The 230,800-nt window shown below is 49.6% G+C and overlaps 9 protein-coding genes across 25 annotated transcripts in view; 7 read left to right on the forward strand and 2 right to left on the reverse strand.

Moving 5' to 3' along the window:
• The first annotated feature begins 4,635 nt into the window (after positions 1-4,635).
• LOC133356552 (translation machinery-associated protein 7-like) lies at positions 4,636-10,937 on the forward strand. Its single transcript, XM_061574124.1, has 4 exons — positions 4,636-4,765; positions 4,985-5,040; positions 6,559-6,646; positions 10,722-10,937. Exons 1-4 carry the CDS (start codon positions 4,750-4,752, stop codon positions 10,754-10,756), a joined length of 195 nt encoding a protein of 64 aa, XP_061430108.1. The 5' UTR covers positions 4,636-4,749; the 3' UTR covers positions 10,757-10,937.
• Positions 10,938-12,875: 1,938 nt separating this feature from the next.
• On the forward strand, positions 12,876-55,901 carry SLC2A13 (solute carrier family 2 member 13). 3 transcript variants are annotated; one of them, XM_061574087.1, is made up of 13 exons: positions 12,876-12,922; positions 14,898-15,463; positions 15,968-16,127; positions 32,518-32,689; positions 34,819-34,897; positions 36,142-36,247; positions 42,519-42,682; positions 43,592-43,712; positions 44,239-44,364; positions 45,321-45,442; positions 45,863-46,015; positions 46,473-46,642; positions 50,503-55,901. In XM_061574087.1, the coding sequence occupies exons 2-13, from the start codon at positions 15,025-15,027 to the stop codon at positions 50,536-50,538; spliced, it is 1,848 nt and encodes a 615-aa protein (XP_061430071.1). In that variant the 5' UTR covers positions 12,876-12,922; positions 14,898-15,024; the 3' UTR covers positions 50,539-55,901. The 3 variants fall into 3 exon arrangements, with proteins under 3 accessions (XP_061430071.1, XP_061430069.1, XP_061430070.1); XM_061574085.1 differs by having other exon boundaries at positions 46,473-55,901; XM_061574086.1 differs by having other exon boundaries at positions 12,882-12,922; positions 14,901-15,463; positions 46,473-55,901.
• A 1,984-nt stretch (positions 55,902-57,885) lies between these two features.
• On the forward strand, positions 57,886-89,022 carry G6PD (glucose-6-phosphate dehydrogenase). 3 transcript variants are annotated; one of them, XM_061574090.1, is made up of 13 exons: positions 57,886-58,117; positions 67,580-67,617; positions 74,972-75,080; positions 76,414-76,631; positions 77,420-77,578; positions 78,714-78,839; positions 79,545-79,638; positions 79,922-80,111; positions 80,713-80,948; positions 81,574-81,650; positions 81,811-81,903; positions 82,551-82,620; positions 87,366-89,022. In XM_061574090.1, the coding sequence occupies exons 1-13, from the start codon at positions 57,995-57,997 to the stop codon at positions 87,375-87,377; spliced, it is 1,545 nt and encodes a 514-aa protein (XP_061430074.1). In that variant the 5' UTR covers positions 57,886-57,994; the 3' UTR covers positions 87,378-89,022. The 3 variants fall into 3 exon arrangements, with proteins under 3 accessions (XP_061430074.1, XP_061430073.1, XP_061430076.1); XM_061574089.1 differs by lacking the exon at positions 87,366-89,022 and having other exon boundaries at positions 82,551-83,805; XM_061574092.1 differs by lacking the exons at positions 57,886-58,117; positions 87,366-89,022 and adding an exon at positions 66,424-66,603 and having other exon boundaries at positions 82,551-83,805.
• Positions 89,023-89,746: 724 nt separating this feature from the next.
• Positions 89,747-124,646, reverse strand: CERK (ceramide kinase). The gene is made up of 13 exons (XM_061574088.1): positions 124,034-124,646; positions 105,885-106,004; positions 104,474-104,596; positions 103,486-103,614; positions 103,245-103,308; positions 102,411-102,556; positions 101,850-101,924; positions 101,425-101,577; positions 100,645-100,750; positions 98,906-99,012; positions 98,277-98,473; positions 97,651-98,060; positions 89,747-97,413 (listed from the first exon to the last, which is right to left on the reverse strand). The coding sequence occupies exons 1-13, from the start codon at positions 124,188-124,190 to the stop codon at positions 97,350-97,352; spliced, it is 1,851 nt and encodes a 616-aa protein (XP_061430072.1). The 5' UTR covers positions 124,191-124,646; the 3' UTR covers positions 89,747-97,349.
• An 828-nt stretch (positions 124,647-125,474) lies between these two features.
• On the forward strand, positions 125,475-147,180 carry SPAG5 (sperm associated antigen 5). 6 transcript variants are annotated; one of them, XM_061574077.1, is made up of 21 exons: positions 125,475-125,635; positions 127,097-127,211; positions 128,722-129,258; positions 129,929-130,033; positions 130,448-130,483; positions 131,088-131,207; positions 132,228-132,347; positions 133,073-133,192; positions 133,934-134,065; positions 134,523-134,615; positions 135,138-135,242; positions 136,368-136,420; positions 137,134-137,308; positions 137,604-137,674; positions 138,712-138,841; positions 139,696-139,797; positions 140,681-140,782; positions 141,966-142,028; positions 142,625-142,699; positions 144,353-144,433; positions 145,404-147,180. In XM_061574077.1, exons 2-21 carry the CDS (start codon positions 127,173-127,175, stop codon positions 145,515-145,517), a joined length of 2,373 nt encoding a protein of 790 aa, XP_061430061.1. In that variant the 5' UTR covers positions 125,475-125,635; positions 127,097-127,172; the 3' UTR covers positions 145,518-147,180. The 6 variants fall into 6 exon arrangements, 4 of the variants coding, with proteins under 4 accessions (XP_061430061.1, XP_061430060.1, XP_061430062.1 ...); XM_061574076.1 differs by lacking the exon at positions 125,475-125,635 and adding an exon at positions 126,408-126,549; XM_061574078.1 differs by lacking the exon at positions 125,475-125,635 and adding an exon at positions 126,408-126,549 and having other exon boundaries at positions 141,969-142,028.
• A 2,172-nt stretch (positions 147,181-149,352) lies between these two features.
• On the reverse strand, positions 149,353-175,030 carry XPOT (exportin for tRNA). Of its 2 annotated transcripts, none has more exons than XM_061574068.1 (25): positions 174,970-175,030; positions 174,377-174,491; positions 169,811-169,893; positions 169,449-169,505; positions 168,754-168,823; positions 167,532-167,750; positions 165,043-165,227; positions 163,625-163,793; positions 162,992-163,228; positions 162,535-162,573; positions 162,186-162,248; positions 160,816-160,940; positions 160,383-160,527; positions 159,697-159,816; positions 159,119-159,213; positions 158,499-158,568; positions 158,009-158,247; positions 157,490-157,775; positions 156,597-156,786; positions 155,946-156,062; positions 155,236-155,351; positions 154,933-154,980; positions 154,201-154,272; positions 153,513-153,569; positions 149,353-152,787 (listed from the first exon to the last, which is right to left on the reverse strand). In XM_061574068.1, exons 2-25 carry the CDS (start codon positions 174,449-174,451, stop codon positions 152,761-152,763), a joined length of 2,904 nt encoding a protein of 967 aa, XP_061430052.1. In that variant the 5' UTR covers positions 174,452-174,491; positions 174,970-175,030; the 3' UTR covers positions 149,353-152,760. The 2 variants fall into 2 exon arrangements, with proteins under 2 accessions (XP_061430052.1, XP_061430053.1); XM_061574069.1 differs by having other exon boundaries at positions 174,884-174,970.
• Positions 175,031-176,905: 1,875 nt separating this feature from the next.
• On the forward strand, positions 176,906-191,496 carry PRPF18 (pre-mRNA processing factor 18). Of its 2 annotated transcripts, XM_061574098.1 has the most exons (11): positions 176,906-177,042; positions 178,296-178,373; positions 179,172-179,195; positions 180,348-180,461; positions 182,005-182,118; positions 184,553-184,696; positions 185,894-185,962; positions 186,453-186,593; positions 187,831-187,902; positions 188,486-188,641; positions 190,598-191,496. In XM_061574098.1, the coding sequence occupies exons 1-11, from the start codon at positions 176,977-176,979 to the stop codon at positions 190,676-190,678; spliced, it is 1,059 nt and encodes a 352-aa protein (XP_061430082.1). In that variant the 5' UTR covers positions 176,906-176,976; the 3' UTR covers positions 190,679-191,496. The 2 variants fall into 2 exon arrangements, with proteins under 2 accessions (XP_061430082.1, XP_061430083.1); XM_061574099.1 differs by lacking the exon at positions 179,172-179,195.
• A 6,805-nt stretch (positions 191,497-198,301) lies between these two features.
• LOC133356543 (protein FAM3A-like) lies at positions 198,302-216,143 on the forward strand. Of its 6 annotated transcripts, none has more exons than XM_061574113.1 (10): positions 198,372-198,446; positions 201,405-201,465; positions 205,595-205,711; positions 206,343-206,369; positions 207,539-207,662; positions 208,271-208,329; positions 208,933-208,983; positions 209,495-209,579; positions 211,887-212,013; positions 212,589-216,143. In XM_061574113.1, exons 2-10 carry the CDS (start codon positions 201,435-201,437, stop codon positions 212,784-212,786), a joined length of 819 nt encoding a protein of 272 aa, XP_061430097.1. In that variant the 5' UTR covers positions 198,372-198,446; positions 201,405-201,434; the 3' UTR covers positions 212,787-216,143. The 6 variants fall into 6 exon arrangements, with proteins under 6 accessions (XP_061430093.1, XP_061430097.1, XP_061430094.1 ...); XM_061574111.1 differs by lacking the exon at positions 198,372-198,446 and adding an exon at positions 198,531-198,726; XM_061574109.1 differs by lacking the exon at positions 201,405-201,465 and having other exon boundaries at positions 198,302-198,446.
• A 6,597-nt stretch (positions 216,144-222,740) lies between these two features.
• The window catches only part of LOC133356515 (inositol 1,4,5-trisphosphate receptor type 1-like), a 75,130-nt gene continuing 67,070 nt past the window's right edge, over positions 222,741-230,800 (forward strand). The window contains exon 1 of the mRNA XM_061574058.1: positions 222,741-224,738. Coding sequence (XP_061430042.1) covers positions 224,647-224,738 — 92 coding nt within the window. The 5' untranslated portion in view covers positions 222,741-224,646. The remainder of the gene's footprint in view (positions 224,739-230,800) is intronic.

A 230,800-nucleotide genomic window follows, 5' to 3' on the forward strand; every position in this document is an offset into this window, starting at 1 on the left:
ATTAACTATAAAGTTCTTATTCTTGGTTCTTTCGGTAAAGTCACGTAGAAGGGAAATAATAAAATAAAAATATAACAATAAAATTATCATGACGTTTCGACTACAACACAAGCAATCATCATCAGGTGTGAAATCCACAGCAAGAAAATTTGAAAAAATTGGCGATTTGGCAGTTGGTCAGATGGACGAGTCCATCTATGTTCGGAAAAGAGGAGGGGGGAGAGGAAGAGAATGGAATGCGGTCTGAAAGTCACCGTAAGCGTGAACACAATCAATTAAGACCCGAAATGGTTGATCAAATCCTTCCAATGATTGCTAAGCCAGAATCCATCTTCTCGGTTGAAATTGTCTCTGTGTTTGTATATGTGGGTAGCCTCATGAACGAATTTCCCATCTACGTGACTTTACCGAAAGAACCAAGAATATGAATCCCTGCAGTCACGAAAGCTTTAAATCAAATATAAAGCTCTTTTTCAAAGATGTCTAGTAGTTTCACAGATGTCCAGTGAGCTTGGGCAGGACATGACACTTCCGACCCTAACGCCTGCTGCAAATTAGGAGTTTTTATTGTTCTCTCTCCCCCGCGGTCGTGTGGATTTTTCTCCGGGTCCTCTGATTTTCCCTCCACGTTTAGAAACACTCGTTTAGAGTATTTGGCTGCTATAAATTTCCACACTATAAGCCACTTTAAATTTGAAGTTTTCGTGACTGCAGGGATCCATACTCTTTGGTTCTTTCGGTAAAGTCAGCAATTGTTTCTTGCTGTGGTTGTCCCACCTGATGACGGACGCTTGTGTTGCGCCCGAAATGTCGTGATTTATCTTCTTGTTTCTTTCGGTAAAGTCACGTAGAAGGGAAGTAATAAAATAATAAAAATAAAACATAATAAAACAATTCTCACGACGTTTCGGCTACAACGCAAGCAGCCGTCTTCAGGTGAAGAATGAGACACTACCAAACTAGGAGCTTATATATAAGCTGCATTGGGGGTTGAAGAGCGCCTTAACAAAAAGAATGTGCATGTGAAGAGGAATTTAGCATATTCATGGGAAATGCGTAGGCGTTGGGCGGGGGGGTGTCAAAGTCATATTATGCCCATGCATTATGCAGGATCAGCAGCAACCAAGGGGGGTGCAGGGATTAGCAGTAACAAAGGAAAGGAATGTTAATGATATGTAGCTGCAGTTACTCAACAACCACGTAGAAAACTAAAGTATAAACTACATAAAAAACTAAAGTATAAACTGCATCGCACCATCAGTATACTTACTATACTCTATAATAAGCTGAGTTACTAACAGCAAGTAATACATTACAATTCTACCTCGTAAAAATTCTATAATATGCTTCCATCTAAACCTTATTCTCTTATATCACACGAGCATATACCGTACTATATACTGCCATAGATAAACCCAACATTAAATTATATACTGTATTGCTGTAAACCAACCTATATCTTATACATTTAATATAACACTATGTATTATTCTACACACCCTAATGTGTATCGAAATGGTTTATTACGTCCTTCCAATGATTGCTGAGCCAGAATCCATCTTCTCGGTTAAAATTGTCTCTGTGTTTGTATATGTGGATCGCCTCATGAACGAATCTCTCATGATAGCCAGATGGCTTGCAGAGAACCTCTGTATTGGAGAAGTCGATATCATGTGAGCCCACTGAGTTGTAACAGTGATCTGCCACGGCTGAGGTGTTTGTCCTACCGTGTTTCAGGTCAGCTTTATGTTCACGGATGCGGTCCGAGACATGTCGTTTGGTTTCCCCAATGTAACTGCTACCACAGAGGCAACTTAGTTGCCTCTTAGTTGCCTCTGTGGTAGCAGTTACATTGGGGAAACCAAACGACATGTCTCGGACCGCATCCGTGAACATAAAGCTGACCTGAAACACGGTAGGACAAACACCTCAGCCGTGGCAGATCACTGTTACAACTCAGTGGGCTCACATGATATCGACTTCTCCAAGACAGAGGTTCTCTGCAAGCCATCTGGCTATCATGAGAGATTCGTTCATGAGGCGATCCACATATACAAACACAGAGACAATTTTAACCGAGAAGATGGATTCTGGCTCAGCAATCATTGGAAGGACGTAATAAACCATTTCGATACACATTAGGGTGTGTAGAATAATACATAGTGTTATATTAAATGTATAAGATATAGGTTGGTTTACAGCAATACAGTATATAATTTAATGTTGGGTTTATCTATGGCAGTATATAGTACGGTATATGCTCGTGTGATATAAGAGAATAAGGTTTAGATGGAAGCATATTATAGAATTTTTACGAGGTAGAATTGTAATGTATTACTTGCTGTTAGTAACTCAGCTTATTATAGAGTATAGTAAGTATACTGATGGTGCGATGCAGTTTATACTTTAGTTTTTTATGTAGTTTATACTTTAGTTTTCTACGTGGTTGTTGAGTAACTGCAGCTACATATCATTAACATTCCTTTCCTTTGTTACTGCTAATCCCTGCACCCCCCTTGGTTGCTGCTGATCCTGCATAATGCATGGGCATAATATGACTTTGACACCCCCCCGCCCAACGCCTACGCATTTTCCATGAATATGCTAAATTCCTCTTCACATGCACATTCTTTTTGTTAAGGCGCTCTTCAACCCCCAATGCAGCTTATATATAAGCTCCTAGTTTGGTAGTGTCTCATTCTTCACCTGAAGACGGCTGCTTGCGTTGTAGCCGAAACGTCGTGAGAATTGTTTTATTATGTTTTATTTTTATTATTTTATTACTTCCCTTCTACGTGACTTTACCGAAAGAAACAAGAAGATGAATCCCTGCAGTCACGAAAGCTTTATGTCGTGATTTAATTTATGTCATTTATACCTCCGTGACTTTTCCACTTCATTGAGCTATCATTTGTGGCCAGGCCGCTTGTGAAAAAGAGCTCAATAGCTCAGTGGGCCTTATCTGATTAAAAAAAAAACGTTCATCGAAATCTATTTTTACTTTGGACTTAATTAGAAAATTTGCATTAAAAATATTCAATATCCTGGGTCCGGCAATCTAACAAAAACAAATCTAATAGCTTATTGGGCTTCATCCAGTAAGATGTAGCATGGTTTCGTTTTATTTGTATATTTTTAAGTGATTTGTTTGACATTTCCTATACTTTGCACTATCGCGTTTTTATACTGTTTGCTGTTGTAACATTCTGACCTTTCCCTTACTGAATTTCTCCGGTATAAATAAATATTCTGATGAAGTCTCCCAACGTGACCAAGCCCAGCCTGCCTCAGGTATGAAAACGACGTTTCCGGCGTTCCCCATATAAAGAATAGTTAATGCGCGGATGATCTCAATCCATAAACTATGAAGCCTATAGAAAATTGACATAATTTATGCAACCGTGTATGAAGCACTCACGTTGCCCATATAAGGAATAATTTATGCGCGGATCATCTCAATCCGTAAGCGATGTAGCTTATAGAACAATTACATAATTTATGCAACCGTGCATGAAGCACCCACGTTGCCCATATTAGGAATAATTCATGTGCGGATGCTTCGAGCCATATGGCGCTGTAACAAGATGAAATGATCTTAAAGCTTTCCTGACTGCAGGAATTAATATTCGTTGGGTCTTTCGGTAAAGTCATGGGGCGTGGCTTTGACCATATAAGGAATTCTGGAACGGGAATCCGCGTGTTTTAATAATTCAATGCTCGATTAAACGGAAATCGAGCTTCATCGAGCACGGATCAAGCATGGTGATTACTGTCACGTGATTTCTGGAGCGAAATCGACGATTTGTGGATCTAAAGACTTAATTTGTGGCTCAAAAAAGCCCACATTCAACTGCCCCTTGACGCTAATTGGCTTTCCTCTGCATTAACATAATTTATAATGCGTTCGGACGCGGATTAATTTGATCTGATTGGCCGTGTCGGGTGGTGGAGGGTTACGACACATTTATAAATAACGCGATCTAACCCAAAAACGTTTATTATGAATAATATTGGTGGCGAAAGCCTGCTACGTGTTAAACTAATTGTATCTGTTACAACGCGCCTCTTATAAATTAACATAATTTACGCGACGATGGTCTCGAACCACATTGGTGGGAACACGCGCACCTTTTCAATTTAACATATTTATGCCCCAGTGTCGCACGCTCCCCTCCCACGTTGCCCATATAAGGAATAATTTATGCGGGATGATCTCGAGCCGCAAACCGTTGAAGCCGCGCCTCTTTGAAAAATTACATAATTTATGCGACCGTCCCGCAAGATTCCCGCCCACGTTGCCCATATAAGAAATAATTTATGCGGGGAGGCCGCGCCTCTTTGAAAAATTAACATAATTTATGCGACCGTCCCGCAAGATTCCCGCCCACGTTGCCCATATAAGAAATAATTTATGCGGGAGGCCGCGTCCTCTTTGAAAAATTAACATAATTTATGCGACCGTCCCGCAAGATTCCCGCCCACGTTGCCCATATAAGGAATAATTTATGCGGGGAGGCCGCGCCTCTTTGAAAAATTAACATAATTTATGCGACCGTCCCGCAAGGTTCCCGCCCACGTTGCCCATATAAGGAATAATTTATGCGGGGAGGCCGCGCCTCTTTGAAAAATTAACATAATTTATGCGACCGTCCCGCAAGGTTCCCGCCCACGTTGCCCATATAAGGAGTCATTAATTCGCACGCCTCTGCCATAATCTTCTTTTCTTCGCGCGCACTGCCCTGCTCTGACATGTCTGGAAGAGAAGGTATGAGCGTTAAATGCCTTTTAGTTTACCGCGTTTCATTCGTTTTACAACACTCGCTTGCCGTGGGTGCGTCCTGCCGTTTGTTGGTGAAATGTATTTTAATTGTTTTAATTCGTTTAACAGATGGGGAGAGAGAGGGGGGGGGGAGAAACGTGGTGTTTTAAGGATGATAGAATCGGCCATTGAAGGTTAATGTTTTTAACGCTTTGTTCCCCACAGGCGGCAAAAAGAAGCCTCTGAAGGCGCCCAAGAAGCAAGCGAAAGAGGAGGATGAGGCGAGTACTCAGACGTCGAAGATTATGAAGATAACTCGCGATTATGGCAGTCTAGTACCACGGGACAGATTACATTTCGTACGGTGCATTGGCGAAACGTGCACCGTCCACTCTTGTGATTGGCGCATTGCGGCCACGTGACGTGGGGATCCGGCCAATGGGGTGCGGCGGCTGTTGCCTTCGACTCTTATCCGTATTAGGAAATGTTTTCTCTGCAGCAAGGCCCCTTGAATGATGCATCGTACGTAGCAAATAAAGAGGCTTAACATTTTTTTAATGAAAGATTTTCTTCAGTAACTGAGTACAACTGTGGATATTGGTTTCGTAGACTATCAGCAGTGGGTTTCCTTTGGATGGACTTTTCCCTCGGCATACGAATATGGAATATCCACAGCAAGCTGAGGCCTGCGGGTTTAGGCACTGCCAGTTTCTTGGTAATAGAGCCAAGTAGCTGTTAACATGAACAATGTTTGCGATAACTTGAATCATTAATCCGTTTCCCTTAATAAAAAACCCTTGTCTTTGTCCAAAAAGCAAGCTTTACGTACTGATACTGTAGATTATTTTTTGCCATTTTGTTGTTTTACATTTGTAGCTCGTGGTGAACAACGTGTGTGGTTTGTTGTTATGTTGTCCAATAATTCCTTTTGAGCAATTTGTTTAGGTGATGACAAGCTACGAGGTCTGCAAGTCTTAAATCGGTTTTGTTACGTTGAAGAATGAGGCGTCAGTCCACTGTTGAACGTTCTCATTTATCTGTAAACGTTTATTAAATCCGGTCCTACGTCGTTGATGATGTCCGCAGTTATCCCATAGAGGCCTTGCGTTTTCCCTGCTTTAATACTGTGAAGGGCAGTGTATGATGTCTAGAATGTCCTCCTTTTCGTCTGACGTTTGTTGCCATGGGTATTTGTAATGTTTTGCGACTGAGATCTGCATATAAACGTTGGGCAAAGAAATGCTCTGATCAGAACGATTCACAGCGACCTAAGATGTTTTCCAAAAACTAGATTTAGGAATAATATTCTGGAATATAAAGTTTTCAATCCGTGTATATTATTAACTGTTTAAACGTACAGATCAAAAACACGGATACTGTTAGTGGAGCACAGGCTTAAGACGAATGCAAGAAGCAAGGGGAGATTAATGTTAAGAATTGCACTGATAGATGGAGGAATACATTGATCGTGGAACATATGCTAACCTAACACAATTTATTGACTTGAGGAAAGTAAATTGGGCTTGGGCAGGACACTTCACTGGACGGTGGTCGATGACGAGACCGGTTACAGAATGGCAGTCAAGGGAAAGAACACTCGCAAGAGGATGACCACCATGGAGATGTCGCGATGAAATATGCTCGTGCGAAGTCGCGAGATGGATTGTGGCATCGCTCGACAATGAGGGATGGCGTAGTTTGTGGGGGAGTGGATCATCCAGCGGTGGATGGATAATGGCTTCTGGTGAGAGGTAATTGTGTAATGTGCACTGTGTGTTCAATTTATAACCCCTTTGCAGAATGATGCTGAATTCAAGCAGAAGAAGAAGGAGGAGCAGAAGAAACTGGAGGAGCTAAAGGCCAAGGCTGGGCAAAAGGGACCACTGAGTACGTACTCAAGTTGTAGAGGTCCATTGTCGGCAATTATTAATGATCTGTACGTAGGAGAGACATATCCCTTAGCATCTTTCAAGTAAAACCCTGATTGGTGCAAGTTTGTTTGATCTACATCAAAGAAGCATCCATTGAATTGAGATACATGAAGAGACACGTGGATTCGAGAACATATGCGGGAATAATGACCTCATTGTTGAGGCGTTTAAGAACAGTAAGTGAATCCTAGTCAAAATATGTATAATGGATGAATCCGATGCGCTATTATAAAGCTCTTTCACAGATGTCTTGTAGTTTCACAGATGTCCAGTGAGCTAGGGAAGGACATGTCACTCGTAGGAATGAAGGCGGATGGTCAAGTGTCATTAGTGTGGAGATAAAGGAATGGAACCTAAGGACATCATCAACGAAATGGAACGGTGAAATCGGCTCATTGGCAGGTGCTGCGTGGATTATTACACCGTGGAATCGTGAGAGATAGCGGCGACTTGGAGCCCTAAAACCCAGCAGTGGATTGAACACGCATGATGGTGATACCAGGAGTGGGGGAACCTATGATCCATGACTTAGTTTCGTCCGGTCCACTGCCACATGGCGCCTACCACTTTGAAATGGCCCACAAACGATATTTTTCCATCGCTGCAAGCACCTTAGCTGCACTATAACCACACTCATCTGGTATCGGAGGGGAATATTTTCAACTTGGCAACACTGTTTCAAATATTAACACACTCAAGTCAACCAGAAAATTTGAGCCCTAATAAAAATTCACATTATTATTGGATAACACCGAGGTGTGTGTGACACTAACAAACGATATATGAAAGTCCTATTCAACCCTCGATAAGGAAAATGTTCCATCGAGGTCAGTTTTAAGATATGGATGTTTGAGGCGGTAGTAATGTCTCTTAGGTGTATGGGTCAGAGAGACGGATTTTAACAAAGCAACTCAAAAAGATACGTCTGACATTTGAGTTTAGGTGCAAGTGGATAATTCTAATTATTTCCTGGCACTGGGGCAATTGACTTTGAAGCTTGGATGATGTGGCAAGACAGCATTGTATATCTAACCAGGGAGAGGAGGCTGTGAAGGGTGGAAAGCATGGACACAATGGAGGAAGGGAGGTTGCGGAGATGGGCATTGGGGTGGCACCCAGAGATGAACTATCAAGGGGATTACTGTGCAGCAGTTGCTCCATCTGGCAGAAATAAATAAGCGATAAAGAGACGTTGAGGGAATGAACAGGAGCATACATTACGTTGAGGAATATGATCAGAGTAGAGTAAGGCTCCTTGGAGGAGTGGTCCTTTGATGGTCAGAGGTCTCCTTTGCCCAACTGAGCAAAGGGACTGCTCCTCTACATTTGCAGCCCTGAACCACTGGTCGAAATTCCTCATTTCTATCACAGAGACGGGTCTTCCCCACAGGACAAATCTTGTAGATTTTGAATGCACAACCTAAAGCGTGCGAGTCGGGCTCTCTGCAACAGCGCTAAAGGTATAATTCAAGCGCAATTGTCAATTGGAGACAAAACCGAAAGCAGCAAACACTGAACTATGGTGTAATCATGGGCAGTTAGAACCTGAATTGGAACCCAACTTTCTTTAAGTGTTTTTTTGCTCGGGGCTTCTAGAGAAAGCAGTTTCGTTCCCCCCGACACACCCCCCCCCCCCCGCCCCCTTTGAGCCGCTCGGCTCTCTACATCCTTTTCAAATGCAATTGAAATGTTTGAGAGCAAATTGCAATGGCTGTGAACGTGTCCCCATTACATTTTACAAAAATTGCCTCCCCACGCCAGAGGTAAGTAATACACCAACCAGAGTGCAGATCACGAGCACATACGACCCAGATAACAACTTAACGTATTGTTGAAAAAGCTATAACTCTGTGAAGGAAAGGCAATTGAATATTGCATGTGATATCTATAATACAAAATTATAAGCATGAATTGAAGATAAATATGTAGTGAATAGACTGCCATTCTACGAAAAAATTGGCGCACATTTGTGTGATACTTTGTGATTCTATTCCCTTCACTGTAAAGGTTAATGCTGGAAAATATCCAATATGAACCTGCGGTGTACACCATTTATTTCTGTTTGATTGCAGTGTGACATTCATGCACGCTACCTCGGCCATCTTGTACAAGTTGTTGATGCATATATATGTATTTTATATTGCATAAACACAGTCTTTCTATACATACTTTTTCTAACAGTGGTATGTATGGGATGCATAACATACTGGACGCACAAACAAACAAGGTGTTCCATCTTAAGGGATTATCCAGGTCAAATATTTAAATTCATTCAACAAATGAAAGCGTCTTTTTTTTCCTTACATATAACAAATTAAACTTGTTTTGTTTTTATTAAGTCAAAGCTTGAACTTTCTTAAATAATGTGGAGCAGTGCTCTCCTTTGATACCCCTGGATCAGGGATGGAAATTCCGTATTCCTGTGACGAGGCCCAGCCGCTTCAAAGCACAATGACGGTCGACCGCACACACACACAGTACTTCTCATTTTGTCGTCTTTGCCGGGGACCCTTGACTGGAATTTAAACTCGACCTTGCCATCGTGAGTTGGGTACTCTGACCACATCGCTGCTCCACACGTATAATCTTTTCGTAATAATAAGGGATAATGCTGTGTTGTGTTATTTAAGACACATTGACTTACAATCCAGAGGTCACCGGTTGAAACGGTATAGCAAGTTTCTTAAATCCCCACCTACCACTGCCCACCCAGCAGAACAGACGGCTTCACGACGGCATGTCGATCGGCATGTCGATCGGCATGTCGATCGGCATGTCGATCGGCATGTCGATCGGCATGTCGATCGGCATGTCGATCGGCATGTCGATCGGCATGTCGATCGGCATGTCGATCGGCATGTCGATCGGCATGTCGATCGGCATGTCGATCGGCATGTCGATCGGCATGTCGATCGGCATGTCGATCGGCATGTCGATCGGCATGTCGATCGGCATGTCGATCGGCATGTCGATCGGCATGTCGATCGGCATGTCGATCGGCATGTCGATCGGCATGTCGATCGGCATGTCGATCGGCATGTCGATCGGCATGTCGATCGGCATGTCGATCGGCTTCACGACGGCATGTCGATCGGCATGTCGATCGGCATGTCGATCGGCATGTCGATCGGCATGTCGATCGGCATGTCGATCGGCATGTCGATCGGCATGTCGATCGGCATGTCGATCGGCATGTCGCATGTGTTGGGGTGGAAGCCCTTTTGCCGGCAGTGACGTGAGCAGATCAAATGCAGGAGTGTGCCAATTATTTATTTAATATGTATTCAATATTTATTCGTTGATATGAACAGGTGTGCAGAAGTAAATTGTGAGCGTTGTCCCTTTGTGTTTGTTGATTTTCTTTGAGCGCTCGATAAGCACTGGATTTTCTTGGGCCACTAAAAACACTCGATAAGCAATTGGGCAAACCGCTCAAAGTAAGTGGCATCTGAAAATGAGTCTTCAGATTGTCTTTCCTGGGAAAATTACTGTTGATTGTTAGTGTTATGTAATCGAATGGAAATGCAGGCATTGCGTCATTTGATTTGTCAAGTCAAGAAATTGTTTTAAATGTGACTTGCCAGTTTATATCACAATCATCTCGGTGTTATCCCTCCATGGTTGATCAAGATGAGCACCACTGTTTGAAAAATCCAGTCATCCTTTTAAAAGACTGGCCTGCTTCATGGGAATGTGACATTTCCACCTAGCCCCAAGGGTTGCCAATAGAGAGAATCTCTGCCCCAATGTTTGTTTTAGCACAGAGGCTTCTTCCTCAGAACTCCACTGTCTTGAATAAAGTGACTAAATCTTTGTCTGTATGTCCACTCAGTCTAGCAGATTTCATCTCGTCTGTCATGCATTGGTGGGTAATTGTGGTCGACAATTTTTCGTCCAAGCAATGTCATCGTTGACCGAAATAAAAAAGCATTTGGTTGAAGAAAGTTTTCTGGTTTTGTAATTGAAATTATCACTGGTTGTGAGGCTCATGCCATGTCAGTCTTTAATTAAATATGCACTTTGTTTTTCAGCTGGTGGTGGAATAAAGAAGTCTGGGAAGAAATAAAGTTCAAGTATTTGCTCAAGTTTGGCCCATCCAAGCAACAGATGTCATTTGTGTTAGAATCACTGTTGTCCATTTGATCAAATGGTCATTTCTGGGTTATTGTTTTTGCTTTTTGTTTTAAACCGATATAGGCTATCCAACCCTGGAAGTTAAATGTGTTAATAAAGTACATACAAATGTATATCTGTTTACTTGCTTCATTTCATTGCTATTGCCAAAAAAATGTTGTAACTGTTTATGGGGATAATAATTAAATGGTGTGTGTTTGATGATTTGGTTGTCAAATGGACCACGCCACTTGAATGTGGAATTGTCACCACTGCAACTGAATTGCCAAGTGACGACCATCGCGCCACAGACATTTTTTGGAGTTGTGCATTCCTGAATCCGTAGTGGAAATTCTACATGTCTATGTAGTGATCAGTCTACTTAGCTCAACTACTGTCGACTTTTCACAAAGCATCACAATTTATTGAACCAGGTATGGAGATGGTGATCTGGTGCTGGCATTGCAATGTACAGTCTGTTTTGTCAGTCCACTAGTGGATGAGGGCCTCCCCACACAATGCAAGTTGTGGGGGTTATTGTGACTACTTCATGCTGGTAGCAGGTGGGAAATGACAAGCACCTGGAGAAAATCCACCGCATATCCGGGAGGAAAACCAGTTCCTGCATAGGTGGAGTAAAAAAAACAATTGCTCTTCTGCCACCTAAGCCAAAACCTACACCTGGTACTCCTAAAACACGTTCCTGCGGAGGGAGCTGGTAGGAACGTTGGGTTGCTCTGTCAATGGCCAGGGTCAACGGTGGCGTGGTGTATTCCGCAAATATGGCCGACTGTGAGGGTGGGCACAAGCCAGCGTGAGTAGGTTAAACGAGTTTTATAAGGGCACCACGGGGTGACCAGCCCCTTCCCACCCTCTCCACCCAGCCCCACCCCTTCCATTTTTGATGCACGATGGACGGACACAATAATCCCCTGTGGGCTGGTGGAACCAGGTGGTTCCTACCAGTAATATCCACTAAATACACTTTTTTTTTACCAGGTAAGGACCCACTGAGGTGTATAGATCTTTCAAAAGAGGCCTGGCCACCATTGGTAGTTCAACGAAGTGGCTTATGTGGAAAATTATAGCAGCAAAATACGCTAAACGCATGTTTCTAAACGTTCAGGGAAGAACCAGGAGAAAAATACACACGACTGCGGGGAGAACATGCAATCTCCAAATATACAGGTGTCGGGGTCAGGATCGAACCCACGACCTCCTGCATACCAGGCAAGGCAGTTTTCATATCTCTCCACCGTGGGGCCGAACCGAGTTCAGGGGTCTGCAACCTGCAGCTTCAGAGCCGCATGGGGCTCTCAGGACTGCTTCGTGACGTTATTAATGAAAGGACCGTCTTGTATTCGCATGCATTGCGCTTCTTGAAATATCGAGGGTTTTTTTTACCCAATTTGAATATAATGGCTCGTTATGTTGGTGAGCGTTTTTAATCCTCGCTTAGCTTCTGAGATTCGTCAAAAGTAAAAAAAAAAATGCACACTTTTATTTGCACTCAAAAGTAGAATCTTATTTTGACCCCAGAAATAATCGAATTGTATGTGCTGAATAAAAGTGGGTGGCTTGCATAAAGAATTGAAACATCGAAAGGAAGCCGTCCACTTTCATTCAGTGGATCAAATTAAGATCGTATCAAATTTGTTTAATCGTGGGCTCAAAATAAGTTATTTTCCACTTTCGAGTGGAAATAAAAGTGCGTGCATTGAAAACGTGCTTCACCTTTTATTTACCGTGAAAACTATCGTAACTAACTGCTATTTTTTTTAAAGCAAGCCGTGGAAATTCCACATTCTCATGACTGTGCCAGTATTTCAACCGTTAAACTTACGTATTATAATCTTGGTTATTTCGGTAAAGTCACGTAAAAGGGAAATAATACGTGACTCTACCGAAAGAACCATGAATATGAATCCCTGCAATCACTGCAATCACGAAAGCTTTAAATCATTAAACTTCTGGTCTAATTTCCCTGCCAGCCAATAGGAGCGAGAAGGCGTTGGGGGTGGGGGGTCGTGATGACGCGGTCACGTGGTCGTATATAAGGTGATGTCACCCCGGTCCCGTGGCAGATCAACAGGAAGCGTGAGCAGCGCAGCGTCAACAGGTACGCCAGCTTTATTTACGATTTATACAACAACAACAACCCACAGGATATTACTCTGTACACGCCAACGGTACGCAAGTGCCGCGTTCGTGCGTTAATTCACGGTGGACGCGGCTTGCGACTGAAAGCGCAGCTGATGAATGACGTCCCATTCAGCAGCGAGAGAGAGAGAAGTTAAACGGAGTTGCTGTGTCTGCTGTCAACATTGCACCGCCGTGTAACATGCGGCGACTTGTTAGGGGCTGTGTCGTGTTGCCCGACACGTTCTGCGTCCTCGCCGTGTTGTTACGTAAAGTCTCTGCGCTCTGCCACAGCGAGTGCACGACTCCGCCGACAACTCGTTTCCACACAACCTTGTACCAATTTTATCTAGCGCCGAGCAATGATGATGTAGGTGATGGGTGGTGACGATGAGTCGACATCGGATCCAGGATTTGAGCCTTTAACTTTGACAGCGAGTCGTGCCTTCTAAATACCGCGCCTACGACGCATTACATATATATATGTGTGTGTGTGTGAACACACATATATATGTGTGTTCACACACACACATATATATGTGTAGAAGACATACACTGTGGTTATACTGGTAGGAACCTCCTGGTTACACCAGCCCACAGGGGATTATTGTGTCCGTCCGTCCGTCGTGCAGGGAAGGGGTGGGGAGGGAGGGGCTGGGTGGGGAGGGGAGGGTGGGGCTGGGTGGGGAGGGTGGGGCTGGGTGGGGAGGGTGGGGCTGGGTGGGGAGGGTGGGGCTGGGTGGGAGGGTGGGGCTGGGTGGGGAGGGTGGGGTGGGGCTGGGTGGGGTGCGGAATACACCACGCCGCCGTTGACCCTGGCCATTGCCCGAGCAACCCAACGTTCCTACCAGCTCCCTCCGCAGGAATGTGTTTGACCGAATGGTCTCCAGAAGATTGTTTATGTTGGAGCCTGGTTCGAACGCTTGGGCGGCTGATGCCGGCGTGCACAGACAGGTGCTATAGGCTGCTAATCGGCCACGCACCGTCCCCTGCCGTGGTGACTGTGGCAGGTTGCTCCTGTGTCTGTCTGCGTTCTCCGCCTTTCGCCGGATCATCGGCACTGACCAGAGAGCTGTCAGCCCTTGCGATGGGACTTTGTGGGATGCACGTTGAGATTTATAAGGGCACGGGGTGACCAATAAGCTCTGAATTGGTCTGTAACAAGGTAGGGCACTGACAAGGGGGTTGACAGGTGTGTGGTGAAGTATGATCAAGTAGGTGGAGTTATGGACCTCATCCAGCAGTGGATTGACAAATGGGCTGCGCACTGAGTGCGTGCGAGTGGGAATTATTTACGCGAAAGCTAAAGGTGCAGCCCTGCAATTGCTGGCCTATGCCACCGCTTTGGCGGAAGGGCCTCCGCTGGAGAAGGGGGTGCAGTATGTTGACCCTGGATCAAGGCCATCGTCCGCATACAGGAAATCGGAGTCGGTAGTCTGTTTTGAAAACCCATCTCTTTAATGTGGCCTTCCCTCTTTAATTTGGTCGGTTTTCCTTGGTTCTTTTTTTGTTTCCTGCCTTTCATGCAATGCGCATTGGGATCCTGGGATGGACTGCGCATTATACATTGAATCATCATTATTATTATACATCACAACACCTCTTCGGTGGACTGAAGCGCTCGTCACGTGGCACGAAGCGCCGTGACTCGTCACCGCTCAGGACAGGGCGTTCCGGCACAACCTGGGAAACGCATCGGGGGGAGGGGGGTGGCAGGGTAATAACAAATGGCTTTTTCAGTTCCCAGTCGAGATGTGGTGCCTGCCATGAAAATGTGGAATTTCCACCACTGGCTCAGGGCAGCCGATGGAGATCATTACCACCGTGCGCTCACTTCACCAGGGAGACACTTTACCTGCACTCTGACCTCCAACGCTTCTTCCTCATCCAGCACTTCCATTCAGCTCATAACCACAACATCGTCTCATACCCCAATGTGGTGGTGGTGGTTCCAGTAGCAGCTGCTGCTGCTGCGCTGGTGACGGTGGTGACGGTGGTGGTGGTGGCCAAGAGGAGGAGCTACAAGGGGGGGGTTGCGACAGCTGAAGCTTTGACGGCGCCCACCAACCGACGATCAGCAAGATGGGCGGGCGACGTGGCTCGGACACGGAGCGCCGGCGCATCGTGGGTCCCGGCTCGAGCGAGAGCAACCTCGGCGGCGACGGCGCCGAGCCCGCCGGCACCGGCCCCCCCACGCCGACCTTCATCTTCGTGCTGTGCGCCTTCTCGGCCATCGGCGGCTTCCTGTTCGGCTACGACACGGGCGTGGTGTCGGGTGCCATGCTGCTGCTGAAGCGCCGCTATGCGCTGAACGCCGCGTGGCAGGCGGCCCTCGTGTCGGCGGCCGTGGGCGCCGCGGCGCTGCTGGCGCTGCTCGGGGGCTGGGCGGCGGACTGCGCGGGCCGCCGCCCCGTCGTGCTGGCCGCGTCGACGCTCTTCGCGGTGGGGTCGCTGGCGCTCGGGCTCGCGCAGGGCCCCGTGGTGCTGCTGGTGGGGCGCGTGATCGTCGGATGTGGCATCGGTGAGCGGTTCCTTCCCCCCCCCTCCCCCCCCAACTCGTGGCAGTTGCTTTCGTACCCGATGGCGATTGGCTCCGCGATTTCCGCTGATTTCGATGGCGAGTCTGTAACTGCCCCAGCTCTCTGTCGCTGCTGTCCACCTCTCCCAGATGTCGCCTCTCACCACCGCCCCATTCATTGCTGACCCCCGCACTCTCACCGCTGCACCACTTATTGCTGCCCCCCCCACTGTCACCGCTGCCCCACTTATTTCTGCCCCCCCCCCCCCATTCTCACCACCGCCCCATTCATTGCTGCCCCCCCCACTCTCACCGCTGCCCCACTTATTGCTGCCCCCCCCCCATTCTCACCACCGCCCAATTCATTGCTGCCCCCCCCCCCCAATCTCACCGCCGACACCTTTACTGCTGTCCCCCATCCTGACTCTCGCTTCCTCTCTCACCACTTCCTCCTTGACGTCCATGCCCCCTCCCTCCCTCCCTGTGCCCACCTCCCACACGTGGCAGGCCTGGCCTCCATGGCGGTGCCCATGTACATCGCCGAGGCTTCCCCCCCACACCTGCGGGGCCGCCTCGTCACCATCAACGCGCTGTTCATCACCGGCGGGCAGTTCTGCGCCAGCGTGATCGACGGCGCCTTCAGCTACCTACCGCGCGACGGATGGAGGTGAGCCGCCCGGCTTGCGGCCACGTCCTCGTGCGCCACGGTGGCTAGGAGATGTTAACTACTTCGCCTGGTCTACAGGAGGTCGTGGGTTCGATCCCGACCCTGACGCCTGCTGCTGTATATTTGGAGTTTGCGTCTCTCTCTCATCATCATCACGGTGGCTAGGAGATGTTAACTACTTCGCCTGGTCTACAGGAGGTCGTGAGTTCGATCCCGACCCTGACGCCTGCTGCTGTATATTTGGAGTTTGCGTCTCTCTCTCATCATCATCACGGTGGCTAGGAGATGTTAACTACTTCGCCTGGTCTACAGGAGGTCGTGGGTTCGATCCCGACCCTGACGCCTGCTGCTGTATATTTGGAGTTTGCGTCTCTCTCTCATCATCATCACGGTGGCTAGGAGATGTTAACTACTTCGCCTGGTCTACAGGAGGTCGTGAGTTCGATCCCGACCCTGACGCCTGCTGCTGTATATTTGGAGTTTGCGTCTCTCTCTCATCATCATCACGGTGGCTAGGAGATGTTAACTACTTCGCCTGGTCTACAGGAGGTCGTGGGTTCGATCCCGACCCTGACGCCTGCTGCTGTATATTTGGAGTTTGCGTCTCTCTCTCATCATCACGGTGGCTAGGAGATGTTAACTCCCTCGCCTGGTCTACAGGAGGTCGTGGGTTCGATCCCCACCCTGACGCCTGCTGTATATTTGCAGTTTGCGGCGTGTCTCTCCCCGTGGTCCCGTGGATTTTTCTCCGAGTATTCCTGGTTTTCCCTCCGCATTTATGGACATGCATTTCAAGTATTTGGCTGGTATAAATTTCCACATAATGATAATGAGCTATCATTTGTGATAGACAGGTCACCTTAAAAAAAAGCTACATAGCTCAGTGGGGCCTTACCTGGTAAAATAAAATAGTCAAAACAAATAATAGTTGACGATGTTACCGGCTCCCACCTTCCGATATTTCAACCAGTTCTTTGTTTATCGTGTGTGAGCAAACCTGGAATGCCAGGATAGAGCACTCGGAACGTTGTGAATTCAAATTCTACCCCCGTCCCTCCGGAATCGTCTCGGCCCATCAGCATTATTCCTCCCGAGGTCGATCAAATGTGCACCGCTTTGTTGTAAGTCAACAGCAGTTGCCCTGGGCAGAGACTGGTCCCACCAGCATAGATATGTTGAGTGTCCACTGCTTAATTAGGGCCGTGGCCTGAGATAAGTGGCCACCACGTGCGCCCATTTGAGCGCCGAGACGGGCTGTTATTAGTGCGCGACTCTATACGCTTTGTGGCGCCGCGTCAATATATCGACGTGCGTCGTATCAATTTAACGCCGCGAGTGTTTATCACGGCACCGCTGTGTCGTGTGTCGTCGGCGTCGTCGTCGCAATGTGGTCTACGCGATTGTCTCCGTGGGGAGCGGCGGCGCAGCGGTCGGCGTGCCGAGCCACGACAAACCCGCCGACCCGAGCTCGCAGCCAACAACGGCAGCGACGGATATCCAAACCCGGTCCTGGGCACTCCCCCCGCAAGGTTGTCTCACCCTTAGAAATGGGTATCTTGTGCGTTTGTGTAAACAACGGCGATGGGAGGGGAGAGACGAAGGTGGCCGGGGCGTGGTGCTGGCCACCCGCCTCCTCGTGTGCCGTGCCGGCCTTCACAGGAGCTCGCTAACAACAGCACTTGGCCCCGGCGGTCTGTTGTAAGGCTATACGGGGGACCTTTGTGTCGTCGTGTTTGAGGATTGTCTCTTGTTGCACGGCACTGTTGAGCGGGAGCCCGGCGTGCTGTAGCGGTCGGCACGCTGCGCTTGCAAACCGGAGGTGGCCAGGTCGATTCAATCTCCTGCCTCTGCGGCTGAAACGATGGCCGGTTTGCTTAATCCCCGCCCCCAACGCCTCTTCCCACTTAGCGGCACAAGGTAAATGGGTACACCAGCTAGTCGATGGGCGGGTAGCGTGTGGTGAGATAAAGTGTGGGTACTGCCGCCTCTTCCAGCATGAAAGAGAGTCGGCCAAACCATCCTGTAGTGAGGAGCTCCGCTAGACTTCTCTCTCTCACGGACGCCCTTCCGCCATCAAGTGTGCAGAATTCACATTTCAGATCTCCAAGCAAATAGCAGGGCTGCACTTTACGTTTTTCCGTTGAGCAATGACCACTGATTCGCCCACTGCGCTCGGGATTGGCAATGGAAACTCACCTTGATGTACCAATTAAATCGGGGCTGCCCAACCGAAACGAAGGCACACGGCACGCACGATAACCAAACCCCCCCCCCCCCCCCGCCAGTTTAACGTATATAAAGAAATAAAAGTGCACGTGTGGTTAGTACGGCGTGTGGAGAGAAATGTTATCTGGAAAGGCCACGTGGACATAGTGGCAGACAGGTCAATGAGCTTTCAATTCTAGCTGTCAGTCCCCTGCCTGCCTTCTTGCACACCAGCTGAGCTTCTTGCTTCTTTAATTTTTTTTATTTTCATAATCCTGTTCCCTGTGGACGCAGTCTTATTTTGTGAAATAATTGAAGCCAGGTTTCGTCTCCTAATGCCTTTTAATTATCCTACCTCCGATTTGCAAATGGTAACCACAAGCAGAGTGGATTATGTAAATGGTTTTGTTGAATATTCGATGCGTGTCAACATCACGCCGGGTTGAATGACAGAGGGATTTGGAGATGTGACCCACGTGGCTCTGCAGTTGTCGTTAAGAGTGCACTGCGGAGACAAAGGTGCTGGCCACGCCAACCCCTCGTCATGCAACGTTCCGGCCTCGATAGACGTTTGTGATTGCAAATTGTGAGTCGAGCCCATCATTATCATCATCATCGTCGTCGTCTCTCCGGGGGTTTATAAAATGAGCACCACTTTGGGAGCAGCCGTTGTGGAATGGGGTGAAGATCTCCTGCCACAGGACTGTGGAAATGTTGCCACGGGCCGCAGGGGCTCCATTGGTGATGGACATCACTTGAGACTCATTTGAGAATGGAGGTGTTTTTGATGTGCCTGAACGTTCATACAAAATATAATTTACTGCTCACTGATATGTGATGGCCGATGTAGTATTAACGAACCGTCTGGAATACGCCCCATCTAATCCCTGCCTTGCAAGCTAAGCGGAGTTGCGCAATTGCTGGACGAAGGCCTCTTGACACCGGGTCGGTCTCGGCGGTTGTTCGGCCATACTTCACCTGGCTGGTCAACGTTGATGAAGGGGAGCCCATGTCGGTGCAGATATTACTTCGCCACTGCTGATAGCCATGACCAGGAGTCAAACTCGGGTTACAGAGTTCATGGCGTAATGCGCGAACCATTGCGCCCCCCCCCCCCCCCCCACCTATTGAGATTTAACAATTACAAATCTGGTGTGAGCTTCTAATAGGTTGACTCAGCATAAACAAAATCAAGTCACTGGTGCAGTGTGTAAATATGGGAAACGGGGCGGCAAAGGCAGTCTTGCATGGTGCCCGGCCATACCAACCTGTTTGTGTGTCTTGCCAACGTCAGTAGGTGCTCGCTAACAGCTCTCCGTTTACAAGCCTACACTTGGGGTGGAGGGGGGTGGTGGGGAAGGGTAGCATCTGCGAGTCTGTCTGTGTGTGTGCGTGTACCTTTAAAGCAAGTCTGCGCACGTGCCCGGCGGGTTTACGCGGTTGCCCGCGTGTCGCACCACGCTGCGTGTCTGGGCACGGCGACCCGGGCATTTAGCAGGAAGATTGGGAAAAAATTTGAGAGAAAAGAAAAAAACAGCTCTCATTTAAATGCATCGCCCACGGTGGGGAGGAATGGATGTGCGGGCACGGTAACGACGATGACCCGCAAGTCGTCCTCCCGAGATGTCGGCCGTGGCGTGTCACTCTGGGCGCTTGAGCACGCGCTCACGACCCTCGACTTCACGGTGGCTGTGTTCGCGATTTCTAAAAGAGTCGGAAGCGTTGTCTTCTCGATCGAAGCGAGCGAGCGAGCGAGCCTGGGGTTGACGCTCCTCCCCGTTGGCGGTGCCGAAGCCGGCGGTGGGAATGTCGCTGCGCCGTGCCGCCAAGGTCCGTCGGGCTGTGTTGGATGCCCCACCGGCACGGTTCGTTGGAGTCTCCGTTGGGAATTGATCTTTGTCTCTGGGGGTTTTATCGACCTCATTCAAAACTACTGCCTCATTATAATACTTTAATAATGGATGATGCCTTTTTGTGGGGACACCCTGTACATCTAAAAACACACACAAATCCCCCAGCGTTATAGCTACATAATCCCGTCGTGTGCGAGCGGTCCCAATTTCCAACGGAGCGCTCTCGGAGACCCGAGGGCTTATCTCTTGCCAGGGATTGATGAGCTGTGTGTTTGGTTTGTCATTGAAACCGCAGCACATTGACGCAGCATTGGAGGGTGCTGCCCTGGAAAAACCGCTTTGCCCACGCGCCTGCTGGCGGAAGGGCCTTCACTAGAGGGAGCGTTAGAGAGCCCCTCTCGAGGGTATTTTTGGCCTACTCTTCCACGACGGTCAGACGCCCTGCAAGAGGCGTCTGACCGCATACGAGCTGCCAATTAGCAGGACTGGCTACGTACGGTGCGAAAGAAGTTCAAGTTCAACCTGCCCATTGACTAACTGTAGTCTACTCATGTATTCTGTTGGCGGTATAGTATGACCAGTGCTAGAGATGACATTGCAAACATCAGCAAAACCTCCATCTATGAATTAACCTACCCTATGTTTAAGTCCGGTCAGCCTGTTGGCTTTCCAGACGACATTCAGCGGCATTTGTTTCTGCAAATAAACTCCGGAGCTGTTTCGGCCTTCTGGGTCTCATCAGCAGCCTGAGGCTCGTTAATCAAATGCTGATGTATCACCGGCTACTATTGGCGACAGCGTTCCATATACAATCTAAAATATGTAACCCCCGTTTAGCGCCACAAGTAACAACGCGCGAGATTCTAGGGTTGGCGATATATCAAATTAAATTGTGGAGGTCTTGGTTGATGAGTAAGGTGGCTGTCGTTGGTAAGAGAACGCGGAGACCCCTTGCAGTTTGCATAGCTGTCAACCCCTTCTCAGTGCCCTACCTTGTTACAGACCAATTCAGACCTTATTGGTCACCCCGTGCCCTTATACTTCTCAACACAAGGGAGAAACACAAACAAATAGACAAAAAAATGCTTTTGCCCGTATTGAAACGGCTGTACGCCGTATGGACCTAAAAACTAAATTCCCCCGTACATAAATACAAGCTGAACCGTACGAGTTGACGGGACTGAGTTTGCGCCGTGTCTCTGCGTTGGGTTCTGCGGCACAACGTTCGGCAGGACAGGGAGCCGACGGATCGGTGTCGGATTTCCGCGTTCCGGTTTATTGATGCCCGTCCGCGTCACTTTCATTGTCCCATCGTTCACTCGCCCCTCGTACGCGCGCTACGGGGACACTCCCTTGCATACGCAAACTCTGCATACGGAGCCAAAGGTCCCCTGTGTAGCAAATGCAAATTGCTGTGGGGCGCTTGTGCTGTTGGTAAAAAGTACCAATCAAGGCCAGAAACGGTTCAGCTGCGATCTCTCCAGTGCCCATTGTTCACGCACCCTGCCACAGATATTCCTTGACGGCTGAGTCGACCCATGAGGTGTCCAGTACCGCTTGCGGACGTTGCCATTGTTAGCTGTCCCTCGGAATCAAACTCGGGACGCCGGTTTCGTAGTACACAGACACACGGTGCGCTCACCACTCCCCATATCCCTGGCACGCACACGCACAGACGCACACACACAGACATAGATGCACACACCCACACAGACACAGACACACACAACAACAACCGCCATTCGCCACTAAGTGGCGGTGACGTCACCACGACGCTTGTGCCAGGCCATGTGCACCTTGAGGCTGTTTAGGCATGCGGTGGCTGGGCATGCGGGCTACATGACCCAGCCAACGCAGCCTTGCCTGCCGGAGGAGCTCACCAATGGGAATTTGCCCAGATCTTTCAAGGATTTGTGAGCTCCTCACACAATCCAGCCTGGTTAAACCCAGGATGGATCATAGGCAAGCCAGCCTAAATGTTTATAACCGGCGAAGATGCTCCATTAGGGGGGTCCACGTTTCGCAAGACACACACACAGACACACACACAAGGTGCTCTCGCCACTCCTCATATCCGCGGCACACAGACACACACACAGACACACACACAGACACACACACAGACACACAGATACACACACACATAGACACACGCACACACACAGACACACACACACAGACACACACACACACAGACACACACACAAGGTGCTCTCGCCACTCCTCATATCCGCGGCACACAGACACACACACAGACACACACACACAGATACACACACACATAGACACACGCACACACAGACACACACACACACAGACACACACACACACAGACACACACACACACAGACACACACACAGACACACACACACACAGGCACACACACACAGACACACACACACACAGACACACACACACACACAGACACAGACACACGCACACACACAGACACACACACACACAGACACACACACACAGACACAGACACAGACACACACACAGACAGACACACACACAGACACACACACACACAGACACACACACACAGACACACACACAGACACACCCACAGACACACACACACAGATACACACACACACACAGACACGCACACACAGACACACGCACACAGACACACACACACGGTGGTCTCGCCACTCCCTAGTACCGCGCAGTGTTGCACGGGAACAAACACATCAGCTGCTGACTTGGGCACCACGTGCCTGCTATTAGTCGGGAGACCTCGCACCAAACTCCACGGACTTGTTAGACCGGCCGTGAACACGGAGCCCACCTATAGCCCGAGGGGGGCGTCTAAAACAACCGAGGCAACTTGTCCATAGTATACAGGACGGCCCGATTGGTGATGATGACCATCACCACCATCAGAGAGGGCAACCAAGCCACACAGACAGACAAGCCAGACAGGCAGACAGACAGCCAGACAGACAGACAAGCCACACAGACAGACAGTCGGCTGGGGCCACGTCCCAGCATCGGTCCACGACTGTTGTCTAACTTCATAAATGACGAGCAAAACGCATTGCGACATGAAAAAAACTGCGTAAGCCATAAAAACCATAAAGTTTCAAACAACAACGTAAAAAACCCGTCAGCAGTTCCTGAAGAAGTGCATCCTGGTCCTGTTGACTGAGGTAGCCGTCAAAATAAATGTGAGCAAATTGTGACCAACTGATGACCGGCAGCATTGGTGCAGAGGCGGACAAGTTTAGAGCAGTTTTGTACTCGTCAATAGTACGTCCTGACTACGTGTGTTTGTTTCTGTGTAGGCGAGTGTGTTCACCCACGTGTCTCTGTGTGTGTTCCAAGTCGGGAGTGGTAGTGCAGCGGTTAGCACACTGCGCTACGAACCCGGCGACCAGAGTTCGATTCCCGCTCACGGCGAAAACCGGTGACGATTATCTGAACTAGTCCTGGGCCTCCCTTAGGTCGACTCAGCCTCAAATGAGTACCTGGTGCGGTGTGCAAACATCGCTACTGGGGAGACAAAGGCGGCTGGGCGTAGCCCTGGCCACCCACCCCCTCATTTGCTGACAGCACTTGCCCCAACAGTCTGTTAAGGCTATACAGGAGATCTTTGTCTATTGTGTATTCCTGTGTCCACGTGTCTGTCTGTGTGTTCACGTGTCCACGTGTCTGTGTGTTCACGTGCCCACGTGTTTGTGTGTTCACGTGCCCACGTGTCTGTGTTCATGCGCCCACGTGTTCACGTGTTCACGTGTCCACGTGTCTGTGTTCCACATTCTTGATCTCCGTGCCCTTGGCCACTTCTCATGAAGTCTCTTGTTGCCATAGGCATCCTTCCGTGGAAAATTTAAAATTCATACACCGCTGCCCGCGGGGGGAAATGGCGCTCCGTCTATTAGCCCGCCCTGAATAATGAGACCTGTCCAGAAACTGATTAGTGTGGACGCATGTGGCTCACGCTTAGGGGACAGTGTGCATTAACCCGTTCCGTCTTAACCGAAAGTAACAACCCCAGTAATTATAACTGAGAGCCGGAATGTGTCCCCGCTTAAACGAGCAATGGGGCACTGTGACTTTGCTATTATGACCTGCCATGATCTATCCGCTGCTGCTCTCCCCAAGCTGTCGCCATTGCTCATAGTCCCGCGATGCATCAATCTATACAGCACCTGCACGTGAACCGATTTCACCGCTCCGTCTATCCCCTGCACGTGAACCGATTTCACCGCTCCGTCTATCACCTCCACATGAACTGATTTCACCGCTCCGTCTATCCCCTCCACGTGAACTGATTTCACCGCTCCGTCTATCCCCTCCACATGAACTGATTTCACCGCTCCGTCTATCCCCTCCACAGGAACTGATTTCACCGCTCCGTCTATCCCCTCCACATGAACTGATTTCACCGCTCCGTCTATCCCCTCCACATGAACTGATTTCACCGCTCCGTCTATCCCCTCCACATGAACCGATTTCACGGCTCCATCTCCTCTCGGGAACGTTTGTTCCTTAAGCCTCATGATGTGTCCTGCCCAAGCTCCACTTAAGCTTTCATAGTGTGATTTCTATAACTTTGAACAGCACCAAAGACCAGATTTATTTAAAGGCATTTCCCACCGGGGGAGGCAGTCTCGTCGGAGAGGTTGACCACGTCTCTCTTCCACGTTAATCATTCATCCGCCGTGGAGGGACGAGAGGCTTTCACCCACAGTACAGCCCAACCAAACCGTGAGAAGATACAAACAGTCCAGCACACAGCCTCGCAGTCTGTAACTCCTGCCGGGCATGGTGTACGTATGCCCATCCGAGAGCTGCACAGCCTCAGCTCTGTTCTGCTCAGCTTGCAAGATGTGACATCGGTCAAAATCGGAGGTTACAATACAATGGTGGGCAGCAGAAGGCAGTGCAGCAAAATCGATAGTTGTGCTGCTCTTCTATGCTCCCCTGTCCTGCGCTCGCCACGTTCACCATCCCGAACTGACCAGCGATGTGAAGTATGGTTAAATGACTCCCCGTTATCCATACAGCACGGTGAACCCCCTCATCCAGCAGATCGATGATAGGGCTGTACGGGCAAACGCCTGGCTGAGTCTCACGGTTCGTTCTCGATTCCTGCTTTTGATAGTCGAAAGGTTCTCTGTTTGCTGCGGGAGAAAAATGTTATGCCAGATTAAACCCGTGCATGTGATGGCATAGTGTGTAAACATCCATACAAAGAGGTGAGTAGCCCACTTTGTGCATTTATTTGTTCTGGTATTTTTGTTCTTTTGACCCGAAGGTTTTTCCCGATTTGTGCTATCGGCGTCGCGTCCCGAGACCAAGAAATTCACTTCGGATCTCTGGGAAGCGGATATCACAGAGCTACCGCCGAAATCTCTTCAAATGACCTCTGGTCTACACAGAGTAGAGGGCAAAGCTTTCCCACCCAGCCTGCCGTCGAGAGTAGCGTTCATTGCATGACATTCATGCGGACGTTTGTAACACCCGGGAGATTGGAGTGCAAAACCAATTTACGACGTTGGAATTATTTTTTAGTGACTGGGCTGTGACACCTCAACTCGCTGCACACGAGATACCAGTTGCATCACATTCGGCTGCCTGGATTCGAACCCTGGATCTCAGCAGTTGCTGACTGAACCCTCTGAACTCCTTGAGAATGCCGGAACCACCCCGCTCGACAACCTACTTGCTCCACTACCGCCGCCTGGAGCAGGAAATTCTGCCGGCAAAACCAAACCGCCGCCCACGTTTCTGTGGCTGTCGGGTCGCTTGTCTGTGGCCGTCACGGTTGGCAAATAAAGCGGGGGGAATTAAATTACATACGCCGGGCTCCGTACATCGTCTGGGGAGATGTGCAAATGTGCACAGCGCTCTAAGCCAAGGTGCCTGCGAGCGCCAGCGTCCACACTGGCGTCTAGCGCTGGGAAACCGGGGTGGCGTCGCATCGCACCGGTTAGATTAGTCGGCTATCGTAACGGAAATTCTCGAATCTTTCTAAGTCGAATGTTCGCCTCTGGTCAAAGTCCTCGCTGTTTGTTGCGTTAAGCATGGACTGTTTCCTGCCATTGGAATGTGGAATTTCTACACCTAGCTTAAGACGCACAATAGAGATGATAGCAGCTCCATGTTTGGTTGAAATGGGAGACTTTTATGCATCCTCATGATCCTAAAATATCACAGCTCGCGAGAATGTATCCCGATGCTGTGACTGGGCGTCACGTCGTGGGGCAGTGCAGCCACAGCCCTCAGTATTTAGAGGACGGCCCGTGGAAGTGGATGTCATAGAGCGACATTTGATATCCCGTTCAGGTGCCCTCTGTTCCAGACAGCAGAGGGCAGTACTTACCCACTCGCCCTGCCACTCAGAGAAGTGTTCTGGGTCATGGCAATGTTCTGGGTCAACCGTAAAATTTGAATTCAGCCAAATTGATTTCAGAATTGTAATGAGATGCCTGTATTCAAACCCAGGGTCTCAGCGTCGCCAGCTCGGTGCTCTTGACCTCTGAGAACATCCGACCACCTCCAGAGATCGTGAGACGACAGTGGACATTTTAACAGTGCTCTTCCTCATTTAAATCCAGGCAATGGTATTAATAATCGTTTAATTGAATATCATGTTAATCGTATATTCTTGGTTCTTTTGGTAAAGTCACGTAGATAGAAAACAAAAAATCTAAAAATAAAAAAATTCTAAATTTAAATACTAAAAATGTAATTAAAATAATCCATTTCAAATAATAAAAGCAACAAAAAACCCACAATAAATGTTTTAAAAAATTAAAATAAAAAAATAGTTAATTACAAATTTTCTTAAATTTTTGTTTACAATAATAAAAGCAAAAACCCACAACGTTTCAATCACAACATAAGCGGTCTTCATTGCATCTAAAAATGCTCTCCACCTATTCTATTTTACATCAAAGAAAAAACCCCCACAGATGGAACACCCAAACAACTTAAGTGCAGAAATTGACAAAATGACGTGCCCCCCCCCCCAAACAATAACCTTTCTCAATTCGAGAAACACGTTTACACATCGATTACAACTTTTTTTTTTACCAGTGTCGTTTGTTGCTGATGCTTGACGTTTTCAGCCTTTGGGCCTGTTTCTCAGCAACTGTGTTCTCGTAAATAAAATAACTGCACCTGACGGAGAAAACTAAAATCATCGTATTAAAATTTGATTCCACTTTTTGGTTCCTGAACTCAATCTCTGAGTCTTCAATGGTCCGGCTCGATTGACTTGTGTAATGACGACTTGACGCAGCTTCTCTTGCGATGGCACTTTATTGAAGACGCGTTCACTTGACATCAGGCGGAGACCCCCACCGCAACAGCCCCGAGTCTCCCGCGCATCTCCCCCTTACATACCGACACGAGGCCACGCCTCCCTTCTCCATCATTCTCGCTGACTCTGGATGCTCGCTCCACCGGCAGACTCCACCATTGCCTGACCACGCTCCCTTCTCCATCATTCCCGTAGCCACCAGTCCCTTCACACACACAGCTCACTCCCCTGTCATTACATCCTGTAGCCACAAGTCCCTTCACACTCACAACTGATACCCCTGTCATTACCCCCCGTGGCCACCAGTCCCTTCACACTCACAACTGACTCCCCTGTCATTACCTCCCGTGGCCACCAGTCCCCTCACACCGCATGCAGGCTCTATTGTCAATACGCTTGTACGCTGCAGGGCCAGCATGGGCTGCTGACCCACCCATGACTGGACACCTGTGAAGAAGAGCTTTATAGCTCAGCTGATTCCTCCTGCAGTCGAAATCAAGATTCTGATTCTGATGACTCTGTTCCTCCGGCCTCCGTCTGACGGGGCCGTGCGACGGTAACCGTGCCGCGGCGATCGCATCGCCGATGTCTGCCGGGGGAGTGCCGACACGACGGGGAGAATGAGGATCGTGGCGAGGATGGCTCCGGCAAGAAGAGTCTTTGGGATGTCTCCTTTTCATTTATTTCTCCGCTCTTAACCTCTGCTGCAAGAGAGTGCACACTGTCGGCTTCTGGCCGTGATTTGGGAGACGACCTGTTAATTACGTCCGCCGGGAAGATCAATGTGAGTAATTGAAGCCCCCTAACGTGTAGCATTGCAATCTGGCACGGGGATCTCTCGTTAAGTACGGGCCGCACATTAAAGGTGGGGGTATTTTTTTCCGCTTTGAAACATCTCAGCTCTGAGTGGAGTGTGCGCGCACGCGTATGTGTGCGCGTGCGTGTGTGGGTAGCGGTAGTGTAGCGGTTAGCGTGCTGCGCTACGAACCTGGCGACCCGGGTTCGATTCCCGCTCACGGCGAACACCAGTGACGATTATCTGAACCGGCCCTGGGCCTCCCCTAGGTCGACTCAGCCTCAAATGAGTACCTGGTGCAATGTGTAAACATCACCGCTACTCATTTGGGGACTCCCACCTCGTCCACGACGTCTACTTGGCGTGTGAGAGTCAGCCAAACCATCCTGTAGAGAAAGAGAGGCTCCATCGCGGTTCAAGTCCAGTTTTCGGCCGCCCATAGTTTAACCGGGGTTCTCTTAGCGTAGCGAAGTTGACAGGTTCCGCACCATTTGCTAAATCGCTTGAGCATGCAAAAAAATAAAACAAAAATCCACTAATTTGCTTTTCTGAGCCGTCCATCTCCGAATACTAAAAAGTCGAATTCATTCACCGCTCGTCTGGGAGCGTCACTGCGAGTGCGTCATCGGACTCCGACTCCACTCGCCAAATCCGTAGCGTTATCCTCCCAGGCCATGTGTTTTTTTGTTTTGTTGTTATAACACTTGAATTGCTAATGCAGACTACATTAGGGGGAAAATGAGCACCCCTGCTAAAATCCATCCTGGCCGGTGTCGGTTACGTAACTTTTCAGCTATTACTATGCAAGTTGACGAAGGTTTGAAACGCACAAAGTCAAAGATCCCCCGTAGAGCCATCACCAGTGCTTCTTCATCTTTACTGCAGCCTTGCACCCCTTTGGTTCTCAAATCGTAAATCATTTTTTACACTTAATTAACACACGGGGTTTGATTAAACAAAGCAGTTGCACTTACGTGCCCGTGCTTAATTTGAGTTTTCCATGATTTACCTTAGAACAAAAATCGGGCCGTGTCTCGCACCCCCAGAAAGGGCATCTCGCACCTCCCAGAAGATGCGTGATGCACCCCAGATTAAGAACCACTGACCGAAACAGACAATTGGGGCAATTGCTGTTCGCGAGCACGTATGAAGGTGCTCTCTTACTCAGATGCGCAGCGCAGTGCGCTAACCACTGCGCCACCACTCACCAATGACAAAGACAAAGATCCCCCGTATAGACTTAACAGACAGTTGAGGCAAGTGCTTTTAGCGAGCACCTATGAAGGCCGGCACGGCACACAAAGGGATGGGCGGCCAGCACCACACCCAGCCACCTTGATGTTTACTACACACCCACCGCACCAGGTACTCATCTGAGGCTGGGTCAAGGCTTAGGAGCGGTCGAGATAGCCGTCGCTGGCGTTAGCTGTGAGCGAGAATTGTATTGGGGTCGGCGGGTTCATAGGGCCACGCGCTTAATCGCTACACTACCGCGCCCGACTTGAAATGCATGCTCACTGATGCGCGCGTACGCGCATTCTGATACGCGCCATTCTGACACACGTCACGAGTGTGTTATCCTTTGAGCCCCAAAGGCTGTCCGTACGTATTGTATGTACGTTGAACTTCTTTCACACGCATCATATGTCACGAACCGCGGCCAATCGGAGGTTGCGGGGGAAGGACAACAAAGGCGAGTGTTGTTGGCAAGCACCCATTCAGGCCGCCACTCGGCCTCGTTGCATCTGCCTTCCAGAGTCGAGGGTCGCTCGCTTGCGGCGAGAAAACGAATTGAAGGTTGAACAACGCAGAAATATGCCTGACGCCGCGCGTTGTCTTTCGAGTGCTGTTAGCGAGCGACCTATTAAGGCTGACGTGTTACACAAGGGGGTGGTGTGGCCATGACCACGCCCGGCCGCCTTTGTCCCCTCAGGGCTCCAGTTCACACAATGCAGCAGGCACTCGTTTGAGGCCGAGTTGACCCAGGGGAGGCCCAGCACCAGTTCAGATATTTGCCACAGACGTTGACTGTTACAGGGAATCGAACTCGGGTCTCTTGGCTCGTAGCGGAATGGTAGAATTGGCAGAATCGTCGAAACGTCCAATCAAGAAAGAGGAGGGCCTGTGGAATTGACGCTGGTATTGAGTCTTGATTCCAACCAGCCACACTTTTCTATGGTGATTCCACGACGCAGACCGGGCCCCATCGTTCCTCGCTTCTCGCCTGAATGACACCACGCTGCAATCGGGATAGGAATCGGTCCGATTCTGTGGGCTAGCCATCGGCAATGCATTTCATTGGTGATGCTACATTGGCCTGAATCGTCACCATGTTGTATGTGCGTTGAACTTCTTTCGCATCGTACATAGACACTCGTGCTAATCGGAGGTGGCTGGATGCAACCAACTATAAACGAATCGCAATAAAAACAAAATTACTTGCTTTTATTTAGGCACTTTTCACGATGTCTCAACTCGCCCAAGCTCTGCTGAGCCGCGTTCGCGATAGAATCTCAATAGAATCTCAATAGAATCTCAATAGAATCTGAATAGAATCTCATTAATTCTCTTGCACAAATTCTCGCACGTGACAGAATCCCTGCCTGAGTCTCCGGGCAACGGATTCGATATTTTAACACGGGAGTCGCCCCTTAGAGAGAAGGGCCGTGGTTCCTGCATGACAAGTGTGTCTAGATGTTAGATATTATCTACAAGTTAATAGCTCAGTGGGCCTTACCTGTAAAGATAAAAAATTGTTGAGTTTTATTTATATATATTTTTAAGTCATTTATTTTACCTTTCCTCTGCTTTGCATTCGTGTCCCGTTTTTTCATCGTTTGTTGTAACGTTCTGACCTACCGCAGCTGGACATCTGTGAAAAAGAGCTCATTGCATTCCTCCAGTATAAATATTCTGGTTCTGAATGATCCAAGGGGGTCGTATGGTGGGAATAGAATACGAATGACCTGCAGGCATCGGCCAGGTCTCGTACACATACACAACAACCATTCTATTCCGTCTCCTTGGGGCAAAAACCGTATCACCGCTGCACCATATTGCGTCTGGTGTCATTGTCGGCGGGGTGGACGGGGACAGGATTAGGTGGGCGGATTTGAGGTGAGAGGTCACGAACCGAATTCGCGAGGGGTCGCGCCGTAATTGGCTGTCGGCGAGAATTTTCGGCAGGCAGCCTCCTCCTCTCGTGCTTGCTCTTTGCCCCCGCCCCCCCGCCCCCCCGCCCCCCCGCCTTGCCTGCCCTGGAACGTCTCTGCCACCAAACCTTCCAATTACATCCCCCCTTGCTCGCTCGCTCTCCCACTGCCGCCCCCCCCCCAATACATCCTCCCAACCGGTGCCTAATACCACCTGTCCATGCCTGCCACAAACTGATAAATGACACGGGGAGAAGGAAGACGGAGGGGTGGGGGGGGAAAAACATACATCAGATGTGGTGGTGGGTGGTGGTGGTGGTGGTGTCCCGTGGGGGTGGCTGTTAGGGTTTAGCGATGGCGATTGTCCGTCTCAAAGCGGCGAGTGATTTTCTCGCCGGCAGGAAGGGAAAAAAATGTCCAGGCGCCGATTGATTGGAACAAAAAAATTGCCACCGCTATTTGCCGCTCCGCGTTTCCATTTCGGGTTTTGTTGGCACCGTGCCCCTGGCGCTGCTGTTGAGCACAGGGAGTATTTAACTTTCATCCGTGCATGCCATGAATAATCGTTGTCATAGTTTACATTGCTTATATTTAAAACAATAACTCACAACGGTCACCACCACATTGGTATTCCTTGACCTTGCTCGAATTATTGTTTGTTTTTTCGCAGCTCGGCTGTCGACTGTATTTCACACAAAAATTACCCTGACCTAAATCGTAGCCCTATTCAAGGGTAATATTAATAATAATATCGTGCGGCCCTTTGTGAATTCGCTGCTGGAAGAAGGCCTCCCTATGCCGTGTCGCTCGTGGATATGAGCCGTGGGCACATTTGTTACGTGTCGTGCATTGGTGTGTTTAGTGTTAGCAAGGCATGTTTTCTGCGAGGTAAGAGTATTACGTTGTGTGCTCGTGTGCAATGTGGCGCCGACATTCCTCCTGCACGGTATCCTCGCCGCAGCCTTCGCTCCCTCCCCTTGAAAGTGCCGCTACAATTTCTATCACCGTGCGGGTGATTTTGGCGGAGGGGGGGGGTAGAGACGGGAAGACCTTTATCCCCTTTAAAAATTTCGCTCGTGCCCCCCACCCCACCCCTGCCGCCGGCAGGTACATGCTGGGCTTGGCGGGCGTGCCGGCCGTCGTCCAGTTTGTGGGATTCCTCTTCCTGCCCGAGTCGCCCCGCTGGCTGGCGCGCAGCGGCCACACGCAGCACGCGCGCCGCGTCCTCTGCCGCATGCGCGGCACGCAGAACATCGACGAGGAGTTCGACCGCATCCAGGTCGGTTGCGGCCCCGCTGGCTCCTCCGGGTAACTGTTGTGCGGTAAAGCGCAACCTCCCCCCCCCCCTCCCCCCCTCCGTTTAACGGTGACATCAGTTAACGGCTTTTCTGTTACCGCTTTGCCTCCCATAGAGGACCCCCATGGTTTCAATTGACGTTGATGAAAGGTAACATACTCTTAGGTTTTTTCGGTAAAGTCATGTAGGTAAAAAAATAAATAAATAAAAATAATAGAAACAAGTCTTCCGTCATCAGGTGGGACCGTCACAGCTAGATTTACTGATGACGGAGACTTGTGTTGCCTCCGAAACGTCATGATTTATAATTTTATTTCTATTATTATTTCTATTATTTATTTTTATTATTTCTTTTTTACCTACGTGACTTTACCGAAAAAACCTAAGAGTATGAATCCTTGCAGTCACGAAAGCTTCAAATCTAGAATGAAAGGTAACGTTTATGTTGTAACGAATTAATGCTTTTATAACGTGTAATTCCCATATTCGATTAACAGTTATTTTGGTGAACAGTAGTTTTCGTGGAACAGATTAATTCTACGCTTTTATTACCTGCAATGAACAATTTCAACCTCCATAGGCCCCTGTGCCCTTCCTCTTTATGCCACCCCCACCCCCCTTTCCTCCTTAGGCTCCACCCCTTCCTGATCATGTGATCGGGTCTCATCTTTACTTCCTCTTTCAGCCCCGCACCTTTCCTTTTGAGGACCCGCCCCTCCTCCTTCATGCCCCGCCTCTCTCTGAATAGGTCCCGCCTCTTCCCCCAGACACGGGGTTGGGCTGGTTTGGGTGGTGGTGGTGAGTGGGGCGGCTCCACCAAGATGACCACTAATCTTAGAGCAATATGACAATATAGGGACTCCTCTACTTATGAACGAGTTATTTTCCAGAGTTCTCCAAAATATAAGTTTTTTAGGGTTACTCGGCGGCTTTAACAACACATTTATATTTCCGCGATCTAACCCACACGTGGGCTTTCGTGACCAATATTATCCATAATAGAGGTTTTTTTGGGTTAGATCATGTGAATATAAATGTGTCGTTAAACCCACTACCGGGGGGGGGGGGGGTATAACCTCTTATGGATAATATTGGTCGCGAAAGCCAACTTATTAAACTTCCAGAGGTCTGTTCGTAAGTCGATGTTACTCTTGTCGATTCCAAACGTGTTTTACGGCATGTTCACTAAACACGGGGAATGGCTTTAAAAGTTGTATAATCACCTGTAGATGTAGATTCCACTGGTTCTTTATGTTCTGCAGATGTAGATGCTAATTCTCTGGTGCTCCTAGTTTCCTCTCTACTCTCTTGAAAAACTTGGTCTGAACAGGCAACTGGACATACGGACAGGTTCGTTCATATCTCTGAAAGTTGCTAAGTGGAATGTTCATAACTAGATGAGCCCCTGTAAATTTATCTTCAGCTTTGCGGTGAGTTGAAACAATTAATTATAGTCATTTTAATAATGTTATATCACGTCATCATTCATGCATAATTTGATCTCACAATCGCCGACGACCCAACAGACAAACTGGAAGGCAGCTACCAGGCAGTGAGCCGGCATCACCAACAATTGCCCAAGCTCTGCAATCCTCTATATATGAATATGTTTTCAGTTAGTGAATGACGATTGTTTATACAAGTGGTGCATCAATCGCTTGTACACGTGACGGTGATGTTAGTTGTTTTGGCTATCGGGTGGTGGAGTGTTATTTGATTAAAAAAATTGGCCAGATCACTTCACGGCAGAACCAAAAGAAATCTACAAGGAATCGGAGTTGCATCGGAACGATCCTCCGAGTAAAGCCGTGTGACATTATGCTCCCAGGAGCGTTGTCACGAGCGCAGTAACTGTGGTTATGATGACAACGATGATGATGACTGCGATGACGGCAATCATGATGACGACTGCGATGACGGCGATCATGATGACGACGATGATGACGAAGATGATGACGACGATGATGACGATCATGATGACGATCATGATGACGACGATGACGACGACGACGACGATGATGACGATGATGACGACGATGATGACGACGATGACGACGATGATGACGACGATGATGACGACGATGATCATGATGACGACGATGATGATCCAGGCGAGCATCACCGCTGAGGAGGAGGACGATGGCAGCAGGGAGGGAGACGCGACGTCGCACCAGCCCCACTCGCGAAAAGGTGAGGCGAGGATCTCCCAGTTTGTTAACTCATTCGATCATGTATTCACTCATCTGCTCACTCATTCGTCTTTTGACATGTTCATAAATAATTTCACTCATTAATTTGTCTGTGCATCTATTCACTCATCTATTAATCAATATGCTGATTAATATACATTTTCGTTAAACAAAAATGTAATAATTCTCATATTCAACAATTCACTCATTCATTAATCTATTCAGGTCACACTTGCAAATGAGACTTTCTTGGTGTCTTGAGCTCATCTGGATAAACAGAATTTGTTTTACTTGATCTCTCCATCATTGATTCATGAATTAATGAAGGAGAGAAATCTAAGATGGGTAATAAGAATAATAATCAGCAGAGCCTGGGAAGTCAAGTAGTCGACTGCGTCACAGCGTTGGCACCTAACGGAAGAAAACAAGCGACGACGGGGCGTGGCGACCTCACACGGCTCGGGGCGTGGTGACCTCACACGGCTCGGGGCGTGGTGACCTCTTGACCTTGACTTACGGCACTTTGTCTAGAGCTCTGAACAATCTCGTACGCGTTACGGCCCCTTCTGCCAATCCACTGCTTGATGAGGGGCCTTACTTCGTCCCGCTGGTCGGCGCTGTGCTCGATGAATGCCGGGGAGCGTAGTACAGGGGATTTTTTGTTTTTAATTTGTTGAAAGTGTAAACAACAGACATATCAGACACCAGTACATCTAATCGGCATGACCATTGTTTCACTGCAGCTCAAAGACTCACTGCTACAAGGCGTGTGTTGAAGTTAGGAGATGTCCATGTGCTCGACTTTGCTGCAGCATACTCTTAGGTTTTTTCGAGAAAGTCACGTAAAAAAAAATTTGCTGTGACGGTCCCATCTGAAGACGGAGACTTGTGTTGCCTCTGAAACGTCGTGATTTAATTGAGTTATTTTTTCATTTATTATTTTATTTTATTAGAATTTTTTCCTACGTGACTTTACCGAAAAAAACAAGAGTATGAATCATTGCAGTCACGAAAGCTTCAAATCTCGACTTTGCTGCAGCAGGCCGGACCGCCTGCTTTCGAACACACGGCGGTCGCCCGTCCAGACTCCGACCCTTGCTTAGCTGCCGCTGAGATCTGACGAGATGGGACGCGCTCCGGGGCATTTGCACAGGCGGAGCTATTCATAGCCAGACCTGCCCATTCATCGGCTTGACCTCGCCTCTCCATGTGCCCCGTGCTCCGTGTGTGTGCGTGCGCTCGAAGGCTGGGTGCTGTGGAAGATGATAAAGCACCCTCCTACGCGACGAGCACTCGTCGTTGGCTGCGGTTTGCAGATGTTCCAGCAGCTAGCCGGCATCAACACAGTGATGTACGTACGCACCAACACGTGCACGCAAAGACAAAGATTGCCCCCCGTATAGTCTTAATGGACTGTTGGAGCAAGTGCTGTTAGGCTGGCACGGCGCACAAGGGCGTAGGTGGCCAGCACCACGCCAGGTACTCATTTGAGGCTGAGTCGACCGGACAGAGGCCCAGAACCGGTTCAAATATTCGGCACCGTTATTGATTGCGAGTGGGAATCCACTTCGGGTCACCGGGTTTGTAGCGCAGTGCGCTAACTGCTGTGCCACCACCCCCCACACACACACACAAAGACAAAGACAAATATCTCCCGTATAGCCTTAACAGACTGTTGGGGCAAGTGCTGTTAGCGAGCACCTATGAAGGCCAGTACAGCGCACCAATGAGGTGGGGGTAGTCGGCACCGCACGCTTGCCACCTTTGTCTCGCCAGTGCTGGTGTTTAAACGCTGCGCCTGGTACCCATTGGAGGCTGAGGTCGAACTCGCAGAGACCCAGCATTAGTTGAGATGTTCGCCACCGCTGCTGGGAATCTTTAAGTCGCAGCGCACTGTGCTAATCACTGCGCCACCGCTCACCCTTCAGCCATGACGGCATCTCTGAATCTCACGGCTTGGGTACGTACGGTGCGACCAGAGGTTCTACATACGGACACACGCACAGACACACGCACAGACACACGCACAGACACACGCACAGACACACGCACAGACACACGCACAGACACACGCACAGACACACGCACAGACACACGCACAGACACACGCACAGACACACGCACAGACACACGCACAGACACACGCACAGACACACGCACAGACACACGCACAGACACACGCACAGACACACGCACAGACACACGCACAGACACACGCACAGACACACGCACAGACACACGCACATTCACGCACGTGAGCCGTCGCTCGGCGAGGCCAGCGGACATTACGAATGACAGATAATGATTATCCGTCACGGTCCTTGCAGACATTATAACATTTATGTGTCAGTTAAAATATATACTGTGAACGTATACTCATAATGACAGAGATCCCTCAATTCAGCCTTCGAGATTGCATGGGTAAGTGCTGTTCGCGATCACCTATTCACCAGAGGGGTGGTCGTGTACCCGGCACTGTGCCCGGCCACCTTTGTCTTCCCCATGCTGCTGTTTATAAGCCATGTAGAGTATTCATTTAATGCCGATCCGACCTAGGGGTGATCCTGTCCTGAAACTCACTCACCATTTGCCGCATGTGCGCACACACACACACACACGTACACTGCATCGTGCACACATACAAAGACAGACACATATACATGCACATGTGCAATAACAACAGCCTCCATTCACCACTAAGTGATGGTGACATTACCACAGCGCTTGCGCCAGGCTAGGTGCGCTTTGAGGCCATTTTGAGGTGTGAAAACTAGTTAGCAGGAAGTCACAGGACAAACGGTTGGCTACGCGTGGTGTCAAAGAAGTTCAATGTACATACATGGGTCGACTGACTGAGATCACTGGCAGATGCATCACCTGTGCTCCTGGCTGTGCCAGCTTGTGCCTCTATTTTGGCAAATTAAATCGCACTCAAAGACAAACATCCCCCAGTATAGCCTTTAACAGACCGTTGGGGCAAGTGCTGTTAGCGAGCGCCTATGAAGGCCGGAACGGCGGACGAGGGTGTGGGTGGCCAGCACCATGCCCGATCGCCTTTGTCTCCCCAGTGGAAATGTCATTTGAGGCTGAGTGGACCTAGAAAAGGCCCAGGACCGGTTCAGGCACTCGTCGCTGGTGTTGGCCGTGAGCGGGAATCGAACTCAGGTCACGGGGTTCGGAGCACAGCGCACTAACCGCTACACTACCGCTCCCCACATTCACACACGCGAACATATTAAATTACACTCTTATGTAAATAGATATAAAGTCACAAGGATGGTTCTTATTAAAATACAATTCACGATTGAGATTGTTTCTTGCTCTTGAATTATGCATAACCGTGAAATGTTGGCCTAATCGAAGAATGTTTCAGAGTTGCTACCTTGGCCCTTATTTTAAATACAGACTACCTTAACAATTCATGCACGCACACATGCACATCGACTCATGCGCACACACACACACAAATGCGTGCGCATACTTTCACACACCTCGACAACCGCCGTTCACTAACTGGCGGTGCCGTCACCACGGCACTTGTGCCAGGCTAGGTGCACCCTGAGGCCACGTGAAGTATTTAATTCTTGCTTGCAGGAGGTTACGGGTGCCAGGTGCCCATGGGTGGACGGACACGCGCACACACACACACGCACGCGCAAACATGCGCGGTGCCAAATTTATTCATAACATCGGCCGTGTGGCATGCAGATGCAAGAAAAACCTTTAATATTTTATTGCCACCTTGGAAAAAGATCACGAAAGTTCAGTTATAAATGTTTTAGCTGTGGGGGAAGTGGCTCGTTTGATGGGGCAGGAGCTGCCTTTGAAATCGGAGTTCATTAGCCGAGCAAGTGGCAAAAAGACACTCGTGCCCATAGGCCCGGACAATTTTACTAATTTACAGCTCCTTGACAGTCTGTTGCCGGATCAAGGCCTCCCAATGCCCTGTTGGCGAGCTGGGTTGTTTGATCATATTTTGCCACACTGGTCAGCGTGGGCTTGGGTTGAACGATAGGCCCAGGTTAGTATTCCAAGGTCGCTCGCCACTGGTCTTTGTTGACAGTGGCTGGGAATTGAACTCGGGTCGCCAGGTTCACAGTGCACCACTACACGACGCGTCGCCACTGCTGCGGTCACCTTGGCAACTGTTATTCCCAGATTATTCTTCTTCCGTCGATTCCATCCCGATTATGCAATTGGCAGAATGTACATTTGGACATTCTGCCAGCAAGCGCAGCGCACCACCCTGTGTCAGAAAAGCGGCCCTGGAAAAAGATCTCACAGACCTACTTCTGATTCCACTTGAGTGGACCTCTTGATCCCCACTGGAGGCACAGCTGTTAATGGACTGCAAAGAGTTGTGGTCAATTGTTACTCAAACTCGAATATTAAATGCACAGAGCTGGAATTTGGCCAAATGAAGTAATAACCCAAATGTGATCTCAAACAGTATTACATTAACACGCGTCTGGGATAGAGTTCCCTACTCGAGGAACTAGTTTCATCACACTTGTCTGAAACCTGGGTTTTTACCCACGGATCTCAGCAGTGGATGATTAGCACCGTTGGCTACGTGCAGTGCGAAAGAAGTTCAACATATATACAACTAGTTCATAAAGCCTGTCTTCGCAGGCATACGTTTTCCATGAATATAATAGTTAACCTGATATGATGTTTTACAATGTTTATCTACAATCAGACACTAAAAACTAAAAAAAAAATTTAGTTATATTTAAAGAGGTACCCATTGGAAACCGCTTAGTTTAAAGATTCCGTTCTTTTTTATTAGAAAGAACATATATATTAACTTACAAACTTTACCGTTTTCGAATTATTCAGATTTGAACATCATAAAATGCGTATTTCTTAGTTCAAAACCGCTTGAATCCGAAATATCTCAAACAATAAAAAATACTGTAGAACCAATGGTTTTCGCTTTAATTTTTTTGCCATTTAATGCTCTTATCAAAAAAAAAACGCAACATTTTATTTTGAACGGTTTGTGAATGACGCACACAAACATGTTTATGGGGCACTTAAAATCGAGATTTGGGGGCCTTGAAATGAAAATTCTCGGAATTTCTGTTTTTTTCTGTTGTTTGTGTCCTAAAAGCTACCTATGTATCATATTTCAGCTTTCTAGCTTGTCGGGAAGTACTGTTAGATTTGCTCTGGATGCCCTTGATAAAACTCATCATTGTGACCTATACAGAGAGACTGGCCTAACATCCCTCCTTGATCACAGAATCATTCACCAGGCTTTGCTTATTAGAAATGTCCTTGGTTCCAATTCGGCAGAGTATTTGTTGGATCTGTTGACGCCAGACCTAACCTGAGGGAGCTCATTATTGTTTTTGTTGAATGTTCCTAGGTACAAAACAGGTTTTGGTAATCGGGCATTCTCAGTGGCCGCCCCTCGTCTCTGGAGCAATATCACCACAAAACTTGATTCGCAGTCAGCAACCTTCACTCAATCATCTTAAAGCAACAAGTGCATTCCTGCCAATCTGCCACTGCTGAAGCAAGTAGATGATGGTGATTGTCATGGTTACTAGTGCTACTTCGAATTTGTCGTTTGCACAAGGAAACTATTTTTCCAAAGGCGTTTCTATTCCTCGTTTTGCAATATTTTATCGAATCTTATTCCTCACTCTAGATGCACTATTTTTGCAATATGTTTCTCTAATCTTAATGGTCAGTTTAGTTAAATATTTAATTTCTAATTAAGTAATATATTTTTAAAAACATTTGACTTTTTTCATTTCTGTATTTATTCTATTTATCACTTTTAAGCGACCTGTTGCAAGCATCGTGTTTTTAATGTGACAGTTTTTCTGTTTTGTTGATGAAACCCGATTCAGGAGCTTCTTAGCTCACAGGGAAATTCTAAATAAAGTGTTCAAATAACCTGTTTTGAGACATACAGATGAAGGTCTTTATTTACTGTCTATAGATGATCTCACCCTTCAGACACATAGCTTCCTGACAAGTGCTCTGAGGTATTCTAAATTCCAGCTGTCTGCAGGTGGGGAGCAAGGTGGAGAGATGTCATGAATGCAGAGTAACATGATAGCTGCCGCTTTGAAGTCGCTGTTTGAAGCCAGACGTGTGATTTCTTGTGGGGAGAATGCTACTTTCGTGTGTGACTTCTCTTGCAGCAGACGCAGCATTTGATTGGTTTTTTTCAGGGTTCACCTTTCTTTCATTCTAGAACTCATCGCCGGGAGAGGATGGCAGCAACGTGATTGAACTCTTGTGGGTCAAGTGCGTGACTGTGCATGCGTGCGCGCGTGCATGTGTTCGATCGTGTGTCTGCGTGCTTGCATGCGGTGTGCGTGCGTGCCCGCCCATGTCCATGCATGTATGCGTTTGTATGGATGCATGTGTGCACGTGTGATGGCTCACGCCTGTAATCCTGCGCTTGGGAAGGCACGGGTTTACGAATCGCACAGATCTGGAAAACTCCACAGTCAGTTGCGTTTGATGACAATGCAGTTAAATGGGGTTGTTTGAGCATTTCTCCCTTCTCATGCACGGGGTTTTCTCCAGGTACCACGGTTTCCTGCCGTATTCAACTTTCAACAACAAAATTGGCCAAACATTCCGAAGCAGAACGCTCCGGAAAAAAACAGCCTCGATACTCAATACGGAATTCGATGGGTAAAGGAATTGCGTTATCGTCATTTCCGTTGTGCCCGCCAGAGGCGTGTGTCCGTGCACCGTACCCTGGCGCACGAGCCGAGATGAATTGCCGCGGGTTCAGGCTGGCGATGTGCGCTCGTGCGCACGTACGGAGGTGACGGTGAACACGAGATGAGAAGTAACGTTGATGGTTTATTCCATCGTCTGTACGTATGTGCGTGTCTGTGTAGACGCACGCATGCAAGCATGCGCACTCTGGAGGTGGGTTAGCGAGTTGTGCAAGGAAACCGACAGAGACCCAAGTTCGATTCCCGCTCTCGGCCACCAACTCCAGGGGCGATTATCTGAACCGTTGCTGAACCAGTCCTGTGCCTCCCCTAGGTTAACTCGGCCTTAAATGAGTACCTCGTGTAATGTGTAAATATCGTCACTAGGGAGACAAAGGCGGCCGGGCATGCTGCTGACCACCCATCCCCTCGTGTGCCGTTCTGTCCTTCATAGGTGCTACTCACGAACAGCACTTGCCCCAACAGCCTATAAATGCTGTACAGGGGATATTTGTCTTTTTGTGGCTGTGCACTCGCGGTTTCACACCTGCCTCCCGCCCGCCACAGTACAAATGGGACGGTGAGAACAAGACAAAATAGCATGCTCTTTGAATCGAATCCCAACCCCAAATCGTGACGATTCATTGAATATCTCGGCGAAGGTGAATGTATGCATATTGAACTTCTTCCGCACCGTACATAGCCAACCGTGCTAATTGGAGGTGCGGGGTTGTTTGGGGGGTTCGGTGTAAATCCTAAATTACTTATATGTGTGTGTGTCTGTGTGTGTTTGTGTCCATGCGTGTGTGTGTGTCCGTGCGTGTGTGCGCGCGCGCATCTGCCTGTATGTGCGCGCATCTGTCCGTACGCGTGTCTACGTGCGCACGCGTGTGCCTGCGTGTACGTCCGTGCCTGCCCGCCCGCCCCCAGCAGGTACTACAGCGCCACCATCCTGCAGATGGCCGGCGTGGCGGACGATTCCACCGCCATCTGGCTGGCGTCCGCCACAGCCTTCACCAACTTCGTCTTCTCGGGGCTGGGCGTGTGGCTGGTGGAGCGCGTGGGTCGCAGGCAGCTCAGCCTCATCAGCATGGCAGGTGCCATTGTCCTCACGGGCTCCCCCCCCCCTCCCAACCCCCCCATCGGACGTTAAATTTGCGACGCGTCGGCTCCGTCGCGTCGGGACGGTTCTCCGCGACTGTTGACTCCCAGACTTGCGCGACGGGTTGTGACGGGGCTCACGTTTTTGTTCAATAAAAGCAACTTTTGTTTTCATTTGCGCCGCTTATTCGTTCGCTCTCGGAGAGAGAGGGCGAGGGAGAATCATTCGGGGAGACGCAGGCGAGGCGGGTAGTGGGCCAGATACCAGCGCGGGACTATTGTCCAAGCTCTGTCGGCCTACGTTGGAATGTTGATTGGCCACCTCCCCTATTAATGTTTATTTTTCACTATCCGGAGTACTCGGAGAAAACCCACACGTGCGTTGGTGGACGGGGGGGGGGGGGAGGGAGGGGTGGGGGTAACACTCAATCCTCTTGCAGATTGACGTTAACCCACTTGCTGTACCGCCGTCATACCCCGCAAAGCCAGGAGATGGCGACCTCGACGACGACGGGTGGGGAGGAGGTTTCACGGACGTGTGTGTGTGTGATCCACCAACCACAGCGTGCACAGTGCTGCATGACAGGACATGTGCAGTGTAGCCACCAGCAATCGGAGTTCGTCGCTGTAGCGGGTAGCGCGCTGCACTACGAACCTGGCCACCCGAGTTGGATTCCCGCTCACGGCCAACACCAGCGACGATTGCCTGAACCTGTCCTGGGCCTTTTCTAGGTCCACTCGGCCTCAAATGACATTTCCACTGAGGAGACAAAGTCGACCGGGCATGGTGCTGGCCATCCACACCCTCGTCCGCTGTTCCGGCCTTCATAGGCGCTCGCTAACAGCACTTGCCCCAACAGTCTGTTAAGGCTATACGGGGGATCTTTGTCTTTGTCGTTGCACAGGCACCACGCTGAGCCTCGCCCTCCTGGGCTGCGCCTTCCTCCTTGCGTCCCAGACGTCGCCCCCCGTGATTCTGCACCCCCACGACCCAGCAGTCACCAACTCTTCATGCATGGCGTACAGGTGACAGCATCGCACGTGTGTCCGTTTGCGTATGTGCTTGTGGGGAGTGGTACGGCTAAAACGCAGCAAGTCGGCACCGTAGGGGGCACAGGTGATGCATCTGTCAGTCATCTCAGTCAACCCATGGCACCTGGGTCTGTCCCGTGACTGTCAGCGAACCTTCGGCACTTCACGTAGCCTCAAAGTGCACCTGGCCTGGCACGGTCACGGCGGTGACTTCACCGCTAGTAGGGAAGTGGTTAGCGCGCTGCGCTATGAACCCAGAAACCCGAGTCCGACCAGTAATAGTGTCGATTATTTGAACCAGACCTGGGCCTCTCTACTAACTTGGATTAAAAATGGTGCGGTGTCTAGACATCAGTACTGGGGAGACAAAAGCGGTCAGGCGTGGTGCTGGCCACCTACCCTCCCTCTCGTGTGCTGATCTGGCCTCCATAGGTGCTCGTTAACAGCACTTGCCTCGAGAGTCTATTATGGCTGTACAGGGGATCTTTGTCTTTGTGCCCGTGTGTGCTGTTGGGCGCAGTGTGTGTGAGACGTGCATGCTGGACCCCCGCTGTGGCTTCTGCTTCGGGATGAACGGATCGCACGTGGACAACTCCTCCTGCCTCCCCGCCGACCCCGACAACACGGACCAGGCCACCTGGGGCAGGTGGGAACTCGCACGCACGAATGTATGTGAGCGCATGTGTCACTATGTGCGTGCCCATGTGTGTGGGGAGCGATAGTACAGTGGTGAGCGCACTGCGCTACAGACCCGGAAAACCATATATTCAATTCCCGTTCACGGCCAACACCAGTGATGATTATCTGAACCGGTCCTTGGCCTCCCCTAGGTCGATTCAGCCTCAAATGAGTACCTGGTGCAGTGTGTAAACATCACCGCTGGGGAGACAAAGGTGGTCAGGAGTGGTGTTGGCCATCCACCCCCTCGTGTGCCGTGCCAGACTTGATATGTGCTCCCTAACAGCACTTAACCCAACAGTCTGTTAAGGCTATACGGGGATCTTTGTCTTTTTATGTGAGCACGCGTTTGCAAATGAGTGCATGGCCAAGCAGGGGGCTAAATGGGTGCGGCAAGGGATAGAGAAGAGATGGAGCTGATATGGTACAGAAGGATGTGGAGCTGAGTGGACTTGCCGACGACTGGTACCAGCAGTGTCAAGATCAGCCTCTGTGGAGGAGATTCGTGAAGGACGCTGCAGGGGAGTTAGAGGCAGTCGCCCTCCAACAACAATGGAGGGTAGAGAAGCAACGCTCACAGGAACGAGCGTAGCACTGGGCGGATAAAATGCAGAGAGTTGGCAACAACCAGCGACGATTATCTGCACCACTTCTGGGCCTCCCCTAGTTCGACTCAGCCTCAACGACTACTCGTTGCAGTTCTGTTAACATCAGAACTCACCAGACAAAGGTGACGGGGCGTGGTCCTGGCCACAACTGCTCGTGCAGCACACCCGAGTCAGGGTTCAACGGCCCATCCGTCATCATTATAATCATCACCTCCGCCACGATCGCTCCGGGACGGAACGATGACAGCCGCCGCCAGTTGGCGACGAGGGTCGTTGACGCGATCGTTCCTCTTGGCCGCCGGCGCCGGCCTTGCAGGTGCAGCAGCACGAACGCAACGCAGCGGGCGGGCCTCTCGTGGGCCTACAACTACTGCCCCACGCCCTACTCGTGGCTCGCGCTGCTCGGACTCATCCTCTACCTCATGTGCTTTGCCCCCGGTGAGCGTTCGCGCCCGATCTTTGTTCCTGAATAACAGTATGTACAGTCGAATAATGTTAATATACTAATATTATGCATACTTAAACAATGTGAGACTCTTTTGCCTTTTTGTTCTGCAATGTCACAGAGCGTGAGGCGTGTATTTGTTGTGTTCTCCATGTAAGTGTAAATGTAGTTTTACGGCATAATTGCTGTAGTGGAGTTTGTTTGTTTTAAAAATGTGGAATTGCGGATAGCTTTTATGTTGTCTGCCGGCTGGATCGCCCTTTAAAAAGAGCTTCTTAGATCTTTGGGCTTTTATCGAGAGATTATCCCAGAGAGTTCTAAATCCATTCGGAACTCTTGCGAAGCGCCGCTACCCATCCTCGTAAGCGGGATAACCGCGGTGCTATGCTGCTCGCTTTGTGTGAACGCGCTAGGCATGGGCTCCACGCCGTGGACCGTCAACTCGGAGATCTACCCGCTGTGGGCGCGCAGCACGGGCAACTCCATGTCGGCCACCGTCAACTGGGTGTGCAACCTGGCGGTGTCGCTCACCTTCCTGCAGCTGGCGCAGAGCCTCACGTACTACGGTGGGCGACGTGTGCGCACGCGCGCACTGCACAATGGCGAGAGCTCCTCAGCGTGACCTGTCATGGGCTGCTTGCTCGGGGGGATAGCGCTGTTGGCGAGGCGGCTGTTAAGGCCGACACGGCCACACGATGGCGGTAGGGGTGGACGGCACCACACCCGGCCGCCTTTGTTTCCCCAAAACTAAGGTTTGTACGCTGCGCCTGGCACTCGGGAAGGCCAAGGAGCAGTTCAGATAATCACCACTGATGCCGGCCGTGAGCGGGAATCGGAACGCTCCCCACTTGCGCACACGCGACAACAACAACCACTGCCGTTCACCACCCAAAATCTTCATCGACCGTGAATAGTGACAATCGGCCAGACCGTGACCCCCAAATCGTCACTACAAATCCTGACAGTCGTTTGAACCTCCCTCCCCCCTACCGCCCCCCCTCCCATGACCCCGCGACCCCGCAGGCGTCTTCTTCATGTACACGGGCCTGGGTCTGCTGGGCGTGCTGTTCATCGCGACGTGCGTGCCGGAGACGCGCGGGCGCACCCTGGAGGAGATGGAGGCGCTGTTCGCGGGCGCGGGGTCGTGCGTCTGGTGGCCCGGCCGCTCTGGCGCCGGCTCCGCCCCGCAGCAGGTGGAGTACATCCGCGTGACGGGCGCCAACGGGCAGCTTTCCGACACCTCCGACGCCGAGTGACGGAGGAGGCGGTGGTGGCGGCACTCGCCGCGTGTCTGCGCCGACTTCCGGTCGCCTCTTGGCCGCCTCCCTCTCTTTTCAGCCTGCTTCGCCATGCCCCCCCAACCTGCCCACGGACTGACCCACGGTGGCGAGATGTTCAATACCTCGCCTTGTATACAGGAGGTCGTGGGTTCGATCCCGACCCTGACGCCTGCTGTATATATGGAGTTTGCGTGTTCTCCCTGTGGTCGCGTGGATTGTTCTCCGGGTTTTCCCTCCGCATTTAGAATCAGAACCTTTAAGAGTATTTGGCCGCTATAAATTTCCACGTGATAAGCCACTTCGTTGAGCTATAATTTGTGGCCAGGTCACTTCTGAAAAAGAGCTGTATAGCTCAGTGGGCCTTACCTGGTAAAACTAAAATTATTTGGAGTTCAAATGGACCCTGTCCGTCCACGTCTGTGCGCCTGCATCTCCTGCCCGTGTCTGTCCGATGTCGAGCGACGGAGGCAGTGTTGTTCCGTGCGTCTCGGCGGAGCGGCCTAGACGACCGTCCATCTCTTGGCTGCTTTCAGTTGACCTGCCTCACCGCCCGTGGCCTCACTGCGTCTCCCGTCAACATCGACATCTGTGCCTCCTGTCCATGTCTGTTTCTGTGCACGTGCGTCTCTCTGTCCCTCTCTTTGTCTTCTATGATTCCCTGTCTGTCCTTTTGTATGTCTATGTCTGTCTATGTCGCTCTGCCTATTGTCCATCTCCGTGTCTGTTTCCCCGTAAGAGTATCAGTTGCTGTTTTGTGTCTCTGCGTGCGTGTGTGTCTCTAGCTGTGTCTTTCTGTCTGTGCCTGTCCCCATCTCTTTCTGATTCCTTTCTCATTTCCAGACCCTCACCTCTTCTTCTATTCTCCCTGGTGTCCAAAGCCTTAACTTCCTTCTGCCACCCGTATTCAGCAGCAGCAGTAGAAGGACCGTTAGTAGTTGAAACAAGAACTTGAGCTGTTTTGTCTTAACTATCATCAGTAGAAGCATGATTTTTAGCATCATCAGCACGATCAGCATCATCAACATTGGCATCAACAGCGGGGGCAGCAGCAAGAATATCATCATCAGGATCTTCGTAATCATCAATCGTCATCTTTAGAAGCACTGGTGTCATCATCGGTGACATCGCCGGCATCATCGGCAACAGCAGTAGGAGCAACAACAACAACATTCTCATCTGCGGTATCCTCATCAGAATATTTGGTGTCATCATCATCACCAGCAGCAGCAGCAGTATCAGTGATGTCCCTAGCAGCAGCAGTGGCAATATCATAATCTCCTTTAGTAACAATAGCAACTGCATAATCATTAGCAACGGCAGCAGCATGACCCCCACAGACCACACATGCATCAACCCACCCCTCCCTCTGTCTGCCGTGTCCAGTCTCGCCATGCGTAATGAACGTTCGGATGAACTGTACAAGTCGCTTACTTGCACTGGTGGCCCCCTGCCCCCCCCCCAGTATTTGATCATCAGCTGCACTTGTACAATGTTTCTGGAGGCAGAAGTTGCCGCCCCCTCCCCACTCACAATAACATCCGAGTCGAAGAAAAGCAAATATGCTGACGGCACTGCGAGGGGGTGAACGCACCAAGGAAATTTCTGTCATAACTTTATTTCAGTGTTACGGCAGATGTGGAAATAGGACGGGCACTTGGAAGGACGTTGTAGATGCTATGGGCTGTGGTTGATAACCTTACCCTGATTTGCAACAAAAAAAATCGGTGTTCCCGTTTCAAGCTTGGCTCATGATGCAGGCAATGGGGGGTAGGGCTTTAACATGTCGACTTTCGCGATCAATGTCCATAAGAGAGGTTTTTTTGGGTTTGATCGCGTAAATATGAAAGTGTCGTTAAACCTGCCACAACCCGACACAGCCAATTAGCAAGGTTTGTCACGTAAACAAAACATGGCAATTCGTTACGACGTTTTCAATTCGAGTACGACGTTTCGCCAGTAATTACAACATTTACATCATCAGGCAAAATCCTGATGATGGAAATGTTGTGGGTTTACTCTCCAACACACTGTACTAGTAACGAATTGTATGTTTTGTCTACGTGACAACCCTTTCTAATCGGCTGTGTTGGGTGGTGGCGGGTTTAACGACAAATATTTACTATCTCACCCAAAAAATCCATTAAGAATAATGGGAGGGCTTCGTGAGTAGTGGGTGGGTTTAGTAAAGGGGTGGGCGGGGCCAGTGAGGAGTGGGCGGGCAGAGGGAGGGGCCTCCAGCTCCCCATGTTGTCCAGTTGACCCTTTCCATAAATATTTTACCTTAACTGAGGAACATCTATTTGCCTAATGTCACGACTCCAATAATATAATAGCACAACTTTGATTGAACTGTCGATACCGTACGCGAGCGAACAATGCGAGGGCGAGAAACGGGCGGAAATTAGCATTGAACCCAAGAATGTACAAATACGTGGCACAATGTATACAACACGAGTACTGTTAACAGATCGATATGCTCACAGTGTTGGAACGGTGTTTACATTCATGTGAGATGATCTATATAGCCTTGAATTGGTGTGTGATAGGTAAATGATGTGCTGTGTAGTATATATACAGATGCTGCTGTGATTATATTGATGTTCTTAGAATCTTTGTACATTATTACCAGAGCCTTGTACACATCATGCGTGGATGAAAAAAAAGAGTTGGGCTTTACGTAGTAGCGTTTCCACGTTGTACATGTGCGATCATGTTTAACAGAAAATAACTTTGTTCACAAATAAGAAAGTACACACTCTAAAACACACAAACTGTTTTTGTTGTGCGCTCAAATGGGTCCCATAGTTTATGTGCAGTGCTCTTGCCAATAACGCCTGGTAATCTGGCAGGATTTGTTTGACAAGCCTGACTGGCGATGGGACCCAGAAAGTTGACGCTGGTCCTCACAGTGTGCATCCTGAAACAGAAGCCGGTGGCTAATATCGCTCTGGGAAGTTGAGAGGCTGAGGGACTGCAACATTTCCAGTTCTGTGTAGAGGCAATTCTAACAATCATACCGTTATTTAAAAATCCATATTTGAGATGGCCTGGTGGTGACCCCTGGTTTCAGCCGCCCTTGACGAAACGGGACTTCTCAGGCCTAGCGAGCTGATGGTCTCAGCCCAGCCACCAATAACTGCACACACACCCACACACAAAAAAAAACCCTGCGATGTTACATTTAGTTTTAATTCCACCCAGCCCAGCTCAGATTTTCAATATCCTCGGTTGATTGCCACCCCGCCGAACCACTCTGCAGAGATCGTGAGGGAGTGTGCCCCCCCCTCGAGTGTTTGGGCGAGAGGCCTATTCTTGTGGGCACCACTAGAATAGTAGCGCCGTGATCTCCACTTCTGGTCCCCTCTTCTGGGGCTGCCTGGTGGGGTGACATGATTGATGCCGTCTGGCTGGCACTGGCCAGGCGTCTTGAGAAAGAGGTGGGGAGTCTCCCCCACGCTTTACCCCCCACCAGACGTGACACTTGCCCACCGACTTGCTGTGGTTGCACCCATTCCTACTGCTGGGTGGACAGAGGTGCGGGATGAGGAGGGCGGCGGATTTGAGAAACGCTCCCGGGATATTGAACCAGGCGACCTCTGCGTCGCAAGTCCCAGTGTGCTAACCGTTGCACAATGGCAGCAGCAGCAGCATCCTCTATTAGTAACAATCATCAAACACAGGGGTGGGAGGCGCAGCAAGAGGAAGATTATTTCCTGATGTGACATTGCGTGTATGTGTGTGTGTGTACGTGCAACGTGCGTGTGTACCAAAAGCAAGGTGACGTCGGCTGGCCCCACGATGTTTCCTGATCAATGTTCACGGACCGGCGATGTATCGCACGGGGCCACGATGGTATGTGCACTCACAATGTCGTACCGGTGGTGGTGGTGGTGCTGGTGGTGGTGGCGGCGACGGCAAGTCTATTGCATGAGCTCGTTCATTCGGTCGTTCGATGATTTAAAGTATAAATTTGTGTCTGATTTCACAACGTGGATCAGGTATCTGAAAAAATCGGGGTCGATCGCAGGGTTTCTCCAACTCAAATCCTCGCAACCCACCCCCATGTCTTTCCGCGTTCACCAAGTTGCTCATCCCACTCAAGCGAACTTGTGCCCACTCTGCAAGCGCCCAATGATTGTTAAACACGACCCACGTGACGCGCTAAGCAGTTACATTGAGATATGTGTGTGCGGCGTACACGTGTTGCACGTGTGCGTGTACACGTGTTGCACGTGTGCGTGTACACGTGTTGCACGTGTGCGTGTACACGTGTTACACGTGTGCGCGTACACGGGTTCCACGTGTGCGCGTACACGTGTTACACGTGTGTGAGTACACGGGTTCCGTGCTTGCGGTGTGCACGTGTCTGCGTCACGTGTTACAGCTTCATATCTTAGCGCGTCACCTGGGACATGCTTTAACAATCATCAGGTGCGTGCGGCGTAGAACGAGTTCATTTGGATGGGAGCAGTAAATTTATGAACGGGGAAAGACGGAGCGTAGTGAGGAGTCGCGAGGACTGGAGTTTGTGAAACTCTGTGTTCCTGTGAAAAGTTCTTCTGGAAAGAAAGTTGATCAATTTGAATGCACAGTTCCTAAAACCGGTGTGGTTCGTATGATTGCCACGTGGTTTGACACCATGTACGCCAAAACATTGCCCATCGCGGGGGTGGGGGGGGTTACATTATTCGAAATAGTCGCAATTGGCAAACCCACGATCCGCACACTTTAAAGGCCAATTGAAAAAATATGGTTTGGTGCACGGTTCGTGATACAACACCCGCTCCTTTCCGATTATAAACATGAAACGAGTGCCAAATATAATTTGTACAGTAAAATGTACAGAATTATACTAATTAATGTAGTGTACAGCAGTGTACTGTACACACGAAAAAAATACCTCAAAATAAAGATAAGAGTTAATGACATGTGCAGTAAATATGCAGTACAAAAAAGTACGACGTACTTTTGCTTGCTATTGCTGATGATGATGATGATGGCATGTGTATTCTTCTACGGCAGCATCATTGCGAGCAGTTATAAAGTACAGTACTTCTTTACGATGCATAACGCACCCTCGATAGGTCAAATCCGCGAAGGGAAATCACGCGATGAGCAAAGTTTTAGTGTATTGTTACCAGTTGCTTTACCATACTTCGATGCCAGGTCAGTACCCCACCCCCCTCCTCCCTAAGCCCCCCATGTTGCCAAACCCTGACTGACCAGCATGGTGAAGTATGGTCAAATAACTCCCCAAGACCCACATAGCATGGGGATGCCCCTCCAGCATTGCGTTGACGAACGGCTGCACATGTACACGTCCACATGTGCACATGTACACGTCCACATGTGCACATGTACACGTGCACATGTGCAGTTCAAGTGGTGGTTCATTGTGCTCACACGGGCATCGGTGATATGGCCTGTCTCCCCACACCAGCCAGCCCCACCTCCCATACAGATTAATTGGCGTGCATCTAAATTTGCTGCGGTCGCTGGGTTCATGAATAAAAGCATTTGTGTATCTGTGGTGGAATTGTACGCAACAGCCTGGCACTAACCACTGCTTGCAAAATCGTAATTGACAAAAAGCCCATTTGAAACGGTCACTCGACACCAGCGTCGTCGGCGACTGCCGCCATCGTCCGATTTCCTCCTTTCTATCACGCAGTGCGCACATTCAGTAATCCAGCAATTGCGAAAAAGATTGCAAATTACGAACAAGCGAGGCAACCCAGTCCATAGAGAGAGCCTCCGTTTTATTTTTCGGTGAACCATTTTCGCAGATACTTACAATGATTCTACATGAGGACAGCATTGTTATGCAGTGTACATTTTTTATGCATGTGTGAAAATGTGCGCTGGATTTGCCGTTTATAAATGCATCGGTATAATGTTGCGCGTTGTGGGTTAATGCATTGTATTTTTCTTTTTTAAAAGAACATGGGATCTGCGGCTTCCACGGATGTTTTATTGATGGACGAGCCGAGTTGGCTGCCAGGGTCGGGATGGAATAAGTGCCAGCTCCTGTGCTCGTATGATGTGGTGTGATGTGGTGTCATGTCTGTCGGCTTCTGCCAATTGACCTCATGAACCTAGGTTTGATTCCTGGATGTGGCACCTACAATAAAAGTCTTCACACTCCGGCTCTAAAGCACCGGTGGAAATTCACCATTCCTATGCCAGGAGCGAGTATTTCCTTGGAACAACCATTGTTGATTCCCCACAGTGGTATTGTTTTTCAAATCCCTGTGAAGATGATGAGCTGAGGCTACCCACGACCTGTGTAACCTTCTGACCCGCCCATATTGAACATCTGAAAAATAGCTTTCTCGCTCATCGGATGCCTCCAGTATATTCTGATTCGTCTGAACTCTGAACCTTGCCTATTTTAACTGGTGACGGTAATGCCCGTCACCACTTAAAATAGCTAAAATAGCCAGGTGCTTGGACCTCCCCTAGATTGGCTCAGCCAAAAATTATCTATTGCGTTCCCTGCGTGTGCGGCGAGAGCGCTATGGTCATGAAGATCAGCGCTGTCGAGACGAAGGTGGTCGGGCGTGCGTGGTGCCGACCGCTTGTGTCCGCGCAGCGCTGTGTCCGCGCCAGCCTTAATAAGTGCTCCGCTAATGGCACTGGCCCCGACTGTCCACGGTTATCGTCGATCTTTGTGTGTGCTTACTACGTAAGAGTGGCGGCGCAGTGATTAGCAAGCACTCTGTGCTACAATTCCAGCAAACCGGGATTGATTCCTGGCCATTGATTCCTGTATCTATATTGCCAGTGACAATTGCTGTTATCTGAATCTGGCCAGTGCCTCCCTTGTTGTGGTAAAACAGTGATATCCTTTATTTAAGCACGAGATGAAATATTGGCCCCTTAAAATAAATGATACTTTTTCTCTTTCTTTCAACGGCAGCCTGGGCATAACGGCGTAGGCTTGAATAGCAAACACTGGGGAGACAAAGGCGGCCAGGCATCTATGGTGCAGGCCTCTGTCACCTGCCAGCCTTAATAGGTTCTTGGCAACTGCTCCTGTTGTGAGCTACGGGGGGGGGGGGGAGTGTAATGAACAGTTAGTTAATGCAGAGTGCTTGGTCCGTCTGTCTCGTAATCTTTTTTTAATAACCTTTGCACTTTTTTTATCGTGACTTTCTCATTAACAACTGTGCCAAAAAACATTGTCCACAGCCATCGATGGGTAATACTTAACTGTTTATAAATGTATATTGTTTAAGGTACACGTCCAATCGCAGTGTATATGTGTGCGTGGGTACGCGTGGTGTTTTGGTGACGGGCCAGGGTTCACAAACTTCTCTCTGATCACATTGATCCCGATTACAATCCAGGCCATGCACTTCCGGCAATTGGAATGCTAACGTGGCATCGGCCTCCCCCTAGGTTCACTCGGCCTGATACAAGCATCTGGCACAATGTGACGTATACATTGCATTGGGGAGGCAAAGGCGGCTGTGTGTGTGCGTGGTACTGATTCCACCAAACGTGTCATACGCAGTGCCGGCATGAATAGGCGCTCGCTAACAGCACTCGTTATAAGTCCCTTTGGCTAATTAGACCTCTATGTATGTGTGCTTTAAAAATATATTAAGCACATAAATTAGTCTGAGACATACGATGACGGGCGGTGAAAACGTTTTGGGAGCAAACGTATTAGGCTTGTTTTGAAGCCCAGTCTTAAATATGAATCGTGTAAGTGATTAAGTGTATTGATGTTTGCTGTGGCTATATTGGAAAATACACTTAACGACTATGTATATGGTACTTTTAATATGCGGTCGCAGGCCCATGTTTCAAATATATATGTGTAGAGGTCTCCAGATCGGAGTGGCAATTTTCTTCAGTGAAAGATGAATGTGCTCGTAAACTAACGTACGGATTTCTCTTAAGATGCCATCAAGCGTTTTACTGTAATATAATTTGTACTTTTTTTAACGTAGACTTTCAGTTGACTTTTAATTTCAGTTTGGTGTCCGTGGACGGCCAACTCGAGTTGACCCAAGTGCGCCCGAGTTGGTCCGATTTCTCCCAGAAGCTTGAGTTGATGGGCAATGCAAGTTGGGTCCAGCAACACGTGTGGCGTCTGTGATTGGCTGAGTCCACCACTGGAGCTAGCCACGTGACGTTGGGCGGCGGGCCACGACTCCCGGGTACAACATTGCAATGTCCCCGTGCCCGCCTACGCTTTTGATTTCTAACATGTTCGGTGATGTATTTCGATGTTGGGGAATGCAGGCCGGATCGTAAAGCGAAATTGGCAAAATAATTCATTCATTATTGCATTTTTTTTTGGGGGGGGGGGGGTAGGCCACGTAATAATCTGGCCGAGTGTGTCATAAGACCCTCCACCACCTGACGTAGCCAAACATTAAATTGTCACGTGGTGCAAGCGTTTTAACGCACCACTTAATTGTTTCAGCTCTTTATTAACCTGAATAACAATTCTCACAACCAAATTTGGCAATTAAATACAAAATATTTGTAATTTTTCTTATTTGTAATTTAACGAAGCACTGTTTGGTGACCACTTGCATCCTCGTTCCCCACGTAACCACCGCCGTTGTGATTGATTTGTCCCGCGTACTCCCTGGAGATGGAGCATGTACCTCTTGGGGTTCACGTACTGCAGGTTGGGAACCACGCTGCCTTAGGACAGAGGTTTGTCTGAACCAAGCAACATTGAACATAAAACAAAACGGGAGATATGTTGGGGGTTATTTGGTTGCGTTGGTGAAACAACTTTCAGTTTGCACACTTTTGCGATTGGGCACGCACGCTTGACAACTTGGGATGGGAGAGCCAAAGTCAAATTAACGTTTAACAAAACATTTGCACAAATTGAATCGTCTCAGAGGTGATGGAATGCCCGTCATGGACGTGTTCTCTAAAAGACCTGGGTTGGAATCATCTGGCATCTGTCTGCCAAAGAGTCAATCCGAATGGCCTTGTTTACATGAGTGAAGATGTTTCGCTGTCCCGGGTACGGGTGCTTTGTTTTCTTATTTGAAATATTACTCATCCCAAAAAATGGTAATCAATGTGTTCATGATGTCTTAATGTACTAATTACCGAGGTGTCGAAACTATACCGTCATGTATGATGTATGCTGTGATTTGGGACAAATGTGATGTGCAAATAAATGACCAATATCTTACATTGGAATCAGGATGTGTTTTATTGAAATCATTACAGTCATTCGTCACGGCAAAGTGGCACTGTGGTTTGAAGCAAAACTTCTCATTTCAATTCTCTTGTCAGGGATGTAACATGGTGGCAAGATGTTAACTACCTCGCCTGGTTTGCAGGAGGTCGTGGGTTTGATCCCGACCATGACGCTTGCTGTATATTTGGAGTTTGCATGTTCTCCCCGTGGTCGCGTGGATTTTTCTCCTGGTCATCCGGTTTTTCCCTCCACGTTAAGAAACATAGGTTTAGAATATTTGGCTGCAATACATTCGTTGAGCTGTCATTTGTGGCCAGGTCGCTTCTGACAAAGAGTTCTATAGTACAAATACATTTTAATTCGTTGAAATTGTATTAATTTGTCACTTTTTTATTTCACCAGGTAAGTCCTACTTAGCTCAAGTGTATGTAGCTTTTTTCAGAAAGCGACCAGGCCACAAATGATAGCCCAATTAAGTGGCTTATGTAGGAATTTTTTCGCAGCCAATACTATAAAGGCACATTAAGGTCGCTTTAAATGGGCGTTATAAGTCCGTTAAGGCCAATTGAGATATTTCACTTGTCGGCAGCAATGGGAGGGGTGTCAATTGCGGTTCCAAGTTCGTTGTGTGGCCAACGACGGCAATTGTTTAGAAATGAATAATTCACACTTTATTAACCCTATAATCTGTTACTAATGTGCTTGCTACCATTATATATGACCAAATTCTGATACGACGCATGGCCTACAAAGGGTCCTGCTCTGTTCCAATCTAGAGTGGTCTAGATGTGACTGCAATTAGTTTAACCCTAACACTTTTGTTCCTTTTCTATTTTAAATAAACCTGACTTTAGAAAAAGTTTGAGCGAATGAAATGGCGGGTCACGGGACATGTGAACCACCCTGTTACAATGCAGGTGGTCTCTAGTGTGCGAGTGTGTCTATACACCCACACCTGACCTCACATTACACAACACACTGCCTTAGGCAACGCTCGGCTTAATTCTTGTGAGTCAGCTGTTCAATTGTTTATTGTCGCGAGTGCGGCGCTGACACGGCATGACTGGACCAAAACATAAAAGAGAGCTTTGATTAGCCATTTCGCAACACCGCATAATTTATAACATTACAAAGATAAAGGTCCTCCGTATGGAATCAACATACTTTTGGGGCAAATGCTGTGAGTGAGTAACCTACCAAGGCCGGCAGGGCACACCACCAAGCGGCCAGTACCACGCCCGGCCACCTTTGTCTCCCTCGTGGCGACGTTCACACACCGCACCAGATACCCATTTTAGGCTGAGTCGACCTAGGGAGAGGCCCAAGACCGGTTCAGATAATAGTCACCGGCGTTGACCGTGAGCGGGAATCGAACTCGGCAGGTTGCGCCACCGCTCCCCGCCAACGTTGCAGCCGCTGTGGGCCAAGCGCACGTGGCGCGCTCGTGGGCGTGACGTCACCGCGGAGACATCTGATTGGACAAGCTCTCGTGGCCACGCCCTCGGAGAGAGCCACGAGCCAATGGCAAACGAGCGTGGGGGCACGTCGACGGAAGCTCGCTCGTGATTGGACAACGCTTCATGAATATTAACGCAGCTCGTAAAAGAGGGAATGTGGAAAATACGGGGGGGAGTGTTGAGGTGGGATCAATATTGTCATCCAATCGATACGCGCGTCTCATCGCAGCCTGGACTCGCGTTTATAAAAGCTCGACTCTGATTGGATAACGTCTCATGAATATTAATAAGTCAGGGAAAGCGGGGGGGAGGGTGGCGGGCGCCAGGTAGTTGTGGGGGGGGGGCTGTTATTTAAAGGGACCGGGGCCATTTTTGTGTTCGTCCAATCACCGCGCGCGTCTCATTGCGGCGTCGGTTTCGCGCCAATGAGAGCTCGGCCGCGATTGGACGAGGCGGAAATTGTGGGCGGGGCATGCGCACTACTTAAAGGCACCCGCGCCTCGCGCTCTGGTTGATGAGGAAGTGTTTGGCTTCGGGCTGGTTGCGCGGTATTCTTGGGGTTTTTGCGTCGTTTTCTATTTGGTTTATTTCTTAGTTCGGAACAGATCGATAACGGGGTTTGGAGCGATGAACAACCGTCATCAGCACCTGTCCCAAGCGGACGTGATGGACCTCCTGCGGCAGGAGCTCCGAGACGACGAGGATTTCCACGAGAAGGAGACACATTTTTTCGTTGTCCTGGGCGCCTCGGTTCGTTTCCACGTTCATTTTATTTTCGCGTTTGGTGATGTCTCGATTCATGTTTAATATCTACGCAGTATACACACGCGAATGTCGTGCGGAGTTCCTGTCGCAACAAAAGCCCGCGGTCCGTGGAGCGTGTGAGTGAATGAGGATGATGATGATGATGTTGGCAAGGAGGAGGATGATGATGATGATGTTAGAGGCGAGAGTTTAACGAGGAGTCTTGACGACGTTGGAAGGCGCAGCCCCTGCAACTGCTTGGCTCGTGCCGATGCCGAGGATCTGCGTGCTGTTTGGCGGCTAAGCCGCACGATCACTTGATAAGCCACTTTTCGTTGAGCTATAGTCGCTTCTAAAAACAGCTATTACAGCTTCATGGGCCTTATCTGGTCAATTAAAAATCTAAAAACTGTCGCTGCAACCCACTCGCTACTGAGAGATGTCATAGGTTTAGTTTACGATGTACACGTGTTGTTTTGGCCTACTCTTCCAAGAAGTTGTTAACCAGACGTGTCACTTGGTAAGCTTCCCACACTTTACTCCACATTTCACTCGACCTGATGATGTGTAACGGTGGCTTAGTTGTTAAAATTACTGTTGCAGTACTTTTTTCTTGTACAGACGTCCCGAATGGCATGGAAGAATGGGCCCTCCAGAGTGCCCAATAGTGGAGGCCCCATCCGCCAACACTGGTGTGGGCCAGCAATTATAGGCTGCTCCTTTACCCTTTTAAAGTATTCACTTTAAAAGATAAATTTGCCATGTGCCCTATTCCTAACATCACAAATGAATAAACTCATGTGCATTTGCACGCGCACACATTTCCGTGCGTGTATCGCACACGGCACAAGCTGTGATGCTGCATATACTCTATTTAATTGTACGTATTGTTTTAGTTTCATTAGTTCTACTCAATATTGTATTGCCAATAGAGAAGCCTCTAAACTCTGAAATAACGCGGTCGCCACAGCTTGGCATCGCCAACTAATCTCTGCGCGTGATGCCTGCACAGAGTTAGTGTCAATTGTCCAGGGGGAGAGGGCTTCAGGGATTGAAAGATTCCTGCAGAGTTCGCTGTTCTTCATAATCCCTTGAAAGAGCGCAGACTACATTGGCTCTAATCTACGGTTCTATAAAGATAAACTATTTTTAGTTTACCAGGTAAGGCCCACTTGAGCTATATATAGCTTTTTCAGAAGCGACCTGGCCGCAATTGATAGCCCAAAGAAGTGGTTTATCACGTGTAAGTTTAGAGCAGCCAACTACTTTAAACACATGTTGATTCTAAATGTGGAGGGGAAAACCGGAGGACCCGGAGAAAAATCCACGCGGCCACGGGGAGAGCGGCACGCAAACTCCAAATATACAGAGATCAGATGCTGGATTATAATCATTATGGGTTGGTGTCTTTAAGTTTCCCATTTGGTGATGTTCTGATGTTGTTTATGGTGTTTACACACCCACTGTCTTAGAGGAGGAGGTGGGATGTTTGGGGGCTTCCAATGAGGCGTTTACTCTGAACGTTTTAAAAGGTTGAACGGAGCTCGTCAATATTTGTATTTACGGAATTGCCATTTAATCGCGCCTTATTCTAAAGTCCTACGATGTTTTTGGTTGGTTAAATTGATAACCTGTTTGTTCACTTCGTATACGTACAATATATCATTACAAATCTCAGTCCATAAGCCCAAGCGAGATGTGTGACTTGTCGGTAGTAACTAGTGTGGGGTCATTGTCTTTATGTGGGCAATAACAGTGCATTGTGCAAAGAGTGTGTTCAGAAATAATTTACTCGTATTAGCCTTGTAAATTAATTGTAACCACTAAACTTTTGCGACCCTACGTTGCACCAATATCTGCCCTGGCCTGTGGACTATATTCTACATTGATTATTCACCTTGTGGTAAAGGTGCAGGACCTGCAACAGCAATGGCTCAATGGGCTTTACCCGGTAAAATAAATTTAAAAAGTATAGTTTTATTCTGTGATTTGCATCCCTTTCCTATACTCTGCACTCCTATCGTATTGTTCGCTGGTGTAACTTTCTGACACGCCCCTACTGGACATCTGCGAAAAGGAGCTTTAGAGCTCATCGTATTCCCCCTGCACTATAAATAAATATTCTGATTCTGAAAGGGCACGAACTATCAGAGAAAGTTTGCATTGCGGTTTCTTTCGCATCAGGATATGGGCGAGTTTGGACTTTGTGTTCTAGTGCCCATCACATAATTTGCATGAAGTAAATATTGCGTAACCTTATTACAGCAGTGCTGTGAAGGAGGAACCAGTCTTGTCGTTGTATACTTTGGTCCACACTGTGTGTGCTCAGTGTATTATGGTAATGCTGATACTGGTAGGAACCTCCTGGTTACACCAGCCCACAAGGGATTATTGTGTCCGTCCGTCGTGCAGGGAGGGGCTGGGTGGGGAGGGTGGGGCTGGGTGGGGAGGGGCTGGTCACCCCGTGGTGCCCTTATAAAACTCAACGTTTAACCTACTCACACCGGCTTATGCCCGCCCTCACAGTCGGCCATATTTGCGGAATACACCACGCCGCCGTTGACCCTGGCCATTGACCGAGCAACCCAACTTCCTTCCTACCAGCTCCCTCCGCAGGAATGTGTTTATACCGCCTCGCCGCCACCATCACCGAGCGGAGGGCCTGGGTTCAAAGCCCCGTTTGGGGCATTATAAATATGTAATGCGCTATCCATATTTTGTGTTGCTGCATTGGAAAATTACAACACAAAGCTCAACACCTTCGTTTTAAGGACACGACACTAAAAGGGGCGATGGCCCTTTTTTTTGGTTTGGAGAGCGATGTCTATTGTGTGTTTTCATAGCAGATATCTAAATCTCTGTTTGGTTGTGCATAATATATGCGGCATTATTTACGTGGTGAGATAATCTTTAATTAAATCCGATGGTGTAAATCTCGTTGGGATTAATAACGCAACTCGGTTAATTTTTAAACAAGTTGTTAAACTTGGCAAGCAATGATTGCAATAAACCCATGGCTTGCTCAAACAGTGCCGTATTTACAAGTACCCACCTTTGTGGCTCAGTGTTGTAACCTCGTGGTCAGTGCACTCGGCTAACAACCGAGCTACATAGGTTCGTATTCATAATTCACGTCGTTGTGGAGACCATAAGTAACAGTATGCATACGTAGATTTAGATAGATTTTATTTATTTCATCAGGAAGGGCCCAATAAGTTGAGGCTCTTTAATGGGCGTTCTGCGATGGTACCGGTGCTACCCAGTTCATATCTTTGTTGCAGTCGTAAATCAAATAAGTAGGCAGACAATATGTGCTGATGAGGCAACTGGTGTGTCGATACCGATTCGGAGTCCTCTTGTATCAATGCCTAGTGGCACTTAACGAAATCTATATGGCGCGTGGGTTGTCTAAGACGATGCACGAAAGAGACAGCGTCTGGTTATTGTTACCTAGGTTCAAAATAAATAAGCAGACAAAGATGCCTCACTCCACAAAAGTTTTTTACACATCCCGAGCAGCCACATGACCTTCTGGGAGTACATCATTTAAGCAACATTGGTTCAACACACGCTAACTGTGGACCGGTTTTGACATGCAGTGTCTTGTGAGCAGAGACAATTTTGCTTGAACCAATGCCGACGATTTCCCACGTAGGTCCACAACCCTCTGTTAGGGTGCGGCAATATAGACGCAATTGTCAAATCGGTGTTTGTCTTTATGTGAAAGGCTTAGCCATTGGCTGCCACGGTCTATCCACTGCTGCATGAAGGCCTGCCCATGCTGCCGTCATTCATCACTGTCCCTGCCATGTCGCAACGCATCGCCCGCACACGAGCCGATCCCATCGCTCCGTGTTGTCCAGTGGTGCTGTGTACTGTGGGGCATGTTGTTCCACACTATGGCTGCCTTCAGACCATCGGCCATCATCCCTTCTTGCAATGCGCTCCTGCCCAAAGCCCACTGAATGTTTCGTGGTAACCGTCAGCCTCGTCTACCCAATTTCCATGTGCTCTCGAAGTCCACGTTTCCCTCCTCCTCGCACCGTCATTCCGAGCGTGTATTTTTCATTCTTCACGCTACCGCAGTTTTTCAGATTGCTTTCCGTTGTGTCGGTGTTCGTTTTCCGACCCGTATGCTCACGGCGAGGAATGTCCACCACTTTAGAACATGCTTAATTAACCCGCATTGACCAGCGTGGCGACGTGGGAAAATAACTCCCATGACCCATGTGGCGCTTGGAGGAACCATCATTCTGGAGTGGATTGACTAAAATAATGTGCTTGTAAACACACAAACACACAATAATGCCATTCGACGAATAACATTTTTATAATTTATTGCACAAGACACAAGACTAATAATGGTTAAATAAAGACGATTAAAATTACCGTTTCAGTTTATAGACTCGATTTTGCAACTTAGGGAGTTACGCATGCGACACCTGTTACAGCACGTAATGTCCCCCTGTTGTAACGTCTTTACCGCCTACTGTCCAGCAGAGGGTGCACATTACTAGTCCATGCGTTTCTGCATTACATTTTTAATGCATGCACAGCTCTTGTCAATCCACTGCTGGATGAGCACTTGCACATCATGGGGAGGCTCTCCTGAGTGCACAGTGTGCCTGTTATAGATCGAGTGATTGTTTTACTTTACGCACTAATCAAATTACACGGGGGTGGACCCATGGCACTTGATAACGCACTTCACGACGAACCTGGAAACCCAAGTTCAATTCCCGGCCACAGGTAACATCAGTGGTGAGTTGTATCAGAACCGGCCCTCCCATGACCGACATTGGAGAGGAAAAACAATTCGTGACTGACATGATGTGCAGAGGCCTTCATCCAGCAGTGTATGGAGAATGGCTTTACTTGTATTTATTATCACCTAAAGAGGTCACTCCACAGCCTGTTGTAGTTGGGATTGAACCCTCAACTACAATGTCAAATGGTTTAGTGGAGAGCTCCCGCTGGCCCGAAGCAGACTTGCTGTGCGACGTGGTCTTTGGTGCAGTAATTGGTGACCAGGCTGAGACCATAACCTCACTTAATTGTAAGTGGCCGAATCCCAGATTTTAATCCAGGACCTCATTGGTGTACCAGCTTTCTACTCTCTCGCTCTGAGCCCTCTTAGCCCCTCGAGCCAACAGGATACATCCTCACAGTGCAGCCACACTGCTATTGAACATTACCCCTTTACTCAATGACTTTGCACAATTTTTCAAAGTCACGCTATTTTCAAGAAACTTGGGGCACTTTCATCTCTGTTTAAAACCCTTAGCCCGATCGTGAAAATTCCACATCACCGTCGTGGGTAGTGTAGGCTTTGTGTAGGCATGTATGGTCAATAGACCGTACTTCCTGTGCTGGAGATTGTGGGTTGACTAAAGGGGGTACCTAGGACCGGTTTGGATATCACTTGCCAGGTGCGCTTACAATTGTGCTACCATTGTGTGTGTATACATAGATAAGTAGTTTGCTAACAGGAATTATGCCTACTGTCTGAAGGCTTAATAGAACAATATACTTGCATGTCAAGAGAATGTGGATATGAATAAGGGCAGTTTGTACGTTGCAGTATGAACCCCGCGATTTGAGTTTCATGGCAGGAGAACGATAGCAGAATGGAGATAAAACTGGAGAAAAGAAACGGGTAAGACTTGAATCGAACCGCATTCTCACCCCAGTTTCTTTCTCAGTGGTGGTCAAGCCAAACTGTGGTCGTCACATTTCTCCTTTACATTTGAGCCTCGGCCAGTCACCCTAAATGATACTAACCCTGATATTGCCGAGCCAAGGATGGGGAAAGCTGATCGGTGATAAAAGCACTTTAATATCTCCCTGGGTCTTGTCGTTTGGTCCTCATCCACCCAACACAGCCCATCATTGCCCAACACTCCACACGCTGAACAACAATAACGCTGTGCCGCTAAGGGGCGCTCCGGGTGATTTGCATTTAGGAGCACAGATCGGCAGGGGGCGGCATTTAGATTTCAGACACTTTTGCTTTAAATAATTTAACCAATGTCATTGTCCTGATGCCTTCAGGCAGTCGGTCTGCTTCCAAATAGACCATATTCATCAGTACATGAAATCGAAACATTCGTATTGAATGCCCGCATGCTGATGGACTATAAAAATAAAGGTTGTGACATTTCTCGACTTTATTCCGGTGGTCGATGCCCAGCCGTTGGCTAACATCAGATGGCGAATGATATCTGAACTGGTCCTGAACTCCGCCTACCCCCTGCCCACACTGACCAGCGTGGTGAAGTGTAGTCAAGCAATCCCCACAACTGACACGGCATGGAGAGACATTAAACCAGCAGGAGATTGCAACAGAGCTGGAAAAAAAATGCACAAAATAGCTTTTTATATATATATAAAAGATTTTTAAGGACTGTCTTTCCGTTGTCACGAGCGGTGTCGGTGCAATTCAAAAATCGATGACATTTGTTTTTAGTTGCTCTCCAACTGAGGTTGAAAGCAGTGTCACGTTAGCTCTGTCCATGTGTGTGTAACACAGAGAGTCATACCAGTTCTCGTCTGGGTGGTCCAATGTGAATGCAATGTTATCAAGTTGTGTTGCTATTCGGGACTTACCCGATGGTCAACCTGACGCATTCTATCAAAGGGTTGACAGATTGGCAGGTCGGTGCTCCGTGACGTCTAACCAGTGTGGAAGAGTAGGCCAAAACTCCCTGCAGAGATTCTCTCAAGATTTCACGCCTCGGTAGCGGGGGCAGCGGTGCACGAGTGAGCAATTGCAGGAGGCTGCCCGTTCAGCACCACCGCCTTGCCCACGTGCCCCCCTCGGGCGGGCAAGTTGTCAACTTATAAGGAACTTTACAAGCGGCGTCTCACCAGACGCAACATGATCCCACGGCGTCTTCCGACGCGCCTCGCACTAGCCCCAGCAACTCTCTTGTAGAAAAAAAACCGGCAAGTCCCCCCCCAGCCTCACCCCCCTTAAGCTGCAGCCGCTCTATTTATAACTTTGTCCAAGCATCCGTTCGCTGTGCACGTTCTGTTGTTCGACTCGGCAGGCATAATTCACGTGGCGAATGCGCTCCCAGCTCCGTTACTCACGAAATTCGGAAGACCCAGGCACGTTTTGCTGCTGCTGCTGATGGTCCTGAAGATTTCTGTGGGATTTCGCATCGCGGGGCCAAACAACCCCGGTGTGTCTGCCGCAGCAGTCAGGTCGACATCCTGCCGCCACGGGTCTCGCCCCCCACACACACCACTGGCTGTCGTCCAGATCTGGCCACTAAAATTTCTGTCGGACGCGCAGCTGCTTGGAGCCATCAATGACAAGCGGGACATCGCTCCTCCCTGCGGGAGGACAGTGTGGCACTGTCCTCAAAGCATGGCTTGAAACAAGTCAATCAGTTTTTAACATTGGTAATTTAAACAAGCTGGATTCGACTGACGTATGGGGACAGCAATGATTGCGAAAACGCCGTTCGGTTATTCGTCTCAGGATTGGAGGCCTGTCCCCAGCCACGTGGGTCATGGGGTGGGGGGGTTTGTTGAACATACTTCACCACGCTTGTTCGTGCGGATTGCTCAAGTTATTGCCTGACCATAAGCCATGGTCCGGGATCGAACCTGGATCGCAGGCTGTACCGATTCGGTCTGTGAGCATTCCAAATGAAATACTTCATCACACGACGCTCGTAACAATAATTAATTGTTGACGAAACTTTACTATAAAGTTGAGTTTCTATTAGGTTATTGCCCTCTTGTAAACTGAATAAATTGATCAAAGTGTTCCCCAAAACTTGGAGACATACTTCTTGTAACAAATATATATTTGCAAATATTCTAAAATAATTATTTCTATCCATTGGCTTCTGTAGAACGAATTAAATAATAAAATACTCACCCGAACACGTGTTGCAAAGCATTACATAATACATGCACATCCACGATTTTTTTCACTGTACGAATAATTTGAATCACATTTCTTATGGATTTTTTATATAACAGCCACTAACGGGTATTGCTCCCAGTGGGTTCGTAGCACAGCTCCCCCATCACCACCACAACCACCATTATCGTCACCAGGACCATCATGACCACAATAACGATCATCACCACCACCGGCCACTATGAACACCACCACCACCACTTAGCGTACCATTGACCACTCCCTCCCCCCGCCACACACCTCAACGGCACAGACAGAGGGAGGGTCTCACTGGCAGAGTCACCTAAAACCAGTGACAGCTGTCCAGACGGGGAGCTCAGAAGCAGGAGGAGGAGCAGTTGTGATCATAAGACGGCGAGCAGGCAGACGTGCGCACAGAGAATCGGCGGGGGGCGGTAGCGGTGGCGGTGGCTGCGTTGGGGACCACGTGCTGCTGCGCGGAGAGTTGGCGTGAGACCCCCCACACATGGGCTCCGTGCACGGCGCGGCGAGACGCGAGTGCCATGTGGGATCGTCATCCAACCAGAGCCATGTCTTCGTGATGTTCGGCGCCACGGTGAGCGAGAGAGAGATGGAGAGAGGGTAACGGGAGAGAGTTTGGTGTTAGCCGCGGCTTCATTCTCAGCTGTGGCTTGCTTGGGCTTTCCCCACTGTCGGTGAAGCCGATTATGAGTGAAGATTTCAGAGACTGCGTTGGTTTCTGGTTTATGTGGGACTTCTACAATCTTTGTACGTGGAACTTCTTTCGCACCGTACGTGGTCAACCGTGCTAATCGGGGGGTGGTGAATAAATTCTGCGCCTATCGGACGTATATAATCATATTTTTACGTTTGTAAACTTCACTTTATTCTGGCTTTTCGTGGCTACTATTTTCGTCGTATAATACGTTAACATTTGTGTGGTTTTTTTTTATTTGTTGGTAGTCAAGTGAGAAATCGACATATCTTGGAATGAGTTTCTTGTTGCTATTGGCCTACCGAATTGATTGATATTTTAAACAAGTGTTCAGACCGACTCGCCGCACCGCGCCGTCTCCTGCCGATTGCGTGGCCCCCACCGGGTTTAGGAGATTGGCACGTCTCGTGTTTGATTCGTGTGCGGTCAACGGCCGACCACAACACGAGGGAATTCTCATGTTTAAGGAACGCGTTAAAGTCCCAGGAGCCCCGAGTCCCAGGGATTTTGTCCGCGGGGTTTCTGCGCCCCCCTTCCCTTGTTACGTTTCGTGTTTCTTGTACGGCTCTCTGTCGAATGGGAAACAGAGACGTGTGGTGGGACGTGTGAGCAGCCTACACAGTAATGTTCTACCTGGCGTGGACAGATTCATATTTAGAAGTCTTTCGCGAAAGACTCGTGCTGTTATAATTATCAGACTGTGATTTAGTAAAGAATTTGAATCGGCGCATCTTTATTTGCGTGCGTGCGGGGTGTGTGTGTATATGCGTCACTCTGAGTAAGCGATTATGACTGTCAGAATGGCTTTAATTGTGTTAATGTTTGGCACTCTTCTGTCTCATTCTATCTCTTACAGGGAGATCTGGCCAAGAAGAAAATCTATCCGACACTCTGGTGAGTGCTGTGGCGAGTGAGCGGGTGGGTGAGTGAGGATGATGATAGTGGTGGCTGGATGCATGAGTTCATTAATTTGTGAGTTTTATGCCAAAATTGTCGTCATTAACCCTCCATCCACCACCCCACAAGATTGTTAATTTTAAATATATTATTTATCCATGCCATTGTATCGATCAGATTCTGACTGCTAAAGCCCCTCATCTCTGGCTTGACACTTTTCACTAATTACTTCATCATCAACTTACGACGATGTTTTACTCAAACTATTTAAACTATATGGCTCAACGAAGTGGCTTAGCTTGTGGAAATTTATAGCAGCCAAATACTCCAAGAGCGTGTTTCTAAATGTGGAGGGAAAAAGCGGAGGACCCGGAGAAAGATCCCCACGTCACCACGGACAGAGCATGAAAACTCCAAATATACAGGCATCACGATTGTGATCGAACCCATGACCTGCATACCAGGCGAGGGAGTTAACATCTCGTCACCGTGTCGCCCCTTCATCAGGTAACGGACACGGAAAATCAAGTGAGGCCAAATAATCTGAGTTCGTTTTTTGAGTCGGCTGGCCAGCACTGGGCAAAAAAACTTGGCTCACTTTTCGCCCAGACATCTAACATTAAAACTAACAATCGCATATTCAAGAATCACAGTTAAGAGATCAACAATATATATTCGACTAAAATTAATAACAAAAATTACTTAAAATCCCATCAATGTATCCTCATCCTATCCGGGACACTGTTCCAGTGACCAACCAGGCTATATTTAATGTAAAACACCGTGAGCAGCTGATCGCCGCGAGAAAAATGTTGGCAATTAAAACGCGTTACTTGAACGCCATCGGTCTGGGCGACTGTGCATTTAGTGTGACATCAGCAACTGCCAAAGCAAGGGTCCAGTCCCAAAGCCTCGTCATATGGGACTGGTCGCTTTCATAGCTGCCAACCCATACGGCTTACTCGTATTGTTGTACAGGGAAATTGAGTTTTAGGTCCATATGGCGTACAGACGTTTCAATACAGGCAAAAAAAAAAAGTGTATTTGTTTGTGTTTCTCCCTTGTGATGGGACTTTGTCAGATGAACGTTGAGATTTCTAAGCGCAAGGGGTGACCAATAAGGTCTGAATTGGTCGTGAATAGGGTAGGCACTGATAAGGGGTTGACAGGTTTGCATTTTTACTACGCAAATTATTTCAAACAACCACCTCCAACCTGATACGGTCAGTTCGTAAGGTTGTCTCGTGAACAAAGGGTGCCGATTAGTTACTGTTTGAGTACACCGGTTGTGTGTTAGAGAACACTGCACAACATTTATAATTGAGCACGACTTTTCACTGCCGATTACACAGTTACGCAATCTAACCCAAAAACTATTTTGTGAATAATATTAGTTTCAAACAGCCTACGCGTAAAAAAATTTCAAGCAAATTTGTAATAAATCTATTTCACTGGTCTTCTATTTCAATTGGCATTTCAATTGTTTCTTATTATTGTTAAAGTATTAAGCTGAGTTTTATTGGTCAGAATATGATTAATACATAGGCGCATACAAATAATATCTTTGTAAATGTGAGGTGGTTGAGGGGTCAAATGACAACTTTTGGCACGAAACCTTCCCCGTGGCCAAACCAAAAAAAATGTACCCTTGCGTTGGCTATGAAAAAGCCTGCGGTTTAAGTTAATTAGTGAGTTTATAGGTGAGCGAGCGAGTGGTGAATAGTCCAGTGTGGGTCACTGGGTGTGTTTATGCGAGTAATTCGATGACGGAAGTGAATACAGTCGCCGAGTAAAGTGGACGAGCGAGTGACTCAAAGGATACTGTGATGGGTGGAGTGTGTGGCCCAAGTGAGTCTCTAAATGAATTGGCGACGACAGTGTGTGGGAATGTGGATTAAGTAGCCGAGTCGGTGGATGAGGAGTTGGTGGTGACAATGATGCCTGGGTGCTTGAGTTGGGTGATTTCGGGGCATATTCACTGGAAACGTTTTCAGAACCTTACTGTCACACGATGCCAAAGCAGGCAACTCGACAGTGAAATGTGGGCCACGTTATAAATGGCCCTGACCCGATTATTTATTGCTGGCTTTCACAAAGAGGATTTCCCATGTAATTCTCTCGTGCGCACGCACAGGCCACAGTCTGCAACTGTACACGGTGGTGGTGGATGTGAGATTCGCGTTGTCAAACCGGCACTCTCCGCTCTATAATACACACGCAACAGCCTTTGTCTATCCACTGCTGGATGAGGGCCTCCTTCATGCGTTGCGGCTCATGGGGGTAGCGTTATTTTTTGTCCGTACTTCTCAGCGCTGATCAATGCGGTCTCGCGTGCGTACCTCTGCAGTATCCGCTTCCGGGGGTAGTTGTCCGAACACGGTGCTTGGCAGTCGGTGTGCCGCGGCGACGTGGCAGGCGTGCCGCGGTGAGTTTGGATTTATCGACAGACATCGATGTGACCATCGCTGACATAGACGCGCATGGACATTGAAATGAAACAACAGACAAACACACAGACGGTTATACGGAATAGTTAACACGGATACAGGCGCCGATACATCCAAAAAAGTGCAGTCGACGGACGCTTTTGGTTAATCGGCTGAGCTGCGTGCCCCCCCCCCCTCCCCTGGGCGAGCAATTTAAACCCGAGCCTCGCGCGGAATCTGCCATTCTAATTGAGTCGCGACGAGGCCTGGGGAAACACGCTGATCGAGGGGAGAGCGACACACGCGATTGGAGAAATTCCACATTTCCGTGCCGGCATCGAGTCCGTCCGTCCGTAGCGGCGTATCACATGAAGAGAAGTGCGCTCACACAAAGGCAAAGATCCCCCGTATAGCCTTAGGAGATTGTTGGGGCAAGTGCTGTTAGTGAGCACCTATGAAGGCCTGAACAGCACACGACCTGGGTGGGTGCCAATGACAGGGTGCGTCCAGGTTTTTTGTAGTTCCACAAGAGGCAGCACATTGACTTCCCTGTACAAAGTGGAGCGGACTCACCAGGTCGTGCTCCTGTGAAGAGGCGATGCGTACGATTACATTTTGATCTGCTGTTGATGACGATGGTGATGATGATTGTGATGAAGATAGTGCTACCTTTGCTGCCGATGATGATTTTTGTACTGATGATAATTATGTTTCTACTAATCGTGATGGGGATTGTAATGTTGCTGCTGATGATGTTAATTATAGGTCCAAACCTCTCTGTTTGTCTGGGGCTGCTGCTCTACACTGAGCTATAGTGTAACCCTATACCTGTGTATGCAACAAATTGCATTGTTAATTGTGTACAAAACACACATGATGCTCATTAAAATGCATTAACATGCAACACCAGTTGTATAATTACGCTGTGAATTACCGCACAAACGGTTTCTGTAATGGCTTCTTTGAGCGCAACTGGGAAGATGATAGTGTTTTGATTCTTGTGGATACTGAGTCCACAACCTTGCCCTAGGTTGTTATAATGTAATTGAAATGGAGGAACGTTGATTTAATGTGGGCTTACTCCCACGTTGAATATTTCCTAGTGTGGTTGAGCAGTGGTGCAGTGGTTTGCACACTGCACTCCGCACCTGGAAACCTGAGTTTCGATTCCCAGCCAAGGCTGCGAATTGCACCTCCGATTAGCGCGGTTGGCAGCTTCACGGTACGAAAGATGTTCACCATACGTCCACGGCTCACATCAGTGGCGAGTAATTTCTGAACCGGTCCTCTGGCGCACAACTCCACAGCCAGCCTATGATAACCTCGCGTGCATGGTGGTCACCCATCCAAGCTCGTGAGATCTCATGAGATTAGATTGGATGTCGGCTGATTTGGCCATCGGATCCATGCTTCGCCGTAGCAAAGAGGCTCCATTGCCGGTCGCGCCCGAGGTGGCTATCTCTTGTAGGGGGCACCCATTCCGGTCGGGAACCCCGGCAAGGGAGACGAGACAGAATGTGTTTTTCTTTCACCATCCCGCACTGACCGGCGTGGTGAAGTGCGGTCAAACCCATCCCTCGCGCCCCCGTAACCAACGGCACTTAAACCCATGGCCTCCCCAGCACGTACCCCTCATTTTGTGCGAGCGGTTGTGGCCGGACTGCAATCGGCAGCAGGCTACAGTTGTATCGGGAGGACATTTATTCATTGCTTTAATTGGCTGGGATGCAAAAACACACAGCTATTAGTCCACAATTGATGTGCATTACCATTATGGAAATTGTGTCGGCTGCAGTGTCAGAGGATTAACCCCGATTGCATTTTGTTTTTATCATAATTTGTTTATGCCAGATAACGTGCCGGGAAGGTGCAAATGGCGTTATGGTTAGCGGCGCACGATGCCCGACGTTTTGATCCACGTGCAGGGAGCGTATTCAGGAACCGATTTGCTCTAAGCAATTATATTCAGGTTTCCCTCGCTCTCCGCGGGAGTAGATTCGTTCCAAAAAAAGGGCCCACAAAGCGTGATCACGTAGCACGGACCGTACAGTCACCCAACCCACAATGCACCGCACGAGACAGCTGTCTGCCGAGTAGCGTGTACACCACACACACAATGTTGTCCCACGTCCGACCGCATAGCCTCCGCACCCGAGTGGATTCAAACCGCGCAGAGCGAATTTTGAGTGTAAATACGTTAGCCGCATACTTACAATGCGTAAGTCGCACCAACCGAACCCGCGTAGTGCGAAGGAAACCTGTACGGCGATTATATATAATTATATATTATAATGTATTATTAAGGGAGAAAGTCAGCTGCTCAATGGGACAGCAGTGGTGCAAAGTGCCAGGCGTGACTCGACTTGCCTGTGGCTCGCACATTAACCCCCATCACCTCCACACCTCGGCCAATTAGGTTAAATTGCCAGGAGTGGGCGCACTGATGCACGCAAGCAATGGGGGGGGGGGGTAACCCATTAGTGGGGAGCTGGCGGACCGCTCTGAGACGGAGTCGTGAGAAGTGAATTGGAGAGAAGGGACCGCGCGGCAGAAGAGCTTTGCGAGGGAGTGACGTCGCCGCAAATCGGTTATTATTTAGAATGTACCTGACTGAGGTAACCCTGGGTTCCACCGTCATCAATCAAACGCACTGCATTTATTAAAAGGCGCGCTCGCTCATCCGACAAGCGATCGTGCACTCTGACAACAAGCCGAAGGGGGGTCACGGCGGTTGGATGACCTTTCGGTGCGCCGCAGTGAGTTGAAACCTTTTGGCTGGCTCGTCAGCTTTTAGAAAATTAAAATAATAATAGTGGTGCCCCGCGTGAGAGAATAACATCGTCCGGTCGCGTCAGCGAAACCGAGCCAGCGCCGCTGAGATGTGGGGTTTGATCCGGGGCTTCAGCCACCCGTGATTAAAATGGGTACTCGAGTGTGGCGGGGTTGGTCATTAAAAAAAATGTCATGGAAAGTTGTCACAAGCCCGGGGGGCACAGGCAGCGCTGTGGAGGCCAATGTTGGTGGATCTGTGAAACTGTCAGAGCCCTGGGGCTGTGAGGTGGTTAGCAGATAGGTGGCAGTGCAACTCGTGAATCATTGAATCCATATGTGCGAAAGCTTTCCATGTTAACCTACTTGTATTGTATCTGGGCAAACAAAATTGTAAACAGAAAACAAATATGACCAATGAAAATGAAATGGTAATAAAAAAAACTGGGGGAAAAAGGCAATCGAGTGTGTGGATTTGAATTTCGGCCCCCAAATTGTGACAATCAAATTCCCAATGGGGTGGATTGTCTCCTGCCTTTGAGTGTGACATCACGTTTGAGCCCATCATGGTGTAACCTGCCGGTTTAAATAAATATTGGTTCTCCCAAAATATTTGTGCCCCCAGAAATGATATTTTGGCGACTTATTTGCTCCCTCATACATGTGTGTACCCCAAGGTTCAGGGCAAGCGCTCGGGTTAGATGCTATAGTTCGGTGGTCGGGGTTACTGCCTAGGTGTTGGGGTTAATTGGGAGTGGTGAAAGGTTATGTGTTTGAGTTATTTGATAGGCTTAGTGTTAGAGGTTCGGGGGAAGGGTTTATTTAGACATTCGAGTAAATGTTAGGCTGGAACAGATGGCATGAAATGTTAAAACAATACATTAACTCGAGCAGCCGTTTCACAATTAAGTCTCGGAAGTTGTTTCAAAATTAAAGTTTTGGTCAAATATGCACGGATACAGACAAACATATGAATTGTATTTTTTTCATTTCCAATATTGGTTGCGAGCAGCAAGCAAATGATGCTGGGGCACAAATATTGTCTGCGAACACGGCCAGTACGCTAAACTCTTAACGAGGCACATTTTCCATCCATCAACATTAGCCTTTAATCCACCAAAGGGGCCACACTTTAATTAGTTCAGATTATTATGGCTCATACGGTAACACCCTCGCGTCATCTCGCGTTTTCTCACATTAACACCAATTAATCGAATGCCCTCGTTATCTCCGGAGGTCCTGCTTGTGAGGTGGGCGCGTGTCCCCCGGAGCGTTGGAGGGGGGCTCGTAATGTCTGCGCTGGAGCAAATGTGCCAGCGAGTGCCGAGAACCTGGGTTTGAATCTGGGTTTGAATCTGGTTTTAGGCTGCTTGTGGTTTAAAACTGGGTGTTCGTTTGTAGTGTCTTTGGTAGGCATGTCATGGATTGCTTGATCATCAATCCACTGGATGGAGGATGGGGGGCACAGAAGTACAGTACAACGATGGATTTTGTTACACTGCCGACAACGAAGCAGAACCTTGCAGCCAATATCAGAATCTTTATTTAGACTGTAGGAGGAATCCGATGAGCTATGAAGCTCTTTTTCACAGATATCCAGTATGGGCGGGTCAAATTAAATCAATGGAGGTCACCCACCCCAGCACTATCCAGGCTCAACTCCACTCAGCTTCCGAGATCTGATGAGATTCAGGTGGATTCCTGGGTGATTTAGTCATCGATGAAACCAGAATAGATTTTCGTCTACATCAACTCTTTTAAGGCCACCATTCCTTTGCTACCCTTCACTCAGGGACTTGCAAGCAAACTCACCAGATGCAAATGGGCCTCACTGATTGGTAAAATCTTTATTTTGCCACATTCTGAATTCACAGAAGAAACACAACTAAGTTTTCATTTACATCAGCGATGCGGTCTACAAATATATATATACACAAAGAGTTGGTCCATCGGACCAAAATTGGTGTATTCATGTTGCTTTTATTGAATAAATCTCAGCGTGTGAACATTCATGTTTTCGGACAGAACCATGCCGGGCTACTTGAATGACCCCAATACGATTTCCCAAATGCGCGGGCGATTTGGTCGCCACTTAGCAATGCAGTTTTCCTCCGTTAACCGTCGTTGTTCGAATTGACCGCGCGTGTGTGATGAAGGTGGCTGTTCAGGGATGGGCTGCTGCCGAGCGACACGTACGTGATCGGGTACGCGCGCTCCGCCATCACCATGAAGGACATCCGTGAGCGCTGCCTGCCCTTCCTGAAGGTGACGACGAAGCCGCCTCCGCTGGGGCACGGCGGAGGACAGGGGAGGAGAGGACGACCTCGCTCGAAGCAGATGTTTTGTTTATGAACGAAGGTGAAGGTGCAGGCCCTGCAATACCTTGCCGATGCAGCTGCTGGCCAAACCGAGCTCCTGGTGGCGGTGGTGGTGTGTGCGAAATCCATACGTGTGCGAAATCCACACGTGTGAAATCTACACGCCAACTCAGGAACCTACCGGATCTTTGTGCCCCGTTATCGCTGACAAAGCCATGATGAGCCAGCCTAGACCCGCGTATAATGAACGTTGTACCGTGTGTGGCTGTGATGGTGGTGACAGGTGGGAAATCCACACACGAGAACCTAGGGAGTGAGAGGCCAGAGATCTTTCTGGCCTCGCGATCGCTGCCATGGAAAAGGGCCATTGTCCAAGACGTGACTGATTGTATTTTGTTCCCACTTTGGGGCAGTGTTATTGGTGAATGTGATATTTAGTTATTTGACTTTGTGTATGCCTGCCAATGTAGAATTCTATATTTTTGTTAACTTTGAGCCAGCCAAGCCCCTCGGATATTCAACATTGTCTCTTAAGACGCAGGTCTTCGTACCATCTTGAAGCAAAACGTGATATCTAATTGATTAATTTCATTGGTGAAAACCCAACCACCAGCACCATCACTACCAACAATGACCATCACCTCTAGCAGCAACTTCCCTTACATTAACATTAGCTACCCCACCCATACTGCTGACACTTGGGCTACGCCCGATTTTAAACCTTTATAAACAGTTTGCCTTTAGAGGCTAACCCCCTTTTCCTGATGACGACCGCTTGTGTTGCGATCAAAACGTCGTGGTTTTTTGTTATTTTCTTTGAGCCTATCTATGTGACTTTACCGAAAGACCCAAATAATATGATTAATTTGGCCGTAAGAATAGTTCTGAAACCTACCGGGCGCGTTAAACGCTCGTACACCACGTGACTAGTTTTAAATTGTTTGACTATGTCAGATGGTGGAGATTCTTAGAACAACAATAGAAATTTGGCTGCACCATCGTTGTGGCCTACGTACGTACATCTGTACGTTGAACTTCCTTCACATCTAGATTTGAAGCTTTCGTGACTGCAAGGATTCATACTCTTAGGTTTTTTCGGTAAAATCACGTAGCTAAAAAATAAATAATAAAAATGACTTTACCGAAAAAACCTAAGAGTATGATTGCTTCGCATCATACGTAGCCAACCGTGCTTAATCGGAGGCCTAACCCAGCAGTCAACAACTGCGACTCATCGTCCCCGTCCGCCCGTTGTGTGGCCGCGTCTGCGCTGGAGCCAGGTGCGAACGGGCGAGGAGGAAGCCCTGGAGAAGTTCTTCACCCGCAACATCTACGTGTCGGGCCAGTACGACGTGCGGCAGCCGTTCGAGAAGCTCGCCGCCCAGCTGGACACGCTCGCCCACGGCCGCCTCTCTAACCGCCTCTTCTACCTCGCGCTGCCGCCCAGCGTCTTCGAGTCCGTCACATCCAACGTGCGCTCCACCTGCATGAGCACCACGTGAGTGGGCGGTGGGGACGGTGCGGTGGGGGATGGCGGTGGGGGATGGCGGTGGGGATGGCGGTGGGGATGGCGGTGGGGATGGCGGTGGGGATGGCGGTGGGGATGGCGGTGGGGATGGCGGTGGGGATGGCGGTGGGGATGGCGGTGGGGATGGCGGTGGGGGCGGCAGCGGGAGAGGTGAGGGCAGTGAAGGCTATGAGGGAGGTGGGGGCGGTGGGGATGGCAGCGAGAGAGGTGGGGGCGGTGGGGGCGGTAGGGATGTTGTGGGTGGTGGAGGAGGTGAGGGAGTTGGGGGCGGTGATGATGGTAGGCATAGTGGGGGCCATGGGTGTTTTCATAGTAATTCCTCTCCGTTCAGATACAAAGGTCAACGTTATTAATTTCTGCTGAATTGAGCATAGGGGCAGGGCTCGTTTCCAGTTTACAGCCCACTGGTGGAAGTTCCACATTTCTATGATGGGGGCGAGTCTCTCCAAAGGGCGACTGCTGTTGACTTCCCCAAAAAAGTGTTTCTATATTTTTTGACACCGATGGCCTGATGAGCCGCGTCAACTCCCAATCCAGGAGTTGAGCTTGCTGCAACCTTGCGATTGGGAACTGCTCGCCCTGCCGCTGAGCCACCTGGCCGGCCGGAGCTCCTTTGTAAAATGCAAATCCTCGCCCTCATTTTAGATGCTTTTGTAAATCCGGCTTGCGTTGACGTGGCGTGCGACGAACTCTCGATGCGGAGCGACGACCACAACGACCGTAACGATGATCGTCGTCGCCTCCCCGCGCGTCGCCAGCGGCTGGAACCGGGTGATCGTGGAGAAGCCGTTTGGCCGCGACCTGCAGAGCTCGGACAAGCTGTCGCAACACCTGGCGCAGCTGTTCTCCGAGGAGCAGATCTACCGCATCGACCACTACCTGGGCAAGGAGATGGTGCAGAACCTCATGGTGCTCAGGTGAGCGCCGCCCTGTGTGACCCCCTGTCGTCACCTGGCTAAATAAATACATCGATTAATCTTTGATCAATCCACTGCTGGATGAAGGGTTCCCTAAGCCGTCACCATTACATATCATTCCCCCCCAGTGGCGTAACCTCGAGCTGTTGTGTTTCTGTTTTTGTTGTGTTTGTGAGCGTATTTGTTATGCCATCGGTGTCTATAGCAGTGGTTCTTAACCTGGGGTGCGCACACCCCCTGGGGGTGCAAGACATGGCCAGATTTTTGTAGGTCAACCATCGAAACAAATTAAGCATGGGCACGTAAGTACAACCCCTTGTTTCATGGAAGCTGTGTTTATAAACATACATTTGAACCTTTTGGCGGGACCCCGGGGTCCCGAATATACGGAAGTCAAAATCGCAATTAATTTATTTTTTGGCGACTCCGTCCCACCGCGCACATAAACACCGCGACCCACCTGGCGCGGATCGTTCTGTTGCCGTGTCGTGTCCAAGCGCAGCGGCGAGGACGAATGCGCAGAAGAGCTGAACAAGCGAATGCACTCCGTGCTCGGGTATAGGCAGGAGCATAAGTCTTATCCAAAGCTGCTCAAACTGCCTGCACGACTTAAGTCCTGTATTTGTCATCACGGTATGCATAATACAGTGAAACTGCTCTCTTATCTTCATTATTATTAGTGATCTAACAATGTCTGCAGCCAGCATCAATCGATGACAATCGCGTTGCACCGTTAATTCCTCCTGTTTGATGCTTCTCTTATCCGTATGCATCTGTGCAGATAGGTTTTTTCTTTTTTTGCGGTTAAGCCATAGTCCCCACATACCGCTCGTATCAAGGCTGATAAGAGGATCGGTGACCCACTACTCTGTAGAGTAACTTTGTTACAATATGAACAGCGCATTGACAACGCGTACTATTTTACGTACTGTTTACAAAGTGTGTTCACAAATCCACACTGAGAAACACGATGATTGACAGAGGGGTGTAAATAATTTTTTCGAAGTGTATTTAAATAGAGGTACTGCAGGTAAGTAAATTTCGATTTAAAGCTTTTGTGACTGCAGGGATTAATATTCTTGGTTCTTTCTTTGCGTGATTGTCCACATGCTCACAGTCGCTCTCCTCGCCGCAGGTTTGGGAACCGGATCTTCGGTCCTATTTGGAACCGGGACAACATCGCGTCGGTGGTGATCACCTTCAAGGAGCCGTTCGGCACAGAGGGGCGTGGCGGATACTTCGACGAGTTCGGCATCATCAGGTGGCTAGGAGATGTTGACTACCTCGCCTGGTATACGGGAGGTCGTGGGTTCGATCCCGACCCTGACGCCTGCTGTATATTTGGAGTTTGCGGTGTCTCTCTTGCCGTGGTCACGTGGATTTTTTCGTTGAGCTATCATTTGTCACTTTTCTGAAAAAGAGCTGCATAGCTCAGTGGGCCTTACCTGGTGAAATAAAAAAATCTTTTAAAATAGTTTAGCTTTTAAGGTGCAAGTCCCAACAGTCTGTGATAGGCTATGCACGGCGGGGGGGGGGTCACATTTGTCTTTGTCTCTCACTGGCGTGATTAAGATCGTTTCGGTAAGACGCAACATCAAACAGATAATATATGTTATCCTCTGCTTAAATAATTTAAATCGTGTTGATTTAATGGCTTCATTACAGTTTCTGTTGGGAAGTGATGTGACTTGTTATTTTACACTTGTAGATATGTGTCCACATGTTCCCTCCTACCGCCATGTCGCCTTTTCATCTCCCCCCCCCCTCCCCCCCATTATCCCCTTACTTTCCCCTGTGTCTCCCACGTGTTTCCACGTGTACCCCGTGCCTGCTCGCGTCTGGATGTATCCGGTTACCTCTGCCTCGTCCCCCCGGGTGAATCCCTGTGTCCTATTGCATCCCCTTTGGCATCACCACTTTGCATCCCCGCCCCCCTCCCTGTGTCCCCCCCCACCGCGCCTTGCAGGGACGTGATGCAGAACCACCTGCTGCAAATGCTGTGCCTGGTGGCCATGGAGAAACCGACGTCCACGAGCTCGGACGACGTTCGCAACGAGAAGGTGGGTCGCTCGTCGCGTTCTCCTCGCCCACTGGCTCGCGTGCCACCTCGGTGGCACGGCGCTGCTTCTGCAGTGGACAAAAACAGGGACGAGCTTCCATAATCACGTGCCGCGGTTGCGAAATGTTAACTACCTCGCCTGGTATGCAGGAGTTTGCACGTTCTCCCCGTGGTCCCGTGGATTTTTCTCCGGGTCCATCCGGTTTTTCCCCGTACGTCTGTGTCTCTGCGTGCATACATCTCCGTACGCCTGTGTGTTTGTGTGCCTATATCCCTGTGCGCAGGTGAAGGTGCTCAAGTGCGTGCCGGAGATCTTGCTGGAGGACGTGGTGCTGGGTCAGTACGTGGCTCGGCCTGGCAGCACGGGTCCCGGCGAGGAGGGCGGCTACTTGGACGACCCCACGGTGCCCGCGGGCTCCGTCACCCCCACCTTCGCCTCCGTGGTGCTCTACGTGCAGAACGAGCGGTGGGACGGTGAGCGGCGGGCGGCAAGCATAGGACCCTCCCCCCCCCCCCATGGAGAAACCGCCACCTTGGCAGAGCAGGAGCTTCGTAAGCTTCCTGTGGAGAACGGCAGAGGTCAAAAGCCCTGACCAGTTACAAAGAACCCCACTGTGTCGCGCGTGAAGAAAAAGCGCGAATGTGCTGCTGTAATTGTCAAACGGAGGCCCCTACGGCCCTATAATGAAAATCGAAGGCCGCAAGGTTCCCGTGGCTCAAAGGGGGGGGGGGAAGGCATTGTGATTCTCATAGTGCGACACAGAGGCCCAAGGAGAGAGCACTGGCTCTGGGGCTCTGTTGAAGGCAGTGAGACCTGTGGTTCTGTGCTGCAAAGCAACTGCTGCTAGGGTTCTGTAATTGTGGATAGTGTTCGTGCACTGCCGTCTATGCGGGGCAATCGAAGCGAAGGGCAATTCCGTGTTAATGCTTGGGGTAAGTTTTCATGTTCACGTTGGTTGGTAACGTTTCGGCGATCGGGATTGGTCGGTGCTGGTTGGCGCTGTTGCTACAGTAAGCGTTGGCTTCGGCACGCGACCTCTGACCCTGAGGCCTGTCCCCTCGCCGCTCCGTACAGGCGTTCCGTTCGTGCTGCGCTGCGGCAAGGCTCTGAACGAGCGCAAGGCCGAGATGCGGCTGCAGTTCCGCGACGCGCCAGGCGACATCTTCCAGCGACAGTGCAAGCGCAACGAGCTGGTGATCCGCGTGCAGCCCAACGAAGCAGTCTACATGAAGATGATGACCAAGAAGCCCGGCATGCACTTCGCTCCCGACGAGTCGGAGCTTGACCTCACTTACAGCAGCCGCTACCGCGTGAGTGTGTGTGTGTGTGTGTGCGCGAGCGAGCGAGCGAGTCTGTGTGTGTGTGCGAGTGAGTATGAGTGTGTGTGTGAGCACGTGTGTGAATGTGGGAAGCGGTGGCGCGTTGGTTGGCACGCTGAGCTACAAACCCAGCGATCCGAGTTTCATTCCCGCTCATGGCCAATACTAGTGACGATTATCTTAACCGATCCTGGGCCTCAAAAGAGTACCTAGTGCACCTAGCCATCCTCGTCTCCACTGGAGAGACAAAGGCGGCTGGGCGTGGTGCTGTCCATGCACCCCCTCATGTCCCAGCACAGCCTTCGTACGTGATCTCTAACAGAACTTGCCCCAAAAGTTTGTTGAAGGCAATACGGGGGGGGATCTTTGTCAGTGGAATGTGTGTGGGTTGTGTATTTAGATTGTGTGTAGATCGTGTGTTGGGTCATGTGGAGGATGTTTGTGATTAATTTGTTGTCCTTCCCTCGCACCTCCGATTAGTGCAGTTACGTACGGCGCGAAAGAAGTTCAACACATACATAGATACATGCTGTGTGCATAGGAGGTATGTATCCTTGTACATGTGTGCATGCGAACTTGTGTGTGTGGGGGTGGGTGTGTGTGTGTGTGCGCGCAGGACGTGAAACTGCCCGATGCTTACGAGCGCCTCATCCTAGACGTGTTCTGCGGGAGTCAGATCCACTTTGTGCGCAGGTAACGCTCGCACCACTCCACGCCCTCGTGTGTCGTCGGCACAAAGCGGGGTAACGCAGCACCGCGGGCGGTGACCGACGCACGGCGTTTCGTACGTGAATGTGTTTTGTGAATAGGTGCGCGTGTGTATGTGTTTGGGCGGATTGCGTGTGTTCGACAGCGACGAGCTGAAAGAAGCGTGGAGGATATTCACTCCTCTGCTGGACAAGATTGAGAAGGAGAAGATCAAACCCATTCCTTATGACTACGGCAGGTGCGTGCGTGACCATGTATTTGCGTGCTGCGTGTGCATATCGTTGTGTGTGTGTGGGGAGCGGTGGCGCAATGCTTAGCGCACTGCTGTACGAACCCAGCCAACACCGCTGACGAATTTCTGAACTGGTCCTGAGCCTCCCCTAGGTCGACTCGGTCTCAATTGAGTAGCTGGTGCGGTGTGTGAACATCGCCACTGGGGGGACAAATGCGGCCGGGCGTGGTGCTGGCCACCCACCGCCCCCATGTGCCATGCCCGGCAAACAGGTGCTGTAGTGTGAATTAAAGGGATTGTCAGGCGGTTAAAAAGTTAACTTGGAGATTATATTAAAAACGTCTGAATCTTTTAAATGTATATCGCAGAGGTTTAAAATACCGGTGTCGGCTTACATTGGTCTAATGCTTTGTTTCCTGTGCGCAAACACACACCTATACACACACACCTATACACACACCTATACACACATGCACACACCTATACACACACCTACATAACACACACACTCATACACGCGCGCACCTGCACGCACACGTACACGCACCTGCACGCATACACGTACACACACGCACACACACACACATCTACACAACTACACACGCACACACACGCACACACACGCACACACACGCACACACACGCACACATAGCCGTGGACCCAAGGAGGCGGACGAGCTGCTCAGCAGAGTGGGGTTTCGCTACGAGGGAACCTACAAGTGGGTCAGTCCTCACAAGCTCTGAGCTCGGCCCACTTTCCTGCGAGGGCCCTCGGCCCCAACACCCCGGAAACCGTTTTCTAAACACCATCGTCACCTTTTTTCGTACGAAGAAAAAAGTAGTCTGCTTCATCGCTCTCGTCTTGAATTTCACGTCGTCTCTCCAATCTCTTTGCCAGCTGCCCGTGGCTGAAGCCGCTCGATTGATTTGTTTTCTATTTTTCCTACCTTTAGTTTCACCTTTGGAGAAAAGGGACGTGCCGGTGATGGGGGGCGGGTGTTATCTGTTTGTTAGCGCAGGGGCACTTGTACGAATGTAAGCGCTTGTGTATCGTTAATGGGGGGGGGGGGGGGGTGGGGAGTGGGTGTAGGGTGTGGCGATGGTAAGAGCAAGCGAGTGTAGTTGTTTTCGTGAGGAGGCGAGGAATTCGAGTTTACACAGGGTGTCGTGCACTCGTGCGATGCATGAGACTCAGTTTTGTCAGAGGCGGATGCGAGCCGTCCTCCACGTTGAACGGCAAAGAAGGCGGCACCCTTCCCGCCCACGGTCTTTGATCCAGAATCTCTCTCCGCGTTCTGGGTATAGTGACCCTGGGTGGGGGAGGAGGGGGTTGGGGGCTGGGGGGGGTGTCCTTCAGTGAGCCCGGATTCACCGCTTTTCCACCGGCACATCCGAGCCAGCGTGTAGGGCCCCTCGTGGGTACATGTGCCATTGGTTTTCCGTCGGCTGTCCCGCCGAGCCAGAAGCAACAAACGGTGAAACTCGGGCCTTGCAAGACGATCTGAATCTGGCTTTGGGCCAAAGTGGGAGCCAGGGGCCCCGGTAGGTTATTTTTTGTTGCGTCTCGACTCGCCCGTCACGTGTCACGTCGTGGGCACAGCTCGGCTTCTGTAGTGGGAAAAACGACCTGAGCCGCCACACCAGGCTGGCTGGGTTGTACGGTTGACCAGATGGTCGTATTGGCTGTATTGGAGCACTGAGTCGGCATCAATTAGCGTTCTGGATTCAAGCCCTGGGGTTTAATAATTATTTGAGACTATTATCAACAGGGCTTCAGACCTATTGCTGTAGATGTTGTATTTACCTTGTTTAAGGCTTGCTGTATTGCTAGTTTACTGGACATCTGTGAAAAAGAGCTTTATCGCTCATCAGATTCCTCCCAGTATAAATAAATATTCTGATTCTGAATGCACTTCTTCCGGAAGCTGAAATCGGAAACGCACATTTGCAGCTCTGCACTTCTGCACTTATTTCGAGCTGCTGGAATTTTTTCAGTTTTTTTTCAACGATTCGTTATAGTTGTGGCAATTCCGATTTCAAAAACTATATCATGGGTCCCGCTGGGTGGCTTAAAATGGGGAAATGTCTAAGCACTAATTTGGCGCTGCTGAGATCCTGCAGTTTTCGGCCGTTTGTTGTTTAACCGGATTGTCAGCTGGAGCGTTGATGCCTGTTGACTGCACAAACAAATCTCAATGCCTTTTTTTAGGTGGCTGGGAGTGTGTGTCTACAGGTAGTCCCCGAGTTACGATGGTCCGACTTACGATATTTAGATCTTACAATGGCGATAGCGATACGACAAAATTGTTAAATATTTTAAATTTCGCGCGGCAGGCAAACGCAGCGGCGTGCGAGGTACGATACTGTACGTTGGGACGCTGCCGGGATGTACGCATCCTCCCGCCTTGTGTGGTGCAGATAGGTTTGTTTCCTGAAAAACTTTCTATTAAATTGCAGTTCATATAGGTAGGCTAAAAATTTACCTTGTTTTTTTACTTTACATTTTACTGTTCAATACAGTATTGTAATTAATAAATACATACAGTATGTAGTTTATACAGTACGGTACTGTAAATTGCTCTGTTTTGCTAAATTATCACCATTTTTTAAGACTCCTGGGTAGGCTAGGCCATCTTCGACTTGCGATATCTTCGACTTACGATGGGGTCGTCGTATCGCATCTCCATCGTAATTAGAGGACTACCTGTGCGTGTTTTTCAACGCCAGGCAGTACGTTTGATGCCATACTGCCTGGCGCTGAATTAAAATCCCACATGTTGCTTGCGTGCACATTACGCTGAAACAATCGATTCGACGAACTTCAACGTGACTGCGCTGTGTGTTGGGTAACGTGGTTTTTCCCAACTGCTCGATTTTTCTTAATTCTTGTTTGTTCATGACGGACGGCGCATGACGTCACGAGACAAACCTTTGGAGCTCTCCGGCGTGAGGAGTGAATCTGTTCGCCTTGTGTCGGAGAACCAAAACCGACTTCTGAAGCCACTTCAAATAGCCCCACTCGGAGGGGAGGCTGTGACTCTTTATACACCCGGCAACAACAACAACATGTTCATCACGTGGCAGTCGGACGGCGACAGTGAACTCGCGCAGCTTGACGACTGAAATGAACCAGGTGCAGGTGCTGATGAGAATTATCATCATTGGTGACCAGGCTGACACCCTCATCTGCCTCCACTTGAGAAATCCAGTTTAATCACGGGCGGCTTAAATCTGGATTTCAATCCAGGATCTCGCTCGTGCTGGCTTAGCGTAGTGTGTCTTGACATGGCATTAGCACCCCCTCCCCACCAGACCCCCCCCACCTCCGAGTCACCTGACCCTCTTAGAAGTTACATCTGAATGTCTTAAAGCACTTGTAGGCACAAAGTAAAATTGAAGCACGGCGTGCCCTCTCAAACACTTTGTACAATCATTCGGCAATGAATCGTTTAATCGTTCGTGATGACATTCCACATCAACCGCTTGCCTAAGCATATGTTTTGCAAGTGGCTGAACATGCTAGAACAAATAATAAAAAGTGTTATTTTCATGCGCTTACAGCTCCCGATTCTCTTTCCTTCTTTGCGCATGGTAATTCCACGTGTTGCGTTGGTTGTCTGTGTGTGTGATGGACGTGGCGGCGCGTGTGAAACGCTTGTGTCCATGTGTGCCCTGCCAGCACTACCAATAGGTGCTCACTAACAGCAATAGCCACTTGGTCGATAGACTCAACAGGGGTGGTCTGTCGACTGTAGTGGTGCATTGCCCGACAATTGCAGCATCCTGGGTTCGCTACCTGGCCCATTGCACAAGACCACCAACAATCGGCATCTTCACTTGGTCTGAGACTCCTCCAGGTTGACTCTGCCTTAAGTTAATGCCCTGGCACACTGCGTTACCGCGAACACGTGCAGGTTAGAGATGGTGAAACGTGTGGTGCTGACCCCCCCCCCACCCCATTGTGTATCATCCCAACCTTTAACTGGTGTTCGCTCACGGCACTTTACTCCCAACAGGATTTTTGTATTTCTTGTGGTGCGAGTGAGGTTTGTAAAAATCAATCGGTCCTTTTCTCCTTTTCACTAAAATCTCACTCTTACCTTTCAAACTTGAATGCCACGTCGTGCACACACACACTCCCACGTGGGCATGTTGTGTTCATAAACCATTCCGGATAAAAAGTGAAAATTCCATAGATTCACACGACTCCAGAGTCGAACAATGAGGTCGCTTGGATGGGCACAACTGGACAACGCACCTCCAATTCGCGTGGTTGGCTACGTACGGCGCGAAAGAAATTAAACATACGTACAGCGGAATGAAGAGTGTCTATTGAGGACAATCGTTGAAGGCGGATCGGGATCAAACATCGCGACACGGAGTCGATTGAGAGCAAGATGCCACGTGCCTCTGGGGAATCGCATGAATAGCAACAATGTACAGAGAAAAGGAAGGAAAAAAAAGTAAGTTTTTTAAAAATGTATTCTAGATTTGAAGCTTTCGTGACTGCAAGGATTCATACTCTAAGGTTTTTTCGGTAAAGTCACGTAGGTAAAAATAAATAATAATTATTAAATAATAGAAATAATAATAGAATTAAAACTATAAATCTTAAAAATTTTAATGTGAATAGATTAGGCCATTGTCTGAAGCCCGCTACCGTCTCTCGGGAGAGCAGCGCTCGACTGCTGAATGAGAGCCCCAGCGAGTGTCATTCCACACGCCGCTACCGTCATCGACGTTGCCTCTCAGCTTCCCTGAAATTGCACTGCAAGCTTGTGCCAATATAATCTTGATTTGTGCCAATATAGTTATTCAAATCTGGTCTCGCACACACACACATGTACACACGTACCGGATTATAAGAAGCACACACATATTTTTCTTTGAAATTCGGTGGGGGCGACACGTGTGTCGATGATGTGGAGAATACGACAATCGTGTGATTTATTATCCCAGATTACATTGGATGTGTTTTCAAAATGTGTACCTCTAGAACTAGCCTCAACCACCATGGGGTGACCGGGTGGCTCGCAGAGATATGAGCCTTCACAGCTGAATTATTTCATTTTAATCCAGGCTTCTGACTGTAATTAGAGCCAGGTTCTCCCAAGTGTCGTGTGCTGATGGCCTCAGCCTGGTCACCAATTACTTGTCTACCAACAATCACATACTACACGCTTTATTTTACCAGGTAAGGCCCACTGCACTGCTGTATATATAGTTATTTTTCAGAAGTGATCTGGCCACAAATAATAGCTCAACGAAGTGGCTTATCACGTGGATATTGAGCAACCATATACTCTAAACGTGTGGCGGTAAAAACCGGAGGACCCGGAGAAAAATCCACGCAAATCACGAAATAAATACTGGCAAACATCTGTGACTTCACGTTGCACGGCGGTCTCTTTTATTGCATTTGTGTTTTTTTTTGCCCCCCCCCCCACCTCACCCTCCCTCGTCCCAAGGTGGCTAGTTGAGCACAGTCGCAGCCGTGGAACTGTTCCTGCTGTCACCACCTCCCCCCTTCGCGTCGCGTCTCCATCCGCCCCGACAACGACCCCGTTGCCAGCCACGACTGGATCGGCGAAGCCCACGGCCACAAGCCCCCCCCCTCCCCACACGCGCACTTCATGACTCCCACTTCACGGCTCCCATTGAAGTCGACTTGAAGAAGCGGAGAGCTTCTCGACCGTCTTGGTGTGGCGCTGCCTGCCCCCCTCCCCCCCTAGTCAGAATCAGAATATGTATTTATACTGGAGGAATTCGAGCTATAAAGATATTTTTCACATATGTCCAGTTGGGGCGTGTAAGAATGTTACAACGACAATACAAAAAAAACGATAGGGGTGTAAAGTATAGGAAAGGGAAACAAATAAATTCAGAAATATCTACAAATGAAACTTAACAAAAAAATGTATCTGACCAAGTCAAGCCCACTGAGCTGTTAACTTCTTTTTCAGAAGCGACCTGGCCACAAATGATAGCTCAACAAAGTGGCTTTTATCGTTGGGAAATTTATAGCAGCAAAATTGTAAAGCAGTCAAGATCGCTGTTCATCCCTGTCCCTCCCTCTCCGCTGGCCCACCCCTCCAACAGACCTCCGGTGACCCCAAGGCCACCACAGGCGCAGGACACACGAGTGGTCGCGTGTCCGCGCATCGAGTCGACACGGTGTTCAAAGTCAGGCGATTGTTTCACGTGGCGAATTACTGGAGTGCGACTTGTCACCACGGGGTGGCGCTGATGCACGAGATTCACACCGTGTGGGTGCCGTGCAGGAAAAGTTTGTGCTGCACGGTATCCATGCCGCAGCCTCGGCATTCTCCCGAAAAGGTTTTTGTGTTTCCCTGGATGGAAGGGTAGAGGTGGGGGTCAGCCATGAGTTAAGAACTACTTACTTGAAGAAAGATGGAACCCAAACAGATGGGGAGTTATATGATTTCATTATTTCATTCTCAAAACTTTAATATCCAGGCGATGCAGAAGTTGCAATCTGCAAGCACCGAGCTCCGATTGGACAAGAGGAGCCCAAGCATCGTGTTCTGATTGGACAGGAGGGGCCCAAGCACCGGGCTTTAATTGGACGGGGGGGGGGGGCCGAATCACCGCGCTATGGTTGGACAGGGGAGGGGGGGGGGCAATTACCGTGCTATGATTGGACAGGAGGAACCCAATCACCGGGCTGTAATTGGACAGGAGGGGCCCAAGGACTGGGCTATGATTGGACAGGAGGGACCCCACTTCATTGCTTGCACCCCACGGCTGTTACTCCCTGCCGGCGATCCTTCTGCAACGGTTGTGTGCCCCCGAAAGAGGACACTTAGCCTGGCACTGCCACTTTCGTGATTGAATGTTGGTTTGTTTTCTGTAAGTTGCTGGTGTTCATTCACTATGATGACAATGCTGTTCAACCCAAGGCCTAATGGCTTGGCTTGTTTTCTCATCCATTTTCTTTTCATTCTATAATTATTCACGGGACCGATTTTCGTGGTAAAAATGGGACCAAACGTTTTTGTTATTGTTCACGTGTGACATTTCTATTAAATCAGTTTTGTTTGAATGTGCAGAAAATGTTGATTATCAAAACCCATGACATCTGTAATAAACAACTACATTCCATCACCGAAGACATACGTTCGTAATAAATAACGTTTGGTATTCGTGCTATAATTACAGCGCAAAGACCAATAAAGTTAACTCTACAATTTTCAACAACAATTTTGCGAACATGAAGGTCAAAGTGTTCCGGTGCTCAACTGAGCGTGGCGAAAAGCTGCCGAGTCGGTGATAGAAATTCCACATTTCCATGGCAGGGACCAATGCTTTCATAGGCCACCCCACTCTTAAACACCCAGTCGTTCGTAAAAGTTGAAGGCAGTATAGTACTATAGTAATAGAGCAAGTGCAGAATCACTGAACCGGAATTTATAGCCTGAAAGTGCGGGGCCCGTAGCATATGTAGCTACTTTTGCTACTGGGATAATCCGGCACTGCTCACCGTACAAAGCCAAACACGCTGATGGGCGGTGCGCACTGAGTGACAGCGCCTGCCACGTCCACCATCACGACAGCGAGGCAGCCTCGACAACCACCGTGATGCATGGAGGGCACCCATCCAGGCGTTATCCAGGCTCATCCCCGCCGAGCGTTCCAAGATCTCACAAGATCGGACGCACCCAGAGTGATTTAGTCATAGACGAGGCCAGGATAGATGATCTAACAACAACAAAAAATGGCTCAAGTTTAGTTTTTTTCCAGAACACACTTAAATGACGCTTTCAATTACACTTAAATTGCGATGTTCATTCAGCGACTTGCAAACAAACTCGCCAAGAGGGAACGGCTCTCGCCCAAGAGTTAAAATCTTTATTTCACCACGTGGTGTGTGTGGGGGGGTCACAGAAGAAACACAACTCAGTTTGCATGAACAGATGCGATACGATCTGCAACAACATATATACACATACATATATATACGCCTTTTTTTACGGAATAAATCTCATCAGCGGGTGAACGTCACTCTTGTGTGGAAGGCAACAAACCCAGTGGGATTTGCCTAGGTCTGTCAATTTCAACTAATCACCAATTGTGTCTTCATCTTGTTGTTATTAGTATTGGCGTAAAGACGTGAAGAAGCCATTCTACTACCGACGACACCATATGAGGACGAATCCAATTCGGTCTTCCGACGTGAATAATGACACCGTTCAGTCCATCGGCCTCCCCAGACCAATATTACCGAATGGCACTCAGTTTAAGTAGGAAAACTCTGGACCAGTTTCCACCTTCGGGGTCTCATCAGCAGTCGCGCTTGTTAAAAGCACATTGCTGCTCGATTAACCGGACGTTATTATATGACGGCAAGAGCCGAAGGATGTTGGGCAACATCGTCGCCAGCCACTTGCAATCGGCCCCACTCAGCCGTCACGAGAGGCGCCTTCAAAGCTTCTGCCGGAGGTGCGAATGGGAATGATTTGACTCTTGCTGGAGGAATCCTATGAGCTATAAAGCTCTTTTTTCACAGATGTCCAGTAAGGGACATCTGTGAAACTGTCAGCCACCCAACACTTTAGCTTTACCGTCTTCAGACCCGCGATTGGTCAAATTAAACGAAACCTCCAAATCGATGCGAGCGAGTGGGCCATCAGTCCTCAGTGCAGTCGACGATGAACGGATCGATTCGAGTCCCTTGCCTACCCAGATTCAATCGCTTGTTTTTGTTGTTGCTGCGATACTGCATCGGCACAAACGACAACACTTCAACACATTCACGAACAACACTGCGGTCCTATAAAAGTAAAGAAAGAAAAAAAACCCATAAATGATGGCCGACGTGAAGGTGCAATGTCCGGGCTACTGACGCATGTCAAATCTCCAGTAGTCGATCCACAGACCAGAGTCCAGGATCCTCAACAGAGAGGATCCATCGCAGACTTCGGCCGTGATGGATCCTCTCTGTGTACTGGCGCTCAAGTCACCTTGGTGGGGTCACGGGGACCAGTGATCCTGATTAGGGGGGGGGGGGGGGCACCGTACCAATAAGGCCCGGCCTAGACCCAGGGCTGGAACATGATTTGATCTGGGGATGTAAGCTGTGTCAAGCTTACGGCTCGTAAATGGAGGAATGTCTGCATATTCGTTGCCCTTCCCCCGCACCTCTGATGAGGACGGTTGGCTACGTACGGTGCGAAAGAAGTTCAACGCGCGTACACTTTTTGTCAAATCAGAATGAAAATAACCGTTTGGGAAAGTTCCCCCCCCCCCCATCTACTGGTTTTTCAACCGATTATGTAAAACTTGAAACGTATTTGTTTTGGTCATATTTAGAGGCCCCTCATAATACGAGGGCCTACGCAGTAGCTTGCCGAGCTTGTACCTACACCCGGCACTGCCAACGCCCTCCATCCCAAGTGTCTGTTATCGCTACCCTGTGACCATTTAACCTGTAATTGCAGCACTCGCAACGCAAGTAAACAGGTCATCTACACCCATCATCATCATACCGCCGGGCTAATAAAATGCATACCACTTTAGAGGAAATTGGCGCCGGCCACGGAAGGGAAACATCCACTCCCCAACCATGAGAATGTGGACAGTCCACCAATGGGTCAGGGACACCCAACCGAGATGAGCACTACCAACCGGATGTGACCGAGCAGGCGACAGCATCGACTGCTTGACACTGCTACAAACAACTCGCCGTTTTCTCTCATCGCCCATCATCTTCCCTCCCCTCAAACACTCCTCCACTCCTTCCCGTCCCTCCCCGACTCCTTCGTGATACCCTAAGTAACCCTCCTATTGGGGTCACTCATTCCTCAAGCGTCCCACGCCATCTAAAATCGTTCGATCCTCTCATCGCGCGGCGCTTTCAGATGCGCTTCTGCGGCCGTCTGGAACGCTCTTCCGATATTAGGATGCCACTGGGAGATATGTACTTATGTCATCTAGATTGAAAACTAATTTCTTTCGGATCACTTTGTGTGATAGTCTGCTGTCCTTCCCCCGCACACTCCGATTAGCGCGGCCGGTTACGTACGGCGCGAAAGAAGTTCAACGTACATTCATTTGAACGTTTTTTTCAACTACGCCCAGTGCCTTGAGTGAAGGTGCTTCATACGTTAATATAAAATTATATTCGGAGTTTCCTTTCTTGAGGCTGCCCTGTAGCTCTACAGCTCCGCCTTGGACCGTTTGAACCATTGCGGTGGAGAGGAAAAAAACGCGAATCACTCCGTAACTGATCACTTTGCTACCGCTACTATTGCCATGGAGGTTTGTTTGCAGTTTAAATCAAGCCGATGCACCGATACTCAAAATAGGCGCTTTCAAGAGGAGCAGTGTGGGTTTACAATAACCCACAATGCATCAGTCCCGCGCGTACACGTGATGTTATTTCGCACCGTATTTTAACCATTAAAACATTCTCAATTTGCACATTCGGGAGAAAAATTATAATATAAACACTCCGAAAACGTTAAAACAACTATTATAAATTATCCAGGAATAAATAAAAAAACGAGCAGTGATTAAATAAACAACCATTTTTTAAAATCTCTCTTACACCTGGCAGCCCTTTGATTGGTGGAAAACCAACCATCGCCGGGGGTTAGATACCCACTACTCGCATTATCATTGGCTGCTGACATTTGGGCTATGCCCATTTCAAACCTTTATAAACAGTTTGCCTTGAAGCTAACCCCCCTTTTCCTGAAGATAGAAACGTTATTTTTTGTTATTTTCTTTGAACCTATCTCGGTGACTTTACCGAAAGACCCAAGAATATTAATTCCTGCAGTCACGAAAGCTTCAAGTCAAGATGTAAACAACCATTGCACGACTTGTTGTGTAACTTCGGGCCACACACCCACGTGACCTGGATTATACGAAAGGGAAGGTGAAACCCAAACCAAAGACACCCCGCTGAAATTTTTATTTAAAACTTTCGTGTTATATTCTTTGATTCTTTCGGTAAAGTCACGTAGATATAAACATTATATATTAATAAAGTGAATAGAAAAATCATGAAATTAAAATAAACATATTTTCCTGATGATGACCGCTTGTGTTACGATCGAAACGTCCTGGTTTTTGCTTTAATTTTTATTCACTTTACGTATTATTATTTTTCTATCGACGTGACTTTACCTAAAGAACCAAAGAATATGAATCCCCCGTACAGCCTAAAAGAATGTTGGGGCAAGTGCTGTTAGCAACCACCTGTGGAGGCCGGCACGGTACACGAGGGGGTGGGTGGCCGGCACCACGCCCGGCCTCCTTTGTCTCACCAGTGCACACACCGCAGCAGGTACTCGTTGAGGCTGAGTCGACCTAGGGGAGGCCCAGGACCAGTTCAGATAATCGCCACCGGTGTTGGCCGTGAGCGGGAATCAAACTCGGGTCGCCGGAGTTCGTGGTGCAGGGCGGTGACCGCTACTCTACCGCTCCCCACTAAAACCAAACACACACACACGAGTGTGTTATGAAGGCGCAGCCCTGCAATTGCCTGCTCACGCTGGCTGAAGGCCGACCTCGCCACCCCAGGACTCGAGGAAGCGCTTAAAAAAACCACAGTGCCGTTTTGGCAGACTCCTTCGACGCCGTGGCCAAACGTTGTGACCCCCCACACTTGACCCCACACACACACGCCACCTGCTGGGCAACCCTGACCCACACTCGACCCCACACACACGCCACCTGCTGGCTAACCGTGGTGAGCGCAGCCGTGGGTGGACCAGGGGGCGGACGGGCGGGAGGGGGATTTAAGAACCCGGTCAACCATCGACACCACGGCAACACGGAGCTCCAGCCCCTCCTGTAAAATACACCGCCGCAGGATTTCCACCCGGCCAATAACTCATTTAGAAATTATTATTATCGTGTTAACTTAAAATCGTTCTCCGACATCCCTCCGACGACACATTGAGAGGGAGAGAAAGAGAGAACTACACGGCGATAATTGTTTGAGAAAAAAGGTAGGTAGGGCGAGAGAGAGAGAGAAACGTCGACTTTCTCAGAGACGACAGCGCCGCATGTACGTACGGTGAACTTGAACTTCGTTCGCACCGCTGCTACGTAGCCGCCAAACGCGCCATTCAGTTCAAAATATATCACGCAAACGACCCTCTGTAGAGCCTGTAACAGACTGTTGGGGCAAGTGCTGTTAGCAACCACCTATGAAGGCCGGCACGGTACACGAGGGGGTGGGTGGCCAGCACCACGCCCGGCCGCCTTTGTTTTCCCGGTGCCAATGTTTACACACCGCACCAGGAACTCATTTGAGGCTGAGTCTACCTAGGGGAGGCCCAGAAACCGGTTCAGACAATGGTCACCGGTGGTGGTGATCGCTCCACCGCTCACCGCTGCACCACCGCTCCCCACACTTACACACACGCAGTCGCCTTTGCATGGGACATCTAAGGCAACGGGTTTTCTATATTGCATACAAGCTCAGCTGCTTCGCCATCGATCGGCGATTAAGGCCCCTCGGGACACGCGGACGATCGCCGTCAACGGCAAAATCGCGTCCCTGGGAGGCCGCGGTGACTTCACAAAGTGAGCCCACCGCTCCGAGCGGCCGACGTTTCATGCTTTCCGTCAAATCGCCTGCACAGGTAAAGTTTGTTTTGTGTGTGTGGGTGCAGGTGGCGTAAATGTGAAGTGTGTCGTGAAAACCCACCTCCTCCAGCCGAAACGCAGCAAATCGGTAAGGTCGGTCACGTGAACAGAACGTGCCAATTTATTAATTCTTCAGCGCCACCGGTTGCATGTGAGAGAGCAAAACCCATAACATTTACACAAAATAGAATTATAAACGTTGTAGGTTTGCTCTCTGAACACACGAAGGAGTACCTAATTGTCACTTTCTGTTCACGTGACAAACCGTCCTAGTTGGGTGTGTGTCGGGGGTGGAGGTGTGGGGTGTGAGACGCGTGTGCACATTACGCGATCTCTAACCCGACTAAGTTTTGTTGTTATCGTGAACAACATCGCTCGTGAAATCCTCACGCGTTCAATTTGCCTGCGCAGAATTTTTACCAGGTAAGTCCCACCGAGCTATACAGCTCTGTTTTCAGAAGCGACTGGCCACAAATGATAGCTCAACAAAAGTGGCTTATCGCGTGGAAATTTATAGCAGTAACCAAATAGTCTAAACGCACATTGATTCTAAATGTGGAGGGAACAACCAAAGGACCCCGAAGAAAATCCACGCGACCACAGGGAGAGAGACGCAAACTACAAATATACAGCAGGTGTCAGGGTCGGGATCGAACCCACGACCTCCTGTAGACCATGCGAGGTAGTTAACATCTCCTAGCCACCGTGGCGCTTGACCGACTGGCACATGGCGATGGCGATGCATGCCCATCGCCCACGGCGTCTTGCCACGGGGGGTCGGTGGGTCACAACAGCCGTGTTAGATGCAGCACAGCAAGTAGGTCGATAGCCTGCCACAAGGGCGGTGTTTCCTCTGGGGCACTCTCATTTCTTCCTGCACAATTTTTTTTTCCCAAAAGGCCGAGCATCACAAGGCAGGACTCTCTTGAAAAGAGTCTTGAGACTCCGCGAAGCTTTGCTGAAGCAAAGTTTTGTGTTGGCATGACCTGCAGCGAATATTCGACATCGATCACTTTGTTTTCCCGTTCTTTACGCCCAGAAGTGAACGCGTCAACTTTTTTGACCTCGAGCACAAAAAAATAAAAATGCAGACCACACGTAGAGGGGCGCGCAGAGATTGTGAGACTCAAAAGCAGGCACAGCGAGTGGCCACGTCTAAGCAAGGTCAACGCTATCTACAATTTCACAACCATTAAACAATCACCGATAAATCCTGTACAAAGTGTAAATATGTACAGCACACCAAATGTTACACTCACAACTACGGCTACAGAAGGCCACTTGGCCTCAGAAGTCTACTTGGTCCTAAATTCACGTCTGGCTTTCCAATCCCAGCAATCATTGTGGGCCTTGTGCTTTTCACCCCAAAAGATAAAAATGTACAATATAACAACAATGTTAGAATATGTCAACTTGTAACGCGAAGCCGCCGCACAGTACACGCTCGCTCTCGCACAGAGCGAGAGACAGTGGACGACTCAGATACTGGAGGAGGAACCACAGACGGGCTTGAAGGCGAGCCAGCGCCAACGATTGCCCAAGCTCTATGCTCCTCTATATATGAAGGCGTCATCGGCCAATGAATGTGCGTTTATACACGTGGGAGGAATCCGTAGTGCCCGGTAAAAGCCCCACGCGTGCGAGGGGGAAACACTCGATCCCACACAGACGGAACAGGCCGGGGGCCACATTTGTTGTTGTGCCGCCCTCTCCTGGCACGAACACCTCGGGAGCTTCACACCATCTGTGCGTGATCCACCAGCCCTTGCTCCTCGCTCCTCAGTGCTGGATTACAACGGAATGTGGGGCGCAGGAAAGACTTGGAGATGTCAATGGGAGGAGTAGGAGGTTGTGATGGGTGGGAACACCTGTGCAGGAAGGGGGAGAGCAGGTTATGGAGCTGGGCACTGGAGGTGCCAACCAGAGGTTGAGGTCCAAGGGGATGGGCGAAAGCCAAGATGGTGACGGGGCGACAATCGTAGCCCTTGGATCAATGGCGTCCACTCTGCAACGCCTGCAAACAGCCATCGGAAGCGGCGGCGGAGGACGGAAGCATCGGGAGCACCGGCCATGACGGCCTCTGAATGTGGCTCAGCCGTAGAGAATTACGGATATCCAGACACAAGCGGTGCAAATGAAGCGTTTAAATTACGTTTCAATAAATATATATACTTCTACTTTCATTTAAATATATATTATTTGATCTATTTCAAAAGCTCCTTCGAATGGATTTTTTTTTTGTTAAAGAATCCACCACGAATGATGCGAATATATTTTTGTTTGTTTCTAAAACTCGTCGCACGCTCTCAAACTCGTCCCGTGAGATTCCGGGGGGTGACTGCCCGTCGCTCGGAGCGGCCGTCATCCCACCGCCCGCTGAGAAAGCTGGCACCACTCTGCACAGAGTCGGCAGTGGCCACCCTGTGGAGACCAACAAGATGGTAAATACTGCCCCACTGCCCCCCCCCCCCTTGCCATAGGAATGTGGTCATCTTTCACCAAAAGGAGAAGCGAAGGGGATGGAAGCGGTTCCCGCCGGCCAGCTTGAGCAGAGAGACTCCGCCATTGTTGTTGTTGTTTGTAAGCGCGTCAGTTTGTTGCGCTTGCAGGGGGGGGGGCAGCGAGGCTGGGTGGCTGTCGGTGTGCAGCAGGAAGCGGGATGTCGGAGGCGGGCAGGGGAGAGAGAGGGAACGGTCTTGGCCCACACATTGCCGACTTGTCAACTGACTCGGCTTGAGTTCGCCATCCCTCCGGATGCGTTTGTGCGTTTGTCCGGCCGTTTTGTTGCGGGGGCGTCCACCCGTCCGTTCATCTGCCCCTCCCGGTGGTCATCAGCCGAATCCCAGCTGGTCTTCGATGCCGCGAGCAAACAACTTGATGAGCTGCCCATGAACCCTGCGACAACACGGAGTTGCAAGGCAAACGTGTGAGCGCTCCTTGCGAGCCACGTTAAAGTGTGTGTGTGTGAACGTGCGTGTTGTGTGGGGACAGTCAGGGGAACTGGTGGTGCATCTGCCAGTCATCTCAGTCAGTCAAACCATTGCGCCTGGGTCTGTCCTGCTCCCCCCGTCTTCCCTCCAATCTCTCCATCTCTCTCCCCCCCGTCTCCCTCCCCCCCCGTCTCCCTCTCACCGCACGCTTATGTCGGTCTCGTGGAGGATCTCTCCGTCGCAGTTCCACGTGCTCCTGGTGTTGCGTAACGAGCGGCACGCGCACAGCGACTGCTGCTGTTGCTGCTGCTGCTCGTCGTCGTCGGCGGCGGCGAGGGCGTCGCTGCTGGCGCCGCACGCGTTCTCGTTTAGGTCGTGGAAGAAGCCCTCGCCGCCGTCGTCGCCGCCGCCGCCGCCGGGCCCCGACGCGCCGCTCGGGCCGCAGTCGCCGCTGCCGCCGCCGCTGCCCCCGCTGCCCCCGCTGCCCCTGCTGCCCCTGCCGCCGCTATCGTCGTCGTCGTCGCCGCCGCCGACATCGTCGTCGTCTTCGTGAAGCCGCGGCTTGAACTTGAGCTCCGTCACGCGGTACACTTCCACAAACGGGAAGTCGAACTGGGGCGGCCACGCCGGAGGGGAGAGCACGGGGTGGGGGGGGGGAGAGGGTGAGGTGGGAGGGTTCGCACGGCCCCGCGCGTGTGCGCGTGACACCCGTAGTCGCGTGTGTCGGTGTGTCGGTGTGTACCAGCGCGGCGTATCGCCGTGCGAGGTCGCACCTGGTCGCGTGTGTCGGTGTGTACCAGCGCGGCGTGTCGCCGTGCGCGGTCGCACCTGGTCGCGCTTGTTGGTGTGCCGCAGCAGGAAGCGCGTGAACTCGAGGCGCGAGCACTTGCGCACCACGATGAGGTCGGCGGCGCCGTCGGCGAGGTGAGCGGCGGGTGAGAGCCCCTGGGGGCTCTTGGGGCAGGCGCAGCTCATGCAGGCCACGTTCACGGCCACAAACTCCCCCTCCAGGCAGCGCCAGCCGTCTACGCGCGCGGGGCCACGGAGGATCTCGCGGTTAGCGCCACGCGCGTCCGCAGAGACCAACGCGGCGTGGGTCTCTCCCCTTTCCCACCGGCGCGTTCCGAGCTGTGCCGGCCGCTGCCGCCGCCGCTGAGCGGGCGGAGACGCGGAGGTTCGAGCGAGTGACCCGGGGCGGACTCGGTGGGAAGGCGGCCTCGCCGCTACGACTTGTTCGCCAGCATTGTCAACGCGTTGCTTGGAATCTTCTCCAGGTGGTCTCCAGAGTGCGGAGGCACATTTATTATGGCATTATTGCAAATTCTCAGAAGTGTTAACACATTTTTTTGAAGCACCCTGTACATAGGCGTGTGTGGTGTGTGTAGTGTGGGCAGTGTGTGGTGTGTGTGTGTAGTGTGTGTAGTGCGTGTAGTGCGTGTAGTGCGTGTCGCACGTACCCGTGTCATCGGTGGGTAGGGGCGTCACGGGGGATGGGAGACCCCCCCTTTCCTCCTCATCCTCCGCTCCCTTCAGCTTCTCGGAGGTCTGCGAGCAGATTTCACACCTGCAGGGGAAATGGGCGCAGCCACGGCCACCGTGAGAGTGGCGTCGCGGTGGCGGACATGCCGCCCCTTGATGCAGGAGATCTGAATTCCACGCCTGCCTTTGTATGAACACTCATTAATTGGCGGTAAACATCTTAATATAGAGAGGACTGCAGAGCTCGGGCGGTTATTGGTAGTGCCAGCCTCACGGCCTGGCTGCTGCCTTCCAGCATGTGCGGTGTGCTTTCTCCGTGAAAAACAACATGAATTCTAAATATCTGTATGTTGCATATATGTTGTATGTATGTTGTATGTATGTTGAACTTCTTTCGCACCGTACAGTAGCCAACCGTGGTCATCGGAGGTGTGCGGGTAAGGATAACAAACTAAAATACAAAAAGAAAGTTAAAAAGAAATGAGTTATCAATCTACATGATTTAAAAGTGCATCGCTCCGGTGGCTTCAGAATATCGGAGGGAAGAGCATTCCAGACGGCCGCAGAAGCGCATCTGAAAGCGCGGGATGCAGTGACCTTCTTTGTTCAATACCCAGCCAGAAGCCGCTGCGTACATGATGACCGCAGCTCATGTGATGATGGTTTATACTCCTTGATGAGATCAGCAAGGCAGTGTGGTTAATTTGTGACAAGCACTTTGTGTGTGTAATGAGTGCGACCTGGTTCTCCCCTAGGTAGACTCGGCCTAAAACGAGTACCTGGAATGGTTGTGTTGTCATGAACACAAGAACGTGGTACGAGATTTAGAAGTTGGCATGCGTGGCAAACCCATTCATGGGCCTCTCCAAGGCCAAATAAGCCCTAAATGAGCACCTGGAGCGATGTGTAAACATTGACACTGGGGAGACAAAGGCGGCCGAGCACGGCAATGGCCACACCTCCCCCTCATGTGCCGTGCCGGCATTAATAGACACTCCACCGACAGCATTTGCCCCAAAAGCCTTTAACGTTATATTATCCATCTGTGGTTCTTGTGTGTGTGGGTGTTGTGCGCGCACACGAATTATTGAAATATGAAATGAATCTTAAAATAATTTCCGACTCACTTGCCCACGATTTAAGGTTACGGTCCAAAGTCATTCACGGGCCATTCTTATAAAACGGATTAAGGCTGAATGTTTCTCACCCTGGTAAACAAACACATTAATAAAACGATTCGCTCTACGTGTCGCGGGGCGGGGAAGAGGCGTCACAGCGGTTAGCAGCCTGCACCACATACCCGGCCACCTGAGTCCGATTTCCCAGCCAGAGGCGAAACATCAGCGACGATACATGATAAAAATAAACCCCACGCAGTGGGCGGGCCTTCGTCCGGCAGCGGATCGCCCGAGGGGCTGTAACAGCGATGTCGCTGTTTGTTGCTGTTGTTGTACAGTGGTGCGTGAGGGTGCGTGAGGGCGCGTGAGGTCGCGTGAGGGCTCGTGAGGACGTGTGAGGGCACGTGAGGTCGCGTGAGGGCGTGTGAGGTCGCGTGAGGGCGCGTGAGGGCACGTGAGGTCGCGTGAGAGCTCGTGAGGACGTGTGAGGTTGCGTGAGGGCGTGTGAGGTCGTGTGAGGTCGTGTGAGGTCGCGTGAGGTCGCGCGAGTGCTCGCGAGGTCACGTGAGGGTGCTTGACTGCTCTTGAGGACGCGTTACCCGCTCCGGCAGCGCTTCAAGTCTCTGGGCCCGGACCAGGATGACCCCGCCAGACGGAACTCGATCTTGCCCTCGTAGCGACAGTTTTTCATGACCGTCTTGAAGCCTGCAGGGTGAGCTCAGGTCACACACACAACTCCACCGAGCATTTTCACGTTGCTGCATCACCCTTGCTGCCCATCTGAAGCTTGGTTCACTCCCCCGATTTGCATGTCCTTATTAGGCCAAAACACAGAGCTTACTTGCACCTAACTTTATTCTTGCGTCTCTTGCTCCCACGTTGGTTTTTTTTGCTCAATTTGTGCGTTTATGTCACTGTTCGAGTACGATACAGAGCGTACGCACGTCTTTCTGCCACGTCTTGCTGTCGTACTATCCTTGCACTGTATTTGTTTCATCCGCGTGTCTACTCATCCTCTGCAATGTTCATGTTTTTGTAAAATAGCCGGGAAACTCGCCAAAATAGGATCATCCGTGCAACAAATCTCCAACTTGGACTTTCTACCACTTAACCCACCCACTCTACCACTCATCCCGCCCACTCCACCACTCATCCCACCCACTCCTCCACTCATCCCACCCACTCCACCACTCATCCCACCTACTCACCACTCATCCCGCCCACTCCTCCACTCATCCCACCCACTCCACCACTCATCCCACCCACTCCTCCACTCATCCCACCCACTCCACCACTCATCCCGCCCACTCTACCACTCATCCCGCCCACTCTACCACTCATCCCGCCCACTCTACCACTGGACGTTTGGAGAGCTCTACCCGAGAAGTCGTATCGCATGGGCCCCATCCAGCGTCGCGTCTCGCTGTCGCGCAGCACGTCGCCATAGAAGCCGTAGCCTAGCAGCGACACGGAGTAGCGCAGCAGGCGCTCGCCCTGTCGCACGCTGCACACGTCCAGGGGCTGATCATCACCTGCATGGCGCGGCGTGGGGAGGGGTGCCGGGGGGAGGGGGGGAGTGGCAGCACAGGGAACACGGCTCACTGAGAGACCCAGAGACCACGCTCACACAAACACCCACAGACTCACACAGAAACCCACAGAGACCATAGGCTCACACAGAGACTACCCTCTGTGCGATCCACCAAAACCCACGTTCAAGCCACGGGATTGCATGTGTGCCAAGATCGGGCAGGGAATGGGCGGTGAGGCAAGCGGGAGGGATGCGGAGGGGCAGCCTGTGTACCGATGATGATGTGCAGGGCAGACGTGACGGGGTCATTGGTCCCCACCGTGGCAAAACACACGCAGTCCGTGGAACCTGGAGGGAGATGACGACCAAACCGTTACACCACCGCCACCACCGCCACCACCAACACCGCCACCACCAACGATGCAAATCACATGACTATCACCACCACTGGCAACGATGCAAATCACATGACTATCACCACCACTGGCAACAGCGTTCGTGGCTTCACTGTTACTACTATTACCACCACACCTTCATGATTACATCATTTTCGTGTATGTACGGTGAGCTTCATTTGCACCGCACGTAGCCAACCGTCACTGCCATCGGAAACAATAACAAAGATTATTAATCCCGCCCCCGGCCCTGCTTGGCCCCGAGCCAGATTCAGATGTTTTGAGAGGCTGACTCATCGCGGCTTCATTCCGGCACGGCACGGCACATAGCCAGCGGACAAAACCACCCGGACCACGTGGCTCGTCAGGCTGGGTCCACTAGGATGTGCCAGTGGAAAAGCAGGTTGGGGGGGGGGGGTTGTAGGGGGCGGGCTGCCACCTGCAGGGATGATGCCGATGCGGAGGGGGCACGGCTGCAGCGGAGTGGCGGAGTTGTGTTCGTCGAGGCCGGCGTCTGACTGAGTGCGCCCGATGACTCCGTGCATAATCTCGCTGAACATGCCGTCTCCGCCCACACACACCACACTGTGGGGGGGAGATGGGGGGGGTGATGCGGAGGGGGTGGGCAGTGGGGGGGGAACGCAGACGTACGCACATGCACAAACACATGAAAGGGCAGGTGAAGTTAGGAGAGGCGTACGATTCAATGTGGAGAGATGTGGCATCTAAAAAAGCAACCGCCTCTGAAAACGAATGGATAAAAGGGCACGTAGGTTGTGTATGAACACACAAACACGTGTGATGACACACTGTATGCACTGACACACACATACAGCCAGTCGCACACAAGGACAAACACAGACAATCACGAACACATAAACATGCAGGAACACAGACACGTGCACACAACCATATACTGACACATACACAACCATACAAAGATCACCTGTATAGACCTGAATAGGCCGTTCTGGCAAGCGCTATTAGCGAGCGCCTACAAAGGCCACGATGGCAGACGTGGGGGTGGTGTGGCCAGCACCACGCCCGGCCACCTTTATCTCCCCAGTGGCGATGTTGTTGACACACTCATATGAGGTCGAGTCGACCTAGCGGAGGCCCAGGAGAGGCTCAGATAATCGTCGCAGGTGTTGGTGGCCGTGAGCAGGAATTGAACTCGGGTCTCTGCCGGGTTAGTAGCCCAGCGAGCAAATCGCTTCGCCACCGCTCCCCAAAACACAAACACACACGCGCACGCACAAGCGCACGCTCATACCCATTGTAACTGCTGAGGTCTTCTGCGAGCAGGAAATCTCGGGCGTGGTTGGCTCTCTCCGTCACTACGCGGCAAGGACAACGAGAGAAGGGATCCACCGTTTAGTGACACGCGGGAGACCCTCCTCCTCCTCCGGCGGCGTTCGCCGCTCGCGAGCACTGCGGTGCCGATGGGCCCGGTCGAGACCGACCCGACCCCGCGGCGTGAACCCTGCCCCCCCCCCCCCCTCTCTCTCGCTCACCGATGACGTGCGCGTATATGGACGCGAGCTCAAGCAGTGGCTGCACGCGCTGCCGGTAGATCTTCTCGCCCTCTCGGCGGCCGCCAAACGGGTTTACGAAGACGAGCAGCCTCTCCGGACGCTCCACTTCTGCAGGGCGCGGGAGGGGGGGGGGCGGCGGGCGGGCAGGGGGGGGAAATCGGAGGGGGTCGAATCAAAGAACATTTAAATATTTGCTTTTTGTATAAAATATGTCAAAAAGATGCTTCCGGTCTTTACCAAACCCACAGTGGGTCCCACCGGCCGCAACCTCGACGCAGGGTGGGGAGGCCCCAGCCGGCAGTGGACTGAGGAATGGCTGCGCGTGCACTGTGCACCGCCCATCCTGGGTGCGCTGCCACGCAGCTTCGGCAGGGCCTAATCCCGGCCGGGTCGCCTACGGCTGTGGCTCCTCTCGTCGTTACGCGTCACCTGCTCCGGTCTCGCGGCGACCCCGGAAAATATTTGGTGGGGTTGGTGGGAGGGGGGGGGGGGGGAGATGCCCATGGCACATCCGTCGCCCGCCATCGACCGCGTTCTGGTGGCGTGACTGTCGCGTGTTGATCGTGTGTCGGTTGCACGGCCATGACTCGTCAGTCACACGTGGGGTGGGGACAACGGCGGCGGTGGTGGCGGGGGAGCAGTGGCGCAGCGGTTAGCGCACTGCGCGACAAACCCGGGGACTCAAGTTCGATTGCCGCTCACGGCCAACATCGGTGACGATTATTTGAACCGGCCCTGGGCCTCCCCTAGGTCGAATCGGCCTCAAATGAGTACCTGGTGTGTAAACATCGTCACTGGGGAGACAAAGGCGGCCGGGCGTGGTGTTGGCCACCCACCCCCTCGCGTGTCGTGCCGGCCTTCATAGGTGCCCGTTAACTGCACTTGCCCCAAAAGTCTGCTAAGGCTATACAGGGGATCTTTATTTTATCTTTGTCTTTGTGCGGTGCCCTTCGTGGTGGCCACTTGCCTTGGCCCGTCAGCTGTTTGCGCACCGCCTGCACCCAGCGGGCGGCCACGTCCGCGTGCTCCGTGGAGAAGGTCACGTCGCTCACCGCCCACTTCTGACGAGACTCACGGCGCACGAAGTACACTGGGGGGCGGCGAGGGGGGGGGGTCAGAAACAAAACCTGAGTGGCCATGGTATGCGGGATTGGTACAAACCCCGGCACGGACTGGAGCTCAATTCACCGCTCACGGCCACCAGCACCGGTGACGATTATTCGAGCCAGCCCTGGGCCTACCCTACGTCGGCTCAGCATCACAAGGAGAACCTGGTGCGGTGGTGCTGGCCACCCACCCCCTCGTGTGCCGTGCCGGCCTTCATAGTTGCTACTCGCTAACAGCACTTGCCCCACCTGTCTGTCAAGGCTAAAAGGATGATCTTTGTCTTTTGCGTGTGGGTTTGTGCCTGCCTGCATGAGTGTGTTTGTCGAGGTACCTGTAATGTGTGCATGCCTGCGTGCACACAAGTGTAAACTTGATTTGGATGTGTACATAACCTTGTGTGTATGTGTGCCTTTGCTCAAGTTTCAAGATTTGTTTAACCAGGTGGGTCCTCAAGAGACCAGGGTAAGCCTCATTTGCAAGTCGCCTCATTTGCAAGTGTCACCAAAATGACAACAGCAAAACGAATGAACTAAAGTGCATAGTAACGTCCGGGTTAAATTGTGCAGGTACAATGGCAATGTTCAGCTTTAACCCTTCGCCACCCGGCAGAGCCAATCAAATCAGGTTGTCACGTGATGGGCAAATATGCCAAATTTATTTAGTCTTTTTTAGCCAAACCAGAGTAATATAAAAAAAAAACAAGAAAACTTGTGACAAGTCTAAATGACATTTCGCTGGCGATCACATTCAGAATCCCCAGGCTGTTTTAGCAGCAGCAGCAGCTCACGTGTCGCGTGATTAATCTTCCTGATCCAGGTTCACAAAGGTGCCGTGCGGTGACGTCATCAGCACAACAATCGTGCCCGTGATCCACTTGAGTAATTAGTTGATTGTTGATTGGTTGTGATTGGCAGGTGACCTTGGTGTGAAAAGGCGAATCTGTTTAGCGGTTGGTGAAAAGAGTCTATCCTAAATCATTATTTTAAGGTGGGTTGTGTTAGGAATTTGTGTTCGGAAGTTGTGTTGGAAAGTTTTAGTGCTTTTGCGATTGTAGTTTTAGCGGTGAAGCACGGCAATGCAGCAATCAGAAATCGGTGCAAAGTCAGGCGTATCAACGCGGCACATCTAAGACATTTCACAAAGTCGCGCAAATAAACTTGCACCAGCTGCCTCGCCGCAGGTTAACTTACAGATGAAGAGGTAACACGGACAACCGGAAACTTTAAACGGACTATCAGGGCGGACAGCATTACGGCTGTCCACACGCGTACCCGTGAACGCGTGCAGGTCGGGGCGGGGTCGCGACCTCTGCCACTGCGCCGGCGCTTGCTCCACGGGCCAAACGGCGAGCACCTCCGACAGCAGCGCCACCTTCCAGGGGGGGCAGCCTCCTGCGTGAGCAGACGGGAACCCCACAACCCACGGTTAGCATCAACGACAAGAGACAGAGTACCCCCCCCCTCTCCCCCGCACGCAACCTCCTGAAGCCGATAACAAACTGTTGGGGGCAAGCACTGTTAGCGAGCGCCTCCCTTTGTTCAAGCCCCGATGCCTGTGTGTGTACGTGCGTTGAACTTCGTTCGCACCGTACGTAGCCAACCGTGCTAATCGGAGGCGCGGGAATGTTAGCCGTGGCCGGGAATCGAACTCGGGCGTGCAGGTTTAGAGAGCAGTGCGCTATCCTCAGCTGGCATTGCTTTCCAATGCTGCCGGAAAGGCCCAGACTAGAGGCAGCCCTCGAGAGCCCCTCGAGGGGGTGTTTTTGGCCTAGTCTTCCATGCCGGCCAGAAGTCTTGGGAAGGTGGTGGGAGTACCCACACTTTACTCCACCACGCACAACCTGCCGATTTGAACACGGTGGCGTACATCCGTGTATGCTGCTGGGTGCAATTGCGCGTCTTCATATCAGGAAGTATTTATAACCTCTAAGCAAAGGCAGACACGAATACCTCTTTTTTGACAACCGGTGCAAAACGCGACCTAAATTTAGAAGTTGCTTCAGTTTTGATAAATATGCTCTTTGCAATCTGGCATTACCTGTGCAGAGCTTCAAGGCAAAGATCTCCTGGTGTGCAATGGGTTTACTGCGAGTAAACCAAACAAACCAAACAATCTCCGAGCCCCTCTGCACTGGAATCAACTGCCCTTGCACGTCAAAACATCAAACTCGCTCACGACCTTCCGCTCAGCTCTTAAAACCCACTCGTTCTCTCTTGTCCACTCTTCCTTCTCCCCTCGTTGTCCTCCCCACTCGTACCAACGCCGCCTTCCCTGTGCCCAGCTCCCCCTGGTCACCCATCATCAATCCACTCATCTCATTTCCATCTCTGTTTATTCCACGCATCGTCACCACCACCACCACCTCATTTTACACGTATCCCATCCACTCATCTCGTTTCATCTCGCCAACCATCTTGTACCTTAGTTAGTTCACTGTACAGCGCCTTGGTTGAGGCGCTGTATAAATGTATGACATGACGTACCTCAACCCCTTATCAGCGCCTACCTTATTACAGACCAATTCAGACCTGATTGGTTACCCCGTGCCCCTTATACATCTCAACGTTCATGCTACAAAGTCCCATCACAAGGGAGAAACACAAACAAATAGACACAAACATTGTTTTGCCCGCATTAAAACGGCTGTACGCCGTATGGACCCTGCACAAGAATACGGGTAAACCGTGTGGGTTAACAGGTTTGATATGATATATACGATATGAACACGTTGTTGTTATGCTGCTGCAACTGCTGCGTTGGCCGTGGTCCACCTACAATTAGCGTTGTTGGCTACGTACGGTGAAAAAGAAGTTCAACGTACATACACATGGAAACAATAACTCAACACGTTCATCAATACCATGGTGGGGCACTAACAGGAAACGTATCTAATAGGTGACGCTTTGGGCAATGCAGAGAGACAGAGGCATCTCTGGTGGGTGCCACGGTAACCAACTGTTCACTACCTCGCCTGATATACAGGAGGTCGTGGGTTCGATTCCGGGTGGAGTTTTATCCGGGTCCTCCAGTTTTTCCCTCCACATTTAGAATCAACATTCGTTTAGAGTGTTTGGCTGCAATAAATTTCCACATGCTGATAAGCCACTTCGTTGAACTTTTCTTTATGACCAGGTCGCTTCTGAAAAATAGCTGTGTAGTTCAGTGGGCCTTACCTGGTCAAATAAAACAAAATACTAACATCTGGAGACTGCAACATACTCTATATACACCGCAAGGCCCCCGATAGAAATGACATTTTACAAAAAATATGTGCAGATGCACCGTCTTAAATTGGCACATGAACGGTGACTCATTGGTAGAAATATAGTAACAAACAACCCCTTCCTTGGCCTAACAAACCAAACTTCGAATAAACCACGTAAGCCAATGCAAATGTGTAACTTCCTGGCTCAAGGGGCAGCCAATGCAGAAGAGCGCTTCCCAAAGCCGTGGTCTGCGCAACTGTGCCGCCTTCGCATTAAAAAAAAACTGCTGACTGGGCAGAAGCCGTCAAACTCGCTACACTTGAATCCCCGGTTTAGCCAAAGCCAGGTGGAGTGCGGAGATCAACATTTGGAAGAAAATATGTGGCACGACAACAATTTATACAAGGGTGTGTGGGACAGGCAATTGATTATAGTACTGAAATAGATTTTAATAATAAGCCTCATACACACCCAGAGGCATTAGACCACGCCTCATTCCATGCTTCCTAATGCACTCTTTTGTTCCATTCTCTTTTGCCTGTGCCAGTGGCTTCTGGTCCATCCGTCGTAGCACACGGGGGGGGGGGGGGCAGCATCGATTCAAGGAGGCAAACACCCACAAGTACAAAATCATCATCTTTATATAGACTGGAGGAATCCGTTCGGCTGCGTTTGCTACTTTTTCACAGATGTCAAGTAGGTCCAATTTGGATAAGCAACGATGAAATTGGACCCCCTTCATCCATCGCGAGATGAATTGTTATACGTGAAGGATGGCTCAGGCTCGGGGAGGCCTTCATCCAGCAGCAGGTTCATCCTGCTGATGACGAAACATTTCCACGACAGCTGCTGACAAATTGTTCGCCACTTTATTGACCGCGGAGGAAATATGGGCCGAGTTAACAACCCGTCAAAGGCCTTGTGACCTTGTGACCTTCTGATTGCTAGCCGAGCACTCTGACCACAGCGCCACCAACAGCGGCCGTCCCACCCAGATCCTCTCACCCACCGTGGTAATGTGGAATCTCCACCACCGATGCAGTGCCATTGTTGGAGACGACTGCCCCCCCCGATTCCAAATCGAGGAAAGAGACACTTCTCAGGATTCGCAAGTATGGGGGGCACTTGCGTCCACACCTCAACAACTCAAAGCGCCTGGCATCACATTGCATCACATGGCATCACGTTGCATCTCAACTCTTTCTACGTCCTGCTGCAGCCGAGCCAAGGGGATCCCACCCCACCCAGTGGCAGCTGTCCCTACATGGCACAAGGCGCATGCAGAACCGGCTTGCGAACGGGCCTTGGTCTGCCAGTAGGTGGCGATGCTGCTACGTGGTTTCTACAAATTAAGTAATTGGAGGGACATTTTTCAAACGTTTGACCTTTGAAGATGTTTTTTTTTTTTAAACCTTATCTGCTGCAAACGTCACAACGTCCATCCATCAGCCCGGCACTCCAAATAAAACAAGAAACCCACCAAACCCTAACAAGCTGTGTACTTTCAAATCGAAATTTAAAACTCATTTCTTTAGAACTGTTTTTTGTGTTTAGTTTGTTGTCCTTCCCCCGCACTTCCGATTAGCACGGTTGGCTACGTACGGTGCGGAAGAATCTTGACATACATAAGTACATACGTACATACTAGGTTATGACAATCCATTCTAGATTTGAAGTTTTCGTGATTGCAAGGATCCATACTCTTGGTTCTTTCGGTAAAGTCACGAGGCGCTCTCCCTCGCTCCTTATCCCCCCCACCCCCTCCGTTTCCCACCACCACCCCCCCCCCTCTTTGACTTATATAGCCTCCTGGCATATCTCCCACTTTAGTATACATTGTCTTGCTGTGGTGTTCACACCTGATGATGATTGCTTGTGTTGCAATCGAAACGTCGTGATTTTTTTTTATCTTTGATCAATATAATTTATTATTTTCTTTACCTACGTGACTTTACCGAAAGAACCAAGAGTATGACAATCCAATTCCGCATCGTTGCTCTGTTGTCACCACGCCGCAGTGGGTGGAGAGGCGAGAAAACCGTGTCACAAAGTCACACGGACGACCTTCGCCAATGCCGGGAGGGGGGGGGGCGGCGGGGGGGGGGTGCACGGACACAAAGGTGTGGTCGTGGCACCGCGCGCTGGTGTCTGCGCGGGGGACATTTTGTCCCTCAAGTTGTCGATGGAAAGGCCGACGCGCACCGTGCTTTGTGTCCCGTTTACGTCTCACCCTGCACCCCCCCCCCCCCGCTGCGTGATTGCATAATGTCACGCCACGCCAGGCGATGTTCCCCTCCGTCCAAGCCAGGTGGTCACGCGACGGGAAAAACTCGAGTGCCGCAATTCTCGCGGAGAGGGTGGCCCAGGACAGACGTCGTCGCAGAAGAACAGCTTCCATGGGTTTGTTCTCTTACTCTGAGGCCATACCTCCATATGGCCCCCCTGTCGTGGGGTGTTTTTTCGTGGCATGCAAAAGAAACCAACATTTCCGGAGCTGTTCAGAAACCTATGCTTAAATTGAGTGAGAACCAAAAATTTGACAAGTATTTTTGGTTTTGTTTGTGCAGTCATTGGTGACCGGGCTGAGACCATCCACTCACTGCACTTGATCACCTGGGTTCGATAATGGCCGGGCAACTGCCTGGATTGGAACCCAGGGTGTTAGCCGTGGCGCTGACTCGGCACTCCGACATCGGAGCCGTGCGGGACCCCCTCGCCGAACCTGACCACCGTCGGAAACGCAGCTCCAGCGGTGGGTAGCACTGGGGAGGGGGGATCCATGTGTGGTGCTGGCCACGCCATTCCAATGTTTGGGGCGCCGCGGTGGCGAGATGTTAACTACCTCGCTTGGTATGCAGGAGGTCGTGGGTTCGATCCCAACCCATACGCCTGCTGTATATTTGGAGTTTGTGTGTTCTCCCCGTGGTCACATGGATTTTTCTCCAGGTCCTCTGGTTTTCCCCTCCACATTCAGAAACACGCGTTTAGTGTATTTGGCTGCTATAAATATCCACGTGATGAGCCACTTCGTTGAGCTATCATTTGTGGCCAGGTCGCTTCTGAAAAAGAGCCGCATAGCTCAGTGGGCACAACCTGATCAAATAAAACACTGTTTAGTTTAAACAGTTCATAGTTGAGTTTGCACTTATTTTGTGTGCAGTGGGAAGACGATGATTGTTCACACAATGCACTACAATCTCAGCGACTTTGGTTTGAATACTGGTCAAAAACGTTCACCACCTGCACTAAACCTCATCTGAACATGAACCTGCCATGTACACCCCCCCACCTCCCACCAAGACCTACCTAGGTCACTGAAGTCGTAAATGAGCGCTATCTCATATGGCCGGTGACTGGGGAGACAGACAAGGCTGGGCGAGCTCGACGTTGGACCCAGCCGCGTAGCACCTGTGCCGTGCTGCCTCCAACAGGTGCTCGCTAACACGGCTTGACCCCGTCAGGTCCAGATAAGAACAGCGGCACCTGTGTCTGCGTGGGGAGAGGATGCTGGTTAACGCTGCTACCCCGGCTACCCAAGCCCGTAGTTTGTAGGGGCGCAGAGAAAGATCAGTAACCACTTGGGAATTGTTTAAGTTGCCTTCGATGGGGTGGGGGTTAAAACTTACTATGCGGGGGCACTGCTACTAATAATAGTGGTGCACTGTGTAGGACCTCGCCAGAGTTACCGACCGGGCATTACCATCAGGAGGACACGCTTTATCCACCGCTGGCCTATCATCATCACCATCACGTGCCCCAATACTGCAATACTGGATAACCATGCGACTGTGGCGGCAGGCCGTAAGGATAAGCGCGGTGCTGTGCTGAACTTTGTAGAAAAGATTAATTCCGTACAGGACCTGTATTCTGACAAAGGTTTACTTTCGGCAGCCTTGCGATTCATTTCCGCCGACTAACCACTTCTGCATTCAAAGTCCACACCGTGCCGGTACAAGAGCCGGTACAATCTTCATTGTATAGCGAGTCGCCAGAGCTAATGATAATACATTTACCCGTTTAACCTTAATAGACTGTTGGAGCAAGCACTGTTAGCAAGTAGTAGGACCTATGAAGGCCAGCACTGCACACAAGGGGGTGAGTGGTCAACACCACGCCCGGCCGCCTTTGTCTCCTGAGTAGCAATGTTTACACACTGCACCAGGTACTAATTGAGGCTGAGTCAACCTAGGGGAGGCCCAGGACCGGTTCAGATAATCGTCACGGTTGTTGGTTGCGGTGATGGGGAATTGAACTCGGGTCGCTGGGTTCAAAGCGCAGTGTGAATTTTCAAAGTTGGCAATTTTGGACCGTGAGGCCTGCACACAAGTGGGCTGCCCTGTTCGAATAACGCCTCGTGACCCTTAACGTCCACTGTGCAGCTGATGATGATGTGTGTTGTACAGTTAATGCACCCACGGCAAATCATCAGGGAGGCCTGACAGATGCAAACCGCGAACCTCTGATGCAAACCGCAAGCGGTGAACGTGCTACCAGTTAGACCGTGTCACTGCCCTAATGGTGGCTATCCCTTGCTGATGATTCCCAGCAAGGATGAAACTGGTATGCGGTTGTCTTGCTGCTAAAAAATAAGCTAATAGCTCAGTGGGCTTTACCCGGTAAGATAACAAAATTTTGTTTTATTCATATACAGTATATATTTTAAGTCATTTGTTTACCTTTCCTATACTTTGCACTCCTGTGTTGTGTTTTATAGTTTTTTTGTTTTAACGTTCTAACCCGCTCCTACTGGACATCTGTGAAAATAAGCATTAGAGCTCATCGGATTCCTCCAATGTAAATAAAGATTCTGATTGATTCTGAAAAAACGTGGTCACAATTTTGACTCTTGTTGAGTTGGCAGTCTAAAACGAGGCTCTGCTACAGCATACAAGCGGCGTGGCGGTGTCACGTGGCGGTGCAAGGCATGATGGGGGAGACCGATCCCTACAAGTAACAAATCGCACATCTTTTTTGCCGTCAATAAAGCACATTTTCCCGCGCAGCTTGACTCTGCGACGAGAGTTAAGTCACTGAAGGTCACCACGGGAGCAGGACAGCAATTGCTCAAGTCACGTTCGAGAAGGACGCCAATCTGCGCCCCCCCCCAACCGGTTGTGACCTCGCTGCAGGCCGGCGGACTCCCGATCGAGCCGGTCACCTGTGCAGTCGGCGACCCTTTTTAGTGGGCCCCTTAAAGGGGCGCACCCCCCCCCCCTCCCCCCGGCTGCGGAGAGGTAATTTTTTCCCGTGGCCGTGCCGCACGCAGCGCCGTGACGAGCTGTCGTGCCAAACAAACGTGAGGCCGGCCGCGGGCCAACAGAGGATGCATCGGAGAGGGCCCTCCTCTTGAGAGATGTCGGTATCACTTCTGACTCCCTCCCTCACTCCCCCGTAGCCTCAAACGTGCCTTCATTATTCCGACTAAAAATTCCCCCGTTGCTGCTCCACGTTTATGCGATACCCTTGGCCGCTCATCTACAGCTTGGTTCCGTCCCTTCACTCCCCCTCTTTATTTAACTCCGAGGCAAAAAAACAAACGATGCCGACTGGCATCCCGTACCTCACGTCACCGTCAACACCGTCAACATCAACGCTTACTTGCACAGGTGTGCGTAACTTTCATCTGCCGCGTTTTGGGCTCTCACATTATGTGTCGGTTTTTGTTTGTTCATGCGTCTCGTTTGCGACCAGTCATATACCGCGTTTGCGAGTTCTGCAATATTCCTTAATGACCGCTGTACTCGTTCCTCTGCAATGCTGAAAGTTGTTGTGTGGTTGCTGCTGTGCGTAAAATAGCCCCCCCACCCCCCCTGGGGCAACTGGCTAAATGGGGTCATCCATCCAATAAATCAAATGTGATTTTATATTTTTGGGCACCTTTGACCATAACTTAAAAATACGGTAAAACGAGAAAAAATTAAGATTGATATGGCAGGAGCGTGCAAGGCATGAGGAATGGGTGGCCACCATCGAGGGTAGACGTACCGGTTAGGGGAGGGGAGATGGTCACGATAGAGGGGTTCGTAGGGGATAGGGGAGCGTGGGGGAGGTGAGACCACGATAGAGGGGTGCGGAGGGGTTAGGGAAGGGGAGGGAAGAGATGGGAGGGTGGGGGGAGGGGAAGATAATGGGCAGTGGAGACGAGGCGAGGCTTCAAGAGAGATCCAGGAGGAGGAGGGAGGGGACTGCTTAAAATAAACTGAAACTCTTCTTCTTGAAGAGGCGACCGGGAAGACAACACTGGGGGACGGCAAGGTCGGTGACTCCAGTTGATGGTCAGCAAATCTCATTCCTCCCAAGTCAAAAGTCGATGGGCCACTTTCATCGTTTTATAAACCTTACGAAAAACGCTAAACACGGCGGCAACGTTGCGCGAGGCTGACATCGCGTCGTAAACACCGACATCACATCGCGGACGAAATTCCATCAGGGCCACCACCCTGGGCTCGAACCGCTGCACCTCCTGTGCGTCGTAGCAACGCGCATGGCTTGAAGCTCGCGTAAAACTCGTGCACGCGGTTGCCAATCCACCAGAATTGCTCATCTCGTCTCACGGACACACACCTGCCAACCCCTTATCTGTACCTACCTCATTTTACAGACCAATTCAGACATTATTAGTCACCCCGTGCTTTTATAAATCTCAACGTTCATCCTACAAAGTGCCATCACAAAGGAGAAATACAAACAAATAGACACAAACATTGTTTTGCTCGTATTGAAACGGCTGTACGCCGTATGGACCTGAAAACTCAACTTCCCTGCACAAGAATACGGGGTAGTAAATCGTACGGGTGACAGGTCGGGTGACAAATTACGGCTGTCAGGAAAAACGGGAAAAAATTGTGCGGTGGGCGGAGGTGTTGGCGTCGTCGTCAGGTGCCGCTGTGCGTGTTGTGACGTCGGCGGGGTGGAGAAAGAGGCGGGACTTGGCTCCACAGGCTCTGTGACGTTGTTGTCTGCCCCCCCACCCCTCAACCCCCCCCCCCCCCCCACCGCCGGTCGTGACATCTCAAACAACCGGATTTTAATCAAGGGAAAGGCATCTGGAGCATTTGCCCCCTCCTCACCCCCCCTCACCTGTCCCCTCCACGCCCCGACAAAGACCTCCGTGTAGCCCCAGTCGACCTTCGGGGCGAGCGCTGTTGGCGAGTAGCACCGTCGACAAAGGCCGGCACGGCGCACGAGGGGGTGGGTGGCCAGCACCACGTCCGGCCGCCTTTGTCTCCCCAGCGGCAATGTTTACACACCGCACCGGGTACTCATTTGAGGCCGAGTCCACCTAGGAGAGGCCCAGAACCGGTTCAAATAATCGTCACCGGTGTTGGTGGCCGTGAGCGGGAATGGAACTGGGGTCGCCGGGTTCGCAGCGCAGCGCTCACCACTACACCACCGCCTCCCCTACGCCAGTGCGGATTGCGAGCGGGGTTATTTGACCGCAAGGTGTTGGGCAGTGCGGGTCGGTGACGGAGGGTGGGGAGAGCCCACGGTGACAGGACAAGAATAGATTTGTGGTTTGTTTCACGTGCTCAACGTTGCACGTCCAGGCACTTATTATCCAGGCTCAACCCTGTGCGCGTTTACGTGAAATTTGGCCAACGCACGCATGGCTGTTACCCCGTCGGGTTTGTAGCGTAAGTAACCCGGGCTACGCGTTCCAGACTGCCAATATGAGCCCGAAGCTTTTGTGTTAATGAGTAGAGGCAGTCAGTTAAAGGTCACAGCGAAGGAGTGCCCTGCCTGGTATCATCATCGGCGAGTGCAGCATCAACTCCCGAACCTTGCAACGCGTCACTTGCAGCGATGACGTCAGTGGACCGCCCGCCCCCCCTGATCACGCGCGTCTAAACCACGTCTTGCTCAAATCAGACAAGTCATTTCAACTTACAATGCATCGCCGCGCAAAACAAAAATTCGCTCGCTCTCCAAGAGAGGGAATGCCTCAAGAGGCGCGAGGAGGAGCCACAGATAAGTGGGAACGCTCGCCAGGCGGGTGAGCTGGAGACACTTTCTGCCCAAGCTCTGCGGTCCTCTGTGTATATGTACGTGGAACATCTTTCGCACCGTACGCAGCCAACCGTGCTAATCGGGAGGTCCAACATGAAAGTGTTAAGATGTTTTCAGCCAACGACCGAGGGAAACCAGAGCACCTGGAACAAATCCATGCGTGCGAGGGGACAACACTCTATCCCATGCAGGCGGAAACACATGGAGTCTACAGGGTGGTAGTCCATATGTATTGTGACCCCCCCCCCCCCCCCAATTAATTGACCCCTACCATTTTTTTCTCATTTGCATATTTCTTTATGTTTTAAAGAAACCTTAAAAAATAAAAACATTTGTAGATAATTAAATGGGGGCGGGGGGGGGGATATGGGCGTCTCGACGCTCACGGGAAGGGAGTTTTTCGCAACAGCCGCGGTGTGTGCGGTGATCCACCATCCCTCACTGCTGCTGCCTCCACAGGGCTGGATTACAGGCAGCCGCGTGCAGCAGCGTAGCCACCACCACCACTGCTGCTGCCCGACGTTAAGCTACCGCCTCAAGCCTCGGTACACCTTGACAAGATGGAGAGAACGCCATCGTTGTAGATGGGGCAATCTCGTCGGGTGGTTAGTGGGTTAATGACAATAATTTTAGCGCGTAAAACTACCGCGTGGCCCCAATTCACAATCGTCACACTGACATGGTCGTGAAAAACCGGCGTTTAGAATCTTCACGTCTGTATCACGAGCCGTGCGTGTGCGCAGGCGAGTGCGTGTGCATGCGCCACAGATTTTATTAGTATCAACAAGTGATAATGCCTCCACTATGTCCTTCCCCCCCACCTCCGTTTAGCACGGTTGGCTACGTACGGCGCGAATGAAGTTCAACACACGTACATAGATCGACTCGGCCTCAAATGACTACCGAGTACGGTGTGTAAACATCGCCGCTGGGGAGACAAAGGCGGTCGGACGTGGTGCTGGCCACCCACCCCCTCGTGTGCCGTGCCGGCCTTCATAGGTGCTACTCGCTCACAGCACTTGCCCCAAAAAGTCTGTTGAGACTATACGGGTGATCTTTATTTTTGCACTTTGAGTGTGTGCAAACAAAGGTTCTAATCCGTGTCTTTCTCTGCAGCTTGTTTATTGTCGGTGGGATTTCCCCCACCGAGATTAAATTCAAACCGAACCCACAACCCCAAGGGGCAAAAGGAAGCCCCCTCCCTGCGCTCCGCAATGCGTTCCAGCCACCTCTGTCTCTCCCAGCATGGCATTCACGTGACAATGGAACCTACAACAATACGCGCAAGCAGTGGCACGCCACCGGTTAGACCTGCAGACAGCTGAAGCATTCAAGCGCTGTGCAAATGAGCAAACACCGCTGCTTCAAAAAGCGTGCCCCCTAAAAATAACCTGAGCAATCCACAAAGAGAAGCCATCATGCACTGTCGGTTGGCTTCCAGAGAGTATACTTATAGCAAGGGTTCATGTAATCAGTCTCAATAAACAAAAGCACGGAATGTGTTTGAGAGTGATTTCCCAAGGTCTTTGTAAATTTTACTTACGGGGGCTGTTTTTATCGTGCACGACTGGATGATAGGCCTACCTATGTCGTGGGGGGGATGTTTGGCCACATTTCACCACGCCGCTTCAGTGCGGCCTGGTGAACGTTGGTTTAAGTATCACTCGCCACTGATGTTAGCCGTGGCTGGGGAAAACGAAGTAAACCTCGCCGGGTTTGCAGCACAGTGAGCCAACCGCTGCACCACCGCTCCACCCAAGAATGTAATACAACTTCTTGGTTCTTTCGGTAAAGTCACGCAGAAGGAAATAATAAAATAATACAAATAAAACATACTAAAATAATTCTCACCTGAAGACGGCTACTTGCGTTGTGGCCGAAACGTCGTGAGAATTATTTTATTATGTTTTATTTTTATTATTTTATTATTTCCTTCTACGTGACATTACCGAAAGAACCAAGAAGATGAATCCCTGCAGTCACGAAAGCTTTAAATCGAAATTTAATACAAGTTTCAAATTACAAAGGCATCTCCAGACGCTGTAAAAGGCAGAAAATCCAAATAGTAAACTTCAATATAAACAACAACAAGAACAACATGTCCTGACGCCTACCACAGAAGCAAAGCGATTCCACAAACAGCTCGGGGCCGCCAATGGAAATGAGCAGCAACTCACCCCCCCCCCCGCCCCCCCATGCTAGCGGCGTGAGCAGAGACCCCGCGAGCTGCCTATTGTCATTGCTTAGTGCATCACTCCTCAAGGCGGCGTCTTCAAGTTTGAATGACAATTGTCCTTTATTTGCTCAGGAAGAACCTTGCTGTGTCTTGAGACCCACTATTAAAAGGGTGCCGCATTATGGGATGTTTGGCCTGAACACTGATTCAGGAATGTGTGTGGTCAGCCTCATGGGGCCGTAAGCCATAAGAATTTAAGTTGTTGGTCGTAAGCTCCAAACCCCTGCTTTATGGGTTGGCACAGATTGGAATGGAACCTGTGATAAACTGAAAATAACCATTAGCGTCGTTGTAGAGAATATAAGTAACAAGATAAATAATCAGACTATGCGTTCTTCATATATGCATCTCTTTTTAGACGATCAATCAGCCGCATGGCGTACTGGGAGGGCATCATTTCAGCAGCATTGATTTAAGACAAACAAACGCTGGATGGGAATTCGATGTACGGTTGAATACACGATGACGCGATGTGGTGTGGGTCCAAAACCAAAATAAGACCTCATCCAATATCTGCACAGGGCCCATTAATCTCACTTAGTGGACAAGCTTGCAAGTTTGTAACTGAAAGCCCAAGAATGTTAAATTCACTGCCTAAAAAACATTGCCTTATCAGTGTGTGTGTGTAGGAAGCGATCAATTAATGCATTTAAGGAATTACAGGAGGCACGTGGAACCTGGAAGGCTGCCTTTGTCATTCCGACTGCACTCTAAGTGTGTACGGTTGATCAGGGCACTTTGTTTAAATCGTATTCAATGTTTAATCTCCCAGTAACAGAGCACCTCCCATCTAGATTAAACAGTGGGTAAGGCCCCCTGGAGGTCAAATCTTCTGCAAGGTCAACATGCCGCGTAATCTAAATAAACTGACAATAAAAAATAAATGTACAGCCCCTTGCCAATCCACTGCTGGATGAAGGCCACCCCATGCCCATGTTGGTTTTTGTGTGGGGGGGGTGGGTTGTGTGATCGTAAATGTGACACACGTTCGTCAATAATACTGTCTTAAAAGGAACAAAAAACATATAATTATACACCAAACTGGTCAATGTGAGTTGGTGAAGAGGGGGGGGGGCGTAGGGACCCAGGACCAGTTCAGATACCACTTGCCACTGCTGCGAGCCGTGGCTGGGAATTGGGACTCGAGTGGCTGGGAATTGAACTTGAGTGGCCAGGTTCTGTGCAACAAACGAACCACTGCACACCGCGCACTCCACCCAGATGGCTGAGCGCGTTACCGGCAATGAAACGTGGAGTGCCCCGTCAACAATAAACATGCGGAGATTCCATTACGACCTTTGCTTGGCAAACACACGCGTGACGGGCGCACGCTTGAACGGTCTCCATGGATGGGTTTATGGCCTACTTGCCGCTGGTTTGTGAAGTCACTATTCTCTCTGTTATCCTTTTCTGTGTGAAAAAAAGATCTGTCGAGGCCAATTTAAAACACCAACTTAAACAAGGCAGCCCAGTAAAGCCTGTTTAGATAATGGAGACGGGGGGGGGGGGCAATTCCACCAAATGAAGAAGCGGTTTTTGAGTTGGTGGCTCTTTCAGCCATGGACAATGCTATTGGAATCCTACTGACTCCAAGTGCGCCTTAGTCTGCCTAATTGAGATCTGGTTACTTTTATATGACGCACACATTAACATTATAGAAATATAAAAGGTAAAATGTAATTTTCGGCCATTGCTATGCCATGTACCGGATGGCTACGTACGGTGCTAAAAAAAGTTCAACATACATTCAGCTTGAGATAGTCACCCTAACAACTTCGTAGCTCAACCGGCTCTGCCAGTTCTCAATAAATTCGTCTGTCTAAGAAAGGTGAAATATAAAAAAAGAACCATAGAAAGTCACACCCTGGAAAGCACAATCCAAGTAGTCACAGTGCTTTACAGAACTAAACGGCGAGGTCTCATTGGCAGTGGTGCACACGCACAACACTCAACACACTCGCAAAATAAGGTGTACACCAGGTGACGTTTCGGGCAATGGTCCTTCTTCACAGCACACGAATGGTGTCCCCATTGGATGCACACTGATGACAACACAATGGCCAGAATTGTACACAACATCGCCGTGGAGCGTTATGGGTAAAAACAAATACAGAGCCAGAACTCTCTCTAGATCCTGTGTCTCCAAATGTAAATCGACATGCAGTAAGTTGTAGTCCATCAGCCTTCTTGAATTTCCGGGACGATATTATCGAGCAATGTTTGTTTACATTAGCGAGAAAACTCTGGATCAGTTTCCACTTTCCAGCGTCTCATGAGCTGAGTGAGGCTTGTTAATCAAACGCTGATAGAGTACCAAATTGTTATTGGCAACAGCACTCCAAATAAAATATGAGAACCCAGTTTATTAACACAAAGAGGCAATGCCGTACACAAACTCATGATTTATTTCACAGTCAAACGTGATGGTGAGATTGGGTGAATGTCCGTGACTTTTTAACGCGCGAATCGCTCGATATTAAAATCAATTATTTGGTGATGCTGCTGCTACGCAGGACTGTACAGAGGACAATCAACAACAACAAAACTAACCAGCAACACACACGCGCGCGTTCTCGGCACGCCAGTGATGTCACTCACCGCACATCAAAGTCGTTCGATTACACACAAGTGTCTGGGGGACCGCGGGGCCTTTTCCGAGTCTCATGACGACAAACAGAGACGAAGCCAACCCCCCCCCCCCCCCCCCATGTCGTCTTAACGGCTGTGAGATGTTAGCGAGCACCTACTGGACATCTGTGGGGGAAAGAGCTTCATAGCTCATGGGATTCCTCCAGTAAACATTCAGATTCTGAGCGAGTACCTATGAATGCCGGCACGGTGCACGAGGTGGTGGGTGGTCAACCACACCACGCCCGACCGCCTTTATCTCCTTAGTGGCGATGTTTACACAATGAACCAGGTACTAATTTGAGGCTGAGTCGACCTAGGGGAGGGCCAGGACCGGTTCGGATAATCGTCACGGGTGTTGGTGGCCGTGAGCGGGATACGAACTCGTTTTACCGGGTTCATAGCGCAGCGTAGCGCTCACCGCTACACCACCGCTCATTAAGACAAACTCCTCTAAACAGATACACACACAGTGGTGTGTGAATATTCTCTCGCACTAACTCGGGTCTCATCCCGGCGAGCCTTTGAGACTACTATCTGCATCGAGACTTGGATCTCAAGTTTGTGTTTTGGATGTTACTCATTAACTCTGCTCACTCTTTCAAAAGACCGTATATTGGTGAAGGTAGTATATTTAGCCATTGATAATGGTACTGACAATAAACACGATTGGGAGGCGATGTTAACACAGTTTGTACTAGCGCTGCGTTGGGAAGAGCACTGGGCAAACAGCTCGTTCGAGTTAATCTTGATTTGAAGCTTTCGTGACTGCAAGAATCCAAGAAATTTGTCTTGCTGCGGTGTTCCCACCTGATGATGATTGCTTGTGTTGCAATCGAAACGTCGTGATTTATTTTATACCTACGTGACTTTACCGAAAGAACCAGAGAGTATAGCTCGTTCGAGACGCACAAATCATCCGCACACCTCCTCCTCCCTGCCTTTGACATTCCTCCAATAATTTGTGGCCCGGTCGCTTCTAATAAAACAGCTAAAAAAGACAACCTCAGAGCGCAGTGAGATTTACTTGGTAAGATAAAAACAATATAGTTTACTTTTATTTGTATATATATTTTCTGAAAGTGATTTGTGTACACTTCCTAGACTTTGCACTCCTATCGTGTTTTATTGTTTATTGTTGTAACGTTCTGACCTGCCCCTACTGGACATCTGTGATTAAGAGCTTTATAGCTTATCAGATTCCTCCAGTATAAATACATCGTCTGATTCCTCCTCTAAGACACTGGTAGAACCATCAACTCACCCAGTCAGTCAGTCACCCACCCACCACTCGTTCAACCATCAACTCACTCACCCAGTCACCCACCCACCACTGGTTCAACCATCAACTCACTCACCCAGTCAGTCACCCACCCACCACTGGTTCAACCATCAACTCACTCACTCACCCAGTCAGTCACCCACCCACCACTGGTTCAACCATCAACTCACTCACTCACCCAGTCAGTCACCCAAAGTGATTTGTGTACACTTCCTAGACTTTGCACTCCTATCGTGTTTTATTGTTTATTGTTGTAACGTTCTGACATGCCCCTACTGGACATCTGTGATTAAGAGCTTTATAGCTTATCAGATTCATCCAGTATAAATACATCGTCTGATTCCTCCTCTAAGACACTGGTAGAACCATCAACTCACCCAGTCAGTCAGTCACCCACCCACCACTCGTTCAACCATCAACTCACTCACTCACCCAGTCACCCACCCACCACTGGTTCAACCATCAACTCACTCACCCAGTCAGTCAGTCACCCACCCACCACTGGTTCAACCATCAACTCACTCACCCAGTCAGTCACCCACCCACCACTGGTTCAACCATCAACTCACTCACTCACCCAGTCAGTCACCCACCCACCACTGGTTCAACCATCAACTCACTCACTCGCCCAGTCAGTCACCCACCCACCACTGGTTCAACCATCAACTCACTCACTCACCCAGTCAGTCAGTCACCCACCCCTGGTTCAACCATAAACTCACTCACCCAGTCAGTCAGTCAGTCACCCACCCACCACTGGTTCAACCATCAACTCACTCACCCAGTCGCCCACCCACCACTGGTTCAACCATCAACTCACTCACCCAGTCAGTCAGTCACCCACCCACCCCTGGTTCAACCATTAACTCACTCACTCACCCAGTCAGTCACCCACCCACCACTGGTTCAACCATCAACTCACTCACTCACCCAGTCAGTCACCCACCCACCACTGGTTCAACCATCAACTCACTCACTCACCCAGTCAGTCACCCACCCCTAGTTCAACCATCAACTCACTCACTCACCCAGTCAGTCACCCACCCCTGGTTCAGAACATCACCAGGGCCGATGCGCGCATCTCCTTCACGAATGGAAATCTAAAGACACAACCCAGTGGCGCTATTGTGGCCATGCAAACCGAACTGTGGACCGCGCAGTAAACCCACTGTAACCTGCGCTCCTTCAACCGAGGAGGAGGAAGAGCGAAACTCCACGAACTCTCAACTCTTTCCCTGCATGCCCCCCTCTCTATCTCTCTCTCGCTTAGTGGCGAGCAGACCTCGACATTCGCATCGAGCTGCTGAATATATTTGCAAAACGCACGAACAAAAATGCTGCATCAGTCGGTGAGATGTGTCAGTCGGCCAGATTAGCTCAAGTTTCAGACCAGATGACAACTACACAGTTATTCGGGAACTGCTGATGGTTGTGTTTGTTGTCGCATGCTGATGTTTGACATACGTCTGTGTGTTGTTGTTAGAAACTCGTGATTTTACAGCCGGCATTATTATTCTGTGGTGATTATGCTGACGATGCCGGGGTTTTACGCGTCTTTCACATATTAGAATACGATCATAGGTAGCACTAACATCGCAAGCAGCACAATAACAACTTTAAAACCTTCATGCAGCTTCCTGAATCAAAGCAAGCAGCAGCAGCAGCAGACACAATCTCATTTCGAGATGTACTATGCTGAACTTCTTTCGCACCGTACGTTAGCCAACCGTGCTAATCGGAGGTGCGAGGGTGGGAAGGACAAGAAAAACTGGTCACAATCCCCATGGGCGCACAGAGGTCGTTTGCAAGGATGTCTCAATTGACACGTAACACAGCAAACACGTCGTGTATGCTGGACTTCTTTCGCACCGTACGTTAGCAAACCGTGCGGGGGGGGGGGACAACACACGAAACACAACAGGGCTGTTAAGAGAACAGTTCTAACAAAGTGTTTGCTGTGTGAGTGAATTGAATGTGACATCTCCAATGTGCAGCAGCACTGAGTCAATGACACTGGATCACTGGCGTCTGTGGGGGGGGGGGGCATGTCCAGGCGCTCACCTCGCCGAGCCTTGGGGCCACTGCTGCTGCTGCTGGTGGTGGTTGTTGTGGTTGTTGTTGTTGGCCTCCAGGAGATGCGGTCGCTGGCCAGGAGGACCTCACACGTCTTGCGCTTCACACGCAGCTCGGAGCCGAGCAGGCAGTCGCCCCCCTCCATCGTGTCGCCTCCAGGTGGATTGCCCGGCGGCTGTTGCTGTCTCCTCTCGCTGTCTGTCCGTCCGCCTCCAACTCGTGAGCTTGGCGATGGAGGAGCCCCTTGGACCTTGCCTGACGGGCCCGTGCTATGGAGAGCCGTGCCTCAAGACGCCACCGAAGACCTCGTCAATCCCTGCCTCTTGGAGCATATTCGTCACCTCAAGCGCACGGTGCACAGAGTACCGAAACGCTGCTCTCGATTAGAGTGACCGCCCCCGACTCTTCTCAATCGGTGGACTCCTTTTCACAAGGACGCTCTTGTCAAAGTGGACATTCCCAATTCCCCCCCACCACCACCACCACGGTGCCCCTGCCCCTGACTCTCTCTGGCCCTCACCGACTGCCCAATCTGACTACGAGACGGTGGTCACGGTGGAGATTGCGGACGCACCACCATCAACCACCACCACCACAGCCGCCGCTGTTGCTGCTGCTGCTGCTGACTGCGAGTGGACGGAGCCACAACGCGGAAGAGGGAGGGGGCACTGAGATGACCGCCACCCTCGTGGATTCGCGTGGTCTCAGTGAGTGGGCGTGGTCTGATGGGTGGGCGTGGTCTGATGGTGGGCGTGGCCTGATGGGTGGGCGTGGCCTGATGGGTGGGCGTGGCCTGATGGGTGGGCGTGGCTTCTCGGAATAAACGTGGCCTCAATGAGCGAGCGTTGCCTCGCGGGGGTGGGCGTGGCCTAGCGGATGGGCGTGGCCTCTCGGAACAAACGTGGCCTCAGTGAGCGGGCGTGACCTAGTGATGACGGGCGTGGCCTCAAGGAGTAGGCGTGGCCTGGTGCGGTGGGCGTGGCATCAAGGAGTAGGCGTGGCCTGGGGCGGTGGGCGTGGCCTAGTGGTGACGGGCGTGGCCTCAAGGAGTAGGCGTGGCCTGGGGCGGTGGGCGTGGCCTCAAGGAGTAGGCGTGGCCTGGTGGTGGGCGTGGCCTAGTAGTGATGGGCGTGGCCTCAAGGAGTAGGCGTGGCCTGGGGCGGTGGGCGTGGCCTCAAGGAGTAGGCGTGGCCTGGGGTGGTGGGCGTGGCCTAGTAGTGATGGGCGTGGCATCAAGGAGTAGGCGTGGCCTGGGGTGGTGGGCGTGGCCTAGTAGTGATGGGCGTGGCCTCAAGGAGCAGGCGTGGCCTGGGGCGGTGGGCGTGGCATCAGGAGTAGGCGTGGCCTGGAGCGGTGGGCGTGGCCTGGTGAAGTTGGCGTTTTGGACCCAGGAGTTTTAATTAATCAAGGGCTTTGGATCAGAATCATCATCAGAGTATTTATTTACGGGGGGCGGGGGTGGTTTATTACTGGAGGAATTCAATTAGCTATCAAGATCTTTTTCTCTGTCACAGATGTCCAGTATGGGCGGGTTAGAACGTTACACACAACAAACGAGACGACACGGTAGGAATGCAAAGTATAGGAAAGGTAAGCAAATCCTAAAACGTATATACAAATAAAACTAAACTATTTTATTTGACTAGGTAAAGCCCACTAACTGCCGATATAAACACGTTTGCTGGATGAAGACTTTGGAAGGCGTCCCAGCAGCAAACATGACAACGTTGCAAAGTGGTTGGTACCGTTGGACCAACGTTTCGATATTTGCTGGACTTCATCCAGCAGTGGATTGATCATGACTGATATTGATGACACGCCGTTGTAGTTATGGACATCAGTGAAAAACAGCTTGAAAGCTCGTCGGATTTCTCTAGTGTATAAATATTCTGATTCTTTGAGCGGTTCAGAGTCCACTGATTGTGAGCCGGGGCCCGGGCAGTTGGAGGCAGTCGCCTTCAAGCAACAACAGAGGGCAGAGGACCGGCGCTCACAACAACGAGCGGAGCGCCGGGCGGATAAAATCGAGAAAGTTGGCACAATAGGTGGTACAGCTGGTGTGCATCTCCCTGTCAGTCATCTCAGTCAGCCATCCCATGGCACCTGGGTCTGTCCAGCGGAGACCTCCTATCCAGCGAGCCTTCGACACTTCACGTGATAGCCTCAAAGTGCACATAGCCTGGCACAGGCGCCGTCACTTGGTGACGAATGGCCCGGGGCTGTTGGTGTTTAGGTGCGCTAATCACTGCACCACCACTCGCGTGGAGGAAGGGGGCGTGGTTACAACTTGACGCCTTGCGATTGGTCAATTTTTTCTTCGTTCCCCGCCCACGCGCGGAGACTCGCCAGCCAATCAGCGGTCGATAAATATTCAAAATTCAACCGCCATTGGTGTGTGTATCGTTCTGTAGTAACCTCAATGGTTTATTGTACGTAAGTTTAGAGTTGTCGTTTTTAAATTTCGTGTCCGCTTCAAGTCACAGCTGTGTGATAATTACACGCGGGTGAGTAATTCAAAACATTCTTACAAAAGCCGATTTCGCTTTGGCCTACTGTCGGTTAAGGCCTAGAAAGTTGTGACGCCTACGGTCTTTCCTGAAAATCTGGCCGAGGAAGGCGACCCCGGCACGGCGGATTCGACCGGCCTGGTGTAGCCCAGCGTGTACCCCGGTACACCTTTTGGTATTGTGTGGTATATGAAACACACTACTGTTATCTCTTTCGATTTATGTGTTTATATAATCCTGCACGAGATTGCTGACAATATTTTCATTGATTTAAAATATTTTTACTTGGATAATCAATTATCACATGGGATGTAATCAATTGCTTTACTTTCTTTTTACATTACCAGCTCGCAACTTGGGCACATATCTACAAAATAATAGTTGTTTGCTCCGTGCTTTCGTGACAAATAACGTCATGTATTTGTGTTACTGCCACTGATATCGTGCTCACGCACCACGGATCTCCCCTGTGGAATAGCCGGCGAAACTGGCTAAGCCTCGTGTAACAAATGAAATAAACTAAAACTCGGTGCATTTCCTACAGGTGCTGATCATTTTTGCGTTTGCAAATCCCCCCGGGTTTGAAGGTGGTTGGAGGAGGTAGGGAAGGAAGGGCGGTCATGAACGCCGCTGATAAGGAGAACGAGACGGCCACTCTGGTGAGGAGAGCACAAAATGAACCATCGTTCTCTGAGATGGCATTGTGCCAGCCGCATATGCACCTGAGCCCAGCTTTCTTCAAACATCTGTTTTACATTCATCCCAGCCGAGTTTGAGACGGGTTGCATCGTCCATGGAGGGCGCCAGATGTTAACTGCCTCGCCTCGTATGCAGGAGGGACGTGGGTTCCATCCCTACCCTGTGACGCCTGCTGTATATTTGGAGTTTGTATTGTTTCTCGCCCCGTGGCCCCGTGGATTTTTCTCCAGGTCCTCCGGGGTTTCCCCTCCACGTTTAGAATCATCACGCGTTTAGAATATTTGGCTGATGTAAATTTCACACGTAATAAGCCACTTCGTTGAGCTATCATTTGTGGCCAGGTTGCTTCTGAAACAGAGCGATATAGCTCCAGTGTGGGTCTCATCTGGTAAACAAAAATAGTTTTCGGTAGATGGTCACTTGTCCCAGGTCACAATCGAGAGCTGGCACGGTTGAGGTCCTGGGGATTAGGCAATTCTATAAATTGCGTAGGGCATGATGTGTCCAATTTCAAATTTTCTTCAGGATTTACGCAAGGGGATAGTGTACAATTACGTGAGCTTTTATAGGCGGTCGAGACCACCGTTAATTTCCGTCATCACGTACACATGTGCACTCTCACAAACATGCGCAGAGCGATACAAAGACGCGCACTGTCACAAGTTAAAATGCAAAGAGGATTCGAAAGTGCTGCCCCCTACTATGTATACCAGAGGCCACTTGACGGGATCTTCAGAGGAAGCTCTGTGGGCTGTTCTCTAACACACAGGGTTGCGCTGTTCTGTGAGAGATTCCAATGGATTCTCCGTCTCGTGGCACTTGATGCCTATAACACAGGATAACGTTGTCGATAATCAGGATAACATTTGGCGTGAAATCGCCAAGGCAATATTTAAATAATTCAAAGGTGTGGAAGGTTAATAATAATTCATAGGTGTGATGTGGTTTAAGAGCATACTGGAGATGCTAGGAATATCATGGCAGGGCAAGTGGGCATATAATGGTTATATTTTTTTGCCTTATGTTTGCAATCCATTTGTTTTTGGTCTGTTTCATTTGTACCACCTGTTTTTATCCTATAAACTCAAGGTCCACAAATTGCATTTAATGTCTAGCATTTGTGGAAGTAATTTTTTTTTCATAATAGAGGTTTTTGGGTTAGATCGCTTAAATATATAAATGTGTCGTAAAATGTTTTGCAGTTTTACTCAGTGTATACCGAGTTTAAGAATATTTTTTTTAATGGAGCATTAGGACATCTTTACTTGCCGACAGGATAAGTTAAGCAACTTTGAAGGTCACAACTGAGCGTTGCAGGAAAGCATTGTAGACATAATCAAAAAGAGGAGATTGAGATGGGTAAGGCAAGTATGCAAGATGCAGGAGCTCAGGTTACTGAGACAGGCATTGCGATACCAACCACAGGTTGGGTACAGTATTTTAAGCTACATTTTGTGTCTGTCCTGACAGCCGCAGCCTAAGCTGGTGATTCCGAATATCGCGAGGACTTCAAAGAATCCTCTTGTTTCCCAGAATCCCTCAACAGTTTTCAAGGAGCCTTCCTCGGTCACCAAGAAGGCACCAGTGTCTGTCAAAAAGACTGCAGTGCGTATCCAGAGAACGCCACGTGTCACCCAGAAGACACCGCAGCCTAACCACAAGCCTTTATCTGTCATCCATACAATTCTGACATCTGATCAAAATACTGATCCAGTCGAACAAGGGATTCCTCCAGTGGCTGAGCGGCAGACTCCACTAACTGTTCATAAAGCAGCTCCAGCTGACCAGAATGCTCCTTTGGTTGACAAAAAAACTACACCCATTACACAGAAGAGGCTGCCGCATGCTCAGAACGCTTCTATGAATTACCGGACGAATCTTCCAGTTGACCCAAAGACTCCGCAGTTCCACTGGAAGAAGCTGCCCTCTTCCCGGGTGCTGACTGCAACGTCTTCTGTCATAGCGTCGTGCTCGCTCACACCGCTCTTCCACCGGCTGAAACTGCAGGTGAGCGTGTGGCGTGCAGCACGGTGAAGTTGCTCTGCCAAAGTCTCCCGCGTCGTTCCACGTTCCAGGCCATGACCCGCTCGTTATTCTCGCCGCTCTTAATCTCGCTGTATCAGTTGCATTTTCTCGGTAAACCTGGCCGCACAAAGATCATCACCTTCTTTTTCCTATCTCCTATGGCTAAACTATGGAACTCTTTACCCACATCTGTCTGTCTTTGCACCTCATTGCAATTTTTAATACACGACAGCTCCGTTTGTCGCCAAGTGATGGCAACGTACCTCCGATTAGCGTGGTCGACTACGTATGGTGGGAAACAACTTTAACATACATACATCATCGCAACACTGCCTGAGAGCATGGTGTGGCCAGCACCTCGCCCCCGACCACATTTTTGCCCCATTGCTGATGGTAACACATCGCACCAGACATGAGTTAATGCTGAATTGACCTAGGGGAGGTCCAGGACCAGTTCAGATATATATGCCACTGTTGTTAGACATGACCAGGAATTGTTCTCATGTTGCCAGAATCTTTGTGCATTGTGTCAACTATTGTCCCACGACACACAAACAGATAATCATATATGGAATTTTAGGATATAGAGCTAATTGAGGTATATATATATATATATTATGGTGTGTGATATGCTCTGGTGTGTCGACGCCAGGATGAAAAACACGAGCAGTCAAGTACACGACCTATGGGGGTGCCGATTGCTCAAGACAAGTGTGTGGAGTTTGAGCAACTCCCCACAGAGACTCTGGACAAACAGGTGACCAAGCAGCACTCGCTGTAATGAGCTGTACAGAGTGGCGCTATGTGTGCAGGATATATACTAGACGTGTAATCATCCCCCCCGTTTCCTCCTGCGTATGCAATTTAGGGGAAATTTCCATTCAAAAATGTCTTCCGTTTGGTCTTATTTTAATGTTTAGTTCAGGATGGTCGTCATTTTGTAACATTTTCTGTCTCGTTCATTTTCACTTTATCAAAATGGAAGAACTATTGTATACAATTTGGTGTGATTTTTAAGACAATTTTTAACATTTTCGTAGCTCCAATATGCCAAATTATGAGGGGGGCGGTAAATCACATGACTTGTGTTTTTGCACATTCAGTGGTGACTGGGCTTAGGTTTTCAATGTCTCATGGGGCCCGCCTCGTGTGTTCGTGTGATATTCCCCAGGCCGACCTGGTTACTCAACAGGCCCCACTTGCAGAGGTGAGATCTGTAGCATGTGTCACATGTTGTATGAAACTGCTCGGTGTGTGTCCTTGAAAAGAGCAGGTTTATTCGGGGGTGGAGATTCATGGTTCTTCTTTCGTATAGCAAGGATGGAAAAGCGACAGTTTTGGAACCACGTTGTACTGTAGTCGAACCAATCCGAGGAGGCGGTAGACGATGTATGGATATTACACAGATAACGCAATCATAGGCGATGGGTTTGATGGTGTGGACTGTATGCCGGTATATCCATATTTTTTAACAAAACCCTGTTATTTACATGAAGTTCAAATTTTGCTAATTCAAAGCACATAATAATCGTTATACTATGCACATATAGAACTACAAAGGAATTGAAATAAAAAAAAAATCGCAGAAACCACCATAAATCACAAGCCGTTTGTGGAAAGTAAATCAAACGCTCCGGTAATTATTGAAAACAATGCCGTGATCTGCAGGGACAACACGGTGTTGTCCCCCAATGTTATTTCGGGTTGCACGTAGCACATTATGTGGCTGTGTTGCCTATACTGTAACATGTTTAGTGTGGATATAACATTACGTATGTGTGTTTTCTGTGCATGCAATCACAACTTGGCAGTCTGAGCAAAACATCCAAGAACAACACAGGCCGGCAACAAAACGAGACATGGGCGCACAGACTGATGAAGAAGATGTGAAATTGCCAGAGGAACTCGTCGAAGACGCTACGACTAAACAGGTGACGGCACAGCAGTGCCCTGGAACCAGTCCACACAGTGCGACAATCAAATTAATTTGAATAATGTAGAGCCCTTTCTCAGTCCGCTGCTGGATGAAGGTCACCCGCTCGCCACGTTGGTTGTGATGGTGGTGCGGTTTGGCACCCTTCGCCAGGACTAATTGAGATGTATCTTTCGCTCGCCTCTCATGCCAACCGTGGTCGGGAAGTGAGCTGAGGCTGCCGGGTTTCTCACAGTGCACTAATCGCTGCACCCACCACTCCACCCCGACTATTTATTGATGCTAAAAGAAGGATCTTTGTATATAATATTTGGCATTGGCGTGAGTGTGCGGTATTAAGTGTGCTTTCCATGTTGCATGTTATGCTTTGCATTGCATCATGTCTATGTTTCTTTACGTGCAAGTTTGGCAAGATACGATGTATGCACACATTGAGATGGCGGGAAAAAGAACTGAGATGAGGGTGTGCCACCGCGAACTTTACCATTCTGCGTACTGTACCATTCCACGTACTGTTTCATACCACTCGGCCACACAGTTCAAGAAAGTAGTTGATCGTCGACCGCTCAGAAATCGCGTTGTAACGGTGAGCACATTCCGAGTTGCGTGTAAAGTGTTCCCTAATGGCAGAACCGCGTGATAGTGAAAACGCGTGGTGTGAAGACGCGTCAAGAGAAGACTTTGCCGTCGTGTGGCGCTATAAGTACTGCCTGGTGCGGTATGCAGTTAGGCTGCAAAGTATTATGGGAACTCTTCTACTGCTGATCTTGGGAGCTTCTATAAGTTTGACAGCTGGAACCTTTGGCATTTAAACTGAATCTTCAGAATCCTCTACCCGATCTGGTGCGACTCGGGCTACTCGCAGAGACCCCAGCTGAGGCACTGTAGGAGAGTCTTCAACGAGCATCAGATAGACAGAGCTGAAAATCATTATTATAACTTAGTGTGATGTATTTGCTGTGTGACGTAATTTGACGTACTTCCCTTAATGTAATATACGGGTTTGTGTGTCTGTCAGGCAGAGCAGCATTTCCTGGAGTCAGGCGAGCAGTTGACACAAGAAAACATGGAGACTTGGGCAGATGGAGAGGGGCCTATACGTTTAGGGCAGATCACCAAAGAGACCATGGATACACAGGTGAGCAAGAGCCTTGTACTATGACCAAATCACGTGCAATGTGCCCGATCTCATCGCATCTTGGAAGCTGAACGGGGATGAGCATGAATAATGCTTGGATGGGCGACCACTGCATGCCAGGTGGTCAGTTGGCTGAGGGGCTAAGCAGCTTGATGGGCAGTACAGGACAGTGCAACAAATTCCACTGTTTTCCTGCACATGCGATGCTCTAACATCTGTGCATGTAACCGCCTTTCGCAAACCCACGTTGACGAGAGTGGTGACGTGGCCAAATAACCCCCATGACTCGTACGACACGTGGAGGCCATCATCCCAACAATGGATTAACCAAGGCCCTCCCGTGTCCACGTACGCAGTACTGCCTGAAAGCAGTGTGCATGTTGGTGTGATGCGCAGTGCTGTGTGTGTAGTGTTTTGCCCGGGGTACCCAGTTTTTAGGCATGGAACGAATAATTAATTGTGACGACTTGTCATGTTTCTGGGAATCGTAATTTCGTTGCAAAATAATTAGGTTGAGTTTTGCAGTGCATGTAGAATGTGTAGTGGCTGCAGAGTTCACATCTATGCAATGATTGCATAAATAGTTTTTCGGTTTAAATGAATCGATTCTTACGTTTCGCTATTTGACGCAGTGGTAATGTCACGCTAACGCAGGAGGGCATGGCATCTGCTGCCGTTGTGGTTTTCATGTTTGTAATGTGCTCTGTTGTGTGTGCTGCTCCCAGTCAGAGCAGCAGACACGGCGGCCGCAAGGCGAATCGGCAGCGATGGACACGGAGGCACAGATGGACGTCGAGGAGCAGCAACAGTTGTGGCAGTACATTGAAGAGGCCGTGGTTCAACAGGTTGGCCCTTTCAACAAAATCTCAGTCGGTGTGTGTGTGTACACATATATGTGGAGAGCGGCGGGGCAGCGGTTAGCACGCTGCGCTATGAACCCGGCGACTCGAGTGGGATTCCCGCTCCTGGCCAACACCAGTGACGATTAGCGGAATCGGTCCTGGCCCCCCACCCTCCTACATCGTCTCAGCCTCAAATGAGTACCTGGTGCGATGTGTAAACATCGCCACTGGGGAGACAAAGACGTGGTGCAGGCCATGCACCCCCTCGTGTGCCGTGCCGGCCTTCGTAGGTGCTCGCTAACAGCACTTGCCCCAAAAGTCTGTTAAGGCTACACGGGGGTCTTTGTACGTATATATGACGACGCTTGCAACAACAAGCAGAGCGCTGGGCAGCTAAAACCCTGTCCAGTCGGCACAATGGCGTGGGTAAAATCTGCAAGTCATCTCCATCAACCCATAGCATCCGAGTTTGTCCTGTGACCAGCCGGCGACCCTTCTCGACTTCCCTTGGCTTCAACGTGCACCTAGCCTGCCACGGTGGTGACGTCAGAGCCATTCGCTAGTGCTCTGCGGCTGTTGTCATGCATGACGTGCGTCAGCGCGTCGGCCACTTCTCTCGCTGCGAGGGCCTCTCACGGTGACAAACTCGGCTGATGTGAATGTGTTGGATGCCCGCACGTACGCACGTACGTTGGAACTTCTTTCGCGCCGTACGTAGCTAACCGTGTCGACGATGGGGTGCAGAGTGCCTCCAACGCGGAACTCGGTTACCGGGGGTTGTACGAGCGCGTGGCGGCGAGAGCCATCGAGCTGGAGGGGATCGAAGAGGAGCACGTGGAGTTGTGCGAGCTTGTCGGAGAGGCGATCGCCAAGCAGGTGACTGCCGAGGCACAAGACCGGCGGCACAGTCCCCGCAACGCGCCGACAGCGTGCACGCACAACCACCACAACAAGCGTGCGGCCACGCGGCGCGACGAAACTGTCGGGACATCCGCCAGTGCCATCGGAACATTGCCAGCGCCGCTGACGCGTTGCTAGCGTTGTTAGCACTTTACCAGCCCTGTCAATGCACCACCACCAACAGAATACACCCTCCGCAGCGAGCACAGTACACATAGTAAGTGCAGCGCGGTTACCACGCACTACCATCTCCCTTCTCTTTGCCGGTACAATCCCCCTACTACCACCAGCATGGAACACATCCACAAGGGTTGTATTTTCTGGGTCTCCTAGACCATTTTCATTTCACCTCCCTTATTAATTCAAGCAAGTTGGGTCATCTCTTAGACTGTTGGAAGCTACATTGACCACTGCCTCTGCGAATGTGTCCCAGAACACCAGGGCGGAGGACAGCGATCGGGTGGGAGTCCTCGCGCATCGCGTCATCCAGGACCTGATGAGGCAGGTGGAAGAGAAGAACCTGCAGGTGCGCCTCGTAGATTCCTTCTTCAGCTCTTTCTTTTAACTGATCTCTTTTTTACCATACAAAGCCTCCTCGATGCGAAATCCGTGCAATCTTTTGGCTCGATGTAATTGTTTAGGTCGGAGCCGGTGGCGCTGTGGCTAGCGCACTGACCTTCGAATCTGGCGGGCCTGGGTTTGATCCCCAGCCACGGCTAACGTCTGTGGCAAGAGTGGTATCTGAACCGGTTCTGGTGCACCTCCTTTTACCAACCTCTATGGATTGACGAAGACCCGTAGGAGGAGGTTAAATCGCTTGGGGATGGTGAACGATTGCTTGGTAGAATGTGATGCCGTTCACCGCAGATATGCGGCTGTGGTGTCAAGACGGTGGCGGAATCGTAGGTAACGAGTGGGGGCGGGGGGTGGCAGGCTACGGCACGGGTACCGTGCGGGATACATTTTGAACGCGCGTCGCGGCGACAAAAACCTTAACCCAACCCCTACGCCTCCCCTCCCGTTTCCTTGCCCCGGCCGAACGGCTCAGCTGGAGGAGTCGACGCAGATGCTGGACAACGCTCGCGTGATGATGAGCACGCTCTGCAACCAGCTACGGGCCAACGCCGAGCGTCTCCGCCAGGAGCTGCGCAACGTACGGCGTCGGCACGGCGGCGTGGGGAGACGGCGACTCTCGCGCTGTCCAGCCTTGAGCCCTCCCACCCCTTGCGGCCCGAGCATGGCCACTCGGCCTAACAGGGCAGGGGAGGGGCGTGTGGGGTTGGTGTGCAAAACCACACGGGCTGGAATTTAATGCAACTGCCCGACACGACCGGCAAGGCACAGCTCGTACAGCGGGTCACGACAGAGGCGACACGCACACGGTGGCTGGGTGTCGAGACGATTTAAAAGCTAAACTACTTTAGTTTTTTCCAGGTCGGGCTCACTGAGCTGTGTAGCTCTTTGTCAGAAGCGATCTAGGCACAAGTGATAGCTCAATGAAATGGCTTATTGCATGGAAATTTATCACGGACAAATACTCTCAATGCATGTTTCTAGATATGACTTTTTGACGTTGATTTTAAATGTGGAGGGAAAAACCGGGGGTCCCGGAGAAAAATCCATATAACCACGGGTAGAAGATGCTAACTCTAAATATCCAGGCGCGTCAGGGTTGGGATTGAGCCCACGACCTGTATACCAGGCGAGGCAGTTAACATCTTGGCACCGTGGCTGTGTGGAGTGAAGAGGGCGGTGTGTCTACTCGACGTGCATGAATGTACCGTGCCACGCGTGTCACAGGGTTCTTTTGTGCGAAAGGGGAACCATAAAAAAAGTCAAATTTGAAGAAATTGAAAATCTCACTCTGGAAACTCAACATTGCAACAGCGTGCAGAGCAATGCGGCTGTTGTTGTTGCCTGTGTCTCCACACTGCCCAGGAATGATCGCGCGCCGCCAGGCTGTCCCAGTCTGGTTCTGCACTGCAGAGTAACTGCGGTGACCTTGGATTGTGCATCTCAGAATTGGCTTCTAAATTTCAGTGCTCTCACTGGTGTTGATTTTATTAACATGTTTTTGTTTCGCCGGCGCGTGACGACGCTCTTTGCAGAGCTTGCGAAATGGGTGCTGTGTCGTGGAATAGAGAGCTCTCAAAGCGACGACTTTGGGGGGGAGAAGGGGGGGTTCTTGTGTGATGTTGGAGAGACCCATGTACTCCTAGAACAGACTTGTGCTCATGTGTGGCCGTAGTTTGACTTGTCCTGCCTGCCCCTGTAACAGACGACTGAGCAGCTGAGTGAGGAGAGGGCGGAGTGGGCAACCGAGCGACTCAGGTGAGCACTGCGCAGGGGGTATAGAAGCCTCAGAGGCGGCGGAAAATGAAGCTTCAGTGGGACTGCGTTAATAGTGGCACAACGGCACAGCCTAAAGAAACTCTGCCGCCATCGTGTGTGCTCGTGCATGTGCGCTGGTGTAGCGGTTGGCGTGCTGCGCTACGAACCTGGCGACACGGGTTCGATTTATGCTCACGAGCAAAAACAGTGACGAATATCTGAACCGCTCCTGGGCCTCTCCTAGGTTGACTCGGCCTCAAATGAGTACCTGGTGCTGTGTGTAAAAATCGCCACTGGGCGTGGTGCTGGCCACCCACCCCCTCATGTCCTGTGCCGGCCTTCATAGGTGCTCGCTAGTGACACTTGCCCCTTCAGTCTGTTAAGGCGACACGGGAGATCTTTGTGTTTTTTATACAAGTGAAGAGCATTAGGTCAGTGGTTGGTGCACTGCGCTACGAACCCGGCAACCTCGGTTTGATTCACTCTCAATAGTTTGAACTTTCATGGCCAATATCTGTACGGTGCGGGGTCTCCTCTAGGTCAACTTGGCCGTTCACTGAGTTATCGGGTGCAGTGTGTGCACATCGGTACCGGCAAGACAAGGGCTGGGCATGGTGCTGGCCACGTGACTCCCCTCGTGTGACCGTGCTGTGCGTCTGGCCGTGCGTGCGTGTGCGTGCGTGTGTGTACGCGCGTGCGTGTGTGCAATCCAGGCTGGAGGACGAGTGCTCGGTGCGCTCCTCCGAGGTTGACGCCACCCGTGCCGAGTTGGCGCTGCTGCAGAAGTCGCTGTGGTCGGCGCTCGAGGAGCTGACTACAGAGAAGAACCACGTTCATCGGCTGACTGATGAACGGCGCGAGTTGACATCCCGCGTGGAGAACATACAGGTGAGGGTGCGGCACAGTGTCTCCTCCCTTCCCAGTGTCTCCCCTTCACCCCCCATTGTCTCCTCCCTTCCCAGTGTCTCCCCTTGCAACTTTAATTTCCCCAAAAAATGAGGTTTCCTTTTAAATGGACTAGCTTCCCAGCTTGTTTTTCAGAGTTAACAGAGCACCATCTATTAACTTGGTCAATATATATACACACACAAACATTGCCAATGTACATAACACTGGACCACACATGATTTCTAAATGTTAATAATGGTGGCGGTTGTGTGTTTGTCTGCATGTGGCCTCGCAGTTCCTCGAGATTGAGAATAAGTTCTACATGGATGAACGCGTGGCGTGGGAAGAGCGGCTGAGTGCCACCTGGTAAGTTGAGAGCGGCTCGATTCCACGTTTTAAAAAATCTAACCACGAATTACTTCACACTCGGAACACTTGGGGGGGAACCCCACTGAAAGACTTTTGGCACTCGATGAGGCTTTTCTGGGCAAACAAATGGAATGACTACATCTTCTTTCGTACGGCTTATGTAGATGCAGTGCAACAAATAACAATTTCACTCGGGTGGTCAAGCCAGCGGAGTGTATCATCGCTGTGATGTCTCCTCCGTATCTGTGGATCGGGCATTGTGTCATATGTTGTATGTATGTTGAACTTCTTTCGCACCGTACGTAGCCAACCGTGCTAATCTGTTCTGGATGACCACAGTCGCACACTGAAGTTTTACATTTACCATTAGTGCATTAGGTATCTGCATCTGCCATGGCTCGCTGGTGATCCCTAGTGGGGGTGAGATGGGTGCACTGTTGTACGGTGGCGAGAGGCTATCCAGCGCCGATGGTTTGGACGAAGGTCGGAGCCAAAAGCCTCGTGCAGCCGTAAAGCGGCATTCTTTCACTGTCCGCCCGTGGGCCGGATGTGACTTGCGATGGCTCTGAGAGCGGCCAACTGAGAGATGCGGCCCGCCGACACGCGAGGGGATGCAGATGAGTGAGAGGAGAGAGATCAAAGCTGTAGAAGAGAGATGCAGATTCGTAAGATGGGAGAGAGAGGTAAGAGGATGTGTGTGTGTGTGTATGAGCGGTAGTATAGTGATTAGCGCACTGCGCTGCGAACTTGGCTACCCGAGTTCGATTCCCGCTCCCGGCCAACACCGGTGACGATTATTTGAATCGGTCTTGGGCCTCCCCTAGGTCGACTCGGCCTCAAATGTGTACCTGGTGCGGTGTGTAAACATCGCCACTGGGGAGACAAAAAAGCCGGACGTGGTGCTGGCCACCCACCCTCTCGTGTGCCATGCCGGCCTTCATAGGTGCTACTCACTACGAATGAACAGCACTTGCTCCAACAGTCTGTCACAGACTTAACGGTGGCGGTGGGGGGCGGTGTCTTTGTGCCCACAGCCGCGAGCTGAAGGCGTTGCGGACGTCAGAGGGTGCCGCACGTGACGAGACGCGGGACTTGCGCAGCGAGCTTGCGCAGGCAGAGCGCGAGGTGACGGCGCTGCGCAAGGAGCTCCATGCCAAGGAGCAGGTGGAGATCTCGATCCACGCTCTTACCCCCCCCCTCCACTCCTCACCCCCACCGACCTGCACCCCTCGGTTTAACGCGTAGTTCTAGGCTCTCGCGACCGATGTTATCCATAGTAAAGGGTTTTTTTGATGGTTGAGGTCGCGTAAATATAAATGTGTCGTTAAACCCGCCACCACCCGGCATAGCCAATTAGTACGGTTTGTCACGTAAACAAAACGTGAGCATTTGTTAATATTTCAGCACACCGGTGTGTCGAACAGGGAAGCCACAACATATTTACAATTCGAGTACAACGTTTTGCTGCTGATTGCAACCAGCCTCATCAGGTGATAGCCAGGATTGTGAAGAAGTCCCCTGTTTAGCTCTTAAATCGAGGGGTAACGGTGATGTCATCAGTGTGGGCCTGTCAGGTGTGAAGACCAGAGAAAGGTTAATGTCGTCCTATCAGTTACAATGGATCATGTCCTCCCCTCCTTCCCTGCTCTCTCCGGACTGAGCAAAATCGCACATCATCTCAGTATCATCATGAAACCGCATGTACTTATACGCAAGAATGGCAGCAGCAGAAGCAGGCCATGCACGCAGACCGCAGTGCAACAAAGCTGACATCATGAATATGATGAACCGTTGTGTTTCGAGGTGAGATTTCACCTGCGGGAGGTTCTTCGAGCAGGATCGGCAAAGCCGGTGCTTGTCCTGCCGGCACGTTAGCGTCCACCCAGATCTGTCGAGTAACAACCGGACGAATGAATGAAAAATCTACCGTTGCAACGTGCGGAGACTTTTGATTTGCGAGCGCGTGGCTGTCGTGGCGATGCCTGTGTTTTTATTTATCTCATTGCACGGTTGCGCAGGAGCTCCAAGGCATCCAGGAAGCGTGGACGGCGTCGGGAGTACGGGCGGAGCAGGAGACGGCCTATCTGCAGGAGTGCTATGAGCTCAAGCTCCAGCTGCAAGTGAGCCTGTGATTAGTGCACACCTGTCGACCCCTGATCAGTGCCCTACCTTATTACAGACCAATTCAGAGCTTATTGGTCACCCCGTCGCCTTATAAAGCTCAACGTTCATCCTACAAAGTCCCATCACAAGGGAGAAACACAAATACACGTTTTTTTTGCCCGTATTGAAATGGTTATGTGCCGTATGGAGCTGAGAACTCCGTTGCCCTGTACAAGAATACGGGTGTACCTGGTTCAGGAGATGAAGGTGGCCGTGGGTGGTGTTGGTCACCCACCACCACCCCGTGTCCGGTGCTCGATAACAGCACTTGCCTCAACAGTCTATTAAAGGCTTCATGGAGACCTTTGTCTCTGTATGTGGAACACCGAGTGGGAAGCAGTAGTGGAGTAATCGGCACACAATGCTTCGAACCGAGCAACGTGAGTTCAGATCCCAAACGCGGTCAGTGTCGGTGGCGTATATCTGAATTGGTCCTGTGCCCTCCCTGAGCCTGACTCAGCATTCTGTGGTTCTGGTCACACCACTCCCCTGGTGGTTCTGGCCACACCGCCCTTCTCAAGCGCCGTTCCAGCCCTGTCCGTACAGATCGGGGGTCGGAAACCAAAATAACAAGAAGGGGCATTTTTTTTCTTCGAATTCGGTACAAAACTCAACATTTCAAGAGCTGCAGTGTGCGTGAATACACGCACACACACACGCATTACATCACGAAGGAGTCCGTACAAGAGCCGCACACGGCTCCAGTGCCACATTGTTGCCGAACCCCGGTCTAGATGTTCGCCTTACGGCATTTTGCCGCCGCCCCCCCCCACCCCGCGATCCTTTAAAGGCTGAACACGGTGGCCGGTGGAATCTCCTTGTCTTTGATGCGAAACGCAGAAGTGCGAAGAGAGACTGACGGACGCGTGCCGGGATCGACACTTGGCGCAAGTCGACGTCGAGATGCTGAAAGAGGAGCTGCTCCAGCTGGCCTCCGCGCAGGTCCGAGTACGCGGCGGTGCCGTCGGGCTGCGCTGCAGGGGGGTACGCGGGAATCTCAAGGGCCCCCCCCCCACCGTGACCTCACGCGGCCCGCGGACACGCGGCGGCGGAGAGGGAGGCCTACCCGCTTCGTCCAGACCGACCCCCGCAAATAGCATTTATCCATCGCTGCAAGCGACTCAAATCGGAATCTTTATTTAGACTGGAGGAAATCTGATGAGCTGTGAAGCTCTTTTTCACAGATGTCCAGTGAGGGCCTTCCCCATCCCCGTTCAGGTGGCGGGGGTTGTTTGGCCATACCTCGCCGGGCTGGTCCGTGTGGGTTGGTGAAGTTTGGGGGAGCGTAGACATTGGATTATATAGTACAGTACAGCAGTGGGTTTTGCTGCACTGCCCTCTGCTATAACGACGCAGCAGCAGCTGTTTTATCCACAGCGGTCACCCCCACCCAGCCTCGCTTAGTTTCCAATATCTGAGGAGTTGAGGGGCGTCCCGGGCGGTTGGTGTTTAGGCGCCGTCTGTCATCGCGACGGCGAGCGACATCGTGGGCACGATTCCTCTCGCCACGCTGGTGTGTAGCTCTTCAGGAGGGCGGGAGGGGACGAGATGGTTCCCAGCTCTACTTAGTCACGAGGTGCGTGTGGGAGGGAAGCCCCGAGCCCTAGGATCTCAACACTGCTGGCTGAGTGTCTCCACCACAACCATTGTAATCGCTCTGCACGAGCAGAGAAACCCGGAGGGGGGAGAGAGGGAGAGAGGCGCAGGGACCGAGGGAGGCAGAGCCTTTGTCTCCATTGTGGGCCTCGAGTCTTCATTGGTACACGGTCAGCTCCGCCTACCCACACGTACACAGACAAAGATGCCCCAGTATAGCCTTAAAAGACTGTTGGGGCAAGTGCTGTTAGCGAGCACTTATGAAGGCCCGATTGGCACACGAGGGGTGGGTGACCAGCACCGTGCCTGGCCAGCTTTGTCTCCCTAGCGGCGATGTTTTTACACATCCCACCAGGGACTCAATTGAGGCTGAGTCGACCTAGGGGAGGCCCAGGACCGGTTCAGATAAACGTTACTGTCAGCAAGAATCGAACTCGGCTCGTCGTGTTCGTAGCGCAGTGCGCCAACCGCTACACTACGCGCGTGTACACACGCGTGTACTCACATGTATGCGTGTGGACGCACACAGCAGGAGCCGAAGTCGGACAAAACGGAAGACTGGGTCACTGAGAAGATCCAACTGAAGCAAGAGGTGTGTGTGTGTGTATTCGCAAAACGACTTGTACAGCATTTCTTTTAAAAGTATACTCAAGTGTATTGTGTGTAACGTGCACTCCCGTGTGCGTTACTGGGTGGAGTGGTGGCGCAGTGGCTAGCTCATTGCATTACAAACCCGGTGACTCGTGAAATTCCTGGCGACTGCTAACAATCAGTGGTGCTTGATACATGATAGTCCTGGGCCTCCTTTAGGTCGACTCGGCCTTAATTGGGTACCTGGTGTGGTGTGTAAACAGCACCGGGGAGATAAAGGTGGCCAGGCAACTCGCCTCTTGCATTGTGCCAGTCTTCATAGGTGCTCGCTCACAGTACTTGTGCGAGCTCTGACAGTCCGTGCACGGCTATGTACGGGGCAGTTTTTGTCTTTTGTATTTTATGGGTGCATGTGGTGTGGCACCCCTGACTCTCAGGAGAGGGTTACAATGTGGCCGTATCCACGCCACGTTGCGTCCCTTTCGCCTGCCCATAGTGGGGCACGTTAAGGGCAGGTTTGGCTCCGGAGATGACACAAGCGCTCGTTGTGTCCGCGGTACCCTCCTCCACCCCCACCACCCCCGTCGTGTGCTGCAGCTGAGCCGCATGACGCAGATGAAGCTTGAGAAAGAAGTGGAACTCGGAGAATGCAACAGACGTTACAAGAGACACGTGAGTGGGGTGGGGGGCGCATACAAGGCTGGTGTGTGGGGTAGCGCTGCGGCTGGCGCACTGCGCTACCAGCCCAGCGACCCGAGTTGGACTCCCGCTCACGGGCCAACACGAGTGACAAATATGTGGGCCTCCTCAAGATTGGCTCGGCCTAAAATGAGTAGCCGGTGTCGTGTGTAAACATCCGTCACTGGGGAGACAAAGGCATTCGGGTGTGGTGCTGGCTACCCGCTCACTCGGGTACTGTGCCGGCCTTCTTAGGTGCTCGCTAACAGAACTTACCCCAAACAGTCTGTTAAGGCTATATATTTATATGGGATCTTTAGTCTTTGTATGGCTATCGGACATTGTCCTGTGAAGCCACACTCGGCTCTGTCATAATCCAAACCTCGGAGACGTCAATAGCGATGAACACTGCCTCGCAGGTTCGGCACAAGAATGACAACATTAAATTTCGATTTAAAGTTTTCGTGACTGCAGGGATTCATCTTCTTGGTTCTTTCGGTAAAGTCACGTAGAAGGAAAATAATAAAATAATAAAAATTAAACATAATAGAATAATTCTCACGACGTTTCGGCCACAACGCAGGCAGCCGTCTTCAGGTGGAGAACAGGTCTGTCAGACTCTGCCTTCTCTACAAGACCTGTTCTCCACCTGAAGACGGCTGCTTGCGTTGTGGCCGAAACGTCGTGAGAATTATTTTATTATGTTTTATTATTTTCCTTCTACGTGACTTTACCGAAAGAACCAAGAAAACATATTAAATGTATATTGTGTCGGACAGATGCTTTTTTAAAATGTTAAAATAAAACCTGAAAATTAGGATAGAAGGAGAAGAGAGAGGGGGAGTTAGGGCAGTTGGAGTGGAGAGGGTGAGCGAAACACCGCAACACAGCCCACGACGTATCCACCCAGCTCCTACGCCTGGCATCAGAAACCTCGCACAGAGCAAGCAAAACGACAGATCACATCGCTCCTCAATCCAAACCTCCGATCAGCATGGTTGGCTACGTACGATGCGAAAGAAGTTGTACATACGCACACAATCCCCCTCCAAGTGCCAGCAAGCACAAGCGCACAACCTCGTGGTCGGACGGCGCTTTCTCAGTTGCAGCGCCGCATCTTTGGAGCAACCTCCCCGGGGCAATCGGCTCCGTCGCTGTACTCAAGTCACTGCTCAAACACACATCCCTGGACGCTTGCATACAACAACCGACTCGCAGCCGCAACTTGCTTTTTAATTATTATTATTTTAACGGTATAGAATTGTTTATTTTATGTTTGTGTTTAATCAGAATCATATTACATGTATACTTAAATCTATACCTGAGGGTTCCGAGGAGCTATAAAGCCCTTTCTCACAGATGTCCAGCAATGATGTGATGGTGCTTTGGGGTGGCTGATTTGTGCCACCAAAAATACATTGACTTGAGTGGACGGTCCATCGCCTCTCCCTCCGGGTTGATAACCACGAGGTTACAACCTTGTGGGGTAAGCCAACAGTGGTGGTCCTACGGATGGACTCGCCTCCGCCATGAGGGTGTGGAGTTTCCACCTCTGTTTTCGGGGGGGGGGGAGGGGCTTTGAATGGTGATTCTCTCCCGACTTTCACTTGTCGTGGCGTGGGGCGCGATCCGTCCGTCCCTGTGCAGCGCTACGTGCTGGAGGAGAACGAGAAGTTGGCCAACATCGAGGTGGGGGAGCTGCAGTCCTTGATCGGCAGGGCGATGCAGGTGAGGTCCTGCCGTACCCACGGTGTGCGCGGTGATCGCAAAGGGGGAAAACGTAACCCCCCCCCCCCCGCCCACCAAGGATAGCAGGGTGGTGATAATTTAGTTTATCGCGTAATATACAAGAATCTTAACGGCTTAAACCTGCTCCCGATGACGTACGTGTACATCGTTTGAACGGAACCGGAAGAAAAACATAAACTAGCGATCGGTAGCGAGGCTCCCACGAGGCCGCGCGGGAGGGCGTGGCACAGGTTGGCGTCAGCTGTCAGAGTGCGGTGGTGTCGCTACGGTTCTCTGCGGTGAGTACAAGGTCTTTAAGAACAACGGCGCGACGCCGATCTAAATAAAATTAGCGCTGAACCGGTCGCGCGTTCCGAGATTCCGTGGTGAGCGGGATCCATCCCGCAACTTTGCAACCATCTCGGGACGGGAAAGGGTTAAGTCATTTACCCCAGCGTTCTGATTGGCTGGGAGGCCACGTTCCGGCTAGCGCCTGGGGGGGGCGGGCGTGGGGAGATGCACTGGGGGGGGGGGGGGTCTAGGGAAGTGTGTGTGGTTGGGGGGGGGGTCGCTCTCCCTGTGGCGTCCGCGTGCTGCATGTGGCCCTCGTGTTGTGTGCGTGAGGATGCTAGCCGTGGGGGGGGGGGGGGATCGTCATTACCACCAAGGCAATGTCTGACCAAGCGGCAGCTGTGGGTTGGAGCGCTCGTGGTGCGTCCACTCGGCCCTGAACGAGCACCTGGCGCGGCGTGCAGCAAACATCGGCACCTTGGAGATGTAGGCGGGGCCGCCGTGCTTCCGCCCAGACCACCCCACGCGCACCAGCGGTGCCCCGCGCCGTGGGTTCGCGCTACCAGCGCTTGTCACCCCCCAGTGGTCTCAGGGGCCTTGCAGATGTTTTTCTTCTTCTCTTTTTGTGTCCGTATGTGGGTGCCAACGCCCCGTGTGTGAACGCACGTGTTGGCCGCAGAAACTGCAGTCGGCTTCTGCTCATGCCCTGGGGTGCAAGGCCGTCGTGGACACCATGGACCTGCTGAGCACTGCGCTGATAGAAAAAAACGAGGATGGATGTGGCGACTCCTGAACACGTGTGTGGCGAGCGGCAGCGTCGCGGTTGGCGCACTGCGCCTCAACCGGCGACCCGAGGTTCGATTGCCATTTCACGGCTTACATTGGTGACGAATATCTTAAACCGTCCTGGGCCTCCCCGAGCTCGACTCGGACTTAAATATAAGTACTTGGTGCGGTGTGTGTGTGTTTCCATCGGCATCGGGGAGACAAAGGCAGCCGAGCGTAGTGCTGCCCTGCCGACCTTCGCAGGAGCTCGCTGAACAGAACTTGCTCCAAACGGCTGTTTTAAACGCTGAACGGTCATATTCGTGTTCCCTTGAAAGTGTAGAAAACAAACCAAGGTAATCGTGCAGCCTTGCAGTTACTAGCTCCTAGCACTGCTTGTGGAAGGCCCTTAATTGCAGAGCGCTCCAGGAAGTCCGCTCTTTAGAGAGGCTATTTTGGCCACATGGCAGCAGATCGATAAAGGGCCCATAAGACGTGGCTCACGGTGGCTGTGTCGATACCGTCAAAATCAAAAACTGGAATTTAGTTTTTCTCCTCCGTTTTAAATGACATCGCCAGAGGCAATTTACATGCAGAGTGCCTTTCCAAGACCTCGCAGCGTCAATAGCGCTCCAGAAAAAAACCCATCACGTCAAATGTTTGAGAGTTAAAAAGTAATAAATTAAAATGCCATTTTATTTGGGGATTTTCAGGAGTGGGGGGTCCTCCTCGTATTTGGGTGTTTGGTCAATGGATCTAAATTAGTCCGCGGACGAGGGCAGTAGAGTTTTTTGTCCTTCCTCCGCACCTCCCATTAGCATGGTTGGCTACTTACGATACGAAATAAATTCAGCATACACGCAAGTTTCGATTTCTGTCTGAGCTGCGGGGTTTGCCAACTCCTTAAGACGGCAAGTCCTCATTTAAAACAGCAGATGCGTTTCTGAAAAGTGCCGCGTTCAGAGAACTATTTCCCCACATAATATAACGATAAAGTTTGGCGGGATACGACGTACTACTACTACTACGCGCATCGCACAACGAGATGGCGGGACAAATACGTTGAGGGTGTACGCCGCCGTGTTACTCTATCAGTTGCATCGCTCAGCCGCGAAGCTCAAGAAAGTAGTTCGTCATTGATCGCTCAAACCATACGATTTATAACGGCGCGAATTCCCGCGAAAAGTGTTCCCCAATGCTCTCGAGCTGTATTGTTGTGGCAACGCGGTTCACACACACGTGGTAGCATCCTTCCTCGCCGAATGTACAGGTGTGCCAGCTTGCTGATGTATATATTCATGTTTTCATCTTGCCTTTGTTCTAAAAGTGACTGGTTCATTCTATGACAGTCCATTATACATAAACCCAGTATGTACAGCTGTAGTTGTTGCAGTATTAAATTAACTATCCCTAGAGCTCTTGACTGCTGCTGGGTGTGTCCACCAGTTGGATGTACACGAGGTTAAGGGTCATGGTGTTGTCCGTTTCTAATCCACATTTGTCAATTTGTTGCGGCGACTGGCTTGGTTTTATCAACTTGTCAGGAGCGTCTTGCTTTCTTCCGCGAAGCATTTCAAACAAAAAGAATCGACTTAATCCGGATGCAGTAAAAAAATCATCCAATAAATGTGATTGCAAAACTTCTTGGATTAATGTTTTAAATCCGTTTCAAATAAACGTTGCTGAAGTGTTAAATTGTTGTTGTTTTGTCTAAATTACAGTTTTTAACGTGGCAAAAAGAAAAATTGAAATGTCACTGTGGTAAGATCTCTTGCATCACGGCCGATTGGGGCTCGTGCAGATTGCGACTGCCCATAGAGTCGAGCGCCGCTCTGTATCACCGTATTATCGGGACGATGAGATGCCTGAAAAGTAGGACGCACCCCAAACTTGTGCCCCAGTAGCAATCAAGTAACGCAAATCTGGTCGCACACACCGACCAGATAATTACAAGCCCCAAACTTTCACTTTGAATTGCAAGATAAAAGTGTCTAATCCAGAGAAGAGGTGTCGGGATGCCACGGTGGCGAGACGTAGTGACCTCGTCTGGTGTACTTATCAAGGCCCACCGACTCGTATTCACTGCACACATTGCGGCAAGTTAAATTCTTTTTTATATCTAATTCGAACCAAAACATCATTTTAGTTGTTGACCCCTGGTCTAGCTATTTGCGGGCACGTATACAAAGCAACGTATTCAGACGTTGATTTGCAAGAGCCTGGATGGCGTGATGATGTTGATGTCGGTTGGTAACATCGGTAGGGCATTTGGCATCACTGGTGGTCAAGGCAGTGCGTGTTATTTTTTTGTTTTCCAGAAACGTTCTTTTTATTGGTTTCCGCAATGCACGGTGAACATGGAATGCAAGCACGAGGTGTCCCGTGGGTGGTGTGTCACGTGGTTGTGCACGGGTCACCCGAATGCATCACGATCTTATCGGGGTCGACATGGTAGCAATACATCCAGATTCAAGGGGTGCATTTTTTTTTAAACCCACAAATTAAGAGGACCGTTTTTTAACTCGTATAGCCTCAATGCACAGCTCGGTCTCATTCTGAGAGAGCAGTGGTCACTTAAAAAATACAGCGACTGTGAAATGCACCAGGAGAGACCGCGCCGTTTTTCAAGCATCCGTTCAAACTCCAGGGGGGTTGTGAACAAAAAAGCGTCACGTTGTGGATTGCATTTTAGTTTGAATACCGACACGCGGACATTTAAAAACAAAATATGGAAGCACGCAGCGAACACAACTCGCTCAACCAAACACGCTCGCGTCTTTCCGTCAAGGCTTTTTTGCAGAGTGCATTTGGACAAATCCGCGAGCCGATCGCCAGCTGTTTGCAGCAAGTCCGTCCACTCGGCATGGACATCGGAGGCAGCGACGCACAACCCACACGGTCGTGTCGCAAAGCCTTGTTGCAGGCAAGGGGGGGGCTGCGACGCAATCCTCCCCCTCTACCAGCTGATCTCTGGACTTGTCCGCCCCGGTTCGTTTTACTCAACACCCGGGGGGGAGTGAGGGAGTGGGGGAGACACCGGCTGGGAATTCCGAGTCGTTGGTTGCGCAGCGCATGGAACCACCCCCGTGCCCCTGTGCTCAATTAAACCGCAATGCATCACATTACTTGGACTTTTGCTTCGCCTACAGGTGGCGACAGCAAAAGGCGTGGGGCAACGTTTGAAACGTTACCGACACGCCACCACTGTAGGCAGAGGGGCGTGAGGGCGGCTCAGACACCACAGACGAGAATGGAAGTCTTCGACATCAGCCCATCGCTTCCTCTCTCCCCGGCACCCTCCCAACCCCCCCCAGTCCTTGCACGCCGCTGCCATCTGAAATCGCTCGCTTTTGCCACGTTTTAAATTACGTTAAGTGCCTTTAATCATCAGGCGCTCGGCTCTATAAATAAGATCGCGGGGATGCGCTTGCCAACCTGTAGGTTTTCTCCGACCGTGCATAACACTCACGAATTGACCGAGTCCCTTCGACACAACAACCCAATCTGTGCCGCCGAGATTGCTGCAGAATTGCATTCACACAACCCCACTGGGTGGTCACTCCGAAGTGGGGGCTCGTCTGGGATGTCACCACTGGGGGACAGCCCAACAATCTGCGGTGTCCCAGATCTCCGCGTTCATGGGAAACATTTGGGGTGGAAAGACTTGCCGATCCTGTCGGCTCAGGTTAATAATTGTCTTGCCTGGGGGGGTGGTGTGAAGTGGTTGGGTACGCGGGACAGCGCCACAGACAAGTGGTGGTGCCATGCAGGCGATTTCAAAGCTCTGTGCGCGGGACCCCCCCCCCCCTTGTTCAACCTCCAAACATCTCACGGCCCACCACACACCACGAGTCATTTAAAAATGTTACATTTCCTTTGGCAAGGAGGTTATTATTTTTATTTCCTCACAGACCCCCTGCAGGCCGTACTCGCCGCGTGGATCACCAAGGGTTGCGCAACGGGCGCTCCGATGCATTTGTTGAATGCTCCCTTCTTCACGAAGCGCGTGCAATTGGTAGCAACGCTTGTGCCTTCAACCCCCTCCCTCCCAGCACACAGCTCCGAGCTCCAACCTTGCTGCTTTCGAGCACATTTAAGAGCAGAGATGCTCAGAGTCGTGTTGAATCGCGGCGTCGCCTGTCACGGCGCTTGCTCGATAGTGTGGCGCGTACATTGTGCGCAGAACGAGGTTGGCTTTTGTTTGGCGGTGCAAGCCGAGTGTCAAGGCGACCCTGGCGTGGTCACCGCGTGATGTTTGACCGAGTGAGTCCGAGGATTCTCCGTCTGTGCGGTGACGCCGGGATGCAACTGCGAGCTGGCAGACGCCGCGCACGCGGCTGTCCCTCGGCACAGGTGGGGCCAGAGCGGCGACAGCTGAAGCAGCAGAGACCGGTGACACATCGGGGATCCGCAAGAGTTTTTTTTTGGGTTAAATCGCATAAATGTAAGTCGTTAAACCCGCCACAGCCAATAAGGTTTGTCACGTAAACAAAATGTAACAATTGGTTACAAGTTCAGCACATCGGTGTGTTTGAAAACAGGAAACCCACAACATTTACAAACTCGAGTACGACGTTTCACCGTTAGATACAACCAGCTTCATCAGGCGATGGCCATAATTGATCGTGAAAGACGACACGTTAAACGCCGACATCACTTGGATTGTCGCTTCAAGGGATTTCTCGCATTGAGAGTCGATCTCGCCATGCCCCTGCAGGGTCTATGCCAGTGGTCGGCAATAAAAATGAGAGATTTTTACTCCCCCCCCCCCCCCCCCCCCCCCACGAATTCGGTTAAAAACGACAAATGAACCTTATGGCGGGGTCCCATAAGCCCCCGGCTCTCACATAACTGCTGCGACGTAATTTAATGTCTGTTGAAGGCGAACGATACGGCAATCTATTCATCTCGATGTGCTCGACACGATCCGATAATCAAAGTTTTGTTTCTGCACATTCGCCCTCGCTGTGCTTGGACGACACAACAGAATGGTGGGTCGCAGCGTTTATGTGCGCGGTGGGACGTAGTCGTCAAAAAATTCATTACGATTTTGACTTCCGTTTATTCGGGACCCCGGGGTGCCGCCATAAGGTTCCTATTTCAAGACCCGCAACGCGCCCCAAGTACGGTGGTCCTCTATAAAAGACGTCACTAAGCAATCTCTTAAGAGCCACACGCTGCCGACCCCGGGTTTATGCTCGACCACTTCACACCATTCACCTTCTAATTCACCATCTCACTGGAGGAAACATTTGCAGCCTCCTATTCGTCGATACCCAGAACGCCGAGATGCATTGCTTTTGTCACGTGTATGTGACGCACGCGACGTTGGGTTTTTTTTTCCTTCGAATTATTGAATTGCTGTGACCATCGAGTGTTAATCCGAGACACTGGTTGATACTTTGACGTTATTAAAATACTGAGAGATTAGCAGTGTGTTTTGGGTGCTGGAGTGGTTGTTGTTACAAGCCCATGTATTATGCAACTCGATTCCGAGTTCGTGTCATGCTAGTGAGATCTATGAACTTTGGGACGAAATGTGGTCACTTTTAACACACATCTGCTGCCATACAGATGACATCACTTGCTACCGATGGGAATTGCAGCCTCGAATTGAACTTGGGTCACCTCACCAGGTTCATTGACTTGACGGTTCCACCCCAGGTGGCTCATGAAGTGAATCGTGAGAACCACTTGACGTGGGGGTGAAGATTATTCACTCGTTAGCCATGTCAATAAATCTGGACAACGAAAAGGTTTTGCTACCTTAGGGGTGGGTACCAATATCTGGCCCGACCAGTGAACCAAGCGTGCCGCCCACTGCACCACCCACCCCACAATGGTTTTAGATTTTTATAAAAAGGGGTATAAGGGTTATTCATTGCATGCCACACCCCCTTCCAAATAAATTATATTTAGGGACACAATTTGATGCAAGAAGTTCTTACATCGCGGTAAAAACGGTGACCACGAGTGGCTACAATCACCACACTAGAACCCAATTTACGAACGACCCGCAGATTTTAAATTCAATCTTGACTTAAAGCTTTCGTGACTGCAGGCATTCATATTGTCTGGGTCTTTCGGTAAAGCCACGTAGATATTTTATTGTTCTATCTACGTGATTTTACCCAAAGAATATTTTAAAAACCCTTTTGTTAGAGACCTTGCCACAAAGAGTTTGTCAATAAACATTAGCTACAAAGCTTGCATCGGAAACCCGAAGAATTCACGATGCCGGTTTTTTGTTTTATCGGTTCCGGGTGAGCCCCTTGCAGCCACTGGAGGACTGGAGGACAAATCACCCAGGCGCACAAAACCAAAATAACGAATACACAAACGTACGCATGGAGAGAACTTCTTGCGCACCGCACGTAGACAACCGCGCGACTCAAAAATAAATAGGACAGCCAACCTGGAACAAAAAAAAAACTTGATAGAACCAAAATACATAAACTATATATTTGTATATATATTAAAGATAACCAAATGCTAACCTTATCGGAATGCATTTCAATACTATTGGTGCTAACTTCTGCACAACGGAGACCTTTCCTCCCGTGGGTTATCAAGTTTTCTGACTGCAACTGCTTGGCAACTCCTCAGTGGACGCACCACTCGTGTTGGTTGGTTGGGGGGGGAAGGCGGTGGCGGTGCCGGGGGAGGAATTCCGTCGGCAACCAACCAGGAGGAGTCTCCTGTCGGCAAGCCTTCACAACCACCGGCTCATCCTCGTGTGGTGACGCAAGGCCCCGTGAAGGCTTCGGGCTTTTGCCAAGTGAAGAGGAAACGTGAAATACATCAGCAACGCAAGAGGGGGGGCAGGGTGTGGGGTCAGGGGCAGGTTGACCTTCGAACTGAACGTCGCGGTTGAGAAAAGACCGCTTTGCCCGGCGCGAGCGCACAGAGCCATCCCCGATACGACAATCGATGCGGCCTCATCACGTTTTCCAGTACGACAGTTTGTACATTATTAAAACAATGAACACTAGGGGGTTTCGACCGTTATAATTAGTATTTACAAATATAGTCCGCAAGTAAAACGTTGCTATGCACAGACAAAAATTCTTCCTGCAAAGATCTTGAGATTTTGTTGTTTGTACTACCCCCTTGCCCCCCCTCCCCCCACCCGCCCCGTCCCCCCCCCTTAATAACCCCAACCTCAAACTTTCAATCCTTCTGGCCGTCGTCAATATTCCAGGAAAAGTCCATCCGGTGGTTGACAATCGAGTTCAGCGAAGACTCCGTCGCTCAGCCCAAATCTTCAACTGTCATGACTTGGCACGTTGGAAGAAAGCCTGGAGAGAGGGCAGTGGGGTAACACGCGCACGCACACACACGCACCACGGGTCGATAAGCTGTGACCGGAGATGATAAGACAGATTTGAGATTCACATTTGCCTTTGTGGGCTGGGTTAGGCCGCAGAATTGTCCCGACTGGAATTTGCGTCGTTAGGAAACCCTTCACCACCACTGCAAAAAGGTGAATCGTCGCCACGGTCAAAATGAGCAAATCGGAGAATAGTGGCTGCGAAAAGCCACTGTGGGTAAGGATTTGTACGCCGCACAAAGGGTGCGTTTGCAAAAATGTAGGCGATTTTAGTGAATCGTCCTAAAAATACGTATTGGGGCGTCACTTTGAAATGATTCGTTAAATCGATCATCACCAGCCATGATCAATCCACTGCTGAAATCAAGGCCCCCCCCCACGCAATGTCGGCCATGGGAGTTTGTCTGATGACCATACTTCACCACACCGGTCAGAGCAAGTTTTCAACCGAGGGTAAGGATCTCAGGGACTGGAGCGGTTCAGACATCACCGAGCCACCGATGTTCCCCGTGGCGAGGAATCAAACTCGGGCCCCCGGTGGTTCACGGCCACGTGCACACAGGGCACCCAACTACGCCACCCGGCACCGACCAGCGTCGTGGAGCATGGTCACACAACCCGCACCGGAATGGGGAGGCCTCCGTCCAGCAATGGATTAAACACGGGGTTTTAAATTAACGATCACTTGCTCACCTTGAGATAGTTTTTGAACACTTTAAGGTCTGCCTGCTCCAGTGCTTGGCAAAACTCCTGTGGGGCGGGGGGGGAGAAGAGGCAGCTGGTTAGAGAACAAGCCTTCACAACTGCACTCCCCACGTGGGCTTTTCATACTCAGGTCATCGTCTCAGCTGACGAGGCCTCGTTGAGCCAACGGCTCTTGGGACGACGACCGCAGCCAGAGACCGCCGGCAGTTACAGGACACTGCTATTACAGTTACACATATATCCAGAGTTACACAGATATCCAGAGTTACATTACTATCAAGATTTACATAGGAGATCCATTGAATTGCATAGATGATCCAGTTACAGACCCATCGAGTTAAGAGATCCATAGTTACATATATATGTATAGTTCCAGAGCTACAAAACCCTTCAATCTTCAAAAAAGATTCCTACTCTCATTAAAAGTAAAATTATAAAATAGTTCTGGTACATTAAATCAAATAAGCAGGCAAGGTCTCCTCCACATATCCAACTATCCACAAAACCCATCGGCCCCACAGCCTTCTGCATCGTTTCAGCTGCACTGATTCCATGCGAGTAAAACTGTCCCGGTTTCGACACACAGCATCTCATCGGCAGTCATTTACGAAATAAATTCTCCAGGAGACTTGGGCGGCGGGGGGGGAGAAGGGAGGGCCCCGTCGGGTGCCGTTACCTCGGTGACCTCCGGAGCCATGGACAGGGTGGGGAGGTAGTCGTGCTGCAGGAAGCGAGTCAACTCGGGGCCCTGCACAGAGGAGCAAAGATCACGGGCGCATGAGGAACTTCTTTCGCACAGTACATAGCCAACCGTGATGATGAAATCGTAGATGGTTCGAATTCACTCTGCGTGTGGCCATGCGGTCGGACAACATTGTGCGTGTATCACACGCACAATGTGCGTGTACCACACGCACTACTCGGCAGGGCAAGCCCATCTCCCCGTGCAGTTTCACTTCGCGAGCCCCTTTTGAGCACATCTCCTCCTGCTGCGTGGAGCGAGGGAATCCGACACCAGCCCACACGTGCGGTGCGCGCATGGGTAAGAGAATGGCGCACACCAACTATAAACGTTTTTATGTTACCAGGTAAGGCCCACTGAGCTATATAGAAGCAACCTGGCCATAAATGATAGCTCACAGTGGCTTATCATATGAACATTTATAGCAGCAAAATCCTCCATGCATGTTGTTTCTAAATGTGGAGGGAAAAACCGGAGGACCCAGAGAAAAATCCACGCGACCACGGGGAGAACAAGCAAACTTCAAACATACGCGCATCAAGGACAGAATCAAACCCACAACCTCCTGTAGACCAGGTGAGGTAGTTAACATCGCCACCGTGGTGCCCATCACGCGGCGAGACAGACAAGCGCAGTCAGTGTGGGAGATGTCTCAACTCCACTTACTCGTTTCTGAAGAATTATCTTCAGAGTGGAGGCGCACTCCGCAAGAGCCTGTGCACGGATACAAACAGAAACAAATTCCAACGTTTAAACGCCAGCAACTGCACCCCGGACTTTACTCGCTATACCAGTTGGTTACAGGCAAGGCGATTTTAAATTTTGCCATAGGGATAGGTGATTTGCTTTGTAGGGCGAGGTGATTTTGTCAATAGCAAGGCGATTTGGTAATAGCGTGAGGCGATCTGGAGGTAGTTCGGCAATTTTGTCAATGGTGAGGTTTGGTCATAAGCTCCGATGACGACGTACCAATATGGTCTGAGCGTCCATCAGATCGAAGGTGGGCTTGAGTGGTGCCATGAAGCACGCTGGGACGATGCTCTTGTACATGAAGTCCCCGAAGCCAGGCAAGCCGTCTTTGCCGCCTGCGTGATGTCAACGGGCAGACGCACCACGCAGACGCAGACGCACCACGCAGACGCACCACGCAGACGTTGCCATCTTCCACTCCACCGGCCAAACAGGACACGCGGGACTCAGCAGATAAACTTCCAGAAGTCAACTCGTTCTGCAGCTCGCCACGTTTGCAATACCGCTCACCACACAACCCATTGTACAACACAGCAGGCAGTTCACAACACTACAACTAAACTATTTTTATTTTAACAGGTAAGGCCCACTGAGCTATGTAGCTCTTTTTCAGAAGCTGCCTGGCCACAAATGATAGCTCAACGAAGTGGCTCATCGTGTGGAAATTCACAGCAGTCAAATACTCTAAATGCACATCGATTCTAAATGTGGAGGGGAAAAACCAAAGGACCCGGAGAAAAATCCACACGGCCACGGCGAGAGAGAACACGCAAACTCCGAATATACAGCAGGCGTCAGGGTCGGGATCGAACCCGCGGCACAACAAGCAGGCTGCTCACCGCGGCACAACAAGCAGGCTGCTCACCGCGGCACAACAAGCAGGCTGCTCACCGCACACAAGGTAACTCACCGCACACAAGCTAACTCACCCCACAGCTCAACGAGCTTCGAGAGGATGTTGAAGCAGATCTTTTGGGCGACGGGATCGGGAAATTCCACGGCGCCCTGGATGACCGTGACGAGCACCTGCTCCATCTGAGCCGATCCTGCGAGGATGGACGGAGCGGAGAACGAAACTCTTGGCTCGCATCGCGGGGTCCAGCGACGCGCTGTTCGACGGACGACGACGCGATTGCGCAATGCGGGTTTCATCTTAAACGACTGCAACCGATCCATTCCCGCTTTACAAGGGTTCAACGGTAGCATAGTCATCTGCCCATCGATGGCATAAACGACGACACCAGACGAAGGTTGGGGTGGGATTAACGACATTACCGTTGTCGCCCACCCTGGGCGAGTCAGCGCAGCGCTCCTCCGCACACCTCTAGCCAATTAATTCTCACAGCTTGAAGATTCTGCGAAAAGCGATCGAAAATCACCCACACCTGGGACTACGATGTTATCGGCAACCCGGCTGAAAGCGTCAACTCGCGACGCCCGAGAACCCCGGTTTAACAACACCGCATTGAAGGGCAGCCTCTCGGCTCGGCGCCTCCCACCCCCCCGGCCACGCGGCCAGCCCCGGTCGAACGGCTCGTGGGGCCCCCAGCAGCGGCGTCGGAGCCGCGAGCTCGTCGCACCTTGGCTGGAGATGACGTCGGCCACGCCGCTGCTCACGATGCAGTAGATGAACTGGAAGTAGTTGCGGCGCAGCGCCTGGCGGTCCAGCGCCGCCGACTGGTCGTTCTCCTCGGCGGGCCGCGCCAGCACCTCGAACACCGTCGTCACAAGCGGCACAAACACCTGCTGCAGGAACGAAACTATCTGGGCCTGTGGGCGGAGAGGGGGAAGAGATGGAGTGGTGCGTTTAAGTACGTCTGTTGTAGGCTCGTCGGCCACACGTGGTTTAGCTGTACAGGTCAATGTTGTACTGTGCTATGCTCCCAACAGCCATGCTGCCCGCCTTCACCAACGCGTGATAACCAGCGTGGCGCAGTACGGTCAAACAACTTGTTACAAACATCGAGCAGTGAATTGGGCAAAGGGCTGTGTGCAGGTTTTTTTGGGTTAGATCGCGTAAATGTGTCGTTAAACCCACCACCCGACACAGCCAACTGGTAAGGTTTGTCACGTAAACAGAATGTGCCAATTCGTCACTAGTACAGCACTAACCGGTGTGTTGGAGAGCCAAGCCACAACATTTACAACCCGAGTACAACGTTTCGCCAGTAATTACAACCAGCTTCATCAGGCCAGATTTGTGCGCTTGTCCACTCCAGTACGGTGTGGAATAAGTCTATAAATTGTCTCGGCTATGCCAACGGCCGCTGCTACCGATTCACCGCAAGCAGATTGAGCTTGCAGTGACGATCCGAGTCGACGCAAGTCTAGCAGCGGGACGAGCTCCTAGACGTTGCATGCCACCCACTGCTGGATGAGGCAGCTGTACAACGTGGCTTTCACGAGTAGACTCTCCGCCGCCCTAGCCCGCCACAACACCAGCCCACCGCCGTCCGGCACAAACTCGCCGCACCTTGAACTTGCCGATGACCTGGTTGAGGAGCGGGATGAGCTCCTGGATGTCGCGCGGCTCGCAGTCGCGCAGCGAAGCCTGCAGCGCCTCGGGAAGGAAGGGCAGCACCTCCTCCTCCAGGCACACGACCATGCGGTGCAGGTAGGTGCGCACGGCGCCGCGCAGAGCCTCGCGCTGCACGGGGCAGCCGAGCGCCGGCAGGAAGAGCCGCAGGCACTGCAGGTAGACGTCGGCGCAGCCGCACTGGCGCACTGTCTGCTTGCTGCTGAACGCCTTGCTCGTGCGGCTGTCAGGACGAGGAGACGATGATGGACGGGTGGCGGGGGGTGGAGAAGGGCGGAGATAACGAGAGACAAGGGGGAGGTTCATTCAGGGAGATCAACACATAAGTTGCGGTTAACAATCTCATAAATGATAGGGCGCCTTCACTCAAGGTACTTAACGTAAAAAACCAGTGACAATAGAATGATTTAATGGTACGGGGGGTGCAACGGTTGGTGGGGGGGGAGGGCGCATCACCTGACAAAGCCGACCGCGTGGCTAAGGCAGTCGGCGATGGCCACCTGGCGCTCCTGGTCGGGCTCGTGCAGCAGCTTGGCGAGCAGGCCCGGGAAGGCCTGGGTCAGCGGCAGCAGCAGGTTCCCCATGAGCAGCGCCTTGCGCTCTGCCGGCGTCTCGCTGCTCACGATCAGGGCGCCCGCCATCTCGTAGATGAACAGCTGATCCTCGCTGCTCAGCAGCCCGTGCAGACCGTTCTCCTGGGCGGGCAGCGGGAGGGCGCGACAGACGGCAGGGTATGGACACACGGGCCGGCAAAGGGCGTCCCTTGAAAGAGACTTCCAGTATTGGTTGATAGTTCCAGGATGGCTCCCATAGGCCGATGGGACTATGGATATTATTCCGCTGATTAGAGAGGGGTTTGTATTGTTGTGAAGTTACCCCACCACCCACTGCTGCGGTGTCCCCGCTCTTAAAAATGCGAAGCAGCAACACGGAGGCGGACACATACCCTTGGCGTGAGGGTGAGGAGGTCCTGCACACGAGTCAAGATCTCCTCCATGAATGGGAAGATGTGCTTGCTGCGAACACAAGGGATGGGACACAACCCAAATCAATAATCCTGCCAACAACAACAACCAGAAACGAGCAACTAAAACCATGCGTACGCGTGGATTACGTCACGCTTGCCTCCCAAACGTGCCGCATTCGTCTTGCGGGTGGGGAATTCGTGATAAAGACGTCGCGTTTAGAGCCGTGCGACGGGATGACGTTGAGCGGCGCTTGGCGAGCGACGTTCGATTACGTCACAAGTAACGGACGATGGAAATAAACCGCTACAACGGTCCTCGCCTCGGTAATTTAACATGCTTTAGGTACCGAGTCATCAAAAACCGTTTCTATTCGTGGCATTCCTACAGCACAAAAGGCAAAAAAGTTGCCGTGGTCACAGCTTTTAAGAACACTTCCATCTCGGGCCGACGGAGTCGAGAGACAAATCGCGGAGCAGCTCGCGGCAACGAGGTCCACTCAGACGGCGCCCGGACGCCGCAAACGTGCGGGGGGGGGAGGGGGCCGCCGCCCCTTGGACGTCACCAACCGGGAACGCCGCGGTGCCACGCGGGGCCTCACCTGAGCACCTTGACGAAGCGCGAGAGCAGGTAGGAGCAGCGGCTGCGCACCTTCAGGCTGCCGTGCCGGAGACCCCGACCGTCAAGGAACGCCATCTGTGTGGGAAGGGGGGGACGTCGTCGCTTTTTATACGCAAGTAGAACTTCTTTCGCACCGCACGTAGCCAACCAGTGCTAAAAATCGGGAGGGTGCGCTTTGCAGGGCAATGCGCACGCAACGTCGCGTTTAAAAAAACGACACCCAAAAAGACAAAGATCCCCCTCCACCGTATAGCCTTAGCAGACTGTTGGGGCAAGTGCTGTTAGCGAGCACCTATGAAGGCCGGCATGGCACACGAGGGGGTGGGTGGCCAGCATCACGCCCGGCCACCTTTGTCTCCCCAAGTGGCGATGTTTATACACCGCACGAAGTACTCATTCGAGGCTGAATTGACCTGGGGGAGGCCCAGGACCGGTTCAGATAATCGTCGCCGGCGTTGGCCGCGAGTGGGAATCAAACTCGTGCCACCGGGTCTGTAGCGCAGCACATGAACAAGTACACCACCGCTCCCGCACGCACACAGCCACACAGGTTCTTACCAGAACCTCGGGAATGTGCTGCGGCTCCAAGGAGAAGAACTTGTCGTAGCGGACCACCGTCTCGAAGAACTGCAGGGTGACGGCCGGGTGCGCGTAGTGACTCACTCCCGACGTGACCATCTGCAAGGGGGGAGGTGGGGTACGCCGGCAAATCAGTTCCCGTCGGTCACCGCAACAGGAAAACCCCCAAGACAGCAACCGATGCCTACCGGCTGTAGAGAACCGTTCTAGCGTTGTCGTGTTGTTTTTATTTTGCCCGTTTGCCTAGGAAAGCCTCGCCGAGTCTCGAGACTCTTTTACACGAGGGCTCCTTGCCCAGGTTTTCGCAATAGGAGGTCGATGTTGTTGTTGCCGTGTGTAATCCCATTTCAGTAAATTTGCAGGTATTTTTTCTGTATTGGGATGTTTGGGCCAATATTCGATTTTTTGGGGGAGAACGTACAAACTCTACGCAGAACGGTACGCCCATGTCGGCAATCAAACCCAGCGCCCTTGTTGTAGAACACTTGTGCAACACACGGGTGTTTAGCTACAACCACTGCGCCAACCCTGCCACCCCCTGCTCGTAAAACAACAACAACTCGCCCGTAGCGAGGAGATGGGCACAGGGGGGGCCACCGCCAGGGGGCTCGGGTTCCTATTGGGCTCGCGTGGTGGCCGCGAGCGCCAGCGGACAGGGGACGTACGATGCGCATCATCTCCTGCATTGCCGAGGCCTTGGCCGGGTCCCCCGAGAAGTGGACGCCCTGCGACACGGGGATCGCCTCGCCCAGCATGTAGAGCAGCCGCAGGGCCACCTCCACCTCCAGGAACTTGGCCTCCTTCCAGTTCCTGTCCACGCCAAAAAAAACGAGACCAACGAGACATGAGGAGGGCACCGGCAAATTCCACCCCCACCACCCCCCCAACCCAGCGCAGCCCTCCCGACAGATATGCCATCTGGGGTACAGATGGCAGGCCCATGGGTACAGAATCTGGTGGCCGAGACTACGAGTAAGATCGCCGCTAGGAGACGGAACGACGAATATCGTTTCACGAGCAGAGGGGCCAAACGGACCGCCGCATCGCGAGACCGGCGGGAAGACACGGCTAGATCGGTGGCACGGTCGGTGCGCTTACTGCAGGGTGGCGGTGACCACGCGGTGCACGGTGATCACAAGCAGCTCCGGTGCCACCTGCGCCAGCTTGTCCAGCAAGAGCTTGAGCTGCTTGCGGTACTCCATGAACATGGCCTCCTCCTCTCCCTGCGCCACCACAGGTCACACACGCCACACGATACAGGAGGCCGTGGGTTCGCTCCCAACCCTGACGGCTGCTGTTTATTTGAAGTTTGCGTGTTCTCCCCGTGGTCGAGCGGATTTTTTTCCGGGGCCTCCGGTTTTTCCCCCCTCCACACTTAGAAACATGCGTTTAGAGTATTTCGTTGCTATCAATGTCCACGTAACAAACCACTTTGTTGCTATCATGTGTGGACAGGTCACTTCTGAAAAAACCTATAGAGCTCAGCGGGCCTGACCTGATAAAATAAAAAGTTAGTTTAGTGAACCGTGCTAGCACCGAGGCCTCGAATTGACCAAGTTGTTTTGGTGGTGTTGCTGCTGCTGCTGCATTGGCAGTGGTGCACAACGCACAATTAACAAAGAACCTGACATGTCAATAATACTGCCTTCAAGTGGGAAAAAATGTCTATGCTTGCTTATGGCAATGTTCAGGAGTGAAATAACAATGTCGAGGTCTGCTGGTCACAAGAGGCCTACAAGAGTGTGCAGTTTTGCCGTTCCTACTCCGTTGAAGGAGCGCCCACACTACAGTGGGTTGTACTGTATGGTCCATAGTTTGGCTTGCATGGCCGCAAACCGCACGAATGCGGCTTGCCTTGAGATGTGCGCATCAGCACGGCGATGTTCTGATGCACCAGTGTCGTGGAATATCTACAAAGGGCCATAGCACGGAACGTCACCTATTCTACAATCTCATTTTAAGGCAAAGGTGTTCTTTTACAAATGTGTTCCTCCAGGTGAGGGCCCACTGATACCACAGTTAGCAGGGAATGAAGGAAGAAATGGAATGGAAGTTGCGCGCTAGTGCGTAGAGCAGTGTTCTTCGTTGCAAAGCCCGCGGGGGCCACTGGCGGCCCCTGACGTGCGGCCCCCGACAACACACAATGTGAACCCCCCCCCCCCATCATCGTGCTGCTGTCAAACCCCAATGGTTTCAAACGTGTGGCAGCCCTCGCACTGATGACGTCTTATCGGCGAAAGTGTCCCCCCCCTCCTCCTCTGAAAATTAGTGAAGAACACCGCTGTAGAGGTTCACTGCTCGTGCAGCATGGCCAACACAGACCCAGGCCCTGGTGCCGATTCCGTGCCAGAACAGGGGCTTCCCCTGGGCCATGAATAGCAAGCCATGAAGTCAACCTGGGTGTTCAACCGCTGCACTCTCTGGAGGTACCACAAACAACCACAGAGCAAACGACCCCGCCCCCGTACCTCATTCTCGAAGTTGAACTCTTCGTCGTATGCGAGCTTCTTTATGATGGCCATGAGGATTGCCTACGGGAATAAAAACAAAAGCTCAAAGCTTAGACACAAAACTGCCAGACCCAGGGTCAACTACATCTACAATTACAGCAAATTATTTGGCGAGGCTGCTGCTGTGTTGGCAGTTTGCGTACAAGCACAGCTAACAAATAACTAGCACTCACCAACAACACACTGTGGCCTTTTCATTCAAATCACACAACCGCAACTGTGATTGACTGATGGTCCGAAATCCGATAATATGCAACAGTCCAGCCGACAAAACGCAAAACCGTGTTCAAAATGCACGCACACTTACCTCTACGTTTGCCCTCTGCTGGTCTGACAATGACGGAAGCTGCAAATGTAAGTAACATGTAGAAGAAATTAGAAAGCGCACGGAATGTTGCGCTATTTAACTTTAACATTCGTGGTGGCTGAAGGATACCTACTCGCTCACGTGTTGGTAGAGGGGCAAGTACACAGTTTAAAACTAGAATTAAAGTTTAAAACGGCTTAAAAACGAGAGTTCTGCAGATACGCGATGCAATCAATCCACTGCTTGATGACACAAATGCCGTGCTGGTCACAGGATTTGTTTGACCGTACATTACCATGCTACCCCAGTGTTGGCCGATTGCAGTGGGGGTGGCCGGATGGTCCGGTTACAGGGTGCAGAGTCTATCGCGTGTTAACCATTGCACAACTAGCTGCACCGCTGCACCATTAACCACTGCACCCGTTCGTACAACCAGTAGGTGGCAGAGTCGCGGCACCTGCTTGACAGCGTGCAGGTAGTCGTAGCAGAAGGTGGTGACGTTGAGAGAGATGTCGTCGTCTTCGTGCGCCAGCAGCTCCAGCACGACGGGCACCTTGCTCTCGGCGCCGCTAAGCGCCCGCTCAGAGTTGGCGACGTCCCCGCTCTTCGCCAGCTTGCCGGCGCTCTGCAGCAGGCTCTGCCCCATGCCATTGAGCAGCTTAGAGAAGCGCGCCAGGAAGTCCACATCGTCATCCTGCAAAACAAAGAGAGGGACAAGCGAGCTGCTCGTGAGACGGACGGGAGCGATTATTTTTACACTAGGTAGGTAAGGCCCACTGAGCTGTGTGACCTGGCCAGATGATAGCTCAACGCAGTGACTTATGATGACGTCACGACACACCGCACCAGGTACTCATTTGAGGCCGAGTCGACCTAGTGGAGGGCCCTGGACCGGTTCAGATAATCATCACTGGTGTTGTCCGTGAGCGGGAATCGAACTCGGGCCGCCAGGTTCATAGCGCAGCGCGCCAACCGCTACACTACCGCTCACCACACGCACGCACACACACCACACACGTTCTTCGCAAGTGCTCCAAATGTCTCCTGCCGACGCCGCCACTCCGGGTGCGGAGGGGTGGGAGCCACGGACCTGCTTGAGGTTGAAGAAGCCGGCGGCCTGCAGCACCTGGCTGAGCAGCTCCACCAGTTTGGTCTTGTCCACGGGGTCCATGCCCTTGCCGACGATCTCGAAGAGGCAGTCGCACGCCGACTCGCGCAGCATGTCCACCGACAGGTGGCTCAGCAGCAGCCCCACGAACCTGCGACGGGCGGCCAACCCCGCACAAGACACAGACACCCCCCGTGTAGCCTTAACAGACTGTAGGGGCAAGTGCTGTTAGCGAGCACCTATGAAGGCCGGCACGGCACACGAGGGGGTGGGTGGCCAGCACCACGGCCGGCCACCTTTCTCTCCCGAGTGGCGATGTTAACACATCCTCAAATAAGTACCTGGTGCGGTGAGTCAACCTAGGGGATACCCAAGACTGGTTTAAATAATCGTCACTGGTGTTGGCTGTGAGCAGGAATTGAACCCAGGTTTCCAGGTTCGTAGCGCAGCGCACGAACTGGTACACGACCGCTCCCCGCACACACACACACCCACCCACGATAACACAAGAGCGTGCCAGCGTCACCCCGAGCCGAGTTTGAGGTCTCTGCGACTCGACTACCATTGGGTTTTAGAAGTGAATTTTGTCAGATCTATTTGAATGTTTGCGTGGTTTGATTTGATTTCTTTCTGTAACGATTCCTTTTGCACCGATTTCTATTTGCTCGTTTTTCCTGCGTTTTATTTAACTTCATTGTTCTACTGTGCTTTGATGCTATTTGGCTTCTGTCATTTTAGTGAACCGGGCCACTTGCAAATGAAACTCTCCTTGTCGAGTTCTCACCTGCGTTTAAAAACAAAAAGTGAAATTTCAACCCGCAAAATTGATTAAAATTGTAAATGTGGGATGAATGAATAAAATACTGTAACTGGTATTGGCTAAGTATGCCAAAGGTGAAAATTACCTGCAAATTACTCAATTGAGATCACGCAGAGCAGCAGCAACATCATTACCCCAATGTGAAACCTGAGCAGGACCCTCCTAAAAATTGGCCTCGAGACTCGACAAATCAATAGATGAACCACAATACCTTGCTGATCTCGTCAAGGAGCTTAAACCACCACACCAATTACAATCACCGAGCAACAGCGGCTTTTCGGCTAACCATCGAACAAAGACAGTCGCCGCATCGCACGCTTTCAGATATGCTTTCGTGGCCGTATGGAACGCTCTTCCTTCCGATATGAGAAAGTCGCTGGAGCTATGCACTTTTTAAAATCTAAGATTAAAAACTAATTTCTTCAGAACTGCTTTTTGCGTTTAGTTTGTAGTCTTTCCTCCAACACCTCTCCCGATTGGCACGTTCGGCCACGTACCGTGCGAAAGAAGTTCTACATCTGTACAACGCAGAAGCCTAGCAGGCTACGAGGTAGTCCAGGCAGAAGAGGCGTGTGCGCACCTGTCGTTGGCGATGAGGTTGATGTCGATCCAGGAGACGTAGGCTCCGATGACGTCCAGGCACAGGCAGGTGAGCTCGGCGTTGCTGCACTGGTAGGTGTGCAGGATCTGGTACCACGACTCCACCAGGTCGGGCACGCAGTGCTCACGCATGTGGTCCTTGATAAGGATGTTGCGTCGCGCTTCCTGCCGCCAACACGCGATTTCACGCGACGCGTTACACGGAGAGGCACGCACACACCCACGAAGAGTGAGGACCCACGTGTTTAATCACCAGCCCATTCCGCTAATTTCTGAACTCTTTAGAACTGCTCATTGTGTTTCGTTGGTTCTCCTTCCCGCTCCCGCCCCCCCGCACCTCCGATGAGAACGGTTGGCTACGTAACGTGCGAAAGAAGTTCAACATACACACAGAACACATCCGGGTTTAATGTAATCATTAAAACCGTAAAGAAAAGTAACGACATAAAATAATGACTTGTTAATTGGGCGATGTTTGGAGCAATGGCCCTTCTTCATATCATTGCACATTGGTGCCACGGCGGCGGACTACGAGGAAGTCATTTGGCTTTGAGGGGATGATGGCTAATGGTCAAGAATAATAACGCGAGTGGTAGCCAAGGAACAACACGCGTCGGTGTTGATGTCCACAGGAGGAGACGGAGCACTGGATCGAGTTGCCGTGTGTAGGTGCTGGGCGGATGGACGTATGTAGAACTTATTTTGGACCGTACGTAGCCAACCGCGCGAAATCAGAGGTGCGAGGGAAGGATAACAAACTAAACACAAAAATCTAGTTTGAAAAAAATTAATTTTCAATCCAGATTTCAAAGTCCATAGCTCCAATGGCTTCCTAATAATGGTCACATTGCAGGACTGCCAGAAGTTGCAACAAATTTGGAGTAGGCCTTTCATCTAACAGTGGATTGACCATGAGGGGTGATTAGATAACAGTTCAGGTTACAGATTAACCGTGCTTCCAATAAACATGTTTCTAATAAACACATACAGAGCATGCGATTATTACAATACACATGCGGGCTGGTTTAATTATTAACAGCTCGTCACTTAAAAAGGTCAGGAACTCAAGGTCCTCATGATCACAAATATGCTGGCAAGTGACCCGATTAAGCAGCAATAAGAACGTGTCACAGTTTACACGCAAGCTTTCACGACCCATATTATGATTCTTAATTAGTTTATTTCGGGTTAGATCGTCGTGTAAGTAATAAGGTCCACATGAGAGACACGCTTTGTTAACACCCGATGACCCTGGATAGAACCTTCAGCGAATCATCGTGTAAAACGGTCAATGTTTTGCTGGCTCATGTCAACATTCATTCTCCGGTTTGCTGCATGAAGCCAAACAAATCGATTTGCATATTTTTCCAGGCGACAACTTGATTTGATTGGCTCAGGCAGGTAGCAGAGAGTAGTAGTTCAAAAATTAAGTCGACCAACACTAATAGGTATGAATCGACAAATGATAAATACAAGTCTTCATCCTCAATGTACATAGTATGCTTTGTGGCCACATTAACATATGTTTGCTTTGACATGGTTTTATTTTCATTCGGGCAGCCCCTCCCCACAGTCAATACCTAAAATAACTCAAAGGTGACTGTACAAACGAGTGAATTCTGAGAAACTTAATCTGTCTGTCCCAGAATAAGTCTGAGAGTCATACAATTTACTAAGAACCCATCGAGTGCTCATTTTCACTGCAAGGAACCAGGTATTCTTTGATACTGATTATGACCTATGACCTAGATTTTTAAACCGTGCCAGCCTGGTCATAACGGTCCATGGGAACAGTGGAGAGGTGTGTGGCAGTGCCGTTGTGAACCAGCTCCAGGTGAAAACTGCCATGGGCTTGGATGATTCATCAGCAAGGATGCTGCACGATGATTTCCGCACACGTCTTTAGCAAGAAAACCACGGGCAGGTCAGCTCGCTGGGTTAAGTGTGCGGTTTGGACCGAGCGAGGGTTATACGTTCCATTTGGAACCTCTCCCAGCTCGCAATGCACCACCTTGTACCACGGAATGGATCCGGCTGATGATCTCGCAGGACAACTCTTGAGCCACCTCAAGAAGACCAAACACACTTGTGTTTTCACTCTTATGGAGGAGTCCAATCCATCATGACTGCACACAGCGATCACAGATAGGGGACTCTTTGGAACTTCACCGTTGCACGTCTGTTGCAAAACTGGCTTAAATTCAAGGATGGATATTGGACATCTCCCGATGCCCAGTCCTGGGCCTTCCCTAGGTCGGCTTGACCTCAAACGAGTACCTGGTGAGGCGTGTAAACATTGCCGCTGTGGAGACAAAGGGTGTGGTGCTGGCCACCCACCGTGCCGGCCTTCATGAGGTGCTCGCTAACAGCATGTGCTCCAACAGTGTGTTAAGGCTACACGTTGTTGTTGTTTTGGTGGCGGTGATCGTGGTGCAGGCAGCAGGGACAATGATCACCCCCCCCCCGCACCTCGGGCGTGTGCAGGATCTCGCGGTCCACCACCTCGACGTCGATGGCCACCAGGATTCGTAGGTAGAGGTCGACCCCGCCTGGTGCCGAGCCCACCACGGAGAGGACGTCGAAGAAGAACTTGGGCCAGGTGGTCGGATACTCGGAGATGAAGAGCAGCGAGAAGATCTGGGCCGCTTTGTTGCGGACAAACGGCTTCTCTGGCGTGTCGCGCACGGTCTGCGAGGAACAACAAATGCACGGAGGCAGCTTTAGGAGCGCGGAGCTGGGACAAGGAATTCGATTAGAATAAAAGGCCCGACATCGAAATTGCTCGCTCACACAGCTGTTGGTGGTAGGGCCTCCAGGAGAGGGAACTCCTGGATTAATCACTCTTTCATTGCACTTAGGAATTCTGCCCAGATAGAAGCTTTGTTCAATAAACACGTAGGCTTTGGCGACCAATATCATCCAGAAGAGGTTTTTGGGTTAGATCACGTAAATGTATAAATGTGTACAGCAGTTCTACTGCTGTATCTTTCTACCTGATGACGATTGCTTGTGTTTTTATTCTTTATTTTTTCTACCTACCTGACTTTACCAAAAGAACCAAAGAGTATAGATCCCTGCAGTCACGAAAACTTCAAATCAAGATTGTCATTAAAACCCGCCACCACCCAACACAGCCAACTAGTAAGGGTTGTCACGTAAACAGAACGTGCCAATTCGTCACGAGTACAGCACACCGGTGTGTTGGAGAGTTGTGGCTTGGCTCTCCAACACACCGGGGTGCTGTACTAGTGACGAATTGGCACATTCTGTTTACGTGACAACCCTTACACTAGTTGGCTGTGTCGGGTTTTAACGACAGCTTTGTTCAAGTTCGGCATATGTTGTGATCGTTTCACGACAATATCCAATATATATTTTTAAAACCGCTTAATGAGCACACTAAACTTTTAACACATGTATTATAGAACATACAAAAGTGGGCACAGGCAGAACATAAAAACTAGAAGGGATGGATGCCGGTGGTCAGGATGAACAACCTGCGAGCACGTGCACACCGCAGGGATGGAACGATGCAATGGGCTCGTGCGCAGGTGTTCGATGAACCGTTGCATTTGGGTGAGAGACAGCGATAGCTTTGGGAGTCCTTGATCCAGCTGTGGATCAATCGTGGTAGAGGATGACGATGACGCGGACGTCTACAAATTGGGGTCACCCCCGCCAACGCACGCACCTGCGTCTGTAGCCAGGTCATCATGGTGTCCCGAATGAGCTGCCGCTGGGCGCAGAGCAGCACCGGATACCTGCGGTGGCAGACAAGACATTGCAGGGGAGGCTCTCGTTGAAAGGCTCTCAAAGATTACACTATGTAACACCATTTTTGTTCCTGGGTAGGAAGTGGTATTTTCGAATAGCTTATGCCTCAAGTATAGAAAATGGCTATTATTACCCACAAGCTTTCCATAACAGGTTTTTGGGTTAGATGGTGGAAATATAAATGTGTCCTTAAACCTGCCACCACCAGACAAAGCCAATAAATAAGGTTTGTCCTGTAAACAAGAACATGTCAATCCGTTACTAGGACAGCACATCAGTGTGCTGGAGAGTAAACCCACAACATTTACAATCGGAGTACGTTTCGCCAGTAATTACAACCAGCTTCATCAGGCGACAGCCAGAGTTGTGGAGAAATCCTCCTTTTTTGGCCTTAGAGGGATAAATCTGATGTCACACAATGCATCACTACACCCCGTTATCAAAATAAGTCACATTGCGAGGTTTATTTGGGAGAACTTTCACCACCAATTTAAAACAAGCCTTCAATATGCAACCAACACACGATCTGTAAAATACAGGACCTTGTAAAAGTGAAATGCCCGTTTGGTTGGGTGTCAATAAGTCTCGCAGACGTCGTGAGAAGTAATGCACCTGTGCTTGATGTGATGTTCCAGTACTTGAAAACAGAAGAATTTGATGTGGTCATCACTGAGAGGAAACACACACACACAGAGAGTTAGCCGAACCAAAATGTCCTTCATTGTGTCAAATCCTCAAGGAACATTCAAGAACGTGAGATTATTTTTGGTGGCACGTCTGCCTTGTTAACCGTGACAGAAAATTGGCACCAAAGAGAGTCGGACAAACCGACTCTTGTTGCTGTGTTAACGGATTCTGAACCACGGCCAAACTAGGCTGGGAGTGGCACTAGCAGGTGACATCATGGACGTAAACTCCGCACAAGAGAACACTGCAGAGCTTTCCTCTCAGGATTACACGCCGCTTTTAATTACCTGTAGAAACCACGAATGAGGGCATCGGCGCACAGCTGCCAGCCATCTTCGGAGGCTTTCAGCTGTTCAAAGTATGCCAATGCCTACACAAACGCCACAGAAAAAGCCACAGTCATTACACCCAGCGAGCGAATACAATTTAACAAAAATACAATATTTTACTTCTTCCTAGAATGATCCCCACCTCATGTGGAGTCTGCCTTGGTGCTACTCTCTCTCCACCCACTCCCGGCACAGGCTATCAACCGTCACCTCCACTCCACAGGGCCTATGTATCCTGGTTCACCACTCCGATCCACCTCTTTCTAGACCTGCCTCATGTTCTCCACCCTGGTGCTTCCATGCTCATCATCTTTGTCCCAGTGCAAGTACATACGATATGCCCCAAACCATTCGAGTTGACTTTTTTCAGCTTGTCTGTTACTGGTACCACCAACACCTGCCTACTTTCTCACCTGTCGTTTCTGGCCCGGCCTACTCTTGAAAATCCCCGTGATCCATCTCACAATCCTCATGATGAGATAGGAGCTTCCTAAATCCTCAGATTCCTCCAGAATATAAATATAAAACCTGATTCTAAGGTGCACACCATGTGCGCCTCCGTAGTATTTATACTACCAACATTCAGACCCATATTTAAATATAAAAAATGTTGTACGTAACAGTTTTAAATTAAATCAGCCTTTTTTCATGGTTATTCAACGTCTCAAGTTAATCTCACATAAGACAATATATTACAGGCATTGTGCAGGGGGCGAGTGCTGTTAGCGAGCGAGCCCCCATCAAGGTTGGCACGGCACACGAAGGGGTGGGTGGCAAACACCACGCCCGGCCGCCTTTGTCTCCCTAGTGGCTATGTTTACACACCTCACCAGGTACTCATTTGAGGCCGAGTCGACCTAGGGAAGGCACAGGACCGGTTCAGATAATCGTCACTGGTGTTGGCAGTGAGCGGGAATCAAACTCGGGTAGCCTGGTTCGCAGCGCAGCGTGCTAACCGCTACACTACCGTTCTCAATGACACAAACACACACGCACATCTGTAGGAACAAAACAAATTCCATCAGGCTGAAAACAGCTTTTACGCGGCTCACAGTCCTCTGCCTGTGCAAACAATAAATTGCACATTCAGCAATCGTACTCGGGGGCAACCAAAATAAATCAATGGGTCACTAACAATGGAAACTGCCAACAAGAGGTCTCAGCACAACGTAAGCATGGCTCCCAACGGATTTTCACGCAAACAAAAGGAGCCAAAAACTTGTTAAGAATAAAAAAATATTCCGCGTGTGATATCGGCATGCCACAAAATGAACAAACCATTCGGATCTCCCACAGCAGTGCAACCCTTAGTTTGAGAATGGCCCACGGACAGGGCTATCACAAAGCGACCTCTCAGAACTCAACTGGACCTCTGGCCAACAAAGGTGAGTACAGCACTATCACCCACTGTGCTACGAATAAAAAAAGAACCAAAGAGTATGGATGCCTGCAGTCACGAAAGCTTCAAATCAAGATTGAATAAAAGATGTTTAAAGCGCTGGAATTTGTCCAAGCACGAAGAAATGTCATGCGATGTGTTCCAGTCATTGGTGAAGTTGAGACCAACTTACGAGACTTGAAAACCCAAGTGTCAAAACTAAATGGGTATTATACATTTTGTTGTGGCACAACATGAACATCTTGTTGCAATACTGTACTTGGTAACTAACAAGTACTTATTTTCCTCAACCATGAAAAACACTTGGACAACTCAAGACAAGCACACAATGATGAAGTTAATTGTCATTACACTTTACCTACATACAGACGTTACAACCAACATAACATCTGTGACTCACTGAATTAGTGCACAATCCATTAAATTCCGAGTGTAATTTCAACATTCGATCTTTCTTTCCAGGTTCTCAAAATGGCACCAATTAAATAATAATAAAAATGCAAGTGCTCTTCTTAACAGTGCGTGGACTGACATCCAACAAGTCTAGGCTATTCAAACTATACCATGCCTATCTTGTATCTATCATAGCCCAAACATGTATTGTAGCAGTTCGAGCAGTGACATTTAGGTTATACAGCAAGCATTTGTATTGACAAGCTAAACCCGTGAGCATGTGTTCAACAGTAAAATGAGCTAGGCATGTGAATATACAACCAGTTTACAAGGAACTTGCTCATGTTAAATCCATTTCTATTCACTTACTGTCCCCTACATTTGCTATTTCTGCATTGCGTCCACCACCTACCCTTGTTGAAAAACCAGTCCAATAAAGCGACCTTCCTTATATAAACAAACACTGTTTCAATGGGGTCTTACCTGGTGTTAACCAAGCTTGTAAATAAGTTTATACTTCATTACAATCATAATGATACACTTTTTATCTATGAAGCTTCACCGAATGTCAAGACTCTTATTTCAGAAGGAACCTACATTATTGGGATGTGGCCAATTACATTATTCATGAGATTGTGGCTTCACATGGGCGGAAACCAGATTACCCGGAACGGATAACCCCGCGAAGCTCCACACAGATGCATCGAAGCTGCCCGATGTACTGCCGTTCATTGGCAACCTCGCAGCCGAGGGGTTTGGGAGTTTAACACATTTCTCTGATCCACCGAGCCTCACGTCCAAACAGCTATATTAAAGGCAGATATCATCACAACAAACTGCCAATGGGGGCCATGAACCCTATTACCGTAAGGGCCCTCAGGATAGGCTTGATCCCTCTGTGCATGTTAGAGGGGTATCTGCCCCCCCCCCGCCACCATAACCATAACCAGCAACGCATTTGCACAACATTTTTACACACTTTTGCTTGAATAACAAATATTAGGGAAATAAAAACCCACACCTCCCACTGCTTTGTCACAAAGCAAATATGTACATTCACATCCGTATTGTTTGTGTCCTGCAAGAGGGCCTCCCAACACTGTGCAGGTTGTGGCAGGTATTTTTACCAAGCCAGCCTATTTTTTTTACCTTACCAGATAAGGACCATCGAGCTATATAGCTCTCGATAGCTCAACGAAGTGGCTTATCATGTGGAAATTTATAACAGCCAAATACTCCAAACCGCATGTGGATTCTAAATGTGGAGGGGAAAAAACGGAGGAACCGGAGAATAATCCAAGCGACCACGGGGAGAACATGCAAACTCCAAATGTTAACACGTCAGGATTGAACCCACGACCTCCTGTATACCAGGCGAAGTAGTTAACACCTCGCCACCGTGGCACCCCAGTCAGTATGGGTTGGTAAAACCAGGCAGCACCGGCATGGGAAGGAAAAGAGGTCCAGTATTGCCCACCACGTAGCCACGCAAGCCCTATGACAAGTGCATGGTGCTCACCCATACAAACACTATCCAGGCTCAACTCTGCTTAGCTTCCGAGATCTAACTAGATCAGGAGAAATATGGGTGGTTTGGTCATAGGCCAAGAATTTAACACCGTTTAATTATACAACAAGGGTGTTTTATAACGGCAAGAGCACACATGAGGTTGGCCACTTCTTGCAGCCATGTGTGAGTCTATTGCATCAGACGCAGGGTGATGGCGGAATGCGTGATGAGCTCAGAGGCACGTTGCAACCAAATTGCACCTCTTATGGACGAACACACAACCTACTGCTCACTCCAATTACAGCCATACGCAACGGTAACGCATCTCTTTCTGGTGTATGCTGTGCGCAAGCGTTGCATCATACTTTGCGCTACGGGCGAATCTCTTTTGAAACGCGTTGCCAATGTTGCTGGGGAATTGAGATGTTGCGATGCACGCGCTCACTGCGCCAGCATACGAGACGGATCAGCCACCCGCACTTGATTAGAGGCCTCTGGAAATATTCTCTTTTCCTGCACAACAAACTATGGACCCCTCTAAAAAGGAGCGATGTCGTTTCACAAGGCAGATTTCGCGAGAAAATTGCCGACCGCGTGTGTCGGAGACCGACCGACGGATTGCTGGATCGCGTGGCTGGGAGACAGCACCGGTTTGCGAGGTTTCCATCCAAATCATGGCCGATTATCAATTTCTTACTTACAAAAATCACTAAACGTGGTCTCATAACGAGTCTTTTTTAAAGTTAATGTTGTGTTTCTTTAACAGAACATGTGTGTGGACATCACGGCGTGGGCAAGTCGCGTAGCGGCTGGCGCAATGCGCTCAGAGGCCGGGAAAATTTCGAGTTCCATTCTCTGTCACGGACCACATCAGTGGCGAGCTATATTGTAATCTGGGCCACCCTCCCCATCAGCTCCCCTGCCCACTTCACCAACTCTTGGCTGACCGACGCGAAGTATGATCAAACAACCATAGACGACTAACACGGCATAGGCCGGGCCGCCATCTAGATTGAAAACTAATTGCTTTACAACTACTGCACTTTCCGTTCAGTTTGATTGCCCTTCCCGTGCTACCGTACGTAGCACGGTTGGCTACGTACGGTGCGCGAGAAGTTCTACATACATACACATCCAACAAAGGATCGACAAAAAGGTTGAGGTACATTCTAAATGATACGATAGAATTGTAGAAGAGGAGAGACGAGACGGCTCCGCTTACCCTGTGCTGCGCGCACGAATCGGCCACGGGCCCCAAACCCCGGAGCGCCTGCTCATCCATCGCAACACTGCCCATTTAACCGCTACGACGAGGTCGGTTGTCGTCTCCGCTGGTCCTGCGACACAAACAACACACGCAACAATGCTCGGCAACTCACACAGCAGCGAAAATTGACCATGTGGGGCCGATTGTTAAGTGCTGTTACTCAAGTCGCTATTGTAATTTCAGCTACCTAAAACGGTCTCTCGAACTGTAATTAACCCCAAGTAGTGATAAATATAAAACGAAAGCAGTAACTATGATCACTCAGCTTTAAAGACGTTAAACCCTCAAAAGCTGGACACCGCGACCACCCGGTGACTTAGGGGGCCTCGCCTGGATTTCAAACCGAGGCCTGAGTGTAGGCCCCTCGGTGACGGGACAGACGCCACCTAACCACGTTGCGTCGGGCGGCATTGACGCGTAAAAACTTCGCGCGTGGTTTTTTTTGTTTAAATCACGGCTTACACATCCACGCCAGCAGACGCCGCGCGCATTCCGTCCGCAGTTAACTTATCACGGCGAGACGAATAGATCGGGGGGAGTTCACTCACGGTTCACGTTAACCACGCGTGGTGGCCGCCATGTTTTAACGCGTGGCCCCCCCTCCCCCCCTCGTGCGCCACCGACACGCTCCGAATTCGGCCACCCGATTGGTCGAGACTTCCCGCCCACACTTGTTGGTGCACCGACCGTGATTGGTTCATTTGCGGGGACGCGTATGCGCGCATCCCATTGGCGGGTTCCCCGGTCACGAGGTGCGATGTCCGCGACCAACGGGCGGTGCTCTCGATGGGGGGAGGGGAGGGGTCAGAGGTTGAATGTTAATCGGTCGGTTAATGAGATTCGCCGATTAATTACTGATGGACATTAATTCTAGATTTGAAGCTTTCGTGACTGCAAGGATTCATATTCTTAGGTTTTTTCGGTAAAGTCACGTAGGTAAAACATTAAAATTAATTAAAAAAAATAAAATCACAACGTTTCGGAGGCAACACAAGCTTCCGTCTTTATTTTTTTATTAATTTTAATGTTTTATCTACGTGACTTTACCGAAAAAACCTAAGAATATGATGAACATTAGTTGGTGATCCATAAATAACGGTTTTTTGGGGGGTTAGATCGCGTAAATATGAACGTGTCTAAATTTCGATTTAAAGCTTTCGTGACTGCAGGGATTCATCTTCTTGGTTCTTTCGGTAAAGTCACGTAGAAGGGAAATAATAAAATAATATAAATTAAACATTATTTCCCTTCTACGTGACTTTACCGAAATAACCAAAAATATGAACGTGTCGTTAACCAAGTTGGTAAGGGTTGTCCCGTCAACAGAACGTGCCAATTCGTTATTCGTTCAACATCCCGGTGTGTGTCTAAACATGCGTTTAGAGGATTTGGCTGCTGCTATTGATGTCCACGTGATGAGCCACTTTGTTGGGCTACCATTTGTCGCCCAGGTCGCTTCTGAAAAAGAGCTACATAGCTCAGTGGGACTTACCTGGTAAAAACTAAAAAAAATCTTGAATATTTTATTACGGATATTATCAGAGCATGTTTGTTTGCATGTTCACCACAAGTACGTGTGGTTAATGCAGACTTGATTCCTTGCAAAATGGTTCTATTGGCGTTTGAACATCTTAACACCACCTGTTTTATGGCCAGAAAGGGTTAACCCTAACCTATATTTTTTAATACTTTGATACTAGCAAAAAAACTTCAAGCTGTGAATTGTTGGGGGCCACACTAAAGGCCACCGGGGCCACACTAAAGGCCACCGGGGCCACACTAAAGGTCACCGGGGCCACACTAAAGGTCACCGGGGGCCGCACTAAAGGTCACCGGGGGCCGCACTAATGGCCACCGGGGCCACACTAAAGGTCACCGGGGCCACACTAAAGGTCACCGGGGGCCACACTAAAGGCCACCGGGGTCGCACTAAAGGCCACCGGGGTCGCACTAAAGGCCACCGGGGCCGCACTAAAGGCCACCGGGGTCGCACTAAAGGTCACCGGGGCCAACCTAAAGGCCACCGGGGTCGCACTAAAGACCACCGGGGCCGCACTAAAGGTCACCGGGGCCACACTAAAGGCCACCGGGGTCGCACTAAAGGCCACCGGGGCCGCACTAAAGGTCACCGGGGGCCACACTAAATGCCTCTGGGGGCCGCACTAAAGGTCACCGGGGTGGCCCCCACTAAAGGCCACCGGGGGCCGCACTAAAGGTCACCGGGGGCCTCACTAAAGGTCACCGGGGGCCTCACTAAAGGCCACCGGGGGCCGCACTAAAGGTCACCGGGGGCCGCACTAAAGGTCACCGGGGGCCTCACTAAAGGTCACCGGGGTCCCACACTAAAGGCCACCGGGGGCCGCCAGTGGCCCGAAGAACGCTGCAATTCCAGGCATGGGTTTTGCTCGACTGCCCTCTGCTGTTGGAGAGATTTGCGGCCCTCTCCCTGTGAGTGACTTTGCCCCTCCACCGACATCCACGCAGACCCCGGATGTGGCTGCCCCGGATGTGGCTGCCCCCACGCACGCGCTGGAGGCTTCTGGGAAGCTCTCGTGATGGACTTTCTGAAAGCGGAGATAGTGAGGAAAAGGAAACTTATTGAGGATAAAAATCTCGTGGAGGTAACCCGCTCCCCCTCGTGCGATTGTTAACAACTAACACCGAGTTACACGTCTTGTCGTTGTTTGAGCTGTTAAAGTGTCAATCGTATTATTAAAGACGGCGTCACGCAAGGGGCCTAACGCCGCAGGCTTCTCTCGAATGTTAAGTCGCGACCGATTTTAATATTTTACCGCATTTAGTAATTTAGCAACAACAAAATAACGCGCGTGTGTTTGTGTGTGCGTGTTATAAAGTCGTGTTCGTTTCAATCGGAACGAAAGCTACGCACGCGTTAACTGTATGGTGTTCTACAGTACTGTACAGATGTGAGTTACATTTATTAGTTAAGCCACTAAAATACTGGACAGCAATCATTTGGCTCAACCACCTCGATGGGAAATGTGACTTTGATGTGTCGGATGTAAAATGTTTGAAGACGGAAGTTGAAAACGTGTTGCTTCAAACCCTTTATAAACATCTCCCAACGATAATAACAACAGCGGTACTGTACACGTTCAATATTCTAGTCGCCTGTTCAGAACATAGCATGGTGCGATTACCATAGACATCACTGGGTACAATATCTGTAGATTACACAAATAATAGTCAACAATTGTCACAGACAAGAATATAAGACAAATAGGCCGCCCTGGTTTCTTCTATGTGCTATGAAAGGCAAATTGTCCGTATTGTTACCGTCTGTCTCATAGTTTTGCGACGCAACGATCCATCTCGCTAGCTAGCACCAGCAACACCGGCAGATTTCATCTCTCAATCTCATAAGTGGACGATCGTACGAGCTCACTGCGCGCGTCTCCTTGAGAGAGGCCCGCATGGCGACTGTGTCCATGCCGCCAACACTGGTGGTGGGCCACGTTGTAGCCTGGGCGCCTCTTCAATGGAGCAAGAGTTAGAACCACACGAACTCCCTCGCCTGCAGCTACTCTCGGGGCTGGCAGGCCTCGACATTGGCATTGGGCTCTTGAACATGTGGGCAATGTGCAAGATTAGAACAGGAGTGCACGTACTCAACACTGGGTTCTTCTTTTAGCTGTCATGCTGTTGTATGTTTCGACAAGCTCTCATCCCATCTTAAGACATGTCCAGCCCAAGCCCAATTCAAAACTGCTGTCCCCTAACTTGCATATTTTCCGTATTATCTCAGTGTAAATACAAGTATTCACCGATCCATGCTTCTTTGCGCACTTTTCAGATGTATATATCTGTTTACATTGTACGTAAAAATCTCCTTGTGTGTTTTTTTGTTAACCAGGGAAACAAAAGGTACTTCAAGCGAGGTGACTTGGCAAAGAAAGAAGAGGAGGCATACTATGAGAGATGCGGCCTCAAGGTATGATGACCCTAATAATTCTTGATTCTTCCAATGCTTACAATTCTGCATCTTGTCAATTGGAGTACTCGTGGGCTTATGTGAAAGAAAACACAAGCTGACCGGACAGTCTATTAAGGGAGCCTCTATTTTGCTAGTGCATGGTTCTTCAACTAGTGGACCTGTCAGCCACATGTGGCCTGTGAAAGCTCTTGGAGTGGCCCGCCAAGATATATGGTTCACTAAGACAGAGATACAGATTAGTGCAATGAGAGTGAGACTAAACATCATAACTTATATATTTCACACTATGATGTCAAGTGGCCTGCTAGCTCATGCTAATTTTATCATGTGGCCCAACATAATATATTGTGAAATTACCCTGTGTTAGAGGATTCCACTGTGCAAGGGAATGTGCCCACAGAAACCCACATTAAAATATACACGTGCTTTCTAAACATCCCGATGTGGATTGAGAGTTATATTTGTTATTGAAATGCTGTATTGAAAGTATCTAATTGAGATTGTGGCCCAAGAACTATGCATATCCTGCTTATTGATATTGGTAAACTATGTGGTAATTTTCATTTTAAAATTTGTTTTGGAAATGTACTTTAAGTGAAAAAAAAATGTAAGTGTCCTCAGATGGATGGATAGACCAGTGGACATAATATTTCCACAACAGCAAATATAAAGGCCACTGATCCCTTTCAGAATTTCAATATGTTATTGCATATTTTGCTTTTACTTGACACCTTTTGGTAGAGATGTGGAAGCGGTGACTTGTAACTGCCAAGTGTGTTGATGTTGTGCCAACAGAGGGCTTCTCACAAGGCTGCCGAGGTATGGTAGCAGACCTCAGGCTGCTTATACAATTGGTTTTTATTTTATTCCTTTCCACTTGCTACAAATTCCTTTAACCAGTTACATGCCAGTTTGTTCTGTCAAATAGCCTTTGGATGGTTTGATAGTGTTTTTTTGTAAAGGCATGAAACTGTTTGAAGTAATTTTGTAGTTGCTTGCAGGAAAACATTTGCGATATTTATTCTGGCTGTTTTGGTTTGCAAGCTGTGTTTCTCGTTTTTTATTTTCATGATATCACATCTATGCTTTACGTTTAAGGAATGAATCTTATTATTTCTAGATTTGGCTGGCAGTTTCTACTTTCTCTTGTTTTAAAAAGAGAGCAGGAACTTCCATTCAAACAACTTCTATCGCGCGATGTGATTCGCACGCATGGACCATACAATAAGATTCCGGTGCAGAGAAGTAAGGAATGTTTAAGATGGTAATGTTGGTTGGCTTATTCAATATTTTTTAAATGTGAGTAAACTCCGTGTGTAAGGCTGTTCCACAAATGTATTGTAATATATAACTTATTTTCTGCTTGAAATTCATGTTTTGCATTAAACCATGTTCTTTTCTCACAATCGTTTATCTTGGGAACAATTTTAAATTACTATCAAATAATTTGCTTTGCTCAAAGGCTCAAATGTGAATGGGCAGTTCCACAAATGAGAAACCAACCTCACAGTTATAATTTAACAATCATATTATTCTTGAAGGTAATTGTAGAAAATGTGGCTTAACTTTAGGAATGAGACAATCGCGTACACAAAACTGAATGCACCATCCAACCTCCTTTCTGTCTTGAGTGCATCCGTCACCTTTATATTTTATGAGCATTTCCCCATTATCCAGAAAGGTGGACAATTCATTTTTTTATTGAATTGCAATCCTAAATTTTGGACATGGAATGCCACAGTAAAAGAGCCACATTGTGTTTTAATTATTTAATACCTCTGTCTTGAAAGTGTCTGAAATTGTGGAACTGCCCTGCTGCCACCGCCAAATAAAACCACAAATCGTCATATCAGTAAGTTTCACAATCTAGTTGCGGCTTTCTTACGGCAAAATTTACCAAATATAAGTTAAGGAGCTGATTACGAGAGAGATTGTAAAATAAACTAATACCATGGGTGCAATGTGTAACAGAAACAACCCCAGATGATGCCCAGTCAGCAGGAGGAGAAGGAGATTGCCACGAGCAGCATGATGGACATGGAGCTCATGGGGGAGAAGCTGCCTATGACGCTGAGCCGACAGGAGGTGCGTATTGACAGCGTGATGGTAGATTCTTTGTCATCAGCCAGTAACATCCCGCTGCTCGCCAAAGGCTCTCCTCACTTCCATTCCTTCTTTGGTCACTCCTGGCCGGTAGGGGACTCTGAACTCTTTGATGTCAACTCACCTTTTGTCTTACGCTGCCTTACTCTGCTTATTTTGCCATTCTGTCGGTCTCCACTCTGCAGTTACTTTTGTCCAGGTCGTGTCAGTTTTTGTTCACGATGCGCGCTGCCCATTTCCATTTGATTTATTTGCTTTGACAACAGCGTCGGTCACCTTTATTAATTTTTTGTCATAATATACCTTTGTTTATAACCAGATATAAAAAAAAACATGGAAACCCAGCAGTCTCTCAACCATGATTCTCATAATCCCATCATGACAACAAATACAAATGTAAATAATCATTTCAAAATAATGTTTTAATCATAATGACTACACATCTTAAACATGGCATGTATTCAATCTTGATTTGAAGCTTTCGTGACTGCAGGAATTCATACTCTCTGGTTCTTTCGGTAAAGTCTCGTCCCTGCAGGCCACAAACCCTCCCCCCTCTCCCCTGTGAACTCCAACAGCCAAACTCCTTCCCCCCCCTTCCCTCTCCCCTCCCGTGCCTATATAAAGCCACAACAGCAGATCATTTTTTTATCACCTGAAGACGGACGCTTGTGTTGCGACCAAAACGTCGTGTTTTATTTAATTTTATTTTATTCTATCTACGTGACTTTACCGAAAGAAGCAGAGAGTATGGCATGTATTGTTTCTGCACTACAAAATACACAAAAAACCGTGCCCATCGCTGGATGCTGACAACACGTGAACTGGGACCCGCGATGGACTGTGTCGGAGACAACATGGGGACAAGATGGCGCGCGTGTTCTTCCACGGCAGCGTCATCACGAGCATTGCAGCCACCATGCGTAGAGAAATCTCGCGGTCAACTGCTCATGATTGAGCCACAGGAGCACGATCGGCGAACAATACTTCAATAAATTTTATGCGAATGGTCAAATCCGCAATGGGAAAACCCACGATAGGCAAGTTTTTGGCGTAATACACTTAATTTTGTGGAAGCGGGAGGGGAGGGAAGCCTGGATAAAACAAATACAGGTATTGCAAAAGATATACGAATTAAGTGATAAAAACATGTTCTTTTACCTACATAGAACGGGTGTGAAGACGTAGAATGTGGTCATTATTCCACATGGAAATGCACTGAACAAAGTACATATAATTTAACCTGGGGAAAATGTAACAATTCTGAAAGTTATTCTTATAATGCCAAAATCGCACGTTTACATTTATTTGTCGACGTTTGCAGCATTGGGTCAGTGACCCGTGACGAGTGAGGAGAAGCGGCTGACAGTGGAACCAGCACCTCCGAATAATATTTATTCGTTTGTAATCCACCACCCGGATAATCGCGACCACAGGTAATTGGATAGCCAACAACTGTGCGTGATTACTATTCTTGTGCGCGATTACTATTCTTGTGCGTGCTGTGCAAACGCTCTCTCCGCAGGTCATCAAGCGACTGCGAGAGCGGGCAGAGCCAATCCGGCTCTTCGGCGAGAGCGACTATGACGCGTTTCAGCGGCTGCGCAAGATCGAGATCCTCGCGCCCGAAGTTAACAAAGTACGTGAACCCGTGTTCTATATAAGCTATAAACGTTTTATTTCATCTGGTAAGGTCCACTGAGCTATGCAGCTGTTTTTCAGAAGCGACATGGCTATCACAAATGATAGCTCAACGAAGTGGCTTATGATGTGGGCATTTATTCCAGCCAAATACTCTAAATGCATGTTGATTCTAATTGTGGAGGGAAAAATCAGAGGACCTGGAGAAAAATACAATCACGGGGAGAACATGGAAACTCCAAAATATACAGGCGCCATGGTCGGAATCGAACTCACGACCTCTTGTATAACAAGCGAGGTAGTTAGCGTCTCGCCACCCGTGGTTAAACCGGGTTCCCACTGGCAGTGGGTTGACGAAAAACCCCATAGTTACATTTGGTTTCGTCACTTAATTTGGCTGAATTTCAGCTCTGAGAATTCAATGTTAAATTTTATTGGCATTCGGTGATCACTTTCTGCAAGGTGTGTTATTCAAAGTGGGTGACAAAGTGATTTATTAAAGAAATTTCATGAGTTGTTTGCAAAGTCATCTAATGGGGGCGTTCTCTGACACAAGGTGATGCTCTGGTAGCTGCTTAGTTCTGATAGCGCAGCTTTACTGATGACATCGCTAGCACATTTGGTTGAGATTTGGGGCAAAAACTAAATAAAATCCATCAAAATATTTATTGCAACTTATTTTCCATTTAAATAGCATTGTACTTTTACATACAATGAAATGTTTGCGTGTAGTGTTCACTTTTACTCAGTGACTTTAGTTATAGTTTTATTTTTGCCACTTCTACAATTGTGCTCTTGGGTCTTTTGTTATGAGACGGTTTTAAGTTTTCACAGAGTGGTGCGTCGTCCCGTGGAAACAGATTTCACAGATCTTTTGATCTCAACTCAATGAAAATAATTGTTATAACGTAAAGCGCTTTTGTCAATCCACTGCTAGTTGAAGGCCTCTCCACAACGTGCCGAGATGTGAACTACCTCGCTGTGGTATAGGTCGTGGGCTCGATCCCGACCCTGATGCCTGTTTTTTTGGAGTTTCCGTGTTCTTGTGGTCGTGTGGATTTTTCTCCAGGTCGTTCGGGTTTTCTCTCTACATTTAGAAAAATGCGTTTGAGTATTTGACTGCTTTAAATGTACACGTGATAAGCCACTTCATTTGGCTATATTTTGTGGCCAGGTCTCTTGTGGAAAATAACTCTATAGCGCAGTGGGCCTTACCCCGCTAAAACAGTTGTGAGGGTTGTTTGAGCGTACTTCATTCTGGCCAATGCTGGGTTGGTGATAGGGAGGCCCAGAACGGTGTAAATATAAATCGCCACCGATGTTTAGCCGTGGCCTGGCATTTTTATAACACACTGTTGTCAACCAACGACACCAACATTTTCTTGACTTTACCGAAAGACCCGTAGAATATGTATTCCTGCAGTCATGAAAGCTTTAAGTCAAGATTTTCTCCACCCACCACTGACACTGCTGTACCTCATCATTCCAGTAAGGGGGCGCATGTCCCCCATGCGCAGGCCTTGTGGTGGGAAACGTTTGTCACGTGACCAACGAACCAGCCAGCCACTGCACTTTACGACTCTTTGCGGATACGTACATGGGCAGCCCTTTTTGTTAATCCACTGCTGGATGAGGACTTCCCCCACACTGCGGATTGTGGGAGTTGTTCGACAGTGCTTGCACCACGCTGGTCGCTGTGGGTTGGTGAATGTTGGGTAGCACGCACGTGGACACGTAGAAGTGCAGTACCACAATGGGTTTTGCTCCACTGCCTTCTGCCACCCACCACCTAGTTCTTCAGCCTATAACACCTGTTACACATGTCAGGACAATCATCCAGAGTATTATCAACTCTGCTTAGATTCAGAGAATTTGACTAAATTGAATGCATTCTGGGTACTTTATTCACATGCAGAAGATGTTATTCATAAGCACATCTGGTGTTTACGGCATACCGATAGCTGAAAAGTCATCACGAAGGCGTGAGGGTAATAACTAATGCGTCAGAAATACACAAAGATGACTTGTTCACCAAATAATTAAAATAACGCTTTCGTCGCAGTCAGCCGAATTGCTACATGTTTGAACTATCCTTATGTTGTTGCACATAGAAGAAGAAAAACTGATGATGCAGGCAGTGATGAGAAGGAAACTGGCACCGATTTGGACACATGTAGGATGGACAGGTAAATTAAAAGTGTTGTTATGCCGCTAAATGGAAAGAACCAGAAAGAGAGGAAGACCTAACAGCGAATGGTTTCACGACGACATGAAAGAGATTGGTGCCAGAAAGATGTGCGCTATTTGAGCATGACAAAATGTGCAGTGGACACCTGTCCATGGATTGTGATGATGATTTGTCTTTGCTGACATTCTCGTCAAGCCCACGGCCGGTCCAATCGCCCGGTGTTCTTTCCACCTCTGCGGTGCAGGGTTTGAGAAACGACTTGAAGACAGCCATGGACAAGATCGACCTGCAGTACCTCAACGAGTTGGCGGCCGGGCAGGAGACGGAGGAGGAAGGTCAGAACGACCTCAAGGTGCAGGAGGAGAACACCACCATCGAAGAGCTGCAGGTGAGTGTCGAGGTGGCTGGTGGTGGATTGCGTTTCACATGCCTCATCTTGGTTCTGAATTTGTGATGGAAAACTGAATTCATAAGTTGGTATACTTGCCAGCCACAGTGTACGCCCGTTTAAATATGAGGCCATCTTAACAGTTTAACGACCTGGTAATTTGGAGTTTGTTGACACACAGGTGTGATTGTGAGCGTGACATGGCCTTGCTCGTGTGACATGGCCTTGCATTGAAAACAACATAGATTTGTCCAACAAGACAATTGGACAAATCTGGATAACTCTACAACTCGTGCATGTTTTATTATGCTTGTTTATGCAGGAAAGCCCTACTGAGCCTCATGACTCTTTGTCAGGAGGATCTTGCTAAGTTTTCGCAGTCGGGGTGGGGGGAATGGCGATGATTGTTCTGTATATTCCTCTTGAGTAATTTGCAGGAAGTTATCTATTTTGTGCAAATCTAGACGACAATGCCAGCACACAGGGGCCCCTCACCGTGCATGAACGTTGTCACGGCCTAAACAAATTAAACTTCACCTTAACGTCCGCTGTGAAGCAGATGGCACGTATTTGTACGGTTTGATGCACCCGCGATATTAATTACTCACTTGTTTCCAGCCCGCATGTGCTTTTCTGTCTGAGTTTCCCATAATTTTCAACAGCAATAAATAGAATTGGTCTACGAGTTATCTTTGCCGGCACAAAATGTGTTAGAAGCTGTTACGATGAATTTTGGATAGTAAATTATAAAAGGAACAGACAAGGCTGTTTGACCATGTAAAAATTTAATTGCATTTTTTCCCATCAGCCTGTGGAGCCTTATTAAAACCCAGTGTCCATAAACATTAGATTTTTTATGTTTTTTCATTTTCCAACATTGCAAAAAAAATACAGTAGTCGGGAAGGCCAATAGACTGATGGACCAAAAAGTTTATTTTCATTTTAACATCAGAAAAGCCAAACTTATCTCTCCTGTTAATGTGTAGCAATGTCGTTATAAAAATATGCAAACTGTCTCTCAATTTACTCTGGTTATACAACAACCCTCCGCCATTGTTCACAAGAGAGAATGTCTTCATAACGACATTGTGGGTGAGAGTTTAAGAATGTGGCCATGTTTATAACGCACGCTTTGCATGCATGAACTTGAGTAAGGACGCTGACTGCGGTGCTACTTTCAATGTCGTTTTCTAACAGGAATTGGGGAAAACTCTGGGCACAGAAAACGACCACCAGGACATGGACCTGATTCTGAAAGTCTTAAAGGTATGTCATTGAGACAAAATGTTTGGGCACACCAACAGCCACACGTCTCAAATTAGATATCCCTATACCACGATGGCAATGTTATATATTTTCTCATGCATAAATATCAAACACAAGCGTGTAACTGTTCTGTATTTCCCTCTAGCTGTTTGGTGAATTGTGATGATATGGGATCATGAACAGCTTTAGAAACCAATTCTTATTTGTCTCGTTTATGTCGTCTCATTTGTTCTATTGGTATTTACACTGTCCTGTTTGTTTTGTCTGTCCTGCACGTTCTGTCTATATTATATCTGTACCGTTTTGTTTAGGACCGTAGCATAGACCCGTTAGAATGGGTGCTACGTACGGTGCGAAAGAAGTTCAACATGCATGCATACATGCATAGATGCAATAGAATATGAGTTCGGTAATGGGTGTCGCCGCGCTGCGTTTTGCTGCCCGCTGCCCCTTAACCCTCTCTGCCTGCCGGGGGGGGGGGGGGGTACAGTTCCTGCTGGGCAGCTGGGCTAAGGAGCTGAACAGCCGTGAGGAGCACGTGAAGAGAGGCGTGGCGGGGAAGCTGGCCAGCGCCACGCACAGCCAGACCGAGGCCTACCTGCAGCCGCTCTTTCGCAAGCTCCGCAAAAAGGTTGACCGCTGCCCTGCAGCCCTGGCCTCGCCTGAACTGGCCAGGCCCACCCCCCCACCCCCCCCACCCCCCGCCCCCCACCACACACTCGAGCGCGTGGCAGCGTGAATCGACGCCGTTTTTATCTTCTCGGTTTTATTTGAAACGCCAAAATAAATCGTCTGGTCAACATTACAAGCCAGGGAATGCAAAATGAGCAAGTGAACCCCCAAATATTTATTTAGGCAATCACCATACGCTTTAGATATAGTTTTACAGTTTTTCATTCAAGTTACATTTTGATAAGATCATTTATAAGACGGGTGCTGGGGGGGGGTGTTCATGTTAGAGACATTTAATTCATGAATTCAGCAGCAATGGGTGTTTCATGTTCAATATAAAAAAAGAGTGGGGGATACTTTTTTTTTACTTGGAACTCTTCACTGCGGTAGTTTTGGGCAAGTTGGAATAACGCCATCGAACAGAATTCCAGCAACAGCAATGATGACAACAGCCGATGGCAACATTTGTCAATTGAGTTGCGCAATGCTTCATACGGCTGCACTGCATTGCCCTTTTGGGTCTTCCCCTTGAGCGTGTTCTGTGTTCTGACAGCTAATGCCGTCACTGCTCTCGCCACGAGGTCATTGTTCCTCTTAGCGACGTCTTTCCCCGACTCGGTGTGCGCTTTGTTGGTCACTGTAATGTGAGGTTCGCGAGCTGCAAGGACGGTTGCCTTTTGAATTATTAATGTGACACACGCCTCTGTTGTGGTTTGTGTACGTGCATGTGTGTGTGCTCGTGTGTGTGCTCATGTGTATGGGGAGCGGTGGTGTTGCGGTTAGCGCGCTGCGCTCTGAACCCGGCCACCCGAGTTCGATCCCCACTCGCATCCAACGCCAGTGACGATTATCATAACCGGTCCTGGGCCTCCCTTAGGTCGACTCAGCCTCAAATTAGTACCTGGTGCGATGTGTAAACAGCAGCACTGTGGAGACAAAGGTGACTGGGTGTGGTTTGGCTCCCCACCCCATCGTGAAGGCACTGGAGCTATGCAGTTTTAAATTTAGATTGAAAATTAATTTTTGTATAATTGCTTTTTGTGTTTAGTATGTTGCCCTTCCCCCGCACTCCCGATGAGCACGGTTGGCTACGTACAGTGTGAAGGAAGTTCAACATACAGGTGCTTGCTAATGGCACTTGCCCCAAAATTATGTTAATGATTTATGGGGGAATCTTTGTCTTTGTGTGTGTGAAGAATCTGTCATCAGACATCAAGGAGTACCTCACGGACATCACCAAGTTTGTGCTGCAGAGGGAGTATGTGAAGGTAATCCCGAGACACGGACCCCACAGTTCTGTTTCCCTGAGGACAAGGGAGTCTGCAGCACGAAGGGCCGGGAGAAAGGAGAATGAGCGACCTCCAACTGAGCGGCGACAGTTAACCGGGGAATTTGATAGAAAGCCTTGGTTGATGGAGCTGAGAGTACGTGGAGGGGAGTAGTGTTAGATGAGAGGGGAGCGGTACGAAAGTGCGTGGTGGGGAGTAGATAGCGATCAGAAGGGAGAGGTCGCAGATTGCCTGGGGAAGAGTTAGAGAGGAGTAGAGTCAGGTTAGCATCTATTTATACTGGAGGAATCTGATGAGCTCTAAAGTTATTTTGCACAGATGTCCAGTAGATGACCAGATGAGAGGGGAGAGGTCGACAGGGGTGATTCCATGGAGGATCTTAAAAAAAAGTGAGTGCAATCTCAAAATGATCCAGGGTCAGAGCATCGGTGCGATGTGGTCTCCTGTTACAGGTGCCGCATTCTCATCGCCACACCCACCTCCGGCTGCAAACTTAAACCTTCCTGCGCGCGCGTCCCCCTAACGTTGTTTCCTTCGGTGGGTGGTGGGGGGGCCCTGGCAGGCCAACGATGTGTACCTGCAGATGGCCATTGGCAACGCCCCATGGCCCATCGGGGTCACCATGGTGGGCATCCACGCCCGCACGGGTCGCGAGAAGATCTTCTCGAAGCACGTGGCGCACGTCCTCAACGACGAGACGCAGCGCAAGTACATCCAGGTGAGCGCGACGGCACCCACGGTCGCACGTTCGCCTGTAGCCCGCTCGCGCGTAGCCCACGCCCAGAACGGACGACAACGTCATTGTGAATTCGGTTTATGATAAAGTTGGTCGTAACTCTGGCATTGGGTGCTGTAAAGTTACAAAAATGTTACGAGTGGCATTGACCGTTTATAGACATCCCACCGATTAATAATGAAACTGTTTCTCCTTCAACGGGTGACTGAATTATTGTGAAAGCGATGGCTCCATGTCTTAGAGGAGACTCAAATCTGTAAATGACGATAAAGCCCCATCATAGCAGAATCGCAGCGCAAGCCGGAAAACCATACGTGTCGAACAACACACAGAAATGTGTAAAAAGTGCAATCTTTATGCATCATGATAAAACCATCGGCGGTTCCTGAATAAGTGCACTGTGGGCCTCTTGTCTGTTCATAGTTCATCAGATTGTGAGTCGATGTGACTAACTGATAGCAGCAGTGAAGCCACGATAGTCGGTCACATTTGCTCAAATGTATTGATGACCTCAGAATAGGACCACAATGCACGTGTTCAGGAAATGCTCATCGTTTTTTTTTGCATAATGCACAGATACTGTGTGTTTTGTACACATTTTTGCGTGTTGTTTTAATCTTCGAGGACAGTTTTGAAAGATTTAGCATATTTATTGAGACTCATGGGAGACATCAGAATCAGATCATTTATACTGGAGGAGGAATCCGATGAGCTATAAAGCGTTTTTTTCACAGATGTCCAGTCGGGGCGGGTCATAACATTACAAACAAATCACTTAAAGATATACATATAAAACTAAACTATGTTTTATCTTCCCAGGTAAAGCCCACTGACATGGAACGGGTCCGAAAGAAAATGTTGTTTGGCCATATTGCATCCCTATTATTTTAATGACTTATCTATAAATGAATCGCCCTGTATTCACACACAATGCATGCATGCTCGCGTAAGCCTCGTTTTATCACCAAGCGAGCGCCAATATTCATGCCTTGCAAGACAGATCTGGGGCACAAATAAAGAAGGCAGGATGCACGTAACGCATTGCATAAAGAGGAATATCTCAATCGTAAATAACCGACAAAAGTGAGATTAAAGCGCCATTATCGAAAGCAATAAAACTTTAAGTACAAAGTAAACAACAATCTTACGGCCTTATTTGTTTAACGAATGAGGTGCAACGGATCAGTGCAAGGTTCCAGCACCGGCCACCCACGACATTAAGTGAGCGTCGTTGCACAGTCCACGGCACAAGCACCCTGGGAGATGGCCTTTATCGCCATGGTAGCGAGACGTTAACTATCTGGCCTGGTTTACGGGATGTCATGGGTTATATCCCGACTCTGATACCTGTATATTTGGATTTTGCATCTCTCTCCCCGTGGTCACATGGATGTTTCTCCTGTGTCTTCCGGTTTTCCCTCCAAATTTAGAAATGTGCATTTAGAGTATTTGGCTGCTATAAAGTTCCACGTTCCATTTCGTTGAGCTATCATTTGTGGCCGGTCGCTTCTGAAAAAGAGCTATGCAGCTCAGTGGGCCTTACCTGCTAATTAAAGAATGCTTAGTTTAATCCCGCACCACGTGGATTATGGCCGATGACAAAGAATGCATTCTTGCGACTGGTAACGGACGTCGCCTGCTTTCTCTGTCGGCTTTTACGTCACACCTCGTGTGGGGCACATTACTCGGTGCGTCTGCAGCTCCGACATCTTACATCATCGGGGAGGCGGGGGGTGCCCTGCCGTAGGGAGGGTAGATCCAGAGGAGACGGAGCAAAGAAATGGGTTCGTGCGCACTCCGCTGGTCGATTATCACATCCCAGGATCGCGAAAGATTGCAGAGGCCTTCGTCCGGCAGCGGATCGATCCTGGCCGATGATGACGGACTGTGTTTTGCGAGCAGCCGATCGACGTCGTTGCGATTGTCTCTCTTCCACAGGGGCTGAAGAGGCTGATGACCGTGTGCCAGAGGAATTTTCCCACCGACCCCTCCAAGTGTGTGGAGTACAAGGCTCTCTGAACAGATGCCAGCCTCTCCATCCAAATCTCCCACCCCCCCCCCACCTTCTCTTGTAAATGTACCCGACCGCATTACCGTATTTATTGTAAATGTATCCGGCCGCGTTACCGTATTTCTGTTGGATGGCGGCCACCCGCCCTCGAGAGCGCGCGGCGAGATGCCCACCACCCGGATTGGCTACGGGAGCTCGCGCTGCGTGAACACATTAAAACTCTCCGGCGGGGAGGAGGAGGTTACCAAAGCTCGGTCTATTTCTGGTCACTTCCCTTTTTTTTTTTTGCAAAATAAAAAAGGGAATGAAGAGATGGCCATAGTGTGCTTGGGAGAGAGACGGGGTAAATGTAACGCGCGCTGATAAGGTAAGGAGTCTTAAAACATCTGTAGGATGTAGGTGTATTGTGCACGTATGAGGCGTTTCCGTGGTTCAAGCCCACTCGCTCACAGCGATTTGATGAATCGTCACGGTTTCGAGGTTGTGCTTGGTCGCATTTGATGTTTTTTTCTTTGTGCCAGTCTCCCTCGCTCCATCAGCCTGCATGTAACGCGACGAGCAAATCATTTTATTAACGTTTCTCACCATTGTCATCAAAATGTTTGTAAACCTTTTTGTATATGATTGTTAATAGTTTCACGCTCATCTGTGCACGTGCTGTGAGTGTAATCGATTTTTGTCAATTGGTGAATCTTTTCACGTGTGACATGCGTGTGCGCATTACACATGTACACACGCGCACACACGTGTAAAGTCTTGGGCTTTCCCAAGAAATAACTACCAGGATGTGACTGCACACGTCTTGAATAAAAACACTTGGAAAATTCGTCAGTAACACTGTGTGGCCTTAAACGTAAAAGTATGTAATAGGTGACGTTTCGGGTAATGATCCACCTTCATGGCACACGTCTTGAACAGACAGGTGGCTGTGGGCTTGAATCGTCCGATGGCTAACGTACCAATGCATCGCACGTCAACGCACACGCTGCAGTACGCTTCTCAACGCTTGTGGTGCTGTGATAGGTGCTTGCTAAAACACGTCCTGAATTCACCACTGGGTGGGATAGATGCATTTAAACAAAAACATCTTGAGTAGAAATATTTAACTTGCATTGATTTAGATTGCAAACTAAATTAACCTTTTCACCAGTTATGCAACGAGCCTTTGGCCTTCAAGGAAAAGATACTGAAATGTAAACTGTTGGTATATTTTGGTATAAATGTAGTTAAACGTGTTTAATAAATGAAGAAATTTGGAGATATCGAGTACGTATTGTAAATACTATGGCAAGTTCGGCATTTAACGTGTCCAATAAAACAAGAGGTTGCTTAGTGTTGTTCCAGGTTGGTGTTGATAACTTAGTAGTTTTTGTTCGTGCACGCACGCTCGCTCAACACGAGGAGGCAAAATGCGTTCATCGTTTCTGTCGTGCGAGCGTGAGAATGTCCGTGGCCACACCCGTGGCTATTGTCTCGTGTGCGCGCGGAGGCGCAGAAAAATTCACCCACTCCACGATTTGAGGAATGTGTTACCACTGTCTCACCCTCGCACCTCCGGTTAGCATACGGTGCGAAAGAAGTTCAACGTACACGAGGAAGGGGGCGCCACGGTGGCGAGATGTTAACGACCTCGCCTGGAATACAGGAGGTCGTAGGTTCGATCCCGACCCTGACGCTGTATATTTGACATGTTCTCCCTGTGGTCGCGTGGATTTTTCTGCGGGTGCCTTAGGCTTTTCCCTCTACGTTTCTAAACATGCGTTTAAGAGTATTTGGCTGATATACATTTACACGTGATAAGCCACTTGAGCTATCATTTGTGGCCAGGTCGATTCTTAAAACGAGATACATACCTCAGTGAGCCTTACCTGGTAACAGAAAAATATATAGAGACTTGGGGGGGGGGGGGGGTATTGCACTCATTCGCTAACTGGTCCAAAACCATCAACTCTGTCCACGCTTGAGGGCCCGTGTTTAAATCACGGGGCTTGAACTCGGCAACCTCGGTGGTGACCGGGCTGGCCGCTTCCCACGGAGACGAGTTCAGAGTGCGAAGAGAAAGTTTCCTTTCTAACGAAACCAGTTTGACTAAAACCATTTCGGAAATTGTTGAAAATTGTCACCCACTTGGCAATGGCAGCTCAAGGCGTGTTTGGTCAATCGCGGATTCGTTCCACCGATTTGTTTGGTCGTGCAGTTTGGCACGAAGGGTTTCCAAATCGCCGTGGGGGTGGTGAACGGCGAGTTGCGCGTCGGTTGCGACGTGGCACAGTGAACCCTACAAGGGAAGGTCTTTGTGCGAGTTTGTGTACCCCAACGTGTCCTTGGAGAGCAATAAGTGGGGCCAAATCTTAACAGCGAAGTTGACCAATAATGTTTTAACCAGGGCGGTGTCGTTTTATTAACTTCCAGTATATGAAGCAATTGTCGATTTGTGTATATATATAAGTTGTGATAAAGACTAAGAATGATCTGTATAAATTATGGACACAGCTTCCTGACCCATGAGCTCTGCCTTGAGACCGGGGTCATGCAGCGAGTTATTACATCGGGGCATTACATTCTGCCCTCTCTCTGAGTGTGTATTTGTGTTTGTGCTGACGTTATAGTTAAGTGGTGTTGACGTGTTGAGCACCTCAGGCGTCATTGGCAATGAAGTAATCAGCTCAAGTGATACAGCAATTTATCCCATTTATATTGCTGCTGGATGAACACCCTCCCCATGCCGCGTTGATCGTGGGTGTTGCTTGGCCATACCTCGCCACGCCGGTCGCTCCGGGCTGGCGGTGGTGGCTGGTCAGGAACGCTCCCGAATGATCACTCGCCACTGATGTTAGCCGCGCCCGGAGACGGTGGGGACCTCCGATCGCCAAGTGCCCAACCCACGATGCCGCCGCTGCTTAACAGATCCATCCACATTCGCGCCCACCCCACGATTATATCACCAGTGCGCCGCGGCGTTCTCGCAGACCTCGTCCAATTTCACCGTCTTTTATTTAACAAGCGAGCATTCGACACCTCCGATTAGCACGCGTGGCTACGTACGGCGCGAAAGAAGTTCAACATACAGTGCGGCAAAGACGTTTGCGATTTTTTTTGTGTGTGTGTCTTGCCGGCGCCAGAAAGACTTGTTTCTGCTCATCGCTCGGGGCGGTTCGGGAGTCGCAGAGAAGCGAGCTTTCACAATGCCGTCGAGCGGGGGGTGGGTGTTCGTCTATTTAGCCTGTGGTGAAAATAGTGGCTTCCCTCCCCCAACCCCTACTTGCTGAGCCAAGCAAGCGTCTCTCATTAAGGTCACGACAACAATTATTGGAGCCATGGGGGTGGTGCTGTTGCTAGGCGCAGCCGTTCAAAGGGAGGGGGAAAAACCAGGGCCAGGTGTGGTCACGTGGCCAGGTGTGGTCACGTGGCCAGGTGTGGTCACGTGGCCAGGTGTGGTCACGTGGCCAGGTGTGGTCACGTGGCACGGCTGTGTGCCTCTTCTCTCGTCGTCGTCTTCGTCGCAGCGGCCCCCCGTGCCAAAGCGCGTGCCACTGATCCGTCTCGCCGCAGCTGTTGAGCGCGCAGGCGGTGCAGCTGCGCCAGTGACCGGCGGGAGTGATTCCATACACACATACACACATACACACATACACACACATACACACATACACACATACACACACACACATACACACACACACATACACACATACACACATACACACATACACACATACACACATACACACATACAAACATACACACATACACACATACACACATACACACATACACATACACACATACACACACATACACACATACACACATACACACGATGATCGTGAAATTCAATTGACGGCTTTTGGCCTTGATATCAGAAATTTGCGCTGTTTTTTTTCCTGCACAATGATTCTCTCATTCGTGCTTTCATAGCTGTCAACCCATACGATGTTTGACTCCGTGTTCTTGTGCAGCGAAATTGAGTTTTCAGGTCCATAGGGCGTACAGCCGTTTCAATGCGGGAACACAATGTGTACGTCTGTTTGTTTGTGTTTCTCCCTTGTGATGGCACTTTGTAGGGTGAACGTTGAGATGTATAAGGGCACGGGGTAACCAATAATGTCTGATACTCTTAGGTTTTTTCGGTAAAGTCACGTAGGTAAAACATAAATGATAAAATAAATAATAAAAATAATAGAAAAAATAATAGAAATAAGTGATTTATTATGTTATTTATATATTTTTTTCTATTATTTTTATTATTTATTTTATAATTAATTTTTTTACCTACGTGACTTTACCGAAAAAACCTAAGAGTATGAATTCTTGCAGTCACGAAAGCTTCAAATCAAGATATAATGTCTGAATTGGTCAGTAATAAGGTAGGACACTGACCAGGGGTTGACAGGTGTGAGATTCTCGTTACCAAGCCCCTGTTGGACCAAAGTAAACACACACAGACACACGTATTGCCCTGTGTTGCAGGCAAAGTAAACACAATAAATCAAGTGTAAGGTGGGCACCCTGACTTTTGGACTTTGCTTGACATTTACAAGAGGAATGACGTTACGTTGTTAATTATTTGCAACCGTTACAAAGACTTTCAATTGTTCATTATCGCCAAAGCCTGTACAATAATATAAAGCGGTTTAAAAGTAAGAGTTTTTTCCGTCGCGCATTCAAGACGTGACGCGAGTGTGAGATGTAGTCACGGCACTTGTGACGACAGTGCTGTGAGAAGAGCACAGCAACACGATCACAAGTTCGTCGCCTGCGCACTCTGAGCACTGCCAACCCCACTCAGCCAAAAGGTCGAAGGGGCAATGTTAAGAGATAGGGAACCGGTTACAATAGAAAGTCTATGGGGCAATGTTAAGAGATAGGGAACCGGTTCCCATAGAAAGTCTATGGGGCAATGTTAAGAGATAGGGAACCGGTTACAATAGAAAGTCTATGGGGCAATGTTAAGAGATAGGGAACCGGTTACAATAGAAAGTCTATGGGGCAATGTTAAGAGATAGGGAACCGGTTCCCATAGAAAGTCTATGGGGCAATGTTAAGAGATAGGGAGCCGGTTCCTACAGAGAGTCTATGGAGCAATGTTAAGAGATAGGAAGCCGGTTCCAACAGAAAGTCTATGGGGCAATGTTAAGAGATAGGGAACCGGTTCCAATAGAAAGTCGATGGGGCAATGTTAAGAGATAGGGAACCGGTTACAATAGAAAGTCTATGGGGCAATGTTAAGAGATAGAGAACCGGTTACAATAGAAAGTCTATGGGGCAATGTTAAGAGATAGGGAACCGGTTCCAATAGAAAGTCTATGGGGCAATGTTAAGAGATAGGGAACCGGTTCCTATAGAAAGTCTATGGGGCAATGTTAAGAGATAGGGAACCGGTTACAATAGAAAGTCTATGGGGCAATGTTAAGAGATAGAGAACCGGTTACAATAGAAAGTCTATGGGGCAATGTTAAGAGATAGGGAACCGGTTACAATAGAAAGTCTATGGGGCAATGTTAAGAGATAGGGAACCGGTTACAATAGAAAGTCTATGGGGCAATGTTAAGAGATAGGGAACCGGTTACAATAGAAAGTCTATGGGGCAATGTTAAGAGATAGGGAACCGGTTACAATAGAAAGTCTATGGGGCAATGTTAAGAGATAGAGAACCGGTTACAATAGAAAGTCTATGGGGCAATGTTAAGAGATAGGGAACCGGTTACAATAGAAAGTCTATGGGGCAATGTTAAGAGATAGGGAACCGGTTACAATAGAAAGTCTATGGGGCAATGTTAAGAGCTAGGGAACCGGTTCCAATAGAAAGTCTATGGGGCAATGTTAAGAGATAGGGAACCGGTTACAATAGAAAGTCTATGGGGCAATGTTAAGAGATAGGGAACCGGTTACAATAGAAAGTCTATGGGGCAATGTTAAGAGATAGAGAACCGGTTACAATAGAAAGTCTATGGGGCAATGTTAAGAGATAGGGAACCGGTTACAATAGAAAGTCTATGGGGCAATGTTAAGAGATAGAACCGGTTCCAATAGAAAGTCTATGGGGCAATGTTAAGAGATAAGGGAACCGGTTACAATAGAAAGTCTATGGGGCAATGTTAAGAGATAGAGAACCGGTTACAATAGAAAGTCTATCTGGGGCAATGTTAAGAGATAGGGAACCGGTTCCAATAGAAAGTCTATGGGGCAATGTTAAGAGATAGAGAACCGGTTACAATAGAAAGTCTATGGGGCAATGTTAAGAGATAGGGAACCGGTTCCAATAGAAAGTCTATGGGGCAATGTTAAGAGATAGGGAACCGGTTCCAATAGAAAGTCGATGGGGCAATGTTAAGAGATAGAGAAACGGTTCCAATAGAAAGTCTATGGGGCAATGTTAAGAGAAGGGAACCGGTACAATAGAAAGTCTATGGGGCAATGTTAAGAGATAGAGAACCGGTTCCAATAGAAAGTCTATGGGGCAATGTTAAGAGATAAGATAGGGAACCGGTTACAATAGAAAGTCTATGGGGCAATGTTAAGAGATAGGGAACCGTTCCATAGAAGTCTATGGGGCAATGTTAAGAGATAGGGAACCGGTTACAATAGAAAGTCTATGGGGCAATGTTAAGAGATAGAGAACCGGTTCCAATAGAAAGTCTATGGGGCAATGTTAAGAGATAGGGAACCGGTTACAATAGAAAGTCTATGGGGCAATGTTAAGAGATAGGGAACCGGTTACAATAGAAAGTCTATGGGGCAATGTTAAGAGATAGGGAACCGGTTCCAATAGAAAGTCTATGGGGAAATGTTAAGAGATAGAGAACCAGTTACAATAGAAAGTCTATGGGGCAATGTTCGAGGCGATTTGAAAGCCGTCGGCGCTGAGGGTCACCACCGCCGGGGGTCACCACCGAGGGTCATCACCGGGAGTTACCGCCGGGGTTCACCACCGGGGGTCATCACCGAGGGTCATCACCGAGGGTCACCACCGAGAGTCACCGCCGGGGGTCATCACTGGGGGTCATCGCCGAGGGTCACCGCCGGGGGTCGCCACCGAGGGTCACCACCGAGGGTCACCGCCTGGGGTCACCGTCGGGGGTCACCACCTGGGGTCACCACCAAGAGTCACTACCGAGGGTCACCACCTGGAGTCACCGTCGGGGGTCACCACCTGGGGTCACTACCGAGGGTCACCGCCTGGAGTCACCGTCGGGGGTCACCACCTGGGGTCACCACCGAGAGTCACCACCTGGAGTCACCGTCGGGGGTCACCACCGAGGGTCACCGCCTGGAGTCACCGTCGGGGGTCACCACCTGGGGTCACCACCGAGGGTCACCGCCTGGAGTCACCGTCGGGGGTCACAACCTGGGGTCACCACCGAGGGTCACTGCCTGGAGTCACCGTCGGGGGTCACCACCTGGGGTCACCACCGAGGGTCACCGCCACCGCCGCCGTCGTCGTCCGCGAAGTCGGCGTGGACCGCGCATCCGGCCTCCCGCCCCGGCGAGAAATGTGCACGCGATGCATTTCACTTCTTTTTTGTTGTCGCTGCTGTTGTTAAGAAGAGCTCCGAGGCAAATATAAGAAGAGAGAGAGCAGGGAAAAAAGCACGGTGGTGGGGGGGTGGGGGGGGGCGCAGCAAGAGAGAGGAATGCGCTGTCCCGCAAGCGTCGCGACTTTTTTTTTCAGGTCTCCTCCGAGGTGCAGGATATTTGGTGGCGGGGCTGCCCGGCAGTGCCGCTGCCGCTGCTGCTGCTCACTCGCTCGAGGCTGGCGGGGCATGAGGATACAGAGTGAGTCGGCCTGGGTCGCTGTGTGTCTACCCCCCACCACCACCACCCCCCACACACACCAACAACCACCACCACCCCCCACACACACACCAACCACCACCACCACCACTCCCCTCCACTTTCTTCGCCTTTCGCTTCTTTCCTTTGGTTTCGGGAAGACGCGAATCAAGAAAGGCGGCGACCTCCAGCTTCGGATTATTGTCGCCGACTTTGCTGGGACGTCCCGCCTGCTTTCCCACCGTGGCGTGCGAAGACTGGCTGATGTTAACTACCTCGCCTGGTATGCAGGAGGTCGGGGGTTCGATCCCGACCCTGTGGGCCTTCTGTATATTTGGAGTTTGCGTGTCTCCCTCTCCCCGTGGTGAGATGTTAACTACATCACCTGGTATACAGGAGGTCGTGGGTTCGATCCCGACCTTGACGCCTGCTGTATATTTGGAGTTTGCGTGTCTCTCTCCCCGTGGTGAGATGTTAACTACATCGCCTGGTATACAGGAGATCGTGGGTTCGATCCCGATCTTGACGCCTGCTGTATATTTGGAGTTTGCGTGTCTCTCTCTCCCCGTGGTGAGATGTTAACTACCTCGCCTGGTATAGAGGAGGTCGTGGGTTCGATCCCGACCTTGACGGCCTGCTGTATATTTGGAGTTTGCGTGTCTCTCTCTCTCTCCCCGTGGTGAGATGTTAACTACATCGCCTGGTATACAGGAGATCGTGGGTTCGATCCCGACCTTGACGGCTGCTGTATATTTGGAGTTTGCGTGTCTCTCTCTTTGTGGTGAGATGTTAACTACATCGCTTGGTATACAGGAGGTCGTGGGTTCGATGCCGATCCTGACGGCCTGCTGTATATTTGGAGTTTGCGTGTCTCTCTCTCCCTGCGGTCGAGTGGATTTTTTTCCGGATCCTTCGGTTTTCCCTCCACATTCAGCAGAGTTTAGAGTACTTGGCTGCTTTAAATATCGCTTCTGAAAAACAGCTCTATATCTCGGTGGGATTCACCTGGTAAAATAAAACGTCGTTTTGAGCTTAATTTCGTGTAACACGCCGCTTCGTTCAGAGTTAGTTCTTGCTCTAATGAGTGTTGAGGCTTTGCTTGCTTATCTGGTGTTCACAGCCCTGAACCATGAGTGGAAATTCCTCATTCCTGTGCCGGCAACCTGCAGCTCCAGAGCCGCGAGCGGCTTCTTCAGGACTGCTTCGTGACGGTTACTTATTACTACTACTATTATTACTAGTACTACTACTATTATTCCTATTATTAATAGTACTACTACTATTATTAATATTACTACTACTAGTACTACTACTATTATTAATAGTACTACTACTATTATTAATATTACTACTACTAGTACTACGAGTACTACTATTATTAATATTACTACTACTAGTACTACGAGTACTACTATTATTAATATTACTACTACTAGTACTACGAGTACTACTATTATTAATATTACTACTACTAGTACTACGAGTACTACTATTATTAATATTACTACTACTAGTACTACGAGTACTACTATTATTAATATTACTACTACTAGTACTACGAGTACTACTATTATTAATATTACTACTACTAGTACTACTACTACTAATGACCACCGTCGTCTCGTAGTCACCACGCGTGCATTGCCGGCTTTTGAAATATTAAGGAGGAGGGGGGGGATTTCCCCCCCGAATTAAACAAAAAATCTCTTCTTGCTATTGTTGCTTGCCGACTCCTGCCACGGGAAGTCATTGCTGAGTTAGTGTCAGCATGGCAGCGGTGTGTGTTCCGATTATCGATCTCGGAAGGGATGGATGGTGGGCTGTGAACAGGTGCTGATGGGTTTCACACGGTGCTCTGTGCTGGGACAGTGGCAATGTCTTGCTCGTGGATATTTGTTTTACTTGTGGCCTTGCTTCAGGAGAATACCTTGCAATTGTTCTCTCGATAGTTGTTTTTGTTATTGTATTGTCAGATGGCCACGGAGTCAAATGAACACCGCTTCCATTCACGTCATCTGCCACAAAGCGCGCTTTGGTGTGGGTTCTCAAGTTTCTCCCAGCGCACGCGTCGAATTGTGAAGCGTCACTGTCTTGATCCAGTACCACACAATTGGACATGCGCGTGTGTGTGTGTCTGCGTGTATGTATTTACATTGACATTGGCTATTATGTGATCATTACCTGTGCCCTGTTTCTTGATAATTGTATCTTTCGCAAATGGCTACACATTTTGATCATGCCGATGCAGCACGTGGGACATTTGTAGCGTCACCTCATTGTCAACGTGTGCGTCACACTCCTCAGGTTTCACGCATTTCCAATGTATGCCCAAACTGTCCGGTGTTTTCTTGAGCAACGATTAAGGACACTAAAGTCTCGCCAAGAATGAAACCTTTCCCCACCGAGGCAAAGAAACACAACGGGGATCTTTTGTGAATTTTGAAAGTGGCAAAAGCTCCAACGCCCTGTACGTTTTAGGAAAAAAAAATTCCTCTTAACTTAAAGCTTTCGTGACTGCAATAATTCATACTCTGGTCTTTCGGTAAAGTCACGTAGATAGAAGAAAACATATAAAAACAATCACGACGTTTCGATCGCAACACAAGCAATCGTCCTCAGGTGAAAAATATGCTAGTGGTGCGAAGTACAAGAAAGGTAGACAAATCGCCATAAACACAAACAAATACAACATTTAACCATCCCCATCCTAGCAGACAAAGCCCACTGAGGCATTAACTCGGGACTATTGCTTTGTGTTGCGGTCGATTGAAACGTCGTGATTTGTTTTTTTAAGGGGAATTTACCGAAAGACCCAACGAGGATGAATATTCCTCTGTTCGTGCTCTTTGCGAACCGATTACAGTGCTGCGATTAAAATTCGCCAGTCGGGGCAACCTTTTGTTTCATAACACTGATTGGACGTTATTCTGATGGGCTGCTCTGGCATTATTTGGACTGGAGTCGGAGGTTTCGCAGCTGCGGCACAGAAGCATGGAGCAACCCTCCGTCTCCTCTTTGGTTGGTAAGGACCTCCTCCTCCTCCTGTGTGTGGGCTGACGGGGCCCACGGCGGCCTCGGCTCGTGACGATGGGGTTGTTTTTTTTGGGAGGTTCCTTGATGGGCCACTTTGTTGAGCTGTCGTTTGTGGTGGTCAAGTCGCTTCTGAACAACGAGTTAATACCGCAGTGGGCTTTGTCTGGTAGGGTGGGACGGTTTAGGTTTATTTGTATGTGTTTAGGGTGATTTGTCTACATTTATTGTACTTTGTACCACTATCAAGATTTTGTATCGTTTGTTGTTACGTTCTTACCCGCCTCCTACTGGGACATCTGTGCAAAAAGAGCTTTATAGCTCATCGGATTCCTCCAGTATGAATACACATCTCTAAAACCTGCCGCCGCTCGCCGAGGTGTAAACTTTCCTCCGCTGTGCCAACGGTGGCTCTGATGAGACCCAGCGGGCTGGAGTGACGCGGCACCCTCTGCCCAGAACGAGTGCTGCTTCAGAACATTCGACTGGGAAAGGCAACAGCCAGGCCCATAGGCTTAGCGTGACAAGTTGGTGTGTGTGTGTTTAGATGCAGAGAGACGCACAATGAAGGACGTTGGTGCTGCTAATCCTGCATACTGCATAATGCACGGGCATAATATGACTTTGACCCCTCCCCACCTCCTACGCATTCCACAAGTAGTGACTAATCCCATATCTGCATTTGCCATAAATATGCTAAATTTCTCTTGATATGCAAATTCCTTTGTCAAGGCGCTCTTCCCCCTCCAACCCAGCTTAAATATACGCTGCCAAGCTTGGTGGTGTTCATTCAGACGCTGTCTTTCCGACAGACCTGTTCTTCACCTGAGGACGGCTGCTTGCGTTATGGCCGAAACGTCGTGAGAATTATTTTATAATGTTTTATTTTTATTATTTTATTATTTCCCTTCGACCTGACTTTACCGAAAGAACCAAGAAGATGAATCCCTGCAGTCACGAAAGCTTTAAATCGAAATTTGACTTTCGGGTCGTCCCGCCCGTCGTTCGGCCGCGATGTTTCGGCGTTTCGCTCCACGTGCCAGGCAGCTTCTTTGGGAACCGGATTCAGAGCTCCGAGCGCGTGGAGCGAAACGTCGGACATCGTGCCGAACGTCACGCGGCACAACTCGAAAACGCATCAGGGGGTGGGGGGGGTGTGATTTGAATAAAATAAATTATAAAAAATGTACGTTGTCTGACAAAAGTAAGAAAAGACGGCGCTGAATTTGACTTGGAACAGATCTTAAAGACTACAGCCCTTCATCGATCCACTGCTGGATGACGCCGCGTTAGTCATGGTTGAGACGTAACTCGCGACTGGTGTCAGCTGTGACCGGGAATGGAACTCAGGTCGCAGAGCCAAGAGCACAGTGACGCTAACCACTGCTCCACCCTGCACGTGAAGTCTCTGTCGTAGTAGGAATGTGGATAGAGCGACCGCATGGGGGCAAGACAAACAAGATCAGATGCAACGTACTCAGGCACGGCTAGAGTGCCTCTGAGCCAGGAGTAGTGAGCGCCAGCGTAAACCATTGGACACTCTGGTGACTGGCAGCGCAAGTGTTCCAACCATTGAGTCCCCACTCCACTTTCCAGGAGTAAAAATTAGCAGGTAAACACGCATCGGAGGAGTGACGCGCGGATTACCATTGTTTAGAGGGATTTTCATGAAACTCTGCCTCGCCTTTAAAGCGAGAGAGCTATTGAAGTGGCTTGGTATGGCGTGCCAACTTACAGCGAGAGGCATTTCCTGTAAGCCATGTGGAGCCTTGCCACGACACCACGGAGTGCCGCCACGCCGGAGTTGACCTCGCACCGGCATGCGATACCCATTGCGCAGTCGTCGAGATCGAACTCCCAGGCGTATGCGATGAAGAGGACAATGATGGCTTGTGATGACCGGTTTAAAAACACCGGTCGACAGCCAAAATGCTTCCGAAATCAATGTAGTCCAACTTTACTAATTCTGGGTCACCGAGAATGAAAATGATGCTTACAATTGTTGATTGGCTCTGGTTTTCAAGCTATGCTACTGGGTCAGTATTTACGACCTTTGACTTGGGAATGGGAGAGGATAAGTGAGTTATAAAGGGAAGGGATCTCAATTTAAATCAGATATGACTAAAATGCATATTTGACTAGATCTATGAATAAATATATGACTGGGTTTCGACAGTACTTGTTTTTTTAGCAAAACAATGAATGATGCAAACCTATTTATCATTCATCTTTTTTAAGGTTGTTTTGTTTTGATCGTGTAAGTAAAATGCATTGCGTAAAAAACACATTTCTCTGATCTCCTGAATGTCATTTTTCAGGTTTCTGGCACCTGCCTGTAATGACCATCGAAGCGCCCGCCCCACTCTGTGTGTGTGTGTGTGTGTCGCTCTTCGGGAACAACGCTGGTGCTGATGGAACAGCTTTAATAATCGATCGTACTAAATGGATGACCCCTTAATCATTCTCTATCCGATGTTTGCTGAAGGTCGCTCCCCTTTAAGTCGTGCGTGGCTGAATTCGCGGTGATGAAAATGAATTGAAACCGTACTCTTAGGTTTTTTCGGTAAAGTCACGTAGGTAAAAATTTTAAAATTAATAAAAGTAAAATAAATATATACAAGATCGGGTCTCTTGGAATTTATATTTTGCTTGATACAGCAAGCGTGCTGTGACGGTTCCACCTGAAGACGGAAGCTTGTGTTGCCTCCGAAACGTCGTGATCTTTATTTTACTTTTATTAATTTTAAATGTTTTTACCTACGTGACTTTACCGGAAAAAACCTAAGAGTATGAATCCTTGCAGTCACGAAAGCTTCAAATCTAGAATTGAAACCGCTTTGTTCACGAGATTGGCGGGCTAAGCCTCCATGGCTCGTGCAAAGTCTTTTCTCTGTGCAATGTTTTTAATTTAAATGCTAAATACCTGTGTTGAAAAACGTTGTTCAATCACCACAAAGGTCATTCCTGCCGGCCTGCCTACCTGCATACCTGCATACCCACCTCGTCCACCGACACTCCTTCTCTCTCCTCACCTACCTGTGCACCTACCTAGCCATGTACCTACCCAAGTACTCGCTCGCTGCCCTCCTACCTGTTCACGCAGCTACATGATCACGTGCCGATCTCCACACACACCTACCTACGTACGTGCGTAGCTATTCCCGATACATCGACAGCCGACTGTCATTCCACTGCTTTACGACGGGATCCCCATGTCGTGTTGGTCGTGGTAGTGGTTTTGACCATACTTCACCACGCTGGTCAGTGCGGGTTGGTGAACGGGCGTGCGGGGCCCAGGATTCGGTTCGGATGTCACTCGCCGCCGATGTTGGCGGTGATCCGGAGTTGAACTCAGGTCGCCGGGTTTGAAGCGCAGTGCGCTGACCACTGCACCACCGCTCTACCCCATGTCGACTTCATGATAATATAGATGGATAATATTACTTGTAAAATAAAATACAAATTATTACCATTGGAATACAAACAATTAATTGACTGTTATGCACACAATTCAATGCATATATTTTGACTGCATAAATATATTTCAATGACGACACCACATCTCTGCTACCCACCTACTTTATCTACATACCTACTACCCACCCACCTACCTACCACGCGCCAATCCACCGAGCTAACCCACCTACCCACCCACCTCCACACGCACCAACTTACCTACCCACCCACCTACCAAACTGTGCACCTACCCACCCACCTAGCTATTTGTTATCAACCAACACACTCATAGGGTTGCCAACTCTCACTTAAGATATTCCAGGATAATTATTTATTTATGAATAATTTACTTTCCTACGATATCCGATACTGTCATTAAAATCTCTCCGATGGCTTCCAATAGCCACCGGGACGTCCGATGCCAATGTCTGGTCAAAACTTCCGGCCAATCCGTGATGAAGGTTGGCAACCCCTATCCCACCACCCATCCACGCTGTAGCACCCCACGCCGCCACCACCACCCACCACCACCACCCACCACCACCACCCACCACCACCACCCACCACCACCCACCACCACCCACGCCACCCACCGTCGGCTGTGCGTGACCCCCCCCCCCCGTGCGCGTGACCCCCCCCCCCCCCCCCCCCCGCTGGGCTGGCAGGGCAGCTGCGGCACTTCCTGCTGGTGCTGTGCTCGCTCGGCATCGTCTACTTCGTCATCACCGACGTCTTCATCTCCAGCATGGAGAAGTCATCGCGGATACACCGCCTGATGGCCGGTACGACGCGAGACTGCGGGCGAGCGGGTGGACACGCGAGACTGCGGGCGGGTGGACACGCGAGACGGCGAGACGGGCGGGTGGACACGCGAGACTGCGGGCGGGTGGACACGCGAGACTGCGAGCGGGTGGACACGCGAGACTGCGGGCGGGTGGACACGCGAGACGGCGGGCGGGTGGACACGCGAGACTGCGGGCGAGCGGGTGGACATGCGAGACTGCGGGCGAGCGGGTGGACACGCGAGACGATGATTGTCCGGCACGGCCTCCGAACGATAATTTCCAGGAATTGATTTTTTTTTGGAACGCCGCATAGCGCTGAACCATTTGGGGAAAATATCAAATTGAGATATTTCTGACAGATATTGCGATTGTGATTTGATTTGCGATAAAAATGTGTTAAAAGTCAAGCTTCAGTTCAATTTTCACTGTGTAATAGATTTAAAACGTGTGATGGAGCATTACCACATGATATCGTCAAAATGTGAACTGCTCTATATATTCTAATGCAAGGGTGAGAACTTAAAAGATATGAATTGCTTCCAACATTTATTTATTAAAATGTTTTAATTGAAATAGAACAATCAAACATAGAACAAGTGTTAATTTGCGTTGCGTGTCTGTCTTGCAGAAGTGAAAAGGCAAATCAACCCAAACCGTAAGTGCAGCAAAAACATCCACATGCCTCGGGTCCCATTACTGCTGAGTCTGTCTCCCCATATGAGTCTCTGGTTTCTGTGTTATTCGATGGGTTTCTGTGTGAGTCTATGTGTCTCTGTGTGAGTCTATGGGTCTCTGTGTGAGTCTGTGGGTCTCTGTGTGAGTCTATGGGTCTCTGTGTGAGTCTGTGGGTCTCTGTGTGAGTCTATGGGTCTCTGTGTTAGTCTATGGGTCTCTGGGTGAGTCTATGGGTCTCTGTGTGAGTCTATGGATCTCTGTATGAGTCTATGGGGCTCTGTGTGAGTCTATGGTTCCTGTGTGAGTCTATGGATCTTGTGTGAGTCAATGGGTCGTCCGTTAGTCTATGGGTCTCTGTGATTCGATGGGTTTGTGCGTGATTCTATGGGTCCTGTGTAAGTCTATGGATCCTGTGCGAGTCCCAGGGTTTCTAATCTCAAGGGCTCTTCTCATTCCATCTCCTTTGTCTCTTCTCCACGCATGCTCAAACGATCTTAAGACCACCTCCCTGACCTTAGAGCACATTTCTAACACCGGCTAAGGCTCAGAAACGTCATCTCTCTTGGATATCAAAACGCGAATGACTCTCCTCTGCTGCCCACACGGAAGCCACTGGGATCCAAGAAAGGTAACCCGGGCGGGAGCCATCGTGTCCCACGAGCCACACGCTGCTTACCCCACTGCCGCCAGCGTCCCGGAAAATACTCAATGAGAAATGAGTCCCTGGGCATGGGCGTGCTGGCGTGCACTGCCCCCCCCCCCCCCGATGATTGCGCTGCCCCCCATCGTTGGGCGCCACGGTGGTAAGATGTTAACTACCTCGCCGGTATACAGGAGCCCATGGTTTTCGATCCCGACACCGATGCCTGCTGTATATTTGGAGTTTGCGTTTTCTCCCCGTGGTTGAGTAGGTTTTTATCCGGATTCTCCGGTGTTTCCCTCCACATTTAAAATCAACGTGCGTTTTGAGTATTTGGTTGCTATACATGTCCACGTGATGATAAGCCACTTCGTTGAGCCATCATTTATGGCCAGGTCGCTTCTGAAAAAGGCAGCTCAATGAACCTTACCTGGTCAAATAAAAAACTGCTTTTAGTTTATATTGCGCCACCCCCAATGATTGCGCCACCCCTCCTCGCCGTCCCCCAGCGCCTGCCAAGAGAGGCAACGTGTGTGGCCTGCAGTCTCCGTGTCCCCCGCACCACTTCTCCTTCAGCATCGACTCCGGCGCCGGAAACTTCTTGGGGCCTACGCTGTGCTTCAACGACGAGATGTGAGCCGCTCCCTTCCCCCATCTCTGCCCCTTCCTACGACCCCCTGCCGTCTCCTCCTGTAGCGAACGGTTCCCGGCGGTTATCGGTAAAAACTCCGGTTTCCCTCCCGCGTGTAAAAACACTCATTGACTGAAAGAAAAAAATAAATCTCAATATGTAGAGGACTGCAGAGCTTGGGAAGCAGTTGGCGCCAGCTCGCTGCCTGGCTGCTGCCGTTCCGCTTGGCTGTGAATGCTGTGCAATGCGGTGTCGCCGGTGTCTCCTCCCGCCATAATCCTTGCGAAGGGGGGCAGGCCGGCTAAGTAGACACCAGCAGCTACAAGAATAAAAATAATAATTAAGTTTCGGAGATGACGAGTAAAGACTCCGCGTTGTGTTTTGTCCTCCGGAGAAGTGGGGCGATTCCACACGGCAAAACTTATAAATCTCAACGTTCATCTCACAAAGTTCCATCAAAAGTCAGAATTTATATCACCTTGTTGTAGGGAGACTCAAAATTACCGTGATTTTTGACCAAAATGTTGTGGGTGTCTCGGGGGTGAATACAGAACTGTGGATGCCAGCGAACGACGTTGTCTTGTGTGCGTGCGTGTTTTCCCACTCGCAGATTAATGAGCACCGTGCTGAATAACGTTGGCTTCGGGATAAATATCGCATTGGTAAATGGTAAGCCTTTCATCCTGAGCTCAGTCGCAAGCAACTCAACAGCGGCATCGGCCAAACGTCTCAATGTAGCAGGACCCTCCTGACAAAGAGTCCTGGGACACGATGTCGCTTTGCTGGGTAAACAGAGAACATTGTTCTAATACACAACTCGATCTGCCATTGCTGTAGTCCGCGACCACGAGGCTGCAAGTTCGCATCCCTGTCGGGGGTTGACTCAGCCCATCATCCCTCTGGGGTCTAGAAAATGAGTAATACTTTTTGAAAGGTCAACAGAGAATGTTTTATGGGATAACTCATCCCTACCAGAGGAATGTGGAATGTCCACCCCTGGCTCAGGCCTGTAAACAGGAAATGGTAAATTTTTGTTTTGCTTTGGTTGTACACCCAAGGGCACATCCAACGCAGAGATGGAGTGATGACATCAGCTCTTGTGCAGGTGTTGAGTGGATTATTTACACCACAAGATCGTGGCAGACGGTGACAACTTGGGGATGTCTTCATCCAGCAGTGGACTGAGCGTGGCTTTTTGATGACGATGGTGGTGATGGCGGCACCTGTGGAATTATTTACAATATTTTTTTGCACCTCTAATCCCTGTCGCAGGTACGAGTGGGAAAATGTTAGCGACGTCGTATTTCAACACGTTCAACGGAGGTGAGGACAGTCGCACTCACGGCGCACTGCGCCATCCACCGCGCCATCGCTCCGCACCGCATTCTGGTTGGGGGGTCGACTCTGCCCGTCATCCTCCTGGCTTCTGTAAAACGAGTACGACGGTCAAGAATACCGTATGTAGTTTTCTGTAAAGGCTTGCCCCGCCATAGGAACGTGGAATTCCCCACCACTGGCTCGGGGCTGTAAACGGGAGATGATCACCAGTACCTAGATGCTCCGAATAGCACGGTTGACTATGTACGATGCGAAAGAAGTTCGACACGCATACAAACAATTGTGATTCTTAAATATGTTATTGTTAGTTGTAATGGTGGGTTAGTAACACAGAGTCTGTGCTGCTCTACAGTTTCCTGGGTGAAAAGTGGGCTCGGATTTGCCCAATCCAGGCCAGCTGGTTCAACAAACCTAATAACTGAAATGAAATCCAACATTGATCTGCGTTTGTCTCTCTGATGCACGGCGGCGTGCCCGTGCGTGGCCACGCGCACAGACGACGCGGGAATGGTGAACTTCCTGCGCTCCATGAGGCCCGGCACCATCGTGATGCTCGCCAGCTTCCACGACCCGGCCACCAGGTACGCGGCAGCAGGACGAGCACGCCGGTCCCACTGAGCCCGCCGAGCCCGCCGAGCGAGCTCGGCTCCTGCGCCATCCAAGGCACGGGGCGATAGCGCGCTCGCAGCCTCTTCTTGGTTCTTTCGGTAAAGTCACGTGGAAGGGAAATAATAAAATAATAAAAATAAAACATAATAATTCCTCTTGATATGCAAATTATTTTGTCAAGGCGCCCTTCCCCCTCCATCCCAGCTTAAATAGAAGCCTGGGTTGTGTCATTCAGACTCTGTCTTCTTGACAGCCCTGTTCTTCACCTGAGGACGGCTGCTTGCGTTGTGGCCGAAACGTCGTGAGAATTGTATTTTATTATGTTTTATTTTTATTATTTTATTATTTCCCTTCTACGTGACTTTACCGAAAGAACCAAGAAGATGAATCCCTGCAGTCACGAACGCTTTAAATCGAAATTTACTCGCAGCCTGTTGCAGAGGTTCACTGTTTTCGAATGCGGCGGCCGCCCTGGTTAATGCTGCGTGGTGTACTACCCGTAGTAAACAATAATACGACACTCGCAGTGGAAGTTAAAGATCCCTTGACGTCATTCACAAGAGTTAGGCCACTGTGTACCGGCTTCAAGTGTCCAACTTTCCCAAGTTCAAAAATTGCACCGCTTATTACTCAATCGGGATTGCACATTGTAATCGTCGCCCCCGACTGGCAGCAGACTATTGCCCATGTGAAGGCCACGTGCTGAGTCACCTGGTGCCCACAGGGACAGCTGCCACTGGGGGTACCCAATGAAATGCGTTGAGATGAGATGTGAGATGTAAAATGGCCTGAGATGCCCCGGGGTATGGGAGGGCGGCTCAATCAAAAACAAATCATGATGATGATTTATCATTATTGATATCAGAGACCATAGAGGTCCAAGGTCAGTACTTGGTCTGGGAGGCCCCGGAGTCAAGAGACACCGGGCTGACACTGCTGAGACACCGGGCTGACACTGCTGAGACACTGGGCTGACACTGCTGAGACACCGGGCTGACACTGCTGAGACACTGGGCTGACACTGCTGAGACACCGGGCTGACACTGCTGAGACACTGGGCTGACACTGCTGAGACACCGGGCTGACACTGCTGAGACACCGGGCTGACACTGCTGAGACACTGGGCTGACACTGCTGAGACACCGGGCTGACACTGCTGAGACACCGGGCTGACACTGCTGAGACACCGGGCTGACACTGCTGAGACACCGGGCTGACACTGCTGAGACACCGGGCTGACACTGCTGAGACACTGGGCTGACACTGCTGAGACACCGGGCTGACACTGCTGAGACACCGGGCTGACACTGCTGAGACACCGGGCTGACACTGCTGAGACACTGGGCTGACACTGCTGAGACACCGGGCTGACACTGCTGAGACACCGGGCTGACACTGCTGAGACCCCGGGCTGACACTGCTGAGACACCGGGCTGACACTGCTGAGACACTGGGCTGACACTGCTGAGACACCGGGCTGACACTGCTGAGACACTGGGCTGACACTGCTGAGACACCGGGCTGACACTGCTGAGACACCGGGCTGACACTGCTGAGACACCGGGCTGACACTGCTGAGACACCGGGCTGACACTGCTGAGACACTGGGATATGGATCTGAGTTTCAACCGCTCGTGATTAGTGGGTGCCACGGTGGCGAGATGTTAACTACCTCGCCTGACATGCAGGAGGTCGTGAGTTTTATCCTGACCCTGATGCCTATATACTCGGAGTTAGTATGTCTCTCGCCCCGTGATCGCGTGGAATTTTTTCTACATCTGGAAAACACGCGTTTCCAGTATTTGGCTGCTATAAATGTCCACGTGATGATCTATTTTGTTGAGCTATCATTTGTGGCCAGGTCGCTTCTGAAAAAGAGCTACATAGCTCAGTGAGCCTTACCTGGTAAAATAAAATATTGTTTAATAGTTTTAAAAATTTCACCATGCCCAATTGACCCACACCAAGCAGAAACCACTCCTCCCAAGTCAGAATGTAACCCGCGTCCACCCAAACCCCTAGCCCACAACTGCGTTCACACTCCATTTGCTCCTCACCCATCGATCACAGTTCACTGGGTATGCCCCATCAAACCATCGACTTATAACCATATATTTTTGTTTAAATTACAATCACAATGTAGACAACACCCCAAACATATTATTATTAGTCGGGCGATTTTAAAATCCAAGAAGCCACCGAAGTTTTGTGAAAGCGCCGTGCGCCGAAGTGCGACTCGCACCGGCTCTGATTTGTGATCGCCCCGTGGCTTCCCGCAGGCTCAACACCACCGCGCGGCAACTGCTGACTGAGTTGGGGAGCTCAGTGGCCCGGGTGCTGAAGAGGAGGGACAGCTGGGCTTTCGTCGGGGCCAAGGGCATCCGGGGGAAGAGCCCCTTTGAGATGGTACCCCCCCCCACTCCCCGCGAATAGATACTGGCCACGCGATCGCCAGTTGACCCAGGCGGGGCTTGATTTTTCACCCAATATATTCAGGCTCCCTGATGAAGGACTGCAGGTGGCTCTGCAGAAGCCGGCAGGTCACCAGTCTGAGCAGACGCAGCCACAGCAATGCCTCTGTGGCGAGCGAGTGAACGATTAAGGTAGAAAGGAGATGGGACGTCTCCCGATTAAACAAAGGATGCTGAATCCTGGGCACGGTGTTCGGGTTCTCAGTGGGTCAGCGGTCAGCGCTGCGAACCCGGCAGCCCGAGCTAGATTCCCGCTTGAGGACAATATAATCGACGATTATCTGAACAGGTCCTGGGCCTCCCCTACGTTGACTCAGCCTAAAATGAGTACTTGGTGCAGTGTGTGAACATCACCGCTGGGGACACAAATGCAGCCTGGCGTAGTGCTGGCCACATTAGCCCCCTCGTTTGCCGTGCGGGCCTTCTTCACAGGTGCTCGTGAACGGCACTTGCCCCAAGCAGCCTGTCAAAACTATACGGGCCATCTGTGCTGTTTGTCTGCCTCCACAGCACGTGCGGAGTATCCCCAAGAAGAACCTGTATCTGAACTGGCCCGAGATGCTGCAGATGGAAGGCTGCATCCCCGAACGGACGTGGCCTGGGCACAAGAATGCCACCTCGCCACCGCACGCCAAGCCGGCCATGGGAGCCAAGCACACGAGGAACGTGACGGCGAACGTGCCGCACGGGGCCGAGCGTGGACGCTGAATGTTTTCCGAGCGTGGAGAGACGCCGTGGTGTTTACAGAAGTGGTGTGGGTGGGGGGGGGAATCTCGCTTAATTTTATCCAGCCGGGGTCTGTGTGGGACGATTACCCGAACAACATTTTCACTGCCGGCACACCGATGTCTGTAGCTAATAGTAGTCGCGTAACCATCTACTCCGGTCGATCAATGGCACCAGAAGATATTCCCACAGCCGACAGACGACATCCAGTCGACCTGTCACTATGACTGTTGTTACTAATCACGCTGTTCTACTCCAGTCTACCAGAGACCCAGAAGACAGTCGGTGAGAAATGAGGCCCTGGCTAAGAAAGCTTTGTGAACACAATGAACTGGATGAGTTGCTGCAGTATTATATTCACACGCAACTGCAATGTGCTCTCTGTGTACAGTGTATATATTAATGTGTAGTAGTAGGGGTGAGTTTCGGTTATCGGATGTTTGGATCTTTAGGCGCAAGTACGGATTTAATTTCCTAGTTTGGGATTTAAATGTAATGCATTCTGATAACGTTCATTGTCTCCGAATTGAATCCTTTGAATAATTTCTAACTTGATTTGAATAAAGTGTCATCGGTAGAACACGGGATGTGATCCACTAACTGTGGAAAGATGCAGCCCCTAAGTGTGCTTTAGAAGTTACTGGACGGATCTCAGAAGGCGAGAATATGGAATTTATGTTCATCTCATGATATTTTATTGTTCTTGCTTACATCGTTAAACTTGTTTGATCAGGAAAGCCTCGGTGAGTCTCTCTGCAGTCAGTGATGGCAATGGCCGTGTTGCTGTCAAATACAATAAATAAAGTAAATTCAATTAAGTAATTTAACAACAGGACAGGTGGTCGGATTTGTAGAAATATATAATTTTTACACTCCAGCGCTTTACAAAGAGCAGTCCTTGACATTGATGCCCTTGCTTGAATACCGTTTCTACGCCTCAGGAATAAAAACAAGAACAATGATTTTCAATCTTTTGTCAATGCACTGCTGGATGAGGGCCTCCGCACATAATGTGGGTTGGGGGGTTATTCACTGTACTTCAGCATATTCTACCGGTACATAAATGTGTCTCTTGTAGTCTAGTCGTAAGGCGGGTGCATTGGGAGGCTTCTATTTAGTCAGATAGCTGAGCTAGTGCTGCTGACACTCCGGGTTCAAATCCAGGTTTCAGCAGGTTTCAGCTATTGCAGATTAAAGGGAGCTATCAAGTGCAGTGCGTTGATTGTCGTCTACCTTGTGCCCAATGAATGTGCACAGACAGAATATTACATTTGGTATTTCGCGTAATGTGGGCAATGTCAGTCCTGACGACCCAAACATGTTTGGTTTGAATGTCAAGTGGTCATAACTCGTGCAGATTTTTTTGTTGCTGGTGCATAAGCACAAATTACAAAGATAAGAAACTCATTATATTTGACAAATTATATTCTTGCGAATAATGTCAATATGTTCAAGAGCTAAATGTCGAGGTTTGGTGGCCACAAGAGGGCTTCCAAAGAGTTAATGTAGTATTGCTATTCCTCCTCCGTTGAAAGAGCGCAGACTCGCGAGTGGGTTCGCTATCCGGCAGAGGTCGCAAACGGGTTTTGATTCCTTACCCGTACCCGGCCGCACCAGGGTCGCAAACGGGTACCCGTACCCGGCCGTACCCGTACCCTACCCGATACCCGGCCGGGTACGGGTAGGGTACGGGTATCGGGTACCCGATTGCGACCTCTGCTATCCGGTCCACAGTTTGGGTTGCAAGGCCACAACCCGCACCGCCTGCGGTTGTGGCCTCTAATCCTCCACCACGAAGGGGAGATGTGCGCATGGCCCTGTTGTTGATGTTGTAGTTTAGTTGATGGTTACACCGCCAGTGTCTTCAAGGAGGAGGAATGTCAAAGCCAAGTGTGAGGTGCAATGTAGCTTTGTCAAATGGACCATGAAGAAGGGACATTTCTAAAAAAAAACATCACCTATGTTACGTTTGTTTCCTTTCAGGGCCACAGTGTTATGGACGGAATGTGTTTTATTAATAACTGCCATCCTCTGTAGCAGAAGATGCAAGAGTGGGCTCCACAGTGTGGGTAAGCGGTCTAATTTGTGGCACTGCCTATTGATTAATATATTGAGAGACAAATTTTGACCTGAAAAATTAACAAGACTTTGCCAAGTGAGAGCTCCCGCAAGCCAGTGCCTACATTTCCACTGGATAAATAATAAAAATGATCACACTTGTCCGATCATAAAACAAATGCATTCAGAAAAAATACCCCGCGGATACTTTGGTTTTAACTCGGCCATACTTAAAGCAGTGACGTAGACTTAGACGAATACAGGAGGCTACATTTGTTCAATCAGCGTGGAAACTTGGTGATAGCATGCGGCATGGAATTTAAAGCCGTGGCAAAAAAAATGACAGAAATGTTTGAGATTGTCTTCATAGTTTAAGAAGAGCTCTGCAAATTTCGAACGAGACGCAAATTAGGTGCTTGCTGGATAATAAAAAAAAGTTCAACTTGTAACGCACCGCAAGCGCACACAGTATCCGCTCGCTCTCGTAGAGAGAGCGAGGATGACTCGGAGGCTCGAGGAGCAACCACGGACAGGCAAGGAGGCATCCATTTGGTGAGCCGGCGACAACGATTGTTCAAGCTCTGCGGTTCTCTATATATGTTACGGTGTTATCGGATTATTCATGAGTGTTTACACGTGCGGAGGAAACCGGTGCACCCGTAGAGAAACCCACGCGTGCGAGGGGGAAACACTCCACACCGTGCAGGTGAAACAGGTGAAACGGGGGGGGGGGGGGGGGGGGGCAGTCCACGTGTTTGCTGTGCCGCCTTCTAGTGGCGAGCCGCGGTAAGGCGCCTCGACCCGCACGGGAAGTGAGTTTCAGAGCACGTGCGTGGTGCTCCACCAAACCTCGGTGCCTCCACGGTCGACAAGGGGCATCGCCACGGGCGATTGTCGGTCTATATGAACAAAAACAAATGTACAACAAGTTTTCCGGACGAAAAAAAATGATTGCTTATTATTGGATGGAGTGCTTTTGTCAAAAATGAATAGAATTTGCCGGTGAAGCAAACCCCAAAGAGTCAATGTAACTGAAGAAGTAGACTTGAGAAGAACACAGCACGACACGCGGGGTTTCTTCCTAAACGTTCGAACAATCTTAAATACCTGAGCCCAGAATGGCAATTACCTGACTACCCCCCCCCCTCCAGCCTGCTCTGATGAGTCAGGTGTGCCTGACACCGCCGATGCAATTGGTAATGCCGTCCGGAATGTCAGGATGTCGCAATGTATGATGTGATGGAGGATGTGGAATAAAACATATTTAATATTAAAACAATATCAAGTTGTTGTGTGTTGAGCTTCCTTCACACCGCACGAGGTTATTGAAGGGGTTTGTCCCGATAGCCAATGTTGCTAGGGGTAGGTAACTATCCCATGAGCCAATTGAAGAATTGGTCATCAGAGAACATGATTCCCATCGAGGCCTCGTGGTGTAAATCGCAGTCTCCACCTCGTGTTGTTATGCACTCTATCCCTGGTCTGCGATAGAGACGGGTCAATGCCCAACGCGGCGCCTATTTTACACAGACATGTGTTTTTTCCCCTTTAAGGCCACAGTTTTTTTTGCCCAAAAAAAAGAGCATAATTCAGTTAGTGCTTGTTATATCTGCTGTGGCATAACGATCTAAAACTGTAATAAACGTATTGAAAAACTAAATGTACAGCGTTGCACATATGCAAGTTTGTGATCATTAACAGCAACGACCAAAGTCACGTGGACAAAATAATATGAATAAAAAATAATGAACTTTAGCTAGAAAAAAACCTCGAGCCTCAAGACTTCTTTGGAAGGAGGGTCCTGCGTTGGAATGTTTGGCCGGTTACGTGAATGGGTGTCATGAATAATTGGGGATAACGTTCAAAGCTCCGCACAGATAGATTAAATAATCCATTGCTCTACTTCCATCACCTGGCTGGGGACTGCGGTGTTATGGGTGGATTAAGCGACCGATGCGCCACCACGTGCACAGATAAGTTATGAAAAAAACCAAAGCGCCAAACCTCGACTTAAATACGTTTCGTAGGGTGGGGGGAGCGATCAGCTTGGCCATGCCATGCCGGTGAGCCAATGTCGCGAGAGCCAGGCAAGACGGCTGGAACTGCGCGTGAAAAAACATCAGACGTGTCACCATCTAGAGCGTCGGTCTTCCCCATAAGACATCATCAGTGCGAGGGCCGCCACTCCGCCTGTGTTTCGTCGGGGGCCGCCAGCCTTGCAGTGAAGCACGCCGCTGCTGCTGCTGCCGCTGCTGCAGCGTAGAGCGGCGGTGGTCAACATGCGACTCTTTAATCGAGCACAGGCGCACAACGCACAACGCGCTCTCACGGCAGATAGGAATGTTATTGGCTCCAGTGCTGTGCCGAAAACTGTCACGATATTCACAAACACACAGATACACACGCAGTTGGCTCTTTGCAGAACTCACGGGTAGGGAATTTATTGGGGTCTTGGTCTGTTCTATGTTGGCCACCCCTGCTAGAGAGAAGACCACTCCACCACCATGAATCACAACAACTGCAATGGGAGTGGGGCTGGTGATTGGTCGGGGCGGATGCGTGCCGCAGTTGCTGTTTGTTATGCACATCACGAACGAGAGAGAGAGAATGTACAACTTTCTTCGTTCGGCCATGCCGACGAAATATGATTTTGCTCGGAGGGTGATGATGGTGGTGGTGATGTGGAAGGCGAGACGCGGTTTCAAGGCCGAGACCTGTCTGTCAGCAACAAACGGTGTCACGGTAATGCGAAGCAGATGGGGATCGCTAACTCGCAACAGACCGTCTCGCAAGGCAAATAGAATCCCGTTCTGCCAGGGGACGGTGCAGGCTAGGAGCGGGGCTCGTCCGTTACGCAGAGCGTCGTGAGCCACCCGGAGGGCTCAAGAGAAGGCAGCCTCGGATTATCACGGTTGGCTACGTACGGTGCGAAAGAAGTTCGACATAGATGCATAAACATACGTTTGGAGAAACGTACGGTGACGTGTCAATAATTTGCCTCGCAAAGTTTCTCAATATTAAAAAAAAAATTGTTTCAGATCCTGGTCAAGCCCGCTGTTGGTTGAAGGCGACCTCCACTCCATGCCGAGTCGGTCCATGTGAGTCGTGTCACCATAAATTTCGATTTAAAGATTTCGTGACTGTAGGGATTCATCGTCTTGGTTCTTTCGGTAAAGTCACGTAGAAGGGAAATAATAAAATAATAAAAAATAAAATATAATAAAATACAATTCTCACGACGTTTCGTTGACGGCTGCTTGCGTTGTGGCCGAAACGTTGTGAGAATTATTTTATTATGTTAGATTTTTTATTATTTTATTATTTCCCTTCTACGTAACGTTACCGAAAGAACCAAGAAGTCGTGTCACCATACTTCACCGCGCCGGTCTGTGGAAGCGGTGGCATGATCAGTGCGGGCTGAAGTGAGACCCAGAACTGGTCTCAGATGTCACTTGGCCACGGATGTTCGCTCGGGACGGGGAGTTAAACTCGGGTCGACGAGTCCAGAGTGCAGCCAATCTGCCAGTATCGATTATGCCGTGATCAAAGTTGAACTGTACAGGTATTGGCAACGAGGATTATATATAATTGTTAACATCGTAATACAATTGTAAAAGAATGGTTTCATGTTTTACGGCTTGTGAATGTTGTGTTGGGGAATGATTACCAGGGTTGGATATTTATTTATTTAAATATATACCGTAACACGTCGTTGCTCAAAGATCTCGCAGTTGTTGTGCCTTTGCGCGTGATGTCACGGACCAAGAAAACAGCAGCAAGCAGTGCACCACCCTGGGTTACAGAACGTCCCCGGAAGATGATGTCGCAGAACCGCTTCTGAGGTTGTTTCCATCGTCCACTGGATGGGGCACCTTTAAATAAGCCCCTCAAAGAAATGTCGCAAGCCAGTCACGCCGAACATTTCCTGCTTTAGAGCTGAAATAAACAAAATCCTAACACGAAATCAAATTTTAATATCAGAAAACCAGTTTGGGTCCTCTAAAACATTCGAGACAAAATATTTCGTATTCGTTTTTTTAAAGATCGAGGTCTACAATTATTTTACTGGCGGGTTTAACTTGCCACTTGATCCAAATATAAAGTCAGCTTTCCGATAACACGTGTTTTTCAGTTGTCGTAAGCATGTGACACTTAAGCCACGAGAAATCGGATGAAGCCAGCTACAGATCTTATCAGTACAAACACCAACCCTACCGATATCAGCAGGCTGGCAATTTTTACTGATACTGTAATTTAAAAGCAAAAAAAATCACATCAAAGCCGAATATACTATACTCATCTTTGGACATTGGAACTGGGTAAAATGGCTTAGAAAATTAGCAGCTGAGAACTTAAGTCAGGAGGAGAGTCGGTAACGATGAGGTCTGTACAATGATGCATTGTTACAGCTTTGTGAAAAGCTGGCTTGTCGTCCAGTCATCGTCACAGTGGGGGTATAAGGCAATGGATGGAATCCGTGCCAGAGAAAACAAAGCGGGCTTCTCACGAAATAACACACAAGGGGGCAGTATGTGCCCTCGGAAGGATGAGCTCTCAAGCCCCAAGCGAAATGAGGAAGACAAGAGTTCTTGCTTGACTGATGACCACTGTATGGCATTGTTTGTTTAATCTTGCCAGAGTGGGTGGGGCCACGCAGTCGGATATTGCCAGGACGCGAGACTTTTAAAGGACATCGAATAATTTAAACCCTCGTGTGCCACGCGGTGGTCTTAATTGGGCCGCGAAGTTGCGATCAATTAGCTAAGGACTGACTGACAAGTCTGACGCAGAATGTGCAGCCTTTGACTGACGTTTAAGCACTGTACTTCCTCATATTTCAAAGTGACGGTACAGTACTGCAAAGCCCTTTGTTTTAAACCCGAGCACGTGTCTTGCATTTGTGTTTTAATTCTTAAAGTACGAATCTCATTTACCATTTTACAGCTCCAAAACTAGTGGTGGAAATTCCACGTTTCTATGGCAGGAGTTCTAACCATCCACACATTTGCAAGCACGGGTGTTTCTTTTAGTCAACAAGTCACAATGCACACCAGGGTGCTGTGGACTACGTGACCATACTTCACCAGGCGACTTGCGGATACACTCGCTGCGAGTACTTCACGGCACTCGGTGGACTGAGATGGCTGGTGGGGGGAGGGGCTAGGGACTTGATCCATTGTTCCAACTGCTGGGCCGGCAGATCGAACTGGACATCTGTAGCTTGCAGGTCCACACATTGCGTTAAAACACGGCAAGCATGGACATGCGTAACACAGCTGTGCATAATTGTTTTACACAAACTCCGGTGAACAATTCGTGAATGAGCACACACAACAGTTCACGTGCAATTAACATCCACGTTGTTGTCGTGAACGGTGATGGATGCGCTGCTGTAAACGAACGGTGTGAATGAGCGATTGGCTGATAGAGTTAACGAGTCAACTAACGGATGAGTTTTCACGAATTAATCCCAGGTTCGGGTAATGATACCGCGTGTCGCACTGACTGACTTGGGGCCACTGATACGAAGCGAGCACCTGGGAAGGCCGGAACGGCACGAGAGGGGGTGGGGTGGCCAGCACCACGCCCGGCCGCCTTTGTCTCCCTGGTTATTATATTTACACACCGCACCACTTGAGGCTGAGTTAACCTAGGGGAGGCCCAGGAACACACACATGAGTGTATATATTCACTACGGTGAATCACTCAACTGGTACATCCACGTATTCGTTAACACATTCGTTAATTAACATGAACACGGTAGAATGCATGAATCATGACAATGAATGAGCGAGAGAATGAATTCATACAATAAACCGAGTAAATATTCTTTCAAAAAATATCCTCAACTAGAAGATTGCCGTTCAGACCTGCCACATTTGCAACTACGAACCTTACCAATGATGTGTTATCGATATTTAGGTTATAAATGCTCTGATACGCCCATTGTCTTTGTACTCGACCACGTAGAAGGTTGTCGCTTCTAGATTTGAAGTTTTCGTGACTGCAAGGGTCCATACTCTTAGGTTTTTTCCGGTAAAGTCACGTAGGTAAAAAATAAATAAAAATAAATTAAATCACGACGTTTCGGAGGCAACACAAGCTTCCGTCTTCAGGTGGCACCGTCACAGCAAAATTACTGCCTCCAAAACGTCGTGATTTAATTTATTTTTATTTTCTCTTTTTTTTACCTACGTGACTTTACCGAAAACACCAAAGAGTAAGGCTTCAGAGACAACGCGTACATCACCAGAGCGTGTACCACCACAAGCACTGCGCGTGTGGCTGATGCAGACCTGATGCCTTGGGGCCGTCCATAAATGACGTCACGCACCTAGGGGGGGTCAGACATTTGTGACGATGTGTGACGAGGAGGGGGGGGGGGTGAGAAATGTGACGTCACATCAAAATGCGCAACTTTTAATAAATATAGAATTGTTATAACAACACTAATATTGATTGATTTTCATCATTAACTATTTGATTATTTAAATTTACTAAGGTCACCTTTTATTAATTCCATGAAGGAGCACTTTGCTTCTCCATGGGAGAATGGAGAAGCTTACATTTTGTACATTTGTTAATGATTGTTATTAAACATTTTTATTCTAATGATTCTACCAGGGCTTTTCATTCTGTGGAATGAATATGTGATTGTTATAATTGTACTCTACATTTTGCTTCGTTCTACTACGAAGTTTCAAGTATTTTTTTATAGTTATCATTACTTTGAATATTTTATAATAATAAGATAATTTCAATATAATATTCTGAATATCTGCAGTTTTAGTTAGGCGTTTAATATTTTCAAGTGAATTTTATGCTAAATTTTAGCTTTCCAACGCCTCATTTTTAATAAATGTTTTCTCCTAAAACATCAGAGTGCAGCGCCACATTAATTAAATACGCACTACAATGACAATAGTTTAAAGTGATTTGAAGCATATTCTATTTTCAAAATGGAAATATGGTTTTGGGGGGGGGGGGGGCAGAGCTTTGTGACGTCATATTTGAGGGGGGGGGTCTGACTTTGTGACGCCGTGTGACGAGGGGGGGGGGTCAAAAATCGTCCAAAATCGCGTGACGTCATTTATGGACGGCCCCCTTGCAAAAGGTTTCTATTTGGTGTTTGAGCATCTTGACACCCCCTGCTTTATTGCCAGAAAGGCTACACACCTATGTGTATGTTTAGTACTGTGATACTAGCAGCAAGGGCTCCATGCTAGACATTAGAACGGGCAATGCAATCGAGGGACACGGTGTTGTCTTGGTGCGGTCTGGGACTGGCGTTGTTTTGCTGCCTTGCCGAAGCCTGCAACGTGGACTTTTAGAAAAATATATAAAGGTGCGAATTCCTCTTTATTGATTAAAGTCGTGACTTTACTTTTCTCTATCTCACTCCACTATCCTCTATTGTGATTTGTTGAATTGCTGGCAAGCCCGGTCCCCTTACTGGGACATCAACAAGTCTCATTCTGATGTTAACTGCAATGCCCAATGTTTTAGTGACGTCCCCACCTCTTTCTCCGCTTGCTCGGGGTAGCCAATTGCTTCGCCTGTTTGGTTGGGGTGCCCTCCTCCTCCTGCTGCTGCTGCTGCATCCCTCCCACCACAACCAGAGACCCTGCAGCAGCTGCTGCTGCTACTGATGCTGCTGCTGCCGCATTCACGGAAGTGTGCGCGAGTGTGGTGGTGGTGTTGTTGTTGTCTTGTTGTGTGCGAGAGAAAGTTGTGTGTACAGTGAACGGAATCACTCACGACTTTAGTTGCACACACACACACTCGCACACTCGCACACTCACACACACACCCACTCACTCACTCGCACTCACACACACTCACACACTCTCACACACTCTCACACTCTCACTCACTCACACACAGACACTCACTCACAGACACACACTCACTCGCACACTCACACCCACACACTCACTCGCACTCACACACTCTCACTCACTCACTCGCACTCACACACACTCACACACTCTCACACACTCTCACTCACTCACACTCACTCACACACAGACACTCACTCACAGACACACACTCACTCACAGACACACACTCACTCACTCACACTCACTCACACACGCACACTCACTCGCACACACACTCACACACACTCACTCACTGACTCACTCACTCGCACACTTACTCACTCACTCGCACACTCACTCATTCACACACACTCGCACACACTCACTCGCACACACTCACTCGCACACACACTCACTCACACTCACTCGCACACTCACTCACTCGCACTCACTCTCACTCACTCACACACACTCACTCTAACTCACTCACACGCACACTCACACACTCGCATACTCACTCACACACGTGTTCACGCACACACACGTGTTCACGCACACACACGTGTTCACGCACACACGTGTTCACACACACGTGCACACACACACACGTGTGAAGTAGAACACCATAGACCACACACACGTGAGTGTATATACGTTCGCTATAGTGTTGAATTGTATTATACGTAAGATTTTTAACATAGACCACACCACCGTACAAAGACACGCTGTACATTCACTACAGTACTTAGTATCGTCTGTGCCATACACACACTAACCTACACACTAACCTACACACTATCCTACACACTATCCTACACACTAACCTACACACTATCCTACACACACACGCACACGCAGTAATCACACGCGGAATAGTTGACTGCACTGTGGATGAGCACACGCGCGCAGCCTGGGAGGGTTGGCGCGTTACAAGTGTCGAGCAGAGTGCGGCGGGGATATGTTGGCGACTTCCCTTCCGTGTCTGCAGCACACACCAAGACACACACACAGATAGACACGGACACAGATAGACACACACACAGATAGACACACACACCAAGACACACACAGATAGACACGGACACAGATAGACACACACACAGATAGACACACACACCAAGACACACACAGATAGACACGGACACAGATAGACACACACACCAAGACACACACACAGATAGACACGCACAGATAGACACACAAATAGATAGACACACAGATAGACACACACACAGATAGACACGGACACTGATAGACACACAGATAGACACACACACCAAGACACACACACAGATAGACACACACACAGATAGACACACAGATAGATAGACACACACAGATAGACACACACACAGATAGACACGGACACTGAAACACAGACAGACACATAAACACATCACACGTTCATACACAAAGACACGCGTACATAAACTCGCCTACAAACTCTGACGCATACACAATAGACACAATCCGTAGGCACATACACGCACACACAAACTTACAAAGATACTCTTAGACACACGCACACATCAACTCAGACAAATGCATAAGCAGTGCAGGCTGTAACACAACACACACAACACACACACACAGACACAACACAACACACACAGACACAACACACACAACACACATCAAACACAACACACACAGACAGCACAACACACACACAGACACAACACACACAGACACAACACACACAACACACATACACAACATACACAGACACAACACACACATACAGACACAACACACACAACACACACAGAGACACAACACACACAGATACAACACACACAACACACACATACACAACACACACCACATATACAACACAACACACACAACACAACACACACAGGTGTAACACAACACACACAACACACACAGGTGTAACACACACACACAGGTGTAACACAACACACACAACACAGACACAGAGACACAATTTATGCGCCAAGACGATGACCGACAAGATGTCCAGCTTCCTGCACGTGGGGGACGTGGTCTCCCTGTACGCCGAGGGGACAGTGACCGGCTTCATCAGCACCCTGGGGTAAGTAGTAACACAGTGTGTGTTATAGCCTGTAGTAACACAGTGTGTGTTATAGCCTGTAGTAACAGTGTTGTGTTGTACCCTGTAGTAACACAGTGTGTGTTATACCCTGTAGTAACAGTGTTGTGTTGTACCCTGTAGTAACACAGTGTGTGTTATACCCTGTAGTAACACAGTGTGTGTTATAGCCTGTAGTAACACAGTGTTGTGTTGTAGCCTGTAGTAACACAGTGTGTGTTATAGCCTGCAGTAACACTGTGTTATAGCCTGTAGTAACACAGTGTGTGTTATAGCCTGTAGTAACACAGTGTTATAGCCTGTAGTAACACAGTGTTATAACCCTGTAGTAACACAGTGTGTGTTATAGCCTGTAGTAACACAGTGTGTTATAGCCTGTAGTAACACAGTGTTGTTATAGCCTGTAGTAACACAGTGTGTGTTGTAGCCTGTAGTAACACAGTGTTGTTATAGCCTGTAGTAACACAGTGTGTGTTGTAGCCTGTAGTAACACAGTGTTATCGCCTGTAGTAACACAGTGTGTGTGTTATAGCCTGTAGTAACACAGTGTGTGTTGTAGCCTGTAGTAACACAGTGTGTGTTATAGCCTGCAGTAACACAGTGTGTGTTATAGCCTGCAGTAGCACAGTGTGTGTTGTATACTGTAGTAACACAGTGTTATAGCCTGCAGTAACACAGTGTGTTGTAGCCTCTAGTAACACTGTGTGTTGTAGCCTGTAGTAACACAGTGTGTTAGAGCCTGTAGTACCACAGTGTTATAACCCTGTAGCAACACAGTGTTTGTTGTAGCCTGTAGTAACACTGTGTTATAGCCTGCAGTAACACAGTGTTATAGCCTGTAGTAACACTGTTATAGCCTGTAGTAACAGTGTGTGTTGTATCCTGTAGTAGCACAGTGTTTGTTAGCCTGTAGTAACACAGTGTTATAACCTGTAGTAACACTGTGTGTTATAGCCTGTAGTAACACAGTGTGTGTTGTAGCCTGTAGTAACACAGTGTTATAACCCTGTAGTAACACTGTGTGTTGTAGCCTGTAGTAACACAGTGTGTTATAGCCTGTAGTAACACAGTGTGTTAGCCTGTAGTAACACAGTGTGTGTTATAGCCTGTAGTAACACAGTGTGTGTTATAGCCTGTAGTAACACAGTGTTATAACCCTGTAGTAACACAGTGTGTGTTATAACCCTGTAGTAACAGAGTGTTGTAGCCTGTAGTAACACAGTGTGTGTTATAGCCTGTAGTAACACAGTGTGTGTTATAGCCTGTAGTAACACAGTGTTATAACCCTGTAGTAACAGAGTGTTGGGGCGAGTGCTGTTCGTGGCGAGCAGCAGCAGCTGGCTTATGCCCCTATCATGGGCAAGGGTGAAAAAAACCGATTTTTTTCGTTGCAAATTTGATCGGGTTATTGGTTTTATTTTTAAAAAACCCGATTTTGTCGAAAACAAACCATGGTTTTAATCCGGCGAGCCAAGTTGTCGTCAATCGGCACCAGAGTCATCGGGTTCGCTGTCCTCTTCGATCATCTCAAGAAGAAGTCGTGAATGTTGCTCTTAGTGAAGACGACGACCTTCTCCACCGACTTCACGCTCGGGCTGTTACTCAGCTCGGAGTGAACGAAGGCCGTGGTGTAGGAGTTTCTCTCGGATGCGGCACTGGACGTGGCAATGCTGGACAGCTTGACGGCGATCTTTTGCAGCGCAGGCTACTCACTGCCATTGGATAGCCAATAATCCATCGGTGTCTTGTGACCTTTGACCATCATCTCGTAGCGGAACGTGTTGTTTGTCTTCTCTTTGGTGGGGGCTATAATTATGGAGATTAACAGGCAATAAAACCGAATAAAACCAGATTTTTGCTCATCTGAGATGATCGGGTTTGATTAAAACCATGACAAACCCGATGCTGCCAGCCTTGATTATGGGTCATGGATGAAACCCTCTGTCCCTATGATGGATCATGCATGATGCTCTCTGGTTCGTATCATGGGTCGTGGCATTAAACCCTCTGGCCGTATCATAAGTCGGGTGATGATGCCAAAAAATGTGACACCAGGGCAAAATTCCCTTTGTCACAAATGCTTCAGTATACTTTCATGAACATGGGACAGCTTGAAAAACAAAAAAATTATTGCCTGACAAACATCCGTGCCGAGTTACCTAAAAAATGTGGCTTTTACAAGTTTATACAGTCCTGTGATGAATTTTTTTTGTCCCCCTATTATGACAGAAAGTTCCTTGTAAGATTCTGACTTAAACTTGCCAGGTTCGATATTGTTATGGTGTTACTGTACTGTTATATATATATTTACGACTTAAATTTGGATGACCACTTGGTGGTCCAAGCTGAAAGAAAGTCAACTTGGATGGCTCGGAGTGATGTCAGTTCGAATTCATGGAAAGTGGTGCCCGTCTCGGACACGTGAAGAGAAAGCTGCCTCGGTAGGCTAGGCAGGACGTATCACAGAGGTCGCAAACGGGCTTTGATTCTATGGGGACCTCATTTGCCAGTAAAAATATGATAATTGGGGTAAAGAATCAATTATCGGGCTTTGATTCCTTACTCGTACCCGTACCCGGCCGCACCAGGGTTGCAAATGGGTACCCGTACCCAGCCGGGTACGGGTACCCGTTCCCTACCCGTACCCGTACCCTACCCGATATGAGTGACAAACGGTGACTCACCAGTGACTCACGGCCTACCCGTACCCGGCCGCACCAGGGTCGCAAACGGCTACCCGTACCCGGCCGGCAAGGTCAGCTCTGCTGACCTTGCAAAGTGGTGGACTCGGATGCGAATGACTGTTGAGTTGGACATGGAGGCGATGGCCCCAGAACGGGAATGAGTGGACGAGAGAGGACCACAGAGGCAAGACTCCACATGTTTGGGAAAAATGCCAGGACCAAGATAATTATTTTGTTATCGTCGTTGCTGCTGCCCAAAGTCATCATCACCACCACTATCTGCCTCGTCTTTTAGAATATATATTTTTTACAAGTCACAAAATATGTCTGCAATGTTCAGCTTCCAAAACATGTTGCGGTTGTGTTTGCCAAGAACCAGTGATGCGATTATTTGCAAGAGAGAGAAAAAATGGTATTGCGTTTAAAACCCATGACAAATGGTGATTACACTGTAAAATCTAATTCCCATGACAGAGGTCGACTGATAAGAGTGAAACATTGTACAGTAAAGTGGGGAAATTGTTTACTTTCCACTTTAACAGACACGAGATTAGAGACTCGGTGGTTGTCAAGACGAATTACGGAGTCACAGCCAAAGGAGGGAACACACGCGATTGAACGTCCGGTGGAATGATCTCTGGTGCCGGTGCGAGGTCTATTGTTGCCAGTGAGAGACCATATCAGATCGTAACAGGTTCGGGGAGGCCTTCATTCAGCAGCGGTTGGGTCATCGCTGATAATGAAAAGTGGGATAGAGACACGAAGACTATTTTGTTACATAATTGTCGGTATCAAAACCGAAACATAAAATAACTGGATTTTGCTGCGCTGACATTGTCTGCCCACCACGTGTCCCCGCAGCCTATAACACCTATGTCAGGTTGACCTACGTGGAGGCTCTGTAGTTGCTGCACCTCAGCCAATCGCACACAACAAACGTCTTTTGTAACCAGTCTCTACGTGGGTTGCCCTGCGCACACTGGATTTAATAAAAGCCTACATAGTTCACCCTAATAGGCCCAGGTTGGAGCATGTGGCCTTTCAGGTTCGGGCAGCTATTGTCAGAGGCATGACAATGGGATGCATGCACTGTGAGTCTCAAGGCGAAGCAGACGATGATGCGAATGATGTGGTGGTGATAAGGAATACTTCCTCGAGGCTTTTGGACTGTTAATTTGCAAGACATGCCACCCTTGGAATCCAGAAGAGCAGATTCCTTGCCTGTCCTTAAAAGCAAGCTCAGAAGCGAGAGGTGACTGGACCAGGTGGGTCAGAGATCAGAGACACTGAACCACGTAAACAAAACGCCATTTAATTACTACTTCTAACCCAATAATCTTTATTATGAAGCATACTACAGATTAAAACACCGATCCTCACGCAAGTAAGTGTATCATTACACACCTAATGAAGTGTCATTATACTTTTTAAAATAATACTAGAAGTAAAAATAAAACCAATTTTTCCAAGAAAGCCGCACTGAACCTCACGACCTGTTTTCAGGAGGGTCCTGTATTCGGATGTTTGGCCGATTCCACTCACGGGAGGATACGAGAGTACCTGGAGAAAACCCAGAACACATGAGGGAATATGATTCAGTAGCTCCGCACAGATGGATTCAATAATCGATTTGCTGTACTGCCATGTCTCAGTCACTGGCATTCCCAGTGCAGTCTCCTCACCCAAGTACCAACCAGACCCGGCCTTGCTTAGCTTCCCAGTAGCAGCCTTCTATTCTATGGCTGATCTAGATGCAGACCAACAACCACAATTTCATATTCAGGTGATCAAGCCAGACAACCACCTCAGGAGTCAAGAACCAGTGAACCTTGGAGAATTTAGGGGGGATTATGGGTTTCGGCCAAGAGTTTGCACTGTGAGCAGGGGCTCGTGACCTGGGTCAGACCTCTTAATTACCAGACGAACTCAGCTGCCATCTGCGAAAATCAACGAACTCATGCCGCAATGCGAATGGGAAAGGTTGTGTCCCTGCAATGGCTTGCTCATGCCACTGCTGGTGCAAGGGCCTGTGGGACGGCTTTAGGGAAGCCCTGTTGGCCAGACGAATTGAAAGAGGTTGGAGTACCCACGATTTACCCCACCACTCGGGACCTGCCCATCAACTAGCTGTGGTTGTGACCGTGTACGCGTACTCTGGTGGAACAAGCAGACTTGACTCAGCTACCACCCAGTTGCGATGGTATGGCTCGCAACATTAGAAATGCAATCGTGGCCTTGCTGCTTTTTTCAAACTCCATACAAAATAAGGTGGAGAAGATGGGTACTGTTTCTATTTATTTTCATGTTCCATAGCACATTCGTTTTATTCCCCACAAAATGATATTCTCTGTTTATCCACATTCAGCTACCACGGTGACCTGGCCGCCGTACATATTTGCGTGATCCAGAGAGATAAAATGCCACGAAAGAATTTCACGGCTCTCGTCCGCCGTCTTGGGCACTACCAGTCGGCAATTTTGGAACAAATGTTTCGAAGCACCGAATAAAGAAAATTGGGATAATTCGGCAATCGTTGGAGGACTTCCCGTTGACCGTCGCTTCTCACCTCGCTTGAGTTCATCGTTATATAATTTTATTTTTCTTGTTGCTCCGCCTGCGGTGTGGGTGTTTTACTTTACGACGTGACACACGGAGCAGGAGGACGGGAGAGGAAAATCAATTAGAACGCAGCTGCTGGTTTAAAGGGCAGGGAGTAAATAGAGGGGGGCGGTGGTGATAACTGACCGCTGAACCTGACAAACGGACGGACAAGCAGACAAATCCGGACTGACGGACGCAGACCGACGCGCGGACTGGAGAGGCCGCGGGGGGCAAGGTCTTTTTGCCCAAAGCGGATCCACTGCGCGCTGTTTCTTTCCTCTCGTGTTTTTGGAGATGGACGGGCGGAGATGGAAAACAATATCGGGGACGCACGAATGGACGAGCAAACGGGGCACTTCACGCGTGCGCGAGATTTGCCGAGCGCTATTTACCATGCCGTGTGGTTTTTTTCAGAGCAAATTGGCACCCGATTGAATTACCCCGGGGGCGTCAGGGTCTCAGGTTGCTCGTCGGCCGCTCTCCCTTGCGTCATTAATCGTCTAACCTGTGGACTCCTTTACACACCCCAGAGACTCGGGTTTTTCATTATCGTCAGCCGTGTCGATCCACTGCTGGACGAAGGCCCCCCCTCCCTTCACCGTCTCTCACGGCTCTTCGGGATGCGAAAGTCCGTCCTGACTCCTACACACGAGCTGATTGCATCGCTCCATCTCCTCGGTGGAAGACGCTCGGGCCCGTTTACTTATCTGGCTGCGACTCTGTTGTTCGTCGTGACTATCGGTTATTGTCTCCCTCCTA

The sequence above is a fragment of the Lethenteron reissneri genome, chromosome 54 (assembly GCF_015708825.2).
Source record: "Lethenteron reissneri isolate LAM-NWPU_2019-01 chromosome 54, ASM1570882v1, whole genome shotgun sequence".
Lineage (NCBI taxonomy): Eukaryota > Metazoa > Chordata > Hyperoartia > Petromyzontiformes > Petromyzontidae > Lethenteron > Lethenteron reissneri.

Coding starts and splice junctions, on each gene's coding strand:
- LOC133356552 (XM_061574124.1), top strand. Junction 5,041..6,558: donor AAGCGAAAGAGGAGGATGAG/GCGAGTACTCAG, acceptor ACCCCTTTGCAG/AATGATGCTGAATTCAAGCA. Junction 6,647..10,721: donor TGGGCAAAAGGGACCACTGA/GTACGTACTCAA, acceptor TTTGTTTTTCAG/CTGGTGGTGGAATAAAGAAG.
- SLC2A13 (XM_061574085.1), top strand. CDS start 15,025: ATGGGCGGGCGACGTGGCTCGGACACGGAGCGCCGGCGCATCGTGGGT. Junction 16,128..32,517: donor CTACCGCGCGACGGATGGAG/GTGAGCCGCCCG, acceptor TGCCGCCGGCAG/GTACATGCTGGGCTTGGCGG. Junction 43,713..44,238: donor TCTTCATGCATGGCGTACAG/GTGACAGCATCG, acceptor TGTTGGGCGCAG/TGTGTGTGAGACGTGCATGC.
- G6PD (XM_061574089.1), top strand. CDS start 57,995: ATGAACAACCGTCATCAGCACCTGTCCCAAGCGGACGTGATGGACCTC. Junction 58,118..67,579: donor TCGTTGTCCTGGGCGCCTCG/GTTCGTTTCCAC, acceptor TATCTCTTACAG/GGAGATCTGGCCAAGAAGAA. Junction 76,632..77,419: donor TCCACCTGCATGAGCACCAC/GTGAGTGGGCGG, acceptor GCGCGTCGCCAG/CGGCTGGAACCGGGTGATCG.
- CERK (XM_061574088.1), bottom strand. CDS start 124,190: ATGGAGGGGGGCGACTGCCTGCTCGGCTCCGAGCTGCGTGTGAAGCGC. Junction 106,005..124,033: donor TGGCCCCAAGGCTCGGCGAG/GTGAGCGCCTGG, acceptor CTGCTCACGCAG/GAGGCTGCCCCCCCTGGAAG. Junction 98,474..98,905: donor CCTACCCACCGATGACACGG/GTACGTGCGACA, acceptor CCGCGCGCGTAG/ACGGCTGGCGCTGCCTGGAG.
- SPAG5 (XM_061574077.1), top strand. CDS start 127,173: ATGAACGCCGCTGATAAGGAGAACGAGACGGCCACTCTG. Junction 129,259..129,928: donor TCCACCGGCTGAAACTGCAG/GTGAGCGTGTGG, acceptor TGTCGACGCCAG/GATGAAAAACACGAGCAGTC. Junction 139,798..140,680: donor AGCTCAAGCTCCAGCTGCAA/GTGAGCCTGTGA, acceptor TGCGAAACGCAG/AAGTGCGAAGAGAGACTGAC.
- XPOT (XM_061574068.1), bottom strand. CDS start 174,451: ATGGGCAGTGTTGCGATGGATGAGCAGGCGCTCCGGGGTTTGGGGCCC. Junction 157,776..158,008: donor CACGCGGTCGGCTTTGTCAG/GTGATGCGCCCT, acceptor TCGTCCTGACAG/CCGCACGAGCAAGGCGTTCA. Junction 156,787..157,489: donor AGGTCATCGGCAAGTTCAAG/GTGCGGCGAGTT, acceptor CTCCGCCCACAG/GCCCAGATAGTTTCGTTCCT.
- PRPF18 (XM_061574098.1), top strand. CDS start 176,977: ATGGACTTTCTGAAAGCGGAGATAGTGAGGAAAAGGAAACTTATTGAG. Junction 177,043..178,295: donor AGGATAAAAATCTCGTGGAG/GTAACCCGCTCC, acceptor TTTGTTAACCAG/GGAAACAAAAGGTACTTCAA. Junction 180,462..182,004: donor TGACGCTGAGCCGACAGGAG/GTGCGTATTGAC, acceptor CTCTCTCCGCAG/GTCATCAAGCGACTGCGAGA.
- LOC133356543 (XM_061574109.1), top strand. CDS start 198,305: ATGCGCTGTCCCGCAAGCGTCGCGACTTTTTTTTTCAGGTCTCCTCCG. Junction 207,663..208,270: donor CTGTGCTTCAACGACGAGAT/GTGAGCCGCTCC, acceptor TCCCACTCGCAG/ATTAATGAGCACCGTGCTGA. Junction 208,984..209,494: donor TTTCAACACGTTCAACGGAG/GTGAGGACAGTC, acceptor CCACGCGCACAG/ACGACGCGGGAATGGTGAAC.